Source organism: Drosophila willistoni, assembly GCF_018902025.1.
Source record: "Drosophila willistoni isolate 14030-0811.24 chromosome XL unlocalized genomic scaffold, UCI_dwil_1.1 Seg141, whole genome shotgun sequence".
Classification (NCBI taxonomy): Eukaryota; Metazoa; Arthropoda; class Insecta; order Diptera; family Drosophilidae; genus Drosophila; species Drosophila willistoni.
Window position 1 is genome coordinate 7303299 of NW_025814052.1, and position 286645 is coordinate 7589943.

Sequence of the window (286645 nt, forward strand, 5' to 3'; positions counted from 1 at the left end):
CATTTTTTCTTGCCCTTCTTTGACCCCGTTCAAAGTCTATTGCAATTTGAAAATGACATACGAAGTCCATTAAGCGCACAAATGTGCAGCGAATGCAGCAACACCAATAACAATTGCTTCAACTGAGAGGTGGGCCATGGCCATGGGTATTGCCTGTCGTATCCTGGCTTTCTAATCCCGCCTGATGAGCGTACGCCTGCTCGTTACATCGTTACTCAACCAGAGGCAGGATAGAAGAGCCGGATACCAGAGTCCAGCCAGCAAAATTATCTTCATCAATACATCAACACACACGCATATACACCCCCACAAACAGTAAGCATCGCTTAAAATGGTCAACTCTAATCTAAAAATGATTGGCTAAAATTTTAGGGGTAGAGAATAAAAGTCAAAATTTTAGAGGAAAATTGTAATTTTTTCGATATCCATAGATTACGATTGTAATCATAGCAAAATAATTTTAACATCTATATACCAAAAACTTGTTCATCTCTTTATTTTTCTGTATTTGGTCGTTTATATATTAGTTTCTATTTCTTGATCTTCATGATTTTTGACTGGAATTCAAAATGCTACAATTCCATTTAGGGAATAAAACTTTCCTTAAATCTCATTTATCTTAACTTTTGAATGAAAATTAGATTGACTATACAGAGATACTGAGGAAGATTGATTTTCATTATCCATCTAGTAGGACACTTACTATCAGGCCACTTGGAACTATCGACTACCACTTAGAGAACCTACTAAAAACAAACTCCATGAGACTAAAATCGAAAAGAAAATACCTTGTAAATATTGAAATGTCTTTTCAATTAGTTGTTTTTCATAGAAATTCTATAAAATATTGATTATAACGATTAGTCACTGTATTCACCCCATTTAAGAGTGTCATATAGACAGACATATGGACAAAAATACAGATGGCTAGTGAGACGGAATAACACTTTAGACACAAGACAGTCTGTCGCATCGATTTCGTCTACGCTTAATACGTTTGTTCCATTGATAATGAATATTGACAACTTTGAAAAGCAGACAATTGAATCTTAATTTTGAACTGAAACTCGAATCTTAGAAACAAAATGAACAGAAGAATACCTTAGATATCATGCTATTTTTTCTTTACAATTTTCTCGTTTTGACTCATGAATCAATATTGAAAGATTGTCTCTTATTTTATTTATATAAATCTTTATTCTATAAATCTCTGTATGTATAAATTTATATCTGAGGCAGCTTTTATTTCGATTCCCTTTTTTGCCTTCTCGATGGAACATCAGTTTTTAATTATTATTTCTATGGATTTTTTTGCTTATGTCCTAAAACAATTTGAACTGCATTTATTCTTTGTTTTGACTTATAATCAGATCAAACAAAAGTTATCAATTGCCCATAAAAGCACTCTCTATAAAATAATGAAACTACCAACAAAATGTTACTAAAAACTTGACAAGATTTTAGCTTTTTAAAAATGTCGAATTTTAATATAAACTATAAAAATTGAGGTAAAAACTTGCATCCATCGATTTTACTAGAATTAAAATGGAATTTTTTGTATTCATTAGTTTATTTGACTGTGCAATAAAATCAACCAAATTCACATGGCGTATGCGTAATATTATTTTTAAAGATTTCTGAAAGATAAGTAAAATGAAAGATTTCAAGGCGTTTATAGAATTTTTAAAAACTAATATTGAAACCATATCGAAACAGTATTGAAAACTATATCGAAATGAAGGAAACGATACAAATACGAAACAAAAATTAACCTACAAACTGATGATAACTGAAATTATTTAATTATATTAACTGCTTTATGATTTATCTTCCTGCATAACAAACGAATTTAAAAGTGTCATTTACAACATTAAGCCATTTATCACATCAAATCGACAGAAAATTAATTTAATAATATTTATGTGAAAATGTAAAATTTTGACTAAGCATAAAGTATAGCATACTTATACGGGCAGCCATTTGCAAATTTTATGACCATGAGAATGCAAGCAAGTCATAAATTGTTGAAATTCAGCACGAAATAAGAAAAAATATATTTGCCTTTCAGTTTCAGCTTTCCTAGTGATAATTGTGGCAAAGAATAAGGCAAAGACCAACTTCTTAACGCCTCGATTGCCACAAACAGCAACGAGGAGGAGGACAACGACGACGACCACGCCTTCAACTACATGTATGTATGTATGTATATCCGACATCTTCAACCTCACAATCTCTGTTGTGCCCTTTGGGCATGAAGAGTGACAAATAGGCATATCATTTGAACATACAAACATTTATTATGCATTAATTTCTTTTTCGTTTTCATTTACGACCCACACAGAGAGAAAGGGAGAGAAAGAGAGAGTGAGTAAGACAGTTTGGGGATCCTCAACGATTTTTCCATTAAATTACACACGCGAAAAACATTGAGAATGTCAGTGAAAGAAATGGAAATTCATTCCACTTCGTTTCCCCTCATAATTGGTGAAGGGGGTTGGTTGGAGGTTGAGTTACCCACTAAAGTGGTAAATATGTCAGCAGCAGCAGTAGAGACATAAATTTTCGTTAAGTAGACTCGCACACGCAAGAAAGAAGAACTGAAAGAAGAAAATGAAATGCGAAACGCGAGCTTGAGACAAAAATGTAAAGGAAGAAGAGTTAAAGAGAGAGACAGAGAGAGTGAGTTAGAGAGGAGGAAAGTAGCTGACAGCAGCAATAATCTGGTGGGCCTAATCTTTGTTGAGCTTTGAATGATGATGATGTACCACGCCCCAACTCTAAAAATCCTTAATTACAGGGTTTTCCCCGCACCCAGCCAAGACGTTAGAGATGGCTAGAAACATTTTTATCCCACCCTGTTTTCCGTTTTTTTTTTTTGCTGGTTGTTTTTCCTTATTTTTGGGTAAAACACGTGCGCACATGTGCAACTTCCGTTAAAAATCTATTGCTAACTTTTCAACAATTCACAGACACAGACACACACACTCCCCCACACACACACACACACACACACACAGAGAGTGAGAGAGATATGCCATGAAGGTGCAGCTGGTAGCTGCTTGGCTGTTTATGTAAGTGAGTTAGAGTTTCCTGCAGCTGTCGTGGCAACTTCCGGCTTCTGCTGGTGCTGCAACAACGTGGCCCAGTGCCGCTTCCACTCACGCTCCATGTCCATCCCCGCCCCCCTCCTGCCCATCACAACTAACCCACTCTTTAACTTCTCCACTAGAACATACATTCCCCGGCTACCATCTACTACTTACTAAGTACTATCTCTCGACTGCATGATGGCTAAAACACTTATTTGGCTTAAGGCTAAAAACTCAAAGCCAAAAAAATAAATAACAACAACAGCAACAGCAGCAGCAACTTGGTGAGCTAAAATGGCGTAGACGAAGATATAGGACATGGCAAAGCGTCTACAAACAGAATTGAATACCCTAAAAGACCTTTTCAGAAATGATATTCAACATTGAATGATGATCAATGAATGATCTGATGAATTAGATGAGAATAATCACTGAAGAAATACTCTACAAATAATCTACAATATCTTCAGACGAAATAACGATCAGCAATTATTTATTGATTAGTTGTTAAAATTGTATTAAAAAAACCAAATCATATCTTATCTTTCTTATCAAGTAGATATTGAGTTTTAATGAGGTTGTCCGATTATCTGAAGATCAATAAAATACTTTAGCGAGAGATTAAAAAGAAAATTCAGTCAGTTAGTCGAAAAGTCAGTCTTGACTTTGTTTATGGGAGAGTCTCCAACCATTTGATAAGTAACGAGTATATGAAATATATCTCATTTCAGCGAATGAAATTAAATAACGAGTAAGCGGTATCAACGAATTTGTTTTTTTTAAACGAATGGAGTTCAATACAAGTAAAAACCAATTTCTTTACTCTTCAACGAATAAATTAAATTAACGAGTAACCAAATGAAACGAATTGTTTTTAGTATCAAACTATGAGGAATTATTTATCTTTCAACGAATGGAAAAGAGTTCGCTTCAACTAATGCAAGTGAATAATGAGTAACGAGTATAAAGAAATTCGTTATAGTTAAACAAACGAAATTCATTTTATTTATTATGTACAAAGAGTATGCTCGTTGGTCCTCTCACTCTTTTTCATCTTAATACTAGCTATGTATGTCTCTCTCTCTCTCTCTCTCTCTTGCTCATGCTGTATCTCGTTTGCTCCTTCTTGCTGTTGTGTACAACTTGTACTCCGCTACCTTCCTCAACTTTGTGTCGTGACTGCTTCAATATTTTTTTACGTGCATGTGTAATCAACAGACAGATAGTAAGTACGAGTAAGTAAGTAATACGCATGCATCTGTGTATGTGTGTGTGTGTGTGTGTGTGCTTAAAAAATTGCACAAAGTTTAAGCAAATATATATAATGGTGTATGTGTGTGTGTGTGTGTGTGTGTGTGTGTGTGTTTGCGCCAGTCTCAGCGCTGTTTAACTCAGTCATAGAACTGTTGCTGAAGTCACGTAATTCAAATAACTAAAGTTGGCGTAAATATGCAGCATACACACACAAACACACACACACACACACAGAAGGACATACATACATACATAGCGGATTTGATAGAATGGCTTAAAGTCTATTAATTTTTTGTTGTTTCTAATTGGGCAATCAACATTTACACGAGGCATATATAAAAATTTTCTAAAAAATGAAATATGTAAGTCAGTTGTTTCGCCGACTTTGGTATACCGTGCACCAAGTAAAGCAAATGTATGTATATCTCTCTCACTCTTACAAGCACAGGAGCTCTCTAGCGCCACCATCGGCCAACAGCCAACTCCGCTTTTTAGTCCGATTTTGGATTTCGATCCCGATTTGGAGGCTCTTGCTCTTATAGTTTCCAAGATCTAGGCGTTCATATGGACAAACGGACGGACGGACATGGCTATGTCGACTTGACTGTTGCTGCTGATCAAGAATATATATACTTTATGGGGTCGGAAAAGCTTCCCTCTCCCTGTTACATACATTTTGGTATAAAAAGATTTAAAACTGCCCAAAATACACAACATAAATTCGAAACATTTCTATTTCTGATCTACCAAATTAACCAAATTTATATCATCAAGCTTCAAAAACTTATGAAAATTTAACAAAAATTCTTTATAAATCTTAACAAAAATTTAGAAGAAATGATCTCACAACTCACTAATAAAGTTTCTCAAATCTGTATGCATTTTTATGAACGATTCTCAGGCTTCTAAAATTCTAAAATTTCTGGCTTATGTTTAGACTTTTGGTTGTTCTGACTAAATATTTTAATTAAATTTCAGTTCTAACTGTTTTTTGTCTTAAAGACTTAAAATTTAATTTTCAAAAAGTGCAAAGCCAACGGCAGAGAGAATGTGAATGAGGATGAGATTTACTAATTACCAACTAAGCCCGACGCGATGGCTTAGAAACATTTGAAAGCTCATTCACATTCTGCTTTTCTTACAGTTTGACTAGCACTTAAGCTTTTGGGTTGGCCACTTGATGAAGCCTTTATGAGCTTAAGCTGACGCTCAAAAGTCTCATTATAGCCATAGGCGTTGCCATGGGGGATCGGTCCTTGGAGAAGGATGAATGGTTTGCCAAATATTTGTCAATCATTTCTTTTACTTTACAAATGAAACATTTTTCCTGGTAAAGCTCTTTAGCACATTATTATACGAATATTATTCAGTTGTAATTAGTCGTTATTCCCTTCGGAGCATTGTCCATTTTATATGATAATGAGTTTTTCCTTTGCCACTTCCATGACTGACTGGACCTGACCCCGCATTTGTCCCCTACCATTTTGTCTTCTTGCCGTGGCCAATTGAATTGGCAAGCAGCTTTCGCAGCTTGCATAATGCATAAAAAAAAAGAAATGCAAAAAAAAATACTCCAAAAAGAGAGGAAAACGAAAAAGCGTTGAACATTTTTGCAGAAAATATGAACATAGTAGTCCTGGTTGTCCTGCTTATCGCAAAGAAAAGGGTTTTATGCAAAAGATGGCATGGCTGCTCATTTTTGTTTTCCCTCCTCTTCTCTGTTGCTTTTTCGTTTCTTTTCTTTTTGTGTTTGGTGCAAAGTTCAAATTGCATTTCGCAAAAGGACCACGAAAAGAAAATGTTCAAAAGGCAATTGACAGACAAAGCGATGTTTGGTGTGTGTGTCGAGGGGGGGGGCTTAGAGTGTGTGGGTCCACACGAGTTTTGAACGGGGCCAAGTAGCAAAAAAGCAATGCACAAAACAGAGGCAACTCCATTCTCCATGCTCGTATGTGCGGCAACATTTTCTTATCTAAACAATATTGGACTGACGACAACAAGGACGGCAAGGACGACAGCAGCTGCAACACTTACAAAGCAGCAGCAGCAGCAACAACAACAACAACTACTACTACTGCAAAATGAGAGGACTTTGTGGTAATTTGTATACCCTTTAAAGGCAAAATTTAATAGAATTATTAAATTAGACAAATATTATAAACAAAGATTTTGCTTTTAAAAAAATCTCTGTATGCTTATTGAAAGTATTCATTTGTTAAATGTATTAAGCTTTAAAATTGAACTTAAAGATATTGATACAGAAAGATTGATTGCTTTTAAAATATACTTCGAATCAAATAACTCAGTTATATGCTGACAATTAAACCAGATTGCCAGAGATAACTTTCCCCAAGCCGATATACAAAGTTTCCCGATCTTCCAAAGAATGACACAAATATTTGATATTATAAAAAGTTATTGATTGAATGTAACTGTTTTCGACCGATCATTTCTGTGGGAGCTATATGATATAACGATCTGATATAGAATATATCTGAAATATAAATAGGCAACTAAAATACTTATTTTTTTCCTCAAACTACGATATGAAGTAAATCAAATTTCTCGTCGAATTCAGAATTTCAATTGGCCCCAAAACTAATATTAGGGCTAAATTTACAATTTTTTTTTTTTTTTGAAAATGAATATATAAATCATTAAATCTTTTGGATAATGATTGGGCACCCTATGTGAGCATCTCTATTGGTGTTATCATAAATTAAAGGATTCTACAATTGGTTTATCGGAAGTGTGCTCTCGTCTGATATTGTTAAGCATTTCCCTTATACCTACATTTACTCATTCATCATATACCTAGATATTTATTCTTAATTTTGTTTATATTTCAGAGCAAGTGCCATATCCAATTGCAATAAATCCTATGGGATCCAACATTTTGGCTGGCTATGAAATGTGTAAACTAAAAGTGACTCTCAACATTCTCTAATTAATATGCATACATATTTTTTTTACGGACAGGCAAAATGTTTGCTGTCTTTGGCATATTTGATAGGTACTATTGGACAAATCGTCTTTTCTTTAACAATATTTTGGCATCATACGTGTGAGAAAGAATATCATTATCATACTTTCGTGGAAATGGAACAAAATGTTTGCTCATATGAAATTGCTAGACAATTAATTGAGTAACTCCATGTGTTTATATATACATCGATGTAATAATTCGTATAATAATTCGTAGAGGAATAAGTTTAATTTTTGATTTTTACCATTTCCTCGACATATCTTAATAAAAAATGCATTTAAAATAATGAAAGCATTTATGAATTAAAATTTCGAAAGCTGCTGCTGCTGCTGCTGCTGCTATTGCAAAATGTTAAAATAGTTGCTAAATTATATATCTAATTATCATAAGTGGTAGCGATTTTACGAACAAAACTCACCATATAAACTCGTCCTTTCTTTGATTGCCATATTCCCTAAGATATTTGACCAATTTGTGTAGATGGCAAAACAGGCTACCTAGAAATTTCCTCATTATTATTAATTCGGTCCTCAAAAGGTTCAAAGTTTAAATCTTAAATCAATGGCAGCTGCAAAAATGAATTATCAAAGAGCATTAAAAATCAGCAAAATTACAAAATTCTTACAGTTGGTAAAAAAAATATCTGTGTTTAATGTTTGTTTGATTTAATTAATTTTTTGTTCTGTTTTTATTTACTAAAATCCTATTTAGTTTATGTTCACGTCTTCAGTTGATAGTTGCGGTTCTTGATGATCTTTTTTGTTTTTTGTTTGGGAACAATGTGCAATTTGTAATATTATAAACCATATTTAACATAAATAGTCATACATTTTTCCCCTTCTTATATACGTTTCTCTTTCTCTTTTTCTTTTCTTATTTCTTTTTTTTCATGTGTTGTTTTTGTTGTTGTTGTTTTTCTTGGCCTTTGGCCAAAAATTTGTTTTTTAATCAAATGTTTTTAACAAATTTCAATAATATTTTAAAAATTAATTTATTAATTATAAACTTAAAGCAGCTTTTTATTACCAATTTCTTGTTGTTGTTGTGGTTGTGTGTGTGTGTGTTTGTTTGTTTGTATTTGTGTTTGTGGTTGGGAAATTGCAAACAAAATTTTCTTTGTGTTTCCATAAATGCTTTAAGATTTGGTATGAAAATTTTACAAAAATTTGTTGCAAAAAAAAAAACCAGAAAAAATAAACCCTTACAACGACGCAAAGCGACCAATTGGAATTATTATTGACTTCTTTATTGAGGAGTGGAACGAATTCTTCTGTTAAGTTTTGTTGTCTCCATTAGATTGTATATATATCTGCATATTTTACAAGTTTAACACAAAAGTCATTTGATTGAAGACAACAAAACGTAAAAAAAAAAAATATTACAACAAAAAGAAGGCCTTATCAGAAGAATTCAGTTCAGTTTGGTGGTTTGGTTTTTCTTGGTTTTTTTTTTTTATTTTTAGTTTGTTTTTGTTTTTAGCTATCTGTCGATGATTTCTGTTGAATGCGCTTGTGTTGGAAGGATGCTTTGGGTTGTGTGTGTGTGTGTGTGTGTGTGTGTGTGTATGTGTGTGTGTGTGTGTATGAAAAGGATGGTACACTGTTTTTTAATTGGGCTGGTTAACCAATCATTAGTCCACAGCCGAGTCTAAAGTTATTCTTAACATGATTCATTCGTCCACTTAATAAAAACGAGAATGGCAATGGCTGTAGGCGTTTTTCCAGCACACCAGAAATGTGCCAATTTGAATCAATAGAGCCTGAAATGATACAATGGATAAATAAGTAAAAAAGGATATTAAGTAAGGACGACATGTCAAAAATGTTTCAATCGAAAGTAAATTCGCAAATTAAATTGCTTGTCTACATTTGCTTGGTTGTTGATTTAGAACTAAGACAACTTTCTCGTAGCTAAAAAAATAGCTCACATTAATCAAATAAGTTTGACAGATGCACAGGGATACAATTAAACTAAGAATGTATATAATAATCCATGGGATATTAATACAAAATCACTTAAAAATCAATGACAGATACATATTTATCTGTCAGTTGGACAGTTGGCCTAACAGCTGTCCATAAATGCTTATTGGATTGGAATGACTATGCAAAAAATTGAGTAAATTTACTTTCTCGTACAAACACTTACCTCTGAACACTAAATCAGCCTTGGGCAAATCAATCTGATAGGCGATTGTTGCCACCGATTCCTGCATACGCAGACTGGTCTCCACTTCGACGCCAATCTGCAATTGATCGCTAGCCTTTTGATAATAGCACAAATGCAAGCCACTTTGGCCCAGAGTGCCTGACCAGGTTGAATTATCGGCCGCATAGCGACCCACAGCCGATACAATAGCTATCTGACGTCCCGGTACATTTGGGCCATATTGATAGGCCAGTTCGGCGCCCAAGGCAACACGCTGTGTGACCGATTGCAGATATTGTCCAACAATGACACCCGAATTGGTAAATATACTGGGATTTCCTAGAGTTATGGAGGCGGTAAAGTCATCGCCACGATAATCGGTGGTCAACTGTGAAGCGACCATCTTGGAATCCTGGATCTAATTAATCCGAAAAGAAAAAACAGGTTAATAAAATCTTTTTTTGGTTTGTTCTTGGGCATCTAAACTTACCTGCGAGGCAAATTTGCAGCGTAAACGTGGAGAAAACTGATGTATGACATTGGCATTCAAATTGCCAGATGGATCAATGTCACCCAATAGAACTGGAAAGGCTTCCGTGGGACTGTATTGTTTGGTACCCACATAGGTGGCACCAAAGCGATAGCCACTTGGTGCCGTCGTGCTCATATTGATTGTATGCGATACCTGAAAATGATTGCTCAAGCCCTTGTTTAACATAATTTTAGCGCCCTCAAAGGTAATAGCCTGGATATCTACAAAAAAAAAAAAAAAAGGAGAAAGAGATAAAAGAGCAAAGAGAGTGAGTGAGATGGAGCAATTTAGTTCAGTTTGTCAGTTTTGAGTTTACTGATAATGCATAATCAAAGCCAAAAACACATACGCACACACGCACCGCACCATTGTGTGTGTGTGTGTGTGTATGTGTGTCCCCTGCCCTCCCTATCGCCTTTTAACGGTGGCCCACTCTTTCACAACACCCCACACATGCCCCTTGTAGGTTATGTCATCACCTCATAGTTTCGTTCGTTTTTTGCAAATATTCTCTATGAAAATGTTGCGTAGACTTACCTTTGCATTTCTTGTGCAACTCCTCAACAGTTCCGGGATTCTCCAGTGCGGCATCTTTGGAGGTAGTTATGGCAGAGGCTCCACTATTCTCGGTAACAGCAGCACTGCGGCTACTCTGCTGTGGTTGCTCTGGGGCCGGCTCGGGCAGTCCGAGGCTGGCTGCCACACTGCTGTTGAGACCTGGCCCAGTTCCAGATGAGGCCGCTAGCACATTACCCATTTTATTTGATTTAGTTAAATATAATTTTATTTCTTTAAATCGAACAAATTGCTTTTATTTCGCTCAAATTTTGAAAAGTTGCACGCGCTACGGGTGCCCTATTGTGCCTAGCTGTGTGTATGTCTGTGTGTCAACATTTCTCTGTGTGCGTGAGAAAGAGCTAGAAAGAAAGTGTGGCCAGACTGTTTGTAGCGAAATATATATCGATATACATGTATATCGATGTAATTGACATTAACTTGACAGTTACATTTAAGTGTGTTTTTAGAAAAGAACCTTTGCAACTATTTCGTATACCTTTCCAAATTGGAAAATTTGTAAAATTGTGCTTTTACCAAACAGATTCTAGACCAACTATTAAAGGGATAAGATAATTTTACATGGTGTTAAGCAATAAATACAATTTGTTTTGGTAAGTATAATAAAATCTTTTATAAATATATTTTTATGTAGGCCTGCAAGTCCCAAATATTTTATATGTATAAAGACCGCTTGGGGAATTTATTACATTCTATATAATAGTAATATATATAATTTACAAATAACATGCACAATTGAAAAACCAAATTTTTAAACTATACCTGATTACTTAAACTATTCCTATATAAATATAAATATATATTTAATATACCTACATTCACACAACACATATACATCCATACATAAATACTCTAAAAAACAATTTAAAAGCTAATTTGTGACATTGTTGCATTGGGAATGCATTCGGGCATTAGCCTTGGATTGGATCATTCTACGTGGTCTTGGTGGCCTTTGCTGGCATTTGGGCTTTAGCGGCCTTTAGCTGCTCCAAATTAAATTGCTTGCGTATTTCGGTAGACACCTGCCGAATAACAGCATCAGTATTGGCCTTTAAATCACGCTCGAGTACATCAATATCGACATCTTTGCTTTCCAGTCGCATTTGCATATCCGAATAGAAGTCACAGAAGAGTACCGGCTCATCAGACCCATTTGGTGTCCGTGTACTGCAGTATTGCCCACGACGATGTAGATCATCATTATTTGAGTGCTTTAAATCGAGAAAACGTCTAGCTCCCAATGGCAATTGCTGTTGGATTAATCGCTCATGATTCTGCGATATGTGATATTTCAGCTTCTTGAACTCCTTCACTTCGTTCTTCATATACTTAACGTAACTGTACATTTTGGATGTCTTCTTGGTGAGATTCTCCAGGCAACTGATAAAATTTCGCACCTGCTGGGTGCGTGGCAATGTACTTGGATCAAGACGTTCAGCCTCATCAAAATGCTGCAATGATCGATTAAAATCGTGCTTCATAGCCAGTGCCGATGCAAGGACCACATGATTTTCGGCCACTAGCGGAGCATGCTCCACGGCGGCTGTAAGCAATAGATCTGCATCCGCTAGACGACCCATGCGAAAAAGAATAGTGCCCAGTGAGAGCAGCGGAATGTCCCGAAACATTGGAGGTGCCAGCATTACTGCAATGCGAGCACATGGCAGAGCCTGTCGTGCGTTGCCCCGCATACGCCAGTAATAGGAGCTCAGCGTATGAAATTTCCATGATCCCGGATGATGTTGCAGTCCATCGGCGGCAAAGCGTCGCGTTAACTCCACTGTCGCAGTGCCTATATTATTGTCATGCTCACGCTCCACATACGCCGACTCAATGACATCGGGATGAAAACTCTCCAGGTGATCGTAGGTGGATGGACCCACTGGCAGCTCCTGGTACTTGGTGCATATGGGCTCTTCCTGGGATCGTTCCCTGATCTGGGCCTGATTCAGATCCTTTTGTCCCTCGGGCAGATTAATACGCTTTAGTTGATCCGGTGTGATCTTTAAATACGACATACGCTTCTCCAGCATATAATAATCCATGGCACATTTGGCCTGTTCGGCCAGATCCTCTCCAAAGCGCATTGAGAAACGCAAATGTTCGACTATCTGCTCCCGTTTGCGCAGCAAATCCAAATAGGATCGCTCCACATATTCATTATAGCGTATTTGCTCCAGGAAGGCGGCCAGATTCTGCGGCTCACGCATGTGGAAAGGGGAATCCAGCTTCTGCACAATTCGCTCGTCTTTGAGCACCCAATGGTTGCTGGCCGAGCATGTCATTAGGGCGAAGGTGACTACAAGATACTGACAGAGCCGCATATTGCCCGGACCAGGCTGGTTTTTAGTTAAGATACCGCAGATTTCATTCAAAATATTAGCAACAATTTTTGGTAAATAAAAGCCGATTCGTGGTTGCCAGATGTCTGGTCGGTGAACTTGATTTTCCATTTGGCAACTCCATCAATGTTAAAACCAACAAATTTATCGATAACTAAATCGATAACATTTGGACAAGATTTAAATTCAATAATTCAAATATATTTGTGTAGATTTTTATTCAAGCTGCAAGCTGCTAACACATAGTTTGTGGTCATAAAATGAACAAGTTGCCATATGAAACAGTCCATCGGACAGTTTTGGTGACCAATCCGCACCGTAACATATGCTCTCATGCTCCTCAAAAGTGCCCAGCAAGGTCAAATTTGTTTCATTTAATCCAACCAAACTGAAATTCTTGTACATGCAAGCCGTAAGGATGAGATCGTCGCGCTGAGGATGAGGTTTTAGACGCCAAACACCGCCCTCTACATTCAGTTCGGCTAAAGACTGTCTCATTTGCCGTGTATCAAACAGACGCACTTGCTCATCGTAGCTGCCGGTGATGAGATGATGTTCCAGGCGCGGATGACTCAGTAGACAGGTTACACCTGCCATATGAGCCTTGTTTGTCCATACCAGTTGCTCGGTCCTTAAATCATACGCCCGCAGGAGACCATCATCGCCACCACTGAACACACGCTGTGGTGTCCAACGATCAAATGCACACGTCCAAGCCTCGAACTCGTGAGCATGCCAGGAACGCACTTTGGATAAGTTATCGCCCGTCTGGGTGTAAGACAGCAGATTCAGATTACCCCGAGAATCAGAAACAATAAGCTGAATTCCATTATCTTGACGTTGCCAGTCCAAGGCCAAGGCTAATGGAGGAGTCTCCGATTCACTTTCCTCTATATTAAGACACGTGCGTCTTTTCAGTTGTTGTGCCTCCACATTCAGTTCATAGATTTCCAACTGACCGATAGCATTAACTGTGGCCAGAAGAGGTCCACTCTCGGAATTGCATTGTGCTGGCAACCATTTCATGTCCAGAATAGCTGCTGTCTCCAGGGTCTGCAGCTTCTCTAACTCACAGTCGGCAATCGCACTAAATTTATATAGATAAATGCGACCCTTTCGGCGTTTCGTACCTTCATCTTGATCTGCCACCTTCTCTGCCTCGACCAGCTGATATGTACCGCAAACAAAATAGTCCAATCCCGGACACCATTCCACCGAATCAGCCGAGTACTCGGTATCCACGCTGTGCAACGTTCTAAACTTGGCCATTTTTCAGAGTTGCCACCCAGTCGAATGGAAATGGTATAAAGTGGCACTAAATGAATCGTTTTTTTTTTTTTTTTTTTTTTTTTGTTATTTAATCGAATTTGAATTCAATTTAAATCGAAAGTTGAATTTGACAAATTAAATGCAATCATTTGATATTTTCTTATAAGATTTATTTGTTGCTTTTGTTTTGCTACTTTTAAAAAATTAATCATTAATACATGTAATTCTACTTAGTGCTCTGTTTATGCTCTACAATATTCTTGATTAGCTTTAGTTTTTAGTTTAGGTTAAGGTTGTTGATCTCTTCTTAATACATTGCACACCGTGTGTTTATCGTTATCCACTCAAATAAATGTTAGCTGCTCACTCAGAAAACTAATCCGTAATTTTATGGAGGGGGGTGGTACATAAGTAGGAGTAGTATGTCTTTGTGTTTGTGTTTGTGTGTGTGTGTGTGGGGAAGGGGATGGTAGCGCCACGCCTTTGCCTCTGTTATTATATATCACTAACCAGAGATCTGCAGCATGGGCATCCAATTATTGCACTTACACTAAGTTATTAATTCTTGAACAGCACATAACAATTACAAAAAAAAAAAATAATAATAATTACAAATCAGAAGAAAATAAAACCCATTTTAAAAATAAGCTCAACAAAAGCCTAGCCTATTACAAAAAGATGCTTGATCAAATCATCTTCTGTTGCTGAAAAAGGGGGTGAGGACAGGCATAATTAAAACGAAAAAGGAATGAGGAAGAGGGGAAATATTCTGTACAAAAACTTCACTACCACACAAAATCTTTCTCTTATATATAATGTGTATATGTATATCGTATCAAAAAAATAAAACAAAGTAAAATTTGCATAAACTATTTATCGGTATACCGATTTGTATATATATATATATATATATATATATATATATATATAGTTATATAAAATGATATATATATACACTCTAGCAGTTCGCCGATCCCTTAAATAAGTTTTACCAATTACTTTTGCGCTTGGTATTGAGGTTGAGGTTGATGGGTAGGGGGAAGAGGAGTTTATCAATTCGACCGATTGCTATATCTATATCTATAATGTTTCAACATTCAGTCAGATAGGTCGAAAACTAAAAGTGACATCGACAAACAGACAGACGGATAGACAAATATAGCATATATATACTTTACATTGTGCGTTAAAGAGTCCAACTCCCCCATCGTACCCATCTATAAAATATAGATCAACATGCTGCAAGGGTATTGAAACGTAGGATTAGTTATGACATATATATATATATATATATATCCTATACATTGCCCTTTACTCGGATGTCTTCTATTTGTATATGTATGCTTTTATATGGGGAATCTATTAACTGGATGCCCATGGAGCAGGCGGTAGGCGGGGGCTAGCGAATTATTGTTGGCCGGCTGTGACGCCTTCTCGATTCTCATTTGGTCTTCATCACAATGATTGGCTCGAGTATCTTAAGCATATCATTATTTTCGGGTGCACCGGTTGCATTGCCGCCACCAGAACCAGGTGGAGCTCCTGCTGCCGTTGAGGTGGTCGTGTGAAGTTGTTTGCCATAGCCCTGCTGCTGCTGCTGCTGTTGTTGTTGCTGCTGCTGCTGCTGTTGCTGATGATGCTGACTGAGGGATATCAAACGATGCTGCTGATTGAGCACAATGGCCTCATGATGGGGCTGCTGGATGCTACCGGTGATCTGCTGCAACTCATGCTGTTGCAAATGCAAAGCGGACAATTGCTGATCGTTGGAACCATCGCCATCCAGTTGAGAGTCCGTTTTCACGGACACTGTGACAAAGCTATCACCGCCGCCGGCATCGTTCTCATACAACTGCTCCGGACTGGGCTCCTCCTCCGTTTTGGCACGGAATTCGGCGCTGGCCGTACTACTTGTACTGCGCGGCGTATGACTACGCATGCGCCGCAGTCGAGCATATTCCGCTTGTTTAGATAATCGCTCCTTGCGCTCATCATTATTCTCGGTAGCTCGGATCTGGGCACGTTTCAGTCGCGCTCGTTCACTCAATTTTTGCAGTCGTATTGCCCGCTGCTCGGGCGATTCATTCGCTCGAACGGCACGCTGATGGGCGGCCATCTTGTCCAGCCGTATACGTTTCTCGTCCTCCGTTTCGTATTTGTTGACGCCAGTGCGTCGCGGCGTGGATGGGTTCGATCCGCCTCCAATGTCGGCACCCGTTGTGGAATGTACATGTATGTGCCCATCGTCCAGTTCCTGTGCATGAATACGTCCACGCCGCTGTGTACCGCCGCCCAGCTGTGGACCGGATAGCATTTGATTCAACTCCTGTTCGAGTAATGTATTGGCCTTCAGATGATCCTCGTGCTGTACAACGCTTATTTTCCGGGGCCTGCCCCGACCCGCTGAAACGGTATGGAGAATTTGCTCCTGTTGCGGTTGCACTAGCCCGCTGACCGTTAACGTGGGATTTGTAGCTGCCGCCGTTAGGATATTATATTGCCCGGTGGTGGTTGCTCCTCCCGCTGTTGTGGGACTATTGCCACCACTGGCATTCGTAAAGTGCACCGGGGTAAATGGCGGCGGTACAACATTCGGCCCGATGCCAATTTGGAAGCCATTATGATACATGGGATAATAAGTGGCCGTGCCAGTGGTGACGGCTCCTCCTGCACCACCTCCACCGCCTGTCACCACACTCGCCGATGATGTTGTGGTGCCGCCCACTGTACTTGTTGTATTCGCCGGAAATGTGGCCAAATAGGAGGGAAACTGATTGTACAATGGTGCGCCGTGTCCGGTTGTTGTCTTGAGTACTTTCTGCTGATGCTGCTGCTGTTGGTCGGCTGTCACAATGACCTTGGCCTCATTTTGGGTGAGACTAACAGACCCGCTGTTGTCATTTGCTGACGTCGTCGCCGTTGTTGAGGTCTCACTGTTGCCATTTCCTCCTCCCGACTGCAACAACAACGACCCAGAGGTCACGACGAGCAAAAGTGCAAGTGAAAAGAGAGAGAGAGAGAGAGAGAGAAAGAGGTAAAGAGAGAAAATTTAAAGTTAAGTCAGATTTTTTTCGGGTTTTTTTTTTTTTTTGTTTTTTTCTTGAGATAATGAATCTGAATCTGATCTGATGGGATCTAAATTGTTTTGATCTGATAATTTTTAATGGAATACCGAACACCGAAAATTGAATTTCAAGCCACTTGGAGACAACAAATCTGCGAGCATACACAATTCTGCGTTAGATTTCAATTCATTTTTTTTTTGTTTCTTTTTTTTTTTTTTATCAATTTTTAATTCGAATTTTGGTTTACAAAAATTGCATTTTTCTTTAATTACATGACTACATTGGGGGATTTTGGTTTTCTCTATGTCTAAATTGTTAAGTTAATTTTAAGTTAAAACTTTAAATCTGCCATTTTCTTTTTTGTTTGTTTTATGGCATATAAGCCGCATATCTCCGTTCCGATTGATAATAATGTATATGTATATGTGTGTATATATATATATATATAAAGTTATATGTAGCATATATATATTGCCTCGATTCTCACAAAACGCATATATGCATACATTGTGCGAATGGGCCTTAATCTCTGAATAAGACATCAGATATATATATATATATATATATATATATATATATGTATATATATCCGCATATAAATAAGTTAACACGACGTCGACGCTTTCTTTTGTGCATATTCTTATTTTGGTCTTCCAAGGGAATCAAAAACAAAATTTACAAAAAAAAAAGAAATAAGAAAGAAAAAAAACAAAAATAAATGAAGAACAATATAATTATGGGAGGGGGGCGCAAGGCGGTTAAAGAATTCAAACTAGAAACCTAATTATTAATTTTATTTTATTTTTGTGCGGTTTATTTATTACTTTTTTCTTAAGCATTTACATCGATTTCCTGCTGTTTCTATATATATATTTGATAAATTTTCTATACAATCTACAAAAAAAAAAAAATTAAATTAAATTAATTTAAAGTGCAACCAGGGCTGGCTGGAGAGACTTGTTTTATGGCTCGGAAACCAAGAAAATTTGAGAAAAATTGTTCAAATATTAAAAAAGCCTGCTTCAAATATGATTTTTCAAGCTCCGCGCTTTCCCTTCCCCAAGTCCGACCCTGAGTGAAGCACTTCAAATTAAATTAATAATAGACGAAACTTTCCTTGAAGACTAGATCAACTTATATATACTTTAGAGAATATATGTAGCTGCTATATATATATATATATATATGTATATGGGAAATCTATTTAACTTTTGAAGGTTTTAAAAACTAATTCCATCTAACCAATTGCATTGTTTAAAAATATATATACCAGACTACAGATTTTAGAATTAAAATCTCTAAAAAACCTTTTTTTTCGCAGAATTAGATTTTAGTTTTTAATTACATACATCCTTTATCTGGGGAGTGGCGAATCCTGAAACTATTGATATCGAAATTCGATATCTAAGAACGATTTCCCTCCACCAATTATTATCATCTAGATTTGCCACTTTGTTTCTGCCTGTTAATATGATTCTTTCTAGCTAAAAATCATTTGTTTTAATTAAAAAACCGATGTAAAGCTTAATGAAAATCAAAAGAAAAAAAATAAACAGAGAATTGACCTTTCTGTGCTACTTTTTGGCATATAATATAGGTAATAGTAGGAAGAGGAGAAGGCGGAGGAGGGGAAGTAATGTGTTTCCGATCCATAAATCGTGACACATTCTTTCTAAATATTACGTACTATTTAAGGGTAGGCACACACGACTCGTTTTGTTCTGGGTCTCTGTCTCTGTCCCTCCCTCACTCTCTCCCTCTCCCTCTCTCTCTTTCTGTGTCTCTGTCTCGGGGGTATTCTTTTTGGTGTTCTTGATTTCATGAGTTTGATTCTTAGATTTTTTTTCTTATTTATTTTTTGCTTTTTCTTTTCTTTTCTTATGTGGTTGATGCTTTGATACGTTGCATTTCGGTTTCGGTTTCGGTTTCGGTATCGGTTGATAATGCCTTTTTTGTTTGTTTACGGTTGCTGTGGCTGTTGCTCTGGCTGGATACGCACCTGAAGGTCCTGCTTCTTGGCGGCGTATTTGTGCTGATGATACAATTCCAATGGACTGGCGATACTAAAATGCGGTACATGAGCCGCCTGTAGTAATTTCGTTGTCGCCTTGCCCACCACAGTGGGCTCTGTCGTATCGCCGCCATAGATTTGTTGTACAAAAATGCTGCCTGGTTCACCTGTGGCTGCATCCAGAACGGCCACCTGTTGCTGCTGCTGCTGTTGTTGTTGCTGTTGTTGCTGATAACGTTGCTGTTGCTGGAGCTGCTGTTGCATTTGTTGTTGCTGCTGCTGCTGTTGCGTCTGTGTTAGCGGCTCCTGTTTTAATTGCATGGGAGGCGGACGTGTTAGAAACATATTTTGACCCATATACTCGACACCCGTTAGGGCTTGATGTTGCTGATAGGCAGCTGCTGCTGCTGCCGCCGCCGCTGCTGCTGCTGCTGTCGTCGTTGTTGTATCATTGCTGCTGCCACCTGTTGGCGGCGTTGGTGGCGTCGCCTGATTGTGATTTAGTGCTGTCTGATTTAAATTAATTATAGTTGAATTATGCTCATTATTACAATTGCTCGCCGTTGCAGCAGCAGCAGCAGCGGCGGCAGCAGCAGCAGCGGCCACGGCCAATACCTGCTGCTGTGCCGTAGTGGTTGCTGCTGCTGATGACGTTGATGCAGATGCATTTACGGTTGTTATGCCCGTGCCACTGCCATGACCCTTAATGATCTTTTTCTTTTCTCTGACCTTTTTGGCATAGTCGTTCAGCTTTCTCAGCCGATCCTTACGCTCCTCCACCGATTCGTTGGCAATCCTCTGTCTCGCCCGGGCTGCCATTTCGGCCAGACGGACTTTACGCTGATCGCTCGTTTCGCTGGCACGATACATGCGCATACGCTCGGCCAGTTTGGCCAAACGTTTGGCCCTCTGATCCGGTGATTCCATCGCTCGTCGCAGCCGTTGACGTGCTGCATTCCGAACCAGACGCATGGCTCGTTCGATATCAGATTCGTTTTGTCGTCGCTGGCGGTTTGCTTCGGCGTTGCGTACCAAACGCTTACGGTACTCATCCTCGCTCTCACGTTGTCGTCGCTCGCGCATCCTTTCAGCATTTCTGGCCAGACGGCGTATCCGTGCCTCGGGACTTTCGTTCCAGCGTTGCTGATGTGTTATTGATATGGAGGCGGCTGAACTGGCACTAACACTTGATGTGGGACCCAAGGGTGTTGGTGGTGGTTGTTGTTTCAATGATAATTGTAATTGTTGCTGCTGCTGTTGTTGTTGTTGCTGTTGTGCGGCTGTTGTTGTTGCTGCTGTTGTATAGGCGGCGGGTAAGGTAAGTTGCAATTGCGAATTTTGAAATTGCAGTTGCTCCTGTTGCTGTTGCTGGAGGTGATAATGTTGCTGTTGCTGTTGTTGATGATGATGTTGTTGCTGTTGTTGTTGCTGCTGTTGTTGTTGTTGTAACTGAAGCTGTTGCTGATGATGCGTCGACAAGGGTACCAACAGCGCTGAGGGATGCTCGATAAGTAAACGGGCATTGGGTCCATTGATGGCCAGGACATGAGTGGCGTACTGCTGTTGCTGATGGTGGTCAAGTGTCGGCTCTATTTTTATCCCATTGGGATCTGGTTCCATTATTTGGCCAGGGCCTGAACAACAATCAAAGTTGTCGTCGTCTTATTTTCGTTTCAGTAGTAATAATTGCAGTTTGCAGTTTGGCGCCGCATTAAGAAGTAAGAAGAGAAAGAAAGAAAGAAAAAAACAATCGAAGAAAAACCAATTTATTTTGGCGGATTAACTTTTTTTTTTGCTCTTCTCTTCTGCTCCCGGATTCCCGTTTTCGTTTCTTTCCTTTTTTTTTACTTTTGGCGTGTTTGTTTTGTTTCCGTTTCTCAAGAGTTTTTTTAGTGTATTAGTTATATAAAGAAATGTGTGTGCCTGCTGCTGCTGCCTGCTTCTGGTATATTTTTGTGCCCGCGTTTTTAACAACTTTTTCGCGCTCTTGCTTGCTCTTGCTCGCTCTCTCTCGCTCTATCTTTGTCGTTTGCACCCTGCTCTTTTTTGCCTTTTGCCTAGTTCTGTCTCGCTCAGCCGCTTTAGCCTTTAGCCAGTTGTTGATTGGTCTTCTTTTTGCCTTTTTGTTTTGCGCATTTGCTTTGCTTTTGCGTTCGCTGCTGCTGCTCCTCCGCTTGTCAATCAATTTACAATAAGTTTCTAAATGCTGCTACTGCTGCTACCCGCCACCGCGCCACCATCGCATTCTTCTTCGTCTCCTTAGCTGCCCTCTCTCTCGCTCTCATCCACACGGCTGCTGCTGCTGGTGCTGCATATGCAAATGTTTCATTCCAGTCGAACGATTCTTTTTGGATACTATTATTATTAAAATTTGAAAACTCCTATTGGTCACATTATCTCTCACACAACTCAAAGTGTTTTTTTTTCGTGTTGTTTTCGTTTTTATTGCACTTATTGTTATTTTGTTCTTCTCTCTTATTGCTCGTTCATTGAGTAGATTTTTTTTTTTTTTTGTAGCCAGAGCGTGCCGTTTGCGCTGCTTCTTCTTGTTCTTGTTCTTCTTCGTGTTCGATAGCAATGACAATTGGCGCCCCGCGCGCCTTTACTTTCCAATGAAGCAATCTTCCAGTTAGTTTCCAATCGATTTTTCACATATTTTGCATGTACATACACACACACACAGCGACATACACTCGCGCATAAATTTTGTAAAATTGTATTATGATTTTACATATGCTTTATGATTTACATCAAATTCAATATATGGAATTATGCGTTTTCAACCAAATTTTCCACGCTTCCACTTTCCAATCAACACCAAAATGGCTAGCCTATCGTTCGCTCTTTCTTTCTCTCTCTTTCACTCCGTGTTCAACTATCTCTGCTGCTCATTTAAAAGAAGAAGCAGGAGAGACAGATTGTTCTCTTTCCGGCATATTTTATCAAATTTGTGTAGATTTTCCTTCTTATGTCCTTGCTTTATAGATATTATATGCATATTTTAACCGATTCTTGTAATTGGATTCACAATTTACATATTTTATATCGGTTAAAACTTAAAAAACGATTAAAAATTTCCGGCAAATGCCTGATGGCGCCCGCACAACAACACACATTAAAAAAATAAATACAAATGCCGCCGTACGTGTGCGTGTGTGTGTGTGTATGTATTTGTCTTCCAGTCCAGTCTGGCAGCAAATGCAAACACAAGAATTATCGATAGCTGGATAAGAGTTTTGCAGGCGCGGCATATATGAAAAAAAGTACATTTTAAATTTAAGACTCGAGTTTGCGGTTGAAAAATTAAAGTTTACTTATAATAGTCCTGTAATAAAGAAAACAAACATTATGCTTGCAATTAATCACTTTTTCATTTAATTGTGAGAACAGGACCGCTCTTATCGATAAATCGATAGGATTTTTTGTATAGGCGCCAGAAATTTAAAAAATGAAAGTCAAAAATTTAAAAATTGTGAATGCAACTTTATTACACTTTCATTTTATTTTTGTTGGTTTTTGTGTCTTCTTTTTGTTTGTGTTTGGGGTTTTTAATTTGTTTTTGTTTTTTTTTTTTTTTTTGTTTTAGTATACATTAAATAAACAATTGATAAAAGGCGTTAAGTATACAAAAGAATTAATAGAATATTACAAGAAACAAAATCAAAGAAAACAATTTAAAATTTCGACTAGAACTTAAGTTTTATTTTTACCTTTCGTAATGTATATATATATACATATATATATGTATATGTATATATATTTATATATATAATTTTTCTCTGAGGACTTGGGTGTGGATTATGATGTGTGTGTATACACACATATCCTTGTACCACACACAGAGGCATGTACGGATGTATGTCTATATACATACATGCATGTGTGCTCACATATGGGGGTTGATTAAGGATTAGGGTGCCTCAAGAACTTTTACAAAAAATTGAACAGAATGAAAATAAAGTTTGAAACAACAAAAGGTCACATGGAAACGAATTCGAGCTTAAATTGAGAATCGGGGCGGGATGGGTCGGGGCGGGGTTAAGGATCTGTATTGGGATCCAATTGTTATCGAATCTATTAAAAGCAATTCTATATGCATTTATGTACAGTGAGGCACCCTAGCATGTAAGCACACACACACACACATAGTGTTTAGAGTCATATATGTGTGTGCGTGTGTGTGTGTGTCTGTGGAGTGGTGTGGAGTTGGGGGATTGGGAGTAGCTTGGGGATGAATTGTTTTTTTTTTTTTTCATTACTTCTTGCGGGGAGAGGGATGCGTGCATACGTTTACACTTGACTACGATGTGTGTAAGTGTGTGTCTGCGTGTGTGTGTGTGAGTGTGTGTATACATATGTAACTATGCGTATATATAAATGTATATATATATATGTATATATATACTATATATCGTACGAATATAATGCATGCATTATAAAAATACTTTACTTTATGTTGCTTTTTTTTTGTTGTTTTCTATTTTTTTTTTTTCACTTTCCTCTTATTAAGTGTTAACTTAAAAAAAATTTACCAGGGCCCTAACAGCTAAAAGTGCCTCCAAGTGACTCCTGAAACTATCCCTTGGGTTTTTTTTGTTACTTTTCTCAAATATAATTATTTATAGACACCGCTCTCCCATGTAAATTGTGGAGCCTGGAGCCAGCTCCAAGCCGATTCCTCTCCTCCTCCTTTTGCTCCTATCTGCTCCACCATTTTTGTGTGTGTTTTTTTGTTTGTTTTTGTTTTTCCTTCTTTAGTTTGATCCATTCTCATTCGTCCAACGGGCGTGTTCAGTATCCCTTGAGCCTATCTGCTAATGGCGGTTTGATCACCTTTGGTGCACTTGCCCGGGATACACGCATTCGTTCAGCCGCCTTGGCCAAACGCTTCTTACGCTCATCATTCGATTCACTTGCTCGTCGCAGTCGCTGGCGTGCCGCATTCTTCATCAGTCTTAGGGTTCTTTGTACGTCCGTTTCGTTCTGGCGGCGGACGCGATTCGCCTCAGCATTCTTGGCCAGACGCACCCGATACTCCGCCTCCGATTCCTTGGACCGTTTATCCCGCATTCGTGCCGCGTTCCGCTCCAAGCGTCGTTCGCGTGCTTCGACAGATTCGTTACTACGTCTACGTGCCGCCTTCTGAGCTCTCGACGATTGCGATGAATGCGCCGAATGGTGATGTATACCACTGACACCGCTTCCGCCGACAACGACAACGCCAGTTGATAAATGATGATGCAGGGGATGCGTCGCCTGTTGATGCTGTCCGCCAGAGTTGCTGCTATCCTGCGGATGACCCTGCTGCTGCTGTTGCTGGTGTGGATTCGCTTGTTGTTGTTGCTGCTGCTGCTGTTGAAACGTTTGTTCCAAATTCAAGACGGCCGCAACTGTGGCACTATTTGCTGCTCCTGCTGCTGCTGCTGCTGCTGCCGCTGCACTACCACTCCCACTGCCAGCTGATGCGGCTGCCGCTGCAGCTGCTGCTGTTGCCCCGGCGGCAGCGACTGTCGTATAATTATTATATTCTATAAGACCCCGATTACTGGGATACAGATGGTGCATGGGACTGTCATAGCTGAGGTATTCTGGCTTGATGAAAAATGGATCGCGTGCGGTTAGTGGCGCCGTTGGCGAATTGAGGAAATACAAACGGCTATGATGATCTGTGGTTATGCTCCCTCCGCCTCCCACACCCGCGGACATCGAGGGGTTTGTGCGCTGAGTCGCGACTATTAGTTGCTTGGGTTTTTCGATGTCCTTGGCTATGTCGATGGCGGGCTCTAACTTCTTGATTCGATTGCTCTTTCTCTTAATCCTTACTTTGCCGTGATAATTTTCGTGATTTTTTGATTAAATTTTCGTAGTTTTTTCCTTGATTTTTTTTTTTTTGGTCTGCACGGCAATTAACTGGTCAAAAATAAGCAGCGAGTAAACAACAAAAGCGACATAACTAATCAATATGGAAAAAAACTTCCATATTCTGATTGGAAGTTCACTTTACTTCCATTGCTGCCATTCACATGGAAGTTTTGTATTGGCGCTAAACGCGAGCGCAGACTCACACTCATACAGATATACACCCATACTACGTGGTTGGCAAGTTCATCGATGAGGGGGCGAGCTGTTACCAAGGGGGCATCACTTCCAATGAAAAAAAAGCTTTCCAATTGTGGAGCCGGCATGGTTGCATATCAATAAGTAATCGATTAAAAATAAGAAAAAAATTGTTGATTGCTTATTTATTATTCTTTCGAAATTTAAATTATTTAATAATAGCATTTATTCTCCGAGGTATAAAATAATACGTAAAATGTTAACTGGCAAAAGCTGAAATAAAAAACACGTTTGCTCTAATCTGAATATAATATTTCCGGTCATATCAATTTTATATGATTCTGCTATGCATGAGGATATAAAAGATACAAGGTTATTTGACTCGATTTTTTATTTATTTTGTTAACAAATTTATCTTGTTTATCATTTTTTTGAATCCGTTAAATTTGATCGAATAATTTACAGCCGTTAAAGTTTACCCGATAATCAACTGTTATTTAACATTATCCGAAAGTCCATCCTGGATGAGCGAATTCGTGTTTGTTAAGCGAATTCGATTTGGCAGAGCGAATTAGCTGGCTGAGCGAATTGGACTTGTGGTTGTTGTTGTTTTTATTTCATGTCAATTTTGATAACGAACGCGAATGAACGTGTTGGGTTTTGTAATGCGGCTGCTGCAGCAGATTCAAATCACAGGTAGCCCGTACGTAGTTGTTGCTACTAAAAACAACAACAATAATAGAAAATCAACAACAACAACAATAATAACAACTCTGAAATAAAGTAAACAATAGCAACAATAAAATTAAAAACCAACTGGAACAATAGAGAAGCGCAAAAATTCAACTGTGTTTATAGCCAATTGGATTGTTATTTGTTATAATACAGTTACAGTTACACACGAATATGTAAAATAGATTAAAAAGCCCCCATTGCGGCATTTTCATTCAGTTGCGTGCGTGTGCCTAGTGAGTTTTTTCCCCAACCCCACCCCCCGCAAGTCTTACAACCTTCTGGAGTTGTCTCTACGTTCCTACGCTCCTTGTGCCTTTTCATATTCTTTATTACATTTTTTTTTTATGTGTGTGTGTTGTGTGTGTTCTCTTTTGTTGTTTGTTTTCTTCTTGTTGCGTCTTGATTGCAAGTGGCTGGAAAAAAGCGGAAAAGGAAAAGAACACAAATCCAAATATTACGGTATTACGGAAACGCAAGCAAAGAAGAAGAAGACGCAAAGCAGCAGCAGCAGCAGTGTATATAATAATAAACGGAAACGAGAGCATTTAATGTTGTGTTTTATATAATCGAAATTTACATACATAATAATAATTAGTATGAACAATAATTACAATAAAATACAACTGCAACAAAAGGCAATTAATAATAAGTTTTTGTTTCTGTTACACACATTCCATATCAATTTAATTGTGCGTGAGTGTGTGTGTGTGTGTGTGTGTGAAAACAAACCTGCATTCATACATGTGAAGAAAATACAGAATTAAGAAATATGTATAGAATAAAATAATCAAACTACAATAACATAACAGCAACAACAACAACTACATTAACGAACCACCAAGTGAACGAAGAAGCAGAGAAGAAGAGAAAAACAAATATGTACATACATATACATCTAAAGCAATTTCAAGTGAATAAAGGTATGTGAGACGACGTTTATTTCGTTATTTGACTTGATTAAACTACTACTATACATAAATATGTACATGCATACATACATATGTACATGCATATGTACACTTGGATATTCTCTGTCTTTCTCTCTCTCTTGATTACTATATGTGTGTATTTCATTATTAGTTTAACTCTTCAATTTATTATTGTTATTATTATAGACCCTCTCTCTCTCTCGCTTACTTTATCTCTTTTCGTCTTTCTCCCCATCTATGTATCTATCTCTTTCTCTCTCTCTGTTTCTATCTCCTATTCTCATATTTCTCCTCTCTCTCTCCCCCCCCCTTCCACCCCTTACCCTTGCCACCGCTCTCTATATCTCTGTTCCAGTTCTATCTCTCTCTTTCTTCCTCTTGTAGGTTCTTGGCTGAGTGGTTTTTTGTTGTTGTTGTTGTTTTGCCTATTAACTATGCTTAGAAATGGAAATAAACTATTTCATTTTCGTAACGTTAAATCAAAGCGTTTATCTGTATGAGTGTATTTATGTGTGTGTGTATGTGTGGTTTGTGTGTGTGTGTATCTGTGTGCCTTGTCAAAAGATTATGAAAAATTTTTAAAGAAATGACAGTTTACTCATACATTTTGTGCGTTTATTGTTCTTTGGCATTTGATCAAGCATTTGATAAAGTTAAACAACAAAATTAACGTTTATAAAAATAACAAAAAAAAAACTGTGTATGTGCATAAGTATGTTAATATCTGTAAATGGTGTGCGTGTTATTTTCCCCGTGTTTTGTTGTACATAAATTGAATAAAGTGATATTTGTTAGCGGAAATTTCTACACACACACACACACACACACACAGACAGCGTTCCAGCTAAATCGACCGACCATGTGATGGGAATCAAAATACCGATACAAAATACCGTTACAAACATACAGTTTAATCGGCATAACATCGAAAAAAAAGAACAAAAACAAAGAAACGACTCTGTAGAAGCTTGCAAAGCGGGTTAATTTTTTGTTTTTACCAGGTTTACTATTATATATGTATGTATGTACATAAAGCAAAGCAGGACTCTTCCTTCTGGCTCTGTATTTGTATTGTTTTTGCCTTTCACGTAGATATTCTAAGGTAAGGTAATGTTATTAAACAGATTTCTCGTGTCTATTTATATTGAGTTAGTCATTGTATTAAAATATTGTACCGTAAGTTTTGTGAGCCCAGCCTTATCCGTTAATGCAAAGCCTTGAATTTAAGTCCGGCAATCCAAACGGGTAACAAAATTTAAATGTTCCTCATTCAATTTTCATAAATATTAAGCAAAAAATATTAAGAAATGAAAGAACAGAATCTCTTTAACAAAAACTGATAAGTAAATACTTAAAATAGGTTCTAATCCAAACGGTTTTTGTCACATGCCAAAGAAAATTTCAATGTTGAACAATATTCTATTACAAACACACTATTAAAACGAAAAAAAAAAATGTGTCACCTAGGTTATCAAATTTTATTCACAAAACATCTGAATAGCCCTTCAATTGTAACTTGATATTTTGTCTCGATCAGAGGGTAAAATGAGATACTTTTAGATCTTATTAACTCACTTTTCGCCTTTCCACCATGCACCCAATAGGTTGAAGAGGTACATTATAGTCGCCAAAATGTATGTAATAGACAAAGGGAAGTTATTGCAAACCCATCCGAATCGATTTAGCCCTTTGTCCGTCTGTCCGACCTTGTGAAGTTTATGTCGAATTCTCGCCAGACCCCCTTCCGCCCCCTTTATTGGAATTACGACTAAAAAAGCTAGAGCTAACAAACTTGCAGTGTTGACTTGTTTTTAGTATACACGAAGATTATGCGTATTTAAAATGTTTGACCCCGCCCACTTCTGCCACCTTAATTAAAAAATTCGGAAATTTTAGTGCATGGAAACGCATTATTAATAATAAAGTTTTTGTTAAGAATTGTTGTATATGTAAAAAAAAGGACATCAAAGGGAAACTGTTTTATAGATTGTTGCCATTTCTTTGACCTTTTTTTTTTTTAACTGTTTGATTGATGACATTATATTATTGTCAATTTTAATATACATATTTGCGTATGTACAGAATGTCGCGACAAGGAAAGAAGGAAGAATCATCATTTGATTGGCATTTGGCATTTTGGCTGGGCAAAAAGGTGAATTCCCCCTGCCCCATCCCCTTTCTTACCACTCGCCAAATATTTCATTTCCATGTTGTGACTCAGTTACACCAACAACAACTACAACCTCTCTTTCTCACCCATACTCTTGGCTTAATCAGAGTTACATATTTATGTGTGTGTGTGCCTATTTCTACCTCAATTTTTATGCGGTCGTCGAAATGCACTCACAATGCACTTTATAGTAATAAGCGAGCGGGCAGAGCAGCAGCAGCAGCAGCAGCGCAGCCGATATGCATATATATCCACCACATGCATGGATACATAACTACAACCAAGTATCATTAAATGCAGATCTCTCTATAAAAGCATAAAAAACAACAACAACAACTTTGTGTGGCTGGTTTTTTTTTCGAAGGCAATACAATTACATATGCAAGCGCTCTGTGTGTGTGTGTGTGTGTGTGTGTGTGTGTGTGTAAAAAAACAACCAACAATCCATAATAATCTTCCCGTAATTTATAGTCCAAGACAATTTATGTAATTTACAAATACCAAAAACGAAAGAGATGGCTATAGACAAGGCCCGCGCGAACCAAGTCAAAGCCGAAGCAATTGTAACTTTGAGAGTGAATGCAACAGCTGCAGCAGAAACTAACGATAATAACAATAACGAAAATGTATATATGTACATACATACATACAAACATACATATGTGTACATTAACTCAGGGCGCTGACTTGAAGATACCCTGTAATAATAATTGTGCGGGGGTTCTTCAAATTCCATCACACTAAAAGTAAAGAGGCGGATATTAGGGAAAGCATAATCTATTGGGTGGTGGGTGTCGTTTTGAGAGCGTATACTCCGATTAATTCTTGGGCTTATTTTCTCTATATCTCGTTCTCTCCTCGCTGACGCTGGGTGCACAATTTGTTGCATGCGCCAAACCATGATACATATATTTAGTTCTCTTCCTTATGTGAATTGTGAAATTTTAAGTAAATTTGCTAAACAAGTAAAAGTTTCAAAACATAATAACGAACATTTATTGGTTGCAACTATACAATGGTGGCAAAAAATTTGAGACATGTAAGTTTTTTGATCTTTTTTTGATTCTGATTTAATGCGATTCTTATATAATGTTAGTGAACAGTTTTGATGTATTAATAATATATGGCGTTGAGTTGGTCATTCTATTGAGATGTTGTACCATTAATTTCATGTCGTATCTCTGTTTTTTTTTTTTGTAATGAATTTTAATGAAATGGCCTTAAAAAAGGAAATTTTAAAAAATTGTTCGTACATTTTCGGAGCCCAAAAAAAGGTTTTAGATCTATTGAAACTAAGATAAACTGTATACCACAATTTTTCAATTTGGCCCCCTGGATTATTAAATTAAGAGCCAATTGACTCTTAACTCAGCGTCATTATACACCGCGTATTCATTCTAAAGAAAAACTACAAGATAGTGAATTAAATTTCCCGTCGACTGAGATATTGTTATTCAAAATCGGATAAAAAAAAAAAATGTATCTTGTGTTGGTTAAGAAGGATTAGGCAGATAAGCGCAAGATTTCACATGTCATGCAAATGTATTTGTATTTGCCTTACCTACCCGCCATGCCACTAGTTGAGCAGGGTATACAAAAAAAAAAAAGAGACGAAGAAGAAAAAAAACGCAACAGACATGGCAAAAGCAATAACAGCAATAGCAACAATAATAACAACAACCAGCGTACTAAATAAACAATTCAACAAATTTGATCCGAGGCAAACACAGACACACACACACACACACCACACTGATGCCTAGATGACGACAACGTTGTTGTTGTTGTTGTTGTTTGTAGTCGTCGTCGTCGTCGTAGTCGACAACTCTCACACGCACATAAAAATGCATATGAAGAAAAAATAAGTATACATTTGTATGTATGTATGTATGTGCAGCAAAGAAAAACGTATAAAAATTATACGACAACTGTAAGTGCAACAACAACAAATACAACAACAGCAACCTGCAAGCAGTGTGCAAACAAACAAAAACAGCAAATGCAATTCGACCCTCCCCGCACCTCCCCCGCTATACACCACTGCTGCATGTATGTATAAGTATACAGAAAATGTCGTTCATTTTTTAGTTTTCATTTTTGTTTCAATTTGTTTTTTCTTTATACATTTAGCCAAGGTTCTTTTTATGATTGAACTCATAAAATGAAATAAAGACTAGAGAGGAAGAGGAAGAGTAAACATACATATGTACATATCTACAGGATCTACTTGGATTCTTTGTGCCACAATTGACTCCCCAGTTAAATGATTACCTCCTCTCCTCTTCCTTAGCAAGCAGTGGGTAGAAATAAACCTGTAATAATTCTGGTAATACTACATACCAATCCTTCAACCCAACAATGTTGCTTTCATGGACCTAAAAAAATGGCATAACAAGAATTTATCGACCAATGTTATACCTCTTAAAAATGGGGAGCGCAGGGGCGACTAATAGAGAGAGAGAGAAGAAGAGAACTTTTGACTTGCTTGGCCAAGGGTGGGCAGGTTCTTAAGGGTTTCTTTTTACCCCAAAATCTAATATTCTTTGTATAAATGCATTATTCAACAAAAAATAGCTTTTGAAGCGGCCTCGAGTTTGGCCAAATTTGATGGAAAGTCCAATAAACTAGATTGTTAGTAAATATGTTGAGTATTTAATATATCGTTCTAATTTGTAAAGTCTAATATTTCTTTCATATATCCTGCATTTCAGAATTGTGTGTATAAAATAGTCTGCAATAAAAAGTAAAGAAAATGTACGTTGGTGAACACATATATATACACACACACACTTACACAGAGTCAGCAGCTTGAATGCGGTAATTGCATTTATTGCACGTGCCTCTCTCTCTTTATAACACGCTCTCACTCTTGCTCTCTCTCTCTTTAACGCTCACTGCAAAGCCTAGAACAAAATGTAAAAAAGCTATAAAAATATTTTTCAAGTTGTGTGAAGTTTTCTCTATGGTCCGGAATTTGTTTTTTTTTTTGTCTTTTGCTGCGCTTACCTCGCGCTCCTTCTCTATCAACCTTTAGGGGTTATTCCATGCCAGGCAACGAAAACCTGTAGCTGCTGGGCTGCAAGGGAGAGAGACATAGAGAGAGAGAGAGATCATGTTTCTCTCCCTACATTTGATGTTATTAATCATTTGGTGCGGTGCTGGTTAGGGTATAGCCAAGTGCGACTTGTAGGTTGGCAATTCTTTTGGCAAGTTTCGGCGAGCGTTAAAACTGCGGAAGAGAGCAATGTCAGTGGGAGAGGTTAAGAATGAGAGAAAGAGAGCGAGTGAGCTTGAGTATAAGCGTCTGTGTGTGTGTGTGTGTGAGAGAGAAGCTAAGAACATTGACTGGATGCATCTTTTTAATGCATTTATGGTTGCCTTGCTCTGTGTTAGCTCCTGTTGCCTTGCTCGCTCTATCTCTGGGATAAAAGAAAACTTGTCTATGCGCGCACGCTGCCGCTGCCTCTGCCACCGCCACCCTCACCTGAGTCTGGTTCTTGATTCTTGGTTTGTTCTCGATTTGGTCGTTTTCGGTTCGTTTCCATCCAGAGTGTACAAACATACATACATACATACATATATAATTTTTATCTTTTTACGGACATTGCCAAGTTTTTCATCTAGTTTTAGTTTGTCGCGCTTGCTATCCTCGCTCGCTCTCTCTCTCTCCCTCACATTTTGGTCTCTCTTTTGTTATTTTTCAATTGCTTCTCTCTTGAGGAGGCACTCCCAAAGACGCCCACACGCATCTCCTTTGCTATGTGACGGTGGGTTGGGAGAGGGTTGGGGGTAGGGGTAGCAGTTGTTGGTTAACTTCTTCTTTGCTTACCTTTCGCATTCACATCCTCGGCTTGGCTTGACTACAAACTCCGAAGTTATTTCATCATTATCGTCGTTATTATTTATCATCATAATCTTCTTCATTATCGGTTTTTGTTTATTTTTGGCTCGCATACACATATACATACATGCACATACATGTGTGTGTATGTATTTTTTACGTGCATATAAAACGCATTCTTACGCTATTTGTAATGGCTGTAATGTATCTGTATCTGTAACTAGTTGGATTATCAATTTGTATCTTATATCTTGTATACATATGTATATTTAGTTTGTTGTTCTCTCCGATTTCGATTGCTTTGATTTCTTGAGAAAATTATAAATTGTGTTGAATTGTGTTTTTGTTATTTGGAAGAGACCTCTTCCAAGTAATTTGCTGCTAAGCTCCCAATAATTTCGAATTCTGTTTACATTATCAATATGATTTTTTCTCTCTTATTTTTTAATGGCATAAACAGTTTTTGTTTTCAATTATATTTATGTACATACATACAACATATGTAAATATGTCTGTATATTGTAGGTCTTGTCTTTGATGACAAAATTGTTATATGAATGTAAATTCAATATTTCATTTAAGCCACACCTTTTTACGCTCAGACGGACGGACTTGTGCCATTCTCATTTGATTTGGCTTGGATCATTTTTTTCCCCCTTCTTTTAATTTATTTTCTTTTTCTTTTGCGTTACTTGTAAGTGTTGGATTTCCATTTCCTCTCCAAAACCAACAACTCTCTTCGTGCAACATTTTACCATGTGTGTATGTGTGTGTGTGTTAGTTGTGTGGTTGTGTCTTCCGGACCTATTGTTATATGGCAAGTACACGTAAAATAATTTTTCACCTCGCACATTGTCAACATCGTGAGCTTGTAATTATACCAAAAGCTTGCACTAAAACATAGAAAGAAAAACAACGAAGACTCGATACCCTATATTTACACATTTGCTGTGAAGTGTCAGGGGAAAGTCAGGAAAATATATGTATCTTTTTGAAACAATATAAGAACATAATGTGGGCTTACACGATCAAATGTTCCTCTATTAAGAGGGATTAATTGTTTTTTGTGAAGGAAAGTCAATCGGGTTCCATTTATTTTAGAATACTTTGATGATATCCTTCCCTAATGTGCATATATTGTGTAGATCTTTATAAATTGCCTTCATTTCATTTTAAACTTTTCAAATTTTGATCTGTATTTGCTCTTTTTTTCATATTCTTCCGTAATATTGGATTCGGCTCCTCCAATTAACCATTTGAAAGCTTATAGTTTCTTTCGAAGTTCACTTTCGACTTTAGTCCCTAAATATCCTTATGTTTGCTCCCTTTTTTGTAAAATATAATGTCACTTTCTTTGCCTTTGGGTAATGTTTAAAAAAAGGTCTGTAAATAATTAAATTAGTGTCAGATTTCCTTAATTTTTTGCCTACTAAGCACATCATTTATTTCACTTCCGGTAAATAAATTTTAAAATGTATTGTTTATAAGAAAAAGAACTCTTTAAAAAATGCATACATGCATTAAATTTGCGTTTAATGTTTAAATTGAAGAACCCATTATTCTATTATGTGTTTATGTACATTTACATAAAATACATACATATTTTCCGTCTTTCTCTCTCAATGTCTTCATTTCTAATTTCTAGGCTACAAACATTTACCCAGATGCATATATTTTTTTCAAGAACATTAAAATATATTAGTAAATCAATTATGGATAGTAATTTAATATGCAGCAAGGCCAAGGCAGAGGAAGATGGTGGGAGTGCGGTCGGTCGGTCTGAAGCCGACGTCGACATTCGCTTTGTTGTTCTTTCCCTCCATCATCATCATTATCATCATCATCATCATCATCATCTGATCTTGTGTCGTGCAATTGGAATTGTAGGTTTTTGCTTATTTTCTACTTCAACATTGGAATGGAATACTTTCTAAGTCAACGACAGCATTTAGAATTTATCTAGTGCTCACACACACACATACTTATATGTATGTGTATATGTACATATGTATGTTCCATCATCATAACGCTAACATTGTCGTCATTTACGTTGCGTTGCGTTTGTAGTTAGTTCTCGTTGTCGTCGTCGTCGTTTTATTTCTCCACGTTCTCAAGACTCTTGCTAAGAGTATCTTATGCCCGCTGCTGCCGTGTATCTAGCCTAGCCTAGCCTGGTCTGGTTCGTCGTCGTCGTCGTCGTTCTCTATTCAATTCTTTTTGGTTCTTGTCCGCAAATATGCTCACAAATATTAAATTGTACATATAAACTGTGTATGTGTGTGTGCATACATACCTTATACCACCCCCTCCCCCACCACCTCATTGGTTCGTGCGGTGTATAAATTTTCTGTGGAACTGTACAATAGCTAAAAAAGAAAACAAAAAAACAAAAAACAACCAAGAAAAGAATAAAAAATACAAAAAATTATACACACATATAAAAAGAAAAAACAAAGTTTTAAGGCTCTCGCGTTGTAGAGTTTGTCGTTCGACGTGAGGTATAAACAACAACAACAACAAACAAACACACACACACACAAACACATGGATAGCTTAGGTGTGTGAGTGTATTGTAGTTATGGCATGGATATGGGATAGTAAGTGGTGTAAGTAGTGTGTATTTGTTTTTCTCGTCTGTCTTTTTTTTTTGCTCTTGTGTTTTCTTTAATAGTTGTGTATAAGTCAGAGTCGTTTCTTCATAGTCGGTAATGGTAGCTGCTGTTGTTGTTGGTCGTTGGCTTGGCTCTTTAGGTTGCCACAGCACGGCTGCGACTGCGACTGCGATTGCGGCTACAGCTGAGTGTGGTTTGGCGATAGGGTGGGGAAGTGGGGGGACATCTCAAAAAGTTATGCTGCTGCAAAACTGAAGCAGCAGCAGCAGCAACAGAAACAGAAAATCTTGAGTTTCTTGACTTTTCTGCACACTATTTTATTTAATTTTTTCTGCTTAAAGATCTCTCACTGTCTCTCTCTCTCTCTGTGTCTCTCTCTGTCAATCTTTGTTTATCCTCGCTAGCTTTTTCTCTCTGTCGTTCTCTCTCTCTCTTGGTTTGCCGCAAAAGGTTTTTCCTCTCTGGTTATTATTATTATTGTTGTTGTTGTTGTTGTTGTTGTTGTATGGTGGATTCTCTCTTACGCATTCATTTGTTTGTTATAAACTTTGTTCCCCTTATGAGTAGTAAAGCTGTGTGTGTCTCTTTATGTGTATGTGTGTAAATCGCGAGCCAAGTCGTCGACGTCGTCATTGTCGTTTCTTTTCTATGGATTCAATTTTATTTAATTTTATTTTAAACTCTTAAACTCGAAACAATGTCTCTTTCTCTCTCTCTCTCTCTCTCTCTGTCTTGCTCTCTGTGTGTGAGCTGCACATGCGACTTGCAAATGGAAATTGATAGAGTAGGATCCAAGACATGAGATAGTGGGGGGTGGGTGACGCAAAGAGGGGAGGTATACACCATATGTGGGCAAATATACAGATATATTATATGAAGGCATGGATGGATACGGGATACATGTGGCCATGTGTGTGTGTGTGTATAGATTTATATTCATGTGTATTGTATGCATGCATGTACATGTTGAGTGCAGGCTTAGTGGGTGGGGAAGCAGAATGGTTCATATTGCAAATTGGTTGGGCCTTTTTGCAGTTCCAGTTTGCAGATCATTTCCAGTTCGTGTGTGTGAGTGTGTGTGTGTGTCTGTGTGAGGCATCATTATGACCTGTGAGCTCTGCATTTGTTGTCGTTGTTATCCATGTTCTTGTTTCTTATTTCAGATTGTACACAGATTGCGATCGCGAATCGCAGACTCAAATTCAAATTTTGCAAACTCATGCATGCATGTGCCGCCTGTATGTGTTTGTGTGAGCGTGTGCTAATAGTAGGACAAAGCCTTCTCTTGAATTCTCCGACTTCTTCCTCTTATAGCTGTTGATGCTGCTGCTGCTGCTGCGGCTGCAGCGGTTGCAGCTCCTTTTAGCCATCATTTAAATAGTACAAGAATATCATTCGCAAACTGTGAAAAACTGGTTGCTATTTCTTTTTCAACATTTTTTTTTCCTTCTTCACATTCCTAAACTTGAAATGCAATTGTTGTTCTTGTTGTTGTTGCTGCTGTTGTTGTTGTTGTATTCTACGCATTTCTATTTCGTTATCTTCTCTTGCTCTCTATGTATACAAAGATGGATGGGATGGGATGAGATGAAATGGAATGGAATGAGATGGAATGGTATAATGGTTGGAGGAAAAGTGCATTCACCTTTTTTTGGAGAATCAAAGCCTAAATTTAAACCAGAATCGTATCCTAACTTTATAGACTCAATGACATTTTGAATAGTTAATCAACATTTTCTACAAATATTGAAATAAGAATTAATATTCTTTTTGGTTCTATGGAAAATAATCCGCTGTATCAACTTTTTTCTAACTCTAAATCTAGTAACTTTTGCAATTAATCGAAAAAAAGCTCGCAGAGATTTTTGTTAAAAATTCGAAAAAATTCCTTTTCTATTATGTACTTGGGTTTTGTTTTTCATTTATCGAGGATCGTTGCCTCTAGATATGGTCAGAGAACCATGTTTAAATAATTTAAATACTATTGTATTGTAGAAAAACCAGTCTCGAAACTATTACCATAATAATACATATGTATAGCTAAAAACAATTTTATTTTAAAGTATGTACATATATTTATATGTAAATAGGCATTTGGAATGATAATAATATTTTGTTTATTTCTCTTTTGCAAAATGGGAAAAACTCGGAAGAAAAAAAAAACAAGTGAATGCGTATACGTAATATGTTTATATAAAGATGTTATTAAAGATGTTTATTTCAACTCTCTCTTTCCCAGTTTAATTGGAATAATAATACATATATTCTTTGAAAATTTAAGAAAGGGGAGCCAAGGAATTTCGCTTTGTTTTTTGTTCTTTCTGCGTATACGTGATATCTTGCAAGTGGTTGCGTTTTATTATACAGAGGATAATAATGTCCACCCTGCTCTCAAAAGTAACATGTACAGTGAAAACTCTCAACAGTGACTCAATAAATTAATAAAAAAAAAGGAGTGCCCATCTAATTGTGGTTGGTTCGTTGGGGGGAATTTTCACTGTAGTTGAGCTAAAAACTTGTATAATTATAGTTCGTGTAGATGATTTTATGGTAATAACTTAAGCCAGGATGTGCCTATTCTATAGCTACAAAAATGTGTGTGTGTGTGTGTAAACCTTCCCTGCCATCCAGCTTCTCTCTCTCTTTCACACACACACACACACACACACACACGCACACCCAGACGCATAATAAGAGAGTGAGAGACAATGGGGCATACATGAAATTTATCGTACTTTGTGTATGCTCCTCCTTCCACATTTCCTACCTCCCCTCCCCCCCTCCCCCCATCACACCGTTCAGATATACACGTATGTATGTATGTGTATATCTACTACTCGACTCACTTCCATAGATATAGAGTTTATTTTATTTCGTTTCGTTACGATTTTTGCTATTATTTGTTCCTCTGTCTCTGTATATGTGTGAATGTTGTTGTTGTTGGTTGTTTTTTTTTTTTTATTATTTAGTTTTGACTTGTTTTCTTTTGTGTAATTTTATTTTTATATGCATGTGCGTGTGTCTCTGTGTGTATGTGTGTGTGTATCAAGTTCATAACTTTGTATGCGGCTACGACAGTAAGAATTGTGTATTGTAGAGAGAGAGATTGTTGGGATAGAGGGGGGCAACACGGCGGGCGGGGATTGGGCAAGGGGGGATTCGAGGGTGAGGTAGGTGGTAAGTGTGTGTGGTATGTATTGTATCTGCCTCGTTTCTTTCACATCTGTGTGTCTTTTTTTCTGTGTATATGTGAGTGTGTGTATTTCTATATTATTTTTCATCTCTGTGTTTGTGTGTGTGTGTGTATTTTTTAAACTTTTATTTAAGTTTTCGTTTACGTTTTTTGTGTAAATTTTTTCGTTTGGTTTTTATTGTTATTGTTGTTGTGTTTTATTTGTATTTGTGTTTTTTTTTTCTTTTTCTTTTTTTTTTGTGGTTGTTTATTTCATTATTAATAAATAGTTTCTTGTTCTTTGGCTTCATTTTCAGTTTTCAAGTCGCTGCCAGGCCAGTCGGTTGTTCCCTAAATACAATTCGGACAGAAGATTTGCGGCTACGCATTGTCGTCTCGTCGTTTAAACAACTCGTGTGCCACTTGTTGCGTTAGACGTTGCTCTAGTTCAACATCAACACTTGCCACTACAACACCATTCCATCCGCCCTCTTATCATCAGCAGCAGCAGGTCAACAGAGCAGCATCATCATCGAGTGTATCGGGTCAGCAGTAGCAGCAGTCTGCCGGCTGCAGGAGGGGTTATGCAGGTGGCTGGCCACGCCCACGCCACCACCACTAACACCACCCCCATCATCATCATCATCATCACCTGCTCGTTGTATTCCTATTTCAACTACTATCGTTACCTTTACTCGATTATCTTTAGCCAGCTGAGCTGGTATATTGATAAGGTTACGTCTCGATAGATAGAATTTAAACTTTGTATAACAACAACAAGAACAACATATACTTTCGACTCTTCAACATGGAAACTGAGATATGCAATCCTCAATTATGTCGCATTTGCATTACCTCGCACACAAATTCAATGCAAATGATATCGATATTTGGCGAGGATTCGATATGGCAAAAGATCACAACATTGGCGGATGTTAAGGTAAGCATCTTTTAAATCTATAAGAAACCCGATTTTGAGATTAGTTTTATATTAATATTTGTTAGTTAACCCATCTTAAATTGGTTCTTAAAGTTTGTGAAATATAAAATTATTAATCAGTTATTCACAAAAGAAATTTGTTACCATAAACTCAAGATCGATTTGGTATTACTGGGTTTTGTCTGCCTTTTTGACATGATTTAGTTAGTATTTACTATAATTAAATGTGAATATGATGTTTAGGAAGCGAATTTTATTATCAATTTGTTTTTCAAAATCTATATTTTTAAAAAAAAAAAAAGGGTTTATTTGAGTTAAAGTGATTGATTCTAATTTGTAGATTTAATCGTTAAGCTTTACAATCACCAATTCCACAAAAGGCACGTGGGATCTTAATGGGTTTCCCCGAATAGTTAGAATTATTGGAAAACCCATATAGATACACAGTTTTTCTAAAGCCTAAAAGGTAAATAATAGTAGTTGAAGCTTGGAAAGAATTTAAAATTCAAGTCAAGATCAATTTACCAATACTTTGGATTAGAAAAAAACTATTCAAGATGCAATTGTTAACTTTTGAGTTATACTAGAAATTGTTATTTAGATAAAAGTTATCACATTTCAGCTAGATATATTCTCGAATTAGGCATAAACAAGGTTTCAAATTTAGTTTAGTTTTGTTTTTCTGTTTCTATGAAAGAATTTCTATTCCATGAATATGGCAAAACGAACGAGAAAAATGAATAAACATATAGATACATAGAAACGACTTGTTTGTGTAATTTAAGAGTGCAATTAACACTTAAATATGGATACCTGTATGTGTGTCCTATATGTGTGTGTGTGTGTGTAGGTGTTGTGTAAATGTAGTATAAGAGCTGAATTGTATAGTGCGTTATCTAAAGAATATGCAAAGTTGTTTCATTACTTAGAAACTCAAAAGATACTTTTTATACTGTAATTGTAATAAGAGTATATTGACTTATGGAAGAAAACGACTAAGATCATGCATATATAAGTTATAGGGGTCTGATCAGCATAATGAGACGAGATTAGAATTATATAGGTTTGGATAAATATAAACCTTTTATACTGCAAACATTCTTAATATCTGATACATAAAGGTTTAAGTACATATGTATATATGTGGCTCTTATAGGACTGATAGTTTTTTGTCTCTATGGTAATTAAAAGTTATAAATATGTTTATCGTTATATAGTAGTAACATATAGTTGAATCAAATTTGTAGGGTATAAAAACTTCGTTGTTTAGAAAATTTGTAAAGTTTCCCTGTTTTCTTTTCTGTTCTTTTGTTTTGATGCATCTGAACATTTATATACAATATTGATATAGTTAGTTATAGGTAAGAGATAACATATACATATATATATAGATATAGATACAAATGTATATAAGATAAGCAAAACCCAAAAACAATTTGTTACTTACATATGTATTTCTTCACCAGGTTGTCATTTCTGTTATGTGTTTAGGTTATGTTAAATTCTCAATTCATAGAATCTTTAAGATACTTTTTTTTTTTTTTTTTGGTTATTTTGCATCTCAAGTACATTTGCATGCATTGTGTGTGTGTGTGTGTGACTATAATTTAATTTGGAATCAGTTTTCTTTGCTTGGCTTTTTCTTGTTTGCTGCTGTTTTTTTTTTTCTTCAGCTTGTTGTTGTTGTATTTTTAATTCTCTGTTTATTTGTTCGTTCGGTTCAGTTCGTTTCGGTTCGCTTCGGTTAGTTTATTTTATTCATACACATATTGTGTATATGTACAATTTTTATTTTTTTTTTGTTTTTTGTTCACTCTCCTTTCCCCTGCACATCGCCTTTATGTTGTTGGTTCTTCTTTCTTTCTTTCAATTTTGTTTGCTCTTTTGATTTGTTTTTTTTTTTTTGTGTTTTTTTGTCCAATGAACATTTCATATTTTTATGGAATTTCTTATATTTTCTACTATTACTTCTTATTTAGTATTTTCGTTTCGTTTTTTTGTTTCGTTGTTTCTTTCCCGTGCTGCTGCCGAGTGAATTTACTTTACCCCCATACATTCTTCTTCTTCTTCTTTTACTTCTATGGGTTGGCTTTTGTAAAATAATTTACCGTTTGAATTGCTATGCGTGTGTGTGTGTGTGTGTGTGTGTGTTTGCTGCCTTTTCTTTCACACTCACTCGCTTACATATGTACATACATACATACAGTTTGGCAAGAAAGTGTTTACACACAGGGAAAACATTAAAATTTTTAGCTTTGAAGCGAAAAAAAAGCAGTTAAAATATGATTGTCCAAACTTTTTTTAATGAAAATAGGTAAACTAAACTATAAACTTATTAATAAGTGAAAAAAAAATTAACAATATGTTTCAATTAACAAAAGAAAATAACAAAAAACAAAAAAAGGAACAAAAAGTAACTGCCAAGAAAGTGTTTACACATCTCGCTTTTTCGTTTCTTTTTGTCGCATATTCTAAATTTACCGTTGTTTCCCGGAATTTTCCGATCGACAACTATGACTGCTTCAATTTTTTCTGTGGTCTCATTATTAGTTGGCACAATTACTCCGGTAATGGGAATATTTTCAAAAAATAAAAATGCCAGGCAAACGTGTACCATTTGATATGGCCCAGTTGGTGTATTATAATCACACATTGGGTAAAACTGCCACAGAGATTGCCCAAATGTTTTTGATTTCTCGGAAAACGGTATATAATATAATAAACCGTGCCCAAAAAGAGGGTAGGCTCGAGTCAAAGCCCGCAACTGGACGGCCTCGCCTATTAACACCCAGGGCAGAGCGGATTATGCTGCGAAAAGTGGACGAAAAACCAACTATTTCGACCCGGAAGCTTGCCAGAGACCTGCAGGAAGAATGTGGCATTACCATTTCCCGAGAAAGTGTTCGGAGTGCGCTAAAGCGTAACGATTTCTCATCCCGAGCAGCCCGGAAAAAAACACTGATGTCGGCAGATCACGTTCAACGACGTTTAACGTTTGCTAGATTGCACGGAAATCAGCAAGATTCATATTGGGATGATGTAATATTTTGCGATGAATCAAAAATGATGCTGTATTACAACGATGGTCCAACTAGAGTGTGGCGCAAACCCCTAAAAGCCCTCGAGAACAAAAATATAATACCGACTGTTAAATTTGGAAAACTTTCGGTAATGGTCTGGGGGTGCATCTCAAGCAAAGGAGTTGGAGATTTATGTTTTATTGAGAACACCATGGATGCTGGACAGTACTTGAACATTTTGCGCACACATTTAGTAGCCAGTGCCAACAAATTTGGGTTCTTTGCCAATGGTAAGCCTTCTTTTAGGTTTTATCAAGACAATGATCCCAAACATAAGGCAAATGTTGTAAGGTGCTGGCTGCTCTACAACTGTAAAAATGTGTTGGATACACCAGCTCAAAGCCCGGACCTAAATCCCATTGAAAATTTGTGGGCTTATCTGAAAAAGCGAACCGCCAAGAGACATCCTAAGAACAAAACGGAGCTGAAAACCATTGTTTTGGAGGAATGGCAAAATATCCCACTGGAATATGTCAGAAACCTGGTCCAATCAATGAATAGACGCTTGGGAGCAGTCATAGATGCCAATAGTGGCCACACAAAATATTAGTTTTAAGTACTAAGTAGTTAAAACGCTTTAATGAATTAATTGTTTTAGTTGTGTAAACACTTTCTTGGCAGTTACTTTTTGTTCCTTTTTTTGTTTTTTGTTATTTTCTTTTGTTAATTGAAACATATTGTTAATTTTTTTTCACTTATTAATAAGTTTATAGTTTAGTTTACCTATTTTCATTAAAAAAAGTTTGGACAATCATATTTTAACTGCTTTTTTTTCGCTTCAAAGCTAAAAATTTTAATGTTTTCCCTGTGTGTAAACACTTTCTTGCCAAACTGTACATAGATATAAAGAAATATTTCCATGTCTCCTTGTGTTAGTGCGCGCATACATAAATGTTTGTTTGTTTGGTTGTTTGTTTGTTTGTGAGTATGTATAATTCATATGTTGGGTTTAATTCCATAAATTTTTTGATACCCACCACCCAGCATTACCATCAGGAGTCATAGGGGGCGCCAAAACGAGGATGTTACATATATTGTAGAGGTCCCATAATATGTAAATGTATGTATGTGTGTTAGTTTGTGCTTACTAAAAGCTGGGATCAATCAAGGGCATTTCCACTTAATTTGGAACAAGTGAAATGGTTAACGAATTTATCTACTGTTGGTGGCGCCACCTATTGACATCTAGTCGCCAAAATAGTCAATTAAATAAGTGTCTAGGGTATCGGCTCGTCTATATGTCGTGACGTAACTACTAACTACACGGAATTTTTCTTTTACAATTTTGTGCTTGGCTTGTATATTTCTTGTCTCTCTTCTACCGTCTTCTTCTACTCTGAGTGCTATACGCTTGCTCTCTGGCTCTCAGAGTCGCTCTCCTCATCACTCTCTCGCTCTCTGTCGCTGTTGCTGTTGCTGTTTTCTTACTTAAGTCGGCTTAGACGTTCGTTGGCCCCCATTTGGGCGGGCGGTTTTGTATGTTGTGTTAGAAGAGGGTTGAGAGGTGGGGCGGGGGATCTTTGTATTTGCTTGGTTGAGTATGATGATGATGATGTTGATGAGAGGGGTGATGGTGAGGAGCACGAGGAGGGGCAATGGGAATGTGTGTGAATGGGGTGGTGTGTTGTTGCGGTTGTTGTTTCGCTTTGATTCCATACATTTCCATTTTCCATTTTTAACTCATACATCCATGCATATGTATGTATGTACATATGGGATACATATGTATGAATGTATGATTTCGTATGTATTGTGTGTATATGTATACATATAAGACATATACAATTTCAATCCATATTGTTAGTTTAGTTTAGTGTGTGTTTTTTTTTTTTTTGTTTCTTTTCTGTTTTTGTGAAATGTTTTCTGGTTTCTCATTTCTTGTTTAAGTTGAGTTTTGTTTCACTATTGCAGCAATTAATAATAATAATAATAATATCAAGTCGTCTTACCACATGTGTAGTTTACTTAAAGTTTTTTAATCGATTTTGATAGCAACAATCGAATTAGCCAAGTAAAAGTAAAAATTTCAATGCGATTTATTATTTGACTAAATTTTTATTATATAATTTAAAGCTTTAAAGTCGCTGGGATTTACAACTAAGCCATTTATTAATCTCTTTTTGTTTTAATCATAATTAAAGATATACCAAACACAATGGCTATCTCGCTCACTCTTTCGTGATGTACACAAGCATTACATCGCCTTTTGGTTGTCTAACTGGGTATTTTTAAGACGATTTATATGAAATTTGTTAAACTGATAAATAAATTCTTAATATGTACATAGATATTTTGAGTTTTATATTTTATTTAATTAAATTGATCAGCCTACATACTATAGAGGAGTCTATGTATCAAATATGGTAGCTAAATCTTTTATAATTTTTGAGATATATAGTTTATATAGACGTACAGAAGGATAGATCTATTTTGACTTTAGGCGTTAATGTTTCTTAATATCAATCATCCTTATGAATTTTAATTATATTCGTCCTTTCATTTTACATCATCCAACCTTTTCCTCATTCCCCCTTCAAAGGAAATATTTTTGAATTTAAAAAGTTTATACAATGCTTTAAACTTTATTATAGATTCTCAAAACGCATTCCGCGTATAGTGAATTGTTTTTTATAGCTATAAATTCGAAATGAAATAAAATGTAACCTTTATCTTCATCATTTCAGATATCCAAAAACGACACATTGCCGCAACAGGTTTGCGTGAATTGCGCCAAAACGGCCATTTCGGCCTGTTTGTTTAAAAAGAAATGCGAGGATGCGGATAACTTTTATCGCCAACAGTTGCTGATCAAGAAGATCGAGAGCCACAGCAGTCACAATAGCAGCAGCGGCGAACAAGATGCTCCGATCGCTGGCGAGACGACGCTGGGTGGAACTGTGATTGCGGGCGGTATTGCCGGTACCGCCTCCGAAGCACTAAAGTCATCATCATCGAAACAACAACAGCGTCTGGCAAAGAGTAGTGTCGGCAGTAGTAGCGGAACTAGCAGCGGTAGTAGCAGCGCCACCAACAGCAGCAGCAGTTCCGATGACGATGACGACGATGAAGAAGAGGAGGAGGAGGATGCGGATGGAGATGGGGATAATGTGAGCGAGAGTGCTAAAGCTCAGACACGACTGAAAAATGGCCATGGTCATGGTCAGGGTCATCAAATGAATGGCCAGCCTCAAGCCCAACGACTCGGTGAAGTCGATGATGATGACGATGATGAGGAAGGGGAAGATGGAGATGGAGATGAAGAGGAGGAGGATGGGCCAGAGCCACAGAATGGCGGCGATGATATGGAACACCATTTAGATGGCGGCTCTGTTGTTGTTGATCATCATCATCATCATCATGGCATCATGAATGGTGTAGAGGATCAGCACGTTGATGATGATGATGACGACGATGAGGCTGAGGACGATGATGGCGAAATCAAGGAACATGGCCATACCAAAGAGCCATTCGATTTTAATTCAATACGCCTGATGCATGAATATATGCAGCATCAGATGAACAAATTCCCCAATGGTTCAATCAATGATTTGGGTGGTGGCGGCAGCGGCGCTGGCGGCGCGGACAATGATAACAATGGCCACGATGATGGGGATGAGGATGACGATGATGAGGATATGTCTCTGCCCCTAATCCCAGAGATTGAGTTAATAACTCCCTGTGATGAGCCACTGCCTGGCTCGGAGGCAGATCATGGTGGTGTCAACAATGTTGCTGGTGGTGGCAATGGCAATGGGCCGGCCCATATGCATCCCAATATGCGGGGATTCCAGTGTCCGCATTGCTATCAGATATTTGAAATGAAACAGATACTCAAGGCGCACATGCAGAGTGTTCATGGAGCTCCCGGTCCAGTCTATGAGTGCAGCAATTGTCGCAAGACCTATTTCTACAAAAGGTTCCTCGAGAAGCACATTCGACGTGGTCGTTGTGTAAAGAAACGCCGTAATCAAACGTAAGACAGACAAATGATAACCCCCTAAACGATGCAATTAACTAATGTATTTAATTTCCATTGGTCAGGCGTCCCATGCAATGTTCTGATTGTCATGTCCTCTTTCCCACTGGCCATCATCTTGGCTGGCATAAACGCACCGGTTGTCCGTCCAAGGCGGCTAAAATGTAAGTAACTCAGAGTACTTGAAGAACTAATTGTAATTATAACTTTTTCTGGTTTACTCTTAGGCCCCTGCAGCAGCTCTTCAAACAGAACATTGTGCAGTTTAATAATTTTCCCAAAAGGATATCAAACGGACCACGCAAAGTGGCATCTTCCGATAATGGATCCAACGCTCTGCACTTGAGCAATCGCAAGTAAATGAAATGGTTAAATCTGATTAGTCAAATGAAATGGCAATTAATTCTAATTTACATTTTAGACTCGGTTTGGCTAATAAGCGCAAGGGTCGCACTCGCATCAAGTTGGATGCCAAGAAAATTGCCCTGGCCAAGCAGTTAATATTACGTGAAGCTACCACAACGGTGATTGCCAATGAGTTGAATATATCCCGAACATTTGCCTGGCGTTTGCGTAAGAGTCTTGTCAATGGAGTTAGTCTACATGAGCGTGTTGTCGATCAGGCCAATGAAGTATCTGAACAACAACAACAACATCAACAGCATCAGCAGCAGCAACAACAACTCCAACAACTGCATCATCTGCAATTGCAACAGGAGGCCGAACGTGAAAGATCACGTGAACGTCAACATTCACAAATGTCGTTGCCGGCTTATGGTCATCTCGGACTCGGACTTATTAAAGAAGAGCAACGGGATAGCGACGATGAGCAGCAGCATATCGGTGGCAATTCACTGGCCATTAACGAGGAATGTGTGGCCGAAATTGGAGCCGAAGAGACCGCCGGCTATATGGGTGAAGATGATGTCTGTGGTCTCCTAAACAATGGCTATGAGCCATCAGGTGGTGGCGATGGTGATAACGATGCAATTGATCAGAATTCCTATATTGGCGGCGATGATATGATTGATCATGATAATGATCATCATTCAAATAGGGATGCATCGATGACATCTCCACCACCACCGCCACCGCCGCCATTGCCACCACAATTGGCACCGGCTCCATCGCAAGCAACACGTCCAGATGTGGAGGTATATAAACGTCTTCTGGTGGAATCGCAACGTTTTCCACACATAATCAATGCACAGCAATTACAATTGCAACAGGCGGCGGCCCAACAGCAGCAACAACAACAACAACAACAACAACAAAAGGCTGCCCACAATGGAGGATTACCGATGCTTACACGTTATGCACCACCTGCAGCTGTTAAGTAAGTGGATTCTGTGAAAGTTTTCCAAATTTTTTGGACTATAAAATATATAAACCTTTCTCTATCTAGTCATGCCCTGCCCGTGAATTTGTCCCTGCGTTCCATTTCACACTTGAACAGCAACGAAAGGTAAGTGTGACTCCATGATGACCAAATGAGAATGAGATTAACTTTATAATCCATAGCAATGGCAGTACAAATTCCAATTCGGTTCATCCCGCTGCACCCACATCTGGAGCTGGAGCCAGTGGTGTCCATCAGCCGGGTAAGAAGCCACGCAAACCGAATGTATTTATCGATGATGAGAAGTATGCCATGGCCAAGTTGCTGGTAGCACAGAATTCATCGACTATGGAAATAGCAAGAGCCCTCAATGTATCACAGATGACGGCCTGGAAGGTGCGTGATGCCATATTAAAGGGAGTGCCACTCTCCTATCGTAATAAACGTGCCGAAGGCGGTCGTCCATCAACATTGGTCGATGAAGTGCGTCTATCGGAGGCAGCTGCCATGGCGGCCAAAGAGCAGCAAGCCCAACAAGAGCAGCAGCAGCAACAGCAGCAGCAGCGTCGACAACAACAGGAGTTGCAACGCCAGCAGCAGCAGCAACAACAACAGCAATTGGAATTGATTAAGCAACAACGAAAGCAACAAGAACTACATTTACAGCAGCAACAGCGACAGCAGCAACAACAACAACAACAACAGCAGCAGCAGCAACAACAACAACAACAACAACATAAGCAGCAACAACTTCGACAGCATCACACACCAGCGGACACATCACAACAACAACAACAACAACAACACTATCAACAATCACAGGAACAACAACAACAATCGGCCAACCGGCAGCAATCATCAAATATGAGCAAATCGCTGCATCCTCGCCGTCGTTTAAAGGCTGCTGAACGCGAATTGCGCGACAAAGAGATTACACGTGAAATCCTTGAACTAATCAAAGAGGATAGCAACATACAATATTGGAAGGTATCGGCACGTCTGGCCGAAAAGGGTATCAACATATCGCCCTCATCTGTTTGCCAAAAGCTTAAATCGATGGGCATACATCGTCGCTGGAAGCCAGGCGATAAGCCACCCATGTTGGCTATGAATACCCTGAAAGCGGCAACCGTTGCGGCAGCTGCTGCGACATTGGCGGCCAATGGTGGTGTTGCCGGTTTCGCTTTGGCCAATGGCAATGTCGGTGGCGGCGGAGGTGGCATTGATGATGGCTATGATCAGCAGCAATTTGATATGGGTGGACCCCATTTTCTCAGTGCCTTTACGCGCTAAAATCCCTATACTACTTAGGATTATCAAATAATTGAGAAACAAAAAAAAAAAAAAAAAGAAAAGAAAAGAAAAAAACAAAACATATATATAGACTATAATATAGAGATATGGACCCCTGTTTTATCCCAATTGCGTAAGCTCGCCCTCCCGCCTCCACCATGGATAATAATGTTAAGAGTATAACACACACACACACACACACACACACATGCAAACACACACACTCCAATCATCCACACAGACATAAGCACTAGAGCAACAACACAATTTGTATTTTTTATATAGTATTTATGCAGATCGCGCTTTGCATTAACTACATCAAATGTATTTGTATTCAATATACATCCAATTTATATATTTTGTATTAGATATATATTAATTAAATATTGCTAAGCATTCCTAGAATGTTTCTACACACACACACGCAGAACAAATACACAAATACACACACACATTTATAGCGGTCATTCCAAATGAACAAAACAAAAATAATCGAAATTCTTATTTTCAATTTCCAAATGCATCTAAATAGTTATTATATATATATTCATACTCATTGAACTAACAAAATTTGCATTATAATTTGTATTTAGTTTTTGCATTTGTATTTATTTGCTATATACACACACACACACACACACACACACACATACATACACACCACAAGCAAGTAAATTGTAATGACAATTTATTCAGTACTGAACTTTAATTTAGGTGAACAAAAAAACAACAACAACAACAACAGAAGAACAAACAAAACAGAGAAACAACAATAAACAATAAAATGATGAATTTTTGTGTTATGAGCTAGCAACATAAGTGCAATTATACAACAAAACCAGGAAAACCAATTAAAATAAAACAAAAAAAAAAAGAGAATGAAGGCAGCAGATGAAGCAGCGAAATAGAATTAGATATAAAAAGCAGACAAAAGGACATAAACGAAAAAGAAAAAAAAAACTGTATTGTTAACAATAAACTTGTATATTAAGAAATTAGTAAATCGAACAAAATGTCGCGACAGATTCAGATTCAACTCAAAAAGAGAAAGAGAGAGAGAGAGAGAGACACAAAAAGCAAAAACAAAAACCATGTAATAAGTAGAATTCCATTATCCCTATACTCTCTCTTTTCATTCATTCACTACCTCTGGCTTATCCATTCCGTCACTTGTCGTCTCTCCAGGCAAGTTAATTTCAATATCATTTCATCACTTTCTTTATTCTTCTTTTCCCGTCCAACTTAGCACATACATATATATATATATATATATATAAATGAAGAAACGTTAGATAATGTTTCAACTGAAAGCAGCTTTTAACCCGTCCCCCCCCCTCCACACCTTTTCTACTTGCCATTCGTCACTTCCTACTCGTTGGTTCCTACACAAAACGGAAATGAAGAATGTTAGATAAATTTTAAAACAAAATTAGAATCATTTTCCATTAAAAATCATCTAAACGACCGCACCCCCCTCAATTTCCCTATGTCCCCTCATTAAATTAGACAAAAAGCAAAGAAACAAGACAACAGAATGTAAGATTGTGTATGTAATAATTGAAAAATAATCTGTATTTATATATACCTAATATACATACATACATACATACATACATATAGTTATATATTTTGTAAATCGTAACTTATTTGCGATCATATATGTAATTTTTTTTTTGTTTTTTAAATTTTTTTGTGTCCTACATTTACATAAACATAGCAAATAAGTCAAAACCTTTTTTTTTTTTAAGATGCAAGCGAAAGGATTTGGAGAGAAAGGATATATAGAGAGATGGATATAAGGATTCGCTTAGGAAATTCCAAGTTAATCATTTTTTTTTTTTTTGGAATGGCTGTAGGAAATTTTATAGTTTTTTTTGTTTTTGTGTGGACAATTAAAAATTGTTCCTTCTTTTGTTTGGTCGTCGTCCCTTTTTTCACACAGCATCCCCAATTGGAATTTCTCAAAGCGCATCTGGGCAAAAAACTGAACTGTGCATAGTATTTTCTATTATAATTATATATATATATACAAACAATATATACAGACATACATATATGAAATTATTATTATATTTTATGCATACATTTTTTTTGTTCTTTTTTTTTTTTTTTAATATATGTTAAATTTCAATGTGTAGCTTTTTGTATGAAATGCAAAATGAGAAATAGGAAAACAAAAAAACATGTTAAACAATAATATATATATATATATATAAAGTATATCTTCTATATATATATACATACATCAATATATATATATATATATATACGATTTATTTATAAGCAATCCATTGAAAGAAGCAACAGCAACAACAACAACAACAACAAATAGAACTGACGTGCCTATGTAGCGATTAAAACTTAATTACAACTCCACACACACACACACACACACAAACACACATTCGCACACCCCTGCCCCCATATACACACACACACACACCACAAATACATACATATATATACATACATAACTGATGTAATGCATAATAATCATTCCAAAATGTCATATATACATACATACAAATGTATGTATATAAAATATATATAAATATGACTATATTTTTAAATTAAATATTTAATTTGAAATGATGGAAAAAAAATAGAATATCTTGTTTTGTTTATTTGGAGCACTAAAACTAAGAACTGGGATTTGCTTGGAATTCTTGTAATCTTTGGGTTACTAAGCCTTTGTCGCAGACTCGAATGACATCAATATCATCTTGGCAATCATGTTTTCAGGGATCAGCCTTGTGATCTGTAAGATGCATGTTTTCCACCTTCCCACAGTTACAGGATGAGCATACGGATTCTGGTTCGGTTCCCGGAGACAGCCATGTCCGCTCTGGAGCTATGTAAAGCGGAACGAATCAGATTTACAAATTCCGGGACCGATCAGTTGAGACTTTTCCAGGAAATTAAAATTTAATTTGAGAAAAATGCGTTTCCAGTCTAATTTACTAACAATTTGGAAAACCACTGAAAATATTAAAGAAATTTACTTGAAATTTGACAAAAGTATTTTAAAATATATGTGAACTCTAAATAAGAAACAAATAAATCGCCTATTTATTAAAAAATTAAAAAAAAAAAACAAAGTTTTTTCAACCATAGTATTAGTTAAAATTTTTAAACTTACATTTGGATATTTCTATTGCTAAATGCCCCCCACCTAGGCATAATCCGGCACTGAGTCTATAGACCCAGCAATACTCTAGCCATAAATATTATCCTTTCATTTTTAGAATATATATTTTCCATATCTTGAAACTTTCAACTGCCTAAAAGGCCTTAAAAAGCAAAGCAAACTAGGCTTAAAAAGATCTGAACTTGAACCTAGAACTAAAACTTGAACCTTTAAAAAAACATCAGGGTGATTCACACTCTCCAACAGATCCTAAAAAAGGACTTTAATAAAAGCTTCACTGAAATGTCATTTCGTTTATTGACAAACGTAAAGTGGTAAATGAATTATCAGCCTTTAATTTATAATAGATTAAAGTTAAAAAACTTTTAATAAACAAACAACGATAACAACTTGAGCACATAGTTGGAAAATATATAGCCAAATCAATCATAAGTATATCCAGTTAAGGGGCTGTCCATAAATTACGTAACGCGATTTTTGACAATTTTTGAACCCCCCCCCCACCCCTTTGTCACAGATTGTCACATTGCCTGAACCCCCCTCCCCCCCCCCCCCCCCCCTTCAAGTGTAACGTCACATTTAAAAAGTCCGAGGACCAAATAAAGGCTTTAAGTAGCGTAAACTGACAGCACTGGCTGACCGCGATCGGGAACTGGGACCGTATTTGTGCCAATGAACACACTTGTACAGCCTAAATTTGAATTTTTAACGGACTTTTTCTGTCTTGAAAGGTTATAAAAATATACATTACGTCACAAGCTTTCCGATCCCCTCCCCCCCTATGTCACAAATTGTCACACACACAGAGACCCCTCCCCCCCCCCCTGAATGCGTTACGTAATTTATGGACAGCCCCTTAAAGGTTCATAGTTTTCGAAAATATGTATGTTCAGTTTATTTTGGGGTTTTTTTTTTGGGATATCGGGGTATTTCCATATCCCTTGTAATGTTAATGCAGCAGCATCCGTATCTAAACTGTGTTGACTTTGGGGGACTTTCTGATACTATCTAAATGGGGGATTTCTCTGTTATTTACCAAATTTACAACATTTCTAGTGAAGATTCACCTGGTGATGAAGGTCGTTTGATGTTGTTCTCACATATATTAATCAATAGCCCCCCTTCAGAGGTTGCTGTTGCATCAAGTAAAGAAGTCGACTCTGTGAATACCCAGTGAAAGAAGATCAAGACGATATTGTCCAACAATTAACCGAAACAGTTTGCTAGTTTTGGCTTGATTTTGTGGGTTCTCTTAGATATCGTCCTGTAATTGATTACTATATATGTATATATATAATATGAGATGTTGAATGTTTGAAGAAAGAATGGGCAAACCTTTGGTATATCCCCAATATTAGTAAGTACTTACTTAATTACATAGTTTAGTTGGTCACCCTGTGGCTCTTAACACTCAAGTTTCTCTCTGTCTCTTTTGTTAGGCAGATGAGTAAGAGGGATTTTCCAGCTCATAACAAATGTCATGCATATAATTGGCTATGATTTTCTATATACATTAAATACCCTTACAAATGGGTTAGATGATCTTTAATGTTAAGCTTAATTCAAAAATTTAAAAATATGTTTCGGTTCCTTTCAAACACAAAGGAACCGAAACTTGCCTTGTTTTAAATGAGTTGCGGTTTGAAATGTCATCAAAACACTTTCTAAAACCTTTCTTTGAGACTCGGTTACTAGACATTTCGGAACCCAAGGATCTTCCTCTGAAGAGTAGTCTCCTTAAACCGTATGAAATAGCTATAAAGTGATGGTGTTTCCGTTATTGAAAAACTTAACTTAATTAAGTTTTTTTTTCGAATAATTTGAAATCAAATTAAAGTGTATCTTGAAGTTAGATTTAGTCTAGTTTGGTGTGGCTTTCAGAATTCATCTAACCCATTGACTAATGTAGTTAATGGTTATTGTGTTATTATTGTTGTGCTTTGTATAAACAGTTCCGCTCCCAGTGCAACGATTCGGAGAGGAACTCCGATGTGAAAAGAGATTGAGCGAGGGGTGATAATGACGTTACCCCCTGTTAGTGTTATAAATTGAAATGTTGAAAGCTTCTGGGCGATCAGTTTGAAAACAAACGGCCACTGCAATTGGAGGATTTGTTCGACTATTAACCGGAACCACTCAAACTGAGAATGAGGCAAGGGAAGATTCTGCTTTGTTGGTTGTTCCTTTTGGGCAGCTGTTTGACTCTGGTGTCGCCATCGTTGCTGCAACTTAAGAAGAAACTATTCCATGGCGGAGGCGGCGGTGGATGGGGAGGCGGTGGAGGAGGTGGCTGGGGAGGTGGTGGCGGTGGTGGATGGGGTGGTGGAGGAGGCGGCAACTATGGTCATGGCGGAGGTGGTGGAAACTATGGCCATGGCGGAGGCGGAGGCGGAAGAGGCGGCACCACAATCGATGTCTATGTGGTAAAGCCTGTTTATCAAGGAGGCGGCGGTGGACATCATGGCGGCGGCGGTGGTGGTGGATATCATGGCGGCGGTGGTGGTGGTGGCTATCCCGGTGGAGGTGGTGGCGGATATCATGGCGGCGGCGGTGGCGGTGGTGGCTATCCTCAGTGGGGCGGCGGCGGCGGCAGCGGGGGAGGAGGTGGAGGATCCTACGCAAGCAGCAGTGCCAATAGCTATTCCTATGGCGGAGGCGGCGGTGGCTGTAATTCCTGCGGTGGAGGTGGCGGAGGAAATGGAGCCTATGCCAAAGCATCGGCCAATGCCTATGCCGGCAGTTGGGGTGGTTAAGCATCCGGAATTCCATTTCCAGCATAATATATAAGCAATTTGTTTTTGTGATTTGTGAATAAACAAATTAAGATGCACAATTTCGATTCATTGAAATCGAATTCTGATTCAAAATGAAGCTAATCCAAACATGTTTTCATGTCTTGTGCGAGTGTGTGTCTGTGTGTGTGTGTTATTTTCGCCATTATTTAGCATAAAGCCAAGTTAATAATGACCATGCCCACCATTCGCATAGTAGACCCGATGATTACCACCAAGAAAACCAGTTTGAAAAAAGCAAAAAAAAAATTAAATAAATGTAATGTAAACGCGTTTCGAAACGCCAGACACTTGGCAAGATTTCAATACTTTCAACTGAATTTAGCAAATTGAATTTGCGAATTATGAATTTGACTTTGGAAATATGCCAAAATTCCATTGGTAAGTCAAATAGATGCCAAAAATCTCTTTAAATTCAGGCTTTTAGTGGAAAAAATTTCATTTGGTAACTGAGTAAATCTGAGAAATGTTTTGTATATATATTTTACTTACGATATATATTGCTCTTAGGATATGTTTTAAATGATTAACAAGGCACATATCATGGGGGAAATGGAGTGCTGAGAGGATGAGGAGTGGACAGTTTAGAGATTGTCTTTGGTAGTTTTCAAGTGTAGTCTCTCTTCTCAGGTGACATTTGGATGCCTGTGGAGAAGTTCCGGATTCGTCGGGAGCCACGTGGAACTCTGCAAACCCGCAGATGCGAGACAATCCTCAGAAGCAAAACGAGTTCGTAAATTAAAAAAAAATTCATTTTCAAATTGCCAAAATGCTTAAAAGTATTTCAGTATCTTTAGCATGTCGTACTTGAATTCTCTCCTGAAAGTCTCATGTTTCGTTAAGAGAGAGAGAGAGAGAGAGAGACAAACTTTATTTCGAAACAATTTTTATTAAACATTTTACTTTTAATTCAAATAGAGCTTCATAATTGAATTGAAATTGAATTTAATTGATTATTAAAAATAAAACATTTACCAAATTCATTAAAAAAAGAATAAATTTCAACGCTTTAGGGGCAGTTTTGGATTGAATACAAGTTTTGAAATAAATTTTGGACAATTTCTAACCGATTTTAAAATGTTACATATCAAATTTATCAAAATTTAGCATATTTTAAAGTAACATTAAACAAATTTCATCTAGATTTATATATATATATATATACATCACGATTTGTTTCAGAATCGCAAAGTTATAAGCAAATGAAAATGATGACCGAGTTTTAAGATTTATTTTTTTGAAATTTATAGCGTTATTTTCGAACTATTCTTAGGTAATAAAACTAATTGGATGGTAAAGAATTTAATGTCCTAAAATATGCAGTGAACAGACAATTTAGGCAATCCTAGGCATCCTTTTTCGACTTGCATTAATTACGTATACGCACGATGTGACGCCATTCTAACAATCTGCATTTGCTTATGAGAACTAAAGGATAAGACATTAGGTCTGGCCTGAATAAGTTAATTTTCCATTGGCATCATTAAGAGAAAAATGGATCATCCCAAGAAGTTTTTCTTCTTTAAATTATGATTTCCTAATGATCCGTAAAAAATTAATAATTTTTCTTTGATTCTGGCATGTAAGAAATTTCTAATGCAAATTCTAAAGCCAAAACAAATTGTCTATTAAAAAACAAAAGGAATGCAATCAACTAAATTCAAGTGGTAGGAATTTAAATTTTTTCAATTTCCATGGTCGGCTATTCTGCATACTTGGCAATTAGGTTAGATGGTCTCTTCTGTCAGTTGGCTTCCAGTTGCAGTTGCTCCGTTAACGTCAACGTCCCGTTTGGCCTAATTTCAAAATTGTCCCGCTCTAATTGGAGAAGTGACACGCCCATTTTTAGATACAACTTGACTGCATGATTGGCTATATTTTATTTTTATAATTTTTTTTCTTCGTTTTTTTTTTTTTCAATTTAAAGTGGCGCTTGGAATGTGCAGCAATGACTTGGCAAATTTACAAGTTGATGTGCTGCTCCATCTCTGGAACGGAATGACATCGTTTGTAGACACACACACACACACACACACACACATAGACATCCGCATATTTTTCTGACCACAAAGCTGATGGCAAGTCCAAAATGCACAAGTTACTAGAGAAGAAAACTTTCTGCCAGCTGCAGTCTTTGGAATTGGCCAAGATGACCAAAAACCTGTTACCAATTTGAGGAAAAACTCACGTGACTTAGTGTGAGTCTCTCTCTCTCTCTCTCCATGTCTCTGTCTCCATCTCTATCTGTGTTTGTTTGTCTCTTTGATGGAACTTTGAAAAACTTTCAATAATGCCTGTTGGTGTCTTTTGCCTTTGCGCCGATTGGGAAATGTGAGAATTGCCAGAGATTCGTTTTTGATCAGCATCATCGTCGTCGTCGTCGTTGTCGTTGTCGTTGTATTCGTTGTTGTTGTTGTTGGTGTTGTCGTTGTCATCGAGAAGAAAACCAAGAAACAAGTTTTTCCAGTACCTATACCACATCTGAATTTGGAATCTGGTACAGCAAACGATTGTCGCCCATCTGCAAAACCCAAAAAAACGAAACAAAAAAAAAACAAAATGCATTTCATATATGTATGTATGTATGGAACAACATAATCTACCTGGAGCCGGTGTCCATATTTTGGTATTGTATCTTCCACCTTCATTGGAATGCCCAGAATGTTGCATACATTTAATCGATCAATAACCTTTCATCCCATCCCATCCCATTATCATCATCATCATCATCATATTATATTATTTCACTCTGACAAAAGATGAGCATGCGAAACGAGAGAACAAAACAGAAGCGCTAAAATATAATGAACATAATTATGACTGGAGGCAAATATATATATATACATATATATATTCCATATGCAGATGAGTATATATCATTAATGACAATTTTAAATGATGATATATTGTTATACGATTCATCAATATCTTCATTACATTTAAAGATCCTCAAGCAAAGTTTTTCACTTTCAGAAATACATTCAATTCGTTATTCGAAACTAACTCGAAATTACCTAAAACAATAGTTCTGAAATCTTAAGTTTAAAACGAAATAAAGAACTATGCAAATTCTTATAGATTTTGCTAGCTAAATTGGAAAAGACGAAAATCATCTTGAAATCAATTTTGCTTTTCTTATTTCCATTTTTTCCCGTAGATCCCGAGTTTTGATGCCTTTATTTATAAGGCAGGTTAACATTTTAATACAAATATTTGTCTAGATTTCGAACTTTTTGAAGTCTATTAAGTCAATGTGAGGTCCATCTATGGAAATTTAAAGAAGAAAATGCCACCCTAAAAATTAATTTTTCCTTTCTTAATCCGATTTTTTCGAGATTTTATTAAAATATTATTTTTCTTAAGGTTTATCTTACCAGCCACCACTTACCAGTCTATCTCTCACCAAACTTTGCTGAAGATCTTCAGAATTACCATATTTTCAAAACTAGTTGGGAATTTTAAGGCATTTTAGAATATTCGTCGATTCTAGAACTTTAAACAGACAAATCTAGCACATCATCGCGTTTTTGGATATCAAAACATAACCCACGGAAAAAGGTAAATAAAAGAAATTTTAGAGGATCCGCCACTGATCGGATCTGAACTGTATCCCTGTATCCTTTTATGCCTTTAATACCTAAAAAATGTCGTATAACCATGAGTAAATATAGATATATCTGCTTCTTAAGCTACTTCAGACCATTTTCAAAATAAATGCAATACACATTCATAATTTTATACGTGTTTAGAGATAAAAGTTTCTTTTCAAGATATTTCAGACCTCAATTAGTTGAATTCTGCTTCTGAATTTACTTAAGAATCTATAATTTAAAGAAACAAAATATTAGTTCTGTGGTATGAACGTTATAACATTATTTCTTATATGTATTTTTGTGATTGCGGATTAAAGATAGTTTAGCTCTGGTTCTGAAGCATCTTGGCAAAACATTTTCCTAAGAAGCTTTCTCTGGAACTATAATTTTTAATTGTTTGCTTTAAACCAAAATTGCTTAGTTCTGTTACATTAATTTACATAAGGAACTAAAATTCTGTTTTTTAATCATAAGAATCGATCATCTACTTAAGAAAGCAGAAATTTTGATGATTTGTTTTTACGATTTCAACTAAGCGTCATGATATTCCAGCGTTTGTTTTTGACAGGCAGATCGGAAAACTTTTGGTTTTGGTTTTTACTGAAAGCTAAAAGTGATCTAAGGATGGATCTTATTTTGTTTTGCTTCCTAAATCACTTAAAATGTCAAATTTTTTGATGATGGTGAGAGGGTATGAAATATTTACAAAATTTTTGCGATTTTTATGCAAAAATGAATTCTTTCCAAGATCTTAAATGAAAATCTTTAAAGATCCTTAAAAGTCCTTAGGGCCCAGAAAAGAAAAGAAACAACAAAAAAAAAAAACTAGTAACTATCACTTGTCGAACAGGTTGAATACGCTTAAGGCAAAGAGAAGCTACTAAGCCAAGGAAACGGGGTGGGGGCTAGAGGTGGAGAGTAAAGTTGGTTGGGGGTTAAGCAATTACAACTGTAAAACCAGTTGAGTTAAAAACTTGAAATCCATGCAGAGGACCCCCTTTGTACATATGTGTGTGTGTGTGTGTGTGTGTGTGCCTGCCTGTATATGCATGCATGTGCATGGCGTTTACTTGACATTTTGTCGCCTTTGGGGCCAGCACGCGAAAGCCGAAAAATATACCGAAGACGAAAACCGAACACACTTGCATATCGTCTTCGTGACTAGTTGAAGCCCCAGCTTGATGCCAAATCCCCAGACCCCAGCCAGTCTTCGGTGTGAGCTCCGCCAGCCAAGTCGTGATACTTAAAATCCCACACACACAAAGAAAGAGAGCGGCCTATTGCGAGAGAGAGAGCAAAGGAAAAAGAGAGCGGTAGCGCAGAGAACCAAACTAGTAAGGGAGAGTGCGAGCGAATATAAGAAAAATATATCGAATCAAAGCCGAGCTTAGACGCATTTTTTTGTTTTGTGTGTGGCCCAAACTGTGCATGAAATTGGTAAAGCAAAAACCGCAAAAAAATAAAAAAAATCAAACACCCCAAAAGAACCGAAAAATTGCAAACGAAATTGAAACCGTAAACGAAAACCTTAAACAAATTTAACGGTCATTGAATAACTAAATTTATTCTATAGATCAGTGCGAGTTTTATCTATGTGTGTGTGTGTGTGTGTTTATTGGGTGTAAAATTACAACAACTTTACTTAATTAACGTATAATTGTGATTATTTGTCTTTCATTGCTTTTTTAGCAAGGATTTTTGAAAGGATATCAATATATTTTAAATATATCTAAAAACACGCGAAAAGGTAAGCCCAAACCTACATACATATATACTTTACTTTTATACATACATAAAAATAAATAAATAAATATTTAATAAAAAAAAACTGGTCGCAGCCGTATTCAATGTCAATGTTTGACTTTCAAAAACTTTTGTATATTAAATTGTATATGTTTATTGAAATCAGACTTGGCCAAAAGAGACCCCTATATAAGATACGGTTTGAAAAATTCTTGCTCGTGCCAAAAATCCATCAATCTTCTGTTGAAACAATAATCAATAAAACAAGGAAAAAGACAATCAATAAATAGGAATTATGCAAATTAAAAGTATTCTTTAGGGTTTTTGTTCTTTAAATTAAAATGAGGTCACATGAGAGAGAGAGAGAGATCCTATGTTTAAATCAAAAGTTTCTATCTAAAATAATTGTAAGAAAATTCCCAATAGCCCACTGTCAACAAGAACAACAACAACAATAACAATCAGTTTTTGTTGAGGTCATTGCTAAAAAGCATTTAAAATATTTACAGAGACCCCTAACCCCCTCCCACCTTCCGACCAGCCCAAATGAATACGACCGACTTATGGAACACATACTTATGAACCTGTGTGTGTGTGTGTGTGTGTGTGTCATGCGTATGGGCTTGTCATAAGAAAATGAATCTCTAAATTACCAGCTACTTATCATACTTTTGGCATCTCAATTTATTGTTGTTGTTGTTGTTGTTGCTAGTTGTTGGCATGAGACAAAGAAGAAAAGTTAAAAACAAATCTACATACATACATACATATACATATATGTATATATATATGTATGTATATATATAGTACTTACTTACTTACCTACTAAAATGTATGTCTTGATTCTGCCTAATACCCTAAATTGGAAGTAAAAACAATTCTCAAAGACTGGCACACGCAAATTGCAAAACGGTTTAAGCTTTTCACTTAACTGTAATTAGTTAATTACCTAAATAGCAATTGAAAAACTTTAAGAATTTAAATTTTATTTCATTTCATCTATTGACATCATTTTTATGTAAATTCAAGAGTTCTTACTATATATAAATATTGTCTCTTTGTCTCTATTTTGAGAATTCGCTAACTGATCAACGTTATAAGTTTTAATTTAAAACATTACAAAATAATAATTATTATAACATTTTTACTCAATTGATTGTAGAAGTGAGATATTGAAAAATAATTGTTATTTAATATACCTAATTATAGGTGACAATAAAAATTTTAATATTTATCTACTATAGGCATTTTTTTTAGTCGTATATTCTATTTCTGATGAAGTTAAAATTGTATTAGGTAAATATTTTTCAACAAATTCAATTGGCAATAAGAATAACTAAGAGAAATATAAGTCAGTTATAAAATTGTTTATTAGTTTGTTTAATTTTAAATTTAAAAGGTTTAAAAAATTAAATTATTGCGTCAATTCCCTTAACGTTTTGGAATTCGTCACTAAAATTGTTGTGAGTTGGCTAAAAGGCAGGCAATTTATGAGAAAATTAAGTGAATTCAAATGAAACTATATATATATATATATATACATATTTATATTTTGACAAATTTTAAAGTAAATAAAATTCGGAAATTTTCTTCAATTGTTTTTAATTTTTAGAAAAATGTTATACCAAAGAACTTTAAAACAAGTATTGCAAGCGAATTTTATGTTAAATGTCTTCTAAATCTTTAAAACCTTTATTAAAAAGTATATTTTTAAGATTCCAATAAAAGTTTATAACGTTTTCAATTGAATTTCAAATTTTAATTAACAAAAACATAAATACGACTTGAAATAATTTCACTAAATCAAAATTTGAGAATTTAAAAACAACAGACACTCAATACTTTCCAAATAAGTAATTTTGTTTTGTGTTTTTTAATTCCTTATGAGTCAAAAATTAAAAAAAAAAAGGGTATTTAGATCTTCGAACTAAGATTTTTAATTTGTTTTTTCTTTAAGCCTTTTTGTTTATTTTGTTTTGAATTTTAGTGCCCACTTTTTGTTTTTTCTTGTTGAGTTAAGTGAGTGGAATTTAAGCAGTTTTTTTTTTTTTTTTTTTAAGTAAGACTTAGAGATAGAGTTACTAGGGCCACTTACTTAGTTTAAGAGCAAAACAAATGAGTGATGGAAGGGCAGGAAGAAAGGTCCGCTATGCACATGTTTTTGCTAGAGAAAGAGAGCGAGAGAGAGATCATTTATGACTTAATGCTTAGCTTGGGCCAAGACTAGGTAATGAATTTGATTTTTTCGTGTGTGTTCTTTTGCCAAAGGCCAAAGAAAATGTTAATTGGAATGTGCCATATCATATATAAAAAATACGAGTTTGAACCTGTTGAGAGGAGTGGGAAATAAAATATTGACCATGAAAATTAATGGTATGCCTGTATTTGAATTAAACTAGTTAGTATGAGACTTATAGGTAGACAAAATATCGTTCTTTTTTCGATAAAAGATCAACGCAATTCGATAGCAGTTATCGAGTCTTAATACGGAAAGTTTGTTAGCAATTTGTGCTAGTTTTTTCAGATGGATATTGTATAACATGTCGTATGATTGATAGAAATAAGACTTTTTCGACTTTATAATGTTATCGGTAAAGAGTTAGCACAATTCCATAGTTATCGATTTCTTTTGAGTGTTTTAACAAAGTTTGAAGATCAGCACAATTTGCCACGTTATAGGTTATAGGTAGATGTTGTACAACATGTCGTATGATTGATAAAAATCGCTTAAAATATTTGAGTTTTTTTATATATGTATGTTAATTAGATGACAAATCAGAAATTCAAATTTTGTTTTTTTTTAACCAGTTTAATGTTTATACAACCATATATTTATGTTAATAACTTTAAGCTATATTTAGTGATTCTTCAGTACAAGTATTTTTTGTCATTGTTGGTTGTTTGGGTGCGGTGGCTTTTTTTTTTTTTTTTTTTAATCCTGGTAAATCGTTTTGCAGGGCGAAATGCAAAAATAAAAACCAAAACAAAAAACCCAAACAAATATTTAATAGAAACAAACATTCAACAATTCGACAAGGTGAAAGCGAACTTTTTTAATTATTTGAACGTTTCGATGGTGGTGGCGGTGGTTATTATTGTTGTTGTTGTTGTCCATTAAGCGGGTTTCCTATAAGGTTATTTATACTCTACATATGCGTTAAAAGGGTATATGTGAGGTCAAGATCTTTAAATGGGTTTCAGATTGAGTTTATTATGAAGACATCTTAAATGGAATGGTCAAAGGATAGTTGTATCTTACGAAGGACTCAGTTTTGGGGCAAATTATCTGTTTTAGATTCCATTTCATCCCCCAGAATCCGCCAATTTATACAGGGCAAATTGTATATGCCTGGAAATTCCCATATATCTTATTAAGTATTTGAGCATAATTTGAAGAACCTAGATTAAGACGATTGTCTTATTGATTTATTTACATAATATTTCCTAAAGTTAGGGTATTTTGCAAGTCGTCATTCGTTGACAATATGGTTTTTTTGAATGGTTTTTTGTTTTTGCAAATCATTCGCCATGCACTTATCTCTATTCCTCTGGGCTGTGCCGCCTTCATCCTGTTTTGCAGTTCAGTGCGTTGGATAAAAAAAGTTCAAACATTCAAACAAAAATAAAGTAACAGAAGACAGAGTGAGTGAGAGAAAGAGAAAGAGAGAGAGGGAGAGAGAGAGAGAGAAAGAAAAAAAGTGAAATTTCATACAAACGTCGACTCGCCGTCGAATGTTGGCCATAATAATTGGCGGAAAGCAACGACTGCAACAACAACTACAACTACAACCATAAGTAGGACGCTTGAATGGAGTCGCAGAGACTCAGCGCCATACAGTCCGACGGAATCGGAGCCAATATAAATATACTTGCAGTCGAAAACCAAAATGAAAATAAACAAATTACAAAAAAAAAAATAAGCTAAAGAAAGAAGAAAACAAAAAATAATAATAATACAAAAAAAAAAGAAAAAATAGCAATAATTGTTTTGCTAATCGAATTGAAATGGAAATCAAATTGGCCGACAAAAAAAAAAAAAAGAAACAAGCCAACAACCAAATAATTAACCATGTACATAAAAACTCAAAATAAAAATAATAACAACGAAAAAAATAACAAAATAATTGAAATTCCCAGCGCGTACATAAAGCCAAGTCAAGCAGCCTAATAAAGAAAATCTGCTAGAGGCAAGGCGAAGCAAGGCAAGGCAAAGCGCACCTGAAATCGAAAATACGGCCAAACACTTTGAGGCAATTATTTTTTTTTTTTTGGTATAAATTTCATTTGCTCACGGGATATTTGCGTGTGTGTGTTTGAGAAATGACAAGATACCAAAAGATTTGTGGTACATTTCGAGACAATTGCCAATTAATTTCCTGAATAGAGTGAACCAAACTATTGCAATTCCTACTAATTGACAGCTATAGATCAATTGTCAAACTCAAAAACCGATCTGCAGGTGTCAAGGAAACAGAAAATTCAATAATAACTTGAATTAGAGCTCTTAAAAGCCAAAGACAACATGTAATATAACCCCAAATCGATAACAAACAATGATAAAATGTCATGAAAAATTGATCTAAAACTACATGGAAAACAGAAAAACTGAAAATACATCGCTGAAAACCCAACCTCAAGGTGTGATAAAGCCCTCAAAACGGACGTCAATTGAAGATCATATTATCTATAGGTTATTATTAAATATACTAATTAATTTAAGAAATCAATTATAACTTTAAAAACCAAAAGAAATCCGCAATTTTCGTAAATTCTTGTGGTAGATCTCTTTACATACCAAATTCGACGTGCAATACTGGCCTAATTCGATAACAATCAACGATTGTGTCATCTCTAGTTTAGAATTAGTTATCTGTAGGGTATTATTAAAAAAACTCTTGACCCAATGCACTTACTAATGCCTTTTAAATCACATTTTAATTAGCTAATACCAAGTTCAAGTCTTTGTCGTTTTGCATTTTTTATCGATTAGAAAAATGCAACTTTTTGTGTGTCCATAAGATATTGCTTGGCACGTTCAAATGCCAAGTGACACATACATCAGGATAGGGGTCACTACATCATAAACTGAAACATCACGTAGATCTTCATTATCGTTCTAACGCCTCAACGATTCCCGCTAACGCACTCTCCAATTGTTTTGCCATTCGTGACATTCCATTCAATATGTATGTTTTGTAGAGAGAAATGGACTCTGGTTAACTGAATCCACCTGTTGCTGTTGCTGTTGCTGTTGCCAACTCATGGCTAACAAATGCCCAAGACGCAATAAAAATCATTGCTAAATACAAGTGCAAAAGCAACAAAATAATAACAATTCATTGAAGGAGAAGGCAGTTGGTTGGTTGTTAAAGAAGAAGAAATAACTTTGAAAGTGGAACAAAGTAATTTTAATGCTGAATGGAGCGTAAAGTTTTTCAACTGCAATTGCATTGGATGTTTTTGTTTTAAAAATTCACCAACAAAAGCAACAACAGCAACAGTCAAAGCTAAAGTCAACGGCAAGAAACAAACAAAAAACAAAAACAGAAGAGAAAAAGAAGAAAAAAAAAATGGCAAACAAAGTGCAATTATATTTGGTACACAATCAAATTTTCTGATGCCAATTGTTGTTGAATGTTGCATACAAATATTGTTGCAAGTTTTGTCGTCTTCTCCACAACTCGAAAACTCTATGCAACCAACAAGAAGGTATCTAACGATTAGATTGTAACTATTAATAGTAACTGCTGCTATTTATAGCAACTTTAGAAATTTATTATTTCTTTTAGTAAGCCTTTTAGCTTCTGTCACATCAAAAAAAAGAAACCATTATCAACTTACAGAAAGTTATGTGTTTATTTGATGCACTTATTTGCCATCCAGCTTCTCGTTTTCGGATCCTCTCTCTGATTAAGCCAAATCTCTGATCATAAATGACTCCTTTGACGTGAGATAATGTTACCCTAGCCACAATTCTTCTCGATGAGTTGCCTTTAATCCCATGTTTTAATCAATTTCGACTCGTTTTAGTGCCATAATTCTAATCACACTCTGAGTTATTTCTAAATTTATGTTATTGTGTTTTATAGAATTCAGATTTGGAGCATATCAGGAGGAATCATTTTCGAGTCTATCATTATGAATTTCTTATTTCAATTCAATTTAATGTGTGTGTTTTTTTCGAATAATATACATGTTTCGTTAAAGCAATTAGTTTTAAGTAGAGAAGCAGTTTTTTGTCTAGATTTCGACCTTTTTGAAGTTAATTAAAACTGGGTTTTAGCCGGCTTGAAGAATTGGTATAGCCATTACAATTCTGGAACATGAATATATTTAGTTTTGAAAATGATTAGTTTGTTGTCGATCGATAGCTTGCATTTTCTGTGGATCAGTGGGTATTGCGTATATCAATGACTTATTGTTAACCAATTTGTTTGGTTACTGTCCCAAGTAGTTGCATTACCTTTATGTGAATCGGATCCACACAAGAAGATGTCTAAAATGGTGTCCTGTAGTTGGCTTCTTTCCACCACTCTTGCTTTGATTTTTCTGATATCTTCGAAAAGTCGTATACATCTATCTTGATCACTTGAATACCACGTTATCCCGGCCATGTTAAGGTACACATAGCGCCTGGTACCCTTTTCGAAATGGATTGCGATATTGATCCAGTGCAATAAATTTAGACTCTATACTTGGTCATTTATTTTTACACCACGCATACATACACACATATACATACATATTTATTGCCACTGGAGATACTTAAAGAGATTATATCTTAAAGATATTTATGCATTACTTTAATATTCATTTTTTTCTTCACATACTTTACATTGCGTCTTAAGATGCAAGTAAATTTCATCAGCTATTCAGACATTTCTTCATAGACTTGAGATACTTTTTTTTCCAGATGCTTACACACTCTTTCGCATTCTTCAGATACGTTTTATTATCCGGAATACCTCTATATACATACATATGTATATATCGAGACAACCTTCAGATATTTATGCATTCTTTCAGCTACTTGAATTCAACTCTTTGGATAGTTAATCATCGATAAAAACTTTTCATGTCTATAGGGGCTAAAAGCGCAATCAAACGTATCAAACGATAGATATTATTAATAGTTAACATGAGATGATGATTGTGTCATCAAAAAAAAAAAAAAAAAGTTTACAAATTCAATTTACAAATATTGTTTTTTTTCTTTTCTTTTCATTTGATTTCTTTGAAGTCAAGCAAAACAAAAAAAAACAAAAAACGAAAAAGCAAAGCGAATCAACTTTAAGTTGGCCAATAAAACGCCTCTAAATCTTCAAATGCATAATATTATTAGGCTATAATACATACACACACACATCTTAAACAAAAAACTGGAAGTTGACAGTGTGAAAGAGAAAGAAAGAAAGTGAGTGTGTGTGTGCGAGAGAGATGTAATAGAAAATCAGCGTGAGAAATAACATAATGTTGGAGCCATAAACAAAAAACAAACACAAAAAATGATGAGACGACTAACTTTAAGTATATTACCTCATAAAAATTATATGTACGATAATGTCGTTATAGACGATTAGTTATAGAAATCACCTTGCAATTGATGAGGGGATTCCTTACATTCGGAGGATCTCAAATGGTATTGAGAGTCAATAAAAATTATGAAGATTATTTCTTCTAACATTTTTGTCTTTTGTACGATGCGCTCATCATGCTGTCATCCATATGCCCCACTTCCCCCGCCACCAACGCCCGCGCTTAGCTCACCTCCATCGAGTGAATGATCTAATCTTGTGAGGCGACGAGGAAAAAGTAAAAACAATTTTTGCAAAGTTTTACATTTGAACTTGAAAACTTTTTTCAAGTGGCAATTGGATGCTGTAAGAAGATTGCTCATGGGGATCGGAGGAGGTGGGCGGTGGGTGGAGGTTGGCGGCGGCGAAATGATAGCAATCATTTGGCTTGATCGTCGTCGTCGTCGTTGGCGTCGTTTCACTTGAAGCCTCGCCTCAAACTTGACTTCAAAGACAATGCGATGACAACGAAAATGGAAACGGAGATGGAAACGGAGATGGGATCCGAGTTGGAGTTGGTGTTGGTGTTGGTGTAGAAAACGTATTGTGGTTTTGTTGTGGATGGTTTGCTTTGCTAAAAGTTCATTGCACTCAGAAGAAAAAAAAACAAAAATAAATAAATAAAAGGAAAAATTGCTGAGTGTTTATTTGTTGTTATTGCTGATCTTGTTGTTGTTGTTGTCGTTGTTAATGTCGTTGATTTTGCTGTTAGTTGAAGAAGAATTGGTGACATTTTCGCATAGTCATGGACAAACGGAAAGCCTCCCCCGCCACCTTGAAATATTCAGATTACCCATCAAATTTCATTTGATTTAAATCGATAAGACTTAAATGCAAATAAATGATTAGGATTCCTTGATCAGTAACAAACAGTAAAGAGTCAATATAGTGGGGACTTTTTGCTGCCATCTTAATTAAAATTGGTACCCCAATATTTGCTATAATTATTTATCAAACTAAGAAATTTCATAAAAATTCGACTACTAATGGCCAAGATATACCTTTTTTTTTGGCCTTGTCTAATGAAAGAGTGAAAAGAACAGCTGACGGCGTTAAAGTTTTTGACTAATGGCTTAGTATATGCTAAGTAAATCCCATAATCTGTTTCAATAACTCTCATGGTCTTAGATAAACTGATATCACCGACTGCAATCCTGATCTAAATAGGAGTACCATATGATATAGCTGACATAGATTGACTGATCAATCAACAACTAGAGTGGAAAAACTTTATTATTTCTGAAATGTGTTTGAAACGAACCAATTTTGTTCAGATTTTACTTTTATTTTGTCACTTTTTTATATATTCTATGATTTGAGCCAATAAAAGCAAGGAAACCGTTACTTATTCTTAAATTTAGATTAGTTTCAAGGTTATGGCATTAAATTTTAAAGATTCAATCATATCTAATTACATTTTTAAATTTAACTCAATCGACTAGTTTTTTCAAAATCTTCATCTAAATAACCGATTTTTAATCAAAGCTCAAGTAATTCTAGTTTGAAATAGAAACAGCCAATGGGAGATATATAACGATAAATACGATAGCATCTATACTATAATTAAAAATTGGCTCTTCATGTTAGTTAAAATCATCGTTAGCTGCTTTCAGACAAAGGCCAATGAAATACCATTGAACCTATCATGGGCTTAAATTGGGGGGAAAATGGCTTGATAAGATCGCATAACACAGCGAAAAAGAAAATGAAAATGATGAAAAACAGCTTCAATTTGGCCGAAATGCAGCCATGTGGAAAATATTGTTGATTAACAATAATCAAAAACAGAAAAGAAAAAAAAACCAAAGCCAACTACCTTTTGGTACTAGTTTATATCTTTTGTGCTCTCCTCAAGCAAAGCGCAAAATTGGCTAATTGCCATAATTGAAGAATCGATGAAAACAAAATGAAACGAATTGAAAAAGTTGAAGTAGTCCAATTAATTTGCACCTCAGCAACGGCAACGGCAACGGCAACGACGGCCAATTGCCAAGTGCCAAGTGGGGAGAGCTTGGACTTTGGCACATTTCCATAAACATATATACATATGTATATATACATACATATGTAAATGTATATGTATGCCTTAGTTATATGTAAATAGATGAATATACATATGGGCATAAAGCCAGTCATTCAATATTTTTTTATGTACATATTTAGTTGGTCATTCGTTACCCTATACGAATGACTGGCCTAAATGAGTATATTGAGTTACACTCAAAGGTTTTTCTTATGGATAAATTTGAGAATGGTCTTTAATGGCCAAAAAAGTCCATAAGAAAAGCATTTTTAAGCGAATCTTTGGTATATCAAAAGATGAACAAACCTGAAAAGAGATCAATTAAAGAAAGAGATGATCAATTTAACACACGGTAACTCAAAAGTCGAGTGATCCAACTTGAAGTAAACTCTTTTCTTTTTTTTTTTTTTTTTTTTTTTGGGATTGGTTTCTGTCTCAGATGGAGATTTCTTTCATGGGTGCTAATTTGGATACCTCAACTCTTTCACTCTCTCTCTCTCTCTCTCTTTATCTCTTGTCCCCTTTTTTGTTTTGTGTCTGATTCCTCCCTCGCTTTCCTAAATGTGGCCCAAATACCATAAAGATGTAGATATAAGATACATGAATGCATAAATATTTGTTAAAAAAAAAAGGTGAAAATATGCTGAAATCGTACGTTTAGTTTTTGTTTTTATTTTTTGGCCATCGCCACGATTGTTTGTTTGTTTTGGTTTCTTGCGCGGGTGGCAAATGATATGAATTTCAATATTTGTGTTATATGTATATAGATTTAGGTGTCCAGGCTATGCATTGGCATGCAATTCAAGTAGCTAGAGCTAGAGGGTTCAGTTTATCACCTCAGAGTTACCTATCTCAGTCGTGACTAGCCATGACGTGACTACCAACTATGAAGACAGTGAATGTTTTTTTGGTTGGTAAACGGGTCTTGGTAGAAGGACAAACGAATTGAAAACCTCTGACTTGGTTAACTAGTAAAAATTTCTAGAAAATTTCAAAGGATTTTTAACAATAACATTGCTTGTATACAATTTTTCAGTTACAAGGCATATGAAAAATGTGTAATTTGTTGCAAATAATGAAACATCTGAGCATATTACATACTTTAAGGGGCAAATTTTCATTATTTCTGCCTATGGTAGAAAACTATAAATCCAAACAATGGCAGATTAAGAATTAAGTAAATATTTCCACTACTAACTTAAATATATAAGATTGGCTTAAGAACTTAATAGAAAACAAGTTATTAATTAGGTATAGAATTAGTTTCATATAGGCGGTAATAAGAATAATCGGTATAGAATATTCGGTTTTATTAGAAAATAGGAAAGATGATCAAAAAATGACTTTCGACTATGGCAAAGTTACTTAATTTATTACTTAGATTATAAATTTATCTCAAAGCTTGAGTTCTAGCAAACATTTTGTCCCTTAGAAAAATGTCTCATTTTATGAGCCCCTGTAAAGATATAAAAATCATAAATACATTCTAAACATTCCTGAATACTGAAGCTTGAATTTTTTTTCCTTCAATGACAAGCTTGGAATGGTCTTTAAACTGGTTTTAAATTCCTTAACCAAAAAATCGTAATTCAAAACAATTTAAATTAACCTGATGGCTAACATCTTTCCTGTCAGTTGTTGGAAAAAAAAAACACCTGCATCTATCTAACGATCCACAATTGATCCATGGGTACATTCATTCATCTATCGATCATCAGTATTTAGAGGGCGAGGGGAGGGTTGGTGGTCTCTGATTATGTGAGTTGGCATTTAAGCAAAAAACATTTAACCTGCCCCACGCTGCGTATACGTAACCTATACGCTATACAATTGATCGATCGTTCTCCCTCTCTCTCTCTCTCTCTGTATGTCTCATGGCATTGGGATGCCAGACTGATGTCTGAGAAGAGTTGCCAGCCAGTGTCAGACTCAACAGTCGCAGGGTCTGACATATTTGGGTTGAAATGTTGGAATAAAAAACAAATACGATCTTATGAATGCGCTGCTGTTGCCCGCTTGGCCACAACAAAATCAGCAAAATGTGGCAATTAACATATTTGTGTTGTGTGTGAGTGTGTGTGTGTTTGTGTGTGTAAGCACTAACACACCCCAAATAACGTGGCAGGCCATAAAACAAACATGACTACATTCATACGTCTCCATCTCTGAGTTTGAGACTGAGTCTGAGTCTGGGCTTATGTGAGTAATAATACACGATTCGCAATTCGTAAGAAACAAAAGCGTTTGTTTAAATGATTAGCCCCTTCCCCTTGCCACTCCTTCTCATCGGAGAGAGAGAGAGAGAGCACCCATAAGGCAATGTCCTGGAGAGCAATGAGCCAACTTAAGGCGGAACTCACATAAATATGGCCATGTACATACATGGAGACACTTATTTTACAACAGCAACAAAAAGGAAAAACAATCAAATGGCATTTACAACCAACCAAATGGAGAGGCCTCCTTCCACCCACCCCCCTCACTATAAATTTTTTGCCATCAATAGATATCTCATTGTCGGAGAAATCTCTCAACATTTCAATTAGCGTTCAAATTAGCATTCAAATATTCTATTGTTAAATTTTTAGTCAAAAAGCACCATAGACCTCTAAATGTCGATGTATCTTGTATCTATGTAGTTGAATATGGTGCGGGAAGTTTTCTAACAATTAGTAGTTGTAGAATTTTGCAGCAATTCGAAGAGTGACTGTACCTAAACGAAACGACAAAAACAACATTCTGATCTCACATTAATGCACATTCCTTTATAGATGTGATTTTCTTGTAAAATCAAGTGCCCTAGAATGAATGAACTTGAAAAGAATTATACTACTCAGTGGCCTAGACGGATCTTAAAGGGTTTCATATCCGAGATTTAAGTATTTTTAGGAATTTTGTTGAATTTGTTCGCCTAATCTCTCCAGCGTTGCTGTAGTATGTTTAAAATATATACATACATAATAATGCCAATGCAGTTGAAAACAAATTCCATTTATAAACATAAGTTATAACAATTTAAAACTAACTATTGCATACTTTGGAGGACAATTTGTCTTATATTCCTGGGGGAAATAAGCTTCTTTAAGTATACAATAGGCTGGAAGTGTTCAATATTTGCAAAAAGTTTATAACTTTTCGTATGCCTTGTACAATTAATGCTTGATTTTGGAATTTTTTCATCCGCAAAAATCGAATTCTTGGTCGGCTTTTTGCATACTTTTGGGAGCAAATTTCCCCCGCTTAGATTCTCCTATTACATTTACTCTATATATGTACATAATGCTTTATATTGAAAATATACAATTTTCTATTAATATTTACTTACTCACTATCATTTGGGGGAGAAAAAAACTTGAAAGTTGTGAAAAAATAACAACATTTTGACATATAAAATTGATTTTTTGAATGTTTTAATTCAAATGAAATTTTAAAAAATGATTTATATATACTTAATTATTATAAAATGTTAAATTATATTGTTGTTGCTATGTACATAACCTCAAAAATAGAAAAAAACTTAAATTTTTTGCGTTTTTTTGGTTAGAATATCTCCTAAACCAGAGTCAATACTAACATTTGGAACTCGGTTTTGGGTTCAGTCCAACATATTCAGTTATGGACTTGCCATATAAGCAAGATAATTCTTTGCAACAAGGTTCAGTCTCTTTTGAACTGATCGTTCTTATGAGAAACGAACCTCAACCCAATTTCTCATGTGTCAATGTAAGGAACTCCAGGAAATGCATCTTCTTTGGACGGCTGACAGTTTGTTAACTTTGAATAAGTCCATTGCATTGCATAATTTAAAGTTGGAATAGAAAATGAAATTGTTGTCGTCGTGTCCGTTGCGTAAATAATCGTGCTGATAGTTAATTTTGTCGGCCTCTTCGATGTGGCTTAGACTTGGTTATGTCAAAAGCTGAACGGAACTCGGTGTGTTCTAATGACTGTCAGCTAGTCAGTCAGTTAGTCAATCAATCAGCCATTCAGTTGTGCTGTCGACCCAATTGGATTACAGTTGACCGGCAATTGATTATGGTTAATTATTATTAATTTATTTAATCAATGTTGATCATTGAACTTATCAGACAGTTGCTTGACCCGATTAATTATATATATATATGTAAGTAAGTTACTCAAGTCAAATTGCAAGTAGTAAATGCATAGTGAAATTTCCCTTTCTCCTAATATTTTTGTTTAACTTTTTGCATTTCCTTTTTTGGGGGAGAGCTCATATATAGATAGATAGATATATATATATGTAATTACGCAACGTTTTGTGCGGATGCATCGCACACACACACACACACACACAGACACACCCCAAAAACGCCAAAGCCAAAACTCCATAACCAAGTGTGGAGAGGCGACCCTCTGCCCGGCTGCACACCAAATATGGCAAACCCATTTCCGCATGTCAACGATGTTTTCTTTTATGGTGGGGAGGGGTGTTTGGGGGGGTCCTCCATGCGTTGCAGTGAAATTTTTGCTTCTTCTTTGCGACTGAGAGGAGGCGCACCGGAACAACAACTGGGCAACGCATTTTGTAGATCGGCATTAGCCTCTTAGAGATCTTTGTTCCAACCTTAACTCCATCTACTTCTCCTCCTCCATCTGCTACTTCTCCTCCTCCATCTTCTTCTTGTTTGACGCGTGCAGTGAAAACTTGAGAAGCACGTAGACATAATTTATTGCCAAATGCACGAAATTTACTGGACACGCATCGTTGGCCACGTTCCGTGTGTGTATATTGTATATCGTATGGTCATAGATATATATATATATATATATACATAGGTACATTCATTTAAAAAAGAAAACAACAAAAAAGAAAAAAAAAAACAAAAGTAAAGTCTCTGACTCTGGCTTTTCGATTTCTGTTCATGTCGTTCATGGCAAGGAGAGGAGGGAGCAAAATATTTGCAATAATTAAGCGAATTAAAATCTGTAAAATATTTTATAAAACGTCCCTCCCCTCCCCACCATTTGCCTTACCACCCCTGATCACTCTGCCATAATAACACTTTTCACAAAAAAAAAAAATGTAACTTAATACGTTTGCACTGCATAACGAGTATTAATTAAAGTGAAAATGCTCTACATCGTGGACAGGTGAGGTAGGAGGAGAAGAAGTGAAATACATTCAAGTACTTAGTTATAGATACACCAACTAAAACTCCCTCCTCATCCAGCCAAGCTTGACGGTGTTGATGGCGTCGTCTCGTCTTGCAGTCATTGCAGATTGCAGTTGCCAATTGGCAACGATTTTCAAAACACATAATAGAAGGATTTTCCCTTTTTTAGTTTCTATTATTACTTTTTATATACTTGGTTAAGTGAGTTCAGTTCAATGGAATCCAATTATTTGTACTTTAAATGATATTTTGAATAGAGTGCTCCAGGATCGGGTTATGGGTTTTCATATTTTCAATTGACTATAATTAGATTCTAGATAAATCTGTTGATGATTAGAACAGTTGTTGCACCTAAAATTAAGGTTCGCTTAATACCATTAATTAATGAAAATCAAAACGTTTTAATATTGGATATTTTAAGGAGAAAAGTCTTGGGAAAGCCTTAGATCCACCTATTCCTATATATGTACATACATCAAGTCGAGATTTTATTACTCTCCAAACTTAATTTCTATTCTTTCTATTAATACAAAAAGTTTAAAAGAAAAAAATTCATTAGCAAATAGTCAAACTGGAGGAGGAAAAAATAAACGGGAGCTAAAAAGTAGTCCAATAGGTGACCTAATGTATGAATTAATGTGCATTTTTTTGTTAATTTAAAACATAAAGTTATACTCTTTCAACTCGAAATATTCAATCGATTTCATTTTACAACAATTATTTATCAGTTGAGTTATGAAGACTTTAGAACTCAACGAAAATTCACAAAATTTAATACATTAAGGGCTATTCTATAATATTTTTACATTATACAAACTATTTTACTTGAAAGAAGCAAAATGAAATGAATGAAAATGAAATAGCCCATTTCAAATTTCCTTGTCTTCACAAGCTGTTATTTGGCCACTTTTAAACCGATTTCTTAAAAGATTTATATACATATGAGCATAATAGTGTGTTAATACGGTTTTAAAATGATATCTAAAAATTAAAATCTTGAAAAAAGAATACAAATTGAGGGAAAAATGTATTTTCTAGATTCATATGCCGTTCAGAAGAAAGAAAAACGAAACACAAACTTTCTAAATAATCAAAAAATTTACAAAATTATTTAGATTGGCTAGATTATTTAAAAATTTTAAGCCTTTTGTAAGACAATCTAGGTTTTTTCCAACCGATTGAAATATCTTAATTCATATTCCAACTAAATCGTAACTTGACGTTTAAAAAACATCAAAACTAAAATCAAAAGTCATTTTCAATTGATTTTTAAAAAGTAAAAACCCTAATGATACATCATGCACATTAATACTTATTACGGAAATTGTCCAAAATATAAGATTTTGAGACTTTAATCACTTTTCTTTAAGAAAGTAAGGCGTGAATTTCAAAAATCGATCAGAAATTGCCACAAGTTAATTGTCATTGAGATTTAAGTAATTGCTTTGCATATATTGATGACATTGTTTGGCTATGCTTAAGATTAAACTTCTCTGGGAAGGAAGCATGGATCATACTTCCTCTTACGAAGCTAATTCAACCTGATTTAATAGTTTAAAAAATTGCTTTGTTTTTCTTTCTCTTACAGAAATGTCATAATGGAGCCAATGACCATGCTGGTGTTGGCCTTCCAGCTGCTGGCACTCTTCTCGATTGCCGGTGCGCTGCTCATCTATTTGATATGCAAAGTGCGCGAGGATAATGAAATCTGTACAGCGGAAGCGCAACCGAGCCGTGTGGTCCTGGTCACGAGTGCGGACACGGCATTGGGTCTCCAATTGTGCACACATCTGGCGAATAAGGGTTGCCGAGTGTTTGCCGGAATGAAGGAGGCTCAAGATTCGTTGCCAGCGAAATTGCTTTGCGGCTGGATGAAAATCCGTGAATATAGCGAGGATCCGATCAGTGGCACCATCATACCCATGCGACTGGACGTCACCCGCGAGGATGTGTTGCGTGAGGCAACTGTGGCCATGGGCGCCCATCTAAATGCCGATGAGAGGGGCATTGCGGCCGTAATCAATACAAGCGGCAGTGTCTTTCGCGGTCGTGTCGAATCCCAGGATGTACAGCAATGGGAACATATGCTAAAGACCAATATACTGGGTACATTGCGTGTGGCCAAGGCTTTTGTGGGCTTCTTGCGACCAACCCGGGGACGTCTTCTATATTTGGGCGGCACAAATGGTGGGGCCAGAACCAATTCGACCAATTCGAGCGGTGATGGCCTGGTGGCCTTCAATGCATCGCGTGTTGCTGTCGATAAATGTGCCGAGGAATTGCGCAAGGAGTTGCAGCCATATGGTGTCAGTGTTGTGGCCTTGGACACATGCGGCATGACAGCCGAATCGTTATACAAGGCTCCAGTGGCTCAGAGTAAGTGCCAAACAACACAACACAAAAGTGTTTTTTGTAATCTCCACATCCTTATCTATCGTTATCCATTCGCAGCCGTGTCAGCAAATGCCGGTGCACCCACTCAATATACGGCCGATGTGCTCAGTCCGACGGCCCTGCAAGTGATCGAGCGGGCATTGTGGGATTTTACGCCGCAACAACGCTACACGCTGCTCTCGCACAACAAGTATCAATTCACGCTGCCATGTCGCTCCTCGTTGCGTATCCAGAGGCCAGCCGTTGCCGTGGCCAATGAGGCATCTGCCACACAATCTGTTTGAACTGCACCGAAAGCCCACAAACTTTCTTCCTGTATATACATATCCCAACTCCCTCTCCTACCCTTCAATTTTGCTTTCGTTTTAACCACAGACCGCAACCTGTTTTTGGATTCCTCTCACATACATACATATATGAGAGATATACATATATATAATTTTTTTTTTTTTTGTGTTTTGAATTTCTTATCCTTTGCAAGGATTTCTTTATATATTATATTATTACTTTTGTACACACTCAACAGGTGTAATGTAATGGACAAAAATGAAAAATAAGAGAACATTAAGAAAACCTAATGTTTACGGTTTCAATATAAACAATGAAAATAAAAAAAGAAATTTAACTTTTGTGCTAATCTATACACATACACCATGAATCATTAATTATATTCGAAACGCATAGGGGCCAGATGGTTCTTTATCCACAGCCTATTCGTATTTTGATATGAAATCGTAACGCAACACAGAGGCAGAATAAATATCACCTGCCTTTGCTTGCGGTTTGCTTGAAGTGCTGCCAGGTAAATGTATGAGCACATCGGCCCCCACTATACTCTGCAATCTGCTACTGATCTGTAAAAATAGTTTTTAGTTTAGTCATGAAAGATAAACGCCAACCAATTCGATGGAACACCTCACTTACCTGATCCCCAGTGACAGTGGCACAAAGTTGTCCATTCCTGCATATCACTGAGGCACGCACATACTCTGGACGGCCATCTAGGATAATATCGTTAAGCAGCTGCCACATTTAAATATACAAAAATATAAGGATTAATAAGTAAAAAAAAGTAAAAAAAAGGTTTCCTCAAATGTTTTGATTTCTCATACATATTCGCTCTAGGAGAAATCTAAATTGAATAAATCACACGTTATTAAATTTAATAAATTACCTCATTTTTCTATCGATTATTTTTTCATTGTTTAGCAATTGTTTTAGGTAGCTTTCATATTTTTTTCTAACTATTTTTACTTGTTATTGATTTCAAATATTTTTGGTATCATATAGTTTTAAAGAGAAAAAAAAAACAAAAAATTAATATTCTATATAAGCCTAACCATTGCTAACTTAAAAGTTTTAAGTTAAAACTCAATTAATTTTTGAACGATTTTTCAAAGTAACATCGAAATTTGATTAAAAAAAACTAGCAAATTAAATGGTTTACAAATTATAATGAGTAATTTTTTTAAATCAATGTTTGCAAAACTTAAGTAATGACTCTTTAAAAAGCAAGTTTAGACAGGTTTCAGAAAGTTTTTTAACATTTTTAGTTGTTTATAGAAAATTGAATATGCAAAAATTAAGTTTGTTTTATTAGCTTTTGGTAAGTCTGATCATTTATACTAGATTTAGTCTGAGTTACTTTAAGAGAAATACAATTTTTGAAATTATTTTTGCGCCTTTAAGTTTTGGGTTTCATTTTATCAAAGCAAACTAACTAACTAACTAACTTGAACCAACTAAATTGACACGAATCCAAATCACTTATAAGCAATATTTGTTATATTCTTTAATATAACTCTGAAAACTATCACTAAAATCTAACTAACTTGTTTATTGATATTCATTTTCTTAAATTTTTATTATTTAGATAAACAAAAATCAAACAAGTGTTTTTTTTTTGCAGTCAAAACTATTAAAACTAATGCAAAATCTATATACTGCTATGAATATAATACAAAAAGGCAAAAAAAAAAAAACTAACGAAGCTAAGTTCTTTAGGTAATCTATTATATAACTAAAGCCCACCGATCCATTAGTTTAAGATATAATGTAAAGTTTAAGATATGCGAACTTTAAGTTTTTTTTTCAATTCATCGTGATTGTTGCTTTTTGGGGTTTTTCTGGAATAATTCTTAATGATTTTACGTATTGCATAGTATTTGACTTGTTTGTGTTATGCCTTAAGAGATAACAGAATGAATAGAATTTCATTTGGTATGTTGGTTGGATTCAATTTGATTTGCTATCGCCATGAAGTACTTGAAGAGAGAGAGAGAGGGAGAGAGATAAGAACACACTTGACGCACAACATTTTTTGTTCATTCTGACGATAAACAAAAACAAATTCTCAAATGCACGATGACCTAGATCAATGCCATATTGAAATATGACATTTCGATCGATCCCATTCATATCAATCATGAAACAGTTTCGTCTCAATGTATGACAGCGAATTGAATGTGTAATGTGTTATTTCACAATATGTTTCAATACCTTTACATTCAGTATGGGCAGGCTGCACTTGGTCCGTTCCCAGCCGGCAGCCCAACGTATGGCGGGCAGGGCGAATATATGAAATGTGGCAAAAGCAGAAACCGGATTACCCGGCAGTCCAAAGAAATATTTCTGTTGGCGACTGGCAAATGTCATGGGTTTTCTAGAAAAACAAAACTTTGAAAAAACATAGCTAGTCAATCAATTGGTTCTAAAATTACCCGGGCTTCATGTTGACACGTCCAAAATGCAATTGGAAATTGAGTTTTTCGAGCACAGGTTTGATATAGTCTTTGTCGCCCATGGAGACGCCGCCGCTACAAATGACAAAGTCCACCACATCAAATAGATCAGACAAGGTGTCCGTAATAGCTTCGATGCTGTCACTGAGAACTCTGGCCTGAATGCACTCAAAGCCAAAGTAGGTCAGCAACTGCTCCAACATGGTCGTATTAGAGTCGTAGATTTTGCCAACTGTTGGCGCGTCCTTGGGCGAGAGAAGCTCACTGCCCGTTGAGATAATTGCTATTTTGGGTTTTCGTATAATCTGACGACTGCCCACAGATGCCAGCAGAGAATTGACCACAACCGGTGAGGCATCTAAGCTGGGAAATATAGCATCGCCTTTGGTCAGATCATGGCCAATTGGTCTGAAAGGTAAAATAGTTACAAGTTTTATTTTGTTGGTTTAAAAAAGTTGTCTCACTTACCGCACATCCAATCCCGCCTTGGGTTCGACCATAATCTCTACCAGGGTTTCGTTATTATATTTATCGCGTTGCAACAACTTGGTATCCTCCACTTGGATGACACAGTCGGCATGTTCCGGCAGGGGAGCTCCTGTATTGATTTTGAAGCATTCATCTTCCTGCAAGGCACACGCACTGGGCTACCAAAGATTCTCTGATTAGAATTGGATTGATATGGAAATCGGGTTAATTGCAAACCTTATCGCCAGCGGCTATGCATCCCAGAACACGTTTGGTGCCCGAGAAACCAGTGGATTTCATTGCATAGCCATCCTTGATGGAGGCCCGAAATGGTGGTATGTTCACCGGAGATGAGAGTTCATTGACCAATTTCTCCAATTCAGTGCTACGCTGGATAACATTGAATATAATGCTTAAGGCCTCATCCACGGGCAACATGGGAAATGGTGAATTTCGATCATGATCGTTTCCGGCTCCCGTTTTATGGGGACACACATGACCACGTAGAGCCGGACTGGAGTCGACCTTGACAGCTTGATCGGTACCTTGGATTTCCGCATGAGTGCGTCGCACCAACGCCACCTCGTCACCCATGAGATGAAGGGCATGAGGCAACAGGTCACTAACTGTCTCGAAGCATTCAACCACCGCCTTTTCGCTGCCAGGAAAATTGAGAATCAACGTGTTGTTGGCTATGCCACAGACACCACGCGATAGGGCGGCAAATTTCGTTTTCTGCAGCGAGGCAAGAGCAATGGCCATTGTTAACTGTGGGCAATCCTTGTCCAGCAGCGGCTTGGTGGCATCCGGTGTGACATCGCGTGGGGCAAAGCCTGTGCCGCCAGTGGTGATGATAACACGAACATCCTGACGATCTATCCACTTGCGCAGCTCTCGCTGAATGAGATCCCGCTCATCGGGTAAATAACTGGTTACGATGCTGGAATTCTGGAAATCTCTTTGGATGAGATTAACCAGTCTGGGTCCACTACGATCCTTGGACGGCTCCTGGAAACAGGTGTCACTAACTATCAAAAGGGGCAAGGAGGTTGGCGAATAGGATGCGGATACGTTATTAGGTTAGAGGTTCACATAAGATTCTCATATAGTTGTCATCTCACTTGTCAATACACCAAATGTTATGGACTCCATTACGTCATAAGCATAACTTTAAGCTCCACTGTCAATTTTACTGGATGACTGCGATTCACCAATTAACTTTCAAATTGTTTAATTATCGTTTAGCAGCCAGTTAGGCAACGCGTTTTCGGGCATTTTTAGCACATTCTGGAGCCGGCTAATTTTTCTTTTTGTCGTGGTGTGTACACACTGAAGCTAACTGTTTGAATTTCTTTCGTGTTTTCTTTTATTTCCCACTATAACACTATAACAATTACAAAAAAAAAACTAATATAAGCAGCGTAACAACAATTTACATCATTCCTTCTGTCCACTCCTCATCTCATTTGCTGGGCTTTTCGCTACCCTTGCGCTCCTCCAGCGGATCATAGCCCTTGGCCATCTTCTCTTTAAACTGCTCGTAGGTACGCTTGCGATCGAAATGCTTCACCCACTGACCCGGGCAGGATTGTACGAAAGCCTTGCGTAGGATCTGACAGGCATTGGGAACCTTTTCGCCACTTGTTGAACTGTGCTTGGGCGCATTCTCATCCAGACATTTCCAATAATCATCCCGTGCCGTCCAGCATTTTGCACGTTCGGATTTGTCCGGAAAACTCATTGTGGCAGGTGATGGGCAGGCAGTGTTTTTTTAGCTTATTTCCTTTAAAGCTCACAGCCTTGATATATCCTGCGCTTATGTAGAATTAAAATTAATTTAAAAAATTGTTTAACAACAAATTCCAAAGATATATTACTCTATTACAAAACCAACCAACCTGGATACAGGGCGACCGTGCTAATGTCAGATAAACATATGTTCAAATACTGGCAAATAGTTTATCGATAGGTATTCGATAACTGTAGCTGTCATTTCTGCACAACCATATGGGCGCTTCGATTTGAATTTCTTTTGAATAGAATTTTTCAACTTTGTTGATACTTCATAGTACGTTTTATTTGATTTTATATCTCTTATGCTTAACATTATTGCAAACGAAATGTGCCATTTAAAGATAAATTTCAACTAATTATCTAAATGTTGGTGTATAAAATGCTGAGAGAGAAAAAAAGAGTAATAACAAAATTACTAAAATGTAGCAACAGGTTTTTTTTGTTGCTCCATTATAATGAATAACAATGAAATTAAAAATGGTGAGTTATATATGTATACATATACATATACCTATATATTCTAAGTTTTGTTTGTGGTTGTTGTTGTTGCCTGTTTAAATTCTAATACATCGAAACCTTTATATACACACATACATATTTGCAATTGCAGATATATTATGCATGTATTTTTGTTCTATCAAGAAAAACTTGTTATTACGTTGCTTAAACAATAGGTACACATGCACACAATATACATACATACATATATAACTATAATGCCATCGCAGTCAGACAAAATCGTGGGAAACGTCATAATTGTTCCTTTCTTTTTTTGTTCGAATATTGCCCGATTGAAAACGACAGCGGGAGGGGTGCTGGTGGTGGGGGAGGTTTTTTCATCATATTCTTCTTAATTGTTTATAAGCTATTACTAAACATTTACAAAATATCTAAGTCTGTTTTCATTTACTTTTTGTTTTGTCTAGGAATTAACACTGCAAATCCAATTGGAAATGTGTGTGTGTCATGCGTGTGTCATTGATTACATTTTCAGCAGTTTGTTTTACTTATTTTTGTTGTTATTTTTAGTTTATATCGTTTCAACTTAACCTATAAATTGGTTTACCCATGAATTCCCTTTTTTTTTTTACCTATTCCCTATTGTCAGTACAAACATTTACAATTGTTGTTACATACCGAGATATACAAATACATACACATGCACACGTATATGTATGTACATAAGTAGTAGTAGTTTTTGTTGTCCTTGCATTAGTTAATAAGTCAAGTGGCCACAAATATTTAAATATATATATATATAGATAAAGCTTATACCTAAATCGTTCCGAATCTAAATCGTTAGACGCCAGGATATGAAAAAACTATCGAATTTCTCAATATACCAAAAAATGAAAGGGGAAAATGCATTGCAATTTTGTTTAGTAAGTGGTTTTTTTCTTTCTACATGCTCAAGGACATTCCTGTAATATTGGGGCAAGAGTATTGGGGGAGTGGTGGTTGGGCGGGGATATATATTTTATAAATCATTACGAGGCACTTGTGGCACTTTTTTGTTTTAAAAAGCGACAATGCTTTAAATTGCTTGGCAAAATTAAAAAATTTGTTTGGGTTCATTCGTAAGGATTTCAATATTTTGGTTGTACTTTTTGTATGTATCTTGTCTCTATATATGAGTTTTTTTTTTTTTTTGTTGGAATACCTAAAGTAAAATTTACGTAAAAAAAAAACTATCCCAAAGAATTTTCCTTTTTAATATAACATTGCCTTATAAAGTGTTAAAAGTTTCATTTATAACAATTATTTGTTTTTTTCTTTTGTTTTGGTTTTGTCATTAATTTTATTGTTACATTCACGTAAATTTAATTATTATTATTTTTTTAATTAATGGCCCACTTGCAAGAAAAAAAAAAAAACGAAGCTCGCTAGACAAAACCACAAAATGCCAAATGGGGAAAGGTAAAAAAAAATAATTTTTTGTTTGCTTTTTTTTTTTTTTTAAACAAATTCGGTGATTTTGATTGGAATTTGACTTAAAACAGATTATTATTAGTCTATAGTTCTACAAAAAATTTCTTAACAATTATTGTTATTGTGAATATTTCATTATTTATTGTTTAGTTTTAAACCAACAATTGACATTACAAAAAAAAAATGTATAGACTTTTTCTTCTGAGTTTTCCATGCCATGTGTGTCATTCAGAAAAATGCCTTACTAAAAATCTATATATATTTTCTTTTTTGTGGGAGCAATCGACTGACTGCCATGCTATATTTTTTCGATCCAAGGGAAAAGTTACTGCAATAGAATGAAATTAGTAAACAGGCGGAGGACATAGGACACACTCAAGAATCTATATATGTAAATATATGTAAAAAGGGATATGTATGCTTATTAGAAAACAAAATGCCAACTACTCGTTAAATTATTGTTCCTATCAGAGAGCAATGTGAAATGATATTTAAAATGCTTTTGCGTCTAAAAGGACTAATTGTTTGGACCGATGGTTTCTATATATATATAGAAGATCTTTAATATTAAAGAGTTGTGTATGTAGTTGATATTATTTAGATAAAAGACAGAAAAAAAAAAACCTAATAAATACCAAGTCTGGATAAATACTATATATATATATATATTCATGTACATATATATATATATGTGTGTGTATATAAAATCAAAGAAAGACAACAAAAAAAAAAGTTACCCATATTTGACCGATTATTTTTTACTCATCATTCGTATATAATCTTTTACAAAATGCAATGTATAAAAAAAAAGAAAACAAAATTCTCGAAATGTTTTTACCTTTCCACATACTTTATCTCTCTCTCCCACTCTCTCTCTGTCTCTGTCTGTCTCATTCTGGCTAAAACTTTGCTTTCAATTCTCTCATTCTTATGACTAGATACAAATTGTTTGCCATTATTTTTAAGTTTTAACATTTAACTCTCACACACCCGCACACACACACCCGCACACACACACACACACACATACACTTACACAATTAACCACATGCACACTGGCAAACACACACATACACATATTGTAAACGACATTTTTTTTGGGATTGTACATTGCGACAATATGTCCAAGCTTATTGGTTAGTTTTTGTTTTGTGTAATTTTTTTGTAATATAATAATTAAAATTTTATATATATATGTATAATAATAATTAATAATCATTGCAAAAAACAAATGCATAATAAAACAAAGAATGAAAAATATATATATATACATATATGTGTATATATATGTATGTAAAAGCAAAATCTATGACAAAAAATAATAATAATAAACAATAATTTTGTTTTGTTAAAATTAAATAAACATGAACATTTGGCAGTCGAAGACGGCCAATTAAACAAACAATGTTTGTTGTTATTGGCTTTGATTTCGATATATATACATACATATATGTATATAGATGCATGCATATGAACAATATGGCGATCTTTTTGTTATATGTATATATGTGATGTTTAATTGGCAACTTGGCTTGGCCAAGAGAGTCGATGTCGATTGCCTGTCTCTCTCTCTCCATCTACCTTCTCTTTCCTCTAGTTATCTCCCCTTGTCCTATGTCCTGTGGTCCTTGGTGGGTGGTTTCTTTACATATGGATAACTCCTCTTCTTGATAGTTCCTACGCCTTCACATCGAAATCTTCGTCTGGAGGAGCTGATGATACTAACAAATCCCCCCCATCAAATCCCTCCCTATCCATTGGCGATGGATTTGTGCTTGTTGCTGCCAGTCTTCCGGCATATTTACACACGGACGTGAGGCACTTGCAACCGTTGTTGGCGCGCTGTTCATTGCGCCAAAACTTTTCGCCATAGTCATAACTAGTTAAGGGGGACATATACATATGCATTCAGTTATTTCACAGATAAGTAGGGTTATCTTTATATTCTTACCAGATTTCCTCGCCCGAATCGATGTCGCGACAGGCAAAAAATGCAATTTTAGGAAAACGATAATCCTGATGTTCGTAAAACACACGTACGGCCAGGACATTCGGTTCACACGAATGATTAAAGAATCGTGTCACATTGCCATAATAATTGGCATCGATGCAATGCCCATTATCCAGATCAAAGTAATAGCTATCATCAGTGCGTCTATCTGCCTCCGGGGCAGTTAGTATCTCACCCGTATAACTGGCCACAAATGTGCCTTTGGGTACATTGGCCAGAGCACGTACACCCCAGCCCTTGGCGGGATCTTCGCATTCAACAATTTGCAACGGAATGCGTGTGCCGTTCTGGACAACACGATTTCTGCAGGATAACTAAAAAGGAACAAGAAACAATCAGAACGTCAATTGGCAAATTTATTTATATAATCGATTATTGAATCTACCTGATTGCAACCACAAACATCATTGCACTCGAATATGACAGCTGGATCATCGTAATTAAAGTCGGAAATCAAACGACTTTCGGCCGTATACCAATTCTGCGAGGAGGCTCCATTGCATTGGCAAAGATCACTGCTACAGCTATCGAGACACGAGCAGATGCGCATCTGGGACACACGTCTATCGATTTGCACAGAATTTTGCAATATAATGCAATTGGTAATATACTTAAAATCCGGCCACATTAGAGTATCTGCCTCATCCTCATGCTCGGACATGGTAAGCTCATTGCGTACTGCCTGAATGGGTCGGGCTTCCCGACCATTCGATGCATCTGCACAGACGACACGTGTCCGCAGTCCAAGAGGACGAAAACTACGCATTTGCATATTAAAACCGACAGTTCGTCCGCATTCCGATTCCTCATTGGGTATACAATCGAAGGGTAATTGCTCGGCTTTATTCTTAATCATTAGATCGGCTCCATTGGCAATAAGGGCAATGCACATGCGGGTTACCGAATGTCGACAGGCAATGTGACTGCAAGAAAGCATTAAGTTAATCAACTTGTTGGAGGCGTATTAAGGCGGATCAACTACTTACAGTGGAGTATCACCCTCCACATTCTGGACATTGCAATCGGCACCAGCTTGTAGGAGCACTGTTATGGTCTCCAGTCCATCATTGTGCAAAGCGGACCAATGTAGCACGGTATTGTTATCATTGTCACATATATTGGGATCGGCTCCATGGTTGAGTAGTAAACTATAAAAGGGGGCATGGAGAGTCAGTTTTGTGATTAAATATATATATATAGGTCAGATTCCAAAAACAAACCTAACAATATCGGTATGACCGAGTTCGGCTGCCCAAACCATAGCCGTCCAGCCGCCCTCATCTTGGGCATCTATGAAACTTAAAAAGTTACTTATATTACGCGAAGCCCGATAGCTATCCACAATCAATTGAGTGGCCTCAACATTGCCCATTTTGGCAGCAATATGCAGACTAGTTTTACCATCTGGACCCTAAAAAATAAAAGTCGTCAATTTAATTCGAATTCTCTATATAATTCACTTTGTTGACTCACTTTGATGGCCACATCGGCTCCACATTGCAGGAATAGATTAAGCATATCGCATTTTTCATTCATCACGGCACACATAAGAGCCGTACGCAATTCACTGTCCACCACATTGACAAAATCCTGTGAACTGGCCCCCTTGCATAGCAGCAGATAGGCCATTTGTAGGGTTCCCGAATGGGCAACTAAATGTAGACAGGTACCAGGATATTCACGCATTGGCGCTAGCACATTATAATCGGCAGCTAAAAAAGTAGAATAAACAATGACATCATTCTCTCTCTCTCTCTCTCTCTCTGTATCTCTCTGGGGGTTAAATCTTACCCAATATCTCAGCCACACGCTCAAGATCATCGTTCTGTACGGCATAGTACATGTCGCGTGAGGTAAATTCGGTGGTAACACGACCACTGGCCGATACCACATGACCACGCAGCACCACATTCAACACTGAATCGGGTATCAGTTGTTCAAACGTGATTGTATGACCACCAGCAGCCCCACTATTATGAGAGTTGCTGGTCGCATTGACTGCTGCTGTTGTTGCTGTTGCTTTTCCTCCTCTTATACCATTGCTCTTGCCTGTGGCTCCAGCTCCTGCTGCTGCTCCAGCCGATGTAGAAGTGGCGTTTGTGTTGCTGGCGTTGGCTGACGATGCTGGTCTACCACGTCCAGTGGTAGATGATTTGCTGGCAGTCACTGTACTATTACTTCTACCAGCTGCAAACTGTGCCAAATGCGCTGAGGTGGTCAATTTGGCAGGTTTTCTATAAAGAGAAGACATTTAATTTAACTAAAATTCCTTAAATATATGCATATTTATTTCATTTACATTTTGGACTTTTGGGTGGGCAGGAAAACGGGCAATGTTTGGCATTTCATGGTGACAGTTGAAGTACGTTCAGGGGTATCCAAACCGCAATGGGGACACTTTAGTACCAACATTGGACTATGGAATTTGTTACTATTATTGCTCTGGAGCAGCTGTTGACCCTCAAAGGGACTGTTCAAAATGAATCTTTGGGCACAGTCCGGATGGAAAAAGTGTTGCTGCTTGCAGAGTACAAATTTGCCCTGTAAGAAAAAAGTAGATTCAATTATATGTTATCTGGAATCTCTCTCACGCTATCCCTCTTACCTGTGTACAAAAGATTCCACATCCAGCACAGCAATTGTGCGATTGTAGACGCTTTTTGTGATCATCGCAGAGTATCATATAGCCGACACGTTGACTGGGACGCAAGAGATTATGGACCTCGGCGGACAGTTCATTGCAGCAGCCAATTTTCTGCTCATCAATGTTGTCGATGGCACAGCAATAAGAAGAATCAGGGGCATTGCGGGCATAGTATTGGGAGCTCTTCTGGCACAAGCAAATAAACTTTGATGACTTCACCTTTATGGAGGAGTTGGAGGTGGTGGGAATGGCATCCGTATCGTTTAGTTCGGCAGCAGCCAAAATTGAACTATTTAGCGAATGAAGTTGATCTGGTTCTAATGGAGATTGCATGGCCGCTGCTGCTGCTGCTGCTGCTGCTGATTGGACTCCAGTACGAACGCCAACACGACGATTTAGTTTAACTGAATTTGCTGAAGGATGTTGGGCTTTTTGAGAGGCAGTTGCGGCAGCCGCTGCTGAGGTGGTGGGCACTTGCTGCTCCTTGGGCGCAGCATTGCGCAGTCGTAGAGTTAAACTGGGTTTGCCCACCTGCACCGGAGTGGCGGGAACAAATTCCTCGTTATCCGTATTGGAGCTATCATCATCGCTGGCATCTTCGCTATTATTGCGTCTTAAGCCCAAATGCTTTAGATGCTTCTCCTTTTGCTTGGCCAGTTTACGTAATTGCTTTTTGTTAAGTTTACGTTCCTCTGGCGATCGATTGGCATTCAATTTGGCCGCCTTAATATCGCTAAGAAATTTGTCAACATTGGGGCAGGGTTTGACTTTACTTTTGGCCACCAAAGCTGCACCAGAATTCTCAATATCCCGTTGAGATTTGGAAAAGAGACGCTTCTTAATGGCACTTGTCCCAGCTGGATGCTGACCGCCAACATCAAATCCACTGCCATCTGATTTCTCGCTCTTTTGCCGCGAAGTGGATGAGTTTGAACCAGCTCCACCACCGCCACCACCACTAAACGATTGCTGTGGTGTCTCGAAATGTGAATCACTATCGGCTCCGGCTGTCTCCCAGTGGGTCATGCGTTCAATATGTTTTGTTTCAAACTCACAGCGTAGTTCATCGTTTTCTAGAATTTTTGGTGTGGGCTTGATGCGACGCTTCGAACGTTTTGGCAATTGCAATTCACCGCTTCCGCCGAGGCCAGCAACGTTTGAGGATGATGATGATGTCGTTGTGGTGGTGGCGGTGGCGTTGGCGTTAGTGGTGGTTGGTGTGCTTCGCTTATTACCATTTGTGAGTGGCTGACCAGAGTGATGATTGGTGGTGGTTGAAGCTAACTGGGATTCGTTTGGTTTGACTGTTGGTGGTATTTTGGCTTTACGACCGCGTTTCTTGGGCGGCGTCTTCTCGTCCAGCACGGGCATTGGTAGCTCACTTAACGTGGTGACCAAATCAGCGCCAGACGTCCCACCAACAGATGGTTCCGTTTTCACCTCTTCACTCCAGGTGGCATTGACTATAGGATCAGCCGGATGTCTATTGCCCAAACGAACACTGCGTCTCGTTCGCTTCGGATCGACACCACTACCACTGGGTGCTATTTCGCTGACCTCAAGCTCTTGGTTTTCCGTCTTAACCACTAATGTGGCCAATTCGCTGGCAATCAATGCCGCTTCCTGTTGCTCCTCGGGCAGTTTACGCTTACGTCCGGGTTGTTTACGCTCAACGACAACTGTAGGCGATATGGCGGTGGCCATTGTCTCATCTCCGTATGCATTTTCACCATCAATCAGCTCATTTGTTGGCAGTTCTACATCGAGTTTGATCTTTTTGGCTCGTCCACGACCACGTTTTGGTGGTGGTGGTGGTGCAACAACAGTTGCCACAACTGGTGGCTCCGTTGGGGTGGTAGAGGAAGTAGAAGAGACAGTGGCTGCTGCATCAACATCATCTCCAATGCCGATTCCATCGACACTTGCTAAACATTTTTCGGGCTCTTTTTTAACTTCATTCAGCTCGTTGCTCTCGATGGGTGATTCGATTTCCTCCTCCTCCTTGGCTGGCCTCACTTCCGTTCTAATATCACCACCATCAACTTGTGGCTCTTCCAAGGGTGTGGGTGTGGTTGTTGGTGTATCTGTGGGCCTTGGAGTGCGTCGCAAACGACGCGTATTGCTGCCAGGTGAAATTTGTTCCTGTAAAGCGCAAAAAAAAAAAAAAAACAAGAAATGGGTTTTTGTGGGTCTAGACTGGATTGGAATGTGCAATAGAATTATTCAACACTGGTTGCTATGGTAATATATGGATTGCAAAACACAAGGATACCACTAGCCAATGCATGGGCGGGATGAGGATATCGAGTGGTTTGGGTGCCCGGAACTAAAAGGATACACAACTATCTCTCTCTCTCTCTCTAAACGTCCTTGTGAAATTTGTTATTCTTTTTGTTTGTTTGTCAGAAGCTAAAAATTACAGCAGGTAAGACATGAATCGTCGTGGTCGTTGCTGGACTTTATTCAATTAGGTCACTAATATCCTTAACCACATGTCAGGATTTTTTTTTCCCATTTGATTATTTTAATCTAAATAAAGCATATGGACTTAAAATACAGGATGATGCAAAATTCTATCCTATTTATTTGAAAGATTACTAATGTTTTCAACAGGAAAGAAACTAAGAAAAGGAGCGAATCGAGTCCGTTAAGAATGTTTCTTAATAAAAAAAAAGAAACATTGAAAATCATAAAACTTGTTGAAGCATTTTATTTAATCGTATCTGCTATTATCTCTTTGATAATGGGGCAAAATTAATATAAGCCAAATGACTACTATGAAACATCAAACTGAACTTTGCACGGTAAATGCAAAGACAAATTTGTTGGATGAAAAACAATTATTACCAGATAACATTAACTTGAAGATCTTTAGTCTTTTTTTGTTTCTTAAACATTTGCGAAAACAAAATCATATGGCTATCGAATCTAAAGAGCATTAAGTTGGAAAAAAAGGTGGGGGTAAGATATCTATTGGAGGGGTGGAGTTAATCTTTAACTAAGGGCAAAACTTTCAAAGTGCAACGAAATAGTTTTGTCTCATCATCTTCGATTAGATAAGTCAAGGTAAGAATCTTTCGGCATTATTTTGTTTTGGATTTTATTATTATTTATTTCTTTTGTTTTTTTTTTTTTTATTATTGTATTTAGACCCAATTAATATATGTATATATATACATATATATAAAACCAATCGAGCTTAAAGCTTGCTTGAGAAAGCTTTGGGCGAAAAGAAAACCTTAAAATAGAATTATGTGTATGTAAATATGACAAATCGGAGAAATCTCAGAACTAAAGTTCAATTTAAATTGCAATTTGCAATTGCTAATCGATATCATCATCATTCTAATCATAATCGAAGAAATCGAAATTTATGGCTTATCATGAATGGTCATCTTGATAGTGGGAGACTCCTTTGTTGTAACTGTGGGAAACCCCCCAAAAAATAATAAAGTGTGTGAAGGGAGGAGTGACACCTACATACACATACACACACATACATATAAATATATATACATACATGTGTAGTATATAGGGGGAACGCATGGTAAGGCAAGGCACTCATTTACTTGTTTGTATGTACGTACATTTTTATCAGCATTCACGGCTGCTGTTGCTGCTGGCGTTGGTTCAGCTGCTGCTGCAGAATTGCCTGTCAAAATCGTAGTTGTTGCGTCAGCCTCAACATCGACATCGACATCGACGTCGACGCTATCGTTGGCAGAATTGACAACAAGTGGAGCCAAAACTAAAGCTGCTTCTGTTGGTATCTCTGCTACGGCAGCTGCTGCTGCTGTTGATTGCAGCTGAGAATTTGTTGTTGTTGTTGGGGATGCAGATTTAACTTTTACTGTTGCTTTGGTTGCTGTGGTCAGTTCTAGTTCTGCTGCTGCGCTGCTTTTCGATTCTTCTTCTTCTTCATCCTCATTATCTTGGTTGTTTGTCACTTGTTTTGTTTGTGTCTCCGTCTCAGTCTTGATCCTGTCGTCATTGCTGTCGACTGAGGCAGCGTTTCTCGATGTTTCCTCAATTTTGATTTCCACGGAGGCAGAGGCAGTAGCATTGGCATCGACGTCAACGTCAACGTCAGCGTCAACAGCGGCTGCTGTCACCTCATTTGGTGTATTTGTTGTGGCCGTCGGAGCGTTGTCATTACCATCGGCTGGCACTTCGGTTGCTGGTTGTTTTGCTTCGTTAAACGAAGTTTTGGGGGGGTCTGCTAACTCTGCGATGGATGCCGTCGTCGTCGCTGCCGCTTTTGCTCCTTCTTCGCTTTCTGTTGCTATTTTGGCAGTAGCAGCGACAGCTGCAGCTTTTTCTTCTTCTTCCACTTTAACTGCAGCTGCATCAATTACATCCGCTAACAATTCCTTGACATTATCCTCAATCTCTTCCTCAAGCAGTTCAGAGGATACCTTCTCTGATGTTACGTCTGACTGCTCCGTCACTGCTGGCGTTGACTGCTCTGCAGCTTCTAATGATGCTGGATCTTCATTTTTGTCAATTATTGCATCTGACCCTTTGCTAGTTGTCTGAGTCGTCGTCGGCGGCTGCTGCTTCTTCTCCTTATCCTTGCAGGCAAATTGATTATTGGCCAAATTGCGCCATTTTAGCGTCTTATCTTCGGCCAAATCCAAATTAAGGAGTGTCCCGCCCTCGGCTGTTGTGGTGGCACAGTCACTATTAAACGTTGTCGACATGCTATTGAGCAGCTCCACAAAGTCCGTCATCTTGATCTCCTCTTTTTCTCTCTCTCCTAGAATCACCAAAATGTATAGCAATTTGATAGAATCAATATTCACACATTGCACACACACCAACAAAAAATATATTATCCTCTTCTTAATACACTAGATTTGTTGTATTTTTATCTACAAAATAAATTTTAGTTTGGTGCTAAACTGAGAATTAAAACAAACTAACTGAAAACTACCTTAACCACCCCCGCGTTACCGATACCGTACGACACACAACATCCTGTCCCACAACAACACAACTCCCGTACTCTCTCCCATACCTCCCCCCTTTCATTCGCTCACTCACGCGTTCCGTCAATGTCTCTCACGCAAGCAGCAGCAAGCGAGCGAGCGAATGAAGGAAAACCAACAAATAAACAACGCCAACGGCGCAGTCGACGTCGGCAGCGACGGTAACGTTTGGTCTCCTACTGTCGCAGTTAACGGTTAACACACTGTTGTTGTTGTTGTTGGCTGCCAAGAAATGAGGGGGAGGTTGAGAGTAACAGTGGAGGTTAGAGGGTGACAATAAGTGTGTGTGTGTGTGTGGGCGGGGAAGGGTAGGTATTTGTCAGATCCCCCCATTATATGAAAAATTCAAATTGCACTTTAACTTGTATCTGATACATAATTTATTAATCAATTATTACTTTTTTTTTCTTCAATTTGTCCGTATGTCCGTCTGGTGCTGCTATTTCTTCTTCTTCATTTTTTTTCTCTTCAAAAAAAAACAACAAAAAAATGTTTGTAGAAATCGCTGCTGCTGATTAGCTCACACACAACATGCTGTCGTTTTCTTGCTTTTTTTCTCTCTTCTTCTTTTTCTTCGTTGCTGGTGCTGCTGTTGGTGCTGGGTGCTATGATTTAGATTTTTTTTTATTTTGGTTTTGCTCTTATTATTATTTTTATATTTCTTTCTTAACAATTGGAAATATTTTTTCCCAATAAGAATCGAATGCATATTCTTATTGCCACCAACTTTGCAGTTCCTGTTTTGGTGTTGGCTAATTTGGCTTGGTATTTAAAAAAATACAAAAAAAAACAAAAAAAAAATACAACTAAGAAAACTACCGACTACGTCGACGTCAACGACGACAGAGACATCATCATCATCACCGACGACGACGTCGACGTCGACGCATCGACATCGCACAATGACAATTCGACAATCAATTTGAGTTTGAGATATTTCTCTTCCTCACCGCGCGCACTCACAACTTCAATTTTGCTCTCTTCGTTGGTTGGTTGCTGCTGCTGCTGCTGCTGCTATCCTTCTGCGACGACTGCTGCTGCTGTTGCTGCTGGTCACTGCTTCATTTTTCACTTTCAGTTTTAAGTCACGGATCAATCTTTTTAAATTCAATATTTTGATATTTGCACATGGGTGGTGGTGGTAAAGAGCAGAGCACACACAATTTATAATTATTATTAAGAAATATAAAGGAAAACACACACACACACACACGACCGCGCGCACGACCGCTCACCTCGACAACCAAAACAAGACAAATAGAGATGGGAATTCCATTAATGGCACCATCGATACTATCGATGGCACTGTTAAGACGGTTAACAGCGAAATGTTAACCGATAGCAACTGATAAATTTAAAAAAACATTATGCTGCCTTCAGGAAATGCCAAACAAAAAATATGTTCACTAGTGTCACGAAGCAAATATGCCTTTGCAAAGATAGGGTTTACAACTTCAAATTTTTAATATCAAACAACTTTAAACCTGATCGTAAAAACTACCAATCTGGACAATTTGTCTACCGCCAATGCTATTTGAATTTTAAAAGACTCAAATTTAAACACTATGTAAATCAACCAAACGGAAATGTTAAATTTAACAGTGTACCATCTCAAATGCGCGTTATCGTTATCGACTCATAAGTTTTCCACAAATCGCTATTTTATTGTTTATTGTTAAGGATCGTAATTAATTAATTAATTAATGGGTGTCTGTGGTTGCTGTCGTTGCAGTGCTTAGCAACATACCCAATCTATATGCAGCTCCTGCACTATAGCTCACACCCAATCCACAAATAGAATGTGAGAAGATGCGCATGCGCGGCCGCAGATTGCTTCCAATTGTATTATCACTGCTGATCATAATTCTATTGTGCATCAGCTATTTCTCGAATCATTTGCATGAGAGTTCATCGTCTTCCTCATCCTCCGAAGAGAGTGATGAGTTTCTGGTCCATCTACCAGATGGTGAGAGCGAGGCGACAACAGTTGCAAATGGACCACAGGCAGGTCCTTTGCTGAATCTCACCGACTTTGCCTATCTCCTGCCAAGTAATGTGTGTCGCAGTGCTGACAAAGAGCTCTTGGGTAAGTATCGTGACTGCCAAGTGCCACTTAATTCCTGGGCTCTAATCGTTTACCAATTTGTCGCAGCTGTTTTGATTGTCACCTCCTATGGGGGCCACGATTCACTGCGTGCCGCCCACCGTCAGGCTATTCCGCAAAGCAAATTGGCTGAAATGGGTCTGCAACGGATCTTTCTACTGGCCGCTCTGCCGAAACGGGAGCGTTTCCTAACTCAGGCTCAGCTTGTTAGTGAGCAGACACGTTTTGGCGATTTGTTGCAGGGTAACTTTATTGAGGATTATCGCAATCTCAGCTACAAGCATGTGATGGGTCTTCGGTGGGCCGCCACCGAATGCGAGCGTCGAGCCAAGTTTATTATCAAACTGGACGATGATATTATTTATGATGTCTTTCATCTACGACGGTATCTGGAGTCTCTGGAGGTTAGCCAACCTACGTTGGCCACGTCGAATACTCTTCTGGCCGGTTATGTGCTGGACGCCAAGCCACCCATACGCCTTCGAGCCAACAAGTGGTTTGTGACGCGCCAAGAGTATCCGCATGCCCTCTATCCGGCCTATCTATCCGGTTGGCTGTATATCACCAATGTGCCAACAGCCGCCCGACTTGTGGCCGAAGCCGAACGGTTGCCTATATTTTGGATTGATGACACCTGGTTGACAGGCGTGGTGCGACAACAATTGGGCATACCACTTAAACGGCACAACGATTGGTTCTCACCGAATTCAGAGAACTTGGACTGCTGTGTCCGGGATCTGAAGATGCATAACTTTGAGTGTGAATATTCAGTGGGTCCTAATGGTGCGGATGCTAAATTGCTTATAGAATTTCTACATAATGTGGAGAAATGTTATTTTGATGAGTGCATTAAACGGCCACCTGGTAAATCCCTCAAACAGACTTGCGTGGCGGCTGTAAAGCATCCAGTGCCGGAACACGGGGTCGCTCAAGTGAAAGCCCTTAAACTAAGATGACCAATGGACAATGTTGGTTGACCAACATACAAAAACTAAGCTCACCAATTAGCTTACGATTTTATAGGTTTAAGTCGAAAAAAGTGTGCAACAAGTAATTAGTTATAGGAAACTTTGTTATAGTGTCTATCTATCTATATACATACATACATGTATATACATATTTGGATGTGCAAGCTAGAAAGACACGAAACCATAGATTTTCCCATGGTAGCATCTTGTATTGCTCCTTGAAGCAATCCATAATCCTTAAGGATCTTTGCTTCTGTATGCCACATAACAATTGCTAGAGTCTAACTAATAAACAATTCCGTCCAATTAATGAGATTTAATTTAGTTAATTAAAACCTAAGCCCAATAATGTGTAATTAATACAATGACATTCTCATTTTTCTACAATGTATTGCTTTAATATATTCATTGTACGCCTAGTATGGGAATGTATGCTTTTCCCTGACAGGATATTTATTAATAAAAATATGTATATTGCCGAAAGAATCCTTAATGAGTGCAGTTTGTTATTGATGATGCCCAATTATTACAGATCAAGGAAATTTGCATGTGCTAAATGTTTTAATAAGCTGAAACTGTTGAGTTTTCCATTTGTATTATCATTCTTTATTATCATAAATAAATTTAAATTAAATAAATGCAATACAATTAAGCACAATTTCATGGTTATCCATGAAATTACATTACTTTTGTTTGTCCATCGCTCATTTCTTTAGTTATTTATGTATTCATTTTGTTTTCCTTAATTTCATGATTGCTTTTTCTTTTATTTCTTCGTTATTGTTTATTGCGTTTTTTCCTTTAAAATTAATTAAATGTGAGTGCGTGTGTGAATATGTATGCGTATGCGTTGTGTGAGTGGGTGTGTGTGTGTGTGGGAGGTGTTGTGCCGGAAATCAGCTGATCGCATGTTTTGCGTGCGTGCTTGTGTGTGTGTTTGTATGTGTGTGTGTGTGTGAGAGTGCTTCTACGGCCGCAGTCTCTATACAAGTTACAAAAGAGATTGAGCGTTTCTTTTCATCTCCCTCTCTCTAATTCTCCCTCTGTATGTTCGATTCAATCTCGTACGTTCTGTTGTCTCTTTCGTAACTTTATAGAAAGTACGCGCTCGTAGTATCATCATTATTTGCATATTAATGTGCAATTCTTCACCTTACATCTTTTTTTTTTTTTTTCGTTTTCTTTTCATGGTGATTATTTGTCTTGTTTTTTTTTTGATTTGTTCTTTTTGCTACCATTTCTGGAATTTTATCTCAAGTTCTAAGTCTAAATAAATATAAATAAATAAATTGTATATTAGGTAATTAATTAAAAAAAAAAAAAAACAAAAAATATTCAATTTGTCAGCTAGTTTCGGGCAGGGGCGCAGTTACTCAACTCTTTCAAAGGCTCTGCGGTGCGAGAGAGAGAGAGAGCGAGAGCTGTGGTTGCCTGCTAAGGCAAGAGAGAGAGAGAGAGATAGATACTTAGGCAGTTTCATAGATAGATGACAAGTGCGTAGCTAGAATGAGAGAGCAAGTGCTTAATGGATATGCTCGTGTGTGTGTGTGTGTGTATGTGGATATGTATTTGTGTGTGTGTATGTGTGTGAGTGACAATTTTGTGGTCTATTCTCTGTTTTGTTTTCTTTTCTTCTTCTTCTGTGTTATAATCGTCTTCTTCATTCAAGATTGAATTCTTCATTACGAGTCCTTATGCTACAATCTTGTGGGGCTGCATCCACTTCTTCATGTAGTAGCAGAACAAGGTAGAGATGTAGAGCAGGATCATCAATGCACAAGTGACAGCCAGTGCCAGCACAGATGTCTTTGTGGGGCATGGCTCGATAATGGTGACAGTTTTGTCTGCAAAACGATCAAAATAAAAAACGATTAGATCATGTCTGTGCATGCTCAGTTTCTATGCAACAACTGTACTGTACCTTTGGCAAAATCTGTGCTGGGATCTGCCTTGAAGAATTCTCTCTTCTCATCACCAAAGTCCAAGACCAGAATTTCCTGTGAGATGTTCATATCATCCTCGCTCTTAGTCTCATTACTAAAATACAAGAAAATAGAAAGTAAGAAAAATGTTTAAAACTTTCAAGAGACATTGCGTGGGATTACCTCTCGATGGAACGACGACGCCTTCTGCCCAATGATTCGAAGGATTCTGCATTCCATTCACACACAGCTGGCTCGCAAGGACCCAGGCAGTATTTGACATTACATTGGAATATGACGCCATAGCTTTCGGTGAAACGGAATGCCTCATAGGTCGATTGCAATGCATTGCCATCGGCAGTGAAACCGGGGAAGATGATGGGATCGGTGGGACAGCCGTCGTCATCGATGATTTTGAAGCTGGTGCGTGCATCCTTGGCCATGGCGACACAGGACCGGGCAAAGATACCGTAGGGAGCTATTGGAAGGAAAGTCACCTTAGACATAGACTCATATCATCAGAATAATGTTAGTACTCACTGTCTTCTGGTATCTCGATGCGGAAATTGAGGCGATCGCCAATGCGCACTGTCTCCACTTCACGTTGACGTGTATCCAGAATGCGAATCCTTGGTGGTGGGGCCTCGGGCGATGAGTTGATGTGAATCATTTCAGGATCGCGGATGGGCATCATGCCGAATGTGATGTTCTTGGAGCTCATGTCATAAGTACATTTGACCTTGTAGATCTTATCAGCCTTGGTCATGACGACACTATGATGTTGCAGGACAACCGTGTTCGAGTAAACGCCAGTCTACAAAAAAAAAAAAATTAAATGAAACTCTTGGTAGTGGAGCCTTGTGCGCTATTCTTACCACACTCTGGGTGTTACAATCCTGTCCAGCCATGGTCAAATCGAGACGGAAGGCATCCGAGTTGATAACATCAATATTACAAGTCTCCGAGCGACCCAAGGCATAGATGCGTCCATTGAATGGTTTATTGGTTCTCACTTGCACTGCAATACGTGTGTCCTTGCAATGAACAGAGACTATGGAGGAGAAAAATCTTAAGCTCGACTAACCACATTAATCAAATGTCAAATCTTACCATCATAGCAAGTGCCAGTCTTGTCGCAGTTGACATCGTTACGCGTCAGATTCGTTAGATTAGGATCCTCAATAGTGTCCAGACTAACGGGCAGAGTTCCTGTATCCACCTTGTCTTGTGTGCCCGGCAATGAGCCTCCGGCAGCGGATTTCTCACATTGATTCTCGAAATACTGTCCAATTGGTTCACCATGATCGATAAGAGGACGCTCATGATTCAAATAGGTCGATGGTCCATCGGGCAGAGTCTTGTGATCCAAGTGATATAGCCGGCAATTGTATTGAGCACCCTGTGGTTGACCCAAATACAAGAAGGAGCGGCACAGGAATTCCGATTCGATTTCACATGCCAGACGACAGGCCGATTCCGATGTCACTTGCAATTCCTTGTCGGTATAGTAATGGAGTCCCACATATTGGGCCACTTTCTCCTCGGACACACCCATGCGAGCATTGGCAAATGTGCGTGTGTTCTTACAGGCCTGAGTGGGCTTCAAGCATAGATTCTCAAAGTAATCGGTACCCTGGGCATCAACCAGTTGAACAAATTGACCCGAACTGCGTCTATCCGAATCGCTTAGCACGCATTTCATGTTATTGTAATCATATTCCACCGAACGGCAAATGAAACGCTTCTCATTGAGACAGGCCGACAGACAAGCCTCCTTAGTGCTGGTATAGATGAGGGCATTGTCCAATCCGCGTATCACCTTGTTGGGAACACGCTCAAACGACCACGGACGATGGCAAACATTCTCGCTGCGCAATTGCAATTTTACCATATAATACATATTGGCTGAACGCTGTGGGGCCGCCGATGGATTGGCCGCCGACGAATCGTTCTGCAACTGACAGTGGGTCTCTTGCGAGGGGGACAATGGATTCACCACAAAACTGAATGCAGCTGCCTGGCAATCGGCCTCCTCTCGGCACCATCCCTGGCACTCGTACAACGATAGATTCTTAACGCTGTAGTAGGTGGTTCCAGCGAAATCGAAATCTGTCAACTTCTCGAAGGCCATGCGGGCTGCTGCCTGGCCGGGCAAGGCCACCAGTAGACCCACCAGGGCCGAGATCATCAACAAGCGCATGGGGATGGCTGCTGTGTGTATTCTTCTGTTGTTCGTTGTCGAATGCATCGTTTTCATCGCACAACTTTGGTTTGCGAGGAGAAAACCACAAGCACAAGAGAGTTTTCGTGTGTGTGTGTGTGTGAGTGAGAGAGAACTGCAAAAAAGAAAAGAAAGAGAGCAGAAAAGAGGTTTAATGTTGGTCGGAGAAAGCTTCAACCCGCTCCACACTCTCTACACTGTGAATAATTTGGTAGAAGAAGAACAAGCGCGCGTCGTCGGGGTCACCAAATGCCACAAATCAAATGTTAAATGTTTAGTTTTTGGTTAATATTTTTCAGTTCTTTTTGGGTTTTTTCATCTTTTTTTGCTGTACTTTTTTGTGTGTTTTGTTTTAGTGCATTGCATTTACTATAGTGTATACGTTAATTGCTAAGTGCTGACAGCGTTTTTCAGAAATAAAGTTGCTGCTGCTACTTCCGCTCTCAGCTTGGCCCATTACACGCTTAACTAAACGCCAAGCCAACAGAACCAGCCGAACCAATAAAAAACGTTGTGCCTTAAACCCCCAAGAGAAGAGTGGCCCAACCATGGAAGAAGTTCGTTGGCTCACAGCCACATCGACATCCACATCCACATCCACATCCACATGGAGTGCATTTGTTAGGGCATTAATGAGCCAAGAGTTTGGGTTGCCTGGTCAGGGCGTGGGGTACAAAATTACAATACGATGAAAGGCAAATGGTAGCGAAAAAGAAAGATACATAAAGAGAGACAGAGAGAAAGAGAATAAGAGAAATAGTTAGAGGAATACAGGAGGAGCCACCTGAGTGCGTTCCACTTGCTACCGCTGACTACTTTTATTGACGACGTTGAAGACTACGAAGACTACGACGATCTGCGGTTAGAAATTCTAACGGCCCCGTTTCCAATTCCAATTCCAATCTCTGCCAGCGTCGGCAGCATTCTTGTGGTTTCCATTGGAGCATGCAGCAAATTGCTTTTGTGGATTGCCTGATAGTCAATTTGTGTCTGGCGTTTGACCCCAAACGCGGATGACGATGATGATCATAATGTTGTTGTTGTTGTTGCTGCTGCTGCTGCTGGTGATGATGATGGAGATGATGTTGGTTTCCTTGAAGATTGCTCAACCCCTCCCTCCCCAAACACACACACACACACACTCACACTTGACATGGCTTGACCCAGACGTTGGAGTAACTCCTCCAAAAACTTCAAGTCAAAAGAGAAAAAGCGAAATTGTCTATGTTAAAATTGTTTTTTTTTTTTTTTTTTTGCCAATTCATTCATATTAACGATCAATTGCCATTCAAACATTTTTCATTCACTTGCAATTATTGATTCATTTTGAATAATTTACTCCCATCTCTCCTTCACACATCTCCTAAATTCTGTAGGAGACAGGCGGAAGTTATGGCATGTCCGAAACATGTAGTTAGGCCCCTTCTTACCATCTTTAAGACATTGTATGAATTTATGGTCTTTTAAACGCCCTTAAAATGAAAAAAAATGGATACAAGTATTTACATATTGAATTCAATTTGTTTTGTTTTGTCAGAACTACAGAAGAAAACTGAAACCTGGCAATTAACTATATGCAGAAGGGTTTCAACAGCAACAACAACAACAAGAACAACGAAACGAAACGTGGCTATTACTAACAATATTAACTCTATGCCACAACAGTTGTCCGCAAAACTACAAAAAAAAAAAAACAACCAGGTCTGGAACTTTGAATTGCGCATCGAATTGAGCATGCCTAGTTTTACCAGTTGCTCACAGTTTGTGTTTGTTGCCGGTGTGTCCAATTGCACGGCAAACAGCAACATCGGCAACATCAGCGACAACAACAGCAACAGCAACAAGCCAACAACAGCGACAACAAATGTACTACTTCAGTATGAAATAGGTGGCAAAGACAGCGGAATGTATAGCATGATCTTGAGAGCACGACACCAGTTGCCAGTTGCCAGTTGCAAGTTGCAACTTGCCAGTTGGTTCTTGGTTTTTTTTTGTTGTTGCCTGTGCTGTTGCTCTTGCTTGTAACCACCCAGCATCGTCACGGGAGCTGTATTCTGTCCACTTCTATGGTATTTGCTTTGCAATGCTCTGGTTTAATGCTCTGTTCCCCTTTACTACCTCCCCGTCCTCCCACATAAAACGTAAAGGATGCCATAACTATAAACTAAATCGAAAATCTTAACAAGTTTCACAGAATTCATATTGAAAAAATTAGCACAAAAATTGCTTAAATTTTTGTTCATTTTTCTAAAAACTAAATAATTCTAATATTTTTTCGACGAAAAAAAAATCGAAATTTTGAATTTATCTATCAAAAAAATGGTGCAAAGGGTATATTGATATCGAACATTAAACTTTGAAGAACTTTTTTGATATTGTTTGTTGGTCTTATTTAAGATTGTTGGTGGCTGATGTTGTGATTTTAGCAGCATGTTCGTGTTTGCTTCAATTGCACAATCTGCATTTGAGACTCTGGCCAACAACAATCCCAATCCCAATTCCAATACCAAAACCAATCCCTGGCCAGGAGCACCAGTCCCAGTTTCAAATCGCTAATGAAATGCGTTTGAATTTAACAAGAGAAAAAAAAGAGGAGAAAACAAGCCAAGGTAAGGCCAATTACATGGGATAAAACAGAAACAGCAACAAGAACCAAAGTGAATCGAGCCAAACAGATTCAACAGATCGCAGCTGATAAACGCACTTGGTCTGGATTTGATGACGATGAGGAGGACTACGACTACGACTCCGACTACTTGGGCAAGTGCAAGTGGCGTTCCCATTCTTTTTTTTTTTTATGTGCGATTCTCTTGTGAATTGCCAACTCACGATGGCATTTTATTTATAGCCCAAATGAAGTTTATTTTTGGTTACTGCCACATCCAATTCAATGCTACGTCCTTGGCCATTTCTAATTTGTGGGAATGGTTACAAGATGGAAGGTAGCACCAGTTGATGGAGTGGAGTTGCATAATTACAGTGATAATGGTATTAGCAATGCGGGGCAGTTATCATCTTCCATTCCAATTTCCTTATGATCATTCGCATTCCCCATTGACTGAAGGTCATTCGTTTCTTCTTCATATGAGTCAACCACTGTCAAGTGGTGGCGCCATCATGGAACTAGATAATAGTTGGGATGCCTATGCCACTTGTGCTCGACCCACTCAATCAATAACATTAATGCATGTTGCAGATAAACGAGAAAGACAAAAAAAATCCAAGTATCCCGGTAAATGCGAAAGCAATCCAAAAACGAAAAAACAGCCAAAGCCAATCCCAAACTATAAACCGAAAACCAAGCCAAACCAAAGTCATCATTATCATCAGATGTGAAGATCTCTTTCTCGCTCTCTGGCTCTTCGAGGAGAGTGGGCAGTGTGGCCAGTGGCGCGTACTTGGATGTACTGGGCAAACCAGCAATCATGAAAATTGTAGGTATGGACAGGGGAATGGGCAATGGGCAATGGGCAAATGGGCAATGGCCAAATGGGCTGGGGGTTTGCTTTCATTTTGGTTCTGTTCTTTTGGCTTTGGGGGCCCTCTGCCAGATTGGTTTGTATGGGGCCATGATGATGAAGAAGCCGCAGCAGCAGCAGCAGCAGCAGCAGCAACGGCAACGGCAAAAGGTTATCATTAGGCACGCTTACTTCCTCTTTTTCTTTTCTTTTTCTCCCTCTGTTTTTTTTTCTTTCGCTTTGCTGTCTCTAATTACAACCAAGTGAATGCCAATGCCAATGCCATCATAAGCACAGTACAACAACACATAAAAAGAGAAAGAAGCCAAAAGATGACTCCCTACTATATACTATAGATACTACATGATCATCATTAGATCGGCAATGGGAAACCTTCAAAGGTCAGTCAACAGTTGGAACGAGAGCAAACAGAGAAGTAGATAAACAAGCAGAAGAAGATTGAGCCCAGAAGATAGAATTTAGAAACTAAAGATTAAAAAGCTAAGGCAAAAGGTAATGAATTCTCCATGAAAGCGGAACAGACGACACATGTCCACACCATTAAAACTAGATAATACCTATGTATATATATATATATCAACGGAACCATCTATGCTTGTATATGAACAGCAAAAAAAAAAAAAGCTACTACTACAACCAGTGAAAGTAATAATATGCAATTAAGTCTATTAAAAAAAGAGTGGAGAAATGAAACGAGAAAGAAGATGTACATAATGAATAAAAAAAAAAGTGTATGTATAATGCTAGAGGCAACTTTTCTTTTCGTTTCTTTTTATTTTCTTTCAACTTTTTTTTGAGAGCGTTGCCAATGTGACAAAATAATAACCAAAAAAAAAAAAAAAAAAAGACAGCCAAACAATGGCCAACAACCAAGAAGATTATAGTTTTCGCTTTCGGTTAATTTCTTATTTCATTATTCTTGTGGTTTAATTATGACAGGCAAACAAGCGAATCAGTTATGGATACTCCTTCATTTATTAATACATATATGTAAATGTATAACCAATTAGCCCACACCGAAGACAGACAAAAGAAGCAACAAAACAGATGGTTGATGAACGAGATGAAGCGAATGGAGGAGACGACGACGAGGTGGAGAAGGAACTATAGTTGGAGACCAAGGGAAGTCGTAGGCAGATAAATGCCAAATAATTGGTCATGCCAATTGCGTTGAATTTCTGCCCGTCAGTCTTTTTAGAAATGTGAATATGCGTTGAGTATTGAGTATAAATGACTATAGAGTCCATTTAGTCATTCTGCACATTGAATGCAGTAAAGAATTAGGAATATTAGTAATAAATATAAGCAAAATTCTAGACAAATTATAACAAAATCTAAAAGCTAGAAATGTAGAGCGATTTGTTTAAGAAAGAAGAGATATTATATTGATTTGCTGTACCTTCAAGACGGATTTGTTTACAAAACTGAACTGATGACTAAGTACAATATAATTATCAATTTCCCCTATTAAGTTTTCATTACCTTTTGAGCCCTTTAACATACATATATGTACATATATAAAGGTCTGTTTACGTTTCCATTTGCAAATGATTTCTTTGTAATGAGATTTAGGAACGGTTTTGGCTTTCTATGACATTGGATTCAAAATTAGTCAAGGGTATGAAAAGTGTTTCCCAATGTTCCTATTAATACGTTTAAACAACACTTCTTAAAACTATTTGTTTATTATTCTGATTTAGAATCATTCTTAGCTGGAAATGTAATTGACCTATTCTTGTTTACGATTGTTCTCAATTGAAATGTTGATGGAATTTTTTGTATGATTGCCAATAAAAAGCAAATAAACTCAAATAATACAACATACATAAATGTTTTCAATAGTTTTTCAATGAATTTTCATTCGTTGGAATTCGAATTAAATGAGTTTTAAAAACCACTAACAAATTTTGAAAAGCGAAAACAAGTTGAAAAGCCTTTCGATCTTACAATTAGTTTCAAATAGTAAAATAATTGACATTTCAATCGAAATTGAGTACAGAAAGTGTTGGCCTAATTCTAAATTGAGAATATTAAGAAAAATTATATTCCACTCGAATAAAACTAAACTAATCATGAGTGATTCATTTGCACTTACTTATGTACATATTCAGAATTCACAATGATATTCCAAATTTTTGTTTCCATCAATGAGACGTATTGCATGAAAATCGATTTCACCATATTCAGTTAAACAAACAATTACCATAGCTCCCCCCCACCTCCCCCCCATTCCATGCCTGATCTCCCCAACAAATATCCATCCTTCGTCTTTAACACACATTTGTTGTGTGAATAGTCATTTGCCGAGTCAGTGGCATGCATTTTCAATTCACCTTCAGAACACCTTCCTCTGGCACCGCCTCTCCCCTTTGGCATTTGGTCAAGTGCACACGATCCTTGGTACTTGGAATAGCATTTACTTATATTAATTCTAGCTAACTCTTTGTGAGTTCTTCGTGGATTTGCTTAGCTTTTTTAGCCGCAAATATCACTTGAAAGCTAGAGACTAGAGAGTCGATGCCAAATGTAAACATTAAGTGCATGAAAGAAAGAGAGACAAAAAAAGATGAAGAGAGAGAGAGAGCGTAAAGGGAGGGTAAAGGAGGCATCGGGGCAAGGGATATCCACTCGAACGGATGTCGGGATTGTCTGACAACTTTTGGTGAGCTGTGCGGCATTTCACGCGTCCACTCGATCAACTCTCAGAGTCCCTGAGCCGGCGGAAATGAAGGCCTTTTCATTTTTGCAATTTGTTGTCACAACACGCGACTTGTGTGTGTGTGTGTGTGTGTGTGTGTGTGTGTGTGTGTGTGAGTGATAGAACCACTCAGCTGGTGGCCCTCTCTTTTAATTTTCTATATTTCTGTATGTGTGTGTGTGTGTTTGCAATTATGTAATTTTCAATCATCGCAGCTTAAAGATGCGAAACGTGCAACCGAGCGAAGTTGAAGCACCTGCCATGCGTGTGTATAAGTCTACCAAGATTCACCATATCTTTTAGGCCTCATTCCTTGTCTTCCTCTTCTGCAATAGAAGTGCGAAGAAACAATAATTGCTATCGAACAATGGTTGCCAACAACCAGATGCCTTGGCTCCAATGTTGCTGCTGCTACTACTCCTAGATCCATTCCCATATCCCCTAACCATTCTCTTGTTGTTGGCTTCTTATTCCCATTCCCATTCTCATTCCCAACTCGAACTCGATCTCTTTTGCTGGCATCGTGCATCGTGTGTGCGTTGCGTTCGAGCTTTCAAACAAAAATATTAAAAGTTATAATTAAAAAAAAAAAAAACATCACAAGAGTAAAAAAGATACAAAGTAGTCGAGTGAGAGAGAGAGAGAGAGAGGGATAGTTGGTGGCTAATGGTGGGGGAAAAACACTTTAAAGAAATTAAATGGAACACAGCCAATGGACTCTGGCAGATACATATATATACATAGAGAGTCTAGAGAGTCCAAGAGTCAGAAAAGTGTCATGAGTTTCTGCACCTGACAGATTGGCAGGCATTTTATAATGAATATCGCAGTTGATGGACATGAACCAGTTTCATCATCTATACACACATTTAATCATATCAAAAAAAGATACTTGCAAAATACATTAAATTGCCATTTACAATTAAAAAAATAGAAAAACCAAAACCGAAACGAAAAACAAAAGACTTAGGAAACAAACTTGCACTGCAGCTGAAGCTGAAACAGGAGCGCCCATCTATTAGCATCTATGCATGTATGTATGCATGTGTGTGTATCTATTAAATACCGTTACTAATTTCAAAGTTGACACCCACTTAAAATGAGAGCCTCTGTCTCTCAACAGAGAAAACAAGTTCAAGAGAATGGGGAAACAAACGCCAAGATGAGGGCGTCTTTTGCAGACTTAAAGATACCCTCTACTTATATACATACATATATTCAAGTGGAAATTGTATTTTGGATTAAACTAACTATCTCTGGCATTCACTCATTCAGTCACTCATTCATTTGATCCAGTTCTAAGTCAATTACTTTTGCACTTTTTAATCGCTTTGCTACAACAACAACAGCAGCAACAACACCAACAGGGTATATTAAGAAAAACAACTTCTGCGAATCAGGCTAAATGATATTGGCGAGCACAGGTGCCTGCCCGGTTTTGGACTTGATCTTGGTGTCTTGGCACTTGCTTGTTTTTTTTTTTCGCTTTTTTTTTTTTTGTGTTGAAATTTGCTAAGCATTTCATATAAAATGAAAAGCACAGCCGATGATCTAGCAAATCTAAACGGAACTTTTAAGCCCGGAAAGTGTGTGGCTTTTAGAAGAAGGAGAAAGGCTTAAACGAATGGAACAGATGAATAGAGGATGGCTATGCGAAAAATGGTTGCTTACCCGCCTACCCCATCCCCCATCCCCCATCCCCCTTTTTCTCTATTTTTTTAACTTTTCTTGTTGTTGTTTTCGGTTAGAACCGGAAATTTATTGCATAACAAGTTGGCGTTGGCTATCACATGATAGCTATAGCGTTTTCAACTAGAGTTAGCTCCAGCTTCAAGGTTGTTCCATTATACATATATATGTATAAATATATATATATACATATGTTCTTATATATAGATAGATATATATATATGTATATATATATGTGCATGGTCCAGGAGGAGAGTTATTTGAAAGTTTTCAAGTCCGCGATACAGACTCGAGATTATGCGAACAGAGAAGAGCAGCTGTAGGAGAGATAGAGAGAGAGAGAGAGAGAGAGAGAGATAGAGAGAGAGAGGGAAAAACGGGTGTGGTTGTGCCCAGTTGGTTGGGAACCGGGGCTTCAACTGAAGCTGGAGCTGGCCTCTGGTTGAAAACATTTCATAAATTCTTCTACAGAATGTTGGAAATTTGTTACTTTTTTTTTCTTCTCTTGTCTTTTCTTTTCTTTTGCTTTTCTTAGTTTGTACTGTTGGTGCACCAGATGCGTATCAGGATGCAAATGGAGCTGGCAGTTCAAAAGAGTTGGTGTTGGAGTCGGAGTTGGAGTTGGAGTTGGAGTTGCTGGCACTGGCACTACCGCTGCTTATTTTGGCAGTTGGCCAATCAATCGCTCATTGTCAGGAGGCATGTTTTGACTTTACCGATTTCCATCGAACCAAGTCAAGTTCTTGGAAGTTGGGCACCAACTTTAACTTCATTGGCTTTCATCAATGGCTATGGCTACGCGGAAGTGATGCTACAAAAGCCATTAGCCATTGGAAATCGGAATGGAGATACACCGCGAGAGAGAGAGGAGGGCCAAGCCTGAGGAGAAGGAGGGGCAGTTAGGCAACAAAGAACAGGAGTCATTAGAGCGGCGGAATGTGTAAAGCTGAAGTTCATCTTCAAGCTACACTCTAAACACAACGATAGATGGGATAGGGGCCAAACAGGCGAGGAGTCAGAGAGGTAGTGTGGATAACATTGCTGGACAATTCTTCAAACTGACGCGGTATGCCAACTACCAACTACTAACTTGAACGTTCAACTTGAAGCCTTGCATGATTTATGGCAATTATGAGAACATCAACTTCATCATCATCACGATCATCACTGTGATGATGATGTTGATGATGATGATGATGATGAGGGCAGGCTTGAAGAAGCCACAATTAATTGCAATTGCAATTGCAATCCTAGAATGATGTGGAATGGGGTTTAGGTAGGATGGGATAGACCCACTGCATGACCAAAGATGATGTCTCAAGGAATTAGCATTTACAGCGACAGAAGAAAAGAGATAAAGAAAGCGAAAAATATACACCTGGAATGCAGCAATGACACCGACAACGAAACAAAAACAAAAAAAAAAACAACAAAGGCAAAAAGAAAATGAAAACAAAGTTGCCACTAAGCCGTTCATTTAAGTATTTAACTACAGCTCATAAAAAATACCCAAGACTATAATCGAGCCATATGAATTCAGACATTTCGACGTTGACTCCACAAATTGTGTCATGCCTCTCCATACACTCTTTCTCTCACCAACAGCGACAATGGTGTCTTTGATTTTCTTCTAACTTTTAATAAAATAGCATTTTCCGCAAGAAGTCAAACATCAAAACCACTCAGAATAAGACTTTATCAATGCTCATTTTGTTGGCATCATGATCAGTGGATCAGTGATCGTGAGAAGTCTGCAAAAAAACAAAAAATGCTGTCATGTAAATATTTACATACATTTAAATTGTATTCAGAGCCCGTCCTCTCCCTCCGCCTATGACATGACCAATGTCATTTTTACTTATGCTACCGATTTGTTATAGGTAGATATACCTGCATAATATACATATATCTGACTACATATGTATTTTTAGATACAAGCATCGCTCATTACAAGCAGACTGACACTTTGCCGAGTAAGATAGAGTTCGAGATGCATCTGCATCTGGAAGGTGGTAAATGGATGTTGAATGATGTTGGTTCTTGCTGGCGCTAGACATTCACCATGATCAGGCAAATGTTGCTACGCTTGGATCGGATGCCTCATTAAAAATATTTGCAATTTAAAAGAAGAAGCCGGCCTATTTTTAAAAATGCAAAATCTTGTGCCATAGCACGACATGACCGGTAAGGACATGGAAATAATTGAATGCGCCAAGTAAAGCTAAGCGAGGCAAAAGCAAAAGAAACTAGCAGACAAGATGAGACGAGGGGAAAAGGAGAAGGAGGAACAGTAAGAGCAACAGTACTAGCAATGGGAGAATATCTACCAGATGACCAATTTGCTGGCATACATACATGATGATGATGATGATGATGATGATAATGGTACCTTAAAAACCCAAGGTAGATAAGCAAATGCGGTTAACTTCCTCATACCCCTCCCTTTCTCGCTTGCTCTCTCTCTCTCTCTCTCTCTCTCTGCGTTCAACGCCTGCTGTGTTTAAGTGGCCTATTGTGGTTCATTTTAGCAATTGCAATTTTAAGAACAGCATTTAATTAAAAGTTATGCAAAAGCTGCTGCACCACCACCACCAACACCACCAGCAAGCCAAGCTGAGCACGTGACGTTCACCTGCTGCTACATACATACATACATACATGGTGTCTAATAGTGGCATCTCTTTTGGCCATTGTCAGAAATTGGATACCAAGCTAGTTGCCAGTTTGCATGCGAAATGATTGCGCATCTTTTGTATGTGGTGGGGTGGTTTAGCGTTTTATGTTCTAGAGAATGTTGTTGTGAGTGATTTGAACACACACACACACACATGCACATTAAACACTTTTCATTTAGAAAAAAAATAAACAGAGACACGCAATGGATACCGTGATGACTGTGGTGGATGAGAGGAGAGTAGAGAAACGGGGAATCTCACTGTGTACAGTCCATAGTCGTTTCTGTGTGTCTATTGATGGCATGCCATTAAGTTAAATTGTCATTATGTTGCCGAAAAAACCAACAAAAAAACATCTTGGCAACATGTTGCTAAGAAGGGAAAACAAAAGACTTAAACAACGAACTTTACAAATATTTTAGAGAGACTGATAGAGAGAGGGAGAGAGAGGGAGAAAGACAAATAGATCTTAGATAATTTTCTTTCAATTTTAAGGCCATTAGGCGAAATCAGCTTAGAAAGCGCAGCATTTATTGATCAATTATTGATCATTATCGAACATATTAATCCGCCGCTGCTCAATGAAACTTAAACAAATTGTACTAAAAGAAAGAAAGCTTTTCTTCTATGTGTCTATTTTAACTGCTTTTGTTTGTGCGTAAATTGCAGAAAGAAGCGAGGAGATCCGTTGGGATGATGTTGATGCGGGCTAAATGAGAGCGATAGAGACGCCAGGTAAGCAAGAGAGAGAGAGAGAGAGAGATAGCGAGCAAGCGAGATGATGGTGAGTCTGAATGAATAAGTGTTATTTGTTTAAGTTGGCTTTAACAGCTTGCGGATGTTGCCGTTAGTTGACCTGGTTAAGACAGTGAGAAAGAGTGTGCGAGAGAGAGAGAGAGAGCGATAGACTCAACTGAGATAAGCCCCGCGTGCTAGAACATGGCAAAGGAAATCAAGAATAGAGGTAAAACAGCTTAAAGCAAGTGGACCCAGTAATGCCAGCGACTCAGTTACACAAACCAAAGTGAAGTGAAGAGTGTTTGATAAATTATTGGGGGGACTAGGTGAATGGGCAGCGATAGTTAGAGAGAGAGAGCGAGAACCTTTTGATTTGATTTTTTTTTTTCATCGCCTTCTTCTTTTTTGCATCTGGCCGACAATGCAGATGGCAAAAAGGTCAAACCGCATTATTACCAAACGCACGTACTTAGGATAAGGCCGACAAGGAATAGAATATGCTCAGCTATTGCCATTAGTCATGTTCATTATTATTATGATGATGATGATGATGCTTAACTGATTATGCTGCACTTTATTTGCGTTTGCCAACTTCTTGCTCTCACGACGCTGCATGTTAATGACGCAAAGGAATGCCAATGCCAATGCCAAACAAAAGCCCCGCTTCATCATGATCCACGTCTGTCGCATTAACAGCGCCTAACAGCGCGGCTTGTGGCTTTTGCAGAGGTTTCTTTTTTGTTTTTTTTTTTAGTTTTTATTGAATGCAATGAAGCAATGACAATGATGGACAACATCAATGGCATCCCTTGGGACTGGCACAGTAAGAAATCACATCGAAAGGATGTTTAAGCTTCTTTATACCAATACCAACAATGGCTAACTTTCTTGGCTTAGATTCAAGTGTCTGGAGTCCTAATCACTTTGAAGTTAAACCACTTGGCCCAGTTGAAGGAGGCACACACTGGCAAGTGTTTGAAAAAAGACAATTTTTTTTTGTGTTTTTTTTTTTTTTTCGATTGATGATGGGAAAGTGCGTTGTTGTTGCCCATCCGTTGGGTCTTTCTCTTTTTTAACTTCTACCTCACCTCACTCTTCTCTCTCTCTCTCTCTGGCTGAGTGCGGCTTTCTTGGCTTACCATTGACGACAATAACTGACACTCAACTGACTGCATCAGCACCAAAAGCGGTCATATGGAAGTAGGCCAAGTTCTACACACACACACACTCCTTAGAGAGTCGAGCGGACTAGAGCGGCGTAAGCAGCTGACAACAATGTCGCCAGTGGCGATTGGACCATGTCAAAAGAAATGGTTACTGATGCAACAACAGACAACATCAACGGCAGGCAGTCAGCAGCGGCAGCAGCATAGAATCTATGCAAATCTCCGGTACTGGGCTATAAAAATTTCTACATTGGATGTGGGTCAGACTAAGCCGGATATTAATTTGGGTGGCGTTTAGTTTGGCATTTTGCCAACACCAAGTTGTTGTTGTTGTTGTTGTTGTTGTTGTTGTTGTTGTTGTTGGCAGTTTCCCCTTCGTTGGATGCAGCACAACAACTTGAAGTGTTGCAGATGCTAAAGCCGGTTAACTTGGCTTTTGCCCAAAATCAGAACCAGTTTCAATGATGGCATCTGCTCGGCATCTGTGGTTCTACCTCTACCCCCCTTTTCTTTCTGTCTCCGTCTCTCTCTCTCTCTCTCTCTTTCTCTATGTATCTCCTTTCATGGTTCTCAATTGTCACTTAAGCAAATAAGTTTTTGCGGTCAGCATTAGATGAGAAATACAAGCATTTATGTTAATGGCTTATCGATATCTAAGTAACCAAATTTTCCCTAGATAAATTGAAAGTCATTGTTTATTCCCCTCTCGCTATCTCTCTTCCACAAGTCTCTATTTTCCATTAGCTAGCATACCATCCTTTTGGCCTAATTTTGTTTTTTTTTTTTTTTTCGTTGTTTTGGTTTCTTTTGTTTTCAACTCTAATTGCTTGGTGGAGTTTCCAACTGGAGCAACAACAACAACAACAACAACAATTTGACCTAACCCAAAATGCTCATTATGCATGTGTGTGTGTGTGTTGTGTATGTGTGTCTATTCCCCTCCCCCTCTTAAATCTTTTTCGAGGTGCTTTGTCAAAAGATTTTCTCTGTATTTGTATTGTGTCGCTTGAGAACTTTTCATTTTCATTTCTTTTGCAGCGACAACATTTGTTGTTGTTGTTGATGTTTTTTTAAGTTGGGTTTTGTTGCTTTTGTTTTTTTTTTTGTTTTGTCTTTTTGTTTATTATGCACACCAGTTGATGGCACGACCTAAGACAATCTGCCCCATAGACCAGCTTGGCTTTGCCAAGACCCATTGCCATGGCCATTGCCATTGCCATTGCCATTGCCATGCTAGACGAGACCTGCCCCTGTGTACCAATTTTTTCTTTGGCGGCAGCGACTCATTCTCATTCACATTTACATTCACATGCCACTCACGGCCTGGCCAGCTCCATCGGCCTGATCTCTCTCTTGCTCTCTCTCTCTCTCCTGGTCGTCATCGTTTTGGGTAGTTGGACAAAAGATCGTGGCCATATTCGTGTACGTGTACAGCTCTTGCTCCTGATGCGGAGCTGGACTCTACGATGTCACAGTGTGCATAAGTAGCAAGTTGATGCAAGTGTTTGCTTTGTCAAACATTTTAGTCGGCTTTTTTACCACTGTGCAGCCTCGTCTATTGGTGTCGATAGTACCTAATTCACTTTGGCTCTCATTCTCTTTGAAATTTATTTAACACTTGGCGCATGTTGGTTTTGTTGTTAGTGGTTGTGGTTTATTTTCTTCTTCTTCTTCTTCTTCTTCTCATCTGCCTCGTATGTAAGTATGTATGTTGTTGTTGCTGTTGTTGTTGTTCTTGTTATATTCACGGGATACATGTTGCCAAATGTCAGTCTGTTTCAACAATTCGTGCAAACGTGCCCGACATGCAGAGAATTCATATAAATAAAAGGAGTTTTTCGGTGAAAGCGAACAAGAACTAACGAACTAAACCCAACAACTGATCGCAGCCGATCGAAACTGAACTTGGCTTGAGGTGAACTGTATTAAAGATGGAAGTGCAAGAAAAAAAAACCAAAAAAAAAATCGTGTTTTTGCTGCTAATGGACCTACTCCCTGTCTGTCTATCTGTTCGTCTCCTTAAATTTATCATATTTTATACCCTTATAAAGGGTATAATAAAAGTTATCATTTGTCTGTTTCTTCTGCTGCTTCGTTCTTAAATCTCTCTGTGTTTTAATCTTCTTATTGATATACGCATCAGATCAATATTTATTATTTCAAGTTTTCTTATTTTTAGAATTTTTTTTTCAAACCATTTCTTTATTTGGGCCTAAATATACCACATAAAACTTATAAAAAATCAACAAAATATATAAAGATGAATATGAAATAAGTTAAGAATATTTGTAAGAGGTTTAAGCCCAAATGAATAGGGAAAATATGCATTTGAACGAAAGTCATCAGTCAAAAAAAGAATAACCTTTACGTCTCAATTCCCACCAAAAAATAAGATATGAGACATTCAATTGGCCATCGAGGAAATACAGTCTACACACTATTCATTTTGTCACAAAACAATTATTTTCTTAAAATATTTCCAATGAAACTAAAACAACTAGAGAGGTTTCTCTTCATGGGACTTTAGAATGGATTTACTTTATGGGACTTAAGAATTGATTTAGTTTAATTTATTAGGGAATTCATTTTTATCATCATTCATTTATAAGAACAATATTTTTGATTATAATCTAGTAGAGAATTTTTGGATAATAAGGCGATAATTTAAATGAAATATTCGTATCATTAAAAGCTCACCAATTAAGCATGGGTTAGCCTAGTCCTCCCCAATCATTTTTTATGCGGAAGGCAATATGTATAATCTAAAACAAGAACAAAGCTTTGTCATATCTAAATAAATCTTCTTTAAACAATTATCACATGATTTTTAGTCTTTTATCTCTCAGTAACATAAATCAATTATTCAACAAAGAATTGTTAAAACAAAAAGCATCGATTCTCATATACTTCTCAGAAAGAAAGATCTTAATTTCGATGAAAGTTTACTCTCAAGACCTAAATTGATCTCTTCAGAGTCGCCCACTAACTAAGCTTTAAATGCAGGGTATTAGTCTTTTGAATATATTAATTAAGTTTTGACCAAGCATAGAATGAAAGCAAAATTTTTTGCCAAAATGAAATTGAAATTTTGTTAATGCGAATATGAAGAATAAATTAGTTTTCGTTGTAGCGTTTTTTTTTTTTTTTTTGTATTTTTTTGGAATTTACCTGTATTTAATTTCGAACGCGTTCGCAAAAAAGTAAAATGTGAGAGAAAGGGAAACTGAAAGTAAAGCGAAATGTGTAAAGCAGGTTAATGAGCTGTATATAAAGAAAACGATTTATAGGTTGGTAGTACCTAATAGACATATACATCAAGAGAAGCATATAAATTTTGATAAATGAGTTGGCCAAGTTTGTGTCTTAAGTTGTTTTATTTTTTGTGAGTCGTGTGTGTATGTATGTGTGTGTGTGTGTGTGTGTGTGTGTGTGTGTGTGTGTGTGTGTGAGTTTATGTGTTTATGCATGTATAGATAAAAATTCTTTTTCAATTTGGCCATAATAAAGAAAATGGCCAACTTATGGAGGTAAGCCCGCATTTGGACTATGTAAAGTTGACTATAAAAAAAAAGAGAAATAAAACAAAACATTGCTAAATTACCGTTACTTAATGACACACGACACGTTCCACACAAGAACAGAAGAGAGGCAACACTGTGAGGGGATATACAAAGAGAAGGGAGGGGAGTGGTGATGGATTTTATGGGGTGTTTAGCAAAACATGTTGCCCTGCTTCCATGCAAAGTCAAACACTGTTAAGATAAGCCAAGTCGAAAGTCATTAACCATTCCGTCGAGGACCATCGCAATTAGTGGGCATAACCAAACACACAGAAGAGAAGGAGGAGGAGGAGGAGGATTGTGGAGTGGAGTTTGGCAAGCCGTGCGGGCGTTGTGCCATAGTGAAAGTCAATTGACCAGAACGTGAAACTTTTCAACTTGAACTCCAACTTGTAAACACGAAATTATCGCAACCTCATCTAATGTGAAATAAGCCAAAGCTAATATTAGCCTAACCCTAACTGGCCCAACTCAATCATAATTTAACACAAACAACTGGAAACGATTGCCACAACAATTTCCGCCACATTCCATTCTAACGGCAAACTGCAAAATAGCAAACAAGTAATGGGGAGGGAAAATACAAGAAAATTCGATAAGAAAAACTTAGGCAAAGCGCAAGCGATTTGCATCCATATAATCGCCAGCAGATCTTCCCAGCAAGAGTGCTAGAGAGAAAAAGAAGAAGAAAAAAAAAGGAAACTGAATTGCGTTCGCTCCGCATAAATTGTTGCCCCTTTCCACTTGGAGGAAAACCAACTGACCACTTTGCAACTCTTTATAATAAACCAAAAAAAAAAAAAAAGGCAACAAGAAATCACACAAAAAATAACGAGGAGAAAAGGGTGGAGGAGCATAAAGATGAGGATCAGGTGAAGGAGAAGGAGAAGGAGTAGGAGGACGAGGCGGAAAAATGTTATGCATGGCAATTTTCCATTTTGAGGCCTCTGTGTGCTGTGTGCTGTGTGCTTAATGTCATGTATTTGCCTCGTAGTTAAAAGAAGCTCCTATATTCTAGTACTAAAGGCAGCTGCTGCAGCATCAGTGGCGTAGGCCAAAGGGATGGACAATGCCTATTACCATTTTTCTATCATTTCAAACTTGAAACAAATGTGATTTTTAAAGATCGATCAAAGAAACATAAAAATCTAAAACTAAATTCCAAGCAAAGCTTTAAAAATGAAACATTTTGAAGTAAACTCTGAAGTTATAATTCTCAACTTGTTTTAAAATGTTTGATTTGGCCTATTTGACAGGAGGACTTGTATCCCCTTGTGGTCCTTTTTGCTGCACAAGCAAAGTATTATACAATTGTCCTCTTGTCCCAGGTCCGTGATCATGGCCATTGTTGTCCGAAAACGGTGGGCGGCAGAAGCAGCAAGCCAAAAGCTAACAATATTTCAAACACCAGATCGTGTCTGTCTCTTACTGGATGTCTTTTCCCTACTTCTGTGTGAGTGTGTGTGTGTGTGTGTGTGTGTGTAGATATAACTCAACGATCTGAGGTCTGTAACTTAGCCTGGTGTTGCTTTGGCTGTTGCTGTTACTATAGCGGTGTCATCTTTGCATGAGTAAACAGAGCACATATGGCCGCCGCCATGCAGTTTGGGCGTGGACAGGGCAAGTTTACAGAGATTTGCATTTGCCCTAACGGCTATATGGATAGATGGCTTGCTCGCTGGCTCGCTGGCTGACTGGTTGGGCTGACTTTTCCACTGCCCTCCCCCAACCCCTAAGAAAATCCAATGCCCACACACAATTGTGTGCAACGTAGTCGTATTTTATTTCGTTTTTGTTCTCCTTCTTTCATATGTAAATCCCCTTTTGAAAAAAATGGCATGATCTCATGCGAATACAACGGATATGGAAATGGCCATTTGTAGCAAAGATCTTAGCCGCTTAGTTGGATTCCTAAAGACATCTAAACCTCTGAAGCCCGTTTTAGATTAGCCTGTCCCATTCAATTAGGCAAATATGTTAGCCACGGATGTGTGTGTGTGTGTGTGTTCTCCAGGATGACTGTGTAGTTAATTATTCAACAGGCATCTTGTAAAAGCATGATATTAATTTGTTTTAGACATCAAACTTCAGGGGCATTTATAATTGATTCACAGTTTTCAGATTCAATGAAAATAACAAAATTATGAAGAGCACGTAATTTGTTTTGGTTTTTTTTTTTTAGGGCTCAGTATTTGAAAAGAAGTTGAAAAACATTAAAAAGTACACATATGTATATATATATATGTATCTATGTACATTCTAGCATTAGGCAATTTAATGGCCAAATCCTTGTAGTCAGTGTAGAGGAAGAACTATTTTCTCGATGAGCTAGCACTTGGGAGAGTCAAAAATTAAAGGCAATGTCCATAAATGAGCCAATTTAATGTTCGAACAACGACAGCTAAGGATCCATCTTCATAGATTAGATTTTGGTTCATTATTTTCATAGATTTTCTCATAGAAATAAGTAGATATTTTTAATGTCGTTCTGGGCCAAATGGTGGGTAAATATTTATTAACCACCTGTAGGGCAGAGTAACAACTTTTGCTATCTATCCTACCCATAGGTGTCTCATTTCAGTCTCTATGCCAAGCAAGCAATTCGATATCTTTTCGCTCGTTGCAAAATGGTTAACCATTAAAATCGACCAACGACGACATTACAACCAAATGGCTGACATGGCCCGACATTGATGATGTTAGCATCGCAGTTGGCCATTTTAGCCATCCATCTATCTATCCAACTCGATGTTACCACCTTCCAGCCAAGTTCCATCATTAACCACAAGGTTTTTTTTTTTTTATTTTTGTGTTCAGTCTGTGTTCTAATTGTTGTTTTTTCTTTCTTGCGTGTGTGTGTGTGTGTGCCGTTGCCTGTTGGAGATGAATCCAAAGCCAAATTCTGGGATTCTTTTTGGGGTGTTTAACTACGATTTGAGTCACGTTTCATTACTCGTGATGCCAGACAGTAATCACTTGATTTTCTAGTGTTTGGCTGGACGCGGCCTTAATGTCACAGACCAGACCAGGCCAGACCAGGCCAGACCAGACCAGGCCAGGTTGGGCCAAGACCAGACCAGATCCCAAAGACACGAAAACGAAACGAAACGAACGTAAAAATGAAGCCAATGCCAAGTTGCAGCAGCAGCAACAGATGCGCTCATCGCGGCAAGGAGGGTAGCAAGTTTTACTCTAGGTGCTACCAAAAGCGGCAGCAACACAAATGAAACACAAATCTTGTTAGGCAAGATGCAGCAGCAGCAGCAGTAACAGCAACAGAAACAACAAGAACATCTGCAACATCTAAAATGATGGAAGAGAAGGAGGGGCTAGGCCAGGATAGGGTCATAACCAGGAAGGGGCAACAGCAGCAGCAAGAATGCAATTGCAATTGGGTTTGCGACCAAGTTTTCGCCTTCTAATTTGGTTTTTATGCTTTGATCTCGTGACGCTTGTCATTGCGGTTAAGGATTTGGAGGATTAAGACCAGATCGGCAGGAGGAGGAGGAGGAGGAGGTGGCGGCGGCAAAAAGACGACCGCCGAGCGAGTTGTTGATCTTCATTTGCGCCATGGTCATGGACACGGTTATAATCACAAAGAAGAGGAGGGGTTTCGGGTTGGCAAATTGGCCAGCAACGCCATCAGCGCCAACCAAATGGACCGGCCCCATGCCATGATAATCAATTAACCTTGGTCAATGGACAATCGCCGCTGGAGAGTGATGCCAAGAGATTCACACAAAATGACGATTTTCCTACTTTGACTTGGACTTGGAGTCGGATTTGATTGCGGTTTTCTCTGCAGCATTTTCAATTTTAAATTTTCATTGCGGTTAAATCCGAAAATAAATCCCAAAGGAGGGGGCGGAGTATGGTGGGGTGGCTTTGCTATTGCTGTTCCTGGGCGTGGTTAAATTACCAAAAAAAAAAAAAAACAAAAAAACAAAACTTGCGTGTGACATTTGACTTGAAGATTGACTGGGTGAAAACAATCTCTTTGCATCTGCATCTTCATTTTCATCATATGTACATATTGTTTGTGTTCTTTTGTGGCACGTACAAAAGATTTGTTGCTGTTGTTATTGTTGCTTTTTCCTACTCAATTTTAAACATATATTTTTTTTGGGGTTTATTTGGAAGTCCAAAGGAAAGGCCATGGCAGCTGGTTGTAAGCAGCTAAGTAGGTTAATTTTGACCGGTTTGGTTAGCTTTGAAAGCAACAGCAGCAGCAGTAAAAGAAGATGGAAGAGGTAAAAGAAGTAGGGGGAGCGGAAGAAAATGCAGAAGGAGACTGATGATGATCATGAGAAGGCGGCAAAGAAGGCAACCTGAGGGGAAGAAAGGAGCAGACAACGAATCAAACGGCAATGGCAATGGCAATGGCAACGGCATTTGGATAACTTTTCCATCTACTCCTGCTGCTGGGGCTGCTGATTGACTTGACTGGCATTTGCCTTATTAACCAGGCAACAGTTTCATTTCGTTTAATGAAGCAACAACAAGAGGCAAGCATAGAGGCCAAAACATGTCGCCGTCTGTTGTTGTTCATTTCTGACTCCTTCTAACGATGCAAATGTCACAAAATTGTTGTTGTTGTTGTAGTTGTCTTTGTTGAAAATGCTGACATTGAGCCTCCTATCGATGGCCAGTCAATTTCATCAGCTATTAACTTGTATTTGAAATGTCTTTAACTAGCTACTTACGACTCAAGATTTCCCAAATGCAATGCCTTCAAAATCAAAGTCAAAATGACACAAGGCAAAAAATTAAGAAGCATAACTGAACAATAGCCATAATATATTATGGTATCAGCTAAAAACTCCATGACGTTATGATTTGTTTTTAGAAAAATTACCAATTTGTAATTTATTTTCTTTGAAAAATAAAAACGTTTCTTGTTTTATATTTTTAATTGGAATACAACTTACGTTAACTCAATTCATATTCAGCCAACTTATGTATATAGTAAATAGTCAATGGAGGAATTGTAACAAAGCATTTGACACCTTTAAAGTTTTTTTTTTTGTTTTATATTGGAACTGTTACTTTAAATTTTTAAAATTAAGATATAAATTTGGTTTCACAGCTTTTTAGGATAAAATAGAGATATAAGCACGACCGATGAAAAAAGAAGTAATTCATAAATCTAATACAAATACAGAGTGAGTTTCAAATTCAAGTTGATTCGCCAAAGACGACAACCTAAATGGATAATGCGTTGAATTGTGGTTAGATTGGGGTTTCTTTTTTTTTTTTTTTTTGTTTTGGCCTAACTTCTATGCTCGATTTCCTTTTATGAAAGCCAAAGAAATTGCCCCAATGCTTTGCTTTGTGCGACAATGAATGTGGTTTCTATATGCTATAAGGAAAATGATCATCAAGATGATGATGATGATGATGATGATGATGATGATGATGATGATGATGATAATGATGATGGCCAGCATAGCGTGGAAATGGAGCGAATCGTTTGTTGCAGCTGCATTTTGTCGCCATGGCATAATGTTGGAAATTTGATACAATTTTCAAATTGCTTTTGGCCATGCCATATTGTTACTGTGACTGTTGGCTAACGGAAATGGAATGCATAATATGTATTGCAATTCATATTCCGCCTTAACACCCTTTATGGCATTCGCCGGTGACTTTAGAGTTTAAGAATTAGACTCATAAATTCTATAGAGTCTAATACATTTCTTAATATCGTGGCACTTGGTTAAATTGCTGCTCAGATATGGTCGAATGGGGAAACTCAGATTCGAAGAAGATGCCTGGTCTGGTCTGGTCAAATGAGTTTTGGATTGATTTATGAACCCTGGGATCAGTCAATAAGAAATGTTTTAACATCAAAGTGACCAACAATAACACTTTTGCCTTCATGCTTCACTCCACTGTCAAATGGATGGATGGTTGAATATTTACCTAAAAGATCAGATTAACCCCTCTGGAGTGTTGGTTATGAGGTTGAGTTAAAAAAAAAAATATATATGTATATACAACAAGGTAAACAACATTAAAGATCGAAGGAAGAAGGAACCCTTTTCATTCAAAGATGAGTTGAAATCTCTTCTGGCTATGCCAAAAGGACAATAAGAGGGACAGAACATTTTAAATTGCATTTTGGAGCCCCATTTAAAGGAACAACAAGAGAAAGACTGAGAGGGAGGGCCAACTTGGTTGCGTGTTATCTCTCATTCTCATGGATTGTGGCGGACTTGTTGGCCCCTTTTAGCATAAAACATAAATAGTAACTGCATTCAAATGAGTCTGACAAACAACAACCAGAGAGTCCAAGCCAAGAACTAAAGCAAAGCCCAAAAAGATCCAAATGTTAACTGGCATACCTGCTCGAGTCCGAACGTGGCAAACGTGGTAGTAGTATCAACTCAGACAACTCTCTAGCTCTAGCTGTAGCTCTTTAGCTCTTTGGCCATGATTCTTTTGGCCATGGCTAAAACGTCTGTCTGTGCACGTCTCTGTGGTAAGAGAATACCGCGTGGGCGCACCATAGATGGAGTTTTGAATGTCCTTAGTTGTGAGTTGGTCTGTCTGCTTGGCTTGGCTATATATCGTTTGCGGCTCTTGTTAACAAAAGCAAAACGAGGGGAAATTCAATAATTGCAATTATTTCTCATATTTTACGAGCACATTTTAATAATGAAGCCCCAAGACAACGACATCCATCGACATTCAAAAAAGGGATAGGAAACTTTATTGCCCTGCCTTGGCCTGCCCCCAAACTGCCCCTTATTGCCCCGTATTCAATCCCATAATCGAGCTTGGAGTTTTTGATTTTGGGGCGTTTTTAATGAGACTCCCAGTGCTGCCAGTCATTTTGCTATTTCGGTTCCTCATCTTGTCTTTTGCAGTTCAACTCCAGACAGAAGCAGTCAGCCAAGTTAGACGCCAATGGCAATTTCGCTTTGGCTTCATTTATGGCTCAATTGCTAAATTTGGCTTTTGTGTTGCTTTAACCATTTTGTCTTTTGGCTATAGTTTGTTATCGGAACGATTTAGAATTAAATTGATTGGGAAAATATATTTAGCTAGGCTAATATGCGCCTAATGATTAATACCATTTTTAGTTTAGAAATTCTGTTGCTAATCAAATGCTGTCCATCTGGCGACACATTTTAGTTAACGGGAATTTAGGTCAGTCTTACACAGTGACTAACTGAATGCCTTCATGGGCAATTAAGCATTTGAACTCGAACTCTCTCTCGTTCTCTCTATCTCTCTCTCTCTCTCTCTCTCTCTCTTTTAGCCTTTCAAGTTATTCACACTTTAAGCAGAGAAAATTCAACCGAAAAACGGCAAAACAAAGCAAAGGCAAAGCTGTCAACAGGTTAGAAGAGAACTTGCTGCAAGAAACTTTTGCAGCATTTGGCCCGATTGACTGATGGGCCTTAAGTAACTGAAATTGCATGCTAATCGAATGTCTTTCTGTCTGTTTGTCTGTCTGTCGGTCTGTCGGTCTGTCTGTCAGTTAGTCAGTCGGACCATCTATAAGACAGAGAGACAAAGAAGGCGGAGTAGCAACAGGAACAGCTACAGCTACAGCAACAGCAGCCAGTCCAGGTTCAAGTTATTGTTACTGTTATTGCTAACGAAGATGAAGTTGACTGTCGGAAAGCTTGGCTTTTAGATTGGAGCTCGAGTTCTAGTTGAAGTTTTGTGGGCAGAAAGAAGGCAGTTTCATAAAGTGAGTAAACAAATGAAATGTGGCAGCCAACATGGCTTCTGTTTCAGTCTCTGTATACTTGGAGGCTATCTCATTCCAGATAATCTGATCCTCCACAACCACACTGCTATATAGTATGTTGTCGTTGTTTTTTCCTTCTTCTTATTATTATTATTTTTTTTTTTCGGTTCCAATGATCATCAACATTATGATGGGGGATTGTAGATGGAGGATCATGATGTTGAGAATTTATCTGGTGCTCTTAATTTTCATGTTGTGGCTTATCTCATTAGCTGCTGAGATCATTTTAGTCTCTCTCTCTCTCTCTCTGTGTGTGTGTGTATCTATGTGACAATGGATTGGCTTTGTTACTGCCTACTGCCTAAAAAAAAAAAAAACGACTTGGAGATGGGGCCATTTTTGCCCCTCTTGGTTAGGGCTCCGTTACTTGCGGGCTTTTACTCGCACTTTGTGGTCGGTAAACATTTATTTTTTCTGTGTTTTTTTTTTTTTTTATTTTATGTTTTCGTTCCTCTTGCAAAATTGGCCATAAAGTACGAAAAATGTATGTAAGTATGTATGTTTGGGTAGATGGCCGTTGGCAACAGCAGCGCAAGAGAACAGAAACCATCAGCGGCAGCAAAAGGCAACACAATTGAGCCAAGTTCATGTAGCTCTTTTACACTTTTGTCGTGTTCTGTTGGTTGAATGTAGTTTTCTTTTTCTTTTTTTTTGTTTTTTTTTTTTTTTTGTTTGCCTCACGCAATTTGGAATTTATTTGCTCAATAATTGGCAAACTGAATCAATATAAAATGCTTGCGGCTGCTCACAAAACAATAAATTATTACATTTACTACTACAACAACAAAAACAACATACACACACACAGACACACACACACACACACACACACACACACACAAATAAAAAATTGAGGATGCAAAAAAAAGGGGGCAAAAAAGAAAACCCCAAGAATCGAAGAAAAAGTTAATCAATGGGAAATTGAATTTCAAACTGAGGGCTATTTAAAAAATTTATGAATAGTATTGTATTTCGTTTACTATCGACAACACATTAAATGACCAAGTTAATAGCCAAACACATTAAACACAGGTCCTAGACCTGGCCAACTTACAAAACTTACAAAAAGGGGAAAACTTTAATGAATGAAGAAAAAAGATGTAGAAATTAGATATAAGCATTTTGTTTTTAAATTTTATTGTTAGTCACAATTTCACTTTTTTTTTTTTTCATTTCTTTCGTACCACTGTGCAAAGAGAAGGCGAGGCATTTTTTTTTTTTTTTGATTCAAGGATGCAAACAAAGGATTACAATATGATTTAGGAAAAAGATTTAGTGGTCATTAATGATGATTTTTTTCTCACTCTTTTTGCTTAGCCTATTCGTAGTAACTTCCGCTGCCTGAAGAGATCTCGATAAGCCGAAGGTGAAGAGAAGAGAAATGAAAGCGAAGTATTTTATAGCCAAGAGTTGAATTGAGTTGAAAGAAATAAAGGCCCATAATGATGATGATCGTCATGATGATGATGATGATGATACACACACACACGCACACGCACACGCACACGCACACGCACACAGTTGGAGATGGGCATGTGGTGCCAACTTCCTCATACCAAACAGATTAACCTTGAGTTTTTGCACTCAATTTGCCATTTCAAATGAATAATTAGACATCGGCAGGTTGCCAATCGATTATCATCAATCAGAAGAACTCTTTGTGTTGGTTACGCCCTACGTCCTAAACCCGTTACAAACTGCATAAAACAATCAAAATAGCGAATTAGTTATAAAAATAGACATAGAAAATTAATTGCCCAGGCAGCGACGTTGACGTTTAACTGCGAAAAAAAAAGAAGTAAAAGCAATGAAAGAAGCAAAAAAAAAAAAGGAAAAACAATACACACAAGAAGCATAAACGAACCGAAGCTAAATAAAAGAAAAATTAAAGGAAAGGAAAGGTGCGGCACATTGAACGCATCTTTGTGGCAGATGCAGCTTAAAGTTGCAACAGCAACAGCATCATCATCAGATAATAAATTAGTGAGACAAGACGCGCCTTCGTCTTTGGCTGTTTGGCCATTTGGCCATTTGGTTGGGGATGCTAGGGAATCATGGTTTTGGTTGGATGCTTGGTGCCTGCTGCCTGCTGCCTGCTGCCTGGAAACCTGCATCCAATTGTTGCCCCGCCTGAGAGCGGGGAGCCGCCTTTGTTTTCTATTTTGAAAGCGGCAATTCATTTTCGTTTTGTCAGGGCAAACGGGGCAACGGAGCAAACTGGCAACAGGCAAACAACTGGCCAACAAACCTGGCCTGGCAAACTTGGCAAACTGCAACCGCAACAAAACTTAATTGTTGGCCCAGTCGTCAACAAATCAAAAGCCAAAGGCCCCAAAGATTGGACATTGGTCAATGGGCGGCTATTATGGCTGATGTTGCTGCTGCTGCTGCTGCCTCTGCTGATGATGACCGACCACGAAAGAAGATGTAGACTGTGAAGACGAAGACAAAGATCTTGGAATCTGTTTTTTCTTTGCTCTGGCATTACTCAATGTCACCAGTCCGAAAAGAGCCTCCAACGCCGCGTAGCGTTGATTGTCAATTAGGTAGAACTAAGCCACTGGACATTTATCTCAAAAAAAAAAAAACTTCACTTTAGTCGGCGGCTAAACTCTAATTGTGAAGTATGGCCACTATCGAGGGTAAGCATTAACAGAACAGAACTAAACTGAACTGAACTGAACTGAAGAAGAACTGATCAACTCGAGTCACTTTGAGTGACTAATTGCCAAATGATTGCCCAGAGATGTGTCTTATAAATAGACTCGGTTTGAATGATTAAAAGACCCTTTGCAAACTTAAACTCCACCTTTCTAACATCTCAACACCTGTCGCTGCCAAATGGCAAACACACATTTATATGGCGGAAAGACAAATCCAACTTTATGACTTTTGTATTCCCATCAGACGATGAAGAATTTCCGTTCTATTAACTAATATTTATTTATGCATATTTTTTTTTCTTTTTTTTTTTAGTTTGCTTACCTTTACTTCAACTAGAACTGCTTAATAAGGTCTGCAAATAGAAAAGAGAATTGAGAGAAAATATATATAAAATACGTTTTATTTTTGTTGAGAACTTTCTTTTTGACATCAATTAGACGAGACATGGGAAAAAATTGTCTTATGACAACTTTCTTTTATTATTGCTTTAGAAGTTCATTAAGTTAGTTAACCAACCTCAAACAAACTAGGCTTTAATATATAATACTTGGTCATATATATAAACACTTTCAGTTTTTTATTTAAACAACTCACTCGGAAATGTAGAGGATATACGAAGGTTAAGAATAAGAGAGCCTTGATTAAAACTTTAAACGAACTTTAGTTGTGATTATATAAGGCAGAACATTTACTCGGGAGCTTAGAACAAAACACAACCTTCTTCTAGAAGATGTCAATGCAGTTTAAAATTAAATTAAAGGCAACATACAACTTAAACTTTGATCTCCCATATTAAGTGTGAGATCATCTTTCATCATATTTAATTATTAGAATATATTTTATATGTCGATAGCATAAAAATCTTCAATATTTATGTTTATAAAAACACTTAAATGTGTTAAATTAATATGAATACTTTTTTTTCATTATGCAAAAGATAAAATTGCTGTAAGTGTTTGTATTGAGTGATAACATTATATTCCATTCTGTCTGATTGGACAGTTAACATTTTTATATCGAAACGATCCAAAGCCAGAGCCAAAAAATGCAACTAAAATGTTAAATTTGAAATTAAAAACATGAGAAAAACACAGTCAAGTTGTCCTCCTCTTAGTTTTACAAATCTTTGGAAAAACTCAGTCAGTTTATGATAAAATTTCGTAATACTTTAAAAAAATTCTTTTATTTTTAATAAATTACATTTTTTTTTTTAGGAAATCAAATCAAAGTAAATTACAAAACCCTTCTGCCCCCACACCCTTGATTGAATTTTGTCTACGCTCTTGAATATAGTGAAAACATTTTCCAAATATTTCATAGAGTATTTTCTTTAAAATAAATGTTCAAAAATCACAGAAGATTATAGTTAGTATTATCTTTTTTTGCTCGTTACAATCTTTCTAACATTAAAATTCAATGCTGATTATGTCTTTATAGTCTAAGATGCATTCATTTTGCAAGAGCTTAAAATAGTTATTTAAGTAGTGAAAATATTATTATCAAAAACTTTGTATAATTTTTCATTTTTAATAAAAGAAATTGTCAATTGATTTAGTCATTATATAATAACAAATCAATTGATATGTCTATTTTTATATATTTTTGTTTAGTGTTTTGTGTGATGAAATTTTCCAACTTTTTTTTAGAAAGTTAATCAACGTGATTTATTTATTTAACGAATGAAGAAAAAAAACATCATTAGTAAAAAAATGTTTTACTCTGGTAATTGTCAATGATGGATACGAAGAAAGAGGAAAAAGTAACCCACACACACACACACGCATACACGCACACACTCGCAGTTGTGGGACTCTTAATTGATGTAGTGATAAGCTAATGCAAATGCACTTGAGCTTAAACAATGGCTCTTAATTACTTCAAAAATGTTCGTCTAATATTAATAGTAATCAGTTCAGAAAATGCATAAAACAAGTTTTTCTCGCTTTTCTTTTGGACGTCTATGTTGAGGCTGTATTGGATAGGGGAGGGAATGCATATTGACCTAATGTTTGCCATCAACAAATGATGAGATTCTCAATTTCTGGTTTCCAAACACAAACACACACAGACACACACACACACACAGCATGTCTTGTGTCTTGTAAAACGAAATGTTGCTGCGTAACGGTAACTTCCAGTAGGTAAAAATGCAGCAAAACCAAAGATGTTGGCTCGATGAAAGCCGCAACAGCCGAAGGAAGACTTAGAAGACTCTTCTTCATCATTTTGTACCTTCTCTCTGTGTACAGCTGCTTTACCTAATGGGCAATTGATATTCCTGGCTTATGTATTTACCACACCCACATCCCCACGCCCACAGTCATTCTATAACTAAACCGTTTCTAATCCCAACCAAAGAAAAATCGAGTGGAAAGTGCGAAAGCCAACCCATTTTTAATGGTCAAAATGAAATAGCGGATATTTTGCATGCAACATGCTGAGTAATTAAAATAACAGCAGCAGAGACGACGGAAAAGAAGAAGAAGAAGGAAATGCTGAGCCATGGGGCATATGTACATACATATATTGCAATCAAATTGCACTTGATCAAAAGAGAGTGAGAAAGAGAGCGAGAGAGGGAGTGGACAATAATAAATAAATAAATAAATTTATTTTCTTGACCGATTTGCAAACGGGTCGCAACCATAAAACAAAAGAAACAAACAAACAACAAAAGACTTCTCAATGAGAGAAATCCAAAAAAAAAAAAAAAGAAAAGAAAAAAGAATTGAAGACACTTGAGGGGGGAAAACAGAAGAAAATTAGAAAATCATTTTCAATTCAAACTCAAAATGAAATTGCTATGCAAATTGCATTGCAACGCCTGGCTGAAGATTGAAGTTGCTCTGGATATTCAAAACGAAAGATTTCAATTCTATTTGTGGGAGTTAAAGGCAAAGGAGGAGCAGCACCTGACCAAGATGAATACAAGTTCGCACACTCTAAAAACACACTTTCCACAGAGGGAGACAAAAGAGCCATTCACAGACACCGAGAGAGAGAGAGAGAGAGAGAGAGAGAGAACAAGAGAGACATTTGCATATGCCTCAAGTCTAATTAACGTTTTGTTGCCTCATTAAAACTACAAAAGGAAGGAGAACAACAACAACACGGTGAAAAAAAAGACGAGCCAGAAACTTGAACAAGAACTTGACTAGCATTGAAGGTGTATGAACCCAAAAGAAAAGCCATTCCCCTCATTGTGATTGCACACAGATACATGTGCCCCTCCCCCATTCCCACCCCCTCTCTGCATCGACTCTATCACTTGCAGAGGCATGTCAAGTGGAATGATATCATGTCGTAGCCAAACTAAAAACGTGTTGAAATTACACACACACACACACACACACACACACACACACAGTAGAAACTTGAAATTGACACCCAAAAATGGGAACACTTTCACACATGGACAAGTGCTTATACACGGTTGTTTAGTAGTCTTCTTCTTCTATTTCTCATTTATTTTTGTTTTAAACTTTCCGCCCCTCTTTGACTTTAAGTTCTTGGCCATCAATTTAAATACTTATATATTTTCAACATCATCATTAATCAAATCCAAAACTGATCCCAAATAACGAGAAAGTGAGTTATGTCACATTTGTTGCTAAAAAGTGAATACTTTCCATGAATATTCATGCCAGAATAAATGAATGATTATGTTTTAAAGGTGTTGAGTGCTTACGATGTTTCTAGTGAATCATTTTATTATTTAAATTAATGTTTCTATTGATTCAGTTTCAAATAAATAGAACTAAATATTTCAATAAATTATTCATTTTGGTGAGGGCTGAGAAACTTGACTAATATATTCATCTGGGTCATCATTATTATCATCGTCATCATTGTCATTATATTGTGGATTTTTACTGCTACTTTTTTTTGGGAACTAAGAATCATGAATAATTTAATGGCCTAATTGGGGCGGGGAGGGGAAGGCAAAGGCAAAGGCACAGGCAAGGAAAGGAAAGTTGTTAGCTGCTGCGCTTTTGTGACAAGCCAACTGATTCAAATACAAATACAAATACAAATTCGACGACACTTTGGCCCACATTCTGGTTCTATTTAATATCTTTCTGTGCCTCATCTAAGCGGCGAAGCGGCAGCAAAGCAAAGCAAAGCACCCAGAAAACCATTTTTTTTCTTCTTCTACTAACCCCTCCTCTTATTTCACTCTTTTCCTCTTAGCCACGGAGTCTTTGTTAATATGGCTTATAATACCCGAATATGGTAAGAAAATTAAAGCGGGATGTGGGGCGGGGAAATAAAGAAGAGAACCTACAAAAAAATAACAACAAATGAAAGAAGAAGAAGAAGAAAAAAAAAACAACCGTTGAATAACACAGATTCCTTAAGCAAGATTGGGGGAAAGAGAAAAGAGATAGAGAGAGAGAGAGAGACAGATAAAAAGATTTTTAGATCCGCAGGGCCGACTCCAAAAGAAAACGAAAAGATTTCAGCTGGAACACTGCTGGAAAGTGCCAGCTCATCGTCATCGTCATCATCATTAGTCAGATCATCATACATATATGTACATATATATGGCCTATACTTCTTCTAAACCTAAATATAGTCTATGCTTTTCTACAATATAATTGGAATTAAGAACAATTTTCTGAGTTTTGATTCGAAAAGGTATCATCTAAGTGAGAGTAGCATGTGATGAGTGGGAGTTTCTGAAGAGTGCGCTTCATCACTTGAGAGTTGAGATATTTAACATGCTTCTCGATTCTCTACGCAAAACCACTTGGACTGTCTACCACTCGTATCGCTGACCATTCAACAGCCACTTCATCTTTGTCTGATCTCTCAAGTATGTTTTGGGGGCTATTTATCGTTATTGTATTTATTTGTACTTATGTTTTGCGAATTATTCACTCTCAAATTTGTTCTCATGTCTCATGTCTGTAGCCCATATCTATCTATAATTTTATTTTGTCATGCGTCGCCTTGGCCTAGAACAGGTGCAGAAATAAAAAAAAAAAAACAGAGATCAGAAACTGACCCACATATGAAATAAAACGAAAAAGCGACCCAGCCAAGCGGCACAAGCCAAAAAGAGGAGAACGATGACTTAAAAACAAAAAAAAAAAAAACTTTTAGAGATAGGGAAAAAACAAAGGGGTGACGTGGAGAGAGAGAGGAGAGGCAAAGAGATGGAGATGGCTCGGTGCATGGCTAATGAAATCCGAGATGCTAATGAAATCTTTATAATGGGCTTTAGAAGCACTTAAAGAGTCTATTAAGTAGTCAAGTGAGGAACTAAATAACCACTGACAGATAATGTATGGTTAAGCAAATCGTTTAACCAGAAAGTGCAATATTTTATGCCAATTTACTATTAATATTCTCAAGTTCATCGTTTAGTTGATTCTAGTTAACCTTTTAAGAGAAAGTTATTTGTTATCAACAAAGATTTTTCTGCTAATGAAAACCATTTAGTAGCATTTGAACTGAAAACGTGATAAAAACAAAACAAAACTTGCTAATGCTAGGCAAAGTAAATTGGAATTTATAAATAATTTAATTTTCTTAGTATTTTATTGATCGACTACATCTCTATTGATAAAATGGCAATATCCGTTAAATAAAAAAGCAATAATCATGTTTACCTACAAATTAATTTAAACTAGATCAAATGAATTTGTAAAGTTTGCATTAAGTTGTTGTTTTTTCTTCCATTTTCTTCTCCTCTATTTCAGTGTTTAATGTAGTTTTCAGTTCTTGTTTTTTGTTTGGTGTGAATTGAATTGGGTCAGTTTGAAGAGAGAGAGAGAAAGAGAGAGAGAAATTTATATTCCTTGCCTTTTTGTTGCATTTCTACGTGTTTCAAGTTTCGAGTTTAAAGTGGAAGAAAAATCCGTCTTTAATGAGGAGAAAAGTTTTGCCGATGAATGATTGCCGTTGATGATTACGATGATGATGATGATGATGATGATAAAGAAGATGATGATGACTCTTTTGTGGCATTAATTAATCGTTTATTGTTGGGCGGCTAATGCTAATGCAACTGCCCCTTAGGGGTTGGGGAAGGGAGCATCTTAAGACTTGCTTATGTCGGCATTTGTGTCGCAAGTCCCTAGCTACCCCAACTCTTATTCTTTCCCCCCTTTTTTTTTGTATTTTATTCTTCTATCTTTCTCTTTGGCTTAATATCTTAGTCTTGTTCTAAAGAGGCGACTTCTGGCTGTGTGCTTCAGGTTCCGTTTTGCAGCTTCAAGTTTCCATTTCCACTTTTGTGGCCGTTGTTTCATTAGTTTTAATAACCCAAAAATTTTACTACTGTTCCTGTTGTTTCTATATACATGTATATGCTTTTATGATTCGATTATAAAACAACAAGTCATTTATGCAACATTATTACATTATTTCCGGGCGGCCCAAAACAATAAAGTTTTTTAATATTTTCTTCTGTATTTTGATAGTGTCGACTTGTTCTGATACCTTTGTGTGTGTGTGTGTGTGTCGAAGTGTGTATGAAGACATAAAACAAGACGCCGGGCTGAATGGGGGCTGCCTTTTGAATCTGTTCGACAGTTGTTCCTCTTTTAGTTTTTTTTTGCTGCGTTTTTTTTTTTGTTTTTGTTCTTTTCTTCTTATGTTAGTTTTTAATGCGTTTCTCATGCTCTTGGCCCGTTGCTTTTATTTTTGCTGTCTCTTTTCTTTTCTTATTTTTTTTTTTTTTACACTAAATGCTTTCTTAATGAATTGGGTGACCATTCGGTGGCGGCGGTGACGGCGACGACGACGACGACGACGACGACGACGACTACTATGGCGGTAATAACGGTTAATTGCGTTAATGACTTTAACAGAAAATATAAAGCGCAAGCATTAATAATACGGCAACAGAAACGAAGGAGAAAAAAAATTGAGTTAAATGCGAGAGAGAAATGATGAGGGGGGCATACATACATATATATTCTCAAAAAAGAAAGAAAAAAAATCCAATATGTTGTTGTTGGCCACCAGCATTTGCACTTTCATCGATTTCAATCAAGTTCGTTGCCCAAGTCTTTTGATTCAACTTAAAGATAATGGTCTAGCCGACAATGGAGAATGCTAATGATAGCCTTGGGGCTAGTAATTCTCTAGATGACTGGAAATCGGTAACAAATTTGCACTTTCTTTGGCTTAATCAAGTTTTTATTTCTTTCGTTTTTTTTTTAAATTGCCAAAAAAAAAAAACTGCAACGATTATAATGCACATGATGAGTATGATAATGGTTAGGGTGATATTGGTAGGTAGGCTGATTGAAACTATTTTTTAAATTCAGTTTCAATTTGCACTTTGCTTGCATTGAGCCAAGTTTGTTGCCTAAGTCTTTTGTTTTTTCTTTTACTAAAGACAACAATTATCATAGGTCGATAATAGGGAGGCAAGAATGTGACAATTAGTTGGCCAAACATTGCTGCAGACCTCCCAAGTCCATTAATTCTCACTTTGAACTCGGCACTAATGCATTTTTCCAAAAAAAATTTTCTCTGTTTTTCCTTGTCTTCATTTTTTGGTCAAATAAGAATAAAATTCTCAAAAGTATTCTTCTTATAATTCTTACCTTTTTGTAAAGCGTCCAAATGGAATATTGCACAATTGTTTTTATGTTTTGTAAATTGTAAACTGTATTTATAATCCTTGTTTCTTTTCTTTTGAGGGGCGGTGTGGGTGATAGTCAACAGAAATTTACACACATAAAAAAAAAAAATATCTTCACCGTATCAATTATTTGAAACTGGGACACGTTCACACACTCGTTTGGTGGTGGGTCATTTGCCGTCACTTGTTTTAGGTGGAAATTATTCTTGGTTTTTCTCACACAACAACAACACTTCAACTTTGAGTTCACTTTAGTGCAGCGGAAGGAGTTGCAAATCCAAATAAAAAAAAAAAATTAGTTTATGTCCACGCTGATGTTGCTTGGTTGCTGCTACTGCTGAGACTGCTGCTGCTGCTGTTGTTGCTGCTATTGCTGCTGCTGTTGGCTTAGACTATTGACTCGACGACTCGCTGTTAGCACTTGAATTGCATCACGCGCAATGGCCAAGTTGCCTGGTTGTTCGCCACTTTTATGCCTTTCCCACTGGCAGAGGTCTCCAAAAGAATCAGAGAAAGAAAAATACTTACACACACACACACACGCAGAAAGAGAGAAAGAGAGAGAGCAAGAGAAAGAGAGCAGAAGAACAGAGAGAAAGCGACCATGGCCATGGCCAAGACATGCAGAAGACGCCAAGCGACAGCTACAGAATTGCAGAAACCCGAGAGGCGAGCTCATTTCTACTTGGCCAACAAACGAAGCAGCAAACGAGAGAGCCAACACGAACCCCACACGCACGCTCTACTGAGCCACACAATAAGACCTGAAGATAGACCGAGACACAGATATACAAAGAAAGAGAGGCAGAGTGTCAAAGAGAGAGAGAGAGAGCGACCAGGAGAGCCGGCTCTCCAAACATAAAGAAAAGAAGAAAAACTTACATCTTCATGTAGAGTTGGGGGACCGACCTCAAGCTTAATAGCCCAGACCCAAAACCGCAGCCGTAGCATTGAACTTGAGTTGGAGATGGAGCAGCAGCAGCTAACCCAACTCTAACTCCAACCGAACGACCGATCAACGCGAACGAACCAACGAACCAGCAAACGAACGAACGAACCGTCGACCGTCGACCAACCGACCTTCTATTGCAACGGCACCTGCTACAGACCCTGGTCATTTGCATTTTGTGCTACCGTTTTATTTGAGATCGACGAGCAAAGGGCCCCCAAAAAGGGATTAGAATTTTGATTGATTTCTAATTAACTACAATAACAGTTTGAGATGAGTCAGCTTAGCAGACTATACTACCAATTTGTGTACATATATGTATATGTATGTTGTTTTGTCATCCTCTATGATGCAGTTAGTTAGACTTTGGGTCTTCATCTTCTTTGATTTGGAGCAAAGCGAACCATGAACCGAAACGTTGACCCATTTCATTTAGCTTAACCGGAGCACAAATCCGCATCTTATTTTGTTTAATAATATAACTAGATATTCAAAAGGCAAAGAAAAATGTAAATAGAATTAACAAAAAAAAAAAAAAAAAAGAAAACCTTGAATGATTTGATACAGAATAGAACTCAAAACCGTAAATCTATTGAATTTATTTATAAGAACTCATGAATGGAACAGAACTAGATAAGAGAGTTCTTGGAGAACGAATTTAATCAATGTTTCTAGATAATAATATGGAAGTCAGCTTAACTGATCGACATAATAGAATGGAAAGTATATATGGATAGGTCCGAGAGAGTTTCTTTTATTTCAAAGGAAAGTTGCAAAAAGTTAAATATATATTAACAAAAAAAGAAGTTTTTATGTTTATTAACACCCCGAAGAGGCGTCGAGTGGGATATATATTTGCAGACTATATATCCAATTAAATGAAAAGGAGAAGCCTTTACGACAAATTTTCTATTTTTCTTTTTTTATTTTGTTGATTGTCGACCGCCCAGTACGAAGCAGAGCAGGGCAGGGCAGAGCAGAACGGAACGTAGCGAAACGAAACTAAGCGGCATTTTATTTGAACTCCAAATTAAGTGAGTAAAAGAAAAAATACCTAAAAAAAGAAGAAGAAAAAAAAAAAATAAAAGCAGCAGGCAAATAAATGTAAGTACTCATATGTGGTTACATATAACTACTACTACTACAACAACAACAACAACATTTACATTCATGCCTAAACAAAAAAAAAAGAAGAAAACGACGTGAAATACATATTTGCATTAAACATTAACGGCCCATGCCCAGGTTCAGGTCTAGGGGAATGTGTATAGAGTGAGAGATATATAATAGATAGTTAGGGCGAAGGGGGTGCTGCTGCTGCTGCTGCTGGTGGTGGTGGCTCTCGGGTGGCAAGTGCCATACATCAATCTATATCGACTTGGAAATATCCTCGAAGCCATCATCAGATGTTCATGGAAATATGTTTGTGCAATTGTTGCCTTGTATACCCTACAGCAAGTATAGGGTAAGAGCGAAAAAAAAGTAAAAAGTAGCAAGAAATGAAGAAAACAAACATTAAAGTGAGCTAAGGTCGGAGTGGGGTCGAGTTGAAGGAGGAATGGGGAGGCAATACAAGCGGTTATGGGATGGCGGTAAGGGTAAAGGTAAGGCCTGTGAGTAATGAGAATTTTAGCCAAGTAAACTAAACTCTAAGCAAGAGGCAAACATTCATACTACTTACGCACACAGGTCATTGGCATGCTGTTAATAACAGCCTGTAACTAACTCTTAACAGAGCTCTGTTAACACACATACACACACACATACAGTCACAGCATTCTCTTCGATTTGCATCGGCTTGTATGATGTGTCCGTATATTGGCCATAAGACGTTTAGATCTCAGACAGAGATAAATTTATAGAGATCAGCTTAATGCAATGACAATAATTAAGATTGCAACGAATTGTGGCACATTTCAGACTCAAAGTCAAAGTGAAACTTTGCCGCGAAAGCGTAAAAAAATAGCTTAAAGATCTGTCCAAATCAAACCGAATGCAAGAAAGTTGTAATATACATTGTATGCAGAAAGTTCAATTAATCATCAATCGAATTACGTAAGAGAAATCATTAGAAAACTAACTTGCAAAAAAAAAAAAAAAAAATGAATTATTCCATTATTTCAAGAATCATTAAGTCTTCTGATAGTCACTTTGTTTAAGAAGAGCCTTCTATTTATCTCGTACACGTTTTAAGCACTATTTGAATATTTGTTAACTTTATATACATACGTATTATAATTTATGCAAATATTGTTCAATAAATTTACTAACGATCATTTGAAAATTTAGTTTTCGAGTAAAATCTTTATTATTTTACTTAATAATTTAATACCAAATTTATTTAAAATCAGGCTATTAAAAAGGAAAGATCGGTTAGAGAAAAATTCAAACTTGAAAAAACTTATCTTAAGATATTTGGGTATTGAGGTCCATTTCATTTGAAATATATGTAAATATAATATATAGATATCTCCATCTGTTAGTGATCAGCTAGTGTGCTAATCTCAACCAAACTTAAATTGACTATTTTCTATATAGTAAATAACTAAGCTGTTGCTAGTAAAAATAAGAAATTTTTCAATTACATTTCAGCGGATTGAGGCAGAACAACTCGTCAAATGAACCGTTCTCTCAACTCTCATCTCTCTCGAACAGTCTCTAACTTGTCGACTCCCTCTCTATCTCTCCTTCTCTCTCTTTCTGTCTCTCTCTCTCGTTTTCTCTCTGTGATTATGTTAGTTTTTGGGGCGCCTGTGTTATTTAGTCTGACACCAAAAGCTATCGTTATGACAGCATTAGCCGCAGGAGCAGGCTAAGATCAACCGGTGGCCAGTTTTTCACATTTTCCAGTTTTCCACACGCACAGGCCCACACACATATATACTCACGCATACTCGCATAGACAAAACATTTTTTTTGTTTTTTCTCATTTATTTGGGCTTGTTCTAAATATTTTTTTGCCATGTTAGGTCTTTCAGTGGCCTTTCTTTTAACTGGCTTTTACTTTTTGCTGCGACCGTTTGCCTCACCCTCATTCCGGTCTTCATTTGCTGTCCCATGGAGGCTGTTCATCATTCAGTCAGCTGATCACAGCGACAAATAGGGGAACAGAGCAAAGGTATATGTATATAACCTTTCACCATTTCAATTCAAAGTAAGCGAATAATCTTTTGTTGATTTTGTTTTGTTTTGCTTTGTGATGCGATGTGTTTTTGATTTAACTTCTTTTCTTGTTAATTAGTTTTTATCATTCAAGAGTCTTGGACTAATCACAGTGAGAGACCGTTAGCTTTTCTATGGGAAATTGATTGGCCCAAACAGATTTCAACTTTGACAGGTTTTGTGTTTATATACACGAATTTAGATAAATACCAGCATCCGGAAATGGTTTAGATTATAGCAAATGGCCACAGGTGGCATGGAACTGGCACGGCTGGAAAAGTGAAAAAGTTTGTAAATGAGAGGCATAAGATTGAACTGATTTTAACTTCATAGATGTAATCAAAAGAAATTATTTTTCACTGGTTCGAAGTTAATTATATAGGTATATAAACAAAGACACGCTTAGAGTTGGAAGCCTGAAAAACCGTGAGCCTCATTATCGGTAATTTTTATGAAGAATTTCCTTTCTTTACCATATAAAAATTTTGATATATAAATTCCAAACATTCGGAGCAACCGTCACAATTAGAAAATAAGATGGGAAAATTTTGCAATATATATGTAGATTCTGTTCGAGGGATCTTTTCTGTTCTTTATTTTAATTGCCATTAGTTGCAGCAAATGACTAGTTTGATTTGAGTAAAAGACTGAAAATTCTTCACTTTTATTAGCAAGCATTAAACCGCCCTCTGTTGCCTTTTTTTCTTTCATTTTCTTTTTTCACATTCTTTAGTCTGGCAGCAATTTGTTTTGTCCAAAATCTAGAGCTGAAGCTAAAAGGCATCAGTAAAGCTATCACCAAAGACGCCACAACGTGCCTAATTAGCGCCTTGAACGGCTGCGACGAAGGCAAACCATGTTGGCTAACAAGAAGTGACTCGAATGCGAAGCCAACAACAACAACAACAACAACAACAACCACAACAGCAACAGCAACTGTGACTGACTGAGGCAGAGGTAGAGACTTAGGCTGAGACTGAGACTGAGACTGAGACAGAGACAGAAGAAGAAGCATTATCCATCATGTGATGAGGCCGTGACTGAGCATGGCCATTCATTAGACCTCTTCTGGTGATTGCAACGGGCAGCAAATGATGTTGCTGGCGGTGATTAGCGAGGATTGGTTATATGGAATAAGGAACCAAATTTAAATTGAGTGGCAGGCGAAGCCCAATTAGGATCTAATTAATTTTTTACCAATTTCTAGATACAGTTGACATTTATCTTAATAATTTTTGGCTTCATCTGTTGACAGCATAAGCCACCAAGAGCAAGAGAAGCTAGTTGTGGTGTGAGCTAAGCCAAAGGCGGGACTGAGAAAAGAGAGAGAGAGAGAGAGAGAGAGACAAAAATGTTAGTTATTGCCAGAGGTAAGAGATTGCCACTTTGCATTTAGCCAATTTAAATGGATGTTCTTCATGACGATGGTGTCCAACATGCGATGCGCACATCGATCATCATTTGCGGCACGTAAAAAGTGAAATGTCTTTTTCGTGAACGACGACGACGGCGACGACAACAACAGCAACAACAACGAGTTGTTTAGTTTAAGGCCCAGCGGGAGTGGACGATGCTAACTTGCATAATGCATATTTTAACTAACAATAAGAATTTCAATACTCTCCCTTTTTTATAGCCATCCCATGAATATCATAAGAGAAATCAAAAGAGTTTCTTGGTGCATGTAAATAGCATTTTTTATGAAGAAGAATGTACACCCAATTCTAAATATCCTTCATAATGCCAAACGAGCAATACAAAAACCGCCATCATAATTATCATAGCCAAAACATCTTGACCAAGACAGTAAAAGAGAGAAATGAACTCAAACTGAATGCGAAAAAAAATCAACGAAAAACAAAAACTACAAGGCGGAGGCGATGACGGCAGTCGCACAATTCCATGTGAAAGTTGAACAAAAAAAAAACAAGAAAAATTATTTTAGAAAATCACAAAAAAAAAAAAAAAACAACAAGCAGAAAAAAAAAATCACAGGAAAAAGCACAACGGCCAGAAAGAAACGTTGGCTAGAAAAGTGCTCGCAACTTGGGCTCGTCTCAACGGCATCAGATCATGCCATGTGGTGGTTAACTAGTTGTGATAATGATGATTATGTTTATGATGATGGTCATCGTCATAGTCATCGTCACTATCACTCAACTCACTCAATTGTAATCAACAGAATCACACACACACACACACACACATAAAATAATTGAAAATTATCCCTCAATAGAAAAAATGGTGGGAGAGGAGAAATCCAAATTGAAATCAAGATCTAACATGGCAACATCCTACACACACACAGACATAGATTGTGGTAAAGTATTTGAAAATGTTTCTGTTTGATTAATTGAACTTATGAGATTATGTTATTTTGTTTTTTTTTTTTTTTTGTATTATTTCTTTATTGCTGCTTGGAAAATGGCATACGCGATTTTTGCATAAGTCTTAACGATCCTTAATGAAAATTGATGGGATCATGAAAGTTGGCATTAATTGGGTCAAAAATCAGTTTGACAGAGCTTAATGCCAATTAAATGCAAGTCGTTGACTGATTTAATGCCTAAGAAAGTTGAAGATGCAATTGCAATTGAAGAATGGAAAGTCATGATTGCAAAAAAAAACTTCTTGCCCACACTTTTCTCTTCTTTAAAACCATAAAATTTCAAATCTATTAAATTTAAATAATTATTTTAATCAACTATCTCATGCTGATCCAATTGTATTCTATATTCGGCTATACTTCAACTTGTTGGCAATGTTCGTTAGCTCATGCTCTCAATTCGTTTTTGATCAATATTTGCATTTCACCTTAAAATTTAAACATACATTTGAGTATATGTAGAGTTTTCTTTTCGTTTTTTTTTTTTACCTTAAAAGGTGACTTGTTTGTGCCAAGTTAAATTTCTATTTGGCCATTGTCCAGTTACCGCCCAGTTGGTGTGCTTCTTGTTCTTGTTGTAATTTGCATTATGTACTAGATTTTCAAGCATATTTTTTGCATAGCATTTTCTATTTGCTTTTGTTACGAGCCATCGCCAAAACCGCCACCAACACCAACACCAACAACAACAACAAAAGACTAAATATATAGTGCAAACTCTGGCACGTCATACCATGAGACCGGACCGTTAGTTTGCCAAAATCAAGAAGAGAAAAAAAAAAACAAAAAATAATGTATATAAATAACATAGATTTTTAGTTCAAAAAGCTAACAGCAAAACAAAGGCAAAAAGGTACAACGGAAGAGCAAACAAAAGACTTAGGCAACGAACGCGACGGATGCTAGACCAAAACGCTCGACTGCGACAACGACAACGACAGCAGCAACAGCAACAACAATAACAACAACAAACGGCGTCTTTAGATATAATTATCGCCCTCTGTCCATATTGTTCTAACGTGAAAGTAAAAACCGTTAAGAATTAATATCCATCTACATATCTGGGCAAAAAGCATTTTTTTTTCTTTTCTTATTTTGAGTTTTGGCGGAAAACCTTAACCAAAGAAACGAGATAAATAAATACCAAAAACACATATATATATTTTAACAAAAAAAAAAAAGTAAACTTTTTCTTTTACTGGGTCAGCATTGTTGTTTGGCCCAAACACAACAATAACAGACAAAACGATTTACAGAACATTTTTTTCTCTTTTCTTTCTTTCCATTTCTTTCTTTTTGTTGGTTCGATCTTTGAAACATTTTCAATGGCCACGCACATTTTGCCATATGTATATACATATATGTATATAGATTTATTTTGGTATTGGTCTTACCATATAAATAATTTCTGATTTATTACGATTATCAATATGAAAGTGATACATGACCCAGACACACAATTCTTTCACAGAACCCGAAAAGGAGAGTAGGAAACAGAAAGGCAAAATCCATGTAGGTGTGGGCAGCAGCCTCAATTATCAGTTTTATGGTTTATACATATGTGGAATTAGGTTCAAGTTTCAAGGAAATGAAAAGGTAAAACAAATAAAATATCTAATTTACCTAAGTTGACTCAATAAATGCCCTTACCAAATGAAAACTCATATCTTTCTGATAGAAATGTGTCAATTTTTTGTTAAACTGAAGAGAATTGTTGAAAATCCCTTTAAAAGACATGAGTATAAATTGCATCTTATAGAAGAGAAGGACCAAATGGCAAGCCGCTGTTTTAGCATTTTAAGCTGGAAACTAACATATCTCATCAGAATAGAAATGAGTACCTCTCTCTCTTTCTCTCTCTCTCTCTTTCTCTGACAGCATGTGTGAACTGATCAAAATTGATCTGATCGCTCAGTCACGATATCGTAATGAAATGGTTACCAAATGCCATTAGAAAGTCATCGGTCTTTATGCTGAAAATAAAAGAAATTTCAATTTAACAAAACAAACGAAATTAATTTGCATAAATAAGGCGGTCATTCATGTCTGTGTGTGTGTGTGTGTGTGTAAGTGTGTAAGTGTGTGGGTGGGTGTGGCAATTTATGATGATGTGATCTTTGATGACTCATTGCAATCTATAGACAGAACTACAACTAAAAGAGCAAAATAAATTACAACTGTGAACTGACATATTCTAATTGATCTTCATGTATCCCGTTCCTGAAGCAGAGCAAACATCTGGGGAGGTCTCACACTATAAGAAGAAGGAGTATGAGCATTATAACAATCAATGCCAAGTTGTCACTAATTTTGTTGGCAATTTGCTAGCCGCATTCCAGATATACCATCAGTTGCTTAGACAGTTGATTGTTAGTCAGCAGCAACAGCAGCAGCAGCCGGAGCAGTTCGGTCACGATCATTATCGCTTATGCACGGCCATTATCATCATTAGCATTCAGTCAACCAGAGACAGAGACTGGTGACAGAACAATCACGAATCGACAGCATAACATGCTAGTCAAACATACAATACACATACATACATACATACATACGTACATATAAGTAGTTGAACAAATGACTTCTGATAAATTGAAAGACAAACAGAGCATAGACGATTGAATCATAATCAGTTACAGGAACTAATTTCAATAAAGAAAAGTGTTTTGAATATACATACGTGAGTAGAGTAGAAAATGTATTCTTTAGCTCAAATGATTATGATTTTTATTCATATACATATTTCAATTCAAATTCAATTAAGGTGAAGGTCATCTGTATATGTTGGCTTTTTTTTTTGATGAAAGAAGATTTGGCCCCTATCTTGATTAATTTAAACAGCCATGTTCATTTTCAATTCGATTTCCATTTAGGCCAACACACAATATGCCACAAAATATAGCTGACAGTTGACCAGGCAGCAGGCAACAGTCAGCAGGCAGCAGTCACCAGGCAGAAGGCAGATAGGCAATAGGCAGCCCGGCAGCAGGCACCAATTGACCGATTTTCATGGCTCGTTTCCAGTCTGTGCAACTAGTTGGAATTGAAGTTGCATAGAGTTGCTTAGAGTTTAGTTAGAGTCTAGTAGTATTACTGATAAGTGAATGAGACATTGGCCAACACCACTAGCTAAAGCAATAGCGGCAACAACAACAACAACAACAACAACAACAACAACAACAACATCAACCCACAACCCACATCCCACAATATTGCTTGCTCCTAGTAGTCACTGACCTAGAATGCAGCATCAGCTAAAGCTTTTACTGTTGTCTTGTGTTGTCGTTGTTGCTGTTGCTATTGCTGTTGTCTCCCCATTCCGTTTGCTGTTCTGCAAGCTGTCGCCGTGTTTGTTGTTGTTGTTGCCTGTTCTATTCTATTCTATTCTATACTAACTATTCTATTCTCTGTTTTGTATGTTTCTACATCATAGTTGCTGTAGTCGTAGTCGCAGTCGTAGCTTGCAGCGGTTTTGGCCATGACATCGGTTACCAATACCGTTTCTTGGCAACTGGCAAACAGCACGGCAGCAGCAGCAGCAGCAACAGCAACAGCAACAGCAACAGCAACAGCAACAGCAACAGCCTTAACTTATTAGCATAATCTCAGGCATCGCATGGAGAGCTGGAGTCTCAGCTTGGTCTCTTATTATGCTTGGCTTGGCTTCGCCTGGCACCTCATCATCGGCGGCATCAATTCGCCTCTTGTGCTGTGCATCGTCAGTCAGCGTGTGAAGCGCTCTCAGTATACAGCTGAGAGATGCTTACACTTGGCAAAAATACAACAACAAAAAATGTATTAAACTAGGCTCATACATAAATTTAGTAATAAAAATTTTACTTCAATTATAGCTTTAGAAAATTTTAACTTTAAAATTCCTATAAAAAGTTCGCTGGTTGTTTTGGGCTTTCAGTTAAATTATGATAATTTTTTTTTTGTTTTGGGTGTAACCCAAACTCAATTCGTATTAAAGTTAAGTTCTCTGCTTAGTTTAGAATTCTTTTTCGGTAAGATGTAGACAGTTCGTTTTATTTCGCATGAAAATATTTAAAAATGAAAATTTGTTATACCCTAAGAAGTAAAAATATTGAGGGACGTCCTGCCAGCAAATAAATAATTTGATAGAAATATAAGAACTTTAAAATTTAAGTGTTCTAAAGGTGTTTAGATTATTATCTATAGACGACTTTCTTATTTGTTTGAGTTAGAGTAACTAAATTAGAAGCAACTTCAAGTTTTTCTTAGCCTTTTGTATTAGCTTAATTTCTGACTCTATTTCTTTCTAAGTATCTTTTATGTATATGTATGAATGTCTGTCTCTCTTTCTCTCTCTCCCTCTCTCTCTCTCTCTCTCTCTCTCTCTCTCCATTACTATGTTTGCCAGCATAACGGAATTTATAACCTTTTCATTAGCTTTTTGATTTGAAACTCAAATCTGGCTGCCATTTGGCATTGCCAATGCCCAAGTCTTTAGCCTTCTCCTACTCCATCTCCTTCTCCTCCTGCTCCCCCTCCTCCACCTTCTTTCGTTTGTTGCACGCCAGTTATTCGCATAATTTTGTTTATTCCATTCTGTCTGCAATTTTACTTTGTTTTGATTATTTTACTTCTCTTCTATCTTTTGGTTCTTTTGCCTGTTTTTGGGCATTGTTTGTGGGCCATGTTTAGTCAGCCAATATTGAATGAGGGCGTCATTTTAAGGCTTTAAGATTTTCTATTTGCCAATTTGGTTTTTTAAAATTTTGAGTGCAAATAAAACCCTAATTGAATGCCCATCGACTTGGGTGTCGATAGCAGTTCATCCAGAGGGGGGGTTGGGCAGGTCGATGACTTTTCAAGTGCTAATTGTGTGCCATTCAATATAATGATGTAGCAAAAATTTTACTCCAAGCGAAATAGATTCAGTTTTTTCCTCTATTTTCTTCATATTTATTATTTATACTACGTGATTCTTGAGCCATTTGTGACTGCCAAATATTTGGGCTAGCAAACCAAAAAAAAAAAAAATGTAAACAATTAAAAAAATTAGTTAATTATGCGAATTTAATGGTTTATTCTATTAGCTTAGCTTTATCCACAACTTATTAATGTTTACTTAGTTGTTTAGTGAACCGATTTTATATGAATTTTTAATTGGCATATTGGGAATTTTCTATTGGTTTTTATGTGGGAAATGTTCCAACCATTTTGGAATTGAGTAATGCTAGTCTCCAACTCTGATTTGTTTTCCAAAACAATTTCACATGTTTATTTGCAATATTGACAGAATGTTGAAAAGTGTTTGAGTCAATCATTCATTCAATTGTCGAGTGCCTCAAAACTATTGAATGGCGCCTTTTTTTTTCATTCACCATAACAATTCATATGGAATTGTTAGATGAGTACTGTGTTTTTTATCTCTCTCTACCTTTTTTTTTTTTTTTGTTGATGAAAACTGAAGTTTCACTGAAAGCGAAAACGAAATTAATTTCACAATTGTAAGTCATTAAACTCGAAATAAATTGTGTGTTTAAAGTGCAGGCCAAACAATGCGGCTAACTAAGAAGAAAGCCGTAAAGCAGAATAATAAATGAAAAGGTAACAGTCCAACAACGGACATCGTTCCGTAAAACGGGGTAATGATCTATGTATATGTGTGTATGTGTATGTGTGTGAAGGTACACGCACTTTTCATTACGATTACGCATGTCCGGAGTCCGGAGACCGGACTGGACCGAAGCGAACCGAACCGTGTGGCATTCCTTAGCTGATACTCTCACCAACTGAGTTAACTACAAACTCAAGACGGATTCAAAGCTTGTCTAAATGTTCACTGAAGAACTGATCCTTTCTACTTATTTCTAATTGGTAAACATTTTTGCCTAGTTTATCTATTTAAGTCTGGCTTGTAATTCTTAAGACTTATTTTGCACAAATCTCTTGATTTATCTATAATCCAACCATGTTTATGTAAGTGTTCGACTTACAATCTTATAAAGTCCGAATTACTCTTATGTGCATTTGCAATTACTACTTAGGTACTTAGGTAGTTTTCATTACTGTGAAATTTATTAATCATGCTCTTCATTTATAGATTCTAGTTATGCAGAGAGAGGGAGATGGACAGATATTAGTAAGCTCTAATATATGATAGAGTATAGAAACATTGTCATAGTTATTATTATTTTTTTTTATACCGAGCATATAGTAAGTTTATTAAATATATTTTTGTTTTCTTTGGTCTTTTTTTTTGTTTGTGTTTTGTGTTTTGTTATCTGCTGTCGCATTGTAGCATTTTGTGGCATTGAAGGCAATTTCACTTTAAAGAAAAGCACAAGCCGCCAAATCTTCTGCAATGGAAGTTTTCAACTATGAACTGAACGATGTGTTGTCTGTATGGGTCTCTTGTTGTTGGTTTTTTTTTTTTGTTTCCAGTCACCATTTTGTGTGAACTTGATTTTATTTTAATGGTTTTTCTGCTGCTGCTCCCCTGATCCCCCTACACTCCTCTATCTATCTATGCTTCTATTCTATTTTTTACTCACTAGTAATAAGCAACTGTTCGGCTAGACGTCTGGCGATATCTTTTTTTCTTTACTATTTTCGACAGAAAGGCGGGGGGGGGGGGCTGAGGGGGTTTTGAACAACGTGTGGTATATACATTTGTTTTTTGCTTTTTTTTTTTGTTCATTCACATTCATTCAATGCCAGCAATTGAATCTAATGGGTTTTACTTTCATTACAAATTGAAAAATAGAAAAAAAAAAAAAATATATATAAATATAAATTCAATTGTCAGTTGTTGATTTCACCCGATTTCAATATAGTAGCATTCCTATTGGATCCATTGAAAGATATTCAAACTAACTGCTTATCTTACTAAGAATCTCATTAAATTGAGATTTCCACTAATTGTTTTTTGTTTTCTGAAATTGGCAAAGAAAATTAATTGCCAAGTTTTTGACCAAATGGGAAAAATGGCTTGAAATCAGTTTGTTATGCTTATTAGGAATATGTTGTCATACTTCTGGCTGAGGCTATAAAAAAGTCAAATATATTAACCAATTCGTTATGCCTGTCTGTTTTGTTTTATTTCCTTTGTCTTTATTCCCCTCTTTTTTTTTTAGCCCATAATCCATGGTCAATAGGTGAAAGTGTTAAGCCGAAGACAAACTCTTAGTTGGAGTCTCGAATTGCGTTTGGTAACTATAGAATGTTCATCTGAAATATAGAAATTATGCTAATGGAGGGGAGACCCCACCAACAAAGACAATAGAAAGGTGAGACTAAAAGATGCAAGTCAAAAAACAAAAAATGAACAAAAGAACAATAAAAAGTAAAAGAGTAGAAGGTCTATTATTAAGCGAGTTTAATTATTCGGAGATTGTTTTCTGTCATGTAATGCATTCTAAGTAAGCAATAGGCAATCCCCCCCCTCCCCCATAACCAGCACATTCATACACTACTGGGCAGAATCAGTTTCAGTTCTAGTTCTAATTCTAAAACCCAAAAGTCGTGGCACCGGAAACCAAATAGACAATAAATCCAACTGGCGGCTCGGGTCAGAGGGAGGGCACCACCGACTATTGTTAGTCAAAAAAAGTTAGAAGTCAGTGAAGAAAGTGAGAACAGTTATATAGTGTAACTGATGCCGTTAGATAGCATTTTCCAAAACCAAAAGCAAAACGATGAAAAAAAAACTAAAGAAATTGAAGGAAAAGAACAAACACACACACAAACACACACTCACACACAACAAACTAATAGAAGAAATACAAATGAGTAGAAAAAAATGCTGGCAAAAAAACTTTCTTCGAAAACAACTAACAAAAAAAAAAAAAAAAAAATAATGAAAAACCAAAAATAAGGAAAAAGCATAGCCCGAAGTGTAAGATGCATAAACGGCGTCTCTAAAAATATGCATTTTGTCGCCTACGGTTATCTGGCGGCTTGAAGATGCGACTCTCGCTTGGACCCAAATGCAGACGGGTAAGAAGCATCGACAGAGACCATCGTTAAGCTGCTGCTGCCGCTGCTGCTACATCTTGGATTATGAAAAATCGTTTTTTTTTTTTTGGGTTTTTTTTTCTTCTTTATGATTCCATGTTTATGGAGCACATTACGAGGTATACCTGTGGGTATATTGCATTCATGCAACATCAATGAGTTATGAGAATCTTTTGGAAACTGCAAAATTTAATTGCTAAGAATTTATAACACTTTACAATCGAATTTACTTTTCTTTTTTATTATTATTTGTCTCAATCTTTCAAATGAGTTGGCTCCAGGGCGATGAGACGAGCAGTTTGTGTGGTTAGAGTTAAAACTGTTTGGGAATTACTACCAGATAGTAGCCATTGAATGGTAAGTTAAATGGTAAGATGATTTCCATAGTTAACTAAAGGTTAAAATCATTAATTAATGTTCCCTTCCTCTCTCTCTTTCTGTAGACCCACTTTGGTAGGGTATTTCCTTATACATCACAATAACATTAAATATTCCTTTTGAAGTTAACCAACCTAAGTTCACTTGATGCCTGACGGGCTAACGTCATCGGCTCACGTTTTATTTTTCAGTTTTTCCTCTAAAGTTTTTTCTTTAGTTTTGTTTAGTATTTTTTTGTGTTGCGTTTTTTTTTTTTTTTTTTTTTTTTTGCATGAGAGTTCCAACCAAGTGCATTCCGTTAAATGCATTTTCCCAAACACATTTCACCCACTTCCGTGGCAGAAGAATGGGCACACACAAAGTCTGAACAGACTCCAAATGCTGATGATGGAGTCTTGGAGTTTTGGAGTTGATGTTAGGATGTTGAATGCTAAATAAAGCTGGTGGAGTCCGGTCAGCCTGGTCTATTGAAAGAAAGTGATTTCTAGTAATTGGCTGGGATGTGATCCATGGGATTGAAGCGGGCACAGAACGCGGTCGCGGTCACTCAATGAGTGAAAGCCACCGCGGGGCGGCACGACCAATGAGCGAGTATGTCGTTTATTCTTCGCCATCCACACCGCTTCACCCCGTTCCGCCCACAATCGTAACTTTTTAGTTTTTCTCTCGTTTTGCATTTATTTCTGCATTTCCATTTGTACCTACCATTAGAAGGGCTGTTGTTGGCCAGAAGGAATGGGCAATAGCATTAACGGAACAGTTCTAAGAGTAACCGCCCTGCGAAACTCAGTCAGCTACTTTTCCTGCCTAGTTATTGTAGATACATACATACATACATAGATAGATAGATATATATGTACATACCTACATACAGATGTATGTACGTGTACTTGGGCCATTTTGGGAAAGTGAGCAACTCCACGCTTCACGCAAATCAGTACAAAAGAGAATAATTTGTATAGCTTTAAAGCATTTCATTAATGAAAAAAAAAAAAAAAAATAAGCGGAACATCAGCCAAGCGAACAAACTGCCAGTTCCCGCTCTCAGCTCCAAGTGGCGTAGTCATACTTAGACGAGAAGTGGAAGTTGGATTTTGCTTAGTGACATAGACAATGACAGTTATGTGCGTTTTGCGGTTTCAGTTTACATGGCACACAGACATTATCATTTCGAATTGAAGTTGACGGAATGCGAGCACGGAATGGCAAGCTAATGATTATGAGATGATGTTGATCAAGTGAAGTGGCATGCCAGTCTAAGAACAAAACAGAAACCAATGAGGAACTTTGCTCTAAAGATAATCAAGTAATCAAGTACCAAAGCGAAGCTAGAGCCCAAGAGTTTCATTTGGTTTTGGTTTTCGTTTTGCTTTTGTTTAGTTTGGCATAAGATCATTGGCATTTCAAAAGACATCATCCACCATCTTCCTCTCTTTTTATATTCTACTCTATTGCCATTGACATTTCTATTAACATTTCCATTCTATTCTTCTACTTGATGGCAATTTTCGTAGGCTTTGGACTCGAAACTCTGCTATCTGCGATTAATGACAGCATTATTTAGCTCTACGGAACCATGAAGAAGAACGCAGAAAGATCGCATCCCTCCCATATGTGTTTATTAACTGTTAGAGTTAACTAACTAAATCGGAGCAATAACACTTGATGATGACAATGCGATTACCATTATGATTACGTTTTGCCATTGCTCCAAGACACCAAGTCGCTGTCTATCTTATTCTTGTTTTTGGCTTCATTTTCCATTTGAAAGGAACAAAACAACAACTTTACATTTAATAAAATTCTTTATCAAAACAAAACAAACAACATATGACATTATCTCTTCTCATAAAATAGTTTTATTTCTATCAGGAAAATAAGATGTTTAAATAAAAAGAAGTTTCAATTTATTTTAATTTGCCTCAGATTTAGTTAAATTTCTTCAAGTTTCATAATTCGAAGTAAAACGATTCCATAATTGTCTATATGCAATTTATACAATTATAAAATTATCAATATTTTAATTTTGATTGCTTTGGAGGAAAGGAAAGAAAAAATACTTATTGAACAATAAGTTGTAGGTATTTTGTTTTCTTTGCCCAAAAGGATTGTTTAGATAATTTCAAAATGAAAAACAATCAATTAACCCGACTTAAGTTTTAAAACAATTCGAAATGAGATTTATGTATGTGATGGGACTACTTGTCGTATGCGTTACTTAGATTACGCATACGCAGCAACTCTTTTAAATTAATGTTACAAAATTTATGTGCCAATTTTATTAAAAATGCGTGAAATATTTAAACTAAATAAAAGTCAAATATTTTTGTGATTTTTCCATTTCAAACTCAACTTTAGTTTGAAATTCAAACTATGAATAAACTACAACATTTTTTTGGGTATTTTATTTGTCTTTTATTTCTTTTACACTCTTCTAGTGGAGAGAGAGAGAGAGAGAGAGAAAATCAAAGAGATGGAGTAAAGTTTAGTTCACATTTGCCATTTGAGGCAAATGCCACTCATCAATCATGTCACTCTCATCCCCATTAGAGTTTACTTATTCAAACCAAAATGGGTTAGTTCTTTTGCAATTTGTCCATATTTGCCTCAACCCGAGGCGTTGACAACTCGACAAGTCAGCAAGTCGCTGGTAACTAAATATGGCAAACACCACAAATTGGTGGGTCTTCTCACACACACACACACATTGGTGCTGGTCTTGGCAATGGAATCGACACCCAAAAGGCGATCATAGTTCCAATGTGGATGTGCTCCTACTGACACAGTTTTGTTCTTAATGCTCTCACTATTGGCAGAATACAAAAGATTGTGGGATGGAGAAAACAAAACGAAAAAAAAAAAAACACTAACCAGATCCCCGTCCAGAATTGTCCTACACTCTGATTTTATTATGTTTTTAACTATGTACACGATAAACTGGGTCATCATTGTTGATCACACTAATGAGAGGAGGAGATTTTTATGTGTGTGTGTGTGTGTGTGTGGGGTAGTGAGCAGGGGGGTTGGGGAATGGTGCAAAGATAGAAATGTGCAGGCATGAGGTGTCACATTTGCCTAGCGGAATTGGAGCAAATACGCTAACGTTCCAGGGCTCAGGTCTAACTTCATCCATTTGCCTCCAACTTCCCATCTTCCTTCCCTCCCTCTCTCTCTCTCTCTCTCTTTCTCTCTCTTACTCTTCTTATTATGCACTCTCGCATTCTAACGGTTTGCAATTACCATTCACCGCTAACAAACGCAAAGCCAAAGTCTAAGCGCATGCGCCCCCTTGCTAATGTGGTAAAGGCTGCCTGCCACAACGTCACCCCAATCCCCTCCCGTCTCCTCCTGGAACCACCATCGACTCCATCAATTCCACTGCCATTCGCATCTCTCGTGCTGGAGTTGCTGCTGCTGCTGCTACACACGTAATTAGTAGTTCTCCTTGGAGCTAAAGCTAACTGAGTCTGGTGGTAGGGCGGTGGACTGCCAATCTTCCTCCCTCTTTTCACCCACCCACTCACTTCTTTTTTTGTTTTTGTTGTCGCTTTGCCATGGCTGCTTAGTGTCGTTGTTCTCGTTTTAATATTATGTGTATTATTATTATCTCGTTGTGCTTTTGTCTTCTTTGTTTTTGTATCTAATGCGCCACTCTTCGCACGCCCCCGAAAACTTTAGTTGAAACTCCAGTTGGATTGCCTCCTATATATGTACGTGTGGCAGCATCTTCATTTGCAACAACAACAACACAGGCCACAACAGTTGAGGCATCGTCTCAATTGGCTCAATTGCAGTCTTCAAGCGTGACAGAAATGGAGCAAAACTACATGGACAAAATGATATAAAAAAAATGAAGTAAGTAAGTCGTCTCGCCGACTTAGGTATACCATACATCAGTAAAGCAAATATTTCAACTTTATTAAACAAATGCATTTTCACATGCTTCTTACAAGCATATCTTAGTATCTCGCTCACTCAATCATACGAGCACCCTAGCGCCCCCACCAGCCAACGGCCAACTCCGGCCTTATGTAAAAACGTTTATATGCATAACTCGACTGTTTTTTGTCCGATTTTAATCAAATTTGGTATTTTGCTAGATATTAGTATTAAATTTAAGTGTGCCAAATTTGATTGCATACGGTAAAAAAATACGGGAGATAATCAAGTTTTTCAAATTACGGGGGCGGAGAAGGGCGTGGCAAAATTTGTATGCATTTAAAATGTGTGCATTTACTAAGCGAATATACATACCAAATATGGTGTCTCTAGCTGGAATAGATTTTGAGATAAACGCTTTTTTTAAATTGCGGGGGCGGAAAGGGGCGTGGCAAAAATTTGAAATAAACTTGATCACTCTACATACTACACGAGTCTACATACCAAATTTGGTGACTCTAGCTCTTACAGTCTCCGAGATCTAGGTGTTCATACGGACAGACGGACGGACGGACGGACGGACGGACGGACGGACGGACGGACGGACAGACGGACGGACGGACAGACGGACATGGCTAGATCGACTCGGTTGTTGATACTGATCAAGAATATATATACTTTGTGGGGTCGGAGATGCTTCCTTCTGCCTGTTACATACATTTTGGCGACTTTAATATACCATTTCACCCTATGGGTGTATGGTATAAAAAGCCAAGCTGACGAGGGCAGAGGGTGATGTCTTTTTGTGAAGGCGTAACGAATGCCGTTCTCTCTCTCCCTCCCTCATTCACTCACTATCTTTATCTCTCTGTCACTCTCTGATGAAATCATTCCAAATAGTTAACCATGCAACTTGCAATTCTCTTATGCAACAGTTTCTATCACCATCATGGAGGGCATTTTGATGACTTAAAATTTGGAAAATTCTAAGTAAAGTTTTCACATTTTCCATAAAAGAAATCTAAACGGGAAATTACATTTAACTCGATAGCGACAAAAACTAAAAAAAAAATTAAAACTTGTTTTCAAGGAAACTCAAAACTTTGATTAACTTTGAACAAGTCATCGATGACATTTTTGATCAAGACAACGAAAACCAAATATGTACTGAGAATTGTGATGCTTGACTTTCATTTTTGTTAGATATCTGCGTCATTTAAATTAAGAAGAAAGAACTTGGCCAGCTAAAGAAAATAGTAAGGAGTCTCTGTCCTGAGTCCACTTGGCTACCTGTAGCCATAGGCAATCTAGTCAATCAGCTTGTCTTTCACCTGGTTATCTAAATCTCTGAGACACCCTTTTTTTTTTTTTTGCTTAACTTCCTTAAAGGTGTTCTAAGGCTACTTCAGTAGCCAGATAAGAAAACCGGAACGATATCAATACCAGAAGGGGTAAGTAGAGGCGGGGAAACAAGAAGTAGGTAGGCACAGGTGCTGATGACGGTAGAGATGTCAATTTTGAACAGTAGTAGTCCTCACAATTTCTCCATTCACTCAACCTCTCTCTTTCTCTCGCTATCCTTTTCTCTGTCTGGTTGTGTCTCTCATCATTAAGAGTTTGATGAACTCTTTGGTAATTTGCATTGGCATCGGCATTGGCATTTGCAGTTCAAGCGTGGACTTGGACATGGAAATAAATTGAAATACCTCAAAGCAGTTCTCCCGAAGCGACAGAGCACAAAACAGAATAGAACAGAACAGAACAGAACAGAACAGATAGCTGAAGATGATCAGAGAAGGATGCAGGTGGGGAGCGGGTTAACTTGAGAGAAAGGGGGAGGTGGGACAAAAAATCATCATTTTGCACACTCGAGCGTGGACGAGATGGGAATGCTTGCGGTTCCATTATGCAATATATTTTTGTTGTCTTCGTTTTTTTTTTTTTTTCAATTGCCTTTCAGCTAGAACTAAAAGTTCCCATACCATAACCAAAGCAGACCAATCTATCTCTTTATAGATCGCAATGGCTATGCCATCTATATCTTAGTGTCTGCATCTGCGTCTGCTCATTTGTCGCTTCGTTGATATTTGACTTCGCACTTTGAATCAGTTGATCAATCAGTTAGCAGATAGAGCAAAAGCTTATACCATTTAATGTCTGCATTTTGTGCATTGATTCCCTTTCCTTTTTGTGTTCAAGTCCGACCAGAAAGATCTCTATAGATATGGGATGCAGTCAGTCTATCTGTTTGTCTGTCTGTCTGTCTGTCTTTCTGTTGGTGAAATGCGGGTGTTGGATGAATCACAACTAACTGTCTCATTGTCTGGGCAATTCAACCAGCATTTTAACAATAGCTGAACTGATATTCCTGCGGGCGCTTATTTACCTACTTATGTATATGTACATATATATAAAGAATTTCATCAGCATCTTATTTCATAGGTTAGGAAGCAACTTAGCTTACATGTGGGTTGCATTTTTGCTTGCTGAGGTTTCTCCACAAATATGGCTAGAATTTATATCTAGATGGAGTTTGACGTTTACTTTTTTTCACACTTGAGTTTCTCTTAATGTTTTATCGATGCTAAATCGATTGCAAATTCGGCTCTTTGTTTCCCGAATTTTTGAATATAGTTTTAGCAGAACCGAAAACCCAGATTTAATCGAGCAAGAAATCACACGATTTGAAATTGTGTTTTCTCAGAATTACTTTCAAGTTTCCGTTTTATTGTAAACAAATATTGGCAACTTTTTCATATACAGAGTTTTTTTTTCGTTTTTTATTGAAATCAATTTCCACTGGATTATCTTTTCTAATCGATTAAAAAAGATATCAACTATTTGATCAACACTTGAACACAGTTCAAGGAGGCAGACAATAATAATGATGATGATGATGATGAGGATCATGCGGAGTAGTAGATGGATCAGGAGGAGGAGGTGGAGGAAAGATGCTAAAGAGATAACGCAAAATAGCTTGAATATCTAAAGGTTTAGGTGCTGGAACACCAAAGTCTCGCCTGACCGCCTTCTTTTGATGCCAGTTGTTTGCTGTTGAGAGAGTCTTGGCAGATGGTTCAGTCGGTTGGTTGTTTGGTTGTTTGGCTGGTCGGTTTGGTTTGGTTCGGTTGGTTCGGTTGGTTCGCTTGGGTTGTCTGTCAATCTGCAAAGTCAAAGCCATGAGATATAATTTTTTTTGGCTTAATGAAGCATAAAATGGCTGCTAGAGTTAGCTAGAGCTAGCTGGCAGAGCCAAGACATTGCCTTCAAATTGGGCTTTAGGCAAATTCTGTTGATTGTGAAAGTCAAAAACCGCAAAAGGCATGATGATGATGATGATGATGATGATGAAGCCAAAGGTTGTTAAATGGCAGATGACTTCAAGTTGGACAGGTCATGGTTGGCTAAATGAATTTCCTCTCTTGTCACATCATCATGTGGGTGGGTGTTTTTGGCTAACGCAAAATTCTTTCATTTTTGATTGCTTGAGAAAGTTATTATCATCATCGTTTGGTGTTAAAGTCCTTGAACTCATTCTGGCTACCAGAAAATAATAATAATGAAGCTACATGGCTTCTTTGTGGCAAGTGTTAAAATTATATGTCTGTCTTGATATTTGATTTGATTGATTTTGAAGCTAGCCCTCATTTTCTCATCTTCTTTGTTCAAGCTCCAACGCCTTGCTTTACATTTTCATTAGGAATACCTACATATATACTATATAAAAACACATACATACATATACATATAATATACTATATTCAGCTGCATATCCATCCGCATCTGCATCTGCATCTAGTTGAGGAGCAGGCAAAGAACTTTGCCACCATTAAAGCTAATCAATTCCAACCACCGGCCGTCCATCAAAATTTGTAACAAGCCCCCGGGGCGCAAATGAAGAATGAAGGCATGGAGTTGGAGATGACGCTGGAAGTTGGGGTTGGGCTGCGGTCTGTTGGCTCTGGCTGGTTGTCCTGATCTTAAGCAAACAACAAACGGTCTGGTTTTATTTTTCCCCCCATTTGACATGGCCTGACGCGCGAAATGATTAACATGTTGGGGCCCAAAACGGATGGTGAGCAGATAGTGTGTGTGTGTGTGTGTGTGTGTGTGTTGTGGGCTGGCTGACTGGCCACTTGGCAGCGTGTCGAAAGCAGGCAATCAACAAAAGGATCAACTCATGAATCTTCTTATTCACTGACAGGGCTCTTAGCAGCTTTAGCCCTAGGCATTGCCCTTATTTTTATTGGTTGTCAACAAAAAAAAGGCAGACAGGGTTTTTGCCATTCTGTTATATAGCCAGATCGACAGGTGAATCAATGGGGACAAGTGTCCTTAGGGGCAATAAACATGAAATCATGTGTAAACTGCAATTTAGGTGTAGATTTTTGCCTTAAGACCATAGAAATGGATTGGATTGCATTGGATTGGATTAGATTTCATTAATTTAGGTGACTATGTAATTGAATTTCTTCTTGGTCTGTGAAATGGTTAAGCTTAAAGCCAAAAGTGCCTGACATAATGGCCATTACACTCAAGAAAAGCAAGCGAATAATGTTCTTAATCTCAAAATGTATTTTAGTTTGCCAATTTAGCCATTTAGATATACCAAATTGGCCACAGATACACAATACTATTATATTTGCTGGTTATACAATATTTTACACTTCCAAGCGGAATGCCAAGAAGAAATACAAAAACTCTGTTGGCTAAAATTTCTCAACGACAGCTTGATACCCTAACTACTTTGTGCTCCACTCCAAGGGAGGGCTAACTGCTAGTTAGTTAACCTAAGAAATTAGCATATCTATGATGAATCAGGAAACTCATTTGATGACAGGAAAAAGCAACAATTGCCCTTAACTCTATGTTAGGATCTTGAGGCATCTAATAACCCAATCTTTAAGAAGCTGCCGCCACAAGTACACACACACACACACACACACTATCTCAATGAAGAGCATATTGAAATAGATGAGGGGAAATGTGGTTCGGGCGTGGGGCAACCACTGACAGATATGTCAACGCTGACGGATCTGGCCAGGCCGCTTGGCAGTTCCAGCCTCATTAAAGCTCAACGTTGATGGCTTTCGATTATGGGACGATGAAGAAGACGACGACGACGACGACGATGTCGGTAAGCCTTTTGGCCATGCCATAGGCATTGGGTTCGACTCCGTCTCCGGCTCTGGCTTTGACCAGCACGAAAATTCAATTAAGGGGCAAATTACAATCTTAAAGCAAGAAAGTGATTCGCAGCCACAACAACAACAACACAAAAGAATGGCCTCCAAGTGCAATTTCCACACTCAACGCAAATTGAGTTGAGCCCAGAGATTGCGACCGCGACTGCGACTGCGACCGCGGCCAAGGAGTAAGAGTTTGAGTTGGAGGCCACATAGATTCGAGTTGAGTTGTCAAAAGGTTGAAATTAGCATTGACCCCTTCTGGGCTTCAATGGCTGATGGCAAGTGGATACCACTGGCCCCACAACCCCAAAGCTGCAAAACTCAAGTTTTTGTGTACCGTTTTAATCTTGGCTAACATCTCCCCCCCCCCTCCCTATGCATATGTACGTATGTATCCTTGACAAGATCACTCAGCTCACTGGCTCACCTCAACCTGCTGCTTGCTTGCAGCATCCCAAAAACAGAATAGAAGACCTCAATTAGTAGTCAAGAAATTTTCTAAGGTTTTCCGTTTTCTTTCTAAATGCTCCACTGACTTGGCCAGGAACGGAATTCGGTTGTTTGGATCAGGTTGGTAATATCATATTGGTTTGAAACGAATCCAGCCCTGTTGTATGGGCGGCTTGTTAGTAAGTGGATTCTTGGTCTTAACAACCCGTAGAAAACGGCAACAATGACAAGAACAAAACGCAAGAATGAAATTATGATTAAGTGCTTGCTCTCCGGCCACATTCGTTGAGTTCGTTTCCAGACCAAATGAAAGTTACCTTGACGAATGACCCATTTAACCAAGATACCAAAAACAAAATAAAGAGGCAAAAAGGTCAAACAAAGATAAATACCAGAGCCCAGAATTTGAAGCGCTCGTTTTATTTGGAAATTAAATTATTATTATTCTTTTTTTTGTGTGTTTTGTTTGGTTTTGTTTGGTTTTGTTGGATGTTTGCCTTCTGTTTAGCCGAAGTTTCTTCTTCCAAGACAAGCCAATTATGTCTTTATGGCCCATAGGTAGAGAAGCTAAATTTGAACAGAAACGCTGACTCTTCGCCGCTTCGCATAATTGCATCAAGATCGGCATCGCACCATATAGCCCTCGGTTGCATTTTGTTGTTGCTGCTGTTGTTGTTGTTGCTGGTAGAAGCTTTCCATTTTTCGATAGAAACATCATCTTCAGGCCAATAATTATATATATTAAAAGAGAGCAATTCATTTTATAAAAAAAAAAAAACGAAAAAATTCACCAGTTTAATGACCTACAAAAAAATACTCAGACAACCTGCTCGTCGAGATGAATATCTGAAACTCTTTCACATATTATAGATAGATATACCACAAATAGACAAATCATAGCGTATATTGAATGGCCGTTAGTATATTAAGTCTGTATCTATGTGTATGTGTGTGTGTGTGTGTGTGTGTGTCTGTGAATTTGCCTCAAAAAATAGATTTAAACATTCTACAAATTGATTGAGGGAAATCGGCATTAAAGCAATCATTGCAAATTGTGTTCATAAGCATTTTAAAGGTAGCAAATGAAATGCATCATATTAGAAATTCAGTCTGAACTTGGTGAAAGCGTTTGTAATTTCGGCATTTCAAAGATTTCTAGACAACCTTGGCATAGATTCATTTTTTTGAAGAGAAATTATAATATTGAATAGACCAAATATTCATAATTCATTGCAAGCAATCGCTAATGATTCGTATTAGCTTAATGCAGGGAGTCTAATAAATCAATTTCATTCTGGAGAGTGTAACCATAAAATTTCTATCAATATGTCAACGACTCTTTCAGTACCCATTACTTGAAAACGTGCCTACCTAAAGGCATAATCTTCTTTATTTTTTTGGTTTGTTATACCCATACCGAATTGAAAATCCATAATTCAGTATTTGTTTATGGCCATAAATCTCACAGCACCAGCATCAGCAGTAAAACACCTGCCCTCCCCATTCCTTTGTTAACGTTCACCTTCTTCATCTTTTTCCTCCTCCTCATTTTCAATCCCTGCATCAGTCTCTCCAAAATGCATCATCGGTTTCAATTGCATCACTAATTGTATGCACCATACAGGAATGAAGAATGAAGAATTGTGTGGCACAGCTGGACCACCACCATATCATCATTATCGTGTTCATTATCCTCCAATGTATCTATCGAAAAATCACACATATGCACTAGGCATTGACCAGAAGCGGACTACAGCGATCGTAGGAGGCTGGGGCTCTTTAAATATATAATAGATGAATAATCAATAAAATAGCATTTTTCTATACTATAAAGATTTTTGTCACAGAATTCCATATTTTTTGGGTTTTTGGTTTAAAACTAGTTGAGAATCACAACTAAATGAAGCTAAATCTGGGAGTCAGACTTCAAGAAAATTTCGGGTAACAAATTAATCAAATGTTATCTGGGGGCAGCTGAAGGCAAACGCCCTTTAATTGCTTTAAATCCACCACTGGATGTATATGTATGTAGGTTCATTTGTTTGGTCAAAACAATGTAGAGGTAAAATGTAACCGTTACATTTGCCATAAAAGCCAAGTTACCATTGACGAATTGACCTTTACATCAATGTTTGAACAAAGTTAAGAAGGCAAGTTGTTTGGTTTTCAACAGATTTCTGGGATTCATCATGGGCATGGGAAAATGCAAATGACCAATTGTTAACTTAAGTTGAGTACAGTTTAGTTCTCTTCGGGAGGCAGGCAGGCAGTCAGTCAGTCAGTCAGGCAGGCGCAAGGCACACACACACACACACACTGAAGCCCGTTGGTTTTTCCGTTTTGCAATTCTTGTTCCCCTTATGCTATCTTGGAGCTTTCCATTTGGCCATTTGGTACATTCGTTATGCCATTTCCCTGTCCGGTTTTAAAGGTTTAATGTGAAATTTTCTAGAAATTATAATGATGATCCACTTGGTTAATGTTGGTTTAAAATAATATTAACGATATTCTATGCATGCAGCATAACAGTTAGTCCTTATACAAAATTAAATTTTATTCCCTCTCCACTCTCCATCCTTCCTTTTCGTTTGTAGCCTAAAAACTTGCTCTGTTGATCTTACCTTCATCATCTTCAGCTGCGGAACAAAAAAAAATGTAACTCATTTAATGCCACAAACATTGACCTGGTAACCTGACTCTTTCAACTAATTTTTGCCATTCTATTGTCTCTGCTGTTGTTTGTCGTCGCGTTTTGCCACGCTGCTTTATTGTCTTTGGTGTCTCTCCATCTCTCTCCCTTGATGAAATCAAAATATTTCGTCATTAAGATAGGTGATTATATTTCGCACTGTTCTTACATAGCTATGTATGTGTATAAAACAACAACAACAACATCAGCAGCAGCAACAACTATTCTATTATGTATATATATTTAGTTTTGCCAATGTTTCGGCTTGATGATGATTGCCATTACTTTCCGCGGTCACTCGTCCTCCGTGTTCTGTGATGGCTAATGACTGTCTCTGGATACCGTTAGTCAGAGTCGTTAGGCGCTAAAACGATACAATAATAAGTAATTCGCCAGACCGATGCCAATGCCAAATGAAGATCAGTGGGAATTTGTCATCATTTTTAAATGTTTGGCGTGCTGCATGCTAAATGTCTATGTTGATGTTGAAAATGATGATGATGGTGATGATGTTGCTGATGTCGGGGTAACTTTTTGAATGATTTGACTGCACAAATGGCCTACAAACGGGGAAATGTTAGCATAATTTCATCTCCATTAAAAAAGTATATCAAATACCCCTTTTTATTCTTGAATGAGCAATGTTGTTTGAATATGTTCGTATACACCTCTATCAGTATTTGTCTGTAAAATAAAAGTTAAAGAGAAAATTGCAATCATAAGTTATGTAACATATGGAGTTAGGCAAAAAGGGTAACTTTTTTTTTATATTTAAATTTCTGCAATCAAACCTAAAAAATATATTTAAGTAATTATATTTTCTATTACAATTGTGACACCTTTCTGCGGGCTGTGGACAGAAATTTCAATACTTCTGCATACTTTTAGGCTTACCGTTCTCCTTTCAGGAGAGAACCCTTTATCATGAGCAGTTTTAAAAGTTCTTACTTACTTTTAACTTTCATTAAAACCCTAAAACATAAATTTTGACCAATTTTCGTAAAGAATCATCATAATTCTTCATTATATATTTAAAATCGCATCGAAGTTAATATCTTTAAATATCAAAGTGGTTGATGGCATTTTAAAATCAAACGAATAAGATTTCATTGAGATGTAGGTTTTTTTCTAATGAAAATGACTAAAATCATAAAACATAATTCAGCTAATTTTTGTACGAATTTAAGAATTTATGTCTTTGCTTCTTTATTGTCAAGTGATATGATATTTTAATTTACATATATTAAAATAAATCAAACCTGATTTTCAATGTGAATTTTATAAATAAGTATTGCCAGTAATTAGGGGCTAGCCCCCTGTGTCAGGCAATATAAATTTTAAAACAGCTGCAAATTCTGCAATAAATATTAAAGAAACTGAATAATAATAACAAATGCAAACAAAAAACTCATGTTATATATTTCAAATTATAGAAAAGGAAAAAATATAAATCATGTCAGATTTCCTAAAAACCTGATACATATATCGTTCGGGTAAGTACATTGCTATGCAATTGCGCCAACAATTTGTTTTTATTTAGTTATTAGTTTTGTGTTGGGTTTTTCTTACAGTTTTACCAACCCACTGGTATTGGCTATTGTCGTAACAATTGACTAGAGTGTCTGCCAAAAATTGCATCATCCCATGGTACGTTGGTTTACCCAATTCCAATTTGAACCGAGAGTGAGGGAGAGAGACTCAGGTAACGAGCAGCAGCAGCAGGCTCAATATTCAGGCGTGTGCCCAGTCACCGAAACGGCGGCTCGTGCCGAAGCAGAGGTGTGTCCTTCAGGAGGGAATCATAGTGAAAATCTATAGGTATATTTCAACAGATTATAAGCTTCAAGTTATTAATCTACATTAAATTAGTACCTTTTGTGAAGGAACCCCCTGCATAGAAGCATGCACAACGCCCATGACCAGAGTGCCCATTGTAAATCTGAGGTCGGTTGCATTGGACAGCTTAGACAGCAATTGCAGCAAATAAAAATCGTACAAAATAAAAACTAAGAAACTTAAAATGTACGAAATCACTTTCTATAAATATTGGCCAAAGTTTCTCTTGAAAGGATACAATTTAATTGCGACAACTGTGTGGGCCAAAGTCCAAGTGAGGCGAGTAATTTGAATATGAAGCAAATAGAATGTGGGCACATTTTCATCCCATTGAATGAAGGAGGTTGTCCACCAAACATGCACACGCACATACACACACACACACACACACACACACACATACACATATTATGCCTGAATCACTTTCATTGTGGAAAGCCAAATCCAGTCTTGGATCATTGCGACATTTTTGCAAGTATATATATATTTTGTTTCTTTTTTATTGTTGTTGAAGCAAGTTCTGTCGTTTGGACAGTGGACATGTGGTCAGTCCACTCCACTCCACTGCACTGCAACTCCTCCTTTCCTTTCGTGTCTCTCTGCCTGTTGCTACCCCTCTCTCTATCTCTCTCTCTCGCTCTCTCTCAGTCGGTTTTGTCGCTCTCCTTTCTGTAAGTAGTGTGAAAATTGATCATAAAATGCATTCGTTCGATTTGCAGTCTCCACCTCAGTTGCATTTACAGTTTGTTAGTTTGTCAGTTGGCAGTTGCCAGGTTTTTAGCGTATATTATGCTTTCCACTTGTTTGCGTTATTGCAACTCCTCCGTCGACACTCCCAATCTGCACATTCCCACATCCCGATGGCCACCATTCAGCAATCTCACTGGGTTTGTTGCGTGCTTGTTTGTTTGTTTGTCTATCTGTCTGTCTGTCTGCCTGTATGCCTCTTGGTTTGTTTGTGTGTGCAGCACTGCGTCTCTCTGAATCTCGGTTACTGCCTGTGACTTGGTGGCTTTGCCTCTTGCCATCGGCACAAGTTTTTTGGGGTCCGTTTGGTTCGGCTTGGTGGTGCTGACGCTGGTGCATTGCCTTCTAGAGCTCCATCGGAGCTTGGCGCTTGATCAGTTGTGGTTTTTACTTTCATTGCATCGGTTGTTGCTGCCGCCGTGGATGTGTCCAGCTGTACATAACCGAAACAAACCGAAATATAGCAAAACAAACTAAAAAAACACAATATATATATATTTAAAGTTAGTGTTTGTGTCTTTTGTAGACAATTTGCTTTTCTTTCACTTTGTTTTTTTTTTTTTTTTTGGATTTTTTTCTTAAATTTTTTCTTAGATTGTATGGTATTACATACAATTTGTGTTTACCCACCCAATTACCACCCAAGTGTTTGGCTCTAATGTTGTAATCAAGTGTGTGTTTATTTGTTTCTTTGTTGCTGTTGCTGCTAATGTTATTGTTGTTGTTGTTGTTGTTGTTTTTGTTGAGATTGTTATATGTTAAACTCTTGGTCAAAACTAGTCAAAAGTGTAACTTTGTTTTTAGCCAATCAAGTGGTAGTGCGAAAGGCGCCCTTCACCGCTTTAGTTTTACTTTCATCGCTCTCGAGTGTAAAACTGAAAACGTTGTGCATATTTTTTTCCAACTAATATTAGAAGCAGAAAATCTACACAGAAAACTTAAGGAAATTAGTAAATGAAAATTACCTATCATTAAATGACAAAAAGTAAACTAACGCAGACTCCAAAACTTGTGAAATTGTGAAATCGTTAAATGAATATGTGAAAAATTTTGGCCAACAAGCAATTAGTTCGTAATTTGTATTTACATGGTGAAAGGAAATTGACAACAAATTGTCAAGTAATTATGTTAAAAATTGTTGCAGCATAATCATAATTATAAAGAATAAAGTTTAAAGCCATGCCATAACCAAAAATTTGGATCCTTACAATCATCAGGTGTTCAGGAGTCATTGAAGATCAACAGCATCACTTTTTTTTTTAGCTGCTGGCATCATAGTCATTGCCACACCATTACAAATCGCTGATGAACGAGACGCGGAAGTTATATAATAGCAACAACAACAACTGCAACTCTTCGGCATTTTCCAGCAGTAGCTGCAGCAGGCAGTAGTAGTAGTAGTAGTAGTAGTAGTAGTAGTAGCCGAGGCCGAGGTAACCACCACCAGCATCATCTCATAGGCATCCACCATTGGTGGAAGGCGGATAGATAGATAAGTTGATGGTTGCTGGTGCTATACACAACAAGTTAAACAAGTTTCACCAGGAAATTTTGCAATTTTCCTCTTGCTGCTTTCACAGTTTGCAAGAAAAGCCAAATGGGCAAATAGCCAAAACAAATAAAATGCAAAAAGCTAAAAACGATGAAAATGAAAATGTGAAAAAAAAAAACTCAAAGAAATCAAAATCCATAAATGAAAATTGAATCATAAACAAGAAATGAGATGACAGTTTTATCCATTGACCAAATGCAAAGTTCAATCCACTCAAGCTGACACCTTTTTTTGCACAGGAACAATTTTTTGTTTTTTTTTTGGTTTTGCTCCCCAACAACGCTGTGCGCATGACGATTGTGGCATCCTGATCCTGTATCGAGGCACAGAGGACCCTTTCACATGGCGACCATGACAGTTTCAATTGCCAACAGTCAAGAGCAATTAATAGTATATAGAAACGCTAATCATAATCAACAGTAGAAGCAGAAGCAGCAGCATTATCAGCAGCAGCAGCAGCAGCAGCACTAGGGGCGTATACGTAATCAAATATGTCCAGGTATATCAATCGATATGTGATTATTGTGCTAGTCACATGGTTGTGTTTTAATGAAATTGTAATCAATATTGCTGCAAATCAAACGGATGCAAAGGCATTGGAATATCGCCGTGATAATATAACCATACTACATGAGGTTAATAGCGAGGATCAGTCAACGATTAGCTTAAACACTCATGAAGTTTTGCCACTAAAGCCATTTAAAAAGAAACCCTACATACCATTGGAAAAGATCTTGCCACGCATTGAGTATATTAAACCACATCCGCTCAAAGAATATGAACTCCATCCAGTCACATTTGATTTCAATTTGGGTGATCTAGAGGATCTGGAGCATGAGGTGATCAAAAAGGGTGATCTCAGCAGTGCCGAGCAGGAGCAGCATGTGCTGGCCAATGGTGACGGCAATGCCGATGGTGCCGAGAGTGATGACTCAGAGTTCTCCTATCGACCTCATAATCCGGATGGCAATGATACGGTTGATGTGGAAATTGCCGAATTGACGAGTGGCGGTTCCACAGAACCGACCACAGCCACTTCGCCGGCAACAACCACTCCAATGGCCGATAGCAATACGACCAGTCCGACCAGCCCAATGACCCCCATAGGAACAACTACATCTGGCACTCATATACTCAAGATCTTGCGTAGCAAACCAGCTAGCACGGCCAAGAAGGGACGCGAACTGCTCAAACAACCTGACGATGATACTCAACTCAAGACACTGGGCAGCACCATAAACAGTATCAGTCGCTATCTGGGCGGGAATTCCACAACGAATGCCAGCAATAGCATGGCCGATAGTCTATACGGATCGGCAAACTATTTCCAGATAGTCACCAATCTGTACGATCACTTCTATTGGCAAGTCTCGGAAATTCGGACCAATGTGCGGACAGGATGTGGACTCGAGATGCAGGCGTATCTCACAGCATTGCATTCCAGCTACGAGTGGGCGCAAAAAGGTAAGAAAGAAAAAGTCATTTTATCCTCAACGGTTTATCGAAATATCCTTCACAGCCTATGATGCCTCGGGACGCTATCGCGGGCAGCTTTTGTTTGGCAATGATAAGTGGTTGGGTCAATTGGGTTTCTGCTATGAGGTCAATCGTCAGGAGTCCAATGAAGAGCGTAAGCATTTCGATTTGGAATTCTATGTGGCGGATATTGCTTTGCATTTGCCCAGATTGAACAGATCGGTGAGTTCTATATCAATAGTTTGCCTTTGAATCAGAATGAAATGCACTGAAACTGATCAATTAGCTTCTGCTGAGTCTGGGTGAGTGTTTGCCGAAATCTTGCTCGGCCCATGATGTACAATCGATTCTCTCACTGGATCCCTATGCACGTATGCTGACCGTGTTGGGGGCACACAATGCTTCAGTGCAACAGCCACCGTTGCAGGTCCTTCATGTGCGCACTGTGCCGGGTGTCTATAGTCATTGGCGTCAGCTCAAGTTTCAAATGTTTATGTAAGTATGCCGAGGGCGTAAGGGGGCGTAAAGGGATATAAATTGACTGAGATCTTGCCTAAATCTCCTGTAGTAGCTTTCTGCTCACCCTGCTGATGGTGGTAATTGTGGCCACCTACTATCAAATGAGGATTGATGAGCGTCGTCTGGTAATTGGAACTATACCGGCAATCAGTGCCAAGTGTGATGCAGCCTCAAATGGTTCGAATGGTTACTATGGCAAACCCTTTGAACTCTTCCAAATGCGTCCATTGGGTAGCAATGGCATTGTTAATGGCACAGATCATGCACCAGATGTGGATGTAAATGGGAATCGACAGCGACAGATAGGAGATAATGGAAGTGCCATTAGCCAAGGTATTGCGCCATCCGACGGTGAGGTATTGACAGTAATGCCCATGGGTTTGCCACCAGCAGCGACATCAATGGCAACTCCAGCATCGGGAAGCAGCATTGAAAAGACTGAGATGGCAGACTATCAAGTGGAAACGGGTAGTTGTACCGGCGTGGCCGGAACATATGAGGCTGAGCAACCTGTGGGTAAGTCCAAATCCATATTAATGACTATTTTCCATGTCATTTTGAGTGATCTGTGATCTCCTGTTTTCACATCATAGCTCTTCATCAGCAGCTTTTGCTGTGCTTTGCATTGCAGACCAATGCAAAGGCCATTTTAAACATTGATCGCACCAAGGAGGTAAGTGAAGGATCTATCAGAGTCCTTGAACTACATAGTAATTAGTGATTCTAATATTGTAGAGTCACACATCTTGTCTGCATGGTCTACGGGTTTTTTCTGTATTATGGACCATGATGGTGCACACATATCTACAATTGTTTGCCATTGGCGAAAATAAAGTAAGTGTTTAAATGTGCTACTAAAAAAATCCGATTTCACTCGATAATCTCTAATCTCGTTTTTTATTTTGCACAGTTTGAACGTGTGATCACAGAACGTTCTGTGTGGTATCAAATCATTGGTAATGCCACCTTCTCGGTGGACTCATTCTTCTTTATTAGCGGCCTATTGGTCACTTTGCTCTACCTCAAGCAGGATCGCAAGTATCCCACAGAGACATGTTCATTCATAAAGCGAAGTTGTGCGGATACATTAATGATGTTATTTTATCGTTATTTACGTCTAACTCCTGTCTACCTCTTTGTGGTCTTTTTCAATGACCTGGCCGTGAGGTAAGTTAGTCTAACAAACTGGCTCCAAATTCTTAAAATCTTAATCTTAACACCCAATTTTTCAATAGACAAGGCCTGGATTCATCTGTATTTCAGCCGGCAAAAATTGAGCCAAACAATTGCCGCATCTATTGGTGGCGCAATATTTTGTATATTAACAATTTCTATCCGCAACGCGAAATGTGCATGATGTGGAGCTGGTATATGGCCAATGATATGCAGTTCTATGTGATGGCCGCTCTACTCCTGGCGTTTGCCAGAAAGTGAGTAGAATTATCATCTGACACGATCAGTGGGATCAATTTCTAAAGCCCCTCTTGCCTTTTCAGATATTTTAAGGCTACGGTTCTGACATTGATAGTGTTTTTGCTTAGCTCATGGAGCATTGCCGGCGTTTTATCCATACAACATGAGTATACTCATAAGGTGGCGCTACCGTTTGAATCATTCGATTTTCTATATGATAAGCCTTGGCAGCGTGTAGGCTCCTATATAGTGGGTAAGTATGGGGAACTTGAACTTATGTTACTTCCACGTGTTTATCATTATAAATCATATATTTGCAGGTATGTTTGCTGGCTATGTGCTATATAAGGTAAAGACACCACCTCAAATATCAAGAAGGTCGAATCTGTTGCTCTGGTCGGGCAGTTTGGGTCTCCTGTTAATTGTCGTCTTTGGCGTTTGGGAGGGCCAACTGAGTACGGTTAATACGGCTTTCTATGTGGGTGTGGGTCACACCGCTTTCGGTTGTGGCCTTATCTGGATTGTTCTATCCTGTTGCTGGGGCTTGGCACCCACAGTGAATGCCATACTCTCGTATCGTGTACTCTGGCCATTATCCCGACTCACATATTGCGCTTATCTAATCCATCCGATTATAATGTTTATTTGCTCATCGCATATGAGTGGCACAGTCCATCTGAATAATCCCATGATATTGACCATGTTTCTGGGCAATGCTGTCGTATCGTTCAGTTCGGCATTTGTTATATCGGCGCTGTTCGAGGCGCCTGTTATCCGGATCCTCAAAATATGCTTCAAGAAGTAATGTTCCGGTTAACTAGCTAAACGTCTAGTGTTGATTTCTACTCTTTAATTTAGTATTCTAATTGTGTTTGTTTTTTTTTCTTCTGCTGCGTTTGCATATGCATGTACATATGTAGGCGTATGTAAATTTCTATCATTACTATATACTTACGATAAATATATATATACATACATAGACTTATGTACATATATAGAAGTGATGAAACAGCATTGTTTGACACCTCTTTACAAATGTTTGTATGTAATCTAAGAGTCTATTTAAAAAAAAAAAGGAAAAAGAAACAAAAATATAATAGATTGAAAATCATTATCATCAGAAATCCATTATCCCAATCATTTGAGCTCATTAATAAGCCCCATCGGTTCGCTCCGGATGCACTAGATGCACTAACAAATCATCCGTTACTTCCACACTAATATCGGCAAAGGCATATCCGGCAGTCGATAGCTCCAGTTCCTGCTCGTTGAGTACCCAATATGCATCGCTAGCCTGCTCTGAGTGCATCTCAAATTCCGGATATAGCAATTGTATTGCACTGTGGCGAAACAAATGAATTGCATCCAGTGCCTGGCACTGAGCCAACCGACAAGCATCTAGGTCCGCACAACGCGAAGAAGACATCCATGCTTGATCCAGTTGGGCCAAAAGACGACGAAATATAAAATTGCCATAATGCCGCCGCTTCATTTCGTTATATTGCTTTCGGCGCAAAGCATTCGAGTGGGTTAGGGTCATCGTTATATATACCATAAGCACTAATTGTGTGCACACCGAAAGTCCAAGGATCAGCATAAGCGACTCGTCATTGTATAGATCCATTGGTGGCTCACTCCAGTCCATGGTGGAGGTATATTTTCCGTTAACTGAATATCTATGCAGCATTAAGCTTAATAACATAGTTAATTTAAAATTTGCGTATGTCTTTCTTCGCGTCGGCCCAGCTGTGACCACCGACTGTGGGAAACGAATGGAATTTTGGAATTTCGATTTTACTGCTTTAATATAGGAAAGAAAATGCGAAAAGTAAAAAGAAAACTAGACAAGATTTAAAAGTCAATACGGTAGTCATATTAGAAAATAAAAAGATTTTAAAAGAATTCCTTCCATTTGTATGAACTTTTCCATTGTCATTAAGTTTCAAAATAATTTTTTTGAATATTGTTACGCGCCATATTTGGTTTTTGCATTTTTGCGCCCCTATTTTGGTTTGCCACTATTTAGTGTGACCAAACTTCCGCGCATCGCCTGGCCACACTGCCGGTACAAACACACGTATGCTTAGCGTATGTGTATGTGGAATTCCGATTCTATAAGCTAGAACTAAAACCAAAAAAAGGAAAAAAAAAGCTAAATTAGCAACAAATAGGTAAGCAGCAAGTGCAAATTTAAATAATACGCGTGTTCATTCTTGCCTAACGCATCGTTTGTATACACAGTTGAGGAGCGACGCAGAAGCAGAGTCAGACAGCTGAGAGGGAATCCGTGGATCATCGCCAGAACCAGCTGCTGCGTGGCAGCACACGTAAACGACCTAGAACCACGTCCAGTAGAACGACAACCACTTAGCAGCCTACCAATTAGTAATAAAACGATAGCAGTAAAGCGGAAGCAAAGACAAATAGCCAACAAAATGCTAAGCAATTGCCACAGAACCACCATGAACGCCGCCACCAGCCGACAGAATTCAACAAAACTGTGGATGTTAACCCTAGTGGCCGGCATTGCAGCTCTAATGCAGATGCAGTGCGTTAGTGGAGTGGAGTTCACCTTTGACTTGGCCGACAATGCGGAAGATTGTTTTTATGAGGAGATTAAGCGCAATACCAGCGCCTACTTTGAATTTCAAGTGTCTGCCGGTGGTCAACTGGATGTTGATGTCACATTGAAGGATCCTCAGGGCAAAATCATCTACGAACAAAAGCGTTCCACCTTTGACAGTTACCAATTTGTGGCAGAGACATCGGGCGTTTATACAGCCTGCTTTGGCAATCAATTTTCGGCCTTCTCCCACAAAATCGTCTACGTGGACTTCCAAGTGGGCGAGGAGCCGGCCTTGCCCGGTGTCGACGAGCACGCCACTGTGTTGACACAAATGGAGACATCATCGCAGGCTATACACAAGAGCCTCAATGATATACTCGATGCCCAGACGCATCATCGGTTGCGTGAGGCGCAGGGACGCAAACGGGCAGATGAACTGAACCATCGTGTGATGATTTGGTCAACACTAGAGACGGCGTCTATGGTGCTTATTGGTGTGGCCCTGATAATAATACTGCGCAACTTCTTTACGGATCGCAAGCCCAGCCAGGTGCACTATGGACGCCTGTAAAACAACTAGGCCAAGGATCAGAGAATCAGATGCTGGCCACGATTAAGGTGAGGTGGCGGAGGTAAAGAGAGAGAGAGAGAGCAGTTTTGGGGAAGGCAACCAGGCAGCAGTCAGGGCAATTCTATCGTCTACATTATTATTAATTAATTAAATAATTGTTTCCCGCCATTCCTTTTTCTTTCCTTTGATATTTTTGTTTTGTTTTGTACTGCGCTTTCGTGTTCCACAACGTTCCACAATCTCATTTTTTTTTTTTTTTTGAAATCATTCAATTAGCTGGCTTATACTTTTGGTAAATGTTTTAAAATCTCTCTCATTCCCACCAACCCTAACCGCCTCGGCGGATAAAGCGGTGACAACGGCGGATAGGGGAAAGAAAGTTTTACAAAATACATGCAAAATGATGAAAAAATGAAACGCCTTTTTGACTACACTTATCTTTAAACAAAACAAAAGAAACAGCTAAACAAACACGAACGTTTAAAGCCACACCTTCCAATGCCAGTTTAGAGATACAAAATAAACAGACATTTGTAATTAAATTTCTAAAACGATGTTGTGGCGTTTATTTCCAAAAGGTTATAGATTTTGCTGAACTTTCTGCTGTTCGTGTCTCAATTCTCTTCGCAATTCGCGCATGGTTACCTGTAAGAAATTTGCAATATTAATTTAATAGGAGACCATTCACTCCGATTCAGTTAATGAATATGATTTCTGTTGGTTAGTTACTTCTTTATATAGTGCTTAGAATTAAGTTATTTACCTTGCAAACTGATGAGTTATTTACGCATCGACTTTTCGAAAAAAGTTTTGAAATATCCAAATGAATTAGAGGATATATATATATATATATATAAATATTAATCAATTTACGGAACAGCCACAGCAACAAAATTAAAATAACGTAATTTAAAGCCAATTTTAACAGGTTTTGAGTTCGAGGTCAAGGGGGTTGGGAGAGATGTTCCAATCTCAATTTGATATTCTAATGTTAGCCAACAAAAAAATTTAGTTTAAATGTTACCACTGGTTCAATTTGGAATACTGTGAATTAGCTACAAAAAACTTCATGTAGTAATTAGCTTTAAAAAAAAAGAACAGAAAAAAGAAATCTAAGAAAGGAAATGAACTAAAGGACTGACGTTGGTCTTCCGCATTCACAAAGTGGTTGTGTATGTGTGTGTGTGTGTGGGTGTGTGTTAAGTTGTAAGGTTATTGATATGGAATACGGTCGGTCATCGCTCCGAAATCGAGATTTGGATTTGTTTTGGTTATTTAGACATAAATGCGAATGCGGGCAGAGGTGGGTTGATATCAATTCATATCTATATCTTCCAATCGTACTGGCTGCGTATATGGTATAACCGATTTCTTATTGACATCCCGCGACATAGCCTTTCGCATATCTGAATAAAAAGAGAAAATAAGAGAAATCAAATTATCATCAAATTCAACAAAACTATTGGCTCCAATCACCATATGCATCTTCATCCTGATCGCCCGAATAATACTCGAGTATAGTTCGATATATAATATAGCCCAAATTCTTGTACATATTGATCGCCACCTGATTGCTTTTTCTTACAAAAAGATCTACAAAGTAGGCCCGCTTCTTTTCGGATACATCCTCCAGAAAGTTCATTAGCAAGGCTGCCAGTCCCAGGCGTCGGTAGTCAGGCGATACAGTCAGAGCCGTAACATGTCCATGCCAATTATCGGAAAGACCCTCCACTTTACCCATGACTGTGAATACAAATTGCTTAGTTTGAAGTTGCTTTTTCTCTTCAACTTGTTGACTTACTATAGCCCATTATCTGGCCGCTTGGCGACTCGGCAAGTTGGAAATATTCTGGCCATTTTGCCAGATAATGCGTATAGAAGGATAGTCCATAGGTTTCCGTAAGTGGGTCAAAGTTGCTGTATTAGAAATTATGTGAGAAATTAGTCCTTTATTTAGATTCAACTTACACATTATTGAATTTAAAAAGATCGTCGCAGGTGAAAGGCCTCAGTGTAGTCATAATGTGTGTATGTGTTTAATATGTGTGTCTCGTGTGTGTATATTGTAAATGTGAGCCAACTCGGATTACGATTTCCGACTTCCTTCTATTTTGGGTTTTGACACCGGCAGCCCAGCTGTTAGTGTGACCATTCATCTTTGCTCACCTGTTAATTAACAGCAACAACATTGCTTATTTTTGAGTGTGTTATCGATAGTCGATAAACACACACGGCACGTGTAGCGCGTCTGGAATCGTTGTTATTAAAAATTTTATTGAATTATATATAAAACTAAATAATTTAGCATGCCTCCTGTTGCCCAAGAGGGCAATTGCCTTATCTATCGTGGCAGCAATTTCCTAAAGCAGCGCTTAGTGCTGTCTTTGCTAAGTGGAAAACCGGTGAAGATCACCCACATCAGATCTGAGAATGAAGGCGCTCCGGGACTGCATGAGCATGAGATTAGTCTAATACGTTTGCTGGATAAAGTAACGAATGGCACGAAAATCGAATTGAATCCAGCCGGCACAAGCATCATGTTTACACCCGGCCTGCTCCATGGTGGCCAATTGCATCATGACTGTTGCACACAACGAGGAATTGGCTACTATTTGGACGCGTTGATTGCATTGGGTCCCTTCTGTAAGACGCCCTTGCATTGCAACCTGAGTGGAGTAACCAACAGCAAAGATTCGCCCTCTGTGGACCATATCAAGGGTGCGGCTCTCTCGCTACTGAAAAGATTCCTGCTCGTTGATGAGGGCCTCGAATTGAAGGTGGTGCGACGAGGCGTTGCCCCACTGGGTGGTGGAGAAATTGTTTTTCGGTGTCCTGTGCGTAAAAGTCTTAGGGCTATTCAGTGCCAGGAGCAAGGCATGATTAAACGTATAAGAGGCACAGTCTATGCCAGTAAAGTCTCACCGGCCATGGCCAATCGAACTGTCGAGTCGGCCAAGGGTTGTATGCTAAAATTCCTCCCCGATGTCTATATCTACACCGATCAGAATCGTGGTCTAATGTCTGGCAAGTCTCCAGGATTTGGCATTTGTCTATTGGCTGAGACTACCGATGGTGTTTGCTTTGCAGCTGATTGCACATCCAATACAAGAAAGGAATCGGTATGCGGAATATTTTTATTATAAATTATTGTCTGCTTATTTACTCTCTCTCTTTCTCTCTTTAGGAGTCTCCATCCATACCGGAGGAACTAGGGCAGGAGGCGGCTATGCGACTGCTTGACGAAATCTATCGTGGTGGCTGTTGTGATTCTTCTTATCAATGGCTTGCTGCTCTGTACATGGCCCTGTCTCAGAAAAATGTTTCCAAATTTGTTACAGGTAACTAACTTAGTTAAATTAACATTTTCCTTTTTACATATATACGGCATTTGTATTTATTTACAGGTGCCTTGTCCACATATACAGTACACTTTCTTCAACATCTACGTGACTTTTTCTCCATTACCTTTAAATTGGAGAATCCCGAGGATGAAGACGATGCAGATGCTGATGAAGAGCGGAATGTACGTGGAGCCCAAAAAGTTCGCCTAACTTGTATAGGCATCGGCTATACTAATATCAATAAGCGTGTTATATAGAATTTATGCTCTTAGGTTTACTATCTATATTAATAGTTATACACATAAATATATATCTGTATTTATATATATTTTTTTTAAAACATAAATAATATTGAATTTTGCAAAGCTAATCTCTCGATTTATTAGCCAAGTGCTGCATGATACTTAATGCATATCTATCAAAATTTATTTTGGTTCAAATTGTAAAAAAATGAAATTCTAGTAAGCATTGTAGACCTTTTAGTTGAAAATGTATATACCATACAAAGCTAGAATTAATTAGTTGTTGGATACAGCTTCATTTGGAGTACTTTTTTGTCTGCTAAGTTAAACTAAATGTCAAAATATTCAAGGATCCGAAGTATTTTTTTTGGGCTTGATTGCACCAAAGTATCTCATAGTCCGAAGTAACTTTTACTTATTGAAGAACATCGTTATGTCCCAATCGTTTATTTTAAATAGGAAAATGGATTAAAAACATGAGAATTTTCAAATTTTTCTTTCCAAATCCAAGTGAGAATATACAAAAAATTGATTTCGGAAATGGGATGACAAGTTCAAATAAAGATTAATTTCCTGTCTCACTCATTTCGGTGCAAAGTTGTTAAAATGGATATGTTAATTAAAGTACAAAGACAAATTGAACCAATTTGTGGTACATAATGGATAAAAAAGTAACGTATCTGTTCTTGGTAAGCTCGATATAGTTTATTGGCTATATAGTAGATACCCAATTATGCCGTCATCTGTATGTAATCATAATACTAAAAACATAAAACAGCCAACTAAGCATAATATGCAACAGCTCTTGGGATTTCCGTTACTATTTTTGATGACAAAGTCGAATAAAATATATTACTTCATAATTTTGTGGATATGTATCTATGGGTAAATAGAATATTTGTTGAAAGATTTATTAAACTTTTGATTAGCACGCTTTTTACTAGTTAACATCGTTCACCTCTACAACTAAGTTGTAAAGTGAAATCAATGAAAAAGATCAGCTTAGATTACAAGGTTCAAAAACCTATCCGATTTCAAGGTTTTGATTACCAATTGATTTCCAAACACATGCAAACTTGAACAGTTTTTTTTTGGTTTTGTTATTGTTTTCCCTTGTTGTTGTAGTTGTTGTGTGTTTTAATTTTGCAATTTTGTATTGCACAAGTTTGCCTAGATCAGCAGAAATAGATCAGCAATGTCCGACGACAGCGACGATGACGAGGCGTTTCTTTGGTCAGCGTTAATCTGTTGGGAAGGCAGGTGAAATTGTTGGGTATATAAGCCAACGATTGCCCTGAGATTGGCATCAAACGCCGTTAATCGTTTGGACAAATCGATCGTTCCGTAAAAATAACAAAAATCTCAATCATGAGTTTGCGATTCTGCCTAGTGGCCGCCTGCCTTCTGGTGGTCGCATCTGCCAACAAGGATGCCCAACTGAAACCAAGCAAATGGCTAACACCATCCGAATTGGAGAATGTGCCATCTTTGGATGAGATCACCTGGGAACGCTTGGAGAACGAGCCACTGCAGCGCGGTGCCGAACTGATCGAGAAAATCTACCATGTTGCTCACATTAATCACGATTTGCGTCCCAACTTTGTGCCAAGCCCCAGCAATGTCCCAGTCTGGATTGTCAGCAATGGTCAACGCATGGAAGCCAAATTGAACAACTACGTGCAGAAGGCCAAGGAACTGCAGAACTTCGGTGAGGATGAGGTTACCGTTGTGCTGACTGGTCTGCCCCAGACATCGCCAACCATGAAGAAGGCCATGCGTAAATTGGAACAGGCCTACATTCAGCGTTACAACCTGCAGGAGCAACAGAAATTCGCCCAGGAGCAATTGAAGAACAAGGATTACGATTACACATCCAGCGATGAGACTGCTGATCAATGGCAATCGGCCAAGTCCCGCAGCGGCGATTTGATCGTAGGTTTCAATTGATTAGGGACAATTCGATCAGATTAATTAATTTTAATTTTCCTGCTTTCTACTTGCAGATCATTGATGTGGGCTCCACTCTGACCAACTTCAAGCGTTACTGCTTGCTCGATGTGACCAGCACCGGCGCTATGGTTGCCCAGACTCTCGTGGATCTGACCAACAAGGGCGTGCCCCAAGAGATTATTCACTTGATTGGCCAGGGTATTGCCGCTCATGTTGCTGGTGCCGCCGGTAATGAGTTCACCATGCAAACCGGCCACAAGCTGCGCCGCATCACCGGTCTGGACCCCGCTAAACTGATCTCCAAGCGTCCTGACACTCTGGTGGGTCTTGCCCGCGGCGATGCTGACTTCGTTGATGCCATCCACACCTCGGCCTTCGGCATGGGTACACCCATTCGCTCCGGTGATGTTGATTTCTATCCCAATGGCCCATCTGCTGGTGTTGTCGGTGCCAAGAATGTGATCGAGGCTGTTGCCCGTGCCACCCGCTACTTTGCCGAGTCTGTGCGTCCCGGCAGCGAGCGTAACTTCCCCGCCGTTCCAGCCAACTCTCTGAAACAGTACAAGGAAAAGGATGGCTTCGGCAAGCGCGCCTTCATGGGCATCCAGGCCGATTACGATCTGCAAGGTGACTACATTCTCGAGGTCAACGAGAAGAGCCCCTTCGGCAAGCGTACTCCTGCCCAGAAGCAGAACAGCTACCACGGTATCCACCGCCAGAACTAAGAGGTCCCCACATCGAGAGAGAGATTACCCAATCCTAAATGCTTAAGTTGAACTTACCCGCATAGAACCATTTCAAAAAAAGAAAACTTTAAAAAATCACAAAAATAAAATAGCAAATTTTCGTAAATAATATACATTATTATTTCATTGTTGGACAAAAGAGGTCAATGCAATGTTTCCTCTTAAGTTAATTAATTTTTTCGCTGACTAAAGTTCCATATCGTCAGCGTTTTGTCTGCATCCTTTGGTTAAGTATTGGCAATGTTTCCCTTAGGGCGTTCTATTTCCCCTTTTGGTAAACACTTCTCTGGGCATTCATTTATTCAATCGATTGACACTCCGACTAATGGGACTTGAAGCCAAAAAAAAAACAATTAATATGATTTTGCAGTTTTTGTTGTTACTTTAATTTTATTCCATTTAAATCCGTTTAAAGCTGCTTTTGTGCAAAGGGATTACCGGCCTTTGTATAAGGCCGGCAAATATATATATGTATGTATGGAAGTACATTTAGAATGACTTATTTAACACACAGGTAAAATTATTTCATTTTTATTTTGTTTTTTTTTTTTTAATAAAAATACCCAAATACTAAATAAAATTAAAATAATAGTCCCGAAATTTTATTACCCTCTAGCATAACGAATAATATGAAAGTTTTCTGTAGAAATGGCAACTAGGGACATGAAGTTGTTAAGATTAAATGAGAAGTCTAAATGGGTATCAAAAGTCTGACATAGACTTCAGGTCTTTTAAATTGGATTATTTTCATGTTATTCAAATTTTTGGCTTTTGTGATTTTTCATCGGTTTTGTGCCTATTCCAATTGAAATTTATTTAAAAAGGCGTAAAGAAATTAAACTATGATTATGATAAGTTAGTTTACTTTAGTTATAGATAGTTATTTCCTTTGATACATATATACATAAAACGAACTCCAAGCAATTGCGTATGAAGAAAATTGGCCCCGTGAAGTATGCAATAGCGAGTAGAAAAAAAGAAACTAAGAAGCAAAATAGTAGGTAGAAAATTGTTTATAAACAATCTAAAAAAACACTTAAAAATGCTCAAAATGTGACTATTTTGTGAATATATGCTGATGCATACTTTATGGCATTGATTTTTATGCCTAGCTGGCAAAAGGCATTTGAGTGTCTCTCCAAATATTAGTTCTATTTTGGGATTATCTCTAACAAACTAAAAAGGGTGGCACATGCCACATGCATCAGTGTAAGCCTAATCCAATTAAAGTGCAGCTGACGAACTAAAAGCGAAATGCACCTGTAGTGGCATTAGCAGGCAAAATAGCGGGTTGGGCCAACTAAATGCCTGGACTGTCCAGTGTTTTGTGTTGTGAGCCTCTTGCATTTTCGTGCGGAGGCGTTTTATCTAATTATCCTTCACAAAGGCCAACTTAATGAAAGGATGAAAATAAACTAGGCAAAACTGTTGAAGCACAGTGAATGGAGGGGTTGCAGCTCTTAAAACTAAACTCAGTATTTTTGTAGTAGGTGAAACTGTTTCAGCATTCAAAAATTGCAGAGTATTACGGGATCTTTTTAAAAATATTGCTAACAAGTAAACAAAAACTCAGAACAATTATGGTTTCTTTGAAGCATTTAAGTGTTTTGTTATCAATTTTATGAGAATTATTCCACAAATCCATCTCATTCTTAGAACTTCTATATATATTTCAAGCCAAGTCTGATAATTTGGCACATCTGTACCCAGTATTAATGTCTTTCTCCTTTCTGACTGTTACACTGTTTTTCAATTTAAGAGAGCGCAAATTCCGTTTAAGAGAGTGTTAAATATACTGGGAATGCTTTCGCTGCCAACTGTTCTCAGCTTACGATGCACATTCATTTCCCCTAATTAATGGGAACGGAAATGATATTTTGCGCTTCAACGTAATATTACAACGCAAGATGCAAAATGATTGTGGGCGGTAAATGGGAACGGTTAAAGTCGCGTGGGCAGACTGAGAAGAGGAGTGTATGCCGAGTCGCATATGTATGTGTGTGTGTGTGTGTGTGTGTGTGTGTGTGTGTGTGTGTGTGTGTGTGTGGTATATGTTGGTGGATGTGTAGGCAGAAAGCGTGTGAAAGTTGAAGGCACTGGCTAACCGGGTAGTTGGCCTGTGGTTTAAGTGCTGTTTAATAATGAAAGAAAACACACCAGAGATAGCAAGAAACGAGTGAATGGCTGATGGAGAACACAGATGGAGAGAACCGACTTTAGCTTAAAGTATCATTTAAATATTAAATAAAAGGATTGAAGAACCGTAAACACACAACCCAAACCGAAAATAGGAATTCATCAACTCATATGTCATACTTTTAAGCGACTTACAAACTATTGAAGATTACGAAAAAAAACACGTTATTTAGGTGAACTTATTCTCCGATATTTATTTATCCGCACGATTCCTTATTCTACCTATCACTAGACTATTTGTATGTCAACTTGATGACTTATCAGTAATATTTGATCAGCAATGATTGATTTTGGCAACTCTGTTTGATCATAAACCCGTTATAGGCACTCCTTGTGATATGGAACAAAAAGACAAACAGAAAATCTACATGAAAAAACGAAATTTTTCCATTTACAATTTGCCAACAGGTGGCCCAAAAGAACAAACAACAACGAAAAGGCAAACCAAGAAGAAGAAAACTTTATTCAATTTCTCTGTGACAATTTGACAAACAGAAGAAGTTTTCTACATTTTTTTTTGTTGGTTTGTCTGTTGCCATTTTGTTAGGTTATTTATTGTCTGATTTTTTGTTCTTACACTTATATATTTTGTTTGTTTTCTTGGCTGCTTTTGTGTCATATGCAGGCAAAGCTGATGATGGTTTATTATGGATTTTTTCTACTCAATTCCCCTTAAAACAAAAAAAAAAAACAAAAATCCATAAAGAAAAAACAAAAGAAAAAACACCATCGAAACGGCGAAAAATCTTTGCCGGAAGTGGATTTTTGAGCGGAAATAATTTTGCCACATGTTGGCAAAATAAACACGAGGCAGATAGCAGACGATAGCGGAGGGGCGAATTGATGGTAACGCGGCTTAACTAAGCGAAAGCGTAACGTACACAGGATGGGGAAAGGGGGATTTGGTTTGAGTAATACTAAAACAAAATCAAGCCCAGACATTCAGCCCATTCCCACACTAACGACTGACAATGACAGGCAATGCGAAGGGGTGGAGGAGTGGAGGGATGGATAGCTGGAGTGGAAGATGGAGCAGCAGAAGCTGCTTCAATAGGAGTTGGACCAGGCAATAAGTAGGTATTTTCTTTTGAAGAGGGGGGAAAATAGAGACGCCAATTCTCTGTCTAGAGTGGGACTGGGTGTTGGTTCTAAGTGTGGCGGTGAGGTGGCAAAAATCTTTCCGCCTTTCAACTTTATCAACATCAACAGCTTAAAATTCAATCTAAGTGAAATAATTCTTCATTTTCTCTTACCCATTCCATGAGCTTGCCATCTGCCTAGTGATTTTTGTTATTTTTTATTGAGCGGGGAGTTGCTTAAAGACGCTAAGAAGTTTTGGAATGACTATAAGTCCCACAATGTATATACATAAGTAGAGGAGCCATAGAGGAGAAAAGCCGTCAATTTTTTCGAAATATTACTCAATAATTTACCAAAAAAAAAAAAACACTAAGAAGGCGGGAAATGTCTAAGAAGCTCGTAAAGATTAACGGCCAAGATGAAAACCCATTTTATCAACTACTAACAACATCTAGATGTGGTATATTTTCTTTGTCAAAGATTTACGAGGAATGAATTATAGGATAGAGTCAAATTCGATCCATTTACCAATTTGATCGACTTCCGGTTGCAGGGCATGTGCCTTCAAAATGTCCAACGTACAATAAGTCTATGTAGATGACTTTTAGTTTTCAAACTAGTTGAGCTACTTAAAAAACTTTTGACTCAAATTTTCCAACATAGCTCTTTAACAATTCCTGTAGGGCAGTAAATAGTTGGCAGAATAAATATCACATTGCAAATGCGATAAGACGATAGCAGGAAGAGCAAATAGGAGCAGTTGAACCGAAAGCAAAAGCAGCAACAGCAGCCGCATGCAATGAAGTTTCCACTATTTTCCGTCTCATAATGGATATGTGCGCGGATGCAGGGAATGGACGGGGCATGGATAGATGCTGATGGTGTTGGAGTCAACAAAGGAGGCGGGGGACAACAAACAAGGTGCGAATGCAGATACAAAGAAAGTTTTGTGCGAACAGGCTACGTGAGGTAAATGCTAAAGAAGACGACGAAACTGTGTAACATAATGTGGGACAACTGACACTACCTCACTCCGTCCTCCATTGCCTCCACATCCTCCATATCTACTCTGCCACGCCCGTTCTCTGCCCAACCTTTGTCTATACACAATTGCAATGCCTTTCTCAATTTCGTATGCAATGTTTGTCCAGGGAACTTTCTACTTTGGTTACAAAACGTAGTAAGAAAACGAACAAAAAATTACATCTCGACAAAAATAAAACACTCATGTGAAGAGATCGAAAATGTCTATAGGTACAGAGCTGTACCTACATATACATACATGTATTTATATATATATATATGTATATATTCGTATGAGTTGCTGAATTCATGCGAAAAATGCATTCAATTAATTTACAGAAGGCAATAAAAAGCAATAAAAGAGAAAAAATATGGTAAATATTTTCCATTTGGAGACCTTTAAATTATGCTGCCTGTTGCTGAAACAGTTAATTAGCCCATTAAAATTTATAATGAAAGGAATGTAAAAAGGTAATTGCATTGCATCGAATTTCCAATACCCTTACAGATAAAGCAAATGAGACAAAACAATATTTTGGTTTTAATTAAAAGTCAATTGGGTTGGCAAATGGGTAAAACGTTTTTTTGGGAACAAAAACTTTGCTGGTAACAAAATTAATGAGCAAACTATAGGAATCATTATCGGCTAGGGTATAGCTAGAGTTGTTTATTGCAATAAGTTACAGAAATATGAATACAATTTATATTAAGTCTGTGACTGGATAAATTGGTATATCATACTGATTAAATGCATATCTGCAATTACTTTTAAGTCTGAGGGCAAGTGAGAGAGAAAGAGAGTGACAGAGAGCGTAGAAGAGAAGTAGTGAAAGAGATAGAGAGGGAAATTCAAAAGAAATTATCAGATGGTATGGGTTATACACTCAGCTGTGTGGACTGTCAACTTGGTTGTAACTCAATTTAGTTAGCCTCTAAGCGATTGAAGACTCGAGGAAAGGCACTTTAACATTGTCATCACAGTCACACCCACAACACACACATGCAGGCACACGAACACGCATACACACAGCCAGGTAGATGGCAAGCATAGGCACAGGCTGAGTAAACTTTTTCTTTCTCTGCTCGAACGTTCTTTCTCACATACTCGGCCAGTAAGCGCTGAAAAGTATGCTGCACAAAATGTGTGCTGAGTTGTAGCTACAATTATTTGATAAAGGTGGCAATGTTGGCAACTGTGGGGATGGGTGGGGGGGATCTATATAGGCACCAAGAGTTGTTGAAAATTTGTCGTAAATATTAAAATTTCATACGTTTATGCAAATTCACTTTGGCCCAACTTCTGCTTCCTGAGTGTCGCCTATAGTCATGCTTTACCCCGCTCTTTCTTTATACTTCTTGCTCGCCTTGTCTTGCTTTCATAATTGCAAGCTTTTACCGTTGTACCCCCAACTCACCTGTGCCCACCTTGCCTTCTCTGTTTAAACACTTAGGTGTATGAGAATTTATTAAGTTGAAATTACATTACAAATAATTTTCATATTATTGTAATGCACACACACACATACATACATATGTATGTATTGTCGACATACACACACACACACACACACACACAGAGTGTAATATTTGCCTAGGTAATAGCCTTGTAATATTTATGTAAATATGTGTAACTGTTGCCTCTTGCCACTTCTTGCTGTTCGTCTGTCTGTCGCACTCTCTCTCTCTCTCTTTCTCTCTCTGTGTGTTTGTCTAACTGACTGACTCTTTGCTGTCAGTCAGTTCTCAGTCAGTCTTCAGTTCCCTTCCTTCTTAGCCTCTTGTCACTGGTCTTGCTTATTTATTCATTTGCATAAAATGTTTTAATAAAGATTTTGATTTAATTTTTCCCCATAAGCGGTTGCCAGAGATGTGTGTGTGTGTGTGTGTGTGTGTGTGTGTGTATGTGTGGGCGTGCGTGCAAGGCAAATGGAATAATTGGCTTCATGTGTCGAAGGATAGCTTGGCTCCTTCGTCAGCCACAGTTTTCGGCTAGCATATTTGCTTGGTTTTTATGCGATTTACAAGCCACTATGCCATATATGCCAATATAAATGTATGCAGATTGCCAAAAATAACATATTCTCGCCATTTAGATAACAAATCGAATTTCGCACACGGCATAAAATGGGTAAAGCATCTTTTCGCAAATATGTATGTAAATATGTGTATGTGTTGGCCTAAAATGAAACTAAATAGTTGTAAAAATTTGCATGTACATATTTCGAAATTGACTTCATTTTAAACCTTTTTAATTTGCACTTAACCACGAACATTGATTTTGTTGCCAAACAAAGTCATTAAGTATATACCAAAACTGAAGCATATATTTGCATATATGTTCATATATGATCATTTATTAAATGATTTCTTCATGTATTTACACGTCTATATGCTAGATAGTAGAACTCGACAAGTAAAACGATGATTGAGTCTAATCAAAAATGAAAGTGGTAGAACTGGCCAAGTTGGCGCCTTTTGCAGAGGACAGGAACTTTCTTTATTTTGCTAAGATTAAGAAAAACTTAACTCTATGCCAATTGTTTTTATCCAAGCCTTGTTTAATTTTCTTAGTAGATAGCTTGGTCGGATTTTGACTGAATCTTTGGCAATTATGTAACCAGCATTTGGGGTTATCACTGGCATCGACATTAAGTGGAATTTTGGCAGCTTATGCCTGAAATACCATTATATGACACTGGTTTCCCACGTGATGACACCAAGACAGACTTTCGTAGCATGGATTTCCTTTCGTTTAGTTCGTCAGTGTCTACAATGATGCAGTAAAAGATGGACTTTTGGTTTCAATGCATCCCACATTGACATTAATCTCACATCGGTGGCCTAGAATCTGCTCAAATCGGGTTGTCGCAAGAACCCATTTCTATAATCTGGCCCCCAAAAAAACCAAGCACCACTGCTGATTGGGTTAGGCCGAAATGTTTTGAAAATAATTGCAAACTAGACGCTCAAAGTCCAATATACATACGATAGACCAGATGTTGCTTTGAACATCTAGTTCCAGTTAAGACCACTGATAATATGTATTATTTTTGTGATAATTTTTCTCGATCTTATCAATCGTTATACATACATAATAAACGGCCATGTCTCAATAGATTAACATGTAGGGCCAAGTCCAAGTTATCAGTTTGTTTGAGGGTTTCCAGTTAATATAAGCGATTAATCTGAAGTGCGATACTTAACTCGTTGTTTTTCAATTTTCGGTAGTACCTCAATTTTAAATAGAATTCTAATTTTATAATCTGTTCATTTCTTGTCTGATTACATAGTAAAAAGAATCACAATTAACTTACGTTATGTACATTCAGTTCATGGGAATTCAAGTACATATGTATATTTATTATTGATATGTAGTGAGTCATTTGTAATAAAATCAGGGTCATAAGTTAATCATATCTGAGGCACTGCAAGCAGCTTGTAATAATCTAAATAATATAACTAAAGTGCCTATTAAGAGGTATCAGTGGTTCCCTCCTTAGGTTTATTATCTTTCGGTTCAGTCGGTTCTTCCTTAGAATGAGGTTTTGGCTTTTTATTGGGCATTAGTAAAGACTCTATTCCACCCAAAGGTGCTTCAACTGCAATATACATCACATATGACATTATAACTGCGAAGCCAAACGACGACCAGAACTGCAACATCTAAAAAAAACGAACAAAACACATAAACATAAACAAGAGAAATCGTAAAATGATCGATAAAAGCAACTTACCACTTCATAGTCTGAGAAAAAAGTTACTGTTTGGATTCGCCTGTGATTGATCTCCTGCACGAAAATGTGCCAAATGTAGATCGAATAGGAGAGCCTTGATAATGGCTGCCAAAGCGGCGAGGAGAGAAAACTATTGGCCAACCCACCATATCCTTGCATACAAGCAAATACTACCCAACACAAGGACAATGGCCAGCCGATGCGCGTCAGTGTATAATAAAATGCCTCGCCCAGAATGGACAAGGCGGGTTTTCCCCACTTGACATATGGGTAAAGGGCAAAGATCGAGGTGAAGATCATGGCAAGACATAGTAACCAACCCAGCCATACATATGGCCGGCTTAAATTAAATTTTTGGCCACGTTTCAAGTGCAGGAAATAGCCAAAAAGAAATCCTATCAACCAGGGAGCGGCATGTGTATGGGTGGAAAAGTATAGCTTCTGTTGCGCCTCCGCTGCATGCTCGTTATTTCTAAAAAAAAAAAACGTAAGTGTGAGAATTGTATTATTTATATATTTGACATTTTGTGATCGAAAGTTCTATAGCTTACTTAAACTGTCGGGACAAATCTCCCAGGAGCATTGTGGTAAAAAGGCAGGCAGAAAGCAAAAGTATCAGGATAACAATTCCACCTGCCGCCTTCTTGCCCCACTTGTAGACGGCAATCAGTAGAATGGGTGAGATAATATAGAGCTGCATGTCGACCGCCAAGTACCACGAATGCGGCACACACTATTAGAAAAAACAGTTTAGCTCATGAGGGAAATTAATTTTTCTTTTTTGTGTTTTTTGACTACTAACCAGGTCCGTACTAGCATAGTTCTGAATATAAAGCAACGTTTTATACCAATTCCACTCGCACACAGAATAATCGGAGAAACCTTGATCCGATAGAGGACCCCTGACCATACGGGGTAAGAGCTTCCAGTATACCAAAATGGCTATTGCCAAGATTGGAGTTAGCCGAAGATAGCGATGCAAGTACATCAAAGGAATGTTGATTTTACCTTTAAGTCTATAAGAATACGATTAGTCAGACAGAGTCTAGAATAAAGATCACACAACTTTACTTTTCCATAGATCTTAGACTAATCATGGCCAACAGCAGGCCACTGATAAAGAAAAATGTATCCACAGAAAAGAATCCCTCCAATATAAAACTGGTAAATGGATGTTCAAACCACTGTAAAAAATAAAGGTCACTTGTAAATTTCAAGTCCAACTTTTAACATTGGCAATTCATTTTACACTCACCCAAACTAATGCATATTGATTAAGATTCGGTGCCATCATACTAAATATGTATTCATGGCTATATACGACCCAGATAAGGGACATGCATCGTAGGCCATGTAGGCAATCTATAACATTTGGATTCGTAGACGGTTCCACTATACGAAATACGACACGTGAATTTGCCCGTGCTGAGAAAATCTTCACGACATGATGGAGTTGTTCTAAAAATCAATTGTTATTGCATGTGATGTGACATTAAAGCTATCTGCTTACCTTGATTTTTGCACAGAAAATAGTCATACAGGGTGGCCAGGATCGTAGCCAAAGCAAAAAGCGATAAAATCACACTAAATAAAAAAAATTAAAATATATAGTGTTAAAAACCATTATTCTATGTATGTAATTGGAAACATCACTTACATAAGGAAAATTGTGAGGCCATCGTATGGTTGGCTATCCTTTGTTTGGCAACTATTTTCATTTATGGTAACTAAACCATTGGCATTCTCCAATCCAATTAAACGTTGCAACATTGTGCCCAAAAAACGATCCATTAGCTGGCCCGAACACGAAGCCGGAAAACAAGAAGCAATTTTCATATTGGAAGAGCTGAAATCTACACCAAGAATATATTTCGCGATTGGTAATTCCATAAAGCAGTATTTTCCCTTTATACTGTGAGTAGAGGTAATCACTTTGTTGATTCCCAGGCATTCATCAAAGTTGCCCATATCATAACAACTTCCATGCAAATAGCCCGATGGTATTGATCCCCAGGAGTCAATCACTAGAAAAGGAAGTTAGATTAATGCCCCTTCAATTTACCTTCACGTGAAGTACTCACTTTTTAGAGCCCAATATTTGCCTGAAGTAATGCTGCTCGTCCACTTAGTTAGGTCGGCTAAACACTGCAGATCCTGCATGTTGGGTATGTCTGGTAAGGCCGAAGTGTTTTGAAAGTATTCCCCAAACTCCACACCCAGAGGACGCAACTTCATGAGTTTATGAAAATTAACGTCTTTAGCAGATATTGGCTCCAGGTCCAATACAGTTTGTGTAGCCCCAATTGGGGATAAACTAAAAAAAATAAATGACAGAGCAGCAATAATGTTAGCCATATTGCTGTCGACGAAGCTTAATATTGTATTATAATAAATGTTTCCCATCCCAACGGCCTTTATATACGGCTATGTCTGAATAGATTAGTATGCTGATAAGCTGACCATGCCCGTTATCATCACATATGTTTGAGAGATTTCCAAATAATAATTTTTTGCGTTTACACGTTAATTTTATCAATATATTTTGTGCTTTACGGTAATTAGATTAATGTATAAAGAATTTTATAAGTTCATTGTAATCTAGATATATTTAATCTTAGATTAGTAATGGCTTGTCTGGCAAAACCAATATGACTGATTTTGTGTCAATCATGACGAAATTGATATACCTAAAGTGTTTTTTTTATACAAATTATTTAGAACTGCTTTTCTTAGAATATAAGCCAATGATTTAAAAATAATTTGATCGTTTAATGGCAATAAAAAAACACAATTCAGGTCTTTCATCATTAATTATAATAATTTTCCATTTTAATTATATTCTTTGTAATCGTTTAATTCGTGTAATTATTGGCATACAGTGCGTATACGTCATTGTTGAGTTAGCGATACACAAAATTGGGTTCATCCTGTTATATTGAGAGAATTTAGATACTAAATAAAGTTTTCATTTGGAAATAAGTTCTTATGTTGTTTTTATTTGCTTTATTAGAAAACAATTTGAATGAATTTTTGAACAGTTTTTATTGTTTCTTTGTTTCTTTATTCTGTTTCTTTTTTAATGTTTACTTTCACTAAATCATTGTATTTTTTTTTTGTGGCTTTTTGTATTAGTTTACACAGTTTTTAGTTGTTTTTGTTTTTGTTCAAGCTCTGTTTGTCATTATTAATATTTAATACATTTCTCTGCAAATTTGATGATGGTTTTTAAATAATGTAATACCGATGATGGTTTTTTGATAATATAATTTAGATGTTTTTCTTAATTTTTAGTTTTTTACATATTTGTTATCGTTTTTCTACATAATAAAAATAAAAATACTTCTGTCGAGATAATAAAATAATAGGTAATAAAGTAATTTACTTTCGATTTAGTATTAATTTTCAACCTATTCTTGACTACTTTGTTTAGCAATTGATGTAATATCAAAGCAAAGTGAAGCGAGAGATATATTCTGAAATCGAAGTCTTTTTTGAAAATCTATATTGGCCTATGGCTGGTTGTCAATATAATGACTAAGGAAATCTGTCTCACTTGGCAATTAGTTCAATCTGGGTCGAACTGGCTAACAATTATAACCGTTTGAGCAATTAGCACGGCAATTTAAATGCGCTGTTTTTCTGGTTTGCCTTCTTATTGTTTTTTTCTGCTTTTACTTTTACAAATTTCCATTTGGTTTCTGTTTATTTTGTATTTTAAGTTTAAATGCCAGTTTAATTGATGCTACAATCTATATACATATATATATTTATATATCTATTTAAATACTTACCTAAATCAACCCAAAAGGCAATTCGTTATCAAAATACCGACCATTTGAGCAATTCTACTACATACTTCATGTTCGATTGCCATTTAATGTTCATTCTTAATGGTTTTTATAGCTTTCAACGATGGTTTTTTGATTGTTTTTTTGCCAGAATACAGAAAACACTTGCCAGTGGGCTAAATGGGTGGATAGATAGATGGATAAATGTTTGGCTAGCTGGCTGGCTGGCTGAATGATTCAATACTTGAAATAATCCAAGACCTGTCATGTTAGCAAAATCATAAAACTTTTTAGTTTGTAACTAAATCAATAACTTTAATCCACTTCAATTCAATTACTATTTTATGATTTCATTACAAATTGATTTTGTTTTCAAAACATAAATTGTTAAATAACATTCCTGAGCTTTCAGTTTGCCATTCGAATCATCCTAAAAGGCTCAAAATATAATTTCTTGCACAAAAAGAAAAAAACAATTACAATGAAAGGAAATATGCAAAAGGCAGTCGATGAAAAAATAAATAAAACATCGTTGTAAAATTTTGTTTAATTAGCTAAAAGTTATATTTTTTAATTCAATAAACTGTTTAGCCGTCTATTGCATACTTAAAGGGTGATTTCTTACTTTGGCATATTCTTTGATCCGATTTTGCATCTTATTCAATCAAGCAAATAATTTGTTCCTAGTAAATTATGTAAATTTTTCAATATTGTTCATATTTATTATTAGCCCTTTTCGATTTTCCCAGTGTATGTGAAGTGTTTTAGAGAGTTATAGAAAATAACAAATGAAGAGACAGATAGAGAGAGAGAGAGAGAGGGAGACAGTGAGACAAAGAGAGAGAGAGAGAGAGAGAGATAGAGGGAGAGAAAGAGAAAGGAAAGAACAAGTAAGCCATGGAGGAGTTCGTTCATTTCTTATTGTTTATGGCACTTTCTTTTGAATCAAATAATTGAAATGGCTATATTTCTATATACACACACATAACACACTCACACACACACACACACACACACACACACACACACATATACACAGGCATTTCACACTCCGCAGGGCTGTCAGCAACAAGGCAATTAACACCAAAAGAAATGAGATTGGAAATGAAAAGAAAAACGAATGAACATAAGAAAAAAAGTGGCAAGGTCATTTGTTGTGGCGTATAGGAAAATTTTTTCCCATGATGTTATTATAAATTCGATTTGGAATTGAATGAAAAATGAGAATCTAACCTCTATTTCGGTCACAAGCAACAGTTGTGGATACAATTTCAATTAATAATTAATTGAACATTATGAAATGACAAATGTAACTGTAACGTAACTGAAATATGGCCGATACCCCACCTCATCCTGGCAGTTGCCGATTTCAGTTTGATTGACAAAGGGGTTGAGAGTAATAAGAAATGCCAGCGGCAAAGCAATATCACACAGAGAGAAAAGGTGGGCGAAGGGCAGATGGGGTGGGTGGGGGTGGGGTTGGGGGATGGGGTTGCAATGTTGCATAAATTACCTGGTGACTGAGAGTAAGTGAGATTGCTCGCCTGGGGCCAACACAGTAGCAGCAGTCACAATTTCCACTTTATTAAACTTTCTTCAGCATAAAATTTTTGACACATAAAGGACATGCAAGGACTCCATGAAAATTCAAGTCCCCCAGCAGTACTGCAGTTGAGAGATAAGACCTGACAATAGGTTACACTGGGCCACACACTCAAGCCGAGTTGAATGCAATATTGAGTGAAAATTCCTTTCTAACGAGAAAGCGCACATAGACATGGTTCTTTTCTCATGGTGACAATAACGAAACTATTGAGGCCAAGGGAAAAAAGAGGAAAAATCACAGAAAATTGATAAGGCAAAAGAAAAAAGGAATACAGCGATTCAGAAACATAAATACTAATGGCTTTTGGCGTTCCCCTAAAAATCTTCTAAATTCAGTTACGCCCAACTACAATCATATAGAGGCTTATATCTCACAGGGCCATATCTCACAGGCCCATATCTCGAATAAAGCTTGGGACAAAATTGCGGCTAGAATCAATTTCATGCACTTACAATTTACAATAAAAGACAATTGGATGAATGGATGGATGGATGCCTGGGATGGATGGCTGATTGTTAATTAAGTAAATCGGTTTAAATGGTTAACCAAATGTAATAGACGACTATGCCAAAAGCATGGCAACAAACGGGAGGAGTCTCATAGGAGCCCACCCAAAAAAGGGGGCGTAAGAGGGGCAGCTCAACCGAAAACAAAGCGCATTAAATTGTAATGAAAGCGGGGCAAGAAACCAAGACCAAGACGAAGACTAAGACCAAGAATAGGGCCAAGACACATCAAACCAACTTGAGTTGTTTGCTTCATTTTCTTTTTTTTGTTGTTTTCTCTTCTATTTCCAATTCAAAGGACAAGGTCTCGGTGGGAGGTGGTGGTGGTGCGGGGGTCGGGTCGGTTCGGGTCTGGTAGGGTGTTGCTCTTTTTTTTTTGCATTTTGTTCTGCTCAAGCCGCTTAAAATGACAACATTTACTTATTATTTTTTATTTATTTTTGGCCTAAGCAAAAAAAAAAAAATGAGAAGAAAACAAAAAAAAAAGGAGAAACGAAATGAGGAAAATTGCTTTTAATTATGTGTGTCGCTTGTCCTCTCCACTCTCTGTGTGTGTTTCTTTTATACATATGTATCTTGTCCCCTCGCCCCACCCCCCCCCAATTGGTGGGGCAGGGGTTTCTTTGTGTCTATGTGTGCCCATTAGACTAAAGAATTGTTTGAAGTTCCCTGTTCAACGAGCAGAAGAACCAAGAAAATTGAGTTGGAAATTTTCTTGCCTTATTTGTTTTCTTTTTGTGCCTAGTTTGGAGCCAAAAAAAAAATTAAACTACCGAAATTATTTAATTATTAACTTAATAAAAATTTAACAAACAAACCTTTGCAATTTCTGCATACCAATGAATAAGAAATAGGTGTAAATAATGAAATTTATCCCATGATTCCATTACTTGAATATTTGTTGTTGACGGTTTTAGCAAAATACTTAATGCCAAAATACCTTTAACTAACTAATAAGTACGTAAGTATGTGTGATATACCTGACTTTTGGTGGCTTCAATACGAACATGAAGGACATAAGCCTCATGAGTTAATTGCCATCATGAACACAAACACAAACACACACACATATACAAATGAAGCCTTCTCGGTCTGAGGAGCAGGTCGAAGTAGACTCTTAGTCTGCAAAATTACATTACATTATCCATATGTATGTATGTATGTAGGTACAGTAAAGCAGACAACGAGACAAATCATGTGGGAGGTGTGGGGGGTGGGGTACATAGACCCCGCCCGCATATGTATATGTACTTAATCAGACAATTATGCGTCGCTAATATCGAAATAATCTTTAGCTTAATGCTTTTAATTTAACAAACTCGCAAGGCGTTTCGAGGGCATCATCATTCTGCATATTATCTACAGACGAACAAGATGAAATTGTCGAGTGCAAGGTGCTCGAGAGTGTTTTTAAGAGGATGCCTAGACGGGGCATAGGACGTAGGACATAGCAGCCGGTTAGAGAAAGTTTGGCTTGACAAAGTACCAGACATTTTTCAATTAAAATGTCACCAAAAAGTTTTCCTAATGATCGACTAAAGTCTTACCCAAAATATTTTTTATATATTACTTATTTAACTAAAAGTTGAGTTCTTGGAACAAATAGTTACGTATACATATGTATGTAACCTAAAACTGAACATAAAAAGGAGATTCATTTGTTCACTTAAATTTGTTACATACATTTAAATTGCGTTAGTGCATTGCGATTGATTACACAAAACTATGCTATAGGAATTCAAAGAATTTGCATCCTTCTGATGTTAAAAAATTATTGGAATCTTATGCATTTAACAAATTGTTTATTAGTAATGTTTGCAAACAAGAGTTTTTATACCCTTGCAAAAAGGGTATATTCATTTTGGTCAGAAGTGTGCAACGCATAAAAGGAAGCATCTCCGACCATATAAAGTATATATATTCTTGATCAGCACGACGAGACGAGTTCAAATAACTATGTCCGTCCGCCCGTCCGTCCGCCCGTCCGTTCGTCCGTCCGCCCGTCTGGATCAACGCAAACTCCTCCTAGACCTCCTAGAAATTTGATCAAGATCGGGTGACTATATCATAAAGCTACCCTAGGATCGATCTTTCGAAAACAGTGACTTTTGTCAATAACTTCGTTACTTTTGACGCGATTGCTTTCAAATTAAACATTTGTTAGTTTAATATATCTATGACTATGCCAAATTTGATAAAGATCGGGTTACAATATCATATAGCTCCCATAGGAACGATCGGTGGAAAACAGTGAGTTTGATCAATATCTTCGTTATTTCCTATGCTTCGATTGTAGGCCGTTCTTTCGCAAACTTTAGCCTTTTTAGAAAAAACGTTTTTCCATTTTGATGGCTATAGGTAAGGAAAGAGTTACCAAAAAAGTAGCAAGGGTATACAAACTTCGACGCGGTCGAAGTTAGCCCCGGCCCTCTGGTTTTTTCTTGAACAGGAAATTCTAAAACCTGTTAAAAATGTAGAAAAACAATTTTTAACTTTCTATAGTATACTTTTGGGTGCCCATTTTTCAATCCCGAATCCCCGGATTTTACAAAATCGGGATGTGATGGGCAAAAACAACATCATTTGCGTCTGTTTGTCTTTAACTCAAAAACGGTTCAATAGTCCAAAGGCATTTAAAGGATTTGAATGCGAATAAGGATGGACATACATACATACATATACATGTACATATACACAAATATTCCACATTTTGAGCTTTCCTTTTAGAGAGTTAAATTTTAAATATATAAACAATCTATAAATAATAATTTTCCGAACTAGATTGAAATATGAAAAGAAAGCCCCAAACTATCCGTACTCCGGTTTGAAATTAGGATTAAGATAACTTAATTTTTTAACTTTAATTTTTTTCCAAAAAAAAAAGGAAAATATGTCTTCATCTCTTAATAAATTAGTAGAAACAAATATGTCAAGAAATTTGATATTAAATTGTAGAGGGGAATGGGTGGTAGCTGCCCCCTCCTGTCATTAACTGGCTACGCCTTTGTGAAAATCATTCCCAAAAATAATTCAAAGGTTTTCTATGGAATTAGTATGTGCGAATGTTTTCGGGGCATAAGCTGTTAAAAGGGTATTAAATAGTTCATCGTTGTTTTGGCCAGTTAGTACTGGGTCCATTCTTTTTTCCAAGTTCTCGAAAAGATGGCCAATGGCAGGTGGCTGTTGGTCGGATGGCTCGTCATATGGTAGCTTTTAGCGGTTTGCCGGGCGTAATGCAAAATCGCGCTGCTTCTGAGTGTGTGTGGGTGTGTGGGTGTCGGAGGAGGTGCTAGAGATGAGTGAATAAAGGACGAAAGGAAGCAAAAACAAAACCAAATGAATTTAGCTTCGCCTGTCAGATTCGTCTCTCTCTCTCTCTCTCTCTCTGTGCGTGTGTGTCTGTGTGTGTGTGTATGTGTCATGGCCAAGGGGAGGCTGTAGAGTATGAAAATGGTATGAATATTGCCTGCAGCATACGGCATTTGCATTGTTTCACCTCCCTTTACATCGGCACCACATCTCTCTCCTCCCCTTCCCTAACTGACCCCGCCCACTTGGCACATGGCAAATATTATTTTATCGTGTTCGCCTGCAAAAACAGAGAATTTTATTACATTTTGATTAAATTATCTTTAACTTAGTCCTGTTAGTGCAAGAATATTACATCATATAGATATATGTCCATACATTATAGACACACATGTATTAGACTGTGTGGGTGTCCACATAGTAATAATTTTTACATGCGAAACATCTGTATGTATGTATGTATGTTTGAATACATTCATAGCCCTTTGTGAGTATAGATAGTTAAAAACAGTTTCTGCCATGAACATTTTAATTAATTTGAGGAACATTTCATTAAAGTTGCGAATTAGTTTTTTGGTACAATTTTGTAATAACTGCAATTATTTGTCTGCACGCATTAAAGTTGTACAATGAACAAAACTCTATATAATTTTTACGAATTTTCAAAATACATTGTTTGAATTTTGTTTCATATTTTTATACCCTTGCAAAAAGGGTATATTAATTTTGGTCAAAAAAGTGCAACGCATAGAAGAAAGCATCTCCGATCATATAAAGTATATATATTCTTGATCAGCACGACGAGACGAGTTCAAATCGCCATGTCCGTCCGTCCGTCCGTCCGTCTGGATCAACGCAAACTCCTCCTAGACCGAAAGAGCTACAGAGCTGAAACTTTGCATGTAGGCTTGTATATACTGCAGGCGTTGTATATCTCGGATTCGGCCGGATCGGATCACAGTACCATATAGCTCCCATACAAATGGCAAAGTCACGAACAGTGACTTTTCTCAATAACTTCGTTATTTTCTGAGCTATTATCATGAAATTTAATATTGGTGAGTTAATTACACATATAAACGACTATGCCAAATTTGATCAAAATCGGGTGACTATATCATGTAGCTCCCATAGGAACGATCTTTCGAAAACAGTGACTTTTGTCAATAACTTCGTTACTTTTAACGCGATTGCTTTCAAATTAAACATTTCTTGTTTTAATATATCTGTTAATGACTGTGCCGAATTTGATAAAGATCGGGTGACTATATCATATAGCTCCCATAAGAACGATCGGTGGAAAACAGTGAGTTTGATCAATATCTTCGTTATTTCCTATGCTTCGATTGTAGGCCGTTCTTTCGCAAACATTAGCCTTTTGAGCTTGAACATTTTTTTCACTTTGATGTCTATAGGTAAGGAAAGAGTTACCATAAAAGTTGCAAGGGTATACAAACTTTGACGCGGTCGAAGTTAGCCCCGGCCCTCTGGTTTTGCATGACATGAATTTTGTTTATAATTTTTATTGCAGAAATAATTAGATTCAATTGCCATGACAACGGCCAAGACAAAGGGCCAGATGCAGAGGGAAACGGAAACTATTTTGGGGAGTGGCAAATTCTTTTAACGTGGCCAAAAGGCCGAGAATGAACAGAAAGAGCAATTTAGATCAAATTTTTATGTATATTTTAGAACCTTTTCACAAAGATTTTCCTTAAAGTATCTCGCTTAGCCTTACATTACGTTTTCTTTGTTTAAAAATTTGAACTTTTTGTGTTTTTAATGCAAATTAAAAAGTCATTCTTCGAAAAGAAGCCGAGCCAAAATTTCCACAAGTTTTTGTGAATTTTTTATGTTAATAATTAATATAGTTTACATACATTTTGGAGACTTTAATAGACCATTTCACAGTTTGGGTGCAGGGTATAAATAATATTTCACTCTTGCTCAACTTTGGATTGCTAAATATGAGATCTATTGACATCATTAGTTAAGTTTAATTCATAAAACTTTTAAAATTGACCATCTTTTATTATTGAAATTTCGTTTAAATAAGTCGTAAAAAAAATTATTGCCAAAGTTGGAGCTAACTTTATTGTGTGAGATATGGAAAATATGGAAACAAAAATATATTTTGCTTTCCATTTGCTTGGTGGTTGAGCTGGACAAATATATGTGGTACACACCCATGTGTGCGTGCGTGTGTGAGTGTGTGTGTGTGCTGGTGGTTCCATGTAAAGAACTGTGAGACTGTTGAGTTGAAGTTCTCATTTTCTTGCATCCGTTTCATCTGATGCCTTGCCGCCTCCTCTCACTCCTTCTCAAAGATATTGGCACGCACGAACCATAAGCAAATGCAGAATGGTTTCACAAACCACACTTCCCCACACCACCCCCCAACCTTCTTGGCCCAACCAAGAGGAGCCGCAACGACTCGCATAACAATAACCAAGATAAGTAATAGCAAATTGCTCGCATCGTTTCCCCCATCCTTCTTACACTCTCTCTCTCTCTCTCTCTCTCTCTATTTAGAGTCGCATTCCCTTCTCCAGCTCCTTCGAACATCTTCTGTGTAGGAATTCCTTGTGGTTGTGGTTGCAATCTTAAGAGTATTTACAACTCTCATGTGTGTGTGTGTGTGTGGTGTTTCCTAATTACTACCGCTGCGAAAGTCAGTTGGAATTTTCCTGCGTTAATCATGATTTAAGCGATAATCTGCTTTACGCTCTGAGGGCGACGCCATTCATGAGAAATACGTTTGAAAATTAAATGCAAAGTTAAACCAAATCTATTCAGTATTTTTGGAATAATTGGTTTTCCTAGCTTCCTGATCATAATTTCTAATGGGGTCTCATCCAAATCTCTCTTTCTTTCTCACTTACCATCTCGCTATCAGGCCATTTGCCGTACGTGAGCTTCTGGAGTAGTGTAAATCAGATGAAATGCCCACAAAATGCATATTTAATGTATGCAGAATCGAAAAAACTTGAAAAGTATAATGCGAAGGGGAGAGGTGAGTGAAAGGGATTGTGGCATTGGGAATGGCATTTAAAGTAAATACGTTAAATTCAATTTGTAACTTGGGCACACACGCTCACGCTCACGCACACACACACACACGCAAACACACGGACATGCACACACACGCCTTCAAAAAATGGATAAAAGGCTTCCCCCAAATAAAACCCTTCTGTGCCCTCAGCCCTCTCCCCATCGCGATTCAAAGGAAAATGCCAATACTAAAAATACACACACATATCGATGTATATCCGCCGTTTCCAACCAATTCCATAACATATGTAGGTAACCTACTACACAGGATATTAAACATCCACATATGTACATCTATAGGTAGTGGCGTGTAAAAGACGCCACTAGACTGAGAGAGGTGGTAGGTGGAGGAAGAGTGGCGGGGGGACCTGGTGCACACTGATAGAGACAACATGTGAACAACAACAAAGCTATTTACATAGAGGCTGGAATCTTTGAAGCACTTTGTCAAAGCTAAAGCCAAAGCTAAAGCCAAATCCAAAGTCAACGGCGGGCGGGTTTGGTGTGCGTTACGTAAAGGGAAACCTGGTTGAAAAGTAAAGGTAAAACAGGTAAAGCACACACACACGCCCATACGAAAAAGAAACAAAAATCTAGAAAGGAAAGCAAAGAAAACAGCAACAGAAAAACGAATATACAGGAAGAAAGGCAAAATAAAATCATTGGAAAAGAATATGCACACGAATATGTGGCAGGTGGGACTAAAAAGGTAGCCAGCCAGTGATATAGGCCAGGTTGTCTAACCAGAGACGTAGGACATAAGGAAACCAATAGAAAAATCCCAAGGAAAATTGTTGCATTTCCAAGACAATATTCTTGAAAGATCAGTTAAAACCAAACAGTTTTATACATACATATGATTCAGTTAATAATGAATGTTAAAAAGAATTAATAATTGAGTTAACTTGGCTTTAAAATGATTTTTCAAAGTCATGTCTTAATTTGATCCTACCAAATTAAGGTAACAGAAATGACTTTGTCTGAACTTACTTTTTGAGATATTTAGGAGGGTTCCTTCAAAACCCAAAATAATCGTTAGTAATCTAAATATCTCTTTTAGCCTTGAGCTAATTTAAGGCACTACGCTCCTGATTCTAACCCTAACACACGAACATATAAAGATATTTCTTGTTGCTGTTGTCCTGAGTGAAATTTGAATACCAATATGGTTGACTTCAGTTTTTTTCTTTCGGGGTGTGTAAGGTGTTATGGGGTTAACTAAAGACAAGAGGTTGAAAACGGTATGGCTGAATGGTTACACCTCTAGGTTTTAGGCATTTTCATCTTCAGGCGAAAGAAGAAAGATGAAGAAGAAAAAGAGACAAGCGGAAGTGCTTATTGAGCACAGTTTGAACGATTGGTCGTTGACTATAAATTCATCCATAATCCACTTCTGATATCTACATATATGTCAATCTATACTTACATACACTTATGTACTTATGCCAGTTGGTAGTAGTTGGTAACTTTGGTTTCATCTTTTTTTTTTGGTTCAATACGTGCTTTAATTGAGTCATCAAATTGAAATTCAAGTCTCACACCTATTTCAAACGACCAAAAAATTCTTTTTGCACATTTTCAATTTTGGCACAAGAGACATTTTTCTTTTAACGAACTGACAGAGTAGAAATGTTATATAGTTGAGGTTTGGTGTCCTTTTTACCATGTTCGTATGTGTCTGTGTGTGTGTGTGTGTGTGTGTTCATGGCCATCTGCCAGTTTTCTCATTGCACAAAAATGCAATTGCAATTGCTGGAGAAAGGCGAAGCGAGAAAAACACAAACTGAAATCTGTTTGAGTTCAAAGCATATCGAACTTTAACCTCTCGGCATAAATCAGTTAGGCATGACTTAACTCTTGCTGTCTTGCCTCCTCCCACTCTCTAGCCAACTTTTATATTTGAATCTTACATTTATAAATACATACATATGTATATATACAATGTTCTTAAAATGAAAACCTTTTTCAAGTATTTTTCATATATTTCTTTGGAAAATATGTTTACCAACTGATTGGCATATTATTATTTTTTTATTTAGGCCTTAATAATGCCACTCAAAAGGTTCGTTTCAATTCTATTGCCATGCCATCCTAAGGTATGGGCAAAAGGATTATAATAGATTCTCCTTCACTTAGAGATACATATATATGTATGTACATAGATATAAACACTTTTCGGTGACAAACAGTGGCAGTGGCTATTGCCAATTTATAGGAGGGACCTGATTGATGGTCTACTTCTGGGTTAAATGGGTATCCATCTACGGCCATTTTGTTCGATCAAGTCCCAATCGATTATTATGTCGATGCAATCGAAGCTATTGTCAAATTAATCACAATTTCTCAATGATTGTTACCATGTCCTCCACATACATACATACGTATCGAGCACTCATCGTTCGTGTCTCTCTCCTGGGTTCATTGGCATGGCTTTGCCTCCTCACCTCAATGGCTCGAAAGGCTATGAACAAGCTCAAGAAGCTGATACTCGTTGAATTTCAAGTGGCCCAAACAACTGAAACAAAACCGAGAAAACTGAGTTGATTTCATCTGTGCCGAAATATAAATACCCTTGCAATGACAAACCAAGTTAACCTCCCGAAAAAATATATGTATAAGTATATTTGAATCCGCTACTAAAGTCTCTAAACATGGAAGAGAGAAGCTCTCTTCGTCTGATCAAAATGAATATAACCATTTTGTAAGGGTATAAAAACTGAGATGAAATTGAGAACAAAACAGGAAATCAATTTGTATTACATCTAGATGAACAAAGGTAGATAGAAGGGGATGATTGGTTTGGGGTCGGCCATCGGGATGGGTGGTGACGCGGCGGGGAGGTTGCAATGAAGCGCTTCATATCTGACGGATGCGAATGAAAGGAAAATGTGAGTTTCTAATTGTGGAAACCATAAATAGATTCAATGACAACGACGACAATTTATAATCAAATAAAGGTTCAGCAGGAGGTTAAAGCACCCAAAAAAAAACAGAAAAGAAAAGAAAAGAAAACCTGATATGTGATAAGGAAATTGCATTTATTGTGTTCGTGTGTGTCTTTCTCTGTGTGTGTGTGTGTGTGTGTATTTTGGTGGTTTTGTTGAGCCACAACGTCACTCACATCTATAGTTATACGTACATATATAGGTATATATGTATACAAACTCATACAGTAAGTACTAAAAGCTAATGACTTTTCCATATTTTTCATTTTGTTCATGCAAAAGTCAATGGCCCAGGGCAGAGAGTTAAGCGAGAAGCCAAGAAATAAAATAAAATCAAAAGCATAAAAAAAGTAGCAACACCAACAAAAGCAACAACAACAACAACAGCAGCAACAATAAGAACAAAGCCCAGAAACCGCGTAAAAGTCATAAAACAAATTTTTGGGTTATGCCCTTCGTTCCATGGCAAAGAGAGATGGAGAAAGAATGAGTGAGATAGATGGAAAGATCTCATATGAAATTGTTTAAGCTCTTTGGAGGATTGTATATATACAAATTCCTTAACCAAAAACAAAACAAAAGAAAGAAAAATTCAAATTTTAAAATGCTTTCAAAAATGGTATTTCCGATAAGAATTAAAATGAATCCAAACCGTATTAAAATAGGTTAAAAATATTACATCTATATTAAACGTATTACATTTTTTAATCTAGAAATATAAATATATCTTCTCATAACTCTAAACATATAGCCCCTCCAGTTTAAATTGGCTTAAAATTTTGTTTTTTTTTTAACTTTCCCCTTAATAATAAGTGTAATGAAACAAAAAGTTTAATATTTTTGAATGCCTAAAGACATCATGAGCTTCTTATTTCGTTAATTTGATTTGAAAATAAAAAAGTTTCAGAAAAGGTTTAATTAATCATGTGAAATTAACAAGAATTTAGTTCAAGCTCAACTCAATTCGGAGATAACTTTTACTATTGAAAACAATTTGAAATTCTATTTGAAACTTGAAAACGTTTTGAAGTTAAAATCAGTACGAAGAACTAAATTCGAGATGCAATCAAGCCAAGCAAAAGTTTAGCTCATAACTACCGAATATAATGACTCTCAGTTCAGTGTAACCAAGGCCATAAACACCTTGTGTGTGTACCCTCTAAGGCATATGGATTCCAGGAATGGCCTGCTATTAATTAAGTGTAGGTTAAAATATCTTTAGTTCCGGCTTAAATCAAAATTCAAATTGCCCAAACCACTTTCAAATTTGAACAGCACTCCAAAGGCAAATAGAACAGAGCATTCATGAGTCTGCCAAAGTATCCCCAAGGATGTTACTCGGCTTTGTTTCTCTAACAAACATTTCGTGGTGATTGAGTGAGGTCCTGGATATGTGCGTAAATTGTTGCGGTAAAGTGTCAAACACCTCGACGAACACGGCGACGCCAAAAACAGCTGAGTGCCCTCCATTCTCTATCCTTGCCAACATCTTGCCACTCTTACCACAACAGTCAGTCAGTCAGTCAGTCAGTCAGTCAGTCAGCTAGTCAGTCGCAGTCTTGTGGGACTGGCTAAAAGATTAAAACAACAACACCAAAGGCAAAAAAAAACAGTCAAGTCTCGTTGCTAGTAGGAAAATCGGAAACCAGAAAAGGCCAAGTGTTGGTTGTGAACTGAAAATGGCGCAGACGCAGAATATTCTTTTGGTTTTTATCCAAAATGCGACCAACAAAGCGGGGAGCTGGATAAAAACGGATACCATTAGAGCGGATAGAATCACTGTGCTGGGAACACTCCCTCAATATGCCCACAATGAAGGGCCACAAGCAACCAACAGCAACAACAACAAGACACTACAACGACAAAACGATGTGGAAAAACTTTTTGGTAAGAATGCCGAAGACCAAATCATCGAGCAACGAGCAACGAGCAACGGACACGAGTTTTGGACATCATTTCCGAATAAAACCAAAGGAATTTGTTTGTTTTGATTCAGTCGTTGCGGGTTTTTCTAAAAGCGAACACAACTCTGAAAATAAAACTGCAAAAAACCTAAAAAATAGAATTGAAACTCTGAACTACCATAAAATCATAGATAAACATTTGACGTAGTCAAAACATCTAGTCCAAACCCGGCAAAAACTCCTTAACTAAAAATATAAATTTTTTTTTTTCGTATTCAAAATTGTCCAAAATAAAATACAATTTTTTTTCTTCTTAAATATTCAATTTTTGTATCCCCAAAACCACAAAAAAAAACAAAGAAACAAGAATAATAAATAATTGGCTGTTAACAATTGAATAGAAAGTGTTAAAATAATCTGTGCCAACATCAAAGAACAAAAACAATTCAAAACCAAAATCTTACAACAGGTAAATTCAAAAGAACATTTCAAAAATATAAAAAATGAAATTTATAAAATTAAATTTTGTGTTTAAAAGTGAGATCTGTGAGATTTTTTTAGAATTAAGTTTTTCTTTTTGCTTGAATCCAAATTTTTTTGGGCCATTTTTTGGAGTATTTGAGCGGAAGTGTTTAGAGTGCAATTTACTTTGGAGTTTTTTGTAAATTTATTCTTAAATTTTGGTGTGTTTAAATTAAAAATTTATTGGTGATGTTTGGATAATTTGCCACAAAAAATGGGCTTGGTTTTGAAACTAAGAGAAGAGAAGATATCTGGTTTTGAATCAAGCGTTAAAGTTTTATATACATAACTAAAGATTAGATTTATTTCAGTTTCTAAAGGATTTACAAAAAATATTAAGACGGAGATTTTCTTTTTTCATAGGGAAGTTTTAAACCTGAATTCAAAGGAATCAAAAGGAATATTGAGTTTCCGTATAAATTGGTTTTCGGAAACTCGATCTGATCTGGATAGATTTCTTAGAAAGTGTGTAGATTTTCATCTTGGTGTTTGTTAATTTTTTCAAAATAGTTAGGAAAGTTAAACATATTCCTTCTCCGGTGTTTTGTTGCATTGATTTTTTCTTTATTTTTGATAAATTGTTTCGTGCAGAATTCTAAAACTACTGTCAAGTGTTTGAATTGAATACTATTGCTTTTTGAAAGTGTGAAGGCTTTAAAAATGAAATTAAATTAAGATTTTATTAATCTCAGTGTATGCTCAATTTATGCAAAACTTTTGCCTACTCAAATTACTGAAATAGTTCAAGTTATTAAAACATATACATTTATGTACATTCTGTTTAATATTTGTTTTCTTCTGGCAATACTCAGAAAATTTGCCTTTTTTATTTACGTGTGCGTGTGTGTGTGTATTTTTGTTGTTTTTGTAAAATCTTTAGCATTGTTTTTCCTTTTAGACAACTTTTTGACGCAGATTTTTGCCCTTAGGGTCCTTTCTTTCAGTCAGTCAACACAAAATAACAAGAACAGGAACAAAAAACAACAACAACAACAACAAAAACGAAACAAGTTAAAACTAAAATAACAAGTAAACAACTAAACAATAAAAACAAAAAAGACAAGTACTTGGAAATAAAAAAAAAAATAAACCACAATTTTTTGTTTGATTTTTGTTTTTTGTTTTGTTTTTGTACTTTCTTTGTCTTTGGGCGCATTTGCCCACTTTTAAAGAAAGGAAGAAAACTATTTGCAGTAAATTGTTGTTGAATTGCTTTCAAACAACAGGAAATTCAAAGATCATTGAGAAAAGTTGTTTGCTGGAATTTCAACAAATATGAAGAGATACATATGTACATAGCTTAAGGAGTTAATCCTGGAATTCAAGTATGTCTGATACAGTTGATGGAAAGTGCATCTTACTCTTCTTTCCTTAAATACAGTTGCATTCAGCTTAAGAAGTTTAGGAAGAAAAGTTTATCCATGCGACGGCCTCTTTGAAATGTTTTCAGCCCTGTTTTTGCTTTAAACATATAGTATGGCTATTCTGTGATTCTGGTCATCTTTACCAAAGTCTGGTGATGTTGAAAATTTGTGGTTCTTGAAAGGCTTAAACAGTCTTGAAAAGTTGATCTGTTTTAGGTCTTTATTTGACTTTATTTTCGCTGGAATTTTTAACTGGTTTGATTTTGAATATATAGTAGGTGGCCATTTTGCTATTCTACTTATCTTTTTGTGCTGGCCTTTGAGAAAATACTCGAGCTTAGAGCTCAATTAAATAGTTAATCAATTTTCTTCTTAATTTTGACTTATTGTTAGCTAGAAGTTGTTTCTTCTTGATTAAGATCTAATGTTGCAAGTGAATGTGTCAGATATCTCAGTTATTTTGCACATACTTTTCTTTTACGATTTAAGGTGTGAATGGGGAATAGAAACAGACAATACCCAAGTGTAATCTATCATTCACTCCTTCATTCCGTTTAAGCTTCCTGTTTCACGCTCTTTCAGTCAGTTACTTGATGTAATTAGTATTTAAAGCTTTGTGTCTTTAGGGTTTTTATTTATAGCTACTTCGTCCTTCTATCTACTACCCTATCAGTGTTCAAATATCAATCCGTTTTTAATCCATTAACTGTTTGAACACTCAAAGTGCTTTCTTTCCCTTTTATACGTCGTTTGCTTTTCGTTTCAGTTAATCAACAGGTGAATACACACACACACACACACACACACATACACACTCAAATCGTTTCCTTCTTTATCACCTTCATTTTCCTTTAGTTACTTGTTGATATTTCCTCCCCTTTGCCAAACAACAACATTGTTGCTTTCAGGGATTTTAAAAAATTAATTGAAGAAGCCCTAAGAGAGAGAGAAAGAGAGAGAGAGAGAGAGAGAGAGAGAGAGAGGAGAGAGGAGAAAAAAGCAAAGAAAAAAATAATAAAAATCTTGTTAAGCCTTTCAGCAAGAAAACTCGCAAAGCCATGAAGAATCATTAGAAATCATGATTAGCAGTAGGAGCAGCCACAGGTGCCACATTAACAGGGTAGTCCCTAAAGACAGCAAAACGAAGTAGCAGAAACAGCAACAGAGTCAAGCAAGAAACAAACTTGGCTACAAATTCCAAGTGACCGCAGAACTGGCCAACCAACGACCAAAAGTTATGACTGTGAGGGGATTTCATCTTAATGTTTTTCTTTCAATAATTTGCGCATGAAACTCAAACCCAAAGCGGAACAAGGGTCGGGCCATTGAGGGGTCGAGAGACTCCGGGTCGCAGGTTGAGGGTCAGACGAGCGCAAGGTCATCATACAAGCAAAAACAAAAAAGAAGAAAAAAAGAAAGAGCACAAAAAAAATGTGCTAAAGGGTTTTCCTCCTTTTATTTTGTTCTTTTTTTTTTGGTTTGACCACATTATTTTGTTTTTTTGTTTCATTTTTCTTTTCCCTTTTTTTTTGACTTTTCGATTTGTTGTTGGCACTTGCTTTGTGCTTGTTGCATTTGCTTTCATTTTCTTGTGCCATTTTAAATGGTTATTCGCCCGGGTATGGGGCAAGCGATTTAACTGTAATCCACCGAAATACCGTTCAGTGTGTGTGTGTGTCCGTGTGTAATGAAAATAATCTTTATGGATTCCGAATGCCACAATTCAGTTGGATTGACATTTTTTGTTTACTTCTTTTACCGCTGTGCGCTGTTCTGCGGTTAAATTTTCCAACATTTACCATTCGTCGGCAACTTTATCTGTCTTCCCCTCTTAGTCTCATTCTCTTTTGCACATCTCTTCATTTGCCTAATTACTTTTGCACTTACCGCTTAAGTGCATTAACAATAATTTTAATAGGTTTTCCCCTACATTTTTTTTAGCTTCTGTCACTATCTTGGTCTCGGGTAGTCCTCCTTCTACTATATTCGCTTCCTTGTTTCTGTTTCTGTCTTGTGTCCTGTGATAATTGCTTGTCACTTTGTCACTTTCAATCTGACTTTGATTTGGATTTCTACTGGAAAAGTGAGTATTTTTTCTCATTCTTCTTATAAGAAATCGCCTGATTGAATAGATATAACTTATTTGTTTAATACAAAATATCAAACACACCCACAAGCAAAGCTTTTTTGTCTACTCATTTGTGTAAATTTCTATAGACCGATCAACACACACATTTGCATAAATCATACATATCTAAATCTATATATATATATAAGATATATAGTATCCGATTACTTAAAGTTAAACAAAAGACATTTGGCCTTGAAGTAATGTGATATGCTTTCATTTTAGGACACACACACACAAACACACACACACAGAGAGAGAGAGAGAGAGAGAGAGAGAGAGAGAGAGAGAGAGAGAGAGAGAGAGAGAGCGAGAAAAAAGCAAAATGCAAAAAATGTGAAAATGTTGTAATTTTAATGATTTTTCTTGGACAGAGGTTAGACGAAAGTTTTCCAAGTGTTGGAAGAGGCCGCCGCCCATGGGCTTTGTCAATATTTGGCATAACTCTAACGTTTGCTCATACAAACACACACACACACACACCCACACACTCAGACACACACCCACTGAAAGAGAGAAAGTAAGGAAAGCGATAAGAGGATAGGACAAAGAGAGAGAGAGTGAGATAGAGAGAGGTTGGAGTAAAACGATGCTATGCAAACGATGATGCGATGATTCTCTATGGCCAAAAATGAATTATGTTAAATCGACAACATATTGAATTTAGATTTAGTGTCGCCAAAAAAACAGAAGAAAAAACACAGAAACGAAAAGGGAAAACACACACAAGCAAAACCCCAAAAAGTGAACCGACAAAACCCAATGAAGAGAGAAGCGCGTGCACACAGCGCGATTTTCTGGTAGGGTACCCAGGAGATGGCACAATGTGGCATTGGCGTAGGCATTGGAGGTCCTTGTAAAAGCAAATGTAAACAACCACGACGAGCATAAGTTTCAATTGCTGGAGAATGGGAATGACCCAGTCTCTGTCCATGGATGAGCAGCCTCCCAGCCTGCAGGATGCCCTATCAAGTTCATTGACATTAGGCGAACAACGAGAAGTATTTTAATAACAAAAGGGCTTAAATCCAGAAAAAAAATACAAAAAACTTAATCACTGACACTAAGCATAGTCATATTACTTACTTCTGCTCACTATTCAATTAGCAACTGATTATCTAAAAGCTTTATAATCTAGCATAAATATTAATTCATTAATATCATAAATCGCAGACGTGCAAAATAATGATTCAATTGGCAAACAAATATTGGAAATTTCTTTTTTATTGCAGTTTTCGTTCAGTCTCTGTCTCTTTATCTCTATCTCTTGGTTAAATGTTGAGCCCGATACGTGATCCTCTTAGCAAGGTTGCACTGTTAATCTGCAACTGGTGCTTTAGATTTAATCTATTTAGATTTCATCACACAACTAAAGTTAAGATTTTCTTTAGTTTCAACTAATTGTGCAACTAAAGTCTCTTAGTTACAGAACTTACCTGTAACTTCAATACATTTTGCACAATAACTTTTCAATTATTTTCGCGCAAAGGTTATAAATCACTTTTTGTTATCTTTATCATTGTAGTGGCTTTTCCTTCTTACTTTCTTATATATGTACCTCAAGCCAACAACCACCTCTACAATTCCAATACAAATCTGTCTTTGATTTAACAATGCATTGTAATATTATTAAACACTTTTAATAAATAAATCAAGTATTAACAATTTACGTCTTAAATACTCCCCCAAGGTATATAAAACTATTCAGAATTGTTGTTTATGGAAAGTATTAGATATACTTTAGTTAAAACGAGACTATAAATAACATAATTTGAACTAATTTATTATAATTGAAAGTTTTGATCAAAATATCAAGTAATTCTGAACTTTAAATTCGCTTATTAAAGACTTTAGTCCTACAACTATTTAAAACTAAAGTAAATCTTGATCAAATGCTCAGGCGGTTTAAGAAAAAATAAGAACAATTTTTTTTCAAACATTTTTCGAAATCTCTTAAGAAGTCTCCATCTAACAGAATGTTTACAGCAAAAATCATACAAATTAAATATGAATTAAATAATGACTAATTAAATGCTTCTTACCAACAAAAATAATAATAATAATAACAACAGAGGAAAAGAGAGATGGAGACAACGTGAGCTCAGGTTAAAATTTGAAAGATTTCTTTGTTTCCTTTCTCTCTTGAGACGAGACGAACAATGAGAATGATTTTGCGACTGGCAACTTGCAAGTCATCATACATATATGTGAGTGGGTAGAATGGTAAATGATGCTACCTCAGACCCCAAACCCAGACCCAAAAAAGACAAAAAAAAGGCAGGTCTTGCTTTTATACTTGCGGTTTGTTTTCTGCCGCAACAAGTTCAGTTTGCTTTGGTAGCAGCTGGCACTTGGTTTATACGTATGTATGTCCTGTATGGGTCCTAGAAGGCTAGCTTGCCTTTTTTTGTTTGTTGCTGTTTTATTTTTTGAGTTATTCACATGAAATTTTAATTGCTTAGGTCCATAGAATATTTGATGAATACCAGCAATTTAATTAATTATTGAAAGCAACAAATGAAATATTGTTCATTCAACAAAAATATATATCAGTATCATCAGTAAGAGCAGCAATAAAATTTGCATTACTTTATCTACTTATGCATGTACATATACATATACATATACATACATATATACTGGAAATATGATGTATATATATATATTTAAATATGTATGTATAACAGAGATGATGATTCTGTTTAGCTCTGCTTTGGTTGTTTGTTGTTTTGCATAATTAACACCTCATTAAACAATTATGCGCATTAGGTCTTTCCACATTGAATCGATATTTCATAATTTAGACAGTATTTGTTAAACAAATTAAGTGAAAAGGCAATTCAATTGCATTTAATACTCTGACAGCTTTTCAAAATCATCGCTTGACATTTTATTTTTTTTTTTTTATATATTTAAATTTAAAGAACAGATCTAATTATGATCAGTTGAATTTAAATGATATAATTCGACTTTTTTGCTCTAACTTTTGATGCTGTCTTGACCTCTCATGAGAGGTATATAACCATATACTTGCTATATATTGAGTACATTAATTGAATCATAAAAACAATCAAATTAATTAATCGACATGTGAAAGGGAATTTTTTTTGTTTTTTTTTTTTTTTGGCTTCCATTGCGCGTTTTGGTCTGGTGTTTTAATCAATCAATTTGTGTGTGTGTATTTTTTTATATTTTAATCAATTTATTTTAATCAAATTTATTGATTATATGGCCAACTAAATGTGGAAACATATCTCCTCTCTCTCTCTACCTGCGTGCTGTATAGATATACATACGTGGGTATGTATGCTCACCCGATCTCTTTGACGCCAGCACAACAGCATACAACAATAACTACTCCATTGAAAAGGCCCAGCAAAAACAAAAAAAAAAAAAAAACAAAAAATGCCAACGCCAAATCAAATATAATAAAGTGCTTGCTTTTGGGTTTTCCTACAAGCACCGTATCATACGACACACACACACACACACACACACATACACTTAGTCCCGCCTCTGCCCATCAACCCAACTCAATCCTCACTTTTCTTTTAACCCCTCCCTCTTGGCCACAATGCTCTCCCACATTCACCATGGTTTTTATCGAACAACTTTATCGAACAGCAGCCGCTGCCGCCATTTCGTCACCTAAAAATTGTCAATAATTTTTTGGTGCTTTTGTTCTTCCCCGCCCACCTCATGTCTGCCCATAGCCCTTTTGATTATTACAATGTAGGGCCATTTGTGGTGCAGGGGGCCGCGGGGGGAGAGAGAGAGCACATGTTTTTATTTTCCTCTTGTGGTCGTGATTTAGTTGGCAAATGAAGAGCAATGGGAATGGGAATGGGAATGGGAATGGGTATAGGGGTTGGGGAGGGAGACGATCCTTAAAGTTTAATGCTGATTCATGAGTTTACCTCATCTGAATAAACCTGAATTGAAATTAATTGTCTACGAGAGTAACTCTAAGAGTTAGTAAACATTCTCTCTCACTCCCACACACTTTCTCTGCATCCCTCTAAATGAAACCTATTAAATTCTTTATATTGTTTAGCCTCGTGGCAAGTATGTTTCAGTCTTGGCATTTCGCCTTGTTTGATGGCTGCTTGTCAATGCTTTTTGTGATTTATTGTTACATATATGAGTACATATGTACATCTATATATGTATGCTATATATGCTTTTGAATGCATGTGACTGTGATTTCTGTTGTTTTGTGTGATTTATGCTTTCCCCTAACTTAACTTCTCTTCTGTATCTCCTGTGTTTACTCATAAATTTCAATTTTGTGTTTATTGACAACAACACACACACACACACACACACACACAATTCAATTGACAGCTGAGTTATTTTCTTGTCCTCTGGTTTGTCCCTTTCGTCCCAACTGTGGCATCTGTGTTCTTGTTGGTTAGTTGGTTGGTTGCTTGCTTGTTTGTGTCATGTTTTTAACTTAAATAAGGAACTTGGACAAAAAAAACATAGTTTTTACTGACAAAAAGAGAGCTAAAGCTGTTAACATCAACCATATCTAAGTAGTTGAGAAGAGATTTGCTGACTGTGTGTGAACTGACAACTAACCCAGCCTAACCCAGGCAGGCTCCCAAAGCTACTGCTCCTGCTCCTGCTGCTCCTGCTGCTCCTGCTGCTGCTGCTGCTTCTAACACTTTTTCAGCCACCAGTCACATTCACCGCTAAGGCCATCAAGTGTTGTCCTTTGCTTTAGTTTCAGTTTCAGTTTCTTCTTTATTTTTTTTTTCTTATAATGTTTTTCGTTTCTGTTCTTAGCAACTTGGCACACATGACGTATGCGTAACATTTTGCAGCAAATACACTTCTTCAGCATAGAGACTAAGTAAATGGGTATATTAGGCTTAAGTAAATCATGTCATTTTGGAAAATGAACTCTCTCTCAAAACAGTTGGTATCACTGGGCGTATGCGTAATATATTTGTAAAATTAAATTTACTTTGATTATGGGCTGGGCAGAAGTTCTTATGATAAAATACTGTGTGAAGGGTATTCAAAATTCGTTTGCACTGAAAGTCTTAACCAACATGTTCTTGTGCTCGCCTTCTCTGGTTTATTTTTTCTGCTGCTGCTGCTGCTGAAAGTTAACTTGGCTTACATGCTTTTTGTGGGCTAATGCTAGTTTAAGTGCATAACATCTGCAGGGACTGCCAACTTATTTTATGAAAAAGTTGAAAACCATCTTGAAAAATATCACATAAAAATTCTCAAATGACTAAATTTTTTGCAATATATTTTCGCTGAATAAACTAAGTACCTACATATATACATACATACATATACAAAAGATAGGTACTAAACAAAGAATATATATTAAAGAAGATTGCAAAATGTCGTACAAAATTTAAGAGGACTTAAGTCCACAACCTGCTACTATTTACTCTTTACGTCCAAGTCTCCATTTTATCCACTTTTTGCCACTTTTCGCCCTGTTTAACAGTTTTGTGTTGTGTTGCTCATTAAAAACTGCCACTAAAAGAGGCCAGAGAGGGAAAGTGTGAAAGTGTGAGAGAGAGGTGGTAGGTAGGGAGGGGAGCATCAAGATGAAATACCGAGCCTGAGCTTAGATAAACATAAAGCTTTCTCTATATAAACCTTATATAACTAGGCAACTGGCTATGTCTGTGCAAGGCGTGGCTTAGTGGTTTTTCTTTGTATCCATCTCCCTCCTACCTCCTACACGCCCCTCATACCTCATACACTAGTGGTGTCTTCAGGGCTACTGCGAGGGGGGTGGGGTAAAATTGCCTGCTTGTTGGTGTTGGTGCACTTTTAATTTGTTTTAATCAACTTGCCTCAAAGTTATTAATTTGCCCACAGGACCAAGGTGAACGGGGCGAATGAAAAAAAAAATAACTTTTGGTCAAGTTGTTGTTGTTCTTGCTGAAACCAAACTTGTCTTTGGCCCACAGAGATTCAGAATTCTTAGTATTTAATTCATGTGAGGCCTAAATTTAAGTAAATTTTCTTTAATGTCAACGATTTCTATAATGCATTGCGAAATGAAAATTTTCATAATTAAATAACTGAAAATGAAACCCGGAATACACAAAAAAATGTTGTATAAAGCCACAAAAGTATCAGTAACAACAACAACAACAGCAATATGTTGTAGAAAACGTTATTTACATTTACATTTTGTGGGTTGGCCAGAGAAAACAAACAAGCAAAAATAAGTTCTAGACTCGCAGCACCAGAAGCCCTAAACTAAAAGAAAATGTTACCTAAGCAAACGAAATTAAATATGTAGGAAAACTAAAAACAAAATCAACAACAAATTGCTACCACCCTCCCCTCTCCACCACCAATCAAGACTCCCATGAATTTTATGGCAACGTGGTTAGTTTTTGGCCATGTTGAAGTCATAGCAAATTGCAAGCAATTAACTATTAATTATCAATAGCAGAAACAGAAAAGAAAAAGAGAAACGAACTTAATAATTTGCACTTGGAGACGAATAAACAATAAACTTATTAATAATAAAATCATTTTGGCGAGGGCAAGTCAACAAATTTCACAGCATTTACTCATTTCAAGTGTGAGAAAAATTGCAATTTTCCTCTGGTCTGCAGCACCTTTAAATATTAAAAAGGATAAAAATGTCGCATTATTGATCGATTGACCAGATTTTTATCAAGAACTCGAAGCTGTTACTTGGCTTTTTACATTTTGTTGATATAATTAAAAATGTAAATTGAATACTTAAAGTGCAAATTGCATGTAAAAACCTTTTAAATGGGAAAAAACCAATAGATCGATATTTGTTATAAAATATGTAAATTTAGTTAGCAAATGTTTTGGCTGACCCTCGAGGGGGATAACTGGTGAGACTTATTTGTTGTTGTGTCCTAATATAAGAATATTATATTGTAACAAGCGAACAGCAGCAGGCACATACATACGCATATGGAGGAGCTTTTGTCTCATACAAACACAAATACAGAGACACATAGACTCAGAGACACAGACACAGACAGAGGCAGCTGCCTGAGACAGCCTTGACTGTGATTTGATTCTGAGACAAAAAGAGACAGAGACAGCGAGAGAGAGAGAGAGATGCCGTTGCTGAATGTCAGCTTCAATTTAGCGAAAGCACTAGGCAGCTGTCCCATTTTGCCCATTCTCATTCTCTCTATCTATCCCAGCATTCTTCATTCTCTTCATCTCGCACACCAATGTGTGTGTGTCTGCCTCTGATTATTGTTGCTTTTATTGTAATTGAGCGGCATTTGTTACATAGCCAGAGAAACTAACAGAGAAAGAGAGAACGATGAATGTCTGTCAAGTTAGCATTTGAATCTGAATCTGAATCTAAATCCAAATCCGTATCCGAGTCAGAGAATAATGTCACGTCACATCAAGTAAATAGCAAGAAAATGAAAGTATCCTACGCGTAACCCTATGAAATTTGTTTCGGAACAAGAAAGATCTCAAAAGACGACACCTTGTGACACGTAGTGGAACTAGACAGATGAAATGTGAATTCTCATAAAAGATTCAGATGGAACAAAAGGTAAATAGATTTAAATAATAAATGCAAATAAATATTTAATTGTACAAAAAAACATAAATTCATTTTCTTAACATTGTTTGCCGTATTAGTTAATTGATTGACTCACGTGTAAGTAGTTCAAGTTAAATGCAAGTTGTCTTCTCAGTCATTTATAGAAGATTTCATTTTGCTGGTCTTCAGTTTTCATTTTGTTAAGTATACGCAATGTGGCCATGATGCTGTCAGTGTGTCTTCATAATTTATAGCACTTTTATAACATTTTTGCTCAACTTTTTTTTTTTTTTTGTTTCTTTTCTTTATTTTTATTTATTTTTTTTTTTTGTATTTTATTTTGTTTTGTTGTATGTCCCGGCCATTGGCCATAAAAACAAAACAATATGAAAATTCTCTTGAAATATTATTATATTTTTATATTATTTTGTTGCTGTATGTAAGTACATATTTTCTGTTGTTGTTGTTGTAGCTTTGTTTCTTTGTTGTTTTGTTTGGGACCTGAGATTTGCATTTGCCAGGGACGACTCTGACTAACTTTTCTTTATTCGCCACTCAAATTCAAGATTCTGGCATAAAAATTAATGAACTTCAAAAAAAAAAAAAAAAATGAGTAAAAGATGAGAGTGGGGAGTGGGGAGTGGGGAGGGAAGAAATGGCCACGGGTGGACACATGGGAGTAGGGGGCAGGATTGGCAGGGGTGATGAAACAAAATCACAGATGCTTGTCTTGTTGCTCTCACAGATGAGCTCGGGAATTACGCTAATACGAGTCCCACAATAAAATACTTACACTCTAACATAAAGGAAGGAAAACCGGGAAATAGGAGAAGAAAAGAACCAAGAATGAAGAAAAGGAAAATGCTCATGAAAAACAATTGAGAGGAAACGTTCTTTCGTTCGAGAGGGCAATGGTTGGCGGGATGCCATGGGCAAAGGGAGACGAAAGTGATTCCTGCAAGGCAAACCATGTGAAAAATGAAGCACATTTTGTGCAAGCGGCGAGAGTTAGAAATGAAAGTTTGTTAAATGTGGCATGCTGCTGTTGCTTTTGGGTGTTGCCCTCTTTTCCCACACTTTGGCTTACTGGCACTCAAACTGGAACTGCAACTGGAACTTGGAGTGCGATTGCATCCTGCATCATCCAGTGCCAAGCCACTTAAGTGGCAACAAAAGGTCATTCAAGCTGATTGTGAGCACACGATAGCAACGACAGGGACGTTAAGGACTTGAAACCTTAAGGCAAGCGCTCAAAGGTATGCTATACATTCTCTCCCTATGTGTGTGTGTGCGTGTGTGAGTGTTTCACCCTAACTAGATGGGAAAGTGATATTGTGTAAAAGTTGCTAATAAAATGCACACAATATATTTAATGAAACTTATCGAAATTGCTAACATATGTCAATCAATTTTCAGTTCACTATCCACTTTCCATTTTCCACTTTACTCCTTAGCCCTTTTATTTGGTAGATTGAAAGGGGTTCTTGTATCCTTTCCTATCCTTTCTTTTCCTTTCTCTTCCTTCCATCCTTGCGAAGCCAAAACAAACTTTTTTCCGGTAGCATATTTTAATGAGTTCTATAACCATAGATGTTGCTGCCCCTTTTTTTTCCGTTTGTGTTTTTGTTGGTTGTAGTAGTTATTGTTGTTGTTTGTTTAAGCCTGCCCTAAGGGTATTGTTGTTCCTTGCTGTTGCTCTTGTTATTGCTGATGGTGTCAGCACTTTTACGCTCTACTTGTTTTTCCCCTCCCTTTTCCATACATTTTCCTTTTTTTCCTTCCTTTTTTTTTTTTTTTTTTGGTAAGACAAGAGAGGGGGCTAAAATTTACATATTCCTTCAGCTAGACAATTTGGCTTGAATTGGTTCATACTATGTATATGTAACACCAAAAACCATTAAATAGACAAGGTCGCTAATGGGGCAATAAACCAACAAAACGCCCAGCCAAATTTGTTGAGTCCTGTTAAACGAAATTGATTTTAACAACAAAGAATTTGTCATCGGAAATGCAGAAGAAGCTAACAACTTCTTGGCTTAGTATATGTATTTGGCTCTTTACCTTAACCCTTTGCTATAAAGTTATTATTACTGATGATTTTGTTTAAGATGGAGGCTAATTACTAGATAGAAAAATTGAATTTTTAATTTAATTTTTATCTAGTTAGACCATGTTCAACACGAAAAGGTGCGCAGTTTTGTCAAAAAGTTCTATCATCAGCAGACTTTATGATCTTAAAGATGACACCTCAAATATCTCTGCCCCAAGTAGAAATCCAGATCTTTAAAGTTGATTTAATCTTCAATGAACTTGCATTTAATATGCAACAATAATAATATTTATTTGTTACTTTCCAAAAAGTTGACACACGTTATGTTTATTTGTAATCAAATGCTTTGAAAAGTAATTTTCTTTTGTTTTGTGATTTGTGGCAATTGAAATTGTGGTTTTCCATTAAGAAAATAAATGTTATTACATGTAGGTATATATATACCGTATACCGTATGTATGTATATGGGCATATGTTATTGCAAATGGGCGTGCCGTTGCCATTGGCAGAAGCAACTGCGGCCAACCACGCCCAACAACTTAATCAAAAGTGACGCAAAAATTGGACGCCAAAAAGGGGCGAAAGCGAAAAAAGAAGAAAAAAACCAAATGCCCAAGTGGCCATGACAGTTAACACCTTGGGGACCCCATCACCTCCATATACCACCTCTCTCTCTCTCTCTATCTATCTCTATCGCTCCGTGTGTTTTCTATACTCGCTCTTCTTTTTTGGCTCCCTATTGAGGCATCTCATTTATCAAGTGGCAAACAAACAAGAGCCCATTCCTATTATTATTGGGCATTATTGCAAAATAAACGATGGGCCTATCAGAGGAAAAGGGGGGAAGGGAGAGAGATGTTTATATGTAAGAACAAAGGGGATTGTGGTAGAGCGAACAGATACAAATTGCTCAATTCAAAAATATGTGTGTGCGTGTGTGTGTGTGTGTTTGTTAGCTGTCACATTTGCCACGCCCCGCCCTTTGCCACCCATTCATTTAGTTTCATTCTACTTACCTATAGGACATTTTAATGTATTGTACGAAAATAAAAGATGAATCAAATGCGAATCAAGTTACCCCTCCTCCCCTACGGATCCCTGTACATACACATGTATGGATGTATATATGTATGTACATACATATATCCTTTGTCCTGGACATCTAAATATGAATAAAACGAAAATGTTGTATGCTGCTTTTATACCACTTTTCGCATTAAGTTGCGACCCCATGCCCTTTGCCCCCCATGCGAGACCTGGCTACCATTTTTGCATCAATTTGGGACGTTCGTTTAACAAAAGGACCAAAACGTTTACCTTTTTGTGTGCGTATGTGTGTGTGTGTGTGTGTGTGTGTGTGTGTCTAGAGTAGGGGGGGAAACATTAGCAACAAATATTTCAGATATTTTAGGGTCAGACACTCTATTATTTAACTAAGCATATTTGTAAATCATTTAAATATAATTTGAACAAATTCATATAAACAAAATTCAAAAAGGGTAAAATTAATACGACTTTCAATACGTTTCAAATAGATTTTGATTAACTTTTGAATTTTGGGAAACTTTTATTAGATGGAGTTATTGATTTCAGATTTCTTATTTATTTATTTGAGCATCGTGATTCTAAAGATAATTTATGATACCACAAAATTCGCTCTTTAAAAAACATTTAAGTAATAAGAAGAAGCTGGAATTTCAATATCACATTGTTTATCAAGCGATTCCAGCGACTTTTTTGGCTTGAGGGTATTAAAAACAGGAGAAGAGAAAGAAGCAAGAAACTGATTTTCCTTTCCCTGGGTCATGCATATGCATATGCCTGAGTGTGTGTGAGTCCTAAGCACTGACCAAAGGAAGTATCGCCCCAGAATCCCCTCGCCCCCCCCCCCCCCCCCCCACTCCACTCAAGAGCCTCCTTAGACTCTCATTCCGGTTGGGGTCTATATATACATACATATATATTGTGTCTTCTTATTTTTCTGTTTTTTTTTTCTCGTCTTCTTTCTCTTTTTGTATGTTTGATTTTATTTTATTTCATTTTATTTTTGCTCTGCTCGTTCAAGACTCGTTTAGACATCGTTTTGTCATTTTCTCTGTATGTGTGTGTGTGTGTGTCAAACCCTTTTCAAATGGAACACAAAAAGAAGTCTGGAACCTAAATTTTCTGCTCGTTTTGCAGACGACGACGAAATAAAATTGTATTATTAACACATTTTAACACGGGGACGACAAGGCTGTGTGTGTGTGTGTGTGTGTATTGATGCTGAGGACCAATTGGAGAGAAGGGAACAGAAAGGATGAATGGGGTGGTGAGGGGTGGAGGGTGGGTCTAACAAAATGGCCAAAGTAATGTTTGGTCAAACGTGGCTAATATGGGTCAGCCGAGAATCCTGCTAAGAATCCTTTCATACAAATTTGTTTACTTGTGACAGGCATCAAATCAAATTTGAATCTCTCCTTGGCATTTCTCTTTCCCTCGAACCTTCACCTCCTTTTTGCTTCTCTCTGGCTCTCTTTTTGCTACTCAAAGTCTGCCTTTTGCCATGTGAAATGAATTGAAATGTTAGTTGAAGTCGAAATTGAAATTTCACAAAAATTAGTCAACAATTCTGACTGTTGCAACTTCGGAATAGTTCGATCAACACTTTTCACTTGACAGCTAGAGAGATGGATGGCCAAATGGATGCATGGATGATGAGCTAGGCTCTGCATGGATGACAAAAAGGATGGTGGTGGTAATGTAGGTGTGGGGTGGGGAGGGAAGGGTAGGGCTTTGGTTTTTTGGATAGATAGGCGGATGGGTACGCACATGTCAGTGTCAGTGTCAGTGTCAAAGACAGAGAATTTCCTTGTGCTTCATTTCGATTCGCTTCGTTGCACTGGCTTTTTGGCCACACCGAAGCGAAGGGGCAACAATAGGGGCGTGGCTGGGTCCGACAACGACAACAACAACAACAAGAACAATAGCAACGACAATAGCAACAAACAAGACAAGTTTTCGTTTGGCCAAGTTGACTCTGAATTTTGTTCATTTTTTGTGTTTTTTGTTTTTTTTACTTACTTTATTTTTCTGTTTCTTTTTTTTTCTTCGTTGCATGTTCTCACCCATTGACCCTAATTTCGTTTACAGAATTTATGGCCATTTAAGAGTCATGTAGCCCCTTTTACAATGCCTGGCTTAAAGGGCGGGGGGGGGGGGGTAATGGGGTTTGGACTTGCCACTTGTAGCAATTAGCAGCAGTGGCAGCCAAAATAAAATAAGAAAAAAATATATATTATCTTTTTGTTTTCTTACGCCAAAAATTTTACAAGTAACTTGTGAAGAAAAAGACATTAGTCATTCTGGTCGTTAGTCATTATGCAAAAATCTTACATCGAAGAACCCAAGAAAAATGTACCTATGTGTGTGTGTGTGTGTGTGTGTGTGTATAAAAATTTATGTATAGTTTTTGGCAAGGTTTATGGCTTATTTGATTTAAATATCAATTAGAGATGTTGCCCAGAAATCTCTTATCAGTCGGCATACAGGCCTTGGACCAAAGACCATGATACCAGGGACCAGGTCCATGATATATGTATGTGTTGAAGAACAACTAATAGCCATAATATAGTATGTCTGGCTAATTGCCAAAATGGTCCCTTCCCTGCCTACAAGACATACATAGTTAATGTTGAAACCAAATTAGGGACTTACATAAGTGATGAATGTCGCAATTGTAAGCAGGAGCGGTTCAGCCTTAAATGAAGAAGAGTAGAAAAAGGATTGTGTGATTCAATGCTCCCTAAAGTATGCAATGGATAACTAAATATCACACTATTCTCTTATTTGAACATCGAATGTGAAGTATTTATGTAAATATTTTGCATATTTTAAGGCACACAACAAATATTTATTCCAAAATTTGGCTTTAAATTCGGTACTTCAAATTATTCTCAACTGTCCCTGAATGGCAATGTTAGTTGAATTCAATTTGCTTGCTTTGCATTCCACTAGACCAAATTCAATTGCACTTAAAGTGGAATCAGAAAAAAAAAAAAACTATATAGGTACATATATATTTTTGTATAGGGCCAACATAGAACAATAGAATGGAGTGAAAATAGAAGAAGATTAACTAAATGCTCATTGGTGTTGTTGCAGTGATTCTCTTACTCTTACTCTTACTCTCTCTCTCTCTCTCTCTCTCTCTTTCTCTCTCTCTCTCTCTCTGTGTGTCTCTGTTTCTATTTGTGTTTGGTTGTTGCTATTGCTGGTCAATCGTAAATCTTGAGCTTGTATCTTGATTGGCACTTTGAATGCCACTTTGCTTGTCTTCTTCAAGCAATTCAAAGTGAACTGATGAGGGGCAGGGTTAGAAAGGAAAGAGCATTTGACAGTGGTTAGAGAGGGGATAGGGGCTCGGGCTAGGGGCACGAGGACAATTCTGGACAATGAACGAACGGCATGACCTTCTTCTTCTTCTCCTTCTTCTGCTGCTGCTACTGCTACTGCTGCTGCTTGATGATGATAATATTCCAAGAGTTGTTCTTGCTGGCTGATGTGAGTCCCGTTTTTCGATTTTAAAATGCGTTAACAAACAAGTGACAACAACAACAACAATAACAACAACGAAAACAGCAACAAATTGATGTTTAACACGCGCCAGTCTGGCCAAAAAGATTTTCGACCGAGCCAGCAAACCACTAACACAGAAAAAAAAACCCCAAGTAGAACATATTTTTTGTTTTGTTTTTTTCTTCTTTTTGCTTACTTGACTCTTGCTTTTTAATGGCGTTGGTCGACACAGCTGAAAGTTGAGACTTGAGAAGCAGAAAAAGGATTGCACTGGGACACTACTCGCGTATTCAATTAGACATAAAGAGGCTGAGATAAAGATGGTCCCGTTCCTCTTTAAGTTTTTCTTTTTTTTTTTCTTAGTTTTACGAGTCACCCCGGGGAAGACACAGTCATAAGACACATAAGACACATGTATGACATATGTAAGCCGAATCCCATCACGAACAACTTTTTAACCAAAATATAGTCAATAAAGTTTCATCCTAAGAAATGTTATTGTTGCTGCCATTAAAAGTAACGACCATAGACAGTAGTTGTAAGTTGTAAGTGGTAAGTGGTAAGTGGTAAGTGTGGTGTATACTACTTTTGCAGTGAACTTTTCTGTTAACACATCATAAGTCACACAGTACAAGTCGCACACAATACTTCACTTTATTTGACTTTACTATGTAGCAATTTCAAACAAAAAAAAAAAAAAAAAAGAAACTCTTCTTGCCACAATACAATGCAATCTGTGGCAACATTAAAAATACAATTTGTGAAACATAAATCCAAAGGAAACACAGAAAAAAAAAAGAACAAAAACGGAAGTCGTTAAAACGCTTGAGAGATCCTTTACTTAATCTTACTGGCAAAGAATGAGAAGATTCCTAGTTGAATACACATATCATTATGGAGATGGGCATAAAGGCTAAAAGGACATCCAGTTGAACTTCTCTATAATGAAGTCACATGAGACACTAAAAATGTTTGCATCATAATGTGGAATATATTAACGACAAGGACTTTAACTGTAGTTTCAGAGCAAGAAGGTTCAAAAATTTTAAACTTTTTCTAGATACAATATTTTGAAATTGGCCTAACGTTTATTTTAATATTCAAGATTTGCATATTTACCCCATGCCATGAAACATAGTGCAGAAATGTTGAAAATTTTGATGAACTGGCATTCAGTTCTGGCTACGACTTTCCTTCCTTCCTTCCTTCCTTTCGTTCGTTCTACCCCTCCGTCAGTTGGCATGCCACCATCTTTTAGACCTTTGTGCGATATTTACCTAACAAAAGTTTACAACAATTATCACAGTTTTGCCACAAAACCCACCGTTAGTAGGGAAGGGAGTGTCTGTGAGGGGATGGGTGGAGGGGGGACACGTTTGAGTAAATGAATGAATAGCAAAGGATGTGATGAGTTTGATGTTTTTGCCACTTTTTGAGGGTGATGAATTTGCCTCCGGAACGTGCTGAAAGTGAGAGGCAGAAGCAGGCAGAATGATGGCTTGTGGGAATGGGAGGTGAAGGAATGACTAACTAACAACTATTAACTTTTTAATGCAAAACTTTTTCATATGTGTGTGTGTGTGTGTGTGTGTGTGTGTGTGTGAGAGAAAACAATGGCCAAGCAATGAAAATTATCTACAATAGTTGCAAATAAGGGTAGGGAACGGCCAGCGGCGAATGGTGTTGGATTCCCGCCTGAGTTGTCTATGATTTATAGCTGTAATTAAAATCTATGCCTGTATGTGGATGAGTGTGATTGTGTGAGTGTGTGTGTGGTTTGGGGTGTGGGGTCTGGAAATGGGAGAGTTTTGCTCAAAATAAGCCGTTAAGACTTCTGTCAAAACGCATAAAAGACACATCAGAAACCATGTAAGGACTAACAGACGAGAAAATGGGTGATGCTTACAGGAAAGCGGGGACTGGCTTAGGTTAACAGATTTGTGCTTGGCTTGGAGTGGGGAGTCGAATCCGGCAGGGGCAAAGCTTTAAGCAATAGCAGCCCAAGAAATCCTTTTATGCCGGAATTTAATTAAGGCAAATCTCACTAAACACACAACGACCACGCGGCCGACAGCCACTGAAACAGTAACTGAAACTGAACCACTGAGCCCAATCACATGGGAATGAAAGAGACTGCACGAGTTAGTCCTAAAAATGAGGGTAGAGAGCGGAAGGAGGAGGGTATTACAGACAAGGTCCTATGCAATATTGCCATTGTTATTGTTTTTGGCCTTTGAACAAACATTGGTTCATCTCCATCTCGAGCTTTCGAGCCTCCCCTTGCCACCCTCACCACACTAGTCCCCTTGCCAGGGTAGTAGTCCTTTTCCAACAAACAATTGCCTTCTGCTCTTCGAATCCCAATTCCCCCCATATGTTTTTTGGCTTGGTCAAGGGGAATTGCCCATAGCCGCCCCATATGCCTCATCCCTTATGGACGACGCTATCTTTGGCATACAGCAGCCGCCTGCATATTTGTTGCCAACAACAAAAACAAAAAGAAGGCAAAAAATATATAACACTCACACACAACAACAAGAGCAATCAGTTAGCTCAGGCGAATGTCGACCAATTTGTTACCCATTCCAAATGTAAACCACAAAATCGTGTTGGCAATCAGTTTGACCCAATTTCAAGTGAGATTCTCTTGGAATCCAAGTTCTTAAGAAGTTGAAGTTATAGAGACATAGGCAAAAATATAACTCTAAAAGACTTGAGTGCTTTCAATATTCAATACATACTTTTGGGAGCCTTAAAGTCTATCTAACGAGTTGCCCAATTGTTCATTTACTTTTAAATCCTTCATCGATTAAATTGCAATCAAAAAAAAAAAAAAAAGGAACATACATAGGAAGGTTTGACTTGTAACTTGTTTCTTCGAATATACAATGAATAATTAACAAAGAAGCATAACCGAAAAAAAAGGGCTCTAGTGTTATTCTCTTATATGTCATTCTAATCGATTCTGTTCAATTTGATTGACCCAGATGTGTCATGACTTCCAAAACACCCAACTCAAGTTAGTGAAAGAACGAACAACAACAACAACAACAACAACAACAACGAAATTATAGGTATGTGCGTTAATAAACGGATGAAGAAAAGGAAACACGGGGCGCAATAAAAAACCCAAAAAAAAAAAAAAAACCAACACTCACATATAAAACAGGACATCAGTCGACAAGGTCCTTTCATACACACACAGCTCATGTAAGGCTCTCAGACAATGGACCACTGCCTGGAACCGATTTTACAGTTAACAGCAACCACTTTTTTATAACAAAAAAAAAAATTTTTTAAAAATTTGAAAGCTGAACAAAAAGCTGGCATAAAAAATGTTGCGGTTCATGTATAATATAACTCAATAGAGTATAAGACCAAGATAAACCAGGGACAAAAAGAGCTAGAGACAAAGAGAGACAGCTAGTGTCGAGGATGAGAAGAGAGTGTGTGTGAAGGAGGGAGAGAGAAAGAGAAATCCCTGCATATAATCGCCAATAAATTGCTTTAAATTGACTATTTTACTGCCCTTTGATATACTTGCCATACTTTTGCAGCCACTTCAATTACCGAATGAGTTTTGGCAGGCAACGAACAAGAAAGGCAAAAACAAAATGCAATTTTAATGGACAACACAATATGTTAGATGATAAAATTTTTAAATGAAACCAAATTCATTTCAATGTGAAAGTGAAAAAACTAAGTTACAACAAAACATATATCTTTAATATGATTTATGTAAGTATGAAAGATACTTATGTAATAGATAAGTAGACTTCTAGAAATTGTAGAATTGGAATTAAGATATGAAAAGGCTTACAATAGTAATCAAATTTCGAAATTTGTTTGGTTTTCTTTTCGTTTTTGTTCGAGTCATTTTTAAATTGCAAAAAGTCCTTCCTAAAAAGTATGCAAATATACATCTATGTATGCTAAGGGATAACCCAATTAAAGAACTTATTCTTCAAAGGAGATCCTATACATTCTTGTATAATAAACGCTCACAATTCATAAAGCAAGATATAGTCAATTGACCATTATCTGCAATTTCAGTAAGCAATCTAGAGAGAAAGATGCCAAAGATGCTTCTAAAAAGATAATAGACAACTGAATGGACAGTTGAACTACGCTTTGATCAATTAGCAATGAGAAGAAATTCCCTTTCAATTGTCAAGGAAATCGAAATCGATTGCCAATTTGCTGCCAACTTAAAACTACAGAACATCTTCTTGTTCGATGAAAATCAATTGTTTTCAACTTCCACACACACACACACACACACACACACACTCATACTCAATCACATTCATACACAACGTTTCATATTTACATATGAAAATGAAAATTGGATATGTTTTTATTGCATACTTTTTGGGGCAACTCTTGTTATTCAGGCAAGAATGAAAAATGTAGAACCTTTACTGGCCAACAAAAAATGTTGTTTTAAGAGCAAAAGATTACTAATTGATATCAATTTCCATTTCTGAAAAGGCCAAAATGAATTCCTAATTGCTAAGGGGTTCATTTTATTTTTGAAAAAGGGGAAAGTATTCTTCATATAATATGTATATATCTCATCCTTTTCCTTTTTTTTTGTTTTGATGAAAGGATTAAAAATCAGAATGAACCAACAGAACACAAAACGCAAAAAAAAAAAGGAAAAATAAAAGTGTTAATGAAAGCCTAATTGATGTCCATTTGAAAGAGATGAGTTAAGTACAGGGAGGGAAAGGGGCCTAGGGGCCTTGTCTATTTGCTCTCCGTCCCCCTCCCAATGCTCAATGTGTATAAAGACAAAGACAACAATAATAAGAAAAGCAGCAAAATAGCATTTCTATAGAAATTAACAGTTCATGGACCTACCGAACAGCAGCGGCATGTAATTATGCCCACTTGGCTGGAGGCGATGCCATCGATGGCAATGGCGACGCTTCAATGAAGTGGAATATGTCTATGTAGTTGTTGTAACGGCTGTGTGTGTGTGTGTGTGTGTGTGTGTGGGCAACATTCAACGAAAAATTGTCACGACTGCGAATGGCAGTGGCAAAATTTGATGGCGAAACCAAAAGTCAACGTGCCGCGGACGACCTCAGGCTAGGAAGAATCAAGACCAGAATCAAAGAAGCAAACAGCAACGAAAGGACGACAAGCTAAATCAGAACCGAGAGAGACATGACAACACTAAAGTCAGCATCAGCTGAAACATCTGACCAGCTGAGCATCTTTGGAGCATCTGTACGAGAGAACTGGCAAATGTCGTAATTGATTCACTTCGATTGATTTTTGGTTGCCTCTGTCTAACTTCTTTACCCTCTCCCTCTCTCGCAGTCTCTGATTTTGGTCCTTGCCACGTACTTGATATGTGCCTGCGACTAATGCTCATTATGAGGCATCAAACTAGTTAAGTCAACGACGCCTCAGCCACTGGCTGTGCTCTTGATTCTGAATCTGAATTTGAGTGCCACACAATTTTAAGATATAGCAAATATTTAACATATAAAAATGATGGAAAATATATAACTTGAATTAAGTAAATCATTGAATTATTTCCTTCTACACTTGATAGTTTTGCTCTAACAGCACAAAACAAGGCTGAGTGCACATAACAGATATCTATAAATATATATGTATATATAACTGAATTGAATATTGAAAATATATATGACTGTCTAAGTCTTGATATAGTTATCTAACTATCTAGGTATGTAATACTAAGTCCATTTGTGATATGCATAACTTTCATAACGATTATAAGGGTATAAAAACTTTGTCATAATCCAAAGTTAGTTTTGGGTTTCTTTGTGTTGTTTTTTTTTTTTTTTTTGGGTAATAGAGGGGATAGAATTGTGGGATAAGGTCGTTGTAGAGAATAGAGGGCTGAAACGACTTTGGTTTCAAGTTCATATTTATCTGACCACTGGGAGCTGTTTACCCGAGACTTAAGTGATTTCGTACGCCATAAGAAACGACAATTTGCCCATTTTGCACATCTTTCCCCTCATCAAACCAAAAAAAAAAAGAACCAAAAAGTTAAATCTTCCTCTTCTACTCCTCTTGACTAAATGCCTGTTTGTCTTTTCCGCTTTATGCCAGGAAAACTTTATGTACCCATTTCCATTTCTTTAGACATATTTTTGTTCCTCTTACTCTCTAAAATATTATCATTATTATTATTATTATGATTATTATAACGATTATTATCATCTTGTGCATTCTTGGAATTAAATGCTGATATTGCTGCTGCTGCTGCTTCTGCTTCTGCTGTTGGTCAGGTATTTAGAAGTATTTATGAATCATTTTGCGAACCTTCTGACATCTTTTTTTCATGTTTACTTTTGACTTAATTAGGACGTCTTCTACAACACGTGCCCTATGACCCCGAAACTCGCTCGATTTCACCCTGCCTGGCTCTGCCTTTCTTCTCCAGATGTTCCTTCATCTGGTGAACTGTTACAGGAATATAAATAAAGCAAAATTCGGTTCTCGACTGTAAAATGTATTTTAACAACAGCCAGAAACCACGTTGTCTTCACTTTTTTTGCAAAGTTGAACGACTATGAGTTACCCATTCTATAACTTACTTAAGTATTTCTTGTCTATATGGATTCCTTGATCTCTACACCTTTTCTTTAGGTTGAAATGATTTTCTCAATAGTTTTGCCAGGTGATTATATACTTCAATTTCCATTTAGCTGACAAATGGTGTATACCCTTTTATTGTTGTCACATGGTATAGGGTAATATGGAAAGGCCATTGAAAAGAATTTTCCTTTTTTGTTTTTTTTTGTATTTCTTTCTATTTTGATGGGAATTATTTAAATCTTATTCAGGGAAATATAATTCAATTATATGTAAGTGAAAGAACCATCAAAGAAGCTTGGCCATAAAAAAACATAGGTAAATCAATGAGAAAGTCGGCGACGACGATGATGATGATGATGATAAAGAAGATGAAGATGATGAAACAAGACGACTTAAAAAAAAAAGGAAAATTTGCCAAAAAAAAAAAAAAAAAGAAAAAACTGGGCAAATTTTTTGGCTTAGCTTTTACTTCCACTCAGTCTCCACCTTGGTCCGCCTTCTTTTCTAGTAGCACATTCAATAAGCATTTCCATTTTCCATTCTTGATGGCGCCAGTTGGCCATTTAAATGACAACAGACATGCCGACAGACAAGCAGACCGACCGACCGACAGACAGAAAAGAGAAAGAGAATGAGATGTGCTGGATGGAAGAGTGTGAGAGTTTGAGACAGAGACATGGCATAATTAAATACAATTGGCATAAAAACTTTAAGCTTTTGTCTGTAGCTTCTACATCTTTTCATTTAGCCATCTAGCCCATCTTCTACCGCCCACAAGTCAATCAAAAGTTGGCCAACAATAACAAAAGAAAAGCCTGAAAGAAATGAATAGAGGCGAAAAGAAAGCAACCAGCAATCCAGCAGCCAACAGCCAACTGCCAGCAGGAGGAGCCACAGCATCGGCATCGGCATCAGCATCAGCATCAGCAAAGGCAACGGCATCATCATCGGTGCCAAGAAGTAAGACTAATTGGTAGCAGCAAAAACATAAACGCGCCAAGCATAAACTAATTAGTTGACTTTCGTTCAGGGCATATATCTCTAGCTAGATCGTAAATCGTTTAGCACTTTACTACCAGACACCCAGACCCCGAGAGTTTTGCTTGCTCGACTTGAACCTACATACTTATACACAGTGTGTATCTTTCCCTCTCTCTCTCACTCTCTCTCTCTCTCGTGCTATCTCTTTTAGTCGCCATCATTTTGTTTACATTTACAGCTTAATTCAAATTCAGTTCAAAAGTTGATTTACTATCGAGTATCGCTAATGACGCAATTCTTTCACATTCAAATCCAAAAGAAACACATTATTTAGTGGAAACAGTGAAAATGGTTGCTAAAAACAATTGCCATAGATTAATTGAAAACTTGTCGAATGTCAAATTAGATAGCTTTGATATTTAGCTAATTGATCTATCGATCTATGTATGTCTCGATAACATATGTCCGATCATCTCTGTATGAGTAAGGTGACCCCTATCACATACGAATTCAATCAAATTTAAGTTGAAATTTATTTTTCAATTTGCAAATGTGGTTTGGGTTTGAGTATGCAGAAATTGAACACGAGTATTTAGCTTAACATGTCACCATATAAATTGTGTTTATTATAGTGTAAGCTTGGCATTTATTTGCCTGGTATCTAACTATTGTGAAATCAAATCGAGAACTCTTTTGCGTTTTTGCAAAACAAATTGTTCAATTTGCACACAAAATACCCTGTAACTAAACGAGGAAAACGAATATAAACGACTGAGTGAAATTCAATGGCAAAGAACAAAATGAATAAGTTACGAATACGAATTGTAAGATCACCAAAAAGGATTCTCCTTTCTGATTGCTGGATATCTTTTGGGGCGAATTCCCAATTTCAATAAATCACCATGAAATTTTGCACTATTTTTCTCTATTATTGTTGATGTTGATATTGTGGCTCTTTGTTTGCTATATAAATATTTTCCACTTGTTTGTTTTTTTGCTTCTCTTAACGGTTGACATTTTTCCAATGCCAAGGCAACAAAAAACTATCATGATGATGGACCCCCCCCCCCCCCAATCCCCTCATACAACCCAATCCAGCCAGCCAGCCAAAACTGCGAGAAAAACTATTTAATTTTCAATGTTAACACCATTTGGTCAGGTTTACCCATCAAATTACATCAATTTGTTAGAGAGTTAGCAAGCTTAAAGCAAATTTTTGTGGTCCATTTTAATTTCTAGTGGTGTCAATTAAATTTTTGCATTGCACTCAACTGAAAAAAATAGAAAAATTCAAACAAAACACGAGAATAAGAAAAACCAAACGACAATGGCAAATAATCTCTGACCTTCGAACCATTTGTTGTCATACAAATTTAAAGGCCAACTAAAACTATTTACCTCAGCGATTTTGTTGGCAGCTAAGCCAAATACTGAATTTCCAGTACATTACATTTGATCCTTCAGCATGACATTGTCCTCTACATGCATATAGACAGTCTTCCTAGTGTCCTGTGAAGCAAGGATACCCTTAATTACCTAATTTCTAACTAGTCTAAGTGAAGTCACTAAAGGCAAGCTCGACTGCAATTATTTATATATCATGCCAACATTTGTGTGCAACTAATATATACAGAATACCTATCTAATCATACTAGAAGGAAGTATTCGAAAGTTTGATTGAGAGCAGGGTGAACAAACTACAAGCCAACTAGGCTTATCTAAAAAACAAAACCATGAACTGGCTTAAAGCAGAAACAAAGTTTTTGTCGGTGATGCCACTTTTAGTTGTGGGATTAGTTGCATGTTTTTGCAAATTGTTACAGAGAGAGAGAGAGAGAGAGAGAGAGAGAGAGAGAGAGGGAGATGGCATAAGCCTATAGATTAGGTGAGCACCATTGAAATGGGGCAAAGTGACAAGCATCGCTGCATTCGTGATGGTGGCGACTTTAGAGCAAAATCAATGGCCAATGGATAGAAATTATCCTTGTGCTAAGATCTATTAAAGAAAGCTTGTAAAAATCGTAGGGAGCGTTAAGTTTATTGAGCTTAAAAACTCTCAAATAGGAATAGCTATTTGTCCTTCAGCCATGTCCTTAATGGCAAACATGAGATGATGGGCTATGATGGTGGTTATATATTTTTTCTGTGGTCCTGGTATTTAATTGTCTTTTGTCCGGAACAAGCATTAAATGTTAAAAAGTCAGGGGAAGGGAGAGGGCATGTTCATTGACCGAAAGAGAGAGAGAGAGAGAGTGAGCCAAAGACAACAGCACCCAACATGGAGATGATACGACTTCTTTCTTTGTCCTTTGTCTTTGGCTTAAGTAATTTTCCATTTCCCATTTTCCATTCCATTCTTTGCCAATTCTACGCCTTCTTCATCTTCTGCTGCGTCTTTGCCTTCTTTCTACTATGTCTGAATTTTTTAATGTTTCGTTTTTTCTCTCTTTTTTGTTTTTTGTTTGCGGTGCAATGAATAAATTTCATGCATGCATAAAGGAGGGAGGGGGCGGGGGGCGAGAGGAGTGAAAGCAGGGGTGATCTGAGCCCAGTCACATAATTAATTCCCCAAAATAATAAATGAAAATGAAGAAAATTTACTTGCGGATGCTGCCCCGGGGGGAATCTAATGTGAGGCACATTTTCATTCCGTTTCCCCGACCCACAACCCACTATGATGGCAACAACGAGGGGGGAATGAAGAATAGAGGGGTGCTACGATTTGAATTGCACTTTTTCCCTATTTTTCTTGTGTGTGTGTTCTGTTTTGTTGTTGGACAAATTTTACGCCAACTTGACGACTTAATCATTTGTAATCGTTTAACGGCTGCATAGAGCCACGCCTCCATTTCCTCTAGTGCCGCCTTCCCCTTCTCTATTTCAGCTAACGCGGCATCTCGATGAGCATACGAAATGAGCCACCAAGCCACTTGGCTTGGCAAACAGGGGAAAAGGGGAGGCGGCCAAAATGACAGAGAGAAACTTCCCAGACATGTCGAATTAGTAGTTCACATACGCCCTCACCACCACCCCACCGCATGGTATCCGCCTTGCCCTACCATATGAATGCCTTTATTCTGGTTTCTTTCCTTTTCTTTTCTTTTTTTTTTAGCATAGATCCATAGACATGGATTCATTCGCTTGAAGCGTTTAGAGTTTTAGTGGCAAACTTTTTCGATTTGGGAATTAAAATAAAAACGCCAACAGCAACAGCAACAGCAACTGGCCTCTGGCTAAGCCCGCGATGCCAGGGCCGAAACAAAAGTTGCTGAAAGCAAGGATGAAGTCTCCATCTTGGGGTAGGAGAAGTTGTTTTTGCTTTCGCCACGCATCGCAGCTTTTTGGCTTTGACTTTAATGGGCTAAAATGCCAACAGCGTAACCTCCTGCCATACGACTCTCGATTTAGCCCCTCAACCCAACAGAGATTCACACACACACACACACACACACACACACACACACACACACACACACAGATAAGTGATAAGCCGCCAAACAAATTGGCCTTCCTTCCATTTGGTTAGAAGCCACCTTCAAGCCTATTGCGTGTCTGGTTGAAATAAAAAGGATTACCTTGTCCATGGCTATGTCTATATAACAATCGAATCGAATCGAAACGAATCGAATGGAATGGAATCTATTACAATATTCTCGCCCTTTTTGTTAGCATCTATACAAAGATATGTATATTTAAATATATCGATGTATAAGTAAGTAAGTGAGTTTGTCTAGACATTAGCTTGATGGCCAATTGAATTCGATTTGGCCAAAACAGAGAACCATTGGGCAAATGGACTACAGAAAACTTAGTTAAGATAAGCAAACTGTGAGAGCAATTGTAAGAAGTGATCTGATTGTGAGACTGGACCACTCGAATTGGCGTTGCCACACCAATGAATTTCTAATGATCTCAAGGCAATACTAATCGAGAATGTCCGGCAGCATGAACAACTATGAAATGTTAAAACCATTAATTTGAAAATTTCTGGAAAATTCTTCAATACTTTTAACTTTGCGAATCTGTAACTTTGCAAAGTGTTTCAAAAACCTTTATCTTAATAAGCTCTAATTGAATCAATTTGCGGAGTATTTTAGTTTTACTTTCAAGCTAGAATAATATGGTTTAATCTGTATTCAAATCTGGCGAACTAAGTTGGCGAAATTTGTTTATAAAACTAAATGTTTGATGTCGTTTTAAAGTATACCAAATTGCAATTAAACGGAGATATAACTTTTTAAAATTGGTTCGAAACTGGCGAAAATACAGTCCGAATACAAAAAAAAAGACGGATTATCTTTGCACATCGTTTTTGAAAGATTTTCATTTATATTATTTTTCTCTGATCTTTTTCTAACTTAGGTATGTTTAGATTTTTGGAGAAAGACGTGCCCTGGCCTAATCCAAGACTGCTAAGAGAGAAATCTGATTCTCAGTGCTTCTTTTAGTTAGGGTATAGAAACAGGATGAAGTTTGTAACGAAAGAGTAACTCCATGTTATTGAAATTTTATATATCTTGCTCAAACTTCGGCGCCATTATTGGTATATAATGACCTTCTTAATCAAGGTAATGTAGTGTTGAGAGAACATATTAAAGATTCCTTCTGTTAAGGACTTTAATACATAGGCAATCATAGGTAGTTTAAGTCCTTTTGAAACGAACGAAATCACAATTTCAATTAAAAACTTGTGTAGAATTTAACTTGAAGAACTATTGCACAAGTAAGTAAATTAAATACATATGTAATACATACCTACAATTTATGTATAGGTATATGTGTGTGTGTGTGTGTGTGTGTGTGTGTGGGAGTGTGTGGGAGTGTGTTAATACCAATATCTGAGCTTCTACATGTTTACCTTGTTACCTTTTTGCAAAATGTAAAACGGAAATGAAGTTTACACAGAATGTTAATATGGCAAGGCAAAAACATGGTAAGCCACAATCATCCGTTAAGGCAAAAGCCGAGTATGGCCAACTTTGTTGGGCCAAGACTATATTTATATCCATGAGTAAACACATCTACATGCAGGTATATCATTGTTTGTGATGTGTGTGTGTGTGTGTGTGTGTGTGTGGGTGTGTGTTTGTGTGGGTTGAGGTGTACTTTATTGCATTTCAGTTTGGTATATATTTTTATTTTTAATGACCCGCGCGCATTTACATGGCAAAGCTTTGAGAGCACTGAGCTTCGTGCTTCTGTGAACGTTAAGCATTACCTTTACCGTTACCAGTTACAGTTACCATTAGGCTTACCATTACACACTGAATAATATGCAAATGGCCCATTCACAGAGGGCCAGACAAAGGGCTAGACGAGACACACTTTTGCACAGTGGTCTAGCTACTTAACTCTCACGTTTAAACCACAAAATGAATAAAATTATCCTTATGCATACCAACTATATCCATACTATATACAAATATATATATACATATATATATGTATATATGTATATTTATGATATTACTTTGAGTTAAAATGTGATTTTCGCCTGATTTTCATATTATTCCAATTGAAAGTAAGAGAATTATTATTATTAGTTTTTGCCATGGCGTGAGAAAGTTCTCAAAATTCAACCAAAATGTAATCTTTTATTCTCTGTGTGTTGACTGTACTTACCTACCTACCTACCTACCTATGTATGCATATTTTCTTCACAGAGTGTTGAAGTAAATTGTTTTTCCTTCTTTTTAATATGTTCATCGTCGTTTTTCTTTTCTTGTTTTTCTCGTTGATTGTTAGTTGAAAGATCTTGTATGTTTCATGATTCTAAATATACATATGTACATGCATATATGTATAATACATATATTCTTTATTCTCAATTTTCTTTTCTAATGGCTTGGCATTCCGTTTTTGTTACAAAGCTAAGGACTGATGATGACGAATTGAAAGGCCACCACAAAATGTCCTTGATGACTGGCATTCACACACACACACACACACACACACATTTAAACACATCCATATGTACATCCATGTATACATTTATCTAATACAGATGCAGAGCTCGGAACTTCAAGTATAAGGCAGAGGCATTTTAATGGCAGTTTTAGTTTTCACTAATCGCTTTATGATGATGACTTGTATATATATATACATACATATATATAGATATATACTTAGGTATATGTATATACCATTTAGATGTGTGTGGGTATAGCTGTTGCTCCTCTTGAATATGAAACAGGTGGAAAATCTCCCATTAGGCGATGCTTTATAACTTATAAAATGCCAACTGCTATATAGAAACTACTTCATGTTTTACATCCTACATTTGTAAGGGGCATATTAAGATTGTCCTGTCATCAGGAATCCACCTATTCACCAATATCTCCAGCTGTCTTTTAACTGATTAAACATTGAGCACAATGAATCGTGTCTACTCCTCCTTTACCCACCTTTCAAGAACTCAGGACTACTTTAAGCTTCTTATTTGAATTTCATCTTTTACAGGGTACTAAAAAGTCGTTTATCCAAGGAGTGTTTTAGTTTATTTTTTTATGTCTGTCAGCTACGTTGACTGCAAATGGATCAGGCAAACAAGCAAAGTGGCTAATGGAGTTTAGTTAGAGGCGATTTAGTTTTTCCTTTGAGTGGTCCTTAAACCACAACTAAAGACAGTTAGAGAGCAAAGAGAAGGGCAGAAGAGTGGGAAGAAGAAGTGACCTACTATCATTCTAAGCCATAAGATGCATTTTAGCCCTAAATTGTGAGTGGTAATTGCAGTAATTTAGCTAACTGTCAATTAAAATCCATTCAGGTCATATCCTTCTGCTCTGCCAATATGTATGTACATACATGTGTGTCTATCATATTTCGTATACATAAATAGCATGAATAAGTCATATACATATACATATATAGATTTATTGCGGTCTATAACCGTGGTCTATACCAAGGTGAATATATGTATAGATTGATGTTCTTTTGCTGGCATTGATTGACGCTTTGATTCGATTTTCTCTTTGATTGGCAGCAAGTTGATTATTTTCATTTCGCGGAAATTGCATGCAAAAATAAAGTTCCAATTTGACTTCTTATTCTCTTTTTGCTGTTATAATTAAATTGAACTTTGAAGTTTTTTTTTTTTGTTGTCTTCTTCTTTTCTGTTTGTTGTTGGCTGACTATGGCTCATCTTTGCAAAACGTTTAAGAACAGCCAAAAGCCAACCTAAAACACATTAGACCAACAACATCCTTAAAGAAAACCTTAAAAAGGACCAAGGGCGGGGGAGCAAAAAAAAAAAGGAACAATTTGATTTTCTGTCCATTTGTGTTTTCTTTTTTAAAGTCAAATCGGACTTTTCTTTCTCCCTCTCTCTTACTGGGTCTGTCTGTCTGTCTCTCTGTATTATCTCTTTCTTTACTCGTTTATATGGGTCAAAGTTAAGTTGAGCTGTTTGTGTTTTCCTTTTTGTTTTCTTTTTTGGTTTTGATTTTCGGTTGTGTGACAAAAATAAAACCATTAAAAAAGGCAGCATAATAACATAATAAAAACTGAGAAAGGAAAAAACATGACACAAACATGCCAAATGCCATGTTATTAGTTTCTAATGCTTAGATCACCCAAAATCGAAATGAAAGTGGAAAGGGGGAACCATAGGCTACACAAGAACACAAGGGAAATATGTAAAGATATAAATGGAAAAATACATATCTATAGGAACTAAGTCTAAGCCTGAAACTTAGTCTATATCTTTACTTTACTTTAATAATTTTCTGTTTTTGTTTGCAGACTTCCTTGACTAAAGTGTGAGGCAATAAGAAAAAAAAAAACAACTTTATCATGATGATGTCCTGTTATGGATCTGGTGTAAAGTCAACTAATTGAAGTCCCAGGAAATGCCAACGTCAGTCTCTAGAACTGTGGCCATAGCCGCCGCTGCCGCTGCCGTATTGGCCACCAGCGTGGATAATAGCTCGGTGTATGCGTCCCCAGCCACGTCGTCTGTTTCTGCCACGAACGTGCTCTATCAATGGAGTGCCACAGCTGGAGCACGTCTAGCCCAGTCGCCGAGCATCTCAACAGTGCCCACTTCAGTAATGTCCCAACCGCATCCAGCATCCACATTATCTGTAGCAACAGGAGGTGCCCCATCACGAGGTGGGGCAATTGGTTTGGGAGTTGGTGGATTGTTGCATCACTTGCCCAGCGCCTCTGCAGCACCTCGCCTGCCCCAGCAAATTGCAAATGATTCACAGTTCCTTCTACTGGACTATGCCACATCTGGGCTGATCAATAATGATTCTAGCCTGGATTATGCCTCCATACAGCGGCAATTGTTGAACGGGGCCGGTGGTGCTGGTGCTGGTGTTGGTGTTGGTGTTGGTGGTGAAGGCGCAGAAGGTGGCGAACAGTGTCGACAGGAGTATGGGAATTTGAGCTATTGGAATCTCACCTGCGATTCACCATTGGATTATGCTCTACCGCTCTATGGCTATTGTATGCCCTTCCTGCTGATTTTAACCATTGTAGCCAATTCTTTGATTGTCCTTGTGCTGAGCAAAAAGAGTATGGCCACGCCCACTAATTTCGTGTTAATGGGTAAGTTTTGTGCTTAAATATGTACATATGTCTTTGCCCGGCCATCTTTAAACCAAACAGTTAAGTTAACTGCTTTGCTCTGTTGACCCCAAGCCCCAAGCCAAGCCACTCACTGACTGTGACCCAAACTGACCTTTGTCCTTTATGGCAGCCACGTTTTAAGTTTAGTTTAGTTCAGTTTAGTTTAGTCTTTCGTTCCTTTCTTTTCTGTTGTGTTGTGTTGTTTTTAGTTCAAAGTTCATTTCATGCGCATTTATCCAATGCTTAAGTCTCTGGTTCAACTGGGTCAACAGGATGGACAAATATTATTCATTCAAATGAAATATATTTTGCTTACATCGTATTAAATACCTAAAACTATGATGAACTTTCTACATTATATTCTATATTATAACTGATATTGATTCAAATATGCAAGGTTTAATTTCCCTTGGCTGGGCTGTGGTTGGTATTATTTTTTGGCCCTCTCTTGGGGCCATATTTAAGCCACTTACAACTAACATTTGCGACGAACCGCGACTTTTCATAAATTAGCGGCAAATACCAGTCAGTCGTGCCCCCCCCGCCCTCCTGTCTCAGTCTCAGACTCAGTCTCAGTCTCAGTCTCGGTCCTTTCCCCTTCTAGCCCCAGCGACATCCTCCCTACCAGAGTTGTGTTGTTATACGTAGTAGTCGTCAGCCAGTCAGCCCATTAGCATTACACACGCTATTAGAATATCTCAGCATTACTGGTGGTTACTGCCATAGCTGGACGGGATTGGCATGGTGAATTGGCGAATGGAGCAAAAAAATATGGGGGATTGGTGGGTGACAAAGACTCGCGGCAAGGCACGCACATTTTGCTCTAGCTATTTTGTAAATCTCGCAAAACTTCTGCCTGATTTAACATTGTGCCACAATGACTCTAACAAGACAGAGGGAGCCCAACCATGACAAGAAAGGCTAGTGGGGGGGGTCGGGGGATGGGAGGTTGCGGAATGAAGCTGAAGGGGACACAAAATGACATGGAATAAAAATAAATAAAATCAAAATCATAAAAATGTCAAAGAGCAGAAGGAGACGGGTTTTGGGCTTGGTTCAACTACAATGCGAACGGGCGGGGGCAAGTGGCAAAATGTGGTTGGTAGGAGAGGAAGGGAGACTTAAGGCCAGACAAAAGGCACTGCGTTTGCTGGCGTTGGAAAAGGGGGGATAACAAGTATATAAAATTATACAAAGAAGCATAATTTTAATCACCATAAACATAAAGCAAATCTGGAGAGATTTGAAAAGTGCTGCCAATTGCATTTGCCATTTATGGGTAGCACTTTTCTAGAGTGTTGGCTAACATCCTTTCTTAGTTGATCAAATACTCCTTTTCCATATAATAATTATCTTTATCCCTTTCTTTTCTCCTCGTTTAGGCATGGCAATATGCGATATGCTGACCGTTATATTTCCAGCCCCAGGACTTTGGTATACCTACACATTTGGCAATCACTATAAGCCACTGCATCCAGTGTCCATGTGTCTGGCCTATAGTATTTTCAATGAGGTAAGTCAACTGGATAACAAAATAGAATAAAGTCAATCTTCAAGTCTCATACCCCTATTACCCCCCCTCTCTCTCACTCATTCTCTCTGTGTTGAAGCAAGGCTTTCTAATCTCGCTCATTGACCTAAATAAAATGCTTGACTGAAATTGAAATTTTTGCTCTCATTTACCATTGTCATGGTAGTTAGATATCGGTATTGTTATCGTTATCGAACTTTTTGTTAGTTTTTGTCTATGTCAGCACAATGAAAGATTGAAGGACAAGTTTTTTGCCACCTGCTGAATACTTGTCCCATTTGAACACACACACACACACCTTCACACACTCACTCACTCATTCATTCATTCATTCATTCGTTCATTCACTCGCACTACACTCATTCATTCGAAAGCATTTCCACCATTATCATGCAGAAAAGAAAGTTAAAATGATGGGTGGGGAGACGAAGGGAAAATAAAATATCTCCCTCACTTTTTTCCCCTTGGTTTTTGCCATTTGGCTTGTGCCTCGATTAATCAACATTTTCAATTTATGGCACTCACAGTGAATAAGCGAAAGACGCAGTGAGTGAGTGAGTGTGAGAGAGGGGAGTCAATGGTGAGGGGGGGTCAATGGTGAGGGAATGGCGAAGAAAAGCGAAACTGTTTACTCACTTCAATGGAGTAGTGTCAAAGCTGATAAAATGCCCTTGTCTTAGGCCACCCTCCCAGTCCCGAGCTTCTCCCACTCTCCAAGACGCAGACCCAAACCTAAAGCATGTCGCGTATACCGCACAGTGGAACGCAATTGCAAAATATTCGAATCAAATCTAATTTGCATTTAGTTTACTTCAAATTATTGAACTGACAGCATGAATAAAAAGACGTTGGACCTTGGAGATTTCTATAGAAAACTTGTTTAATCTCTGAGAGAAGTTAAACACTCTTAAGAAGTGTTTTAAAATGATTTTGATTATATATATATATATGTATAAATACATATCTATATTTTAAATGTACTTGTATTTATTTTACTTCAAGTAGATACATACATTTAGTTTGTTAGTTCATTTGCATTTTTTACTTAAACAAAGAAAAACCAGTTAATGATATCCTAGATATATTTGTGCTTACGATAAAAGTAACTCGATTTAAGTTTAATTTCCAAATTCCAATCCCAAAGAGGGAGATAGAGCGAGAGAGCATTGACTGTTAGATTCATGTCTACTGTAATGAATCGAATCGAAAATCCAACTGTCATGGAAATCGGTGTACCTGTCGTGATTAGTTTGACATTGAAAGCAATTTGTTGATATTAATGTGTTTTTTGTTTGTTCTTTTTGTTGTTGTTGGTTCCACTGTGGTGTGGCAATGTGTAGTTGTTGTTGTTGTTGTTGTTGTTATTGTTGTTGCTATTGCTGGTTTTGCTACGTGCTGTTAGTGAGCTCCCAAGGGATTTGTACCAGCCAAATTTCATGCTGTGCCCGCTGCTGATGAGCGGACTGCATGGCAATGGCTAAGTAAGGGTAAGGAGGCATATAATGATGGAATGGGTTCGATGGAATGGGCAGAAGGGGAATGGGTGAGCTATCTTTGTGTATGACTGCCATAAAATTCAACACACATACAAAGCTCTCGGTCGCTCTCCCTTTGCCCTAGCTTGGCCTGGTGTCTATTTCTGGTTCTTCTTTTTTTTTTTTTTTTTTTGGTGGGTAATAACCACCAGGCGGCCATTGCCAGGGACTGAGCCTGAAGTTGAAGATTTCATTTCATTTCTTCGGCAATTTATATGCTTCTGCCTTCTTTTTGGCTCTACATACTGCTACTTAGAACATCCTCCCATCTCGTCCTTCTTTTTTTTGCTCCTTGTGGTGCTGGCATTAACCTTGTTTGAATGGCGCGTATAATGGTCATGTTAATGCTTGTAGGGGCGTGGAGGGGGAAGATGGTGATGGTGGTGGGTGGTGCGTGGTGGGGGGCGGTGGTATCAGGTTAACCATTTCATTGTAAAATACAGACACATGAGTTTTATCTCTTGACTATGTGTAATTGCAGCGCAGTCAGCGTAGACACATAAACCGGATTTGGCCACAGATTGAGCATTATATGGCCCAGCTTCTGGCCAAAAGCTTCTGCTTCTTCTTTTACATGTGTCAAATGCACACAATTGTCTGAGTGTGTGTGTGTGGGTGCGTGCGTATGTGGTAGGCAAGAATAGTCCGTCCAAACGGACGGACAAACACACAGAGTGTCTAGAACAGACTGGCAAATGGCTTTCCCCCATTCATTATGGTCTATAAATGTAACCACACACACACACACACACATACACACACACACACACACTCACCTGCGATCAAATGCACAATTGCACCTAACATTAGACACAAAAAAAAGAAAGAAAAGTGCTTGCCAGTTCCATGAAATGGACTGAACGAATACTGGACAAGTTCTCCTGACCTCAATGAATTGGTTTAAAATTTATGAAAAGTTTTGAGCTAATGAAGCTCAACACTCCACTTTATTACTCCTCTGGGGATTTGACTAACATTAAGCCTGAAAATTTTGAAAAAAAATACCATAATCTTTTAAACAATCTAACATAATTTGAAATATTCATCGTAATGGCATTTCTAAGGACAGAGTTGTATCTCAAGAGAGTCCATGAGGTTGATATAAATTTACCATGAAACTAAAGTCAAATTGATAGTTTAGTTTATTATTATAATTATATATAACTACAATTCCTCCGAGATAAACCCCTTAAATATATCCCAAGCGTGGAACTGGGTTACTGTTCCTGATAACCCGGAGATTATTAGCAAATATGAAATTTGCGTCAAATTGTTAAATGGGAAATTAATTATTTATTTATCATTGAGCTGTTTATTGTGCCTTTTGTGCCCTTGAACTTTGCATTGCGTCTCTAGTTGCCATTTGACGTAAAAGCTGGTTTCCAATACTCAGACGAAGTGTCTTTCGGGTGTCGCATTACGTCCCAAAACTTTGTGACTTTCTTGGCTTGGGAGTAGGCCTCTTCTAGTGTAGACGGCCGAGAAGTCATAATTGAGTCCAATATCTCCTTGGTTAACCCTCTTATGAAGGTGAGCATGTTGTCCCGATTTTGTCTTGCAATCATGATGGCCTTTATTTCTGGAGAAAATTCGGTTTCGTTTATCTTTGCGATCCATCGATTGTGCAGGGCGTAGATCTTCCTGTAATAAATGTCCAGCTCATCCATTCCTTGTTCTAGTTTTTTAATTTCTTCAATAATGTCGTCGGCGGTGCGCTTGTCGTAATGATCTTTGAGTTTCCTTTTTATACTTTTCCAACATTTCGGGTCTACTCCCCAATCCCACAGAATATCGCTCGCTTCCCCCCTTACCCTCCGTCGTGCGTATGCCACCATTCGAGAATACATATAAGAATTACCGGCCTTCGCAAAATCCGAGAGGATTATTTCCACATCTTCAATCCAGTTATAAAGTTCCTCACGTCCTCCAGTGTAAATTGGGATAGTCCCAGCTATCGCGGCTATGTCTGCCAAGTCCTTCAACGTAAGACGTTGGTTGGGTAAGATACATTGTGTAGCATTGGTGATCGTGAAGTTTGAAGCGGCAGCTACGGCAAGTTGGGCCTTTGCCTGCTCTCTCTGAGCAACTGACACTACCAAATTGTCCACTTTCTTTGGTTCTGCTAATTTGACCCCGTTCATGTTGAAGTTGTTTCTTCTTTGTTTTATTTTATTATTATTTTCTTTTATTGCTTCTTTTCTTGTTTCCCCTAATTACAGAACTGCTTCGCTCAAGGGGTTCATAAATTTTTATTGCTGTTGCAGAAGTAGAGACTCACAATATCATCTGTAAAGAAAAAAACGAGTTGCTTCTTTAGAACATAAGACTTTTTGTTTTTGCATTTTTCTATGTCTTGTCTAAGCGTGGAAAATTGATTCCCGCTGTGATTGGTTAAACGAGTAAAAGGACATATGTGTAACATCTAAAAGTTGTGTATGGACAAATGATCTCACTATGCGACTCTCTCGTAAGGAATCTCTCTTGCTTACCATAATTCTATGTGATACAATTGGTGGACAGGACACAAATCTCATCCGTTTAGCACTTTGTTTAGTTTATCGTCTTAGTTGCAGTACGTCTGGCTTGAGGTCCAGCTAAGGACTGACGATGCTCGGCAAATAGGGGCCTTAAATATACCTCACGCAGGTCGATCAGTGGCTATTGATCATACCGCGATCCACTTAAGAAGTGTGGAACTGGGTCACTGTTCAGGGTTTTCGGTATACAAAAAGATTAAGTGCTAATATTTAATAAGAATCATACTTAAGGACTTTTCCTTATGGTATGTTGGTGTTTGGTTTTGGCTCAAGTGGTCGGTGTGTATTGATTTGGGTCGATTATTAGAAAATATTGTACTTATGTATACTAAGGGGTAGGTATGGAATATTTGGTTACATTTGTTGTGTGTGTGTGTGTGTGTGTGTGTGTGTGGTCGGTGTTGTCACAATAAGGGCGGGTAGAGTTCCCGGAATACATACCTATATTTAGTTTGTATCTTATGTAAACGTAAATCTTATGTCTTGTGGCTAACGCTTTTCCCCTTTTTCTCTCCTACAGATAATGCCTGCTATGTGTCACACCATTTCCATATGGCTAACTCTGGCTTTAGCTGTACAAAGGTAAATATGCAATTAGGTTAATAAAAAGTGCCCAGCCAGGCAGCATCCAGTTAGCCACTGAGCTTATCATAATCATCATCATCATCATCGTCATCATTATCTGCATCTTTCGTTTGTTCATTCTTCTATCTGCCCATCCGGCTATGCCATTTTTGTCCTGTTGCTGCCCAGGACACATCCAGTTGAGTTGTCAATAAAACAAAGCCAGCAAGCAGACATTCCAAACTGCCTCACTCACTGACTAACTGACTAAATGTCTGACTGACTTGACTTAACTTGACTTGACTGAATGACTCTATGTTCTCTGGTCTACGGTTACGGATCCGGTTTTCGGGCATCGTTGATGTCGTCTCGTTGACTTGTCAATGGGCCAATAAATCAGCAGCAGCAGCAGCCGCACAGAGACTTGGATTAGAAATAAAATGTCAATGTTGTTGCCATTTCTATTTCTATTTTCTTTGTGCCCGACTATTGCCGCCTGGGGCCTACAAATTATGCTTATACAATGCGTCAACAAATTGCCTTTCCCTTAAGCTTCTTGGTCCTGGTTCAGTTAATGCTGCCTTTGAGTAATGCTAGACACCTTTCCCACTCTAATGCCAACACCTAAATAAATTATAATTACAAATAATTGCAAATTATCTTTATGCATTCTCGGATTCTTAAATAAATTTTATAAATTGTTCATATGTTTAATCATAGTGTGGGATTTGGAAAGATAATAGGTTTTCGTTTTTAAAAATTTTTGTCTGCAACATTAAACTGAACTTTTGAGGGCATAACTATGATAATTTATGAATAACTTATAGTGCAGGGAGAAGATTGCCATAGTTAAATAGGTTTAATAACACCCATTAATTTCAATTCAAAATAACTTTCATCACTTCTTCTATCTATGGCTTGATGGAGGAAGAGGGATGGCATTTAAAATCAGATTGTAGAGTCATAAATTAAATCAACTAATATAGAGAAGGGTCGAAAAGCTGTGAATAATTTTGTGTGTACCCGTGTGTGTGTGTGTGTGTGTGTGTGTGTGAATTGTGCCGAGTATAAAAAACAATAAACTAATTTCAAATACGCCACATAAATCGTCCAAGTGTCGAGTGGTCCCATTTTCATCTCGCCCATACCCCTCGCTCGCTCACCCATGAACCACTTATGTATGGAACGAAGGGCTCTAGGAGCCACGGAGCACCATTGTCGCTACCATCGCCGCCGCCGCCGCCGCCGCCGCCATCGCATTGTTCTATTAACTCATGTGTGGGATCATAAATTTTACAGCTTTGCAAATAAATTTCAACCGAAAAAATATAAAAAATAAAATCCATTTCAAAAAGAGCATACACAGATCGACTGTTAAAATACCGTTTATCATTTTTAGTTTGTGGCACTTGAAAAATTCTCATTTTTCTATGGTGCAGTATGTCATATAAGTTAGTCAGATCCGAAAATCTTGGTCATAGATTGCAATGATATTAATCCATCCCTTTTTGCTGGTGCAGGGTATCGAAAGTAGCGAAAAATTTGTATAAAAATAGTCATAAATATTTGGTCCCATTACATTTTTGTGTTTTTTTTCCATTTTTTTTTTTTCTGTGGAACCATTGCGAGAATGGACCATTTTCAAGTGGTCTACAAGGGGTTCCAATATTGACAGAAGGAGAATGGGTCAGTGTGTGTGTGTGTGTTGGTGTGTGTGGTGTGGGTGTGAGTATGCCGCAAATAGCTAAATAATATTTATGTATTGAAAAGAAATGGTGTCCTCAAAGAAGATGGGAAGAAGGGAGACCGCACTCTGTCTCTGTTCAGGACATTTTCTATAAACTGAAGCACAAAAAAAAAGGAAAAGAAAAAAAAGAAGTCAGAGCAAGGTGAAGGAGAAGGAGAAGAACAGCAAAAGTAGCACGATAAAAACAGTCAACCGTTTATTGTTATTGTTGTTGACAACTTATTGTATTTTTAGAGCAAGATAGTGAACGGGAGACAGAGAGAGAGAGAGCTACTGCGGGGGGGTTGAGATGGCGCAAGCAAGAACAATGAGTGGGGCAGGGGCAAAATAAAAGCCGTCTTATGAATTAGGTGCCACAGCACTTGTCTTTAACAATGATAAAAAAGGATTATTTTCTACCGATTCAAATTACTATTTCGTGCTTTCAAAACATGCTTAACTTATTTCAAAACTGAATTACTTATATAGTAAAAGAGCTAAAGACAATGAGGAAAAATTATATTTTCTTGTTTCACTTATTCAAAGATTAAAAATATCAATAATTGCATTAAAAAACTTCAAAAGTAAAAGACTTTTTACAAATTTTCCCATATTTTTTTTTAAATCTGAACAATAAAAGTTGGGAAAATGAACTTTTAAAACAACTGACCAAAAGTTTTTCAATTTGTTTTTAATATATAAAAAATTAAATTAAACCCACTTATTTTTCAGGTGTTAAGTTTTCCAGTAAATGAAAATGAAAAGCACACGAATATTTAAAGGATATTGACATTACAAAATGAATAGCTTGTAAGGATATATAAATATGGGTTTAAGCAAAAAAATCATTCAGTCTATTTTTGTATAACTACAATATTTCATTTAATAAGTATCTCGGATCAGCAAAGAGACAAAAAGGAGCAAGGGATCAAAGAAGCCTTTTAGCCCAAATTGTTTATAAAAAAACACACAAAAATTGTTAGAGAAACCATTGAGAAAGTGAAAGGAATGAGGGAGACACATCAGTTCCAAGTAAGGCTAAATGCCTGACAATCGTTTCGTATCGTATCGTTTCCTTTTGTTCCTCCCTGGCTCGGCTTTGTTTACTGTTATTTTGCTTTCAACTTTAATGAAATCCCCGCTTGACAAAGGTTCAATGAAAGATTGATTGAAAAACATTCTCAAGTGCCAAGTGACTGAGATGGGAGACGGGGCGGTAGGATCGGGTGGCTGGCTGGCTGGCTGGCTGGCGCGAGGGGCTGCCACTTTGAGTGTGGGCGTGCCCATAATTATGCGCATAAATTAGGCCAAGGCTTAGACCTTGAGAATGTCCACAAAAAAAAAAAAAGCCGGGTCTCTCTCCATCTCTCCCACTCTCTCGTTCTCGATATCTGCGAGTGTTGTGAATGAAGCAAAGTTCGTTGTTTTCTCTTTTGAACTTTGCTTGAAATTCTATGGAAAATGAGAAAAAATTGACGCTGCTATGACAAATTACTTGAAATTATGAAATTATCAAGCTTAAACTTGATTAGCTTTGCCAGATTGATTCATCGCTAGAAAATTTGCATTTGACAAATTGGAATCTTAAATTGAAGCATCAGCAAATCATATTAAGTAAATTCATTTAAGAGGGCACAAGCCAACTAGGGATGGAATCTCTCTCTCTCTCTCTCTCAGCTAAACGGTGTGGCTGAGATAAACTTAATCGAAACCAATTTGCAATTTTCACCTTTCAACTTTCAATTTGCCATCAAAAGTGTGAACGTACTAAAATTGTAGTGGTCTTTTAGGCGCTCAATTAGTTGACTATGCTAAACAAACTTGTTTGAATTTCAAATTAAATAGTTATACTTCCATTTTATTATAGGTACATTTACGTCTGTCATGCACCTATGGCACGCACCTGGTGCACAATGCCACGAGTGAAACGCTGCACATTCTTTATAGCCCTCTTGGCATTTCTACATCAATTGCCACGCTTCTTTGATCGCACCTATTTACCCATGCAAATCGAATGGCAGGGCAACGAAACGGAAGTTTGCCATCTGGAGACATCAATGTGGGTGCACGAGTACATTGGCGTTGACCTATACTACACCAGTTACTATCTATTTCGTGTGCTATTCGTGCATTTGCTGCCATGCATCATCCTGGTGACACTCAACATTCTGCTCTTTTCGGCCATGCGTCAGGCCCAGGAGCGTCGCAAGTTACTATTCCGTGAGAATCGCAAGAAGGAATGCAAAAAACTGCGTGAATCTAATTGCACCACCTTGATGTTGATAGTGGTTGTAACGGTATTCCTAATTGGCGAAATACCCATTGCCGTTGTCACGGCCCTGCATATTGTGAGCTCACTGATTATTGAGTTCCTTGACTATGGCATAGCCAATATATTTATAATGCTAACCAATTTCTTTTTGGTCGTAAGCTATCCCATTAATTTTGGCATCTATTGCGGCATGTCGCGACAATTCCGGGAGACCTTTAAAGAGATCTTCCTAGGCCGGGTCATTGGCAAAAAGGATAGCTCATCGAAATACTCAATTGTCAATGGACCACGCACATGCACCAACACCAATGAGACGGTCCTCTAGTAATTGGTAATGCTGGTGCCACGGCGCGGAAGCAGTGATCATCATCGGAGCACCACCACAGTAAGGGCGGCCCTTGCGTCGACAGTGCTGGATGAGAGATCGACTCGTGGTGGTCAGCGCCAGCAGCATCAGCAACACCAGCAACATCAGCAGCAACAGCAACAGTTGCTTCCACATGTCCAGCAACGACGTGTTAGCACCATGGACATCATAACTGAAGAGCGAAATGTTTAAATTGATACGAGGTGAAATTGTTTTTTAGTTTTTCGTTTTGTTTTTCGAACGTCTTAAGAGAAAACTGTCCAAATGAAAAAATTTTCCATAATCTCTCGGTTTCAAAAATCAAAGAAAAATTGTTCCCGCCCTTACAACATTTGCAATTAAGAGAAAGTTTCTCACTCTGAGTAATTGTATTACCACTTACAAACAAAAAGTCAAAGGCAAAAACTAAATTTCAATAGTAATACAAACAAACAAACATACATACCTATTTATAGATCATAAGCAGTGTAGTTTGGCAGGTATAAGGTATGAAAACTACAAGTATTTCCCCTTCCCCCACCCCACAAACACCCAATCCTTGAAAATGTTGCTACATAGAAATAATATCTTATACCTGTCCATTGATATTTCCCCTTAACAATTTGCAAATTTTGAATGTCTAAAATAAAATAACAAATATGCCAAAAAAAAAAAACAAATAAAAACTTGATGTCAGCTAACATAAACACATACTCGCACACACACACACACAAAGAACTCAATTGAAGTATTTTGTTTATCTGTTGTTGGTCTATAGAACAAAATAAAAATCTAGAAGCGAGGGTAGTTCTATAAGTTAATGCAGAAAATCATCTACAAAACGTGAGGGATGAAGAATAACTTATTGGGATTATCCTTATATAGAAAACAATAATATTGATAAGCATTTAAAACAATCGACAGAACGATCGATCCATAGAAAGAAACCAACACAAAACTAAATATCTAAGACTACACACAGAAATGGAAAACAATAGTTTCTCTTGTCCTAGTTTTTTCAATGTTTTTTTTTTTTTTAGTTTAGATATATGTAACTTGGTAAGGCTTGGTAAGAAGAATCTGAAAAATCGCAGTGATATGATTACTATGAATGGGTTGGGTTAGATAAAACTAGATAACAAGTAGAAATACATTTGCCTATAATAAGTATTTGAGCTGAGCTGAAACAATTTCTCAAAAATAATCCAAATCCGAAAGATATAAATCATAAGCTTGAATTATTTGAAAGAATAAACTTCATTAAAAAAAAACCCTTAAATAAATGTTTGTCTAGAGTTACCGAAAAAAAACTCAAATACCAAAACTCATGCTCAGCTCTATTAAGAATTTCTGTATGTGTATACTCCAAAAACTGATTGAAATAATTTTGAATCTAGTTGTTTAGGTATTTATATACATGAAACATACATACATAGATATACATACATATAAAATATAAAATATTAATATAGGTATATTTCTTGTATATGTAATACATAAGTGAAAAGAAAGAAAGAAAATTGTTTATTTTTGTGTGAGACATTTGTAAATTAAATTAAAAAAGTAAACCAAGAAATAAAAAAAATTAAAAGTAGAGAAAAACCAAATTCATTTAAATTTGTAAACTAAATTGAGCCCCAAAAAGTTTACCAATTTAAATGATACAAAATGATGAAAACAAAAACAAAAACAAAAATCAAATAAAGAATCAATAAAAACGAATTTCTCTTGAACTTGCATCAATGTTGTCTATGTTTTAGTCTGTAAGTCTGTTTTTTTTTTTGGCAACTTAGATATAACGGAAATATTCAATGTTAATAACTAGATATAAAAATTCCAATGTTTCAAATTTATAAATGTTTTTTTTAGAATATAAGTTAAAATTGTAAGCAGACAAGAATTCATTCACGTGTACGAAGTGAACTCTTGTTTCTATGCGTACACTTAATTATTAAATAAAAAATAAATATAAATGTTTTTCTCGGTGGTAAGTACGTTTTTTTTTTTTTAATTTTTAGTTAATTGTATATACATGCGTATATTTCTTTATTGGATATATCACAACAATAAACAATTTACAAATACATTAAAAATAAACTAACTAAATGTTACCAAGAAAATCTAAAACTGTTTTTCACATTTTTAAGGGTGGAAAAAGGGGAGGTATTTGGGGGAAGGAAATCAAGAAATTGCTAATCTAGTTGGCACACGCTGCGTATACGTTATTTCGATATTTATTTCGCTTCTTGTGTGTTTAAATATCTAAACAATTATGATGTTAATGTTAATATGAAATGTATGTAAAGTAATAAAACTTGCAAATTTTTCTACAAGTGGCGAAAAAGAAGTCATCCGATGTTGTTTGGCTCTTATTTTTTTCTAAATGAAAAACTTTGATTCTGTTTTTTGATTATGTTTATTTATACCTTTAGAATTAATTGTGTTAAGTCAAGAAGATGATATCGGACAAATGGGCGCCGTCACAATTGATTGCCATAAGGGCTCGTTTTGGCACTTTCCATCACTTCGGCGAGCGTTTCGGGCGATAAATTCTCCCATTCGTGTCGGATATTTTCCTTGAGGGCTTCCAAGGTCTCAGGCTTGTTGATGTAAACACAGGACTTCAAAAAACCCCATAAAAAGAAGTCCGGGACCGTTAAATCGGGCGATCTGGCGGGCCAGTGCAAATCGCCAAAACGCGAAATTAAGCGACCTGGAAACGCGTCCTTCACAATTATTCCGCATTCTTCGGGAGTGTATTGCTCCATGGCTTATTCACTTGTATTCTATATCTGACTAGTCCACAAATGTCAAAACAGATTTGACATTGGCGGCCATTTGCAAAAATGAGAGCATCTTTCAATAGGGTGATTTCTCTTGTATATACAAAATTAAAGGAAAATTGAAATATGCTACATCAATATTGAGAACTTTAGCTGAAGATTTGTAGCATATTCAGTGAAAATGTAAATTTTATAATTTAAAAACATTATTTATGTGTTCAAATATGTCAGATGAATGCAATTGACAAAATTGCGAAATTCAGCGAAATGCATTTGAGCCCCCTTCGAATGGTTTCTCTTTATGTGTTTCTCTTCGATTTGGTTTCTAAAACTACCTGACATCACAATTGATATATTTTATATAAACTTAGGCATGAGTTTGACTTCTGTATGAATATTTACACATGTCAAAGGGCCAACTAAAGGTCAAATGGCTATTTCCGCTTCATTTGTATGAAATTTAAAAAATCTAAAAATTAAAGTATGACTATTAAGTGATGTTTTTTTATATACACTAATAAAAGGGGTACATTATTTTCGACTATATGTAGAGGTATACTTATGCTTGATCTAGCCATACTTATATCTTCGTCCTATCTATACCTATACTAGGTGCATATCTCGGATTGACTCAAATCGAAACTTTATATACTTACTGCTGGTGTTTCTATTAGACTGATAGTTTTTAAGTATAATTTTTCTTTAATAACTTTGCTATTTTACAAGATTTGTTAATTTACATATTAAAAGATGTGAAAATGTTGATTAAGATCGAAAAACTTTATGAAATACCTTCCATTAAAACGATCTGTCAGGAATCAGAAGCTTTGTTATCTTTCAAGCAAATATATCCTATAATAATTAATAATCAAGCATCGGTGAAAATTGATCAAAAAATCGAATACTGAAATCGATAATGATAGCATAACAAGAAGAATCTTTTAAATGAAGGGTATATAAACGTTAACATGCTTGTCGTGATAATAATCTTCATTCATGTCCGCTTTCCTCTATAATATAATATACTTACACATGAATTTTACTGGCAAATCTTACCAAAATAATTTTGCCGAAAAGCTGAAATGAAATTTTTGAGGCTTCATGCAACACGCATAACTCACACACACACACACACACACACACACACACACACACTCTGCGGTGGTCCCATTCAAAATTTAATGCAGTTTGCTTCAGGGGAGCTTGGTGGTGGTGATGAGGGTAAGTGGGTGAGTTTGGCAAAAGTTTTTCCTTAAACACTTGGCAGCAGTTGCCAGAGGAATGAGGAAGTGGAGTGTTGCAAAACTTTAGCACGTGGCATGTGTTTTGTGGATAAAAATGTCCTTAAAAAATCTGACGAATGCAAGTTTCAGTTGCAGTTTTAACAAACTACATGCCTCAAGGTTTCAACACCCACACAAAGACTGACAAGGATAAAATAGGGGAGAGCAGACAGAGGGGAGGGGAGGGGACTGACAAAGGGATAAGTATAAGAGAGAAAGCATTTATTATGTAAAATGTGTTAAGCCTTTTTTGTTTCGTTTGGGACACCAAAAAATATTGCCTCAAGCCTCATTTATTTTACTCAAAATTGATTGACGCCTCGCAGCTTTCCCCCCGCCCGAAAAACAAGAGGAAAAAAAACAAAATAAAAACCCATAGCAAACCCCGCATCAGCCCCGCATAAACAACGTGAAGTTTCGCATCAAATGTAAACAACAACAAAATTAATGGAGAGCGTGGGAGAGCAAAAGATAGAGACAGAGCGATACAGATAGAGACAGAGAGATCGAGATGGAGAGAGAGAGAGAGAGAGAGAGAGTGAGAGACAAAGAGCCGGCGAGATGGCAAGCGAGAGGAGATAATCAATCAGAAAGCTGCTTATTGCCTTTTCAAAATGCGTCTAACAAAATAAATAAAAGTCAAAGCGACAATGTGTGTGTCGTGTGTGGCATGTGGCAAATGGAGTTCCTTACCCCCCCCCCCCCCCCCCCCCCAACCCCCAACGATTCCCCATACTGGCAAGGACCCTACCAGGTCTAAGTCAATGCCAATCAAATTCTGGTCCAAGCATTGGGCCCTGCGCTGCCTTGTCTGGTTAGGCCTCTAATACTAATTTAATGCCTGCGTGTGGCTTATGCCTGTCTGGTCCGACATTGGGTCTATCTATTTATCTCTCTCGCTCTTTTTCTGTCTCTTACCATTTACTCTATCAAGAGAGAAAATATGTCAGTGTGTACGTGTGTGTCTGTGTGTGTGTGTGTGTGACTAAGCCTATAATAATGCCCAAGTATCAATAAACCGTATATAAACAAAGGCAATTAGGTTTTTCAGCATTGTTGTTGCTATTGTTTGTTTGTTGGCAGTCGCTAATTAATTTTCAATTGAATTTATGCGTCTCACACACACACACACACACACACACAGACACCCCAATGGATTAGGCCATGTGCTTGCAGACAGATCAACACAACAACAAAGACAACAAGTGAAATAAATCTCACACAAAAGCAAAAAAAAAAAAGAAAGAAAACAAAATGGAATAGAACTTTTCACTTTCAAATCATTCCATTCCATTCCAAACACTTCTTTAGTTAGGCAACTAACTGTTTATGACAAATACCTATATAGTCATCCCACTTTCACTCCTTGTTGCTTGTTGTTAAAAGTAAAACTTAAAAAATTACGCATACGAGGTGTGTTCCAATAGCTAAGGTGATTTTGTTTTAGACAATTGAAATCAAACTGATCGAAATATATCTATCAAAGCTTTTAAACTAATTTACTTCATTCTCAGATCTTTCTCTCTTTCGCTCTCTCTCTCTCTTACTCAGACTCTTTAGTATTTACTGATAATGAATGGGGTTATCAGACATCTCTCACTCTCATCTGATTGGAGATAGCATCGATCGATCGATGATCGATTTCAGTTCAAGTTTAAATTCTCGAGAATAATGTGGTGCATCAACATCATCATCATTATAAGTATTATCGGTTGTAGCAGCAGCAAATTATTGTCGCTACTCGAGCTGCCCAAGTCCATATCACTTCACATCGATCCCAAAATTGATCCGTGTGAAGATTTCTACAACTTTGCTTGCGGCAATTGGGCAAATGTGTATCGGGATCGATCCTATCGCAGTCAAGTGGATAAATTGGATTATGTCTTCAATAGGCGTCTAGCTGACTTACTGGAGGAAGAGGAGGAGTATAATGGAAAGCAGAATCCATATTTTGTACAACTTCTGAAGACCAACTATAACTCATGCAGGAAACTGAGCCGTAAAACTTATAAGCCTGATAAATTTGTCCAATTTCTTATCAATTGGAGTGGCAAAAATTTTCTGAATGAACCGAATTGGGAGAGACTTCATAGCGTATTGATGAACTTTGGCCTAGGTCAAGTACTTGGCAAGCATTTAAATACTCTGGATATAGATAAATATCGATGGCTAACTCACATTCAACCACTTTGGCCACAGTTTTGGCAAGAAAATAACGAAGAAACTCAAACAGTGATCTTGCAACCTCTTCGAGGACACCAATTTCAGCGTTTATTTCAGAAATTGCACCTAAATTTGGATAATAGAACTCTATGGCGTAGTATCAAACACTTGGAAAAGCAAATAACACAGATTCAACAAGATGACATTGGAACTGAGAGTGTCATTAGTCTACCAGTCAATTGGATATTACCTCTGTCAAGGAATTTCTCAGCACCAACTGAAAAATACCTGCAACGCCTTGCCCACTTGCTGAATCAACAATCATCGGGATTGTTGGCTCCTTATCTACTCTTGCGATTGCAACATCGCTTGGAATATTCCCCTGAAGTCTCACCGCGATTCTCACGTTTGCCCTGTTCGACTCAGACACGACAATTTCTAACCCATGCAGCTGTATGGCTAATGGCAAGTTCAGAAAATTTCGATAGTTGGGATTTTCTAATGCAAAAACTTTTCACAGATATCAAGCAAGAATTTCGACTGGAACTGATTAAAAATCGTAACCATTTTTCTAAAGAATCACAACAGTTTCTTTACGATAAACTTGATAAAATGAGACTGCGACTCAGTGTTTTACCATCCGGTGTTAGAGGATCCAATCTAGAGCAGCTTCTATTGAAATACTATGGGGATCTCACTTTAAATAATTCAGATTATTATGGCAATCTATTGAAATTGATTAATCACATTGATTATTGGTCGAGTTGGAGTAGAGTTTCGGAAGACTTTTATATTGTTCAACCCGATGACTATGGTAGTTTTGCTTCACCTTTTTATCTACCACAAAGCAATGAAATGATCTTGCCGCTTTCTCTATTAGGGCTATCCGTTTATAGAGCCAATCAATCGAATCTATGGACATATAGTTCTTTAGGTTTTCTCATAGGTCATGAACTTTCGCATGGCTTTACGCCCAACTTTGCCTTTCTCTACGATAGTCAGGGCAATCGTCTGATTGGCAAACTGGAAACTACTGCGAGATTTCTGGAAAAAGGAAAATGTTTAAAAGATCTCTATGGCGACATGGCTGATGAGAAGTTTGCCGATTTAATGGGCCTAACTATGGCATTTAAAGCCTATGCCAAACTTGAATCACAACCTATAACCAAAAGAGAACGTCAACAGTTTTTCCTTAACTTTGCTCAGTTTTTTTGTGAAGCTAAAGATGAATTGGAAAGTGTTACCAATGAGGAGCATGGCGGCAATAGAGAACGAGTCAACGAGGTCATCGAAAATTTATCAACTTTTCGGCAATCCTTTCATTGTGAAGGACTTGTCAAAAATAAGGGGGGACCATCTAGAAAATGTAAATTGTATTAGACCAAAACAATTTTGAAGCTAGAAGCTGAAATAAAATGTTCCTTGACACTGGCTTGGGCAATCTTGTTAATGGTTTTCCTTGGTTTAATTATGTTTGACTTTGGGTTTTCCGCAAAAGCTTGGGAAATGTTGTCGAAAACCGCAGCAATGTAGTAGTTCACCTGATTGTCAGTTGGTCAGTTTGTTTACAAAGCAAATATTCGGCATGAACCCATTCCTTCACATCCCCACCTGGCTCTTGGCCACCACAACATCTCGCATCACTCGCAGCTAATTAGGCAAAACAAAGGGTCATCCCATGGCATCTATCTAACTATCGACGAGACCACATATCCAGAATTGATAGCTGAAACTCAGTTGATTGCGGTTTAATGGCCCACTCCAGATGCAATTATACGGCACAGCTGCTTGGGGGCTAATGTATGTAAACGTTAGTTTATTGGTTAATCAATATGTCATCTCACCTCAAAAATGTTAAAAATTTAATATTCAATTTATAAAACGATTGTTGAATATAAGTACATTGACTTTTATTCATTTATTTGAGGTCCTTGGAGAATAAAGTAAGAAATATAAAGGTAATTTATTTTTGGCTCTTATTTTTCTTTCAGTTAACTGTGTCTATTATAACTTTGATCTTTGGTGAACACCAGTTCTGAAGACTTTAAAAACTTGTATAGAGTTTTCGAAAATGTTGATACTTGAACTTCTTTAAAAGTTCAGAGACTTTGAGTTCTGGTAGCAATGATTTCTACATTTGCTTGGAGACTTTCATAACTTCTCTGGGGTTGTTTGGTGTTTTTTTTTTTTCCAAAATTTAATTGCATTTTTTTCTTTTTTTTTTTTTGGGTCAAGATTTTGGGTTAGATGTTTCGTTGTCTGTTTTGCTGTTTGTTGTTGTTGTTGTTTGTGTTAATATTTGTTGAGGCAACATTTGTCTGCGGTTTGTCTGAGCATTTTGTGCTGTGGGTTTTTATGTTCTTAATTGCCGAAAGGAGAGCAACATTTTGGCAACATTTCATTATTTCATTTAGTTTATGTATTTTGTTTGCGGTTGCTATTTTTTTTTGTTTTATTTTTTTTTTTTTGGCTTCCTTTAATTTTTGCAATTTACATTCTCCAGAATTCGTTTTCCATTCCCCCTCGCTCTCTGTGGTTGCCTCTCTGGGGCTCTATTCCTTTTGTGTCTCTATGGATGCCATCATTCATCATCTTTTAATAGTCAACTATGACCATACAAATATTATGCGATAAGCAGGAGTGGATTGTGGAGGTTTCGTAAGGGCGGCTTGGGTATTATGCATGACTTTGCACATTTTCTCGGTCGCATTCCCATTGCTGGAATTTTTGTGTGGCCAAGTGGCAAATTATCCCCAACAAAAATATAAGTTCCTTCTCACCATTTTCCCTTCCTCCTACACTTTCTGTGTGTGTGTGTTGTGTGTGTGTGTCTCACCCTAACACTTTATAAATTAGTAGCAGTTTTAGTGGGGTGAACTAAGCCAACTAGAATGGGAGAGACTGAGAGTAACATTTGTCACGCACTCACAATCAAAAGGTGTTTCTAATTTATGAATCAACATAATTAGCTTTAATAACGTGCTGCCAGAAATTTGCCCCAAAAACCATATGGCCATACTACTAGAAAGAGATGGAGAAAGTGAGGGACAGAGAGAGAGAGAGTGATGATGAGAGCGAGGAAATGGGGCTTTGGCAGTTGCTTGTCAATTTGTCATTTGACATTCACCGTATTCATTAAGCAAAAGCATGTTGCAGGTAATTTTTCTTTTTCTGTTTATTTATAAGTATATGTTGCCTTACCTAAGCAGTAGTACCAAAAACAACAACAACAACTACAAGAACAACATCTTTCAAGTTGCCAGGGCCAGTTGCCAACATGGCATACAAATATTGAAATCTTATACAAGATATTATTATGTATCATTCAATTAATTAGTTAGCATTTCTTTAGACTTATGTATGTACATACATACATATGCAGGTAAAGTTAATGATTAACTTCTCAATTTCTTTCGTTTCTCGAAAGTCTCTGAACTATGTATGTACATATACATACATACCCTCCAACCACCCAACCACCCACTTATCCACTCTTACGCCTCCTTGTGGGAGGAGGGAGGAGTGGCTTCAGCAATTGTTGTACAGTTGCCAAGGCAATGCATTGAAATCCTAAATAAACCAAAAAACATCATTATATTAATGAGAGCAAAGATGATGGCAAAGCATCAGCATTCTTTTGATTTGTTACAAAAATTGATTGCACGAAAGAAAAAAAAACCCTGACAAAAGTTCATCACAAGTTTGGATCCATGCCTATACATAGGTATATATATGTATACATACATATATGTACATATATATTTGTACCCACTTATGCATAACTTGATTAAGTCTCGAGCGATTATGGCAACAATTTTCTTTCTATCCCAGTTACTCTACTTATATCAAATTGCCAAAGTAACTAACTCAAGTAAATAACTAAGAACTCATATAAATCTGAATGTCTTGTACATGTTTCGATTTATCATAAAGCTATCGAATCGTAGGTTTTCGAATGGAACATGCTAAGCATATCAATTGATAGAATACTCCAAGCTATCTGAAATGATTGTCATAATTGGTACACACTTAGATTATTATTTAGTACAAAATAATTGCAGTTTCATTCCAAAGAGATTTTAGTTTTAAGAAAAGCCTGGCCTTAGTTAAGCTTTGCCAGTCGGTGGCCCCATTAAAAGTTTATACTAAAGCCGCTTCCATTGCACAATCCGAAAAACTAGGCACAGATTGTTGGCTCTCGTGTCTCTTTGCATTTTGTTGTATAACAAATTTTGCTAGTGGCTTAAGCAGTGCCGTAACAGCAAATGCTACGGTTCCTTTTTGTTCACTGAAAAGTTGATGTAATGTTCATTTATTTCACAAAACATAGTTCTGAGCGAAATAGATAAATAAAGACAATAATTTAATTTGTAATTTTCTGAAATTTTTCTTAAAAACTCTTATCTTTGTGAATCTGTAACTTTGCTAAATTTTAACCGATTTTCGAAAATCGCACCTCATTTTGAAGTTTTCATTATATGCAATGTAAACCATGATAATTATCAAGTTATCTTTTGAAGCGAGACAAAAAATGTCACAGAATTGCAAAATATGCCGCAGAAACCTCAATTACAAGAATTTATACATAATTTAGACAATTTTTCAAATATTTCAGAAATTCTTGTTGTTATTTTCAAGTTAAAAGCATGACTTTCAATCTACATTAACATCTTGTGAACTAAAATTTTGTGCCAATTTTTATGCCGTATAGAAAAAACACCGCATTTTGAAGTGATGTTTAGATTTTTAAAAACGATTAGAATTTCACGTAAATACAGGCTTGGGAAAATAGGTGGAATAACTTAACTTTAAGTTAAGAATATATTAAATATTCTCAAATAACCCTAACTTTGTGAATCTGCTATTCTGTCAACTTTTGACCGATTTTCAAAATTCACGTATCACTTTTCTTATTAGAAAGTTATATTTAAGATTACTACTGATTATTCATGATTTATTTTTTTAAATATCCCACTATATGATATGATATGAAATTAAACTAAATTTCAATTTAATTGATATATAACTTATTGAAATCGGTTGAAAATTGGTTAAAATCCAATCTTAAGAATAGGCAGATTAATCAAACATTGATGTTTTAAAAACAATCTATGTAATTATTTTAGTTTTTCAATAATTTTTTTCATTTATGTCCTAGCTTTCACATTGGAAAGTTGTCTTTTAATTATGTTTGAGACCCTGAAAATCTATATTTTAGTCAGTTTTGAATGCTATAGGCCTCGTCGCCGGCTTAATCCGGTACTGGGTTTCGGGGTTAAAAGTACAGACACATGTCTAAAATAAATAAGTCCGTTGTGCAACACGGACGTAGGAATGACTTTGTTTATTTAAGTTGTTTTCGGTATTTCGGTTCTTTCTCGATGGCAATTTTGTAATATCTTTAAGGCTAGATTCACAACCTTTTTTCAAATTTGTTTTTTGCGCCATATTTGCTATTCTGCTGAAGGCTACTTGCAAATGTTTTCTAATTTAATTATAGTCATACAGTGTAAAGGGCTTCGCTCCCAACCCCAACCCCATCCCCATCTCTGATCATCATCAACATCACACTAGCTAAAACTGTGGGGCAAACGACCAGCAGCGGCGGTCTGGTTGAGTCAACAACAAAAATTTGCATTCGAGGACAAAGTGGCAAGTGGCAAGTGTAGATTTCACATTTGCAAAACGTCGGGCAAGGTGAGAGGGTAATGGGAAGCAGTAAAAGGCTGGTTAACATGATAATAGTAGAGCAGGGAAAACTACTCTCTGTTCGCGTGTGTGTGTGTATGTGTGTGTGTGTGTGTGTGTGTGTGTGGGAGTCAACACAGCTGCATTTATGGTGTGCATTTTGTGTTTGTATTCGGGTTGGCCGTCATTGTCGAGCTCAGCCACGGCAAAGAGAGCGATGCAAAAACATTTAGTAAAGAGCTTCGGGGTTTTTTAAGGTAAACCAACGACAAGGACTGCATTTACCAAAACTGACGACTGTTATAAAGTTAACTCGACATATTAGAAATGATGCAGTCTGTTGCAGCTGGTTAAATGGCGGCAAAAAACACACAAACGCACACACATACACACACACAAACACAAAGCGTTTTACCCCCAAAAACATACATTGAAGTGATGAGAGATTTTACTGATTTTTCCATCCACATCCATACATCATAGCGAGATATCGATTATTTTTGGATAGAAGAAAGAAAATTGCAAATTTTGCGGGTTCTATAAAGAAATTACTTATTAATTTGCCTCATTTCAATGGGCTCAAAAAACTTGTTGGTTTTATAAAGATCTTTTCCATTTCGACGCCTTTCTTAGATAGGTTTAAATATCGATAACAATTGGGAGTATCGCAGAACTATCATCGACTGCTTATAACGATTATTTTCAAGTTCAATCGCTCTTGTTCTCTATCACTCTCACTTGATATTCTATTTAAAAAGCATTACTGATTGAGACCCTTGTGGGTGGCTTAACTGATTGACCACGATGCCAAAAATTCAAATGAAATGATGCCAAAAAATTGATAAAAAAAAATATAAAAAAAAAAAAAAACACAGTTCTAGCCACGTTTCAGTGTAAATTGTTCAATCAAAATGCCCAAAGGAAATGACAAGTTGTATGAACAATTTTCTAGTCTAGTCTAGTCTAGACTTAGTTCACATAATTATCAAAATTCTAAAGCTTAGAACGGAAATTGAGGCAAAAAAAATAAGAAGAGTCGAAGAAAAACGGAAAAGAGACCCAAAAAAAGAAAAGTAAACGTAAACGTAAACGTAAACTTTCACCCGGATAGTGTTTACAATTTAATTTCCTAGAGCCACACACACACACTCGCACACCCAGGCAAAACTACAAACAAACTGCGGCGCACTTGATTGCCGCTAAGGAAATGAAATTAGAAATGTTGGCGCTCGAGAGGAGAGGCGAGAAAAAGTCACCGAAAAATGAGAGTTGGTAATGAAAAGTTTCGCCTGTATGTGACTTGACTGAAAAATTTCACTTTGCTTGACTTTTCATTCTATCTGTCTGCCTCTACTTTTCTTTTCTCCCTCTCTCTCTCTCTTTCGCTATTTCGCTCTTTCACTCTCTTCTGCACGAATTTTCATTTTTAGCCTGCAGTTTGCCTGACAAATTGTTGCTAAAAAATTCTTAATTACTTGCAAATGAGTTTGAGAGAAAATGAGTTGAGCTGAGTTTTTTGGACTTACACACACACACACACACACACACACACAGAGAAAGAGACATAAAGATCATTAGGCTAATAACTAGAGAGAAATAGAAATAGAAAGACTAGACAACTACTTGAAAAGTGAAAAAATTGAAAAGAAGTTGGCAATTTAAAATCAAAGTTATCAAGATGTCAAGGTGATGGACCGACCGAACCCCCTCCAAAGCCAATTCTAAATCAAAATCAAGTTGTTGCCATTGCTGATGATGATGATGATGGTGATGATGATGATGATGATGATGATTATGATGACATGTTGCGAGGGGTGAATTGCCATTGCTGTGATGGGGGCCAACGGCATCGCTGATTTTTAAAATTTAGTTGAAATCGAACAATTTTCGTTGACAATATATTGAACTGTTGTACCCTAAATAGCCCGAGTTGTTGCTGCGTTGTAAAGCTTGTGCAACACTTGAGAGTTCCTGATAGTCTTCAGGCTTCCTGTTCGTTTATTTCAAGTGGAAATTTTCAATTTTCAAGTTGTAAGTGTAGAAAATTGTCGTGGCTGTCGTATTTTGTAGCTAGCTTAAATATTCATTTAACTAAAAGGGTATATCGATCTCGACCTTTTAAGCTTAACTATCTTAAATTTATTTCAGTTTATTCTTTTCATCAGTTTTTTTTTTGTTGTCGTTTGTCTGGGCTTGTTTTCGCTCATGTCCTTGGCTCTCCCTATCTCGCTGTGTTTGTGTGTGTGTGTGAGACACACGCAATACACGCTCACACGTCAAAGTCAAATTATGCTAATCAGGACGGAGACACGGCAACTTGGTATTGAAGAAGGTGGAAACGGAGATGGAGATGGAGCTGGAGATGTGAGGCTTTAACAATTTCGCGTAATCGATTACTGGCAACACTGAGAATGAATGCATGAATGGCACGATTGAATTTATATAGCATATGCCCCTAGCTCATCTTTCTGACTTGTTTTTTTCTTTTTGCTAAATGTAAAGCCTTAAAGTAGGCTACGTAAAAATCTTGATAAAGTTTTCTCTGACTTTATTTCAATCAAATATTGAAAGCATTTCAAAAACATTTCCATGTTTCATCTAATCAATTTTTGTTTCCCACCTTTTGACGATTTTCTCTCGTTTTCTCCTCTTCTCTCCCATTACTTTGTCATCATGTGATTGTACAAAATTCTCATGTACCATGTCCTCTTCTGTTTTGTTTTTTGTTGTGTTGTGTTTGTCTGCTGTTGGTTGTATCTCGTTTCATTTCGTTCTGTTCTTGTGTCTCGTTTTTATATCCTGAGTAGGAGCTTGTCACATCGATGATGTGCAAATGCCGAACAACACATAAACAAAGTATGTGTAATAAAAGTAAAATTTGTCAAGAGAATTGACTGCATTTTTATATTGTACAAGAACAACGATGAATAACACACACACAGACACACATACCCACACTCACACAGCAAATAGCAAAACGAAACAGCAGAAAACGAGCAAAGAAAAAAACACAACATCAATTTATGCGAGGCCAGCCGCAGATAAAGCATGAAAATGGCATTGCAATGCATCACTGAGCAGTTTCTGGGCAAAGGAGAGAGAGAGCGGGGGGAGGCAGGCTGCTCGTGGCTGCTGGCTGATGATGATGGTAGGTGTGGCAAAACGGGGGCGTGGCTCTATCTACTATACACAATGAATGAAACCAAAAACTCAATGTGGTGACGCTTTGTCTGGCAGCATCGAGGAGAGCATCTAAATTGACAGTGTCATCAGGTTTGAAGTGTTGCTCTCCACTTGTCATCGACTGATAACTGAAAAAGTGCTGGGCTAAAAAGGGACCAGAGACTGACAGAGAGACCATCCCGAAATGAGGCAACATGTGTTTGTGTGTCTTAGTGTGTGTGTGTGTGTGTGTGTGTGTGTGTGTGTGTGTGTGTGTGTGTGTGTCTGTCAAGTATGTTGTATCAAAAAATTATTGGCAATTTGTGCTAGTCATGCCGTATCTGAGGCAAGTTTAGAACCAAGATCCCGAAACTTTAGACAAAACTAAGTAAAGGGCAGTACCCAAAATAATCCACAAACATTCGTAAACTAAAAACAAAATGTCATCGATAAGGTTTAGTCCTAAAAAGTCGGTTAATTAATAAATGTAGATTTATTAAAAATGTAAAAGAAAAGAACTACCAAAAAATAAAGACAAAAAGTTTAGTAGTTTTATTACACGACTTTATGTTGAACTCAAAGGCTAAATCTAACCAAAAATTTGTCATTTATGATTGATTTCATAATTTTGTTATTAAGAGTATTGAAATTAAAGTTTTTTTTTTTGATTTCGAAAGACTAAATTTGTCATCTTATATATTTTAGTTAATGTATATGACAATTTTTATACATATGTTCATAAACTGTCATACCTGACTGAATAATCCAGGTAGATTAGCCATCATTAGAATAATAGATTCTCAAATTATCTCTTTAATATTAGGAAATAATACCTACATATATCTCAAGGAAGGATCTAGGGGATGTCAATATTTGGAAAAACTATATACTCTTGACTTGAGTCCTTGAAGTGCTCGGTCAATTTTGATAAATTCTTAATCTAACAAAATACTTTACCCTTTGCAAGACGAAAATCTTTATTTTTTGTTGGGACATTCCCTGAAAACATTTTCTAGATTTAATTGAAATGATCTGGTCAATCTGTTTTATTGTCAAGACTTTTGGTATGAAAAACTAACACCTTACTAAAAAAAAAAAACAACTCAAAAACATAATCCAAACAGTAATTATATTACAATCTAATACACAATCACATTACCCAATTGACTTTCCAATAACTTTATAATTATTGATATAAATTTGGATAAATTTCCCAATTTAAAATAAAAAACAAAACATTTCTAATGGATTTTACTATATATTTTATTATAAATTAAACAATTACAAGCAAATATACCAAACACTTATCCATGCTGATGATATCTTCAACTATGCGTCTACAATAAAGTCTTTAAGGCGTCTACGAATTTGATGTAGTGTGAGTGTGTGTGTGTGTGTGTGTGTATGTGTGTGTGTGTGTGTGTGTGTGTGTGTGTGTGTGTGAGTGCTGAGATAATCACTTGGTTTTATATTAGTAGCACTTTGGTCAACTTTTTGCAATTTAGATATAATCACTGTTACTTAGCTGACTTCAACTAAACTAAAACATTTCTCTGTCTCATTTCCAGCCTGAAGCAACGATAGAAGGACAAAAATACGAAAATCCAAAAGCAGAAGGTGCTTAGCCCCTGGCAACCTGCCTTGCCCTCCCTTGCCCCACCTCCTCCATCAGCCAGCAACTTTAGCTCTCTGGCCAGGTAATTACTTAATGTAAACGAAACCCTCCTCCGGCCCTCCCAAATCACTCGTATTTCGCTCTCTCCAGAGACTTCTTCGCCGCAGTACGCCATTTAAAAACCCTCCAGCTTTATGTTCACTTGGACTACAGAGATTGCATTCAGTTTCGTTGAGACAAAGTTGTTTTATAGTTGAAAAAACATTTTAATTTCCTTGTTTTGCAGATGGTAAAATTGCGGCAAACAAAACAAAGAAAGAAAGAGAAAAAAAAGCACACAAAATGAAGGAAAACTTTGTTGACATATTCGTAAGGAGAAATCATCTCAAAATTTTAAATGAGATTGAGTAATGATGCCAGTCGAGAAAAAAAAAAAAAAAACAAAAATCACGCAGACATATGGGAGTAGAATGATGATGAGAATGATGTGACTGACTGATGGCTGGTAGATGAGGGGAATAAATAAGAGGTACGACGAGTATGTGACATGTCAACGACATATTCCAGCAGGACAGAAAGAGAGAGAGAGAGAGAGAGAGAAAGTGAGAGTGGGAGTGGAAGTGGGGAGGAGTCTCTTGCTCCATTTGCAGGCATTTATATGTGTCACCATGTCAGGGCCAGACATCAATCACATTTTGAGTTATTTGTCAGTTGAATTTTTAGGTTACTAAATCTCTGACAGGAATGAAGTTCAGAGTATACTCCTCTAGTTTAGGGCAAAGGCACTTCATATGCCTTAGATTAGGTTGAATGTGATCAAATTACCGGCTACCCTGTAGAATAGAGATTCCAGTTTGAAGTTTATAATTTGAACAGATGGTTATTATACCCCTGTTCTATGTGCTATAAATTACAGGGTATACTCTCACGCACTAAGCCCATAGGCATAACTCTGACATTTATAACTTAGCCCCTGAACTAAAAGGGAACTTCTCCCTCTCTCTCTCTCAGTCCCTTTTTTGTTTCGTCTTAAGTGTTGGGTGTGTTAACCATTTGTCTTATTTTGCTCTCCCCCTTACACACACACGCACACATCCCCACACCTAGAAAAAGTTGTCCTTCCTTGCCCAAGCCTTGTTCATCATTCAATGTCCTTGTTAAAGTCTATTTTTAGGCGTAACAAAAACAGTAAATTAAAAAATTATGCAAAATTCTTTCCCACATTTTTTATGTTTCCCATCCCGTTAAGACCAACAACTAAACTAAACATAAAGAAAAAAATAAAATAAATAAATACATACAACAACAAAAATTTGTTAAATATATGCCAAAACACGTACGTTAAAGTGAAAGAGAAAGATGCAAAGAGGTGACAAGCAGGACGAATCGCCAGGACTCTTTGCATATGCAAAATGAGTTTCCTTTTTTTTTTTTTTGCTTTTGCCTTTTTTTGCTTTCCCCTATTTGGGTTTTTTCTTTTCCAATTTTGTTTTCACATTTTTTTTTTTAACCCCATATATTTATTTATATTATTAAAGTTTCACTTCCAATCCAATTAGTGTGCACAAAGTTAAACAACTGTTGATGCATTAAAAATATAAATATAAAAAAAAAAAACGAAAATAATAAAGTATTATCTAGACATTTGACATTTTCAATCAATGTTCAGTCAGCCATATGGCTTATATCAACAAATGTAATGAGAAAATGTCATTAAGAGTGAACAAAAAACCATAACGAAAAGAATTACAAAAATCTTTCAAATAACTACATAACATTCTATGTATTTGTACAATAAGTACAAATAGAATTAATAATTAAGTATATTATTAAGTATTAGCTTAAAACAAATTAATTTTGTAATGATTATCTCACATGGGTAAACATTTAACAGTTTTAATTACTTTTCTATTTTTTAAAAGATATTTTTGAAAATATGTATATATTATAATTAAATCAGGCTAAATATAGAGCTAAGACAAGACTAAATAGCTAAGGATTAACTAACTAAACCCCAGTTCTAATGCCCTTTTCTAACAAGAGATTCAGATCTAGAGCTCAAGATTTACGAAATAACATATAAACCCTGTAAAGTATGCTACAAATTTGACCAAAAAATGCAAGAGAGCAAATATCAAAGGGTATTGAAAATTCAGCTAAATGTAGTCTTTTGGTTTCTTATTATTTTTAATACTTTTTCCCAGCGATTTACATTTAAATTACATTTTTATTTCGATGGTTAACTAGCTCAATTATTCAATCATTCATCATCCATTTCGATTACGAATTTCATTTACAATTCTCTCTCTCTCTCTCTCTCTCTCTCTCTATCTTCTTCTCTTTTTGAATGACATGCAAGTATTGCAACGAGTACGTTGCTGATAGCTCGTAACTTGCAACTTGCCACTTGCATTACAGACACAAACCTTTCGCATCGATTACCAACGTCTCTGGGGCTCTTTGTCTGTACCTTGGAAATTGTCTTGAAATTTAATTACCAATCAGTATTATAATCAATGTGATGTTATGGGAATTTCTAACTTTAAGCTTTAAGCGAATATTTATATAAATTCTTTAAAAATCATTCATTGCTCAAAGCCATGTGACCTTGACTCGTTCTTATATCACATATGAAGCGAAACGAGCTTTAAATGTAACAATTTTGAGAGCAAGCAGCTGCCATTAAAGTCGTATGAACTGACACATAAGCCAAGACAATGGGAAGTTGCCGGCGAGTGGAGCCATTAAATTTGATATACGACAATAAGTGTAAGGATAATGCGTGGATGAAGCCGGCAAAAGGCGGCAGGCAGCAGGCATCAGACAGCAGCAGGAACAATGTAGAAATGCCAGAACTCATGGCAATAAATTAATGAACCACGAACCACGAGCCAGACTCGGTTTGATTCCTAAACAAAGTCAAGGGATCATTTATGGTTTACAAACGCGCCAAGTGAAGTAGTTTCTAGACATCCAATTTTTTTTCACCTTTAACTCAAATTAATATTAAATGCTTAAGCTTTCAAAATGGCAAATTCTAAACAAAAGTTTTTCTCTAACTAAGCCGTTTTCCAAGGCTTAAGCTATTTGAATTTTTTGTTTTTTTTTTTTGTAGAAAATATAAGTTTTATGCAAATCGAAAGCAATTTGAATTTAGTAACTTTGATTTCAACATGGTCAGAACAATAATAGAAATACCCAGAGAATTGGATAAATAGAGGTAGAAAGGGCAAGAGAGAGAGAGAGGGAGAGAGGGGGCAAAAGAACAAAAAAAAGAAGAGTTCTTAAGCCTTTAAGTTGGCAATTACAATGAAAATTGATTTTATTTTCGCCTCGGCACAAGCATTTTTAGGGCAATTGTTTTGGTTTGGCTTAGTCTAGTGTCAACCTCCCACATTTTCCGTCCGCCCGTTTACCTTCTCCTCTTCTCCAAACGCTAAGCATCCTAATGCCTAGGACCACTGACTACAGACTATTCTCCAGAGAGACAGAGAGAGAGAGAGAGAGAGAGAGAAAGAGACTCTTTCACAACTGCTGCTGCTTCTACTGCTGTCGCTGTTGAATTTTTTATGAAAGACTCAGCTGTCTGGGCATTTTTGCTATTGTTTGTTGTCATCATCATACTCATCCTCATCGGCATCGTCATCGTCATCGTCATTGTCGACCAAAGTGCCGAATGTATGTACATAATGCTAACCTTCCCTTTCCCCTTTCCCCTTTCTTCCTCCTGCAGGCCCTGTACAACTGCTTTTCCCAGCACCTAATGTGGCATGTGGATTAAGGCTTAGTTTATCAGTAGCGCTTTTCCACTGACAACAATGTCAAGGTCAAGCCCATAATCTGAGGCTCTGAATCTCTGCCGATATTAGCTATCATATTACACTGCAAAAAAAAACACAAAAGAAAATCTATTTCACATTCTCCTAGAGGCAAGTGAAAATTTTACACTCTTTGGCCAAACGAATAGGCAAATTTTGTGTAGTGTATTGACCAGCTGGTGCCTAAGATGCGTACTTTCAACAACGTTAGCTATTAACATACAATCAAACGACTTACTTCTTCCCGCCGCCTCCCCCCGTAGTCGCCAAGTCCCATAGCATTCAGCAAATCACATGCTTTAATTTCGACCTTCAACATTTATGGATCATATCATTCACTCATTGTCTGAGTTTGGGGTAGAAAGCTGCCCATAATGAGTGCATTTTATGGGTCACACTCTGCCGTGTTGCCAGTGTTGGTTAATGAGATGAGAACACGGCGCATTTTCCAAATAGACAATATAAAAATTTCCATTTTTTATCCATGGCATATTTTCTGTATATGTTTTTCACGTAGAAATTTTTGTTGTCTTTCTCTCTCTCTCTCTCTCTCTCTCTCTCTCTCTCTCTCTCTCTCTGATTTGTGGTTGCATTTGCCATTTTCAATAACAATTGTAATAAGATTTTACGTGATTTTACTTCAATTTCGCAATTGGCATGATGCCCGATAATGATAATGATGATAATGATGATGCTGATGCCGATGATGACGATGATTGTGCAGGTGTTTGGCACTATTGAATGGCATCAGCATTTCTAATGCAGTTTGATATGCTTCATCAGCATCATCATTTCATGCCAAGAAATCGTTGGCAACAATTTTTTATTATTTTTTTTATTTTTCCATTTTATTTCTTCTTTTTTTTTTGTTACTAAATGAACTGCAATTTGTATAAATATTGAAAGAAGCTCGAAAGCAGGAAGCGGATCAAGGATATGAATGAGTGGCGGGTGGGCTAGGATATTTGATGCCTTGTTAGCACAACGTTTTCATCCTTTTGCATTCAGTTGCCAGTTGCAAAGTCAAACTCCCTCTTGTGCAGAGCAATGCAATTATGCAATTTATGAAATTACAGCAGACACACAAACACACACACACACACACATTGATAAGGCGGAAAGGGAGCCAAAACTGTGATGATGATGATGATGGAAAATACTCTATAGCCATTCCGTCAGACATCCTTTCAGCTAGACCCCCTCCCAATCAAATTATCAGTTACGCAAACTAACAATTTCTCTTTCAACCACCTTCTCCCACACACTGTGTGTGTGTGTGTGTGTGTTTGTGTGCGTGTGGATGTGGATGTGTGACTGAGATCAAATTTCAATTTGCCCATATATATAATATATAAGAGTCAACTCATTCGAGATAAATTGCAAGGCATAAAGAAAAACAAAAATTATAGTTATAAAGCAAGTGAAAGAAAAATGCATGGAAATCTTTGACTTTAAATCAAAGTTATTTCACAATTGGCTAAATTAACATAAAATACTCGAATTTCTAGGCAAGAGAATTTCAAATGCCTTTCAAATCAAAAGAAAACTCTTTCAAAGTATTAGTATCTGTAACAAAAAACAATTTTTGTTTGATTCGTTTGATTTGTTGTTCAATTTAGTTTGTTTAGCATTTAATATTTTATGGGAATTAAACTAACGTATTTAAATATCAATTTTGCACATAACAAAATGGAAAATATAAACTAAGCACACACAAAGAGTTTTTTTTTTTTTTTTTTTTTTTATGTTGTATCTTTTGTGTTTATGGGAAATTTGATTGATTTCAGAAGGTTAGGAACACTTTAATATTCTGATTGGTAAAATAAATGATCAGCAAGTAAACCAAACAAGCAATTTTATTAGTCGATTCCGAGAGGAAACTTTGTTGCTCTACGTCTACATACACAATCTGCTGGCATTTCCATGGCATCTTTTGTACATAAATATAATTCTATGGACGTGGATGCTATGATCATAAAATGCAGCAGCAACAACTGCATCAATGTTGCCTACAGTTGTGAGTGTGTGTGTGTGTGTGTGTGTGTGTGTGTGTGTGTGTGTGTGTGTGTGTGTGTGTGTGTGTGTGTATTGTAGCAAAGAGGTGTGGCTGAGGTAAGTAGCAGAGCGGTAGAGAAACATTGTAGCCAAATTGCTTGAATATCTGTCTCGAATCATAGCATACTTTTCAGCGCTTTTAATTTTCATTGCAGTCATCATGATGAGAAGTAACTTCATTTTTAGCACTCTGCCGTTTAAGAGGAAACCTTTTGGCATAATCATAAAATTGAAAACTGCTTATTTTGTCGCAAAAAAAAAAAGAACGAAAATTTTATCACCATCATCGCCATCGCCATCGCCATAAGATGTATATCTTCATAGTTCAAGGACTATGAAAATGTCCTTGTTTCACAACAGCAAGTATCCGGTGATACAAAATGCATACTAAACTGGTTGCTAGATGCTATTTTAATTAGATTGCTTGTCTAACTGGGCAGCGGTCCATGAAATAGATTTGATTTGATCAACTTTTTCTACTTTGTCCTTTTTGGGGCGTTTTTCGTATGGTCGTTTCCGTTTAGAGTATGTATTGCTCATCGATTTGAATCAGTGGTCTACGTGCCATACATGATTCAAGTAGATTGAAAAATATATCTTTGCCTCGCATCTTCACTGCAAAACAATTGCCAGCAACAAAAACTAAACGGGAAACGCAACAGCAAAGTGCAGCGAGACGAAATACCTTGGTAGCCAGCGTACGTACATACATATACACTAGGGCACTTAGATACATGAGTGTTTGAAAAGAATATCACTAAAAGCAACAGCAAGTCGTAAATCGCGCGAGGGCGAGCAACGCTGGCAATAAATTGTTCAAAAAATCACAAAAATTGCTTGGAAAAAAATGTGCAAACGCAGCGTCAAGTTCGACGAGTTTCACTTGATTTCATGAGAAGAGAAGAAGCCGAAAAGATTCTAAGAGAGATTGGCAGGAAGTGGAAAGGACCTTCCTGTGAAGAGGCAACCAACAAAAATGCCAATTAAATTTGATTTGAAATTCTCTGTTAAATATGATATCAAATGACCAGACCAGAGAGGCCACCAACACACACCAAATACATTCATGAGTCCTTAATGAGTTTTTTTCTTCATCGTCTTCTTTTTTTTTTTTTTGATTGATTGATGGATGGACTGATTGAGAAAAAAAAATTGAACAAGGAAGGAAGTAAAAAGTGTAGGAAGGAAATAAAAGCCCCTTTTTCCTACGATTACCTAAAGTGATTCATTAACATAAATTATCCATTTTGAGTAGGGCAAAAGCAAATTAAATTGCACATTGAAAAAATAAACTTAAATTCACCAGAAGCTATGGCAGCATTTGAAGATGCATTTGGACCCTTTTCGTGTTTTTTGATTGATGATGTTGTTACGTCAACTGAAACAAAGACAATTGGGACAGCAAGATAGCGTGAGTCTGAAACCATGACTGAAACTAAGATTCAGGCAACATGTTCTGAATTAAGGAAATGCTACTGCATCCTGCTTAAGGGGATGGCAGTAAAATGAAGTATCCTGGTCCTTGGAGATGTACGCCATTTTACATAGCACACACACATGGCACACTCACATGGCACATACATACATACATACATTTATACATATGTATGTCAGAACTGACTCTATATTCTTCCATTGTTTGATAGTCTAGACTTTATTTTTATTATGACCATAGCAAAAGTATTAAATCTCTCAATCTCAACAACATAAAGTATTTTCCCCTACTCGGTTTGACATAAAATCGACAAAGTCTTTATTTATAATTTGCAGTTTGTGTTTCCTCTCTTTTATGATGGACTTTGTTAAGGTTTTCAATAGAAATTTATTTAGAAATTTATTAATTTGTTTGTCACCAAAAATGTTAAGCAGTTTCGGATGAATGGCAAGTCCTGCTGATATGTTCCTAACTATCAAGATCCTCGAAGACCCTCACATTTCTTAAACAAGTCCATTATATAGTTGCAAAAATATTTGTTTGACATTTTCCAAAAAGATTCTAATTATTCAAATCCAAAGTCTGCACTTACTACTTTTGGATATCAGGTCTTAAGTTTTAACTTTTTTTTGTTATTTGCAAATGACAGCCATGAGCAATTTATGCTTAATACGTGTCCATTTTAAGTTCAAAGTCGCCATGACTTCAATTATTGTAATTATACACTTATTTATTTTCTGCTTGCCAGCATTTGATTTGAAAATTTCACACTGATTGCACAAAAGACTTTACCACACAGATTACAAATATTACAATTATGTAGTTTGCTCATACCCTAACAAAATGGTAGTATATTAACATTAGTTAGAAGCTTTTGTGTTTGCTATATTGGCCAACTTTTGTCTATGTAGCTAGATACAAATTTTTAACTACAATTTTTGGTGAAACGAGATTAAAGTTTCAAATAGTGGCCCAGTAGTAAGGGTATTAAACAGCTTTGGCTTGACCTCCTGGTTCGGTTGGTATAATGAAACTAAAATCATCCATTTTACAATGTAAACGACGTATCAGCATCGTTATTTTGGAGCTTCTGCACTTGAGTTGGATTGTTCCTCTTCGTTTTTCATTTGGCCAGTTGCCAGCGTTTTGCATTTTTAATTAGCTGCCCATAAAACACACACTTTCCGCCATGAATAACCCAAAAAACCCTACTCATTCTCAAACACACCAGCACACTTGGCCTCACACACACACACACACACACACACACACACACACACACACACAAGAGAAGCGGACAAACTGAGCTTAGTCCAACTTGGCTCAATTCAGCTCTCATGTGTTCATGAATTTTGCAAAAAAAGCCATCAACATTTCATTTTAAGGTGTAAGTCAACTAGAGTAATAACAGACAAAAAATGTTTGGTGTGCGTGTGTGTGTGTGTGTGTGTACCGTGCGTCAGTGTCATGCAACAAAATGCAAAGGATTTGTGAAGTGAGCACTCAACACTTCAAACAAAACATAGACCAAAAACAAACAAAATTGAAACTAAAGGAAACTGCAAACAAGCTAAAAAGGAAACAAAAAACATTTCGAAATGGCAAACAAAACAGAAAATGTTTTGTTTTGTTTGATATTGTTTGGTTTTGTCGAATTTCAATTTGAAAGCTTTTATGGACCACTAGATTTTGGCAATTACCATAATAATGCTTGATAGCTGAACTGCAGACAATTGTATTGGTGTCGTGTTGCCGAGAGGGGGGGTGGTAGGTAGTCGACGGGGTGTTGAACAGAACAATTGAATTTCCTATGGAAATGGACGAATTAACTGATGCACAAAATGAATAGCAAAGTAATTGACAGGTAATGCATTCAAAACTACTGAAATTGACTTTTGCATTTGTATGGAAAATCTTCAATTAGCAATTGTCGGTGATTTGACTGAATTACATGAGCTTATAAATAATACAAAACAACTTTACCTCAATAAATTTCTCATTAGTCAGTCAATAGGTAACTTTTTAACAGAAGATCAGATAAATTGATGAACTTATTGGAACAAAAAAAACTATATTAGCAACAGGATAACTATATTAATCCCAATGTCCTGGCTAATAACGCAGGAGAGACTTCCTTTCAGTCCTAGGGAGGGTAATCACTTTCTCGTCTTTACATTAAGTCCATCAAAGTGAATTCCTAGAGTTCTTTATATGCTTCAAAGAACAATTGAAATTGCCTACTAAGCAAAAAGCTATGAAGAAAAAACGAAGAAGACAAACAAATAATAAACCATTATGCGATAGGTGGCGCCACCATCTATAAAAATTAAAATATATAATCAGGTAATGCATTACACATTTATAGTTTATAAACATAAAAATTTATTGTACTTGATGCAACTAAGTGCTAAAATTTAAAAAATATTTATTCTAGCATTCAGGGTTAACCCTTTATTTCACTTGACTTTGTGGCAATCATTTCCTGTTTGTTGTTGCTCTATCAGAAATTTTCTCTTCTCAATGCTGGTTCTGTTTATTCTAAACGATCATTCTCTATCCCTTGTGCACATATGTACATTCACCCACTCACCCACTTATCCACCCATCCCGCACCACCGCTCTACGTTTCTCATAGCTGAAATGCATTTTTTCTGTGGATGATTGCTTCAAATGTTTCCGTTTCCAATTTAATAGCACTTGAGGCGAATACAGAATACAGATTGGTGTTCTTGTTACAGTTGACCTTGAGAAAAATGAAATCATCCATCATCAGCAACCCCCGCAATTTGGCTCGAGCTTAAATGCATGTAAGTGATTAGCTTTGTAAAAGGATTTGATGGCTGCGTAATATTAACGTTTTAATTGCTTAAAGAGAGGAAACGGAATTGCGTATCGGAAATGAGTGTTGGCTCAATTAACGTATCCAATTCAATTTAGCAATCATTGAATTGGATGATTTCGATTTTTATAAATAATTTCTGATATTTGAGTACATGCATACTCATTGTTTTGAATCATCATCAAATTGTTGCGAATCAAATCATCGCGTTGTAAGTGCATTTAGCATGATTTGCACATGCAAATGACATTACGATTTCATCCCATAATCATTCCCATACAGAATCCATTCCATTGAGCATTACTTGGTAGTAAAGTGAGTATTTATGTATTTATGCTGTGTGTGTGTGTGTATTACCCATGAGAGCATGAGCGAGCATATTTATGCTTATTTAATTAACGATTCGATTTACAAACACTTGGGGAGAGCAACCAAATGATAAGCCGAGTCTCTGCTTCAGTCTCCATATGTGTGTGTGTATGTGTGTGTGTATTTCTATGCTCTTAATGAGGTCAAATCTGATAAGTTTGCATTTGTTGTTGTTTTCCCTTTTTATTTTTTTTTTTTTTTTTTTTGGGTGGGGTAAAGTAATTGAGAGAGCATACCCAAAGAGAGGAAGAGAGAGAAAGACAGAGAGGAGAAGCATCTCAATGACCCGCATTAGCATACAGTTGAGCAGATTTATCGAAAAGCAATAGTCACACAAACAGACCGAACAGGCCGTGATCATCTCCCACTACAGTGGTCAAGGGTCTCATGAAAACTAAATGAAGTTTCGCATTTTGTTATTAGATATGGAGATCTATGATCTATCGGTAAGCCAGTTTAGACATTTTAGTTACACGCTTCGATTAATACATTACCCAAGAGACACAGAATTTGGTCTATTATCGTCAGCATGCAAATCAGTTGCAATTGAATCATTTGTTTACTTCATTTAAGTTTTTGTTTATTCACCTATTACTCATTACTAGAATTTCTGATCAAATCTACTTAATTATTCACTTCGAGTGTTATCTGAAGTAATTCTAATTAATTCTATTCTACTTACAATAAATTGCCTTAGAGTTTTTTTTTCTTACAAGAGAGCTAACAATTTTTGAACCTTTCTTACTTTCTCGTTAAAAATTCGACATTCTAAATAAATATTACCAAAAATTTGGAATTTCCTTAATTGTCATTTTAATTTTGCTTTTTATGGAATATAAATTCACAACTATTTGCATTAATAAATCATATATATGTATGTATATATAAAATTAAAAGGAAATATCTTTAATTTTTTATTGATTTTATATCGGTTTCATGATGTTTAGTTATTTGGAGTTATTTGAGCATTCAAATGTAAACAACTTATTGGAGAGCGTTGCTCACTGTCGTTGCAAATATGAGTTCTTGATATTATTTATACAATATTTACCAACGGTGCGTATCAGTGTGCGACCTCACCGCCCCCCATCCCGTCATACGCCCCATGTGCCTAGCGGACCAAGTGCTTGGAAGTGCCGCCCCATATCGTACACAAACGTTTATGTGTGTGTTTGTATGTAGATATGAAATGCTTATGTAGATACACTTGCTCACCAAGATTCTCTTGCTCGCTCGCTTGCTCTCTTTTGCCCCCTTTTGTGTTTGTGTGTTTGTATGTTTGTCGCTCGCTCTGCCTCTCTCGTCCACATATTTATACCATACACTCATAGGGTGAAATGGTATATTTAAGTCGCCAAAATGTATGTAACAGGCAGAAGGAAGCATCTCCGACCCCACAAAGTATATATATTCTTGATCATGATCAACAACCGAGTCGATCTAGCCATGTCCGTCTGTCCGTCTGTCCGTATGAACACCTAGATCTCGGAGACTGTAAGAGCTAGAGCCACCAAATTTGGTATGTAGACTCGTGTAGTATGTAGAGTGATCAAGTTTATTTCAAATTTTTGCCACGCCCCTTTCCGCCCCCGCAATTTAAAAAAAACGTTTATCTCAAAAACTATTCCAGCTGGAGACACCATATTTGGTATGTATGTATATTCGCTTAGTAAATGGACACATTGTGTATGTATAAAAATTTTGCCACGCCCTTTTCCGCCCCCGTAATTTGAAAAACTTGATTATCTCCTGTATTTTTGTACCTTATGTTGTTACCTTGTGCTCGTATGACTGAGTGAGTGAGATACTAAGATATGCTTGTAAAAAGCATGTGAAAATGCATTTGTTTAATAAAGTTGAAATATTTGCTTTACTGGTGTATGGTATACCTAAGTCGGCGAAACGACTTACTTACTTCATTCAGCTTTGTTTTTGGTTTTTGCTTTGCTTGTGGTTCGCGACGTTCGCTCTAAGCAATCGCGTTTGCTTCCAGCCAGTGGCGTTCTGTGCTCGCTCGTGAGCGCAACAATGTGAACAGAATTTTTGACTGGCCCAGAGTTGCATTTGTTTTTATTTTTTTGTTTGCCTCCGAAACTAATCGTCGTGTGTGTTTCTGTTGGTGTTGCTATTATAAACTGATCCTGATCCCACCTGCACACCCATTAATGAGCCATGATGTCGGGCACCCAAGACTATGATCGCAAATATGTGCGCAGCATTGAGGGAATATGCAAATTAGCATGCTTGGTAGGTATATATATATATTAGCATGCATACATTTATACAGTCATTTGCAGTTAACGCTAACCAACTACGTCATCAATATTTACTGTCTCTCTCTCTCTCTCTCTGTCTCTCTCTCCCGCTCGCTCACTCACTGAGTAGCTAAGCAGTTTTATTGGCTTTCTGTGTATTTTGTGCGCTCCGGTGCGTGTGAGTAATTTTCGTGGTAGCTTCTACTTGGCCGTGGCAATAATTGGGTTTCTGGCCACACTCACACTATTGTTGGCCCGTTTGTTACATTTGTGGCAACGTCTATGTTGCCGCTGTGACTCAACTCTCTGGTCACTGGGCGTACATTTAGCCCTGGCTATATCATATTTTTTGGCCTCTGGTATGGTTCTATCATTGGATTTAGCCAGCTATACAGCGGCAGCGGTAAGTCGAAAACAAAAATCGAATCTAATCTCCTTTTAAAAATGCATTTTGGATTTTACAGTTTTTTGGTCTAATAGCATTCAGCATTAATGCCGTAGAGGCCTATGTCAACTGGAAACGTAGTCGACAAAGAGATATGGCCACTCAGACCATGGCCTAGTGCAGCTTGGTCATTACCCCGAGAACATCTCCCTGTGTATTAAAGATAAATATGGAAAAAAAAAAACTATTTAAAGTCTGCTTAAAGTTAAGTTGTAAGAACGTGTGTATTTTTTTTTTTCTATTTGTATTTGTTATTTACTATATGAAAACAAGATAAGTTTATATATACATAAATATTTTTTTGCATAATTCTAGTAAGTAGGTCATTTAAAGCAAAAAAGGAAGTGACAAAGGAAAACCAAAGTTCTAAAAAAACAAAGCAACAAGTCAAAGATATGTAAATGAGCTATTAAATAAAGTCTTAAGTCTAATGTGAAAGAACCACTACAAATTAATGTCTTTTTGCACGATTATGTAAGTCAAGGATGTCAGATAATGTAATTTAGAAATGTATTTTCGCCCAGTCGATTTTAACATTTTCCAATATTAGACTTTCCTTAACTGATCATTGGACGGAAAAATCTCAGTTTCGGAAAATTTTCCAGTTTCAGTAGTAAAATCTGGCTTTTGGATTGGAAAATTTTGCTCATTTCTTCCCGGAAGATTCACCACGGATTCTAGATTATTCCTTGTCCCACTACTTGACCTCCCCCACTCCCTTAAGAAGAGATTTGGTAAGATTTTTTTTATTAACCTCCCTCCCTTAGCATGATATTTAAACTCAAGTTGTTTAATTACTATGTTCTGTTCTACAAATCGAGAAACTAATAACGTTTAAAACAGCCAAAAGTAACACTTTTTTATAATTAGTTTATATTTTTGTTTGAAGTGGACGTGAGATTTTCAAGTGTACCTGTCATATGAGTCACACCAAGCTGGTAATAAATCTATACAGAGGCAAATTCTGGCTTAGACTGAAATCAAAATATCAATTTGACTCCTAAGTAACCTTGACTGATCCAACCCACAGGGCAGTCGGATTGCTATATTGATTTATGTACGTGTAGTAAAATATTTCAGAATTGCCAGATAAAACACATAAAGAATTAATGACTTACAAATGTTTTTTTTTTTTTTTTTGAAATTTGCGGCAGTTTCTTAAGTAATAAATGTCCAATTTACTTCTCAATTCTTAAATATTTTGGGTATATATAAAGCTTGATGTTCCCAAGTTATAGCAAAGAGCATTATTTCGAAATCTATTCAACTGAAAATATACAAAAATAGTTTCGAGAGAAGTATAATCTTATGGGAAGTAAATCATTGTCTTAGTTGATATGCTCTGTTTACAATCGGAATAGACCGTGTAATTTGTTAAGAACTTTTCTAGAATGCCACGGCTATTGTATACTTGTCTTAACTAGGCCATAATTAGTTATGGTTTTTTGGTTACTGTACCACGCCCCCGCATATTCATTTGGGTAAATGTCAGTCATGATTAGCAAGTAATTACAAAAACTTGGAAATGTATTTAATATTTTCTTCTTAAAAAAAAAAGGTATATGTTAGTTACCACATTTCATTAGAGTAGCAAAACACAATTATTAACATGTGGCTATTAAATTGGAAAAAACAAACACACACTCAATATATAAATCTGTGACCGTCATTTTGTAGGTAGGTCAAACTGAATATCAGTTAAATATGACCAGTTAAATGACCAACTCGCCAAACATTATATTGATGGGTGTCAAGGAGATGGTGGGCCAACATTTATTTACTAAATGGCCATTTAATTATTTCTTAATATTGCCAGCTTTAGCACTTCAAACATATTATGTGGCACATAATTTCTGCAACCACCCAAGCTAACCAGGACAAGAGGCAACTGGAAAAATGCCATGCACACACGCACGTTCTGAATCGAGTAAGGGCAAGAAAAGCGATGGATAAACTTTGGTTTTGGCTCTTGGCCAACATCGTAATGCCCTATACAAATGTTTAACAATCTTTCGAAATAGTTTTGTACACTAAGTTACAATAGCAAATTAAGCATAAACATCAACAAAATTATTATGATTTAATGAATTGAAGGGTACTTCCAAGTCGTATTTGTTGGCTTAAGAAACTGGGGGGATTGCATATCGGTTTGAATAGTTAACCTTTTAACCAAAAAAACACATGCTCATGCTCATGCAAGTCACGCAAAATGAAATTAATTAGTATTGTTGCCAGTTTGGCAGTTTTCCCATACCCCCATACTCCCCTCCGCCCCCTTCTCTTTCCTACACTTGCCCCTTTCTTCAGTAACACCACTGAGAACTCTGTCCTTGCCAGACATGGGGAAAATATTTTGAATTGAAACGAAATGAAATGTGTGTTAAATAAAAATAAGTAAAGAAATATGTATCTTCATTCAAATGGCAATAGCAATTTGTCATCTGCATATGGATGCAATTTTTTGTTTGTTCCCCCATTTTTTTGTCAGTTAAAAAATGGGAAAAAAACAAATGCTGCAAATATTTGCCCTAGGTCATGAATATAGAGAATGATATAGAGAGAGGGAGAAAGAGCACCAGACCGGGTAATACATTTACCAACATTTGCCGTATAAAAATTGTAATTAAATGTGTCAAAATGGCAATTGAAATGCGGAAATTGTTGCCACAAATGCCATGTCTCTCACACCCGCTCACTCCTGTCCCCCTCAGACCCCTTGCCAATTTCTCTGTCACTCAAAAACAAAAAAAAAAAAAAGTAATTAATGAAATCATTTTGTAAATCAAACGGGCATTTAATCAAAAGTCACCCTCAACCAATAACGAAATTGGCCTGACCTGACAGTCTGACAATCTGACAGTCTAACAGTCTAACAGTCTAACAGTCTGTGTGGTCTGCGGTCAGAGGTCGCAAGTCTGAGGTCTAAGCGATTTGTCTAGCTTTTCCTGCCTGCCATCCTACCATCCTGCCCTTCTTCCTGTTCTGTGGAAATTCATCACACTTGCCCACTATATTTCCCGTATCAACAATATTTCTCGTCTTTATTTTTTTTCTTCTTTTGCCCCAAAATTCCTACACTCGAAGGAAAGACAATGAATTGGAAGGGACTTCTAATGGACACCATAAAGGGGGTTTGTCTTAGATTTGTAGTTCCTTGTCTCAAATTTTAGTAGAAAGCATTAAACTTTTGAAACTTCATTCTATTTGGTTGACTAAAGAGGCTCATTTAAGCCAAGCCGCCTTTTCTCTCTCAGTGTAGAGACGCCCCCTCCCTCTTCTTTTTGATTTAGTCATTTAATCTTTCAACTCGATTTAATTGTCACCAATCTGTTAGCTAATTTGTGGGAGAAAAATTAATTGCACAACTTTTTGTTGGCAATTTATATTTTTGTCACACACAAAAATCGGTTTTATTTTTGCCTCTCGAGGGTTTTTTCTCTTTTTCCTTTTTCTTTTTTGGCTTTTTGAATTCCCTTAAATGTATAATTGATGAGCGCCATTATTATTATTGAATCTGTAAAATCTGAATCCAAGTGAAAGCTCAAGCTTAAAGCTACGACTTAAAGTGCTGTGTGTTTGTCCAAATAAAAAGCTTAAGTTAATTTAACCACTCAAGTTTAAGTTTTTTGGTGCAACTTTGTTGCTAAAGCTTTCCCAAGTGAAAACTCAAAAACAATAACTTAGTCTATTTCAAAAGAAAATTGAAGTCTATTGTACCTAATAAAAAAAACAGAATGCGGTTGGTTGTACATATTCGCGACTAACTTCTTTTTGCCTCTCATCGAGTCATTGCTCTCTCTTTAACGCATCTCTTGAGAGAGTATACAAAGTTACTTCTATATATATATTCATATGTGTGTGATCATGCATGCATTGAGTCGAGAGAGAATTATTTCAACAAAGTCCACATATTTTTTGATTTTCGAAGGCTTTGAAATGTTTCATCAAGATCTTTTTACTCCATTTCATACACCTAATCAACTTAACTTTAGACTTAGTATCTAGAATATTTAATGACTGTTAGAACCTTTAGCTTTTAACGTTTGATTCTAATGAAAATCTGGCAAACTTTATTTTGAATATCCGAATATTGAGTTCAAAGTAGCCTCTAATGAGGTTTTTTCTTCAGACTGACTATTATATTCCAGTTCTTGTTCTGTTATTATCGCCTAATCAATAGAAACTTCGTTAAAAACGATTCGCATAGTTAATGGTTTTTAACAATTTTTCAAACATCAATTTTTAAACAATCTGCCTTTCCTTTTTGGACAATCTTTCGGTCGATTTTTAACCAAGTATAAAAAGTTACATCTCATTATAATTTCCATTTAGAGCATTTTAAAATAGAATTATACACTTGGATACTTAAAAAAAAAAACAGATTTTGATCCGATTTGAAACTAAAAGAAATGATATTTTCAAATACTTCATAAATTAACTAACTTAGAACTTCATGAAATTGAGGTTTATTGGAAAAGTTTACTGTTCTTTGGCATTTTGAATTGATACCTAGATGATTAACATTTCCCAACAAAAAAGTATTTCTTGAATTGTTATTTCAATATAAAATAAACAACAATAAACTTTATTTTACTCTCAGACTGCTTAAGAAGTAGTTAAGTGGTGATTCATTCTCTTAAGGGATCTGAATGATCTTCAGGCTATGTTAAGAAAGACATTCATGTCCCTCCACATGGTTTTATTAGATAGCTTTAATTTGGCGGCTTACCTAAAACCATTAATTAATACTTTAAAATCAAAGAAAGTTTATATTTCTTGATTTAAGGTAAGAAGTTAACATTGTTCATCAAGTTGCTTTTCTCGGGTTCTGGGCATAACTAAACCATGTAATTTGTAAGGACAATTAATATCATTCAAGAATTTTTCCTGTCTTCTTCAGTCAAGTTATGAAATTTTAGTACATCCATAAGGACATTTAATGCCAATCAAGCAGTGCTTATTTTGGCATTTCTCTTATATTAATCTCATCTTTAAGCAAGCAGTCCATTTTGATTTATCCATAACCATAAAAAGTTTCACTTCATACTTTTTTTTTAAGCAGTTTCTTAAGTGAAATATGTTTTATAGCAAAGACCATTTATGGCAACATTTATGGCATTGAAATTGAAACTGAAAACCAAATGTTAAGTAATTGAAACAATGTTCTGTACTTCTACAGAGGACATTTTTTGCATTTAAGGGGAACTTTCTGTACGTTAAATTGCAATTTGCAATTGAAGTAAGTTTTTTTTTTGTATTTTTTCGCCCCCTTCGTGTTTTGCCATGGCATAGCATCATGTGTAGGTATTTTTAATTATGAAACCATAATGATTGAGATGTCAAAAGCAGTAGCAACTCCTAATGAATTCAAAATGCAGTAGCAACACCTATAGCTCCACCCCAAAACTGTCATCGATGGGATAATTCATGGCTCTGTATAACACAGTGTGTGGAACCTAATGGGTTTTTTTCTTTTTTGTTGATTTTTGTTTTTTGCAATAACAATACGCAAAAGACAAGCCAATATAACTAATACACACACACACACACACACACACACACACTTTCCCCGTGTTGGGGAAGAGACTGAGACTGAGACTGAAGACCAAATGAAAAACTTGTTCAGGTTGTTAGTTTTCATTTTTAGTTATTTCTTTTTGTTGTTTATTTTGGTTTATTTGTATTTTCTCAATTCGAATCAAAAATATCTTTTAGTTTTTCATTTTCAATCTGTGTGTGTGTGTGTTTGTGTTTGTGTTTTTTTTCTTTTAATGACAGGCCAAAATCGACATTTGCTACGGCAAAGCGATGCGTGGAGCAGGAAGTCTTCGTTGCCGAATCGTTTCGAATGCAGTCGAGCAGCATCCACAAACATTGGCGACAACTACGAAAAATGCGTAATTGCTTTTAGCTAGGCACGCCCAGACATCCCCCCCCCCATTTCCCCCTCACCATAGCCACACCCCCTTCTCGTTTGCTCAGTCTCTCTTCATCTTGGGAAAATGCTACGCCATTAGCGCTAAAAGCTAAACCACCTTGGCGGAAGAGATACCGCACCGAAGTCATATATAGACATATAGAAACATGTATCTATCGCCCACACACACACAAACATATACACGCACTTGCTCACACTTGAAAGATCTTTTTGGGCAAGCAGTTCAATGATCTCAATTATGGAAGAAAGTCATATAAATTAATATTGAAAGCCAAACATATTTACACATGAAGAATATTTAATAATCTTGTCTTCAAATTTCTAACAAAATTTTATAAATCAATCATCAATTTAATTTTAGAACATATTAAATGAATAAACTATGTAAAACACGAACCATTCTATCCCAAAAGTAGGCAATAAATTTCTTTTGAAGCCTTAATATGAGCCTTTGGAATCTGTTTTTTAAAGAAACTCTTTAGTTTTGTATAAATACTTTTTATTCATTTTTTTCCTTACTAGATGGTCTCGTCTATTTTTAATATCCAAAACTATGTGCATTATAAAGTCCGAATTCCAAAGATTGCAAACAAAAAACAACCAAAGAAATCTGTAAATCTACAAGCATTGACAATTTTATTTGAAAGTCAAATTCAATGCCTTGACATATGTCTGCATATTGTTGGATGAACAACAAAATCTATGCACAAAATCATATATGTACATTTAGTCATACAACAAGGCTAAGACCTTTTTTTTGTCTTCTTCTTCTTTCCTTTGCAGCGTTACAGGCAATTTGACAAAGAAAGTGACATAGAAAGTGGTAAACAAATTGAACAATATCACAAACTGACAAAACGCCATGGCAATTGAAGGGGGTGGGTGGGGTTGGTGTGGGAGAGCGGAAAAACCATATGCGTGAATAGTGTCACAGATACGTGTACCTCGTGCCAGCACGTGAGTTATGAAACCAATCAAAGTCGCACAAACAAATAACATAATTATACAAAAAGCCAAAGCTGAACAAACAAATAAACCTATGCATGGGAATGTTGATAACGACGAGATCAGCATAATCATGCAGAAGTACTTGAACCAAAATCAAATTTCAAAAGCATAAGCAACAGAAGCGTCGCCGTCGCTTCCGTTGCAAATGCTCGATCAGCAATTTATGAAACAAACGAAATGG

At 37.1% G+C, this 286645-nt stretch overlaps 23 protein-coding genes and 1 long non-coding RNA gene across 28 annotated transcripts; 11 read left to right on the forward strand and 13 right to left on the reverse strand.

The window, feature by feature from the left end:
• Positions 1–8319: 8319 nt before the first annotated feature.
• On the reverse strand, positions 8320–10910 carry LOC6649064 (mitochondrial import receptor subunit TOM40 homolog 1). Its single transcript, XM_002071659.4, has 4 exons — positions 10547–10910; positions 9968–10230; positions 9478–9895; positions 8320–9088 (listed from the first exon to the last, which is right to left on the reverse strand). The coding sequence occupies exons 1-4, from the start codon at positions 10764–10766 to the stop codon at positions 8949–8951; spliced, it is 1041 nt and encodes a 346-aa protein (XP_002071695.1). The 5' UTR covers positions 10767–10910; the 3' UTR covers positions 8320–8948.
• Positions 10911–11169: 259 nt separating this feature from the next.
• Positions 11170–13023, reverse strand: LOC6649065 (tetratricopeptide repeat protein 17). The gene has a single exon (XM_002071660.4). The coding sequence runs from the start codon at positions 12907–12909 to the stop codon at positions 11518–11520; it is 1392 nt and encodes a 463-aa protein (XP_002071696.1). The 5' UTR covers positions 12910–13023; the 3' UTR covers positions 11170–11517.
• Positions 13024–13120: 97 nt separating this feature from the next.
• LOC6649066 (diphthine methyltransferase) lies at positions 13121–14219 on the reverse strand. Its single transcript, XM_002071661.3, has one exon. The coding sequence runs from the start codon at positions 14194–14196 to the stop codon at positions 13144–13146; it is 1053 nt and encodes a 350-aa protein (XP_002071697.1). The 5' UTR covers positions 14197–14219; the 3' UTR covers positions 13121–13143.
• A 906-nt stretch (positions 14220–15125) lies between these two features.
• LOC6649067 (putative uncharacterized protein DDB_G0271606) lies at positions 15126–22391 on the reverse strand. 2 transcript variants are annotated; one of them, XM_047011443.1, is made up of 3 exons: positions 20002–22391; positions 19261–19782; positions 15126–17152 (listed from the first exon to the last, which is right to left on the reverse strand). In XM_047011443.1, exons 1-3 carry the CDS (start codon positions 20890–20892, stop codon positions 15638–15640), a joined length of 2928 nt encoding a protein of 975 aa, XP_046867399.1. In that variant the 5' UTR covers positions 20893–22391; the 3' UTR covers positions 15126–15637. The 2 variants fall into 2 exon arrangements, with proteins under 2 accessions (XP_046867399.1, XP_046867400.1); XM_047011444.1 differs by having other exon boundaries at positions 19888–22391.
• Positions 22392–23782: 1391 nt separating this feature from the next.
• On the reverse strand, positions 23783–25231 carry LOC6649069 (AF4/FMR2 family member lilli). Its single transcript, XM_002071664.4, has one exon. The coding sequence runs from the start codon at positions 24976–24978 to the stop codon at positions 24064–24066; it is 915 nt and encodes a 304-aa protein (XP_002071700.1). The 5' UTR covers positions 24979–25231; the 3' UTR covers positions 23783–24063.
• Positions 25232–26092: 861 nt separating this feature from the next.
• Positions 26093–49876, forward strand: LOC6649146. Its single transcript, XM_023179210.2, has 8 exons — positions 26093–26984; positions 39106–39728; positions 45493–46781; positions 46850–46948; positions 47012–47140; positions 47206–48120; positions 48190–48249; positions 48306–49876. Exons 2-8 carry the CDS (start codon positions 39597–39599, stop codon positions 49414–49416), a joined length of 3735 nt encoding a protein of 1244 aa, XP_023034978.1. The 5' UTR covers positions 26093–26984; positions 39106–39596; the 3' UTR covers positions 49417–49876.
• Positions 31800–33352, reverse strand: LOC111519289. 2 transcript variants are annotated; one of them, XR_006954416.1, is made up of 5 exons: positions 32993–33352; positions 32648–32920; positions 32170–32392; positions 31958–32066; positions 31800–31894 (listed from the first exon to the last, which is right to left on the reverse strand). It is a non-coding gene; the product is annotated as an uncharacterized LOC111519289 (long non-coding RNA). The 2 variants fall into 2 exon arrangements; XR_002724303.2 differs by lacking the exon at positions 32648–32920 and having other exon boundaries at positions 32993–33347.
• Positions 49877–54711: 4835 nt separating the features above from the next.
• Positions 54712–55317, forward strand: LOC124460432 (putative glycine-rich cell wall structural protein 1). Its single transcript, XM_047011167.1, has one exon. It carries the CDS (start codon positions 54712–54714, stop codon positions 55315–55317), a length of 606 nt encoding a protein of 201 aa, XP_046867123.1.
• Positions 55318–60158: 4841 nt separating this feature from the next.
• On the forward strand, positions 60159–78461 carry LOC6649148 (uncharacterized oxidoreductase SSP0419). 2 transcript variants are annotated; one of them, XM_023179582.2, is made up of 4 exons: positions 60159–60386; positions 60639–60696; positions 77013–77800; positions 77876–78461. In XM_023179582.2, exons 3-4 carry the CDS (start codon positions 77023–77025, stop codon positions 78100–78102), a joined length of 1005 nt encoding a protein of 334 aa, XP_023035350.1. In that variant the 5' UTR covers positions 60159–60386; positions 60639–60696; positions 77013–77022; the 3' UTR covers positions 78103–78461. The 2 variants fall into 2 exon arrangements, with proteins under 2 accessions (XP_023035350.1, XP_002071703.2); XM_002071667.4 differs by having other exon boundaries at positions 60159–60283.
• Positions 78445–82180, reverse strand: LOC6649149 (molybdenum cofactor synthesis protein cinnamon). Its single transcript, XM_002071668.4, has 7 exons — positions 82149–82180; positions 81265–82055; positions 81028–81206; positions 80539–80967; positions 80318–80480; positions 78743–78841; positions 78445–78672 (listed from the first exon to the last, which is right to left on the reverse strand). Exons 1-7 carry the CDS (start codon positions 82177–82179, stop codon positions 78529–78531), a joined length of 1836 nt encoding a protein of 611 aa, XP_002071704.1. The 5' UTR covers position 82180; the 3' UTR covers positions 78445–78528.
• A 76-nt stretch (positions 82181–82256) lies between these two features.
• Positions 82257–82964, reverse strand: LOC6649150 (cytochrome c oxidase assembly factor 6 homolog). Of its 2 annotated transcripts, none has more exons than XM_023179379.2 (2): positions 82926–82964; positions 82257–82837 (listed from the first exon to the last, which is right to left on the reverse strand). In XM_023179379.2, the coding sequence occupies exon 2, from the start codon at positions 82766–82768 to the stop codon at positions 82490–82492; it is 279 nt and encodes a 92-aa protein (XP_023035147.1). In that variant the 5' UTR covers positions 82769–82837; positions 82926–82964; the 3' UTR covers positions 82257–82489. The 2 variants fall into 2 exon arrangements, with proteins under 2 accessions (XP_023035147.1, XP_046867076.1); XM_047011120.1 differs by lacking the exon at positions 82926–82964 and adding an exon at positions 82905–82922.
• Positions 82965–86076: 3112 nt separating this feature from the next.
• Positions 86077–95647, reverse strand: LOC6649151. The gene is made up of 11 exons (XM_023179015.2): positions 95357–95647; positions 92993–94161; positions 89367–91547; positions 89061–89302; positions 88553–88995; positions 88235–88473; positions 87982–88172; positions 87748–87909; positions 87147–87684; positions 86702–87075; positions 86077–86629 (listed from the first exon to the last, which is right to left on the reverse strand). Exons 2-11 carry the CDS (start codon positions 94133–94135, stop codon positions 86428–86430), a joined length of 5715 nt encoding a protein of 1904 aa, XP_023034783.1. The 5' UTR covers positions 94136–94161; positions 95357–95647; the 3' UTR covers positions 86077–86427.
• Positions 95648–96012: 365 nt separating this feature from the next.
• Positions 96013–97951, forward strand: LOC6649152 (beta-1,3-galactosyltransferase brn). The gene is made up of 2 exons (XM_002071671.3): positions 96013–96479; positions 96546–97951. Exons 1-2 carry the CDS (start codon positions 96203–96205, stop codon positions 97451–97453), a joined length of 1185 nt encoding a protein of 394 aa, XP_002071707.1. The 5' UTR covers positions 96013–96202; the 3' UTR covers positions 97454–97951.
• A 1130-nt stretch (positions 97952–99081) lies between these two features.
• LOC6649153 lies at positions 99082–117270 on the reverse strand. The gene is made up of 7 exons (XM_002071672.4): positions 117222–117270; positions 100498–101723; positions 100263–100438; positions 99928–100201; positions 99571–99865; positions 99387–99502; positions 99082–99309 (listed from the first exon to the last, which is right to left on the reverse strand). The coding sequence occupies exons 2-7, from the start codon at positions 101642–101644 to the stop codon at positions 99158–99160; spliced, it is 2160 nt and encodes a 719-aa protein (XP_002071708.2). The 5' UTR covers positions 101645–101723; positions 117222–117270; the 3' UTR covers positions 99082–99157.
• A 50015-nt stretch (positions 117271–167285) lies between these two features.
• On the forward strand, positions 167286–171150 carry LOC6649185. Its single transcript, XM_047011300.1, has 10 exons — positions 167286–168306; positions 168362–168540; positions 168605–168813; positions 168887–169353; positions 169431–169510; positions 169573–169671; positions 169748–170004; positions 170073–170267; positions 170334–170503; positions 170571–171150. Exons 1-10 carry the CDS (start codon positions 167334–167336, stop codon positions 171053–171055), a joined length of 3114 nt encoding a protein of 1037 aa, XP_046867256.1. The 5' UTR covers positions 167286–167333; the 3' UTR covers positions 171056–171150.
• Positions 171151–171286: 136 nt separating this feature from the next.
• LOC6649186 lies at positions 171287–172107 on the reverse strand. The gene has a single exon (XM_002071674.3). It carries the CDS (start codon positions 171950–171952, stop codon positions 171401–171403), a length of 552 nt encoding a protein of 183 aa, XP_002071710.2. The 5' UTR covers positions 171953–172107; the 3' UTR covers positions 171287–171400.
• A 209-nt stretch (positions 172108–172316) lies between these two features.
• Positions 172317–173929, forward strand: LOC6649187 (transmembrane emp24 domain-containing protein 3). Its single transcript, XM_002071675.4, has 2 exons — positions 172317–172421; positions 172492–173929. The coding sequence occupies exon 2, from the start codon at positions 172686–172688 to the stop codon at positions 173385–173387; it is 702 nt and encodes a 233-aa protein (XP_002071711.2). The 5' UTR covers positions 172317–172421; positions 172492–172685; the 3' UTR covers positions 173388–173929.
• On the reverse strand, positions 173925–175524 carry LOC6649188 (N-alpha-acetyltransferase 20). The gene is made up of 5 exons (XM_047011450.1): positions 175356–175524; positions 175189–175304; positions 174864–175130; positions 174151–174793; positions 173925–174032 (listed from the first exon to the last, which is right to left on the reverse strand). Exons 1-4 carry the CDS (start codon positions 175406–175408, stop codon positions 174702–174704), a joined length of 528 nt encoding a protein of 175 aa, XP_046867406.1. The 5' UTR covers positions 175409–175524; the 3' UTR covers positions 173925–174032; positions 174151–174701.
• A 70-nt stretch (positions 175525–175594) lies between these two features.
• Positions 175595–177098, forward strand: LOC6649189 (probable RNA 3'-terminal phosphate cyclase-like protein). The gene is made up of 3 exons (XM_002071677.4): positions 175595–176506; positions 176572–176725; positions 176792–177098. Exons 1-3 carry the CDS (start codon positions 175694–175696, stop codon positions 176983–176985), a joined length of 1161 nt encoding a protein of 386 aa, XP_002071713.1. The 5' UTR covers positions 175595–175693; the 3' UTR covers positions 176986–177098.
• A 1190-nt stretch (positions 177099–178288) lies between these two features.
• On the forward strand, positions 178289–179777 carry LOC6649190 (vitellogenin-3). The gene is made up of 2 exons (XM_002071678.4): positions 178289–178902; positions 178974–179777. Exons 1-2 carry the CDS (start codon positions 178339–178341, stop codon positions 179643–179645), a joined length of 1236 nt encoding a protein of 411 aa, XP_002071714.1. The 5' UTR covers positions 178289–178338; the 3' UTR covers positions 179646–179777.
• A 7527-nt stretch (positions 179778–187304) lies between these two features.
• Positions 187305–189955, reverse strand: LOC6649191 (nose resistant to fluoxetine protein 6). Its single transcript, XM_047011304.1, has 9 exons — positions 189781–189955; positions 189357–189723; positions 189210–189283; positions 188955–189157; positions 188771–188883; positions 188502–188715; positions 188251–188432; positions 187700–188171; positions 187305–187628 (listed from the first exon to the last, which is right to left on the reverse strand). The coding sequence occupies exons 1-9, from the start codon at positions 189932–189934 to the stop codon at positions 187437–187439; spliced, it is 1971 nt and encodes a 656-aa protein (XP_046867260.1). The 5' UTR covers positions 189935–189955; the 3' UTR covers positions 187305–187436.
• A 48347-nt stretch (positions 189956–238302) lies between these two features.
• On the forward strand, positions 238303–249886 carry LOC6649192 (sex peptide receptor). The gene is made up of 4 exons (XM_023179402.2): positions 238303–239076; positions 240480–240610; positions 245221–245282; positions 248858–249886. Exons 1-4 carry the CDS (start codon positions 238374–238376, stop codon positions 249585–249587), a joined length of 1626 nt encoding a protein of 541 aa, XP_023035170.1. The 5' UTR covers positions 238303–238373; the 3' UTR covers positions 249588–249886.
• Positions 249887–255345: 5459 nt separating this feature from the next.
• Positions 255346–257269, forward strand: LOC111519283 (neprilysin-1). Its single transcript, XM_023179086.2, has one exon. The coding sequence runs from the start codon at positions 255346–255348 to the stop codon at positions 257215–257217; it is 1872 nt and encodes a 623-aa protein (XP_023034854.2). The 3' UTR covers positions 257218–257269.
• Positions 257270–278818: 21549 nt separating this feature from the next.
• LOC6649079 lies at positions 278819–279969 on the forward strand. Its single transcript, XM_002071683.4, has 3 exons — positions 278819–279065; positions 279204–279476; positions 279538–279969. The coding sequence occupies exons 1-3, from the start codon at positions 278991–278993 to the stop codon at positions 279634–279636; spliced, it is 447 nt and encodes a 148-aa protein (XP_002071719.2). The 5' UTR covers positions 278819–278990; the 3' UTR covers positions 279637–279969.
• The last annotated feature ends 6676 nt before the right edge of the window (positions 279970–286645 follow it).

Excerpts from the sequence above, each read along its gene's own strand:
- LOC6649065 (XM_002071660.4), bottom strand. The coding sequence starts at position 12,909 with ATGCGGCTCTGTCAGTATCTTGTAGTCACCTTCGCCCTAATGACATGC.
- LOC111519283 (XM_023179086.2), top strand. The coding sequence starts at position 255,346 with ATGTGGTGCATCAACATCATCATCATTATAAGTATTATCGGTTGTAGC.
- LOC6649186 (XM_002071674.3), bottom strand. The coding sequence starts at position 171,952 with ATGTTATTAAGCTTAATGCTGCATAGATATTCAGTTAACGGAAAATAT.
- LOC6649153 (XM_002071672.4), bottom strand. The coding sequence starts at position 101,644 with ATGAAAACGATGCATTCGACAACGAACAACAGAAGAATACACACAGCA. Across the intron at positions 100,439-100,497 it reads GACTGGCACTTGCTATGATG|TCTCTGTTCATTGCAAGGAC; the intron begins GTAAGATTTGAC and ends TCTCCTCCATAG. Across the intron at positions 99,866-99,927 it reads CATCGAGATACCAGAAGACA|CTCCCTACGGTATCTTTGCC; the intron begins GTGAGTACTAAC and ends TCCTTCCAATAG.
- LOC6649150 (XM_023179379.2), bottom strand. The coding sequence starts at position 82,768 with ATGAGTTTTCCGGACAAATCCGAACGTGCAAAATGCTGGACGGCACGG.
- LOC6649152 (XM_002071671.3), top strand. The coding sequence starts at position 96,203 with ATGCGCATGCGCGGCCGCAGATTGCTTCCAATTGTATTATCACTGCTG. Across the intron at positions 96,480-96,545 it reads TGCTGACAAAGAGCTCTTGG|CTGTTTTGATTGTCACCTCC; the intron begins GTAAGTATCGTG and ends AATTTGTCGCAG.
- LOC6649064 (XM_002071659.4), bottom strand. The coding sequence starts at position 10,766 with ATGGGTAATGTGCTAGCGGCCTCATCTGGAACTGGGCCAGGTCTCAAC. Across the intron at positions 9,896-9,967 it reads GCTGCAAATTTGCCTCGCAG|ATCCAGGATTCCAAGATGGT; the intron begins GTAAGTTTAGAT and ends CGGATTAATTAG. Across the intron at positions 9,089-9,477 it reads GGCTGATTTAGTGTTCAGAG|GCTCTATTGATTCAAATTGG; the intron begins GTAAGTGTTTGT and ends GTATCATTTCAG.
- LOC124460432 (XM_047011167.1), top strand. The coding sequence starts at position 54,712 with ATGAGGCAAGGGAAGATTCTGCTTTGTTGGTTGTTCCTTTTGGGCAGC.
- LOC6649069 (XM_002071664.4), bottom strand. The coding sequence starts at position 24,978 with ATGTCCGCGGGTGTGGGAGGCGGAGGGAGCATAACCACAGATCATCAT.
- LOC6649185 (XM_047011300.1), top strand. The coding sequence starts at position 167,334 with ATGTCCAGGTATATCAATCGATATGTGATTATTGTGCTAGTCACATGG. Across the intron at positions 168,307-168,361 it reads CTACGAGTGGGCGCAAAAAG|CCTATGATGCCTCGGGACGC; the intron begins GTAAGAAAGAAA and ends TATCCTTCACAG. Across the intron at positions 168,814-168,886 it reads CTCAAGTTTCAAATGTTTAT|TAGCTTTCTGCTCACCCTGC; the intron begins GTAAGTATGCCG and ends AATCTCCTGTAG.
- LOC6649148 (XM_023179582.2), top strand. The coding sequence starts at position 77,023 with ATGGAGCCAATGACCATGCTGGTGTTGGCCTTCCAGCTGCTGGCACTC. Across the intron at positions 77,801-77,875 it reads CAAGGCTCCAGTGGCTCAGA|CCGTGTCAGCAAATGCCGGT; the intron begins GTAAGTGCCAAA and ends ATCCATTCGCAG.
- LOC6649066 (XM_002071661.3), bottom strand. The coding sequence starts at position 14,196 with ATGGCCAAGTTTAGAACGTTGCACAGCGTGGATACCGAGTACTCGGCT.
- LOC6649151 (XM_023179015.2), bottom strand. The coding sequence starts at position 94,135 with ATGACGGACTTTGTGGAGCTGCTCAATAGCATGTCGACAACGTTTAAT. Across the intron at positions 87,910-87,981 it reads GGTCATACCGATATTGTTAG|TTTACTACTCAACCATGGAG; the intron begins GTTTGTTTTTGG and ends CCCCTTTTATAG. Across the intron at positions 86,630-86,701 it reads GATTCGGGCGAGGAAATCTG|TTATGACTATGGCGAAAAGT; the intron begins GTAAGAATATAA and ends CCCCTTAACTAG.
- LOC6649189 (XM_002071677.4), top strand. The coding sequence starts at position 175,694 with ATGCCTCCTGTTGCCCAAGAGGGCAATTGCCTTATCTATCGTGGCAGC. Across the intron at positions 176,507-176,571 it reads CCAATACAAGAAAGGAATCG|GAGTCTCCATCCATACCGGA; the intron begins GTATGCGGAATA and ends TTCTCTCTTTAG. Across the intron at positions 176,726-176,791 it reads TGTTTCCAAATTTGTTACAG|GTGCCTTGTCCACATATACA; the intron begins GTAACTAACTTA and ends ATTTATTTACAG.
- LOC6649190 (XM_002071678.4), top strand. The coding sequence starts at position 178,339 with ATGAGTTTGCGATTCTGCCTAGTGGCCGCCTGCCTTCTGGTGGTCGCA. Across the intron at positions 178,903-178,973 it reads CCCGCAGCGGCGATTTGATC|ATCATTGATGTGGGCTCCAC; the intron begins GTAGGTTTCAAT and ends TTCTACTTGCAG.
- LOC6649149 (XM_002071668.4), bottom strand. The coding sequence starts at position 82,179 with ATGGAGTCCATAACATTTGGTGTATTGACAA. Across the intron at positions 80,968-81,027 it reads AAGGCGGGATTGGATGTGCG|ACCAATTGGCCATGATCTGA; the intron begins GTAAGTGAGACA and ends TTTACCTTTCAG. Across the intron at positions 80,481-80,538 it reads CGTGTCAACATGAAGCCCGG|AAAACCCATGACATTTGCCA; the intron begins GTAATTTTAGAA and ends TTGTTTTTCTAG.
- LOC6649191 (XM_047011304.1), bottom strand. The coding sequence starts at position 189,934 with ATGAAGTTGCGTCCTCTGGGTGTGGAGTTTGGGGAATACTTTCAAAAC. Across the intron at positions 189,158-189,209 it reads TTTTCTGTGCAAAAATCAAG|AACAACTCCATCATGTCGTG; the intron begins GTAAGCAGATAG and ends ATTGATTTTTAG. Across the intron at positions 187,629-187,699 it reads TTTTCTCAGACTATGAAGTG|ATGTTGCAGTTCTGGTCGTC; the intron begins GTAAGTTGCTTT and ends CGTTTTTTTTAG.
- LOC6649187 (XM_002071675.4), top strand. The coding sequence starts at position 172,686 with ATGCTAAGCAATTGCCACAGAACCACCATGAACGCCGCCACCAGCCGA.
- LOC6649067 (XM_047011444.1), bottom strand. The coding sequence starts at position 20,892 with ATGGAACCAGATCCCAATGGGATAAAAATAGAGCCGACACTTGACCAC. Across the intron at positions 19,783-19,887 it reads CCACTACGGCACAGCAGCAG|ACAGCACTAAATCACAATCA; the intron begins GTATTGGCCGTG and ends AATTTAAATCAG. Across the intron at positions 17,153-19,260 it reads CCAAGAAGCAGGACCTTCAG|TCGGGAGGAGGAAATGGCAA; the intron begins GTGCGTATCCAG and ends TTGTTGTTGCAG.
- LOC6649146 (XM_023179210.2), top strand. The coding sequence starts at position 39,597 with ATGGAAACTGAGATATGCAATCCTCAATTATGTCGCATTTGCATTACC. Across the intron at positions 46,782-46,849 it reads AAGAAACGCCGTAATCAAAC|GCGTCCCATGCAATGTTCTG; the intron begins GTAAGACAGACA and ends TCCATTGGTCAG. Across the intron at positions 48,121-48,189 it reads GCACCACCTGCAGCTGTTAA|TCATGCCCTGCCCGTGAATT; the intron begins GTAAGTGGATTC and ends TTCTCTATCTAG.
- LOC6649079 (XM_002071683.4), top strand. The coding sequence starts at position 278,991 with ATGATGTCGGGCACCCAAGACTATGATCGCAAATATGTGCGCAGCATT. Across the intron at positions 279,066-279,203 it reads TATGCAAATTAGCATGCTTG|CTAAGCAGTTTTATTGGCTT; the intron begins GTAGGTATATAT and ends CTCACTGAGTAG. Across the intron at positions 279,477-279,537 it reads CCAGCTATACAGCGGCAGCG|TTTTTTGGTCTAATAGCATT; the intron begins GTAAGTCGAAAA and ends TGGATTTTACAG.
- LOC6649188 (XM_047011450.1), bottom strand. The coding sequence starts at position 175,408 with ATGACTACACTGAGGCCTTTCACCTGCGACGATCTTTTTAAATTCAAT. Across the intron at positions 175,305-175,355 it reads CTTTTTAAATTCAATAATGT|CAACTTTGACCCACTTACGG; the intron begins GTAAGTTGAATC and ends TTTCTAATACAG. Across the intron at positions 174,794-174,863 it reads TCAGGATGAAGATGCATATG|ATATGCGAAAGGCTATGTCG; the intron begins GTGATTGGAGCC and ends CTTTTTATTCAG.
- LOC6649192 (XM_023179402.2), top strand. The coding sequence starts at position 238,374 with ATGCCAACGTCAGTCTCTAGAACTGTGGCCATAGCCGCCGCTGCCGCT. Across the intron at positions 239,077-240,479 it reads CACTAATTTCGTGTTAATGG|GCATGGCAATATGCGATATG; the intron begins GTAAGTTTTGTG and ends CTCCTCGTTTAG. Across the intron at positions 240,611-245,220 it reads CCTATAGTATTTTCAATGAG|ATAATGCCTGCTATGTGTCA; the intron begins GTAAGTCAACTG and ends TCTCTCCTACAG.